Source organism: Dryobates pubescens, chromosome 15, assembly GCF_014839835.1.
Source record: "Dryobates pubescens isolate bDryPub1 chromosome 15, bDryPub1.pri, whole genome shotgun sequence".
Taxonomy (NCBI): domain Eukaryota; kingdom Metazoa; phylum Chordata; class Aves; order Piciformes; family Picidae; genus Dryobates; species Dryobates pubescens.
This window is the reverse complement of record NC_071626.1, coordinates 16,799,431-17,075,556: the sequence shown is the minus strand read 5'-3', so window position 1 is coordinate 17,075,556 and position 276,126 is coordinate 16,799,431. Positions and strand designations below refer to the sequence as shown.

At 41.0% G+C, this 276,126-nt stretch overlaps 4 protein-coding genes across 10 annotated transcripts; 3 read left to right on the top strand and 1 right to left on the bottom strand.

Annotated features, from left to right (window-relative positions):
- Window positions 1-6,899: 6,899 nt before the first annotated feature.
- On the top strand, window positions 6,900-13,375 carry ETFBKMT (electron transfer flavoprotein subunit beta lysine methyltransferase). Of its 2 annotated transcripts, XM_054168081.1 has the most exons (4): window positions 6,900-6,916; window positions 8,676-9,103; window positions 11,517-11,647; window positions 12,351-13,375. In XM_054168081.1, the coding sequence occupies exons 2-4, from the start codon at window positions 8,784-8,786 to the stop codon at window positions 12,713-12,715; spliced, it is 816 nt and encodes a 271-aa protein (XP_054024056.1). In that variant the 5' UTR covers window positions 6,900-6,916; window positions 8,676-8,783; the 3' UTR covers window positions 12,716-13,375. The 2 variants fall into 2 exon arrangements, with proteins under 2 accessions (XP_054024056.1, XP_009897941.1); XM_009899639.2 differs by lacking the exon at window positions 6,900-6,916 and having other exon boundaries at window positions 8,366-9,103.
- Window positions 13,376-16,560: 3,185 nt separating this feature from the next.
- AMN1 (antagonist of mitotic exit network 1 homolog) lies at window positions 16,561-30,003 on the bottom strand. The gene is made up of 7 exons (XM_009899640.2): window positions 29,885-30,003; window positions 23,994-24,126; window positions 22,906-23,050; window positions 21,598-21,815; window positions 19,915-19,971; window positions 17,599-17,710; window positions 16,561-16,996 (listed from the first exon to the last, which is right to left on the bottom strand). Exons 1-7 carry the CDS (start codon window positions 29,956-29,958, stop codon window positions 16,923-16,925), a joined length of 813 nt encoding a protein of 270 aa, XP_009897942.2. The 5' UTR covers window positions 29,959-30,003; the 3' UTR covers window positions 16,561-16,922.
- Window positions 30,004-53,989: 23,986 nt separating this feature from the next.
- RESF1 (retroelement silencing factor 1) lies at window positions 53,990-84,271 on the top strand. 2 transcript variants are annotated; one of them, XM_054168098.1, is made up of 5 exons: window positions 53,990-54,113; window positions 74,264-74,348; window positions 76,513-81,752; window positions 82,533-82,607; window positions 83,849-84,271. In XM_054168098.1, the coding sequence occupies exons 3-5, from the start codon at window positions 76,544-76,546 to the stop codon at window positions 83,989-83,991; spliced, it is 5,427 nt and encodes a 1,808-aa protein (XP_054024073.1). In that variant the 5' UTR covers window positions 53,990-54,113; window positions 74,264-74,348; window positions 76,513-76,543; the 3' UTR covers window positions 83,992-84,271. The 2 variants fall into 2 exon arrangements, with proteins under 2 accessions (XP_054024073.1, XP_054024074.1); XM_054168099.1 differs by lacking the exon at window positions 83,849-84,271 and adding an exon at window positions 83,184-83,543.
- A 29,990-nt stretch (window positions 84,272-114,261) lies between these two features.
- Window positions 114,262-261,969, top strand: BICD1 (BICD cargo adaptor 1). Of its 5 annotated transcripts, XM_009899641.2 has the most exons (10): window positions 114,262-114,560; window positions 187,904-188,116; window positions 221,599-221,751; window positions 223,652-224,089; window positions 230,373-231,467; window positions 236,509-236,660; window positions 243,669-243,986; window positions 244,930-245,120; window positions 254,808-254,883; window positions 261,398-261,969. In XM_009899641.2, exons 1-10 carry the CDS (start codon window positions 114,348-114,350, stop codon window positions 261,483-261,485), a joined length of 2,937 nt encoding a protein of 978 aa, XP_009897943.2. In that variant the 5' UTR covers window positions 114,262-114,347; the 3' UTR covers window positions 261,486-261,969. The 5 variants fall into 5 exon arrangements, with proteins under 5 accessions (XP_009897943.2, XP_054024076.1, XP_054024077.1 ...); XM_054168101.1 differs by lacking the exon at window positions 244,930-245,120 and having other exon boundaries at window positions 243,669-243,876; window positions 254,798-254,883; XM_054168102.1 differs by lacking the exon at window positions 244,930-245,120 and having other exon boundaries at window positions 243,669-243,876; window positions 261,398-261,499.
- Window positions 261,970-276,126: the final 14,157 nt, after the last annotated feature.

Sequence of the window (276,126 nt, the reverse complement as noted above, 5' to 3'; positions counted from 1 at the left end):
TGTCTGCCTCCTTGATGAGTGCATCCAGTTAATCATCAGAAAAGAGCTCTAAAACATGGACAAGAACTGGAGCTCTGTTGTCTGTCTTCATTCTCATGGGCATCATGCTGCAAGCCAAGCTTTACAGCACAGAGCTCAGCCCTCTGCTGAGGGGGTAATTCCTCTTCATGGCTGGCCTCATCTGCTTGTTTCAGACCTCACCCCAGCCTGAATCAGGGTTCAGATCTTGGGGGTAAGTGGCAGTGACACCCCAGGCAGATATGGCCCATGAACTTTGAACATTACCTCAGAAACAACACCCATGCAAGGTTTCTGGAGGTTTGTGTCCTTTGTCACCCTGCCATTTCCTCTCCACGTGTTCAGTGGCACAGAATGGCAAAAATCCGTGGTGACTCCTGGCATTTCACACCACTTCTGCCTGTGATTTCATACTGAGCTTGAGAGATGTGTATCCTTCTGCCAAGGAACTGATTAAGTGGCTTTTCCTTCCTTTCCCTTCCTCCGTCCTGAAGTCAGAAGGATCATATTCAGCCATTACATCTTGTATGATTTAGTGCCAAGATCCTGAGGTCAAAGACCATATTTTGCTCAGCGTGAGGTACGCCTTCTGCTCTTTGGATGTAGGAGACACACAGACTGTTCCAGTTGCTACTGAGATAAAACCTAATCAGCAAAGCATGCTGCTTCGATAAATCATTAGCATGTCACACATTAATGGAGGTGGTGTGCTGGGACCACCAAGCTAAAGTACCTACACAGAGATTTCCATCCATCTCTGACAGCATCACTCATTTGCTGCATGGCCTTGGCCAAATTGCTCACAGCTTGGCTTGCAGAAGCACCAACATCCTGGAAATCAGGTCAGTGCACTCCCTGGGCCTCAACTGCCCTCTGGAAAAGAAAGCAAATATTGCTTCTCCGCTGCCCAAACATCTGCCAGGCACAAAGCTCTATTGTTCCCGAAGCCGTTCTCAACGGCGTTAACACCGAGAGGCAGATGTACCTCTGTGTGGGCAGCAGCCCTGATGCCGAGTGCTTCCAGCCCGTGAGTCCCGACGCCATCCTCTGGTGACAGATGTCTTTTTTGCATCACACCTGATATGAGGTGGGTATTCAGTGTGGAGAGAAACCCCCTATTTTTAATTTTGAAATAATTTTTGCTTTCTGTTGAGAGCTTTTGTTTCCCTGCCTCTAAACTCAAAATCCTTTCTTTTTTTTTTTTCCCCCAGTGCTCCAGGACCACAATACCTTAACAGCCTGTCTGTTTGGGCAAGATCTGAGGAAATAAGAGTCTTGCAACATAATAAGCCTGCCCACGTAAAGCATGAGAAAAGGGTTGTGCCTTTAACAAAAACAAACAAACAAACCAACCAACCAAACAATACACACACAAAAACACCAACAAAAAAAAACACAACCCAAAAAAACCAAAACAACCCCAAAAATCCCCAAACAACCCATAGAGCTTCACTGGTACCCATTGTGGCAAGGAGAAAGGCAGGAGGAGATCCTGGCAAGCTATTTGGACCACTCACCCACAGCAATGTTGTTTGTAGCAGTGGGGTTTTGGATACAGCTGTGCTCCCAGTTAACTGATCTCTGGTGAATGGAAAGCTTCCAGAGCAGATGTATTCAAGCTACCACATCTGTCAGAGTAACAGCAATGTGTTCAAAGCCTAGTCACAAATACTGCTTTTCTTGTTCTCAGTTTCCAAAAGTCAGGCTGTCCTGTGTCTGCCAGGATCAGTGGAGCAATGAACCAACCCTACATTTTCATGGACTCTGGACAAAATACATCCACGAACAGCAGGTAGGCTCTTTGTCAAAATGCCTGTGGCCGCTGTACAAATGTAATTGAAGTCTAATTTCAACCTCGCTGATTTCAGTTGCTCAACTTCCCTTTGAAACCTTTTTGAGTAAGAAGTGCCAGACACCCTGTGTCTACATTACAATGCATCCTAGCACACTTGAAAGCTCAGGGGCACACTAAAGAAATCCAAATCCACCCAATCCAATATACAACATAAGATCAAGGACAGATGAGGAGTATTTCCTGCAATGAATATGCAGTGTGAAATGTTTTGTTATTTAGCAAGGTCATCTGCTTTGCTCTGTGCTCTATGTGCTCACATTGTTACAGCAATGTTATGCTATGAATCTAAAAGCAGTTCTTGCTAATCAAGGCACTGTTGAAACAAGTGCCTGTTTCAGTTTCCCTAATAGTGTTTTTAGCAGGAGCTTAAACATTATATCCATAAACTCAGCCATATTTCTTTGTCACTTACTCATCATGCCTGATGCTAGCATGTTGTACTGAAGTACTTTCTACTGACAATAACTAGATTGTAGCTTTTCTGTGTCAGCTTACTGCACTCATGCTGTACTTCAAATCAGCTCTGAGCTTACTTTGAACAGAGGGGCAGAGATCAAAGCAGTTTCCTTCTCCTTGAAGATCACATTTCCTAGTGACTTCCTTGCAAACCAATTGCCACAACGTATTTAAGCCAGGATCCATGCTGAGCAATTCCAGCCCTTCCCATCAAGCACATCCTTTGAGGGTGGGAGCATTTGACACTGTCTGATGTAGCAACAGGCTAGCCCAGCACCTTCCTACAGGCTGAAATGCAGTCGTTACCAGGAAATCTTGATTAAAAGATAAACCAGAGCCACCGACTTCCTGGTGCTCAGCACCACCAGAGATTAAAGCAGCAGTCTTTAGTGCTAGCCACAGTCAGTGTGTCCAGCTGCTCTGACTCTCACATCATCCCACAGGTGGGGGACAGGATCATGCTCAGTTAGGGGAACCAGGCTGGGGACGCAGCCCCAGGATGGCCATAGAAAGGAAGATGACTTGGTGAGTCCCGTGGACAGGCAGAGCAGGATTGTTGAGAACTAGACATCAGCCCTGATGAGACATCACTGGGGCAAGGACTGACAGCCCCAGGGGTGCCAAAATAGGGTCCATGTGCTGAAAGTGTAAGTGGTGCCCCTAGACTTTCACAAGAAGGATGGCAGCTATCATTGATATCAGAGCTTTCTTATGTTATGCTAGGAGTCTATAAAGTCTATACAAAGTGGATTTCTGATTTTAACGTATCAACCAATATTGCTGGAAAGCAAGAAATTCAACTCTCCTTTTTCACCAGGGAACATTTTTTAAACTACCTCAGCACGATATTCATCTGTATTAGACATAGATATCAAGCAATGTCACATATCAGGAGTTCAAAAAATTTAGACCTGAGAAGTTACTTGTTAAAATGCCCAGTCAAAGGCACTGAAGGTCCAAGGCTTTCTTGTCAGATTTCTCTGAGAACCTTCTCAGGAATAAAATAACACGTGCAAGGTAGAAATGTATTACCACCTGTCAGTTTGCTTAAACCTGTTACCACATCTTACATGGCATCTCAAGCCAACAAGATCACAGAATCACAGAATGGTAGGTGTTGGAAGGGACCTCTGGAGATCACCCAGTCCAAACTTCCTGCTAATACAGGTACACCTAAATCAGACAGCACAGGAATGTGTCCAGGGTTTTGGAAATCTCCAGAGAACATGACTCCACAGTCTCTCTGGGCAGCCCATTGCAGTGTTCTGTCACCTTCTAAGTAATGAAGCTATTTGTCATTAGATCAACCCTTAACCTGTACTGTTGTATGGGGTTAGCACCAGAACAAGAGGACACAGTCTCAAGCTGCACCAGGGGAGGTTTAGCCTGGATGTTAGGAAGAAGTTCTTCACAGAAAGAGTGATTGGACATTGGAATGGGCTGCCTGGAGAGGTGGTGGAGTCACCATCACTGGAGGTGTTTAAGAAGAGACTGGATGGGGCACTTGGTGCCATGGTTTGTTGATTAGATAGTATTGGGTGATAGGTTGGACTCAATGATCTCAAAGGTCTTTTCCAACCTGCTCTTTCTATTCTATTCTATTCTATTCTATTCTATTCTATTCTATTCTATTCTATTCTATTCTATTCTATTCTATTCTATTCTATCCTATCCTATCCTATCCTATCCTATCCTATCCTATCCTATCCTATCCTATCCCATCCCTTTCCAGGTGCAGGACTCTAAACTTGTCCTTGTTGAACGTCATGAGGTTCACCTCTGCCCAACCCTCCAGCCTGTCCAGGCCTCACTGAATTGCAGCACAGCCTTCTGGTGTGTCAGCCACTCTTCCCAGTTTTGTACCATCAGCAAACTTTCTGAGAGTACACTCTGTTCCTTCATCCAGGTTTTTGATGAGTATGTTGAAATAGACTGGACACAGTATTGACCCCTGGGGAGCACCACAAGCCACAGGCCTCCAGCTAGACCCTGCACCGTTGATCCTATCCCTTGATAAAGATTTTTCTGTTCTTTATTCCTAGCACAATGGTGACAATCTAGAGATCACAAAGGCCTGTGTCATGAATTGTACATTTTATGCACAATGTTGGGTATTATAAGTGTTTTCAATGTCTCCTTCCTTGGAGAGGACTAGCAAGAGCTGCTGAATAACTCAATAAAAAAATACTTTGGAAAATTACTGGTTCATCAAGGGCTTCAAGAAACTATGTCCTTGAGCCTAAACCACAAAGGTCCAAAGCTTTATATAAACTTGGAAGATCATTTCCAAAAAGACTGAGTGTGAGTCTTGCTTTACAAGAGCAAAATGCATGCAAGTAAAATAGAATAGAATGGAATTAACCAGGTTGGAAAAGACCTTTGAGATCATCATGTCCAACCTATCATCCAACACTATCTAATCAGCTAAACCATGGCACCAAGCATCCCATCCAGTCTCTTCCTAAACACCTCCAGTGATGGTGACTCTACCACCTCCCTGGGCAGCCCATTCCAATGGCAAATAACTCTTTCTATGAAGAACTTCTTCCTAACATCCAGCCTAAACCACCATTGGCACAGCTTGAGACTGTGTCCTCTTGTTCTGGTGCTGGTTGCCTGGGAGAAGAGACCAACCCCCACCTGGCTACAACCTCCCTTCAGGTATTTGTAGAGAGCAAGAAGGACTCCCCCGAGCCTCCTCTTCTCCAGGCTAAGCAACCCCAGCTCCCTCAGCCTCTCTTCATAAGGCTTGTGCTCCAAACCCCTCCCCAGCTTTGTTGCCCCTCTCTGGACACCTTCCAGCAACTCAACATCTATCCTAAACTGAGGGGCCCAGACCTGGACACAATACTCAAGGTGTGGCCTAACCAGTGCTGAGTACAGTGGCAGGATGACCTCCCTGCTATAATTACAGCTTAACATGCCTATGGACTTCAGGCTCCTTTATATGGTAGGTGGACAACAGTTTTTGCTCAGGTCCTAGCCTTCCCGCACTGCATCACCTCCATCCTGGCCTCTCTGTAGCCCATTATGGAGGGGCTACCTTCTCTTGAGACACTGGGCATCGCCCACATTTAGGGAAAATGTCCAGCTTTACAGGCAGCTTTCACACTCTGGAGAGAGACATTATTTGTACTAAGCCAGCATAAACCACTAGATGGCCTCATAACCTCAGAGATTTGGGCATATTCAGACAGGCTGAGGAAATCCCAGCTCTGTTTTGAAAAACCTGGCACCCTAAATGTTGCAGAACGATCACCTCAGGCAATATACAAGAGCCTTTTCAAAAGGCACTGTGTTATACTGGGGACACTTTGTCCCATAGGGAAGACAGACAAAATCCTATTTATTATTCTGCTGTCAGAAGCTGGTTGTATTCCCTAAATCCTGGCAGATGCACACGGAGATGGGGCAGAGGCCTGGTGGGAGCTGTTGGAGAGCTGTAGATGTCTCTCCAGCCTCCCTTGGCTAGGGGCAGCTAAACTGTGTAGCAAAACCAGCTCCTGCGGGAAGGATGACCCACCTGGAAGGAACGTGAGCTCCTGTCTGATGGAATCACCCTGTGTAAGCCATCAGCCAGGGAAGGGTGCAAGTGCAGGAGTTTGGCTCCTTGCTCAGCCACTGGCAAGTCAGTTTCTGCCTGGTGAATATGCACTTTATGACCTCGGAAGAAACACCACTGTTGGCAGGTTGTTAGGTGCTTATCTGCAGAGCTGGTCCCTCCTGAGGAACAACAAAATAGTACTTCAATGGAAGACATCCTCCTCAGGTCCACACTGGGGGAAGAAAGAAGTTAAACAGACCTTTACAGCAGCAAAAATATTAATGGCACAGATGGAGCCAAGACGATGAGAAACATGAGAGAGTAAAACAGAGGTTTAGCTTGCCTGAAGAACAGACCCAGCCCTGGAACACTGGCTAGCTAGCCTTTCAGTGGCCAGTACCTTCAATAACTGTTGTGTTTTTTAAGAGATTGGGAAACTTTGGCTAGGCCATACCAGATTGGGCAGTGACCTTGATCTGATGCGCAAAGGAATTAAAAACAAACAACCCCCACCCCCATCAAACACATCTTCACTGCTGTCAAATTATTACTCCTTTTTCCATTGTTTTTTCCCTTTTAAAATTAACATTTTAAAATACAGAGCTAGCTGACATAGACCGAAGTCTTTTAAGTGAAGCAGGAACATTGCACTCTGACCACTTGGCACTGGCCAGAGGTCCAGGGTTAGAGAGGGGCAGCCCCAGGACGCTGCCCCGAAGCTCTACGGTACGGGGCAAACCAAACAAACAATCAAAACACCCCAAAACAAACAAACAAAACCCCCACAAACAAAACCAAAACCAACAACCAAACAAAACCACAAATAAACCCCAGACCAAACCAAACAACCGAACAAAACCCCCCACAAAACCTCCAAACCCAAACACCAGCAAAAACCTCGGGTGCGAAACGCGCCCGGCGCGGACACTCGAAACGCGAGCCGGGCAGCGGCTCTCCTCGGCCCGGCCCAGCCCCCGCGCAGCGCAGCGCGGCGGGGCGGGGCGAAGCACAGAGGCAGTGGCGGCTGCGGCGGCCGGCAGCAGGTAAGTGTGCGCTGGGAGCTCTCCATCCCCGGTCCCGCCCTGGCGGGGGGCGGTGCAGCGGGGCGGGGGTGGGCCGGGACCGATGGGACCCGGCGCGGCGGAGTGGCTGCCGCAGCGGCTCGGCTCGAGTCGGCTTGGCGCGGCCGGGCCTACGCGGGACGGGACGGCCCAGGCGATGGCAGTGGCTCTGGTGCATGTCTTCCCCGTGTCGGCGCGCCGCCGGGGCTGTCTGTGCCCCTCGGGGGCTAACGGCCGTTTTTCAGAGGGACGCCCAGCCTGGGGTGACAACCTGGCTCGCCCGAGGTGCAGGCGAGTAACTCGTGGCCTCCCGGCTGGGTAACAGCGACATGACTTGCTTTCCGGGCAGCTTTTGGCCTTGGTTAGGTCTGGCTCCTTGCGATGGGAAGCGTGGGGATTCTTTGAAAGGCACCTGCTGCTTTCAAATATACAAACAAACGAAAAGCTTACATTGCACAGGAATTGCTGCTGATTGGGTTGGGGTTTTTTTTGGTTGGTTTTATTTGGTTTTGCCCCCTTTTCCAAGTCCCACTCACCCACTGATAAGATGGGAGGGCAAGGAGTGTCAGCTGCAAGGATATCATTCCTGATGCCTTCCTCTCAGCTTGGCATTTCGAGCAGAGAGCTCTTGGCAGCCATTTCTTTACTGACAATTAATTTAAAAAGTAACCATCATGACAGGCAGTGCAAAATAACTTGCTACTGCATCTCAGCCCTGCTAATTTGCAGCAATTCGTGGGGAAAAACCAGCATACAGAATTAGCTGACAAGATTTATGTTTGACTGGATTCAGTTAACTTCATGTTTCCCTTAGGCAGATGAGGACTGTATAGCTCTGCCTTCAAGAAGGAAGGTGTTCATTAATTAGTTGGATACTGATGAATGGTATTCTTGAATGTGGAAAAATGCCAAATGCTCAGTCACATGTATTTATTTATAATAAAAATATAAAGCCCTTAGCCAGTTACCTAAAAACCTAACTGGACTATCAGCTTAAACAGTCAAGTGTTATAGGAGGGGAGTTCACAGCTTAACATTTAATAAGTCTCCTGGTACCTAAAGCAGAGGCCCACACAACAAAAATGCCACTAAACACGTAGGAACCTTTAGTCAAGATACAGACAAATATCACAATTTGAGGCTAGGCCAGCCACTAAACAAATGACAGTTACTCTCTATTAACATCTCTTCCCAGGAAGAAAGGAAAGGGAGTAAGGGAGAGAGACTGATGGGCTGGGAAAAAACCCAATCAAAATAGCTTTAATGAAACAGTGTACTTGTGTCAGTAAATGAGTTTGTATGGATTATGCTTCCATTCCCATACTCTCATATGGATCCAATCCTTAGTAGTAACTATAAACACAAAATGTTATCACCTCTAGAGGCAGGCACTGTTTGGAGAACTGTGCAGTTACTTAGAAAAGGCTTAGCTGAAAAGTAAAATCACTAAACAGAGAGTTCATACTCTTTTAGCTCAAATCAGGACAACAAAGAAAAATGGAAGTAGTGAAATACACAGTGTTTAAACTTGGTTCACAGCAGTCTCCTGAGTGGGTATCATACTAGCTTCTTCCTTAAATATCACTTCTTTCATACTTCAAATGGTTTTTTTGGGCAGGGACAAGGCATGCATTCATGGTCAAATGACAGCACATTGACATTATCTTCCTAAAGCCCTGGTGGTGCATAGCCTTTAAGTTGCTGAAGAAACACTACTTACATGGCATTGTTCTCCATTCAGGAACTGTCATCCATCACTATGAAAAACAACATCCTGTGAGTTTGTTTCAAGCTTTCTGCCTCATCACCTGCTTTAGATACACTGTACTCTGAGCATTCTCAGGGAGACATGGCCTTCCGCAGCTGGAAGTGGCTCCTTCTCTTGGGCAGACAGAACACCTTTGCCAAGGCTTGGAGGAGCAGGAGGGGAGGCCCTTCTCTGCGCTGGAAGCGCTGCTGCCATTGGGGCATTGGCAAGTCTCTGGACCCTGAGGTGAGAGCATTTTTGGAGGAGAACACAGAGGTCACCAGCAGTGGGCACCTCACGCCAGAGATACGACTGCGCCTCCTCACTCCTCGCTGCAGGTTCTGGAGGGAAAAACCTGATCTGTGGCCTTATGGGGATCCATTCTGGGCAATTTACTGGCCAGGAGGCCAAGCCCTCTCCAGGTACACAGCATGTAACTGAAAGCAACCAAAGTTGATAAGTTCTGTTTGCTGCAGTCCAGAATGTCAGACCTGGTTCTGTTTGCAGTCATTCCTAGCAATGTGCATTTACCTTGTATGAGAGCACATTATCCATACTCCTGCTTACACAGGAGAACCAGTGTCTGCTGGTTGGCAGTGAAGTTCCAGCACCTGCTGTATATAGAATAACTTACGGCTCTTAAGCTGAAATGTGTTGTCTTCAGTGGTTATGTGTGTGTTGACAATGGGGCTGAATCTGGATCTGTGTAAGGGTGTGCACTACCATCAAAAGCGAGGTGTTTAGTTCTACCACCCATTGTCACTTTAAACAGGAGGATTGCTATTTTGTTTTAACACATTGAGGGGTTTGTAGGAGACAGGAGTGTGGATCTGTCTGGTCTGCTAAGAGAAGTAGGTTAATGCTTTGAGTGTTGGTTAGCCTGAATCACTCTCCTCATGTAGGATTTCAGCAGCTTTATTGTCAAGTGTTATTGTGGCAGTCTTTTAATCACATCAGAGGCCATTTTGGCCACTTACTGTCAAGATGTCTTTAAGGTTCCTGATACTCAGGAACTAGTCTGTAAAATTAAATCTCTCACAGCAGATAAAGTTCTTAGTTTTACAGCAAAGAAGAAGCTGTCAGACATTCCTCATGTAGATGAAAGGGAAGGATCTGAACTGGGGCTTTGCTGGTTTTCTGCAAGAAAGCATAAATAGGAAAGTATTTTTGACCAGGAAAAAGGTGAGTCTTACAGTTACATCGCGAGTTAATTAGCCTGCCATGTAGACAAACTAGAAGGCTCCTAAACATTGCATAATTAAATTAGGTAAAACTATATCTACTTTTTTAAAAAATTAATTTTTTTTTTAATTGTATGACTCATATTTGGGTAGCATTAATATTTATGTGGCATTTCACCATTTTATTGACTTACTATTTATGAACTTGTTTAAGTCTTTTGAGAATGTCAGAAATTAGCTGCATCATCTGAAAAAGTAAAATGAAAAAGGGAGCAGGGAAACATGCCACTTCCCATAACTGTGCTAGTTTCACAGTTGGCATTTCCACATCAGAAATTGCCTATTTCAAGCTATTCCTCTTGGTGTAACCTAAGATAGCTTGGTAACCCAGCATGGCAGATGGCAGCCTCCATCAACAGAGTGATGCCCTGTGTCCATGCCAAGGGTTACAGTGGGCTCCAGTTGTCCTAAGTCACCACAATGGTTAGTGGTAACTTGAGAACCATTCAGCTGGAAACAAGGCACTTGCAGCATTAAGCCAGGCTGTGGTCTACACAAGCTCCTGCTGGAAAGCACTTCCAAATCCAACCATAGCCTCTAGAAAGGAGAAACTTTGTAGAAAGAGCACTTACTGTAAAGATCCCACCCCTGTCCTCTGCCCTCTGTTAAACTGGGGGCTCTCAGGGGAGTAATGGCTTTAGAGTTATTGCCAAACATGTGAGATGCCAACCATCTGCACAGATGTCCTGCCTAGGTGCCCTCAGAAAGCATCCGTAGAGCTTCAGAGCAGCAAATTTTCACTAAAACTGAGCTGGTTTCACTCACTGGATTCATAACCACATACTCAGAAGCACCAAGCTGTGCATGTCCAAGCTGTCTACTAGGATTACTTGTGATCACCTGTATATAGGACAAGATGCATGGCATGTCAGGTCCTCCTCATGTTTCCTGGGTTTCTGATCTGGTATTTTGTGTCTTCAGTCCTGGTCTCAACCTTCTCAATCCTCACTTAATGGCTTGAACTGTTTAGCTTGAAGGTAGGATGTCTTTTATTCTCTCTGCCTTGGCTCCTGGGAATCTGTATACAGATGTGCTGAGATCTAGGTGCCATCAATACTGGACACACTTACTAGGCCACCTCCTGCCATTCCTGCTGGGGCTTCTAGGTCCAAACATTCCCATCTATCTGTTTGCCTTTTGTACCAACCTTAACATTTCTCATTTCCATCACAGTTCTGTGTGGGAACCCCCCTGAAAAAGCTGTGCTTACCAGTGGTCCTGTGTCCAGTCAGCCATCACTTTCCTTTCAGAATTTTTTCCTGTTTCCAGTTTAAAAGAAGTTATTGAAATTGGTGGTAAATTTATGGCACTTTGCAGTAATTTTTGTCACCTAGAGCCTCCACCCTTGCAGAAGATTCAGTTTCAAGGCAACTGTTGAAGCTCTGAACCCTCAGTAATGTCTGTGTGATTCCCAGTGTTCAACAGCAACCGCTGCTTGCTTTCTGTCAGTTTTCTTCTGTTTCCAGCCTAGAGGGTTTTGCTTGATTCCTCATGGCGAGTGTTAGCAATTAAATGAAGAAGCTGTTTCTCCTCCCTGCTGCTCTGTTTTCATTTTCTTGTTGCTACTCTTGGCTTTAACAGTTTTTCTTTTCAGGTATATTTTAGATAATCCATGTGTTGTTAAAGGACGATCGGTTCTGGATCTTGGAAGTGGATGTGGAGCAACAGCAATAGCTGCTGTGATGAGTGGGGCATCACAAGTCCTTGCTAATGACATTGACCCCAGTAAGGCCTTTTCTAGTCTCTCTGTAAAGATACTTATTTTTTTAAAGCACATTAAACACCAACTTTGCTCCATTTGAGAGCAGCTCAGGTTCCAAAGAGTATTAAGAATGCTTAAAAGGTGAATGGATTTTGGCAGGATGAGAGGCTGGATTGTACCAGCCTCCCCTGCATTGAGTCTATCTCCTTAGAATGAGAGACAGCATGAAGTTTGTATCAAATGTTGCCAACACACTGTCACTGCTGCTTTGGAAGAGAACTCCAAGTGCAGATGGCAATTTGGCTTCTCTTCAGAACTATAGCATTTTCCTGCACTTGGGTCCTAGATTTTGCCTGTTCCACCCAGACTTTCTTTTCCCGTAACTGACTTATGAATTCAGGTTATTAATAATTTAGTAAGTCACTGGTTGGGGAGGAAGTATATCCATAGATTAAGGCTGTTGGATATTCTGGTTTGACTCTGTGATTGGTTTCCATTGGTATCCATTCTAGGAATAGTTCTTTCCAGAGTCATGGTGCAGTAAGGATAAAATTCCATCACTTCATGACAGATTTTTGACCCATAATGAAAACCATGGAAATCCCTACACAGGATAAACAAAATGTTTAAGAGATTAAATGGGAAGAGGTGTCAAGGAAATTTGTCAGGAGGCTGAACAGCAGAATCCTAAACCATGACTTTCATCTGACTTAGAGTTTTCTTCAGTTGCAGGAATGGCAATGATCTTGAACTGTGAACTGAACCACCTGACTCCCTTCCCCATCACCATTAAGAACATCATTAATTCAGAAGCTGGCAACTGGGACCTCATTGTTCTAGGAGACATGTTTTATGATGAACAGCTTGCTGATGGTCTGCATCACTGGCTGAGGAAATGCATCAGGATACAGCAAACTGAAGTGCTGATTGGTGACCCTGGCAGGCATCAGTTTTTAAGCCACAGCATTCGCAGCCAATTGCACAAAGTTATAGAATATTCCCTTCCTGAGTACACTAGACAAGAAAACAATGGATTAACATCAAGTGTTGTCTGGAGTTACCAGCCCTCAAATAGCTCAGAAAGCTGTTGAAGCTGACTTTCTAATGAACTTTGCTCACTTTGCTGTCTTTCTTTTCTAAGTGTGTAAAATGAAAATGAGAATTAAACATGGAGCTTACCTGTTGGTGTAAAGTAATTACTGTACCTTCATTGTACTAATTTCAGTCATTTGAGGTAAAAGCCGCATCTAAATCGTATTCAAAGCAGCCTGCACTGAACTGCAAATCTAAAGACAAGTTACATGTCAGAGTTTGCATGCTTGGTGTTTTTCATGTATATTCATGTCTTGCTCCCTGACACTATTGTGAAATGCTTTGGATGTCCAGCACACTGCTCTGGGGACAAGGTGGTGGCTGAAAGATTACTGTACAGCTTTCACAGTCTGTTGCAGCTTATTTATGGAGAAAATTACTGTTGTCCTTCATGAAGCTCTTAGCTGGGTTATTAGCTCATAGTTCAACTTCAAGTGCCTTGCTCTTTTTCTGGATCTCTCTTCTGAATGTCAAAGTAACTAATTTGACTCTCCCCCTTTCCCTCTATAATAAAACTTTACCCTTCCTTGAAGCTACCAGAGTGATTACTTAAGAGTTGCACACAAATCTAAAATATGTTTCTTGAATTCTAGCCAAAGTGAAAATTTTTAGTAAGTGGAAAGTGATTAAGTATTAAGAGCTATAGGATAACTTTATAACCTAGAGAGTAGGGTCAAATGATCTACACTCCCTAACTTTTCAGGGGTAAAAAACCATCAATCTATCACCATGGGAAACTGGTGAGGAATGAAGAAATCTTTCCTTCTGTGGTGTGTCTGAACAGAAGTTAGCTACATAAAAATGAGGAAAGAAAGTCAGGTATAATTATTTTTCTCTTGAGAAGATGCAGGAAAAACTCCAGAATCATTCTCAAATACACATGTCGAGGAAGACCCCTCTACAGGGTAAAAAGTGTGTGTGTGGAAATAATAATTTGATCCAAGAAGCTGTAGTAGCACCCCTTTGAAGATGAAACCAATGTTTTCAGAGCCATTTTCAGGAACTACCTTATCTATTGAAGAAATAGTGATGGGGAGATAATAACTGCAGAATTGAACACAAAGCACCTACAACTACTGAAATGCCAGGAGCAGCTGTGACGGAAGCTTTTGTCACACCCCTCTCAACCAGAGAGGGAGGAGGGAAAAGGGAGTGACTCTGGTTTGATGATTTTCCTGGATCAAATTAAGAGATTTGTTACCTGTCTGGCTAAAGTTATATGTGTGTGTATATATATATAAAATGTTTCTGAGAGAGAGAATGGGTAAAGATCCAGATCAACACCCAGAGTTCCAGTGATATCTTTAGGTTTAGGAGCACATTCAGATGTTAACTTATGACCATGTACAAATGGAAGTGAAGACTTACCAACAGTCTTCAGTATGTGAATATTCTGCAGTGCTCACACAACAATTTATAGCAATAACAATATCCAAACAATTCAGACCATGAAGTGATCAGTGTATACGTGATGTTCTTCTTCAGTTTCAAGCAGTTCTTGTAAACATTTGTTGACAATAATTATGATTTACCCTACATCACAGTAGAGTTCTGCCAGTAATAAACATTTAAGAGAGTAGACTCAGGCTCTCACAGTGAAGGATTTAATGTGACTTACAGTCAACTTTCAGCCTACAAAATACAGTGTTAAATCACTGCAGGCCTGTACAGATTTTTAAGCATATACCACCAAGTTACACAAGGCTACAGGAGAAGGTGGTAAATTATGTACATGTACACAATGTATGCTGAATTTACCTTCAACGTGACAAGTCCAAGGTTATATCAAGAAGGGGGGAAAGGACAACTTTGTTGGTGAGGCTAGCAGTAGCACAAACATTCTTTTTAAGTGTCCTTTGCTGTTACAGATTTTGGCTGTCTTCCACCGTAAGCTGCTTTACATTATCTTAATTTACAATTTTCTTTCTGGATTGAAAGAAAAGTGGCACCTGACACAAGTCTGGTTCCCATCACTGCACTATGTTACAGTTAACGTGTCTGACTAAGCTGTTCTGAGCTGGCCCTACTTTGGGCAGGAAGTTAGGCTATAAACCTCCTGAGGCTCCTTCCAATTTGAGTTAGCTTACAATTCTACATACTCTTTCTTGTCACCCTTCCTGAAACTAGGGCTGTCAGCCTGGTCCTTATGCTTTATTTACTTGACCCAATTGCAGAGTGTCATTGCTGCTGCCTACTCAGCTGGATAGATCAATATGAAAAACAGTGCAAAACAAATGTATTGCTACCTCACATCCACGAGTTCAAAGGAATGATGTGCCCTGACTAGTATCAGGGATTCCACAGGGTAAAGCACAGTTGATTAGGTTCTTAGGCTTCTATCTGGTCCACGGATTTGCTACAGTTACAGCCTTCAGATGCTAATTGCTAATGTAACAAAGCCAACTTCTGCTTGCAGGAATGGTTTGTACTGGTGCAGCTATACCTATGGGTATCATAGGAACACATTCATCACTGGGCTGAGTAATAGCACTGCATACAACAAGAGCTGGGGATTTAGGCACTGGAGTTGGAAAACTATGCTTTCAGGTACACTTAATCAAGTTTTTTAAATGGATTTCCACTTCAATAAACCATATAATGAAGAAAAGAACAGAGATTATTGTCAGACATCGTAATATCCTTTAATGTTACTGGATGCAATCTATATTATATTATATTATTATCTTCCATGCAATTTGACCTGAACTTTAAACAGATTAGTAGAAGACCAGTTTATTTCTGCAACACTTAAAATGAGTGTGGTTAGAAGTGCTAAATTATAAAGTAAACATATTCCTTATAGTTGCCTAAAATCATGGGTTTCTAAGTGTCATCAGATCCATGTAAGACCACCCTAGCTAAACCCTGCTTCTTCCAGATGCAGATTATCAACACAGTGTGCTACCTGCCTTGTATAATGCTAAAATGGGTAGCATTTTAAAAGTTGAATGTAGAAATCATGAAAGTCTCTTTAGAGGTTATGCTGTTTCAAGAAAGCAAATGAACACAACTTGTAGTTGTAATGAGACCACTGCTTCATCACTAACAAACTCATTCTACAGTTTCAAGCTTTTTTTTTTTCTTTCATGTGACTACAGTTGAACAATATATCAACAGCTGGTATTTTCAGCTTCTGGAGGCCACTGGTGATACAATAAACTGCATACAACAAAACACATACTCTGCTGAATTCTACCATCATGAGATTCATGTACTGAGACACTAAGTTTGGTACTACTTCACTCACAGCTATGCTCACAAGGACCAGCGTTTTGTTCCCAAAGAAGACTTTCATGCAGGAACATTGTCGAAGGCCAGTGTTTGCCCATATATGAGATTCTTCTATTGATCAAAGCTACTGCCCTGAAATTTGTTAAGTCACCACAACAATTTAAAAGCAAGTTTGTATTTACATGTTTACAGACTCTGCTTTTGGATGTGTAAAAATCCAGCAAATATTTGATGGTAAAAGCCCCAGAATTCTGCAGCATCGGTAATGCCAAAAGAAAGGTTTTCTTACAGGTCTAGCAAAAGTATATGGTGAAAGGAGGTTGGTTGTTACTACTTCAGATACATTTTCATTGCTGTAAATGTCACCTCCATTCACCAGGTCTGTCTGTTGACTTTTGTCACATTAAAGTTCCAATTTTACAGATACTTCTGCATGCAACTACATACTCAGACTACATACTCAAAACACAGACTTACTTAAACTGGGTTTGTATATGTAGCTAAGATGCTAAAAGATGCTAAGTAGCAGCCAAATCTGATAGTTCAGGGCTGATGAGCAATGAGACCTTAGTATAATGGGTTGTCCAGGGAGGTGGTTGAGGCCCTGTCCCTGGAAGTGTTTAAGACAAGGCAGGATGAGGCTCTGACCAGCCTGATCTAGTGTGGGGTATCCCTGCCCATGGCAGGGGGGGTTGGAACTAGATGATCATTGTGGTCCCCTCCAACCCTGACTGATACTATGACAGTTTAACTTTCCTCTTAATGAAGTGTGGTCAACAATGCAAAGCCAGGCATGGCCATAAGTAGAGACAATGGGGAAGCTCAAACTCACAGGCAAAGACTGGAATGGTCACAGAGACCTCTGGTGGGAACACAGAGCGAAGCAAAGTCACCAACTCTTTTCTCCACGATGCTTGCCTTCTGAAAGAGCTCTCTCATCTGTAAACTTTACACTCATATGTACATGGCAAATAGTCAGTAAACAGTCCATGTTACTTGCTTGATTTTGTTCGATATGACTAGCTGCTCTAAAACATCTCGGGAACGATCTGCAAAAACACCAAGGAATTTCTTGTTATTCATTCAGAAGTGCTTAAACAGCAAAATAATCCAACTGCATATCTGAACTTCTTATCTTGCTATTACAATATCACACTTTAGACAGAACTGAGTAGATCTGAATTATTACAAGTGTTTCTCCAACCACTTAACTGTAAAGGATCACTAACCAAATTAACTCAAAAACCCCAAGATACAACACCTCTCTTCAGTTGTTGTTTTCTGTCTGAACAGTTCCATTCTTTCTTGAGTAGATTATGTTCCATACATTTGGAACAGAGTAGGAATTTAAGATCCTAAAGTCTTATCATCAAATTTGGGTCTTCCTCAGCACATTGGGGAGGGAGGATGAAGGAAATAAAATAAAATAAAAATTAAAAATCCAAATTCCAAAACAACAACAAAAAATCCCTCTCTGAAGGCTGCCATGTTTCAGAGCAAACTCTCACCTTGTTTTGAAAATCTCAGTGTATAATTATGTTATCTATCAAGTTATTACTTAAGATCATTGACGTGTTATGCTTTTCCAGCAAGCAAGAAGATGCTGTTTAGAAGTAACTACCCTTCATACTCCTTGCATGATTTGACCTACCTGTCATCAATGGGCATCCATGGAACAGAAAAATGTGTATCTTTGGACAAGAAGTAAGGACTGCTTCCACGGCAACATCAGTCAGATTCACACAGCGTACCATATGGATCTCCTGTTATGAAAATAATAGTAACAAGAGCCTGTCATGGTTTTGGAGGCAGAGCTTACCTTTGCCCAATCCTTTTCAGAGGCAAAGGCCCACCATTCCATTCTTCCACCTGTCAGCTGCAATTCTGCTGACCAGGAGAGTCACACCAAAACCAGTATCTTGTGCAACTGATAAAGGAACAACTGGTTGACCACCAGGAACAATGGCTTGACCACAGTCCCACCCACACACTCTGTACAGTAGTAGATAATGAGGTATAAGTATTGCCCTGATTTTGTATCTCAGTTGGAGGGGATTTAGAGTTCGATGCTAAAGGGCCAGGACAGATTGGTGATTCTGTCCCCTTCACCCCATTACTACCCATAAAGGACACCTTTTTGGGATGATTTGTAACCTTGGCCAAGAGCTTCCGCAGGAGACTGAGTTTGTGACTGCAGTTGCATTTCCAAGCTATAGAGCAAGTCTGCAGCTCAGTGCATGGCAATCACAAAAAATCTGCACATGTTGCATATGAATCAGTGGTGCTGTTCATGCACCTGACTGCTGCTTCTGAATGCAGCCAGACCTACTGCAGACAGGCTACTTCTGCATCTGGTGTTGGGCCTACAGTCATGGCAGTAACTGGCCTACCTATTAAGAGAGACATCCAGCCACCCCTAGCCTGTCTACCCTCTGGGGACTAGCTAAAATGCAAGAGGATTCATCTCTTACCAAATTTATCCTTCTCTAAATGTTAAATCTAATGAATATAGGATTTGGGAAAATAGACTTTGAGGATCTTGGGGTAAAAATAAGGAAAAGCCAAGACTGTTTTATTGTAAAAGTCTCTTCCCAAATAATAAACTCCAAAGATCTTCAAAGAACACAGAAATGAAAGAGATCTTTTGTTATAAGTAGAGCTTTGTACAGAATGGTGACACATAAAGCAAGAACTATATTCACAGAAACAAGATATACAAAAGCTGATACATGCATAGTTTTTAGATCCTTTTAGTAAGTGGAATGTGCAATCTGTGAATGCCCCTGAATTAAGTCAAAAGATCTATAATCTACCTGGTAATTACAGTCAGAGAATTTTAAGACCCCAGTGTTTTCACCATGTACCTGACATTAGCTCACTGGCTATAAATTTGCACTTTGATGACACAAAACAGAGGTATGAGGGCTGTAACACAGACAAGTGCCCTATTACTGCACAGACTGCCCTCTCAAAAAAAAAAAAGCCCCCCAAAATAAATGCAAAAGCACTTAAATACTTAGCTTTTAGGAAAGTAGAAACAAATATTGAGGACAGGAAAATGAACAAGCAAAACCTGTATTGCTGTTAAGGTATTTTCAAGTTGCTTCTAGTCTCTCTCTCTCTGTATATATATATGAAACCTTCATTGTTATGGTCTGAAAAACACTCACTTCATCTTGTACCAGAAGACTTAGAAACACTAAAAAAACTGTTGAAAGTAGACAAAGTCTAACTGTTCACCTTTCAAATAAAACAGTAAGCATTCTGTTTGTTTCCAGGATATTCATACTGTCAGTTGACTCAAATTTGGTATTTTGTTTAGAGTAAACTCTTTAATCAAACACTACAAGCTAGCAAAAATACTATTCTTTTTCCCATCTGATGGATTGATAACTTGGAATCAGAACCAGTCTCTATGAAAGTAAAACTACACATGCAAATAAAAAATGTAGATCATTTATTGGCAGAGGAATGAGATGCCTCTTCTCCATCACTGACTCAGTGCCCATCGTATATAAAGATAACTTCATTTTCACAGTTGTCTTTGTAAGTTAAGACATTTACCTACAGACAGGTGCTTCTTAAGGTAATTTCTTAAACCCATGAAATTATCCAGACTACAAATTCTGCTGCAGTATTGTAACTCCAAAGAAATCTAGATAAAAAGTTAAGCATTCATTTGCATGTATTATATACAGCTTTCTAAAACATCATGACTGAAAACAAGCATACAACATTCAACAGAACTAAACTCATTTTGAAAAGGCTGACATTCTTAAAAAGCTGATCTGGGGCATTGCTAGAGAGAAACAGAAAATGTTCAATTCACAAGCAAAATCAGGGTATGTGTGTACACAGGTAAGAGTTTAATAAAACCCAACCCTCAGAAGTAATACTGATGATACTAATTTAACAACGCAGGTATTGACTTTTGTTCATTTCTTTGTTATTAGCTTAAATAAGTTACCTTTAAATTCTTTGAACATGTTCCACTCACTAATGCTACAACGCCATCATCTGTTACCTAGAGGAAAAAACACATTGTTACTTACACAATGGTTTAAAGCCCTTTTATTTATATTTTTTTAAACACAGCTACTTGGGGGAAAAGAAAATAATACTAATTTATCCACTCCCTGCAGTCACTGAATACAGTTTACATTAAAATATTTTCTACCCAACTAAGCTTGTAGATAAAATTATCCAAGTACAATTATTTTTTTTCAGTCTATTAAACACTCTTGCTGTTTGCTCCCATGTGAGCCTGTCTGGATTTCTGTCAGGATGTTAACTGTGTAACTGCTATTTCTGCAGTTTCCTTGTCTTATTTAGCAGAGTCTATTATGGTCAGAGTGTGGCACTTTTATTTTATAAGGTTTAAAGTGCTTCTGCTCTACCTCGAACAGTTCTCCTGTTTTCAGGATTGCTTCAGATGTTCCAGAAAGAAGTTTCTCAGGTTGAAAAAAAACCCAAACCACACCAACAGTAATCATTGCAGTCTTTTATCTGCTGTCTTACTTTTACTTACCTTGAAGTAAACCAGTTATATAAGAAAAAAATCTCTCAAACAAGCAGTCTTACAGCAGTCATCTGTGGCAGATGTACCTGCCCCGACAAAGGCCAGGGCTTTATAGCCATTTAAACCAGATAATTTTGTTTCAGGCCCTCACCTTGCCTTTGTGGCGTGCTTGCTCCCAGCTACTTAGAATGACCACAGGTCAGACTCAGCTAAGATATAAATGGAGCCCTGCTGGAGAGCCAATGCTTAATTGGTCGACCTCAGAGCAGCATTTGGGGACTCTCCCCTTAGATCAAAACAATACCCAAGGAAACTTCCCAGGACTGAGTGAGTCCTCACTCCCTCCTTTTGGTGAGACAGTAGTTCTGCATATATAATTCTGAGAGCCCTCATCCTCTTTTGAGTAACTGATCCCCTTTCTGGATACCCTTTTGTAAGTGAGTGCGTGTAACTGAACGCTGGAGAGACCATCCAAGTGCTACTGCTTTGATACCAGGGAATATAAGGTTATGGTAGCACTGAGAGCACAAAAAACAGTTTTGCATTAAAACAAAGTCCCCTTGCTTCCCTGTGCGAGTTCACAGTAACTACTGCTGTATTATTTCTACAGTGTTGCAGTACTGTTTCCTACTTTATTGAATGTCTATGTCCATCATCAGCATATATCTGACCATTCTCATCATGCCAAATCTGCCCAACTTCATCAAGGGATACACTCTTATATTAGGGACAAACTAACTGTAATTAGTATGAAGCCATAAATCATGAGCCTCTTGGTACAGAGCAGTAATCATCAAACTCTGTATGCATCTCTAGCAAAGGCTTACATAGCCCACTACCAGCAGTTGAGTACATTAGCAGTCTAGTGCGGTTCTACATGAGAAGTGTCTGAACAGATGAAATGGCTAGCCCACAACACTCCTACTTCTGCCAGAGAACTCATCTGTCGCACATCCTACATAGCAAACTGCTGCAGTCTGCGTAGTCCCTTCAGGTGACATTCTTCCCCCAGTTCTTTGCCATACAGCAAGGAAATGCACATTAAAGAGGAAATGTACGGTTTCAATTTTATCACCACAGCCTTAAAAATAAACAGACAAAAGTCCTCTGGCCAGTTACCACCATAGTTACCTGAGTAGATGAAAAGTCCACACTGTGAAGAAATTTGCAGTTCTCTCCTAGTGCCTGCAGGGATGCATCCATGATGCCTGAACAGCCACCCAAGCTCACTATTTCCAGGAACTGGCAGTTGAGTGCCAGAGCAAGAACTCCACTGTCAGTTATATCGCAGCACCTTTTAAAAGAGGCTTCACGCAAGTAAGGGCAGGATAAGGCCAGCGCTATGACACCTGCCAAAGAAACAAAGCCATTTAAACAATTATTCCCTTTTTAACATAACCACAATGCTGAATCCAATATGCTGTCCCTTGGTCACTGATTGTTTAACTTTCAGCTCATGCCCCAACAACAAGACTCTGTATAACACAAATAATTTTGTGCTGTTCCTTTTAATTCAAGGATGAGAAAAAGAAAATTACAATGAGCAATGCTGGAGTTGATTAAGATTTCTAAATGCTTGATTCCCTTCCATACTGCAGAAGGATGTTACCTACATGAGATATTGCCTGAGTGAGTGCATGAAAAAACTGCCAACGCCTTAAGTAAGTAGGTAAGTGTATCACTATGCACTGGAAAGAAAGTATAAACCAAGACTGATGTAATGTATGGTATACATTAGCTGAGGCAGGGGCATTGGACTCAAGGATCTTCAGAGGTCCCTTCCACCCCCTACCATTCCATGATTGTATGACTCATTTGGCCTCTATTTTCAATAAGGAAGTAGTAATAATGGAGCAAAGGAATAAGTGTAATCAAAAGACAAATCAAAACCTGTGGGAAATAAAACTCAGCAAGTTGAATTCTTTTAACCTAATAGCTCCTTGATATAACTTGAAACTGGAGGTTAAAAGTAATTCCCGAAACTGTGAAGCAATTCAAGTCTTTAAAGCAAGTCAAGCCTTTAAAGTCAAAGAAGATGCTATTAAGCTTATTTAATATCAAACACATTTAATTAGAAGAAGGTAAAAAAGTAATTAAGGAAATCACAAGCCTGAAACTTCAACCCCAGTGGTACTGGTGAGGCTCTGGAACAAGTTTTGAAGAAGGAATAATGAAGATAAAGAAAAAAATATGATCAAATGTAGCACAGTTTTACCAGAAACATAGCATGACAGTAACTTGATAGCCCTCTCTCATAAAACAATCAATGCTCTTGGCCTATAATTTATACCATTGAAGTGACTTTTAATTAGTATTGGTATGGCACTGGGGATTTATTTTAAGCAATATTCACCCTAGCTACTTTTGCAAGTTTTTGCAATCTAACAAGATAAATAGAACAGAAATAAGATCTCAGTTATCTATACACAGGTAACATACCTTCTGAAGTGATTCCAAATCTGTTTTCTTTGCAAGAATTTAAGTTGATCTTTTTCAGTTGTTTGCAGTTATAAAGCTGCAGTAGTGCATTATCTGAAATGTCACAGTCTCGGAGGTCTAGAGCCTCTACAGCTGGGTGCAACACCTGCAACAAAAACCTACCACTTGAGTCAAACTTTGTTATGTCACAGAACATACATACTTTTATCTAAAACACTTGCAATGTCAGACATCACATAGAACTTAATAAAAATATTAATTAGAGGATGGAGCTGCCAGTCCTAGGCACTATAAACTCTGAAGAAAATATGGTATATTTGCCACAACAGTTCAGCTCCTACAGCAAGAGCACTCAGTTTCTGTGACCACATCTAGAGAAGGAAGAGACTAAAATTACTATTTTGAGGGTACCCTTGCTAATACCAGTGCTTCTGCCAGCACAGATATAGTAGAATGATAATACCAAGGATAATAACCTCAAATGTACTTAACACAACTTTGATGGCAGAAATCTGAAGTGTGAAAAAAATACTGACAGTGATCAAAACTTAAATCTCCTCAACAGGTAAGGGTAATATTTTGCCCCCGAGTATTTTTTCTCACCTAACACACACTCTTGGTCTTATAAACAAGGAATTTCATTACCATACTATGAGGACGTACCAAATCCTCATTAAATAGGCTCTTTCACTCCCACAAGGCCAGAAGTTAAGAGTTTTTTGTGAAATATTCCCAGAGAGGACTTACAAATGTAGAGCTAAGGCAAAGGAAGGCCTCAGATTTTAGCAGTCTAGTGTATATGAGTCTAGTTTCCTGTACTGAAAAGGGTTGATATATGTCAGGTGATTACACAAGTCAATTATCACTGAAAGGAAAACATTTTTAATTTACTTGACACTAGAAACAAAACCTTATTACTATGAACATAGGACTATTAACATTACAAAGTTTAAAAAACCCAACACCACCTGTAAAAACAGAGACATAGTAAGCATGCCTGAGTTTGTTGTTTTGTGCAAACAGTTTTAGTTTAGTTCATCTCTGCATTTTAACTATTACAAGCAGAATAGTTTTGAGTGGATTCTTACCTCACTGATATTTGAATCAGTTATTTGTCCTTGACTACTCATTAATTTTATCAGTTTGTCCTTTATGTTGGGTGGCAATGACTTAATATCTGCAGCGTATCTGGAAAGGTTCTCCGTCAAACATCGAAGGCATCTGAAACAAAGGAAAGTTACAGCACAGTCAAAAAAAAGCATTACATATTAGAACTACAACAATCAAGCCTTAAAATGTCACCTTCTGTATCCAGCTGACCTGCAGAAAAGAGCCCCACAACTCGCAAAGAGTTATGAAGAGGTATGCTTCTGCAAGGGGGATCACTCCACCTAACTCACATAACATTCACTGGCACAAGCCGTTATTCACGTTACAAAAGCAAACATATTCATTAGGTTTCTCAGGATAGGACTAGCTAACTACTTCCAGGAACTCATTCACACAGGTGTTCTCCCATTCTCTGAGTGTAATCAAACCTGGCCAGGAACTCATTAAGTTGATACAAAGCGGTACCCCACCTTCAAGGACACAATTATCTCCCCTCCCTCTTTATCAGTGGTTCTGCCTGCCTAACTTTTACAGCTGGTCTTATCAGTGGTTCTGCCTGCCTAACTTTTACAGCTGGGCTTGTGAGGCCCCTGGAGGGTAGTGAGGATTTAACACCTAAAGACAGGATTCTTATGTGTTTAAACTTAAAAGCATCCAATACTTTTCCCCTCATCACAGCTGTGCTGCATTGAAACCTTACTAGTTCCAGATGTTCCATGGTGGTACCAACTCAGTTGTTCCTCTTTGGGGTCAATTTACGGATCCTGGTGTGCAAGTGTTACCCAACTTCAATCAGTTGTAGACAAGAATTGTAGCCTCATTCACTGTGATGACTGACCCAGCTCACAAAATGTGTTTGTTGCTGGTATATTCATGAGCTCTAAGAAAAGCCTTTTCACTGGCTAAGCGTCCGATTGGTAGGCAGTAAAATCTTCAGTAGGGATAAATAGTTCCAAAGAAGAGATGCTACTAGCTGCTGGAGTTCCCCTTTGTGGGCAAAGCTGGCACATTGCCAAAGTCTGTCTTTATAGTTTAAGTTACCATTTGCCATTTCTAGTGTTTGCTAAGATTGTTATATGTTCCTGCTTGTGAGATACCTTTCCACAATCATATATTTTGAATCAGTAAATAGCTTTTAATAATATTTACTATAGCATTTTTGGTTAATAAAGGTGTTAATATTATTATTAATCATTCTGCCAATTATTGAATATTAATAACCATAACATACTGAAACAGCAGAGGCAGCTCTGGGAAGAGTTTATGAATAGCTTCTATGCATTCCGATTGCTCTGACCTTCAGAGCAATCATCATTCATTAACATGCTAAAACACAACTGCTGGTCCTTAAGGAAGGAATTGCAGACATGTGGAAGGAAATTTTATTATCAACAAACAAAGTTGCTGACTACATGAGGAATATAAACTGTAGTGAACATCATCCAGAGGTACCTGAAAAGGTAACATGTTGTTGGCCAGGAAATGCCAAGGCTTTAAAGAAGCATTACACTACAGCAAAACTAAAAGGGAGGGAGCTGAAATGGGGGAGAACAACTCTCCACTGTCCTCTCTTGCTTAAAAACCTAACATAAGTTAATTCCTATAAGTGAAGAAGTGCTTTGAATTGGAAAGTCCATTATCTATTGACCAAAGCTACCTGAAATAGATTCCTTAGGTCAACTTTTCTTTTAAAATCCTATCCAAAATATTGAAAGAAAACATACTGTCCTTATTTTGCTTTTGTAGAATAAACATTTTTCCATTAATTTGGCCCAACTAGTAAACACACAGCAGTTACTGCAACAGCACAGCAACCTGTTCCACTGCAGAGAAAGCTACATACTGTTATATACTGATACTGTGCAGTAGAAGTGACTTGTTGGTTAGTCTTTGTGTCTTTGAGACAACACAGAACACAGCTGGAGACAGACAATATTTGTAGGCCTCAACAAGGAGATGATAAATCATGGAAGGAAAAGTAATAAATTGTGTATGAAGCAGTTTTCTTCAAGATAAGAAAGAACAGAGCCGTCTAAACAGTTAAGACTCTCACTAATGAGTCCATACCTCTCTGAGCATGTGTGAACCTTGGGGTCAACTAGCAAACAGAGTGAAGAACATGGAAGCATCAGAGAAGAAGAAGTCAGGGGAATCCTTTTTGAAGATCCTTTCCCAAAATTCACCAGAGGATGGGAATGTGCATGTGGAAGAGATATTTGCATATATTAGCACAAGCCCTGAAAGGTTGATAAGTATGTTAATTAATTCCCAGAATATGCATAGAATGCTGACACATATACACTGTTAAGGTGCTCATGTGGGCAGAGTGATCCCCTGTGTGCCTGACCATAACTAAAAGGAATGTCTACTCCTCAAAATTGAAATCGGTATTGGGAAGTTAACTTGCTGTGTTCAGTAACAACACTAGACACTCTACACTTGTATCTGATCTGGATACAAACAGCACAAACTAAGACTGGCAAGTAAAAAGCGCAATGCATTCACCTGGCAGATAGACTTTGTCCAAGTCTAGCTTAGTGAAAGAAACCACAAATCCTGCTTTTCATGGACAGGAAGAACTGAGGAGTGCCTTACTCCTGTAATGACCTAATGAAAGATCATTTCCCTTTCAAAACACCCCAACTGCTTTCTCCCTGCTCCACATTACCACACTTGTTACACCATCTGTTTATAGTTCAGAGCTGTCTACAAAGCACTAAATAGTTCTAAATATGTCAAGAGGTATAGAATAGGTCTGTGATCTTTAACTTTTGAGTTTTTAATGTCAAGTTTAAGGCCATATGACTGGACAAATGTGTATATCTAATAATTATTCTAATAGCTAATAATTATTCTATATCTACCAATTATTGTACAAATAGTCTAACTTACATCAAAATGCTACTAAGTTATGTCACATGAAATAGAATAGCAGAACAGATGTTAGAAAAGGGACACATAACTGAATCAGAATTGACACTAAAATAGGTTTAATGGCAAACAATTTAACAGACGCATCTTCCTGCATTCTTCAGAGTTGGGTAATTTATATTCACAGTAAGACCATAAAAGGAAGCTCTCTGCAATATGCTGGCACCCTATTAATGATATGATACACAGCAACACATGTAACAATCAGACCTAAGGAGTATCTCAATACATACTCTTGTGATGACTTGCACGTGCAGACTTCATCATGTAGTGACAATCTCATGTTTTATTTGTGTTGCCCTAAAAGTCTTCGTTTTTGATGGCAGAAACTCCCTTAAACCACTTGCTTGGGCTTCTGAGAGATTTCTAACAGCAGCCCCCTCCATGTATGACAGCTAAAGTTATAATCTGCACCAGCTGCCTTCTCCACCTATCCAGTAAATGTTGTTGCTGCCAAGCATCCATTCACTGTTTGCCAAGCCTTGCAACCCTTGAAAACTAAGTTTTCAACCAAGCGCAATTACAAATTTGGTGTATGCTGACCTTAAAACTGCATCAGCTAGGAGTGCACGTGTGAGTTGGGTCATTTCTCATTTGGGGAATAACAACTTCAGGAAACAGACTCTAATATAAGGTATAAATTGAGAAGAAAAAGAAAAAAGAACATTTCTGGGTATTTCAAATACAATGATCTTCTGATATGGTGGTCTTTGGAGAGCTAATTTCTCTCTTAGGGCGGGAGGCAGAAGCCAACAAGCAGCAGTCAAGCAGCACATACCATCGCACAGCAGAAACTCCTTAATAAAAGCACTTTCTGTTTAGGTTTGGAGATCATAAAAATAATTACCTTATTAAAAGGACTATTCAAGTAGTCCTCACTACAACCTACACTGATAGATTTGTTTCAGTTTTCATTTCTGCTGTTAAGTTCTGCTAGTTAAACAATCAGCCTAAGGGTTAGCAGAAGTAAGAAGCTGTCATAAATAGATTAGACATGACTGCACCCATTGAGCAATTTTTTTAGTTTCAGGTATTAGTTATACTGGTATTGTAATTATATTGATATATTAATATAGAAAATAGCTGCAGCAGTTCTAACAAATTGGTGCAAAAAGGACTAATTACCAACATTAGATTTTTTTTTATGTTATCAAGTGCTCCAGTACACCTGAAAAGAAATTCTTATGTGTAAGATCTAAGGTTAATCATGAGAACATAAGCATTTTAAGTAACACATACCTTAAATATAATTTCAACAGATTAATCATGCACACACAAAAAAGTAAATACAGGCACTGTTTTAGCTTTTCAAAAAGAGAAAAGTTATTAGCCAGACAAAACCCTTGTAATTAATTACTATTAATCTACATGTCATTGCACACCACTCTAACCAAACCTAAAGTCCAAACAGAGGTTGAAAAGGCTGTTTTCCATGGCCCACTTATCTCCTCAACCACTTTTCACTGTGCCTTCCTCATGATGGTTATGAAATTCACACAGCTGCTTGGTATCTGAAGGAAAATTCCCTTGACTAAAAATTTGAAGCAAGAGAAATAATACTGCCAGAAGTGGCAGGGGGCAGCAGCAGCGTGAAGTTAAGCCAAACTAAATTTACCATAGTCACAACTCTGCAGTCCCTATAGACAGCCTTTTTTTGCAACACAAACTTGTCAGGGATCAGCATGCCATGAAATCACAGCAATTTAAACTCATACCAACTGAAAACTCTACAGGGGACAAAATACTAAGGCTAATACTAATCTGTTAAGCAAAGAAAGATGATTTCCCATGTAGAATCACATTAAAAACCCCTTGAGAGTTAGCAGTGTAATAAAGACACTTGTAGCAGGTCACTGCAGGACACTGCAATGAGGAGACAGCAATTTAAAGCCGAATGTGGGCAGTTTAAACCACAGGCCTTAGCAGCAGCGTGAGTGACCACTAGATAACCAGACCACACACCATGACAACTTTTAACTCATTCCTCTGGAGGTGTGTAACAATGCATTGCCTTCACTGTACCTCAGTGACTGCTGACATTAATAAAGAAGCCTGTGCATAGCTCCAGCTATTTACAAGTAGATTACATCATCCACAGTCTTGTCTTGGGATTAAGCAGCATATATACAGGTAACATTCCTTTATTTGACTGCAGAAATGAGGAATACTTGTTTACATCAAAAAAAAAAAAGAAAGAAAAAAAATCCCTTCAAAGCTCTAAAGACCACACTGTGCGTGAACCTGACCACAGACAGAATCTGTGCAGTAATGTGAAGGGGCTTGTCTCATGCTGCGATAGCTGGGGTCCTCAGCCTCAGAAGGGACACAAGATTGTTACTGCATTTTCTACTCCTACTATTCTTTGTGCAATAAACAAGGAGCCCACACCTTTCCTACTAAGATCCCAAATGAACCAACACCTTCTCAGTGCAAAACAGCACCCTACCTTTAGCTAAGACAAATCAAATAGACTTTCCGAGCCTTTTGTGAGGCTGTGTTCACCTACTACATGACTGTTTCCTCTTCTATGATGAATGCCTGTTGAGTCATGTGAACGGGCATGCAGCTGTCATACACAGCCATACACATTGGCACCATGCGGAACATTGATTTATCGTATGTCACTTCTGCCACACGCTGTCACCTCTCCCGTAGCTCCTGCTTAACTCTGTCATACTCTGTCACCTACCCTGCCATCATTACTAAACGCTGTCACTCACTCGTACCACTCCCACTAAAGGCCTGATAAACTATCCTCAGCCTTGTCACTCCAGCCAAACCCTTCGGCCGGGCTCCCCTGTAGGAGGGTTGCGCAAACTGCCTTGGCTGAGGTGCCTTAACTAGAGGCCGTTTTTCCGCTGTGAGACAAGGGTCTGACCCGCCCTGAACCCGCCGGGAAAAGGGATCGCCGGGCACAGGGTGTCGGGGCAGCACTCACAGGTCCAGGAGGAGCTCTAAAGGAGCGAAGATATCCTTATCGGCGCCGTCCCAACGGCCGCTGAGGCGGCTCATGGAGGCGATGGGGACCGGGGAACGCGGCGCCACCCCAACTCCACGGCTGCGGGGACCGGGGCCAAGATGGCGACGGCTCTCTTCCCTTAGTGGGCATGATGGGAGATGTAGTCCCGCTCCCAATCTGTCCAGAGATCGCCTGGGGTTTAGTGGAATACGGCCGGAGAGTCTCATGAAACGGCCTCAACTGTTGTGAAAACCTTCAAATCTCGCACAAAGGGCCTGTCTCTCAGCAGTTAGTATTTAGTATAGAGTATCTCCCCTGGAAGATACTGGGGAGAAAACACTGGAAGCCTGGACAAGGGGCACAGATGTTTTAACGGCTGTCCTGCTTATAGCTGCCTTCAGTAGTCCTACCACAGCACCGGTTTTCCTGGTCTTCATCAGTACATAGAGACGAGAGCCTGCAATTCATTTTTCTCTCTCTCCTTCCCTCCATCTCTCCCTCTCTTCCCCCCTCCCCAGCTTTTTACAATTCTGCCTGTGATATAAATTGAGACTACACAGTCCTCAGGTGCTAACAACATTATTAGCATGTAACTGCAGCATCGTTATCTTCAGACTCAAGACCCATAAGCTACCCTTACTAAAAAGAGCAAAGGATCAACTAAGATAAGGAAACCTCTGTTCTTGCAAAATTAATTGAAGGAGCCATATCTGACATAAACATGGTGTGGAATAATTGCTGGAGTTGACTTGGAAATTAAACATGTAAGGTACAGCATTGTTCACACATTAAGGAGAGGTATAATATTGAAGAAGCTTCCAGGTCAGAGTTCAACTGGCATGCAAGAAATCCATTCCATGGGGATTCCCTGAGCCACATAGCCTGCAACCTTAGAAACAGCACTGAGGGTGGAGCACAGTGAAGATGCACCATGGCCAGGATTTGTGATATCACTGCTGGGATGAGAACTGGACGGTACCATGGAACTGTTAAGATTGTGCAAGTATATTTTAACATGTCTGTTTTGATTTCCCTGTGTTAGCAAAACACTTGTGTGCTTGCATGAGGCCTACGATGGTGGCCATTTGGGGAGACATCCCCTTCCCCACATTATCCTTTTATGGTATTGAGTCATGCCATGACTTAAATGTTTATCCAATTCATCCAGCTTCCTAGACAAAGACTGTCATTGTTGCTCAAACAATCATAAGTTTTTTCATATCTGATATTGGCTTATACATTTGATGCACACAGGCGGTTTTTGAGTGGATTAGTTACTTGGCTTGTCTTTCCTCATCCTGACATTTCAGGACTAAAAGCTTTCTAACTAACTCCCTAGATAAATGTTAAAACATTCTCAAGGCCTTATGCAATGAACAAAGAAACTACATAGTTATACATTGATTCAGTCAAAAACACCAAGGCCTTGAACTTTGGAATGCAGCCTCAAAGTAACACATGGCGCCTGAGCAGCAGGGAGGCTACAGGAGCAGGTTAGCCTCAGCCATGGGTTCATGAAGGGCAGGTCCTACTTAATAACCCTGATCTCCTTCTACAACAAGGTGATCCACCCAGTGGATGAAGGAAAGGCTATGGATGATGTTTATCTGGACTTCAGTAATGCCTTTGACATAATTTTCCACAGCATCCTGGAGATGCACATGGCTTGGATGGGTGGTACATAGAGTTATTCCACTCCAGGTGGAAGTGCAAGACAGCACTTCCATTTGCTGAGCTTCACAAGCTCCCTTTCAGCCCATTTCTCCAACTTGTCAGTTGTCTCTGTTCAAGAGAGACATCATCTGGTACATCAACTACTGTTTTCAGTTTTGGATCACTGGCAAAACTGCAAGAATGCACTTTGGCCTATTGTCAAGGTCATTAATGAAGATGTTAAGTGATATGACCCTAGTACTGACCACAAGGGACTGACCTTCAGCTTGTCTTTGTGCTGCCGATCACAAACTCTTTGCACCTGGAAGCTGGCAGGCTGTTTTCAATTGACCCGGCTATCCAATTATCCATACTGGGCTGGATAGCAAACTGATCTAGTGGAAGATGTTCCTGCTCATTATAGGGCATTTGTACTAAATAACCTTTAGAGATTCTTTCCAATCCAAACTATAATTCTATTAGGCAATGAAGGCATTGAGGACCTCAGCCTTTTCTATGCCTCCTTTGCATTGTGAGGTTCTGATTCTGTTGGATCTCAACAAAAAGGCAGAAGATAGTTAAGAGAAAAAGATGGGTTTAAATGTTACAGTGAGAAGTCTTACATCCTGGGTGCAGCTGTGCACTAAGCTCCAGCATGCATTACAACACTCTTGAAATGGAACTCCTGGTTGTAGCATCATGGAGTAATGGACTTTATAAAATGCAAATACAATTGAGCCAGTGGTAATTACTACTCAAGCAAAGTGGTTCCATGGGCTGTGAGGTACTATAGAGCAGTTGTTAACAGTATTGCTGTGGCAGATGCAGCTGCCCTGACATAAAACTCACAAAAACCTCACAAAAGTGTCACAGACAACTGACAAAAGTAGAGAGAGAGGCCAGAGACCTGATAAAGATCAGCTTGGCACCTCAAGGCCATTAAACGGCACCTCACAGTCTAGGCTCTTAGCCTGCCCTTGTTGTATGCTTGCCGCCAGCTAAAGTATGGTCTGGACAGTTATGGAATCACAGAATCACAGAATGTTAGGGGCTGGAAGGGACCTCGAGAGATCATCTAATCCAACCCTCTCTGCCAGAGCAGGATCACCTATACCAGATCATGCAGGAATTCATTCAGGCAGATCTTGAATATCTCCAGAGAGGGAGACTCCACAACCCCACTGGGCAGCCTGTTCCAGTGTTCTGTCACCCTCACAGTGAAATAATTCTTCCTCCTGTTTTCATGGAACTTTCTATGCCTTGGCTTCCACCCATTGCCCCTTGTCCTGTCATTGGGCATCACCCATCAGAGCCAGGCTCCATCCTCTTGGCACTCACCCTTTATGTATTTATAAACATGAATGAAGTCATCCCTTACTCTCCTCTTCTCCAAGCTAAAGACCCCCAGCTCCCTCAGTCTCTCCTCATAAGGAAGATGTTCCACTCCCTCAGTAATTTTGTGGCTCCTTGCTGGACTCATTCAAGTAGTTCCCTATCCTTTTTGAACTGAGTGGCCCAGAACTGGACACAATATTCCAGATGTGGCCTCACCAGGGCAAAGTAGAGAAGGAGGAGAACCTCCCTCGACCTGCTGACCACACCCTTCTAATATAACCCAGGATACCATTGGACTTCCTGGCCACAAGGGTGCGTTGCTGGCTCATGGTCAACCTTCCATCCACTAGGACCCTCTTGGTTGCAGTTCTTGTAATTGTCAAGAAAGGTCACATGATATGAAGAGCAAAAGAAGGTGATGTAAAAATGTTAAGTTCTTTCCAAAAGTACCTGCTGTTTTGTTGTTGCAGTATACAGTGATACAGACATAGCATCACTCTGATAGAATAATTTTCCACTGAGACAATGACACTTCCTAGGGATTTTGGAAAAAACTCTATTTTACATATATTTAGAGAAGCCAAACATGTATATATGCATATGGCTTTGACTTCTTAACACAGTGATTTGTAGTAAAAATATGAAGATTATTGTGAGTGGGTTATGAATGGAAAAATTTGCATGTGAAAGCAGGAGTAAACATATTAGAGGAAGTGTTAAAAGAATGCCTTGTATCAGTCCCTAACTAGGGAGATGACTAACAGCAATAAAACTGGTAAGTACTGAGGAGTATCCTGTTTGTATCACACCCAAGGACCTCCACTCCACATGACACATGACTTTTCAGCAGACCACCTCCAGTATCAGAGTCCGAAAGCCATTAATAAGCTTTAAAAGACCTGAACAACCTCACCTGAGACCTCTTCCCCACAGCATGGGCTTGGAAGCCTCAACAAGGTGAGACCTGGACCTTTACTTTTTGCCTGAGCTGTGCTGGAGGAGTGCTAATCTTCAGCTGCCTTTGAGCCTTTGTGTCTAGCTATGGACGTCTAGTTATCCAGCCTTCAGCTCCTGGACTGGCTTAACCCTGAACTTATGTCATTGCCATGAGGACTCATAATCTGGCCTCTTAGCTGGATTTGGTTACCATCTCTAGCTTTGACCTGCTTCCCTTGATCAGGTACCCTGGACCTGGCCACTGGCTGGTGAAGGCTATGAACTGCTATCTGTAGGATCCATCATGGCTCCTGGATGCCTGTCTTCTACAGAGCAACCTTGCTGTTGCTGCTGCCTGGTATACAGTCTGGCATCAGGAAGACAGCAGCAACTTTACAGTGTGCTGCATTGTACTCTTTCTCTTCCAACATGAAGACAAGCTACAACCCTTATGATATTCCTATTTTTGTCAAGATAGGACTGACAGAAAAACAAAGGTAATAATCAGCAGCATTACTGAAGGCCTAGGGATGCTAAAGGGAGCAACGTTCAAAGGCAATTAATTGCTCTTGCTAGAATTACTGCTGACTCCTACAGGGTATGTCCAAAAAAGTTAACTAGAATTCCTGTTTTAGTGAATCAAGAGGAGTCTAGACATGCAGAGAAGACTCAATAGCTGTTTTGTGTCCCCTAGGTGACATGCAGGGCATTCTGCTGTGAGATAACTGGCCAGCTTGCCATGTGACAGGAATGAAGGCTAATTTAGTGCACTCAGAAGAAAGGTTGAGATTCTTACGACCAAGAAATGGAGATGTGCACAGCTGGCCTGCCAGATGGTTGAAGGAGGGAATCTTGTAAAGATAAGACTGTCCTGTTTCAACTAAAACTAAGGAGGCAAGGCTGAAACAACAAAACCAAGCAACTTCAAAACATATTTTGAAAGCTATAGTTACTTAGTGAAGACTTTTGCCTAATAAACTGCAAAACGAAATGAAAGTTTACACTCCTAAGTATAGTACTCAGACAAATTAAGTACGTTCTGAACATATATGACTATATTACTCACCTAGAAATCAGAGACAGCTGAGGTTAGAATATAAAAAATCCATAAGAGAAATACCTCTTTAGGTGGGGGAAAGACTGAAGATTTAGAGAGGTAGGGATGTGCTCATTTTCTGTGTGAACTAAGAATTCGCAGATAGTAAGAAGGTCACACTGACCTTCAGATTGTGTGGGGAACTGCAGTAAAAGCAGAACACCTGTCACGAGAGTGTGTGAAAAGCAAGCTGGAAAGCCCTCTGCAAGAGTGAGAGGCATCAGTGGGATTAATAAGCAAGCAAATATGAAGGTCAGAAGGCTGTGGGAATGGAAGTAAAGTATGTAAACATCGGCAGCTTGCATATGGAGCGATTGTCAGCAAGCGGTCACCTCTCCAAGAACTTGTGTGAGTTTGTATTTTCAGCCTTGGGACTTGGCTGGTCTGAGAATGAGATATCAGCAAGCGATGGTTCACCACAAGTGGTGGGTGCCCCATGCACTTTTCCTCCATCCAAAACAGGGCTGCCTTTGTAATAAGAATTGCACCAGCTTAACTTTTGCTAGCGTCACTTTTAGTGCTATTGCAAAGATTTGCATCTCTGAGTTTGTTGGATGTTACCAGGAATTACTAACTTGAGACAGATCACTTGCAGTTAGTGTATTTATTACCAGCAATTCTGAATCTGTTATATCTGTCACTTCAATAAATTAGACTGATCTATATTTTAACTTTTCAAAACTATATCAGTGGAAGTCCTTATTGAGGACTCTGAAAAAGGCAAAATCAATTTTGCCAGGCAGTGTCACTAATAGTCCCAGGGCTCTGAGACAGGCAGACTTCAGGATCTTAACAACAACACGACACCTGGAGAGTCTGTTTTGATACATACATCTTTGGTGCTTTAAGTATCAGAGAATGAGCAGGAATGACACAACTTTTAAAGTAGAAGTGCCTTCCCCTTCCATATGTCCCACTGTGAGTTTAGTTGTATTTATTTCCTGTGTTAATAGGTAACAACAGTTAGATAATACCACAGAATTGTCAGCGTTGGAAGGGACCCTGAGGATCAGCTAGCTCCAACTGCCCTGACACACCCAGGGACACCCTCCACTAAATCAGATTGCCCAGAGTCACATCCAGCCTGACCTTAAAAACATCCATATATATTTGTTAAATCATCTCAGTTCCTGGATACTTTCATAAGTTAAGGCACCAATGTGTTCCACAATTAATCAAGCAATTAATTAATGAACGTCTGCTGTTGCATCAGCTCTGTTAGACTGCCTTGCACTGACTCCCAATTATTGTTAAAGGGTATGACATGTGTCTTATCTCTGATGCCAGAAGGTTTGCACAAGAATTACTAACTGTTCCTGCATTATAGTTTGTTAGCCTGTATGAATTATAAGATCCCCTTTCCATGATAGCAAATGTATTTCTCTTAGGACAAAATCATCTCATGGTATTAGCATGGTTTATGTCTGGTCAATGGATTCCCTCAAAATTGGACTTGATGGATATCAGTAAGAAAGCAGACTTTGTGCCCTGCTTTTGTCCCTTCAAATGATGACTGTCAGGTGCTGTTGTGGAGGCACCCACAAACAGCCAGCAACAGCCACCTGAAAACTGTGGATTTATTGCAATTAATCTGCTTTCCTTCCAACTCAATGCAATTACAGGTTTGGATGTCAGCTGGGAATACACTGCTTCACAAGCAGATGAGTTATCTGGAGAGACATGAACTAAGATGTGCACTCACTCACTTAGAAAGGGAAAATCTCCCCACAGGTACACAAAATGTATGCATATACACTCACCAAAGCTGTGAATAGGGGTAAGAGATGGGATGAAGGCTTCTTAAATGAGGTCCCAGTCTAAGGGGAGAGGATTTAATTGCTTGCTTGCTTGCCTGCCTGCCTGCCTCCTTCCTTCCTTCCTTCCTTCCTTCCTTCCTTCCTTCCTTCCTTCCTTCCTTCCTTCCTTCCTTCCTTCCTGCCTGCCTGCCTGCCTGCCTGCCTGCCTGCCTGCCTGCCTGCCTGCTTTGAGGAGAATCCCCTCTCTCCATAGCAGGACTCCATTTTATATCTTGTCAAGTGTGCTGCTGTGATCAATTTCTTAATTAGTCAGAAGGCCAAGTCCTCCAAGCAATGAAGGAACTTCTGGGCCCAGAGGCACCCAGTCTGGGGGGCTTTGACCTTTATCATCTTCTGCCAATCCTCAGCCCTTTGTGTTTGCAAGGGTGGTTGTACCTGCCACAAGTATTAATACACTAATCTCCTGATCTGAGTGATGGTGGGCCCAGGTCACAGATAATGGGCAGGTAAAGAGAAGATAGTTTGTACAGCTCTCTGAGAGCTAGAGCTAAGGTGGTATTTGTGTGGGAGACCACAAGAAATCCTGAGGTACAGTGAAGCAAAAGGTGGAGATATAGCTGGGCAAATGTGATGCCCCTTGTTGCCCAAAAGGAGAGATAAGAAATGCTGCTCTGCCACATCTGTTGTGGGAAGGATATCAGCAGTTGTTCCTTCCAGTGGTAAAAGGACAACACTCATATGTATAGCAATACTGATCAGAATCCTGCATTCTGCACACCCAGGTCTGAAGACAGGAATCTTGGTGATGTTTCTTGCAATCTCATACACCATGTAGATGCATTTCCATCTCGACTATGAGAGTGATTGATGGGCTTTTCACAGGGACATGTTTTCTTTAACTTGGTATCCTGTTTATCTGTAGATTGTCCATCAAGATAGCTAGAAGTCTTCACCCATGCTTACTAAACAAGATAAGTTTGTGTACTTGAAATGCAAAGAGTTTTTGTTGCATGGTGTCATGATTTTCTTAGTGTCTTCCTTGTTAAGTTCTTTGTCTTGCATACATTAGCAGTTTAGACCCTCAGGGATCTGTACCTCAACCCGTGCTGTTCAGTATTTTCGTCAATGATATAGACAGTGTGATTGAGTACACACTCAGCAAATTCGATGATGATACCAAGCTAAGCAGTGTGGTTGATAAGACTGAAGGATGAGATGCCATCCAGAGGGGCCTGGACAGGCTGGAAAGGTGGGCAGAGATGAATCTCATGAGGGTCAATAAGGTAAAGTGCAAGGTTCTGCACCCAGGTTGGGGCAACCCTTGATATCAATACAGGCCAGGGGATGATAAAACTGAGAGCAGTCCTGCAGAAAAGGACTTGGGAGTACTGGTGGATGAGATGCTAGACATGAGCCAGCAATGCACACTTGCAGCCCAGATGGCCAATGGAATCCTTGGCTGCACCAAAAGTAGTGTGGCCAGCAGATCTAGAGAGGTGGGCTGCAAAAGCAAGAGCATGACACCAAAGAAAAGAGCTAAAGACTACGAAGCTGTGACAATGTTAATGACCTTCTCAGTGAGACTTCTTCCATATGAAATGGAAATTTTTGGCTGTGCATATACATATCATTGTAACTTGGTGTACACCAATAATAACCTTTCGTTGTACTTTGATTAGATTAAGGATTAATTATACTAAGAATAAATTCTTGACTTTGTATTTAAGATCCATTTTTTTTCTTCTGCCCATTCTAGCTTAACTGATCTACAACAGATCTTTTCAGAAGAACTGACCATCTGATTGGGGTAAAATGAGAGGAATATGGAGATTTTGACGTTGCTAAGACTGTTATAGGCACCTGGGAAATTTCTGAATAATGGTAAATTCTCTAATAATGGTTCACTTTGAACTGCAATTTGTCATTTAAGCAAAAAAGTCCCGGGGTTGATTGCTCTCAATTTGACCCATTTTGTGAGGGAATTTCTATTCTTTCGGGAGTGCTTCTTGTCAACATCTTTACATAACAAAGTTAGCAAAGACTATGCAGTTATTTTTCTCAGTAGCCACATTATTCATGTTATTCAGCATGCTAACACAGAGATAGTGAATATTTGTGTTCAAAAGTGTTTATTACTCTAGTCCTTTTTGCTAAGCCTTGCATTTGAGAATAACCTAGTCATTTTACAATCACTTTGTAAATCAGAACAGTAAAGGAATTATGACCTTTCAACCTGAACAGCAAATTCAGATTTTAGTATATGTACCAAGCATTCTGGAATTTGGCTAACAGGGTGCAAAAGACTTGAATGGATGGATGGATGGATGGGTGGATGGATGGATGGATGGATGGGTGGATGGATGGATACACAGTTTAGCATGGAATAATGGGCTAGTCAGTCTATGTTTAAATTGTTGGGCTGCTTCTCCTTTACACATAATCTGACCAAATTCTCTTTGCATGACAAAATGATACTGACACGTACTATTTTCAGGGCAGTGCCTCCCTAATTATCTTCACTGATAAAATATATCCAGGAAAACACAGACTGTGTTTGTTCCCGTGAGATACAAGTAAAACATTGCTTCCTATCTGACCTTGCCTCCTCACTTTGTTTTTCTTTTATCAAGTAAGGATGGCTTATACTGTGCTTTGAGATACTAATTTAAGGATGAATTCTGCTAGTTGGCTGTTAGTGAGCTGTTCATATTCTAGTGGCTAAAGAATGAAGTCTCTGTGTGTTAGGAAGAATGAAAGTGAACTGAGAGTGTGCCAGTTTCAGTTTCTCATGTGAGTAAAGTGAGAATTTATACCTCTAGTTAGAGGTGAGCCAAGTCAAGGTACTTGGTGTGAGATATTAATACATCTGCTCTGCTTCCAGCCTTCTTTTCTTCTACTTCTCTCCATCTCTCCATCTGTGGCTCTTTGCTTTTGTGGAGATGCCATATTTATGTGAGAAACTTACACTAGTTCTTATGAAGCCTTTTCAAGTTTACATGCATTAACAGAAAAGGAGTCGTGAAAGCAGTCTTGGGGGCAGCACCAGCAGAGAATCAGGGCTGCTGTGAGACCTGGGCTGAGTTGGGGACTGGTGGATGGCTGCTTCTCCTAGGAACAGAGAGGAGACACCAGAGAGCTTTTACCTTGGAAAGACCTCTCAGGGCAGGGGCAACAGCAGTTAACAGCTCTTTAAGCAGCTAACAGATATTCCTAGCTCTCTCCAGGCAATTTTTCTCTGAAGGAGACTGTGGTACCATGCCTAGAAGGGGAACGGGACCATACACAGTCCATGCCCATCACAGTAGCACTTGAGCCTAACTGCCCGTCCACCCCATTTACTTTTCTGTATTCCTAAAGATTCCTGCCCACTCACCCTCAAGCACTTCTGGGCAGCCCTTTCCATTTAATGCCTGCTGCTTTGTATAGAACTTAATGGCTGTGAGTCAGTGTATTGCTTTGGAGCAAGCTGGAGCTCTTCATTACACATCAATTGCATTCACGCAGGAATTTTGCAGGAGTGTTCATTTCCCCTCCAGTATGGTGTCTCTTCAGAATAAGAATCACAGAATCAGTCAGGGTTGGAAGGGACCACAAGGATCATCTAGTTCCAACCCCCCTGCCATGGGCAGGGACAGCTCACACTAGATCAGGCTGGCCAGAACCTCATCCAGCCTGGTCCTCCAGGGATGGGGCCTCAACCACCTCCCTGGACAACCCATTCCAGGGTTTCACCACTCTCATGGTGAAGAACTTCCTCCTCACATGGAGTCTGAATCTCCCCAACTCCAGCTTCATTCCATTCCCCCTAGTCCTATCACTACCTGATATCCTGAGAAGTCCCTCCCCAGCCTTCCTGTGAGCCCCCTTAAGATACTGGAAGGCCACAATAAGGTCACCTAGGAGCCTTCTTTTCTCCAGACTGAACAGCCCCAACTCTTTCAGTCTGTCCTGATAGGAGAGGTGCTCCAGCCCTCTGATCAGCCTCGTGGCCCTAGGAGTATTTTTCACAATCTCTCAGATATATTTTTTAAAATTGATAAACATTTATTGTCTGATCTGTTTAGCCCAAGTATTAACCTGGTGTATTTAGATTCACTTGTTTTTTATTCTGCATTACCTGGTTTGGCCCTAGTGAGATGCCTGTACTACTGTGAAGGGGCAGAGACATGCACAGCCAGAAAGATCTACAGAGATATATACTTAAGAAAAGTATTCTCACAGTTTTTCACTCATGTAACTAATAAGCAGAACTGCTGTCCATTGTGAAGTCACACATGTAGACCCTGAAAGTGCTTAAGACCTGGCTGGGTGAGGCTTTGAGCAACTGGTTTAGTGGGAGGTGTCCCTGCCAGTGGCAGGGGGGTTGGAACCAGATGATCTTTAAGGTCCCTTCCAATTGAAGCCATTCCATGATTATATGTAAATGATACAATTTTAGCAAAGCTTACTTATCTCTTAGTTATCCTTAGTTAACTCTTCCTTTCCCAAAACTGTTCCTTCTTTTAATGTCTCATTATTCGCCTTTAAGGCTTATCTTGCAAAGCATCTCTTTGCCCATTAGTGCCAACTTCAGCCTTGCATTGTTGCTTCTAGTTTCAGTGGCAGCTGATGAAAATAGCTAGCTAACTTTGTTTGGCGTGTTATTTTTATTGGTGTTGATTTAGAGAAGGACAAGAAACCCCTGGACACAGGGGGGTCTCTCCCAAAGGTGTGTGTACCAACAGAGGTTTCAATCCATGCTAATATATGAAAAGTTATCTATCTAAAATGACTGAGGTATGTTGCTATTTCACAGAAAGTCCTAGCTATACAAAGGTTCTTCCCATCTATACAAAGGTTATCTATCCAAGAATGGCAGGGGTATGGCAATATTTTATAGAAAGTCCCAGTTCCTGTTTGTTCTTCCTTTCTTCTTTTTCTTAAAATATTGCCTGTTCTTTTTCAAACAAGGTCTGCCTGCCCCTTCCTGCATTCCAGCCAATTAGAAGAAGGGGAGTTCTTAATCAATTTTGTCATTTCATTAAATTTGGTATCTCCCTTATCAACTCTGTTGCATGGTTAAACTTGGTCATTCTTTTTAAAGAATTTTCCACTTATCAACTCCAAGGATTTTCTACTTATCAGTGTAAATACTCCCCTCTGTAAGAAACCCGATTTCCTGCAATGGATATTAAAGTGGAAACCACAATGTGCATGATGTCACTCGATATACAGGGCTCCCGATAGTATGGAGCTGAGACACAGCTGAAATCCACATCAAAGATTTCAGGAAGGACTACCTGTAAAAATGTGCCCCACAAGAACAGCATTTTCCTATAGTGTCTAGAAAATTAGAGTACTGATGATGTTCAAAGGAGATTGAGCTCAAAATTTATGCTGCTGCTTAGAAATTAATAGATTTGTCAGAATGAGGGTACTTTCCTAGGAAAAAATATTGTGGAAGTGAGACTGGCTTTGGTTTTGTTTCAACATGAGTTGAGGTTTAGATTCAACTGGGCTGCTGAGCCAGCAGGTCTGCAGAAAGTTGTTTCCAGCTGTTGACCAAGAGTTGTGAAAGAAAGCTTTTTAGTCTGGACATCCAGGGTCCATCATGCTTTAGATGTGGACTGCATCTATTAGGTTTGTACTCATGAGGCTGTATTTCAGTGGGCCACAGATGGTTAACACCTACTGCTTCAGCTATGGCCAGGAAGAAGGTTACATGCAACAGCCAATCTATACTGGCAATTTTACAGTAAACCTATTCTAGCTATAGAGATATTTACTGAATGAGTAACCAATGATAAAGGAATGTGTGAATTGTAAGTTTTATGTCGATATTATATATGAGTGTTTATGGTGACTGAACAGCCATTAATTTAGCATGAAAGTCCTGCATTACTTAGTACCAGGGCAAGAGTTCTGTAACTTTATCCAACTTCATGTTTGGAGGGGAAAGGAGTCACTATGGATTCCAGGAGGCTCCTTTCAGACTGTGATTCATATACGTTCTTGTGGCTTCAGAGCAAGGCATCTCTCATGAAAACTTCTTGCAAGACAAGAGACACAAAACACCCTGACATACCTCCCCTTGCTTTTCTGTTCAGAACTTTCTGCCTAAATAATTTCTAAATGTTGTAATTGGTTTCAGTTTTGTGGTTAAAGTAGGTGCTTTGTGGTTAATTTTGCCTGTGACAAACACTGTCAAGATTAGTCAAATGATGTAAAAGAACTCATCATAAATGGGCTATACGACATAATGCATGTGCACATAAGAGATCATTTTCAAACCCAACAGATATGCAGGAAATTTGCAGCAGCAACAGTACCTCCTATACACGAGTAGGAAGATAGTTGCACTGGCCACAAAACGTTCTGTATTGCAGGCAGGCTTTAATCCAATAATCCTGTACTTGTCTTTGTTCATATCATTAACCAACCTGATTGAAAGTCTCTTCTAGAAAAGGGTAGCATAGAGGTTTATGGCCTTCTGTAGCTGACAGAATATTTCATTTATGGAGGAAATGTTTTCAGTGTCATAAGACTCAATCATACTCCACAGAATAATTAGTTCACCTGATTTCTGAGTAACAGGTTGTAACACACATTTCTATGGTAGCAAAAACCTGAAGGAAAATGGCAACTGCAATATTTGAATTACTACAGATCCCAAAGGCTGAGCCTCTACAAATAGCTCAACCAAACTTAGCTTATTTGAAACAATGAATAAGTGCCAAAGGTCCTCTTGAGGGCTGGGGCACTCCAGACAGCCTCAGACTCTTTGAGAGAGACAAACCTTAGGCTGTAAGATGCTCCATGTAAGACAGTATGCTGTTTAGCATTTAGGTAATAATATAGTATGTTGAAGTGGGTTTGTACACAGCAAAGTTATGACTGAACCTATCCCTGCACAGGCAAGGCATTACCAGCGTGACTTTGGGATGAAATCTTTCCATTAGATTATATTTTGATTTGGACTCTTCCACATGAGAGTTGTGGAAAACAAACAGAGGACCTGAACAAACAGAGACTGGTGCTGTTACAGTAGCCACTGGGGCTGCTGTCACTGGCTTGGTTTTGTTCTTGCTTTATTACAAAACATTCTGTAAGTTTCTAAGTCCTCTGCAATGTTGTGCATGACACGTCTTCTTCAGATGGGTAAGCCAAGATAACTGTATGCCTACTTTTAGGGCTTTGATTAAGCTTCAACTCTTACGACGTTCATGATCCTAATCTGATAGATCCACAAATACAGAATGTTCTTTATGACAGTATGTAATGGAAACATTCTTTCTAAAAAGATAATGAAGAACTGGAAAGCAAAACACAGAAAACACATCAGCAGCAAAGAAATACCCTATGATGAGTCTTGCTAGAACTTGTCTAACAACAGAACAGACAAACAAAACTAACAATTTAACTTATATATTTTATGTCAGTGATTGATAGCATAAAAAAAGACAGCAGCTTGAAACCCTAATCTGCAAATGAACTCCTAATTTGTAGTTGGAATTTATGCACACATTTGTATCTTAAATGCTCAGGTTGTTTTGAATGGAGAGGGAGTAGAAATGTACTTGGGCAAGTGGAAACATGAGAAGAAATAGTAGAACAAGGAGTAAAATAATGTCATATATTGTTACCTAAGGTCAGCAGTTCACCTGGATCATAGTGCAGCCAAGCATGGTTTCATTCAATAACCAGACAGCAAGAAAATAAAATCATAAGGTAAGATGACAGGAAGATAAAGGAACTGGCCTGAAGACAGGAGATAACTAGACAGGGAAAACAAAAGCAGAGCATTGACTCACTGTGTTGCCTAAGACTCACATGGAATGAAACTACATATTGAGGCAAAAGCTCACAACTGCTGATTCTAGCTATAAAAGGCCTATCTAAAAGCCATTTGTTCTCAGCAGTGGAGATTTTAGGACACATAGACAGGATGCAGGACTGGCATGTCTTATCCTACATGTCATATGCAATGTATCCTGGGTAGATTACTTAGACACACATGCACTGATACTTCTGTTGGTGCACACATGAAAAGAAAAGCAGAAACACACTCAAGAAAAACAGAAAAGAAAAGCAGAATCTCAAGAAAAACACTTATTAAATTAAAGTTCCAGAAAAGGTGATGAAAAGTTATAAAATCCTAAATCCCTTCTGCTTCTGGGAACCCTGAGATCAGGTGGACATCTGGTGATGGCGTAGTACGCTGTGCAAACTTCATCCACAGTGAGCTCACCTGCACTCATAGAGATTTGCTCACGATACGGATTAAGCAGCCCTGATAGCAATCAGGTTTGGGATGTGGACTGAGCTCTGAAAAGTCTGAGGTGTGGGTTTTGTCTTATAATGAGGTCAGTTCAACTTCAGGGCACCAGTCCGGGGAGCTCTGATGACTCTGAGAAACAATGCTAATCCTCACTGATGCAGGCCTGCTGTTTTGGGAGACTCTGACCTTTCATCCTTCATTAAGGTTTCCCTGGGGCCAGTTATCTCAGTACAATTTTATCTTCAGGTAAGTGATATCAGCCTAACTTTAAACAGTCATCAATTCTGGTGACAATGCTAGCAGCATTAATAGTCCATTTCATGTATTTATTGCAGAAAAAGCCACGTTAAGTGGCAATTAAAGCAATTGTACAGAAACTTCCTAGTACCTACGCCTGTTAGACTGGTGTTAGACTTACCCTTTCACTGCCCCTCTAGCCCTAAAGTTTAATAGTGATGACTCTTATTTGAGGAGTTATGATGATTCACTGGTGTCCCTTGCTCTTTACTTGGGGGGGTGGAAATGATAGTGGTACAAGATCCTGCTCTCTGCGCTCCCTGTGAGAGGCTGAGGGAGCTGGGATTGTTTAGCCTAGAGAAGAGGAGGCTCAGGGGAGACCTTCTTGCTCTCTACAGCTACCTGAAGGGAGGTTGTAGCCAGGTGGGGGTTGGTCTCTTCTCCCAGGCAACCAGCACCAGAACAAGAGGACACAATCTCAAGCTGCACCAGGGGAAGTTTAGGCTGGAGGTGAGGAGAAAGTCATTAGCCATTGGAATGTGCTGCCCAGGGAGGAGGTGTTCAAGAGGGGATTGGACATGGCACTTGGTGCCATGGTTTAGTCATGAGGTCTGTGGTGTCAGGTTGGATTTGATGATCTTTGAGGTCTCTTCCAACCTTGGTGATTCTGTGATTCTGGAATCTGATGGTGATGGTGGGGACCTCTTCCTCACTCTAGGGTCTGTGCTTGGCTTTGTCACGTATCTTGTATTGTAAGTAGATGGATCACGTCAAATGCACAGGATAATGCAAAGGTGCTTTATTCTGGTGCCAGGGAACAGGGGACTAGTGTCCAAAGCACTTTTCCACTGAACCACCAATTTTAAGCAGCATTTTCCACAGTTTTGGATACAACTCATTATCATAAAAATTCTCATTCTCAGCAGTAACCTTCAAGATAATTGGACAGGTGTCTTCAAAACACATTCCATGGGATTACATGAAATTCCTCAGATTCTCATTTCTAAGCACAGTTCCTTATCTGGCATTAGAATTTGCCATATCTTAGAATATTGCTCCATAGAGGTTACAGTATGTACCAAGTACTTCCAAGCTAAATGTGGATAGTTATAAAACAATCATAAATAACTAAGTGTTCTGGTTTAAAAGTCTTGGTTGAGTCTTTAGCTTACAAAACATTTCTAATGTTAACATTTCTCAACAGTATCATGCACCACATCTTTGCCTTTATTTATTATTTCACAATTCTTTATTAAAAAAAAATTTACCATGTGTGGTTGAGTTTAAATTATGTTGGATACTTGCTCTCTGCTCTCTTTGTTATCCTTAAAACTGGTTTTATCCAGTTCCCAAGGCTTCATTCCTTTAGTTAGCAGTAATTGACCACTACTGATTTATTTACAACCCTGAGGTCTCTGGTATCATCTGGTGCCTGTACTTTCAAGCCCTTTGCTATCACTCTGCACTTCTACTCCTCTGTACTTCTAGGTCACTGACAGTTCCCACTACACTGAATAACGACCTGTTTTCACTAACTATAGTTACAGAAATACACTGAAACTAATATAAGAGTACAGCACAAAATTGCACAAATCTAAGTTAAAACAAGTTAGGTAATATTGTAGGTAATTTGTTAGGAAACAGTTACAGCTAAACAAACTAAGGCAAAGCCCTAAGCAGGCCAAGACAAGCCCAGACAAAGCAACTGTTGATAGCCTTGAAGAAGTGCAAAACTAAATCACAGCCTCTAGCCTCTCTACCAGCAATGGCACCACTTTACCTGGGCTATAAGGCTACACCCTAAAGATATATTTCTCTGACAGCATTTCCATTTGTGATTCCATGAGTTTTACATCTATGAAGATACAATTCCTTGGCTCATGTTTCCTCTGATGTAGCTTAATATATTATCTTGGTAGTGTTATCTGGGTGTGTCATCCTAGCAGTCTTAGCACATTCCAATGCTGTCCTCTTCTAGGGTTGATAACTAGATACTTCCCTGTTCCAGCAACTTTCAAAATTAACTTTATACATTAATGGTAAAATAATACATGCATACAACACTTTTTCCAACTCTTTGTCCTTGGTGTCTATATAATTATGGCATACTACCTGCATGAGTTTAAATCAGATTCTTTTCAGGTTATGATACCATGCCCTTAGCAAAGAAGAGCCAAAATATAAATGCTCAACCACTGTAAAAGAATATGTGTAGAAGGCTTTGAAGCATGAATGCACAAGCAAAATTTTCTTCACTGTTGGAAGTACTATATTATGTGGAAGATGGTACATTGAATTTGCAGCCCTGACCATCCATAGGGACAAACTTCTGATCAGGTAATCCCAGCATGCAGACCTGCAAGTGATTTTAGAGACCAGGAGGTGATAAAAGGATGAATGCTTTGAGAGTCAGATTACTGTGTGAAGGGAATATGACAATGGATATTTATGTGAGCCAAAAGGTGGTGGAAGTCAGGATATGGGAAGATTATTTCAAATAAGGAGCCATGTAAAGAATCTGATAAATGGATAAGTCAGTCTGGGAACCATTTGTGGATAAGACATGTGAAAATTCATCAAAGGAACAGGATTAAGAAACCAAATGAAAGAACAGTGGATATCCCTGTTAGAGAAATTGCCAGCCAGAGGCATGTGATAAAATCAGTGATAGCAAATATCAGTGCCCAGCAGAAACACAAAGATCAGGAAAACATGAAATGGAATAGAAGATGGAGGAATAAATGAACATGCAGCATATTACACAATAACTTGAAACATACCCTACATGTGTGACTCCACAAGTCACTGACTCAGATGGAGGCCTTTGCTTCAAGGGTTTAGTGAGGATGAAACAAAGGTTGCAAATGCTGTGACCTTCAGCCATCCTGACTGCACAAGTGATGCATAAAAATCACAGGCATTAGGGAAGACAGTAAGCATGGGAAGGACTGAAATTACCATTTTTCCTTTAAGAAGCTTCAGCTGACTGACATCTGGGATCTTCCAAGTCCCTTTTTGGAGTGAAGATGTTGTTCATTATGCCTGTAACTTCATTAGAAACTCTATCAGAGAGAAGTATTTTAACCTGGAAAGCTGATGTCACAGAATCAGCGTGGTAGGGGTTGGAAGGAAGCTCTGGAGATCATCTAGTCCAACCTCCCTGCTAACCTAGGTTCATCTAGATCAGCTTGTGCTAATCTAGAGGTCCAGGTGGGTTTTGAATTTCTCCAGAGAAGGAAACTCCACAATCTCTCCGGGCAGCATGTTCCACTGTTCCACCCTCAAGGAAGTTTTTCCTCAAGCTCAAGTTAAATTTCCCATGTTCTGCTTTGTACCTAGTGCCCCAGTTTTGTATCTGACGTTGACTGAACACAATCTGCAATACAAAGGTGAAGGCCTATCTGTGACTATAAATAGGATGAGTCCTCTGTCATATCAAATGAATGAAATACCATAATGAAAAATGAGTACATAGATCACAGTTCAAACTTATGGGCTACCAAGAATATTCTGCTCATTTATATCCCTTAGATAGCAGTGTTATTCATTGCAAGGTGAAGATTTGGAAGACTGGTAAAGAGTCAAGGATGTGGCTTGGTGTGCATGACCCAACTTCAGTTCACCAAGGGAGCATCCTGCCCCTGCTGACAATCATCAGTTCACAATGACCCCAAGTTCTATTTACTGCAGCACTGAATTGTTTGGTGTGCAACCATGTGAGGGTGGTAATACAGTCTGCTGTCAGAAAAAAAGAGCACATAAGCAGAGGCAGGGCCATCCCTGAGGCAAGCCTCAGCTGGATACCTGCCCCCAGCTGTCTGCTTTCCCCAAGGGCAGGGCTGAGGACATCCTATCACCCCAGCTGGGCCCAGCTGAGCCCCTGGCACCACATACTGCTGGAACATCAGCCCATAGGTCAGGCCAAGTGAGCGCAAACAGGGTCAGACGTAGCCTCAAGCTGGCTAAGCAAGGTCCTGGGGATGGTCCAAGGCTGGGCCAGAGCATTGACCTGTGTCTTGGCATAGCGCAGTGGAGCCACAGCCAGGCAGGGCAGGGCTGTGGGGAGCTGGAGGCTGGCACTGCCATGGTGTCTCTGCGGCATTGACTGTGACAGCTCTGGAGAGGCTCTGAATGGGGTCCTGAGCCATGGGCAGGGTGGGGTCAGGCCCATGGCAGCTGAGCAGGGACACTCAGGGCTGCTGGTGCCTTCAGGTCCATGACACACACCCAGGTAATATGAAAAAAACAGATCCAGTTTGACGACATCTCCACCACAAGCAAAACCCTTTCCTTCAGTGAAAACGGATTTTCCCGCCTACTATTGGTGATGATCACAGAAATAACAAGTGTGTCTCCCTTTGCTATTCTGAGAACTATGGAAAGTCAGTGCAGTGGGATAGTAACATTGTGTTTCAAGATGCTGGGAACAGCACACTTACTGATGGAGGTTTTTGATTGGAAGAAAATTAACTGGAAATGATAGTAACCTGATCTGGCAAGTTTATTTAGACTCAGCCTTACTATAAGTCCATGTAATATAGAGAAATTATAATGGAAACTATACATAGCATCAAAGAATGCATTGGGTTGGAAGGAACTCTCAGAGGTCATCTTGTCCAATCCCCCTGAAGCGAGCAGGGATATCTTTGACTAGATCAGGCTCCTCAGGGCCCCATGAAGTTTGACCTTGAATGTTTCTAGGGATGCAGCCTCCACCATATCTCTGGTTACTTCCTCCTAATGTCTAACCTAAATCTACTTGGCTCTAGTTTAAAGCTGTTGCCCCTTGTCCTATCACTACAAGACCGTCTAAACAGTCCCTCCCCAGCCTTCCTGTAGATCCCCTGCAGATGCTGAAATGCCAGTATAAGGTCTCTTTGGAGCCTTCTCTTCTCCAGGCTGAATGACCTCAACTCTCCCAGCCTATCTTTGTGGGAAAGGTGCTCCAGCCCTCTGATCATTTTTGTGGCCTTCCTCTGGATTCACTCTAGCAGGTCCATGTCCTTTCTGTGTGGAGGATTCCAAAGCTGGACATAGTAATTCAGGTAAGGTCTCACTGGAGTAGGCTGGCAGAACCACCTCTCTTGATCTGCTGGCCACACTTCCAGGACACGTTTGCCTTCTGGGCTGCAAGTACACATTGCTGTCTCATGTCCAGCTTCTTATCCACCAGTACCCCCAAGTCCTTTTCTGCAGGGCTGCTCTCAATCTCATCGTCCCCCAACCTGTATGACAACAAGGATTGCCCTGACAATAAGGACTGCCCTGACCCAGGTACAGGACATTGCACTTCACCTTATGAATCTCCTGAGGTTCACCAGAGCCAAAATCTAGATGAACTGAAACATATGAAAAAAACATGATATGGACTGAGATTAAATGAGTGTGAGATCCCAGGACAGAGTGGAAGTTGAAACCAGGTTGTGTTTGTCTCTGCCTAGGTTCCTCTCAAAACAGACAACACTCCCTATATTACTTCCTCCTCATTGGCCATAATTCTGCTACTCCTGTTTCTCAACCTGGTGTTTCCAACACATTTTGGCCCAATGTGGCGTAACTAATCTAATCAATGGATTGTAACAGACTTCAAGGCAAGCAGGCTTGCATCTTGAGAGTACCTTCTGACACTTAATTCATGGTAGTTACACTGCATTTATGTTATATGCTTTCTAAAGAGAGTGATTTATCCTTGACTCACGTGCTTTTTCAGAGTGCTCTCCTGTCCATAGTTCAGCCATGGCACACAGTAAGGCTCATTCCACTCAGTTTCTGTTTACAGCACCCTGCTGGTCACACTTTATTATAGGCCGCTCCTTTTTGCATAATAGATTCAGTTCTTGACCAAGGAGAGGCCATACCTGACAGTGTAGGAAGGAGGCAGGGATGCCACACAAACAGCACCAGGTTGGGAGGCATGCTCTGGTAGCTTGGAATCAGGAGAAGGCAAATATTGTGGATGCCCAAAAAATGAAGCACTGAGTGGCAAAGAAGCCACACAGCCTTGGACAATGAGAAAAGCAATACACAATAAGCCCCCTCTGCAGCAAAAGCCTCCTGATCTCACTGCTGTAATGGGAAATTGTGAAGTGCACGTAAGCATGTGTGTGTGTGTGTGCAGGGGTAATCAAAACATAGCACAGAATCATAAAATTGGTTTTGCTGGAAAATACCTGTAAGATCATTGGCTTCAGCTGTTGACCTAACACTGTCATGGCCCTTAAACCATGTCCTGAAGTGCCATGATTACATGTTTTTTTAACATCTTAAGGGATGGTGACTCCACCACCTTCCTGGGAAATCTGTTCCAATGCCTGACCAACCTTTCCATAAAGAAATTTTTCCTAATGTCCGCTAAACCTCCCCTGACACAACTTAAGGCCATTTCCTCTCATTATATAACTTGATACTAGAGAGAAGAGACCAACACCCACCTCACTCTGACCTCCTTTCAGGTAGTTGTAGAGAGCAATGAGGTCTCCCCTCAGCTTCCTCTTCTCCAGACTAAACAACCCCAGTTCCCTCAGCTGCTCCTTGTGAGACTTGTTCTCCAGGCCCTTCACTAGCTTCCTTGTCCTTCTCTGGGTATGTTCTAGCAACTCAGTGTCTTTCTCATAGTGAGTGGCCTAGAATTGAACACAGTATTCGAGCTGTGGCCTCATCAGTACCAAGTATAGGGGCATGATCACTCCCCTACTTGTTTTGGCCACACTACTCTTGATATAGGCCAAGATGCTGTTGGCTTTCTTGACCACCTGAACACATTGCTGGCTCACAGCTGTGAAGGAAAGTTTGTACAACCTTATAAAGTAATGTAGCTTTGTGAAGAAATCAGCTTTGCATATAGCCTTGTGAAAAACAGTCTTTTACAAGTAAGAGGTCATAGGTCTTAGAACAGATGAAGAATATATACAAATAAGGAAGTCTTATAGATAAGATGATCTGGAATGCAGGATGGAAGTGGCACAGTAAAAATGGACAATTTGACTCAAATTAATTAAAGGACAGAGTGATGAAAACAAAGATGATGAAGTAACCACCACCAGAGACCCCTGAAGACCACCAAAGGACTGTAATGAGCATGTGGTAGTGGGCATGAACCAATGTAAATGAGTTCTTGGATATCAATTGCATACATAATCCTTTTCTTGGGAATCTAATGAATATGTGTACAATGTACCAATATAACCAGGGCTTGTGATATGCTCAGGGATACATGTTAGGAGGAGATCTCCCCCGTGCCACCTTGTGCTGTAATAAAGAATACCTGCTTAACAGTAAATATTTTGCTGTTGAATCTAACTCCATCCTCTCAGCTGTCAAACAGCACCCTCACATTCTTTTCAGCCAGGCATCTTTCCATCCGCTCTGCCCAAAGCCTGCAGCCTTGCATGGGGTTACTGTGACCCAAGCGCAGGTCCTGCCAATTGGTCTTGTTAAACCTCACGTAACTGACCTTGCCCCTTTGATCCAACCTGTCCAGATTCCTCTGCAGGGCCTTCCTGCCTTCAAGCAGATCAACACTCTCACCCAGTTTGGTGTCATTTGCAGACGGTGCGCTTTTAAGAGTCAGAGTCTAGGTTATGGTTATTGTATTGTACACTGATTATTAAGAATTTGACTTAATCTGCAGAGGAGGTACATGTGATATGTTAAGTAACATTGTTTATTAGGAAGATATTATAGAAACTGCATTTAGGCTTATACAAGGCTAGCATGTCAAGCAGGATGTAACTAAAACTGTAAGAACACAACAGTCCTGGGAAACTGTAAGAACACAACAATTCTGGGAAACTGTAAACAATTCTGAGAAACTGTAAGGGCACTGGAGGAAGACTTCTTACTTCAGCCTCAACGACCACCAGATGTAATATGCAAGGCGGAACTACAGAGTATAAAAGAAGACGGCTTGTATAGTTCTGGTTCGACAGTTGGTGGAGTGGTGACTCCCCTGTCGTCCAGCGCTGCATTTTGCTTATATTCTGCTTGCTTTTATCATTCAATAAATTCGGAGTGGATTTTTATCACTTGTGTGGTCTAAATTTATAACAGTACAGGTGACTAAAACATCTAGTTGTTTTAGATGATAGGAAAGCTGTGCTAATTGCTAGGAATTGTGTGTAACAATAAACTGCATGGATTGCTAAAATCTTTAGATAATACTAAAGCTGTAACTACACAATTATGGTCAGTTCTCATTCTACTAAGGATTGTGATGTGCAATTTAAGTACTGTACTTTTTACATATATTTTCTTCACACATTAAATATCTAACACCCCCCCCCCCCCCCCATCTACCTGGTTTTCACTACAGAGCCCCAGGGTTCCTCCAATTACAGGCTGCTCTTGAAGACCCAGATCGTCCTCAGCTCATGGTGGGAAAGAACTACAGTATTCTTCTTATAAATGGTGATGTTCCTGAAGCAGGGAGCTGCCAGAGTTCACCGGGTACTCGAGAAGGCAGGGAGATCAGGTAGGAGGGGCTCAGCCTGGAGAAACTGGAGAAATCGGAAGCCAAATCTGACCGCGGTGCACAGCTCCCTGTCAGTGGCCTGGTGAAACCAGGGGCAGACTTATGCTTCCGCGGGCCGTACTCGACCTCTCAGGGGACACAAGCCGGCCGCAGTCTGAACCACGGCATTCATACTGCTTCCTTTCTGGGCTGGTGTGGCCCGCCCAGCTCAGGCCTCCGGCCCCTGATCCTCATACGGCCTGGCAGTCTGCACACGCCAGCGGGACCTGACAGCAGGGACCCCGCTTCCCCGCCCCGCAGAGGATCCCGCCCCGGGGCGGTCCTTGGCGCTAGCCCAGAGGCCCCTGCCCGACGGCGGTAACGGCACAGCGGATGGTCGTGGTCTTTTCCGCTTTTCGCCAGAGCCATCGGCTGCTGGCTCCGCCTCTGCGCGCAGAACGACTCGCCGGCTAGTCGCGCCAGGCTAGGTGAGGACGGGCAGTGGCGGAGAGGGAAAGGGATGGGAGCGGAGCAGGGCGGGGCGGACCGGGCCACACCACTCCGCAGTGGTGGCTGTGCGGCACGATCTATGTCTTCCTCCGCCTGTGGGGCCGTGGACCTGAGGGCTGCAGGAAGCCGCTGCCTTGGACCCCTAGGCGAGGAGGAGAGAGCTGGTGAGGGCCGCGCGGCCCCTCCAGTGGGGCTGGAGGCGCGTAGCTGAGCCGTTTTGCTCGGGTCGGGTCGGTGAGATCCGCCTCTCCCTTGGGGTAGCGGAGGAGGCCGCGAGCGGAGCCGTGAGGAGCAGCGGCAGCTGAGGGCCCTGCAAAACTGTGGTGGTCGGTCCGGGCGGCTGCCGGTCTCTTAAGGCGGCCGGCGGTCCCGTTCTGACGCTTAGGGGTGGGGGATACTTGATGTAGAGCCGGTCAAGCACCGAGACGCGCAGTAGCAGGCGGGTAGTTTGCGGCTCGTCTCGCAGGCACAGTTAATATCAATCAAGCGCCCTGTAAGTGGCTGAGCAAACGCGGTGGTACCTGCAGGCGCGCTTTTCGGTCGAGCTGTCTCCAGAAACATCCTCCTCTGCAGAAGTTTATTTACTGTCTTTCTCCATAAAATATGGTAGTCTAGGGAGACAGGGCTGAAAAAATAGGGAAAAAAAAAAAGGAAAATAAAGTAGGAATAGCTTTTAGGGTCGTGAGCTTGTATTGTGAGGAATGCCAGGTATTTTAGGTGCCCTGCATTCAAGCTTTGTGAGGGAAGGCCAATGTTGACCTGTCGTTTTGCTTCAGCCTTTCAGGTATGTATCGCAAGGTATGGGGTAGGAAGGCAGCATTTGGCCTTGTGTAAGAGGGACATCTGCAGTCAAGTGTTGTGGTTGAACTAACAAACCTGTTTATATAACAATAGATAGAAAGGTTTTAAAGACATGTAGGTTGTTATTTCTGCTTTTGTGATTGAAAGAATTACATAACTTACTTATGTGTGAAAAAAAAGGCAAGTGCCCTTGGTATGGGGAAAACTTTTGTATAAAATAAGAATTAATATGGGAAAAGATTAACCTTTTGTATAACATAAGAATTTTAAACTGTCAAAAGGACCAAAATAATCACAAGGGATTGCTAAGTGGATGATAATAAAGAGAGGAGAAACATCTGCAGGATTGAAGGACTGAAATAGTCACAATGGGTAGCTATAAGAAAAAGAGGAAAAACATCCACAGAAACTCACAGAAAACAGGAAAACCTGCAACAGATTTCTGGGACTAAAACACTCCCACTTCCTCTTTTATGAAAATAAATTGAGTTTGTGAAATTCTGCTTGGCACACAGGGTCTTAATAGAGACCCTACCTGCATTGGCACACAGGGTCTTAATAGAGACCCTACCTGCATCTTAGTGCTGTAATAAAGTATGTAAAACTCCATAATTTATTTGAGTCATGGAGTTTCTCTTTTTCACAGATCACCCTATCAAACACTTGTTTCTCAGCTTGCTTCATATGCTTTTGGTATTGGTGAAAACAAGAGGCCTCAGGATGTGAGTATGTTTTCCCCTGGAGCACTATATATGCTTCAGAAGCCCATAGGAATGCTGGAGATTGTTTTCTTAGAAATTATTGAAAGATTGACAACTCTTTCTAGGAGCTCTGTGGTAATGTCAGGCCTTTCCCCACTCTTAACTAGCCTCCTGGGATGGCTTAGAACAAAACAAACCCAGCTCACTGTGATTCCTGGTAAATATTTTCTAGCTCTTGCTTCTGAGAATGTTGGGAGTAAAACTTGTCACTAACATCAAAAGATCCCAGCTGAATTCTTATCACCTGATTTCCTTGACTTAACCAGCCAGTGTCTTAAAACATTTAGGTAAACATTTCTGGCAGAGAAAGCAGGCTTGCGTTAACAATAACAGCAGGATCTGACAGCAGTGTGGCGCTTGATAGCCACTGTAAACGTTCCTCTTGAGTCTCAAAGCAAAGTTCTAACCAGTGTGTAACCAACAAGTGATAGACTTCCATGTTTTCTGCAGGCAAGCATACTTCAATATCTCTTTCTAGAAAGTACAGAAAATAGTACTTCCTGTTCCTGGCTCTCTTGTTTGTGGGGGTTTGTGTGTGGTGACATTGATTTTTATTTTTTTTTTAAATTTTATTCAAAAAAATAATTATTTATTTTTTTAAGAAAAATGATCAAAATGGGCCTGTGTGTTTGCCTCATTACCTGTGATGGAGTAGAGGTGTGATGGCACACCTGGCCAAGTGAGGGTGTTTATTTCTGGGGCAGTCCTCATTGCCAGGCCTTTTGCCCATAATGGACCAGTTGACCTGCTTGCTATGATCTTCTGAGTGTATTGACTTTTGGCTGTGGGATGCAAAGGAAGGAAGTGTTTTGTGTTAAATCCTGTATGTGCTGAGCTTGCTCAGTTTCATTTGTGGCAACCAGGAGCAACATATCAATGTGTTGGAGATGCATGACTTCGTCGTGTTTGTGGCCTCTCCTGGTCCTGATCAGTGCACTAATGAATCTGTTCCTTTATTGTTGGGCCTTTCTTCACTTTGCTGATGGCTAATAATCAACAAATGGGCACAGGAGGGAGAGCACTACTCCCCACTCTCTAATTTAAAAAGGGTGAGAGGGAAGGCTGGAGACAGCAGAAGTGTAAGGGGAATAGAAGGCCAAGAAGGTGCTTTAATTCCTAGAGCAGCTCATGCTTTGCTGAGCCTGACTATGAAGGCATGTGGGAAACTGTAGAGCATGCTGGTGACTTTTAAGAAGAGGGGGGAAAATAAAAGGTAAGGAAAAATGGTGAGGAAAATATGCAATGGTTGTTAATGTTTAGAGGACTACTTCATGAACTGATGAAAGCACTAATAAAAGGAAGCTGTTGTTTCACAGTAGATTGGACCTGCCAGGAGATTTTCCAATGTATTATTAGTAATTTGGGACATTGGAAACTGTTCAGTGATACTGGTACAGACCATTGCTACTTTGGTAAAAGTAGCAGTTGCAGCTTAATAATTGTTGTCCCTTCTTGGAACAGACCAGTGAGGAGGTCCTGCTTGTCCAGTGGGTGCTACACATCTGCCTGAAGGGACACACAAAAAAGATTGCTGAAGTATTTTATTATCTATAGTCTGGTTCATCATGAAACACTTCAAGTAGCAACATCAGTGCAACTGAAAATGTAGAAATAGGGGAAGAAATGGAATTGGGGAAACTTTAAACTTCTCAGCCTTTCTTTGCCACTCAAAGTATTTCTAAGCTCTACCTAGTATTGTCACAGCCACAGTCTTTTCAAAGGAATTGAGTACTTTCTCATTGCTGACAGAGAATGGATTTTTGCTTCTTCACGCATTTGCTGACTTCATAGTAGTAGAATCTTCCTGATTTTTTACGTTTCTGATAAACATTGCAGTTGTAACTTCTCAACAGTTTTGAAATTGCAAAGGGCAGTGAAAATCTAAGCCAAAAGCTGTAGGCATTTACAGTTGGAGGAATTGCAAGCAAGATTGTTTAATGAGTGAAGTGTTGGTTATATATGCAGGAAACTTGACAGCTATGCTGTATTTTAAAAAACACTCTTGTGACCTTGAAGCTAATAATATGCCTTACTCTTGATGGAAATGGTCTCCACAAAATGTGAAAATGGCAAGCTCTTTGAGTGAGAAATTACTATTGTTCTCCTTGTCTGAAATTCAGTGAACTGCTTGTTGGCACTTCACCTGCTATCCTATATATGGCATCCTGGCCTGCATCAGGAACAGTATGGCCAGCAGGAACAGGGAGGTGATTCTGTCCCTGTACACTGCACTGGTTAGGCCACACCTCCACTACTGTGTCCAGTTCTGGGCCCCTCAGTTTAGGAAGGATGTTGACTTGCTGGAGCGTGTCCAGAGAAGGGCAACAAAGTTGGTGAGGGGCTTGGAACACAAGCCCTATGAGGAGAGGCTGAGGGAGCTGGGGTTGCTTAGCCTGGAGAAGAGGAGACTCAGGGGTGACCTTCTTGCTCTCTACAACTACCTGAAGGGAGGTTGTAGCCAGGTGGAGGTTGGTCTCTTCTCCCAGGCAACCAGCACCAGAACATGAGGACACAGTCTCAGGCTGCACCAGGGGAGGTTTAGGAGGTTTAGGGAGGTTTGTCCATTGGAATGGGCTGCCCAGGGAGGTGGTGGAGTCACCATCACTGGAGGTGTTCAGAAGGAGACTTGCTAGGGTGCTTGGTTGCATGGTTTAGTTGATTAGGTGGTGTTGGATGATAGGTTGGACGTGATGATCTTGAAGGTCTCTTCCAACCTGGATTCTATTCTATTCTGATTGCAAGCTTTTCTCGAATTAGTAATTGGGTGTCAAAGACTAGAGAGCAGTACGTCTAAAAGGAGATAACTACCATGATCTGGAAGAGGGGATTGAGTGCACCCTGAGTAAGTTTTCGGATGGCACCAGGTTGGGTGGGAATCTTGATCTGCTTGAGAATAAGAGGGCTCAGCAGGGATCCTGGGCAAGGTAGAACCCTGCTTTGGTGGTGTAGGCTGCATAAAAGGAGCCTCAGGGGAGACTTTATCACTCTCTGCAACTATCTGAAAAGAGGTTGTCCGGAGGTGGGTGTTGGAACAAACTGCCCAGGGTAGTGATTGAATCATCATCCCCTGAGATATTTAGAAAAAGTGTGTAGTTGTGGTGCTTAGGGATATAGTTAAGCAGTGGTTGGATTTTCCAGGTCTTTTCCAGCCTAAACAATTCTATGATTCTACAACTACTGGATATGTAAGACAGTTCTTTGAATGTGCCTTAAAACTGGGAGGGAAGTTGGAAATTCTTCAGACATCAAAGTGCATTTGGGGATTTCTCTGCATTTCACTTTTGTTTCCATGAAGTGTGAGAAGTAGAAATCTGCAACTGCTGCACTGTCTAAAATACACCTATTGAAATTATTTGCTCCATTAATATGTCAATCATGGCAATTTTTTTATTTATGTAAATGTGTGGGAAAGCAGCAGAAGAAATAACTGACCAAGTGTTAAGAGGATAACCTATGCTGGCATTGAAGGAGCACCATTTATTTCCAGGACACTTTCTAGCAATAAAATAGAAGAATTTGAGTCTAAGGGCATGTGGAGATAAGAGCATTTGCTTCATTGAGGTTAACTGCTCAAGGACCTCTTCACTGCGAAGGAGACAGTAAGGGAGGAAAAATAAAACTGTTCAGAGATAGAAACCTGAAGGACAAACAGTACTGGGGATAACAGGGAACAAACTTCCTCAGCTGTGTTGGTTGTTAAGTGTGTGGATTATGAGTGTTTGTTTTAGCAAGGTCTTCTGACTTTGTCAAATGACATTACAGTGAGAAGGTATAAGAAGTCAAGCAGCGGAGGGAAAGAGAACATCGTGGCTTAGTCAAGACCTGCTGGACAAACTAAAAGGCAAGAAGGAACTGCGTGGGAAGTTCAAGCTATGTTTCTTGGGCAGAGTGTAGGAATACTGCTTGGTTGTGCAGGGAGGAGGTCAGGATGGCTGGGGCAGCACCGGAGCTCATTTTGCGAAGGGATGTGAACAATAACAAAAGGCTTCTACAGATATGTCAATCAGAAAAGAAAAGTTAAAGGAAACGTACACTCTACAATGAGCAAGCAAGAATGGCAGGCTAGTCACAGCAGACAAGGAGAAGGCTGAGGTTCTCAACTTTTTTTTTGCCTTGGACTTTATTTGTGACCTCTTCCCTCACACCTCCTGAGTTGGGCTACAGGATGGGGTCCAGGGGGTCAAAGTCCCTTCTACTGTAAGTGAAGAGGGCATGTGACCACCTGAGGAACTTGAACATGCACAAGTCTATGGGACCTGGTGAGATCCATTCTCATAGTCCTGAGGAAACTGGCTGATTACCATGCCATTCCATGCCATTTGAAAAGTCCTGGCAGTCAGTTGAAGTCCCTGGAAGAACAGAACCTATGCACCCATTTTTAAAAAGGGGGACCCTGGGAACTACCAACCTGCCAGCCTCACCTCTGTGCATGAGAGAATCATGGAACAGGTCGTCCTAGGAGCTCTGATAAGGTATATGGAGGACAGGGAGGTGATTTGAGACAGTTATCATGGCTTCACTGAAGGCAAGTCCTGCCTGACTAGTCTAGTGGCTTTCTACATTGGAGTGACTACATCAGTGGACAAGGGAAGGACATTGGATGTCATCTATCCAGCCTTAATGCAAGGCCTTTGACATGGTTCCACACAACTTTTCTAAGTTGGAGAGATATGGATTTAATGGGTACACTGTTCAGCGGATAAGGAGCTGCCTGGATGCTCACATCTAGAGGGTAGTGGTCAATAGCTCATTGTGTAAATGGAGACGTGTTGTCAAGTGTTCCTTGGAGGTCTGTTGGTACCAGTGATGTTCAATATCTTCATCAATGCTATAGACAATGAGTTTGAATCACACAATATATCTGGTTGGAAGAGACTTCGAAGATCATCCTCAGCAAATTTGTAGATGACACTAAGCTGAGTGGTGAGGCTGATATGCCAGATGGATGGGATGTCACCCAGAAGGACTTGGACAAACTTGAGAAATAGGCCCAGGTGGAACTCGTGAGGTTCAACAAGGTCAAGTGTGAGGTCCTGCACCTGGTTTGGGGTAGTCCTTGTTATCAGTATAGGCTGGGGGATGATGATGATATGGGATGATAGGGAGCAGCCCTGCAGAAAAAGCCTTGGGGGTACTAGTGGGCGAAAAGCTGGACATAAGCTGGCTATGTGCATTTGTAGCTCAGGAGACCAGTTGCATCCTGGACCACATCAAAAAAAGTGTGGCTAGCAGGTTGAGAGAGGTGGTTTTGTCACTCTGTTTTGGTGAGATCTCAGCTGGACTACTGTATCCAGCTCTGGGGCCCTCAAGAAGTACATGGACCTGATGAAGAGGGTCCAGAGGAGGGCCAGAGAAGAGAGAGGGAAAGAGGCTGATAGGGACATCTTGGACACTTGGTAGTAGCTATGATTCCCAGCATAGGCAGCATCCTGCTGGTGGTCTTCTGATTCATGTGGTCCTTGGTGGGGAAAGCTTCTGAAGGTTGGTTGCCAAGAAGCTCTCTTTTTACACTCCGTAACATACCCTGCCTGTGGATCTCTGCCAGTCTCCACATTTCTGAGGCGTGTCTGAGGTGTGGTCTGCCTTGGAGTCGGGTAGCTTTTGACCAGGAGGAGTGTGTTCATGTTATAGTGACATTATAATGAGCAAAGTTTATCTAAAGCCTGTGGTGTGGCTCAGTTGGTAGCACATAAGACCCTTAATGGGAAGCTTGTGAGTTCAAGCCTGCAGTGGGCACTATTGTCCTCCCTACTCTAGTCATGAGGTCTGTGGTGACAGGTTGGACTCGATGATCTTTGAGGTCTCTTCCAACCTTAGTGATACTGAATACTGAGATTATTTCCTCATTGATGCTGAGGTAGCTGCTGTCCAGGAAGACTGATCACAACTGCTGAATAGTTGACTGGTAATGGGGAATGGCAGGGTACTCTCCATACTATGCAGTTCTCATTCCTGGAGCGTTTGCACCTTTGTATCCATACAGAGTGCATTCCATTCTTGGGCTCAATAACTGGCTCTCAGGCAGGCTGCTGCAGGCTCATGTTAAAATGCTAGCCTGTTTTGGGGTACAAGTTTCTGATGACAAGGTTAAGGCAATGGTGTCCTTCCAGCTGACTCTTACAATGTGGCAATGGATCACCTGAAACTTACAGCAGGGTTCCATACAAAGAAGGTTAAATAAAATTGGAGGCACAGGCAGGCTGACAAACAATTGTGAAAGAAATGGTGCACACGCAGAGGCAGATCTGAACCAAACTGCACACATATGGAGGTTGACCTGTGATTAAAAATTCACTTTTTGTGTTTCAAGAAAAGGGATGTGTGCTGACATTATCAATGGATGGTCAATGAACCTTGCAACATCAGGCCATTAGAGTCCTCATGAAGTCATTGATTATCTTCAAATCCTCACAAAATCTTCTGTGAGAAGTGTTCCAGATCAGGGGGAGCACTGGTTAGGCCACACCTTGAGTATTGTGTCCAGTTCTGGGCTCCTTAATTTAAGGAGAACATGGAGATACTTGAATGTGTCCAGAGAAGGGCAATGAGGCTGGTGAGATATCTTGAGCCCAAGCCCTATGGGGAGAGGCTGAGGGAGCTTGGATTGTTTAGCCTGGAGAAGAGGAGGCTCAGGAGACCTTATTGCTCTTTACAATTACCTGAAGAGAGGTTGTAGACAGGTGGGGGTTGGTCTCTTCTCCCAGGCAACCAGTGTCAGAACAAGAGGACACAGTCTCAAGCTGTGCCAGGGGAAGTTTAGGCTGGAGGTGAGGAGAAAGTTCTTCACAGAGTAATTGGCCATTGGAATGTGCTGCCCAGGGAGGTGATGGAGTCACTGGAGGTGTTCAAAAGAAGATGGGATGTGGCACTTGGTGCCATGGTTTAGTTGTCACGTGGTGCTAGATATTAGGTAATAGATTGGACTTGATGATCTCTCAGGTCTTTTCCAGCCTGGTTAATTCTGCAATTCTGCAATTTTAAGTTCTCTGAGGATTCTGACAGTAAGCAGGAAGTGCTCTGCTGTCCTCTTTACTGATTCAGTCTACTACTGCCTGCTCTGAAGCTGGCTGTCTTCCATGGTTCACTTGAGCTGTTCTAAATATACGCTGCACTCAGTCCTACAGCCCAAGCTGCATACTCAGCGTATTTCCAGTGCAGACAAAAGCACCTACAAGTCAACCAGGTCAGAGGAACCTGGCTGACTATCTGTGTGGCCTCTGCAGTACTAGTGCTGGCACGTGGGAAGGTGCACAAACATGTTGCCAAAGATGCTGGATTATGCATCCTGCTGTGGTCCTGGAGGACTCAAAAGGCATTGCTTCTGAATTGCTGTTTATAGGATATTTATAGGAGTATAGATTATTTGTTTTGGTTGGTATTCTGCATTCTGGCCACAACTGGTGCTGAGTCATTCTTAAGTATAATTCAGGCAGCAGGTGGCCCAGGTATGGCCAGGGGATTCCTGACCACCCTAGCTCCAGGCTGTTGCACTTGTGACGGAGATAACGGCACAATGGGAGTATTTTCCAAAGCATGGCTTATCCTGATGTACCATTCAAGCAGCAGATAGCCCAGATGTGGTGATTGTTGCTGCAATTGTATCCAAGATAACAGTACAATGGAGCACATCCTGAGATCTCAGAGGGGCAGGGCAGCTATTCCAGCACAATGGAGCATATCTTCCCCAAATGGGGCACATGGGGCTTGCCTGTATAATTGATAACACACCTAAAGTTGGACTAGCTGGTGGGTAGAGGCTGTGAGTCCATGCAGGGTTATCAGAAGACCTATGAAACAAGTGTGTGAGTGCTGTTGAAGGCAGCACCTCTGTGGCTGTCTGGAACAGTGTCCTCCATGTGTATCTGGGGTGCATGTTCAGCCTTGCTACTGGTTGAGCCTGCAAATAGGAACACAGTAACAGCACTTGTGTTCACAGAATTGGAACAGTGGCACTTGGGTGTCCAGGCTGGGCTTCAGCATCAGAGCAGGAGCAACTGCCAAGCCATAGAGCTGCTTGAAGGTGGTCACTTGTGATATCCCTTAACAAGTACTGGGGATTTGCTAATGAAACTATTTGAAGAGCATAATTTTGATGAGTTTTGAATTAATGGCTGTTGCTTGAACTGAAAAGTCTATTACCTGTTTTGAAAAAGTCCTGTTGGAGAGCTCTTCCTGCTGTGCTAGATTTGGGCCACGAGGACTTTGAGAATTAAGAGCATTCACTTAGAATAATCCTTAAACTAACAAACCTGCTAACAAGCTGACTCAGAAATACTGCTGGATAAGACTGAATAAAGTCACAGGAAAAGTCATAGAATCAGTAAGGTTGGAAAAGACCTCAGAGATCAAGTCCAACCTGTCACCCAACACCTCATGGCTACAAAACCATGGCTTCAAGTGTCACATCCAGTCCCCTCTTGAACATCTCCAGGGACGGTGACTCCAGCACCTCCCCGGGCAGCCCATTCCAATGGCCAATAACTCTTTCTGTGAAGAACTTTCTCCTCACTCAAGCCTAAATGTCCCGTGGCGCAGCTTGAGACTGCTCCCTGACTGCATCTATCAGTTCAGGAGGCCAGTTATCCTGAAGTCCTCCTGCCTTACTGTTGAAAATGGAGGCAAAGAAGCTATTTAGTACCTCAGCCTTTTCCTTGTCTTTACAGTATCACAGTATCACCAAGGTTGGAAGAGACCCCAAGGATCATCAAGTCCAACCTGTCCCAACAGACCTCACAACTAGACCATGACACCAAGTGCCACGTCCAATCTCCCCTTGAACACCCCCAGGGACGGCAACTCCACCACCTCCCTGGGCAGCCCATTCCAATGACGAATGACTCGCTCAGTGAAGAACTTTTTCCTCACCTCGAGTCTAAACCTCCCCTGGCACAACTTGAGACTGTGTCCCCTTGTTCTGGTGCTGGTTGCCTGGGAGAAGAGACCAACCCCTTCCTGTCTACAACCACCTTTCAGGTAGTTGTAGAGGGCAATGAGGTCACCCCTGATCCTTCTCTCCTCCAGGCTAAACAATCCCAGCTCCCTCAGCCTCTCCTCATAGGGCTTGTGCTCAAGGCCTCTCACCAGCCTTGTTGCCCTTCTCTGGACACGTTCAAGTGTCTCGAGGGGCCCAGAACTGGACACAGGACTCAAGGTGTGGTCTAACCAATGCAGAGTACAGGGGCACAATGACCTCCCTGCTCCTGCTGGCCACACTATTCCTAATACAGGCCAGGATGCCATTGGCCCTCTTGGCCACCTGGGCACACTGCTGGCTCATGTTTAGGCAGGTGTCAATCAGCACCCCCAGGTTCCTCTCTGTTTGGCAGCTCTCCAGCCACTCTGACCCCAGCCTGTAGCTCTACATGGGGTTGCCGTGGCCACAGTGCAGCACCCGGCACTTGGACTTGTTAAATGCCATGCCATTAGACTCTGCCCATCTGTCCAGTCGGTCAAGGTCCCTCTGCAGAGCCTTTCTACCCTCTGACTAACATCCGTTCCCAACTTGGTGTCATCTGCAAACTTGCTGATGACTGACTCAACCCCCTCATCCAGATCATCAATGAAGATGTTAAAGAGGATGGGGCCCAGCACTGATCCCTGGGGGACGCCACTGGTGACTGGCCGCCAGCCGGATGTGGCACCATTCACCACCACTCTCTGGGCTCGGCCCTCCAGCCAGTTCCTAACCCAGCACAGAGTGTTGCGGTCCAAACCACGAGCTGACAGCTTAGCCAGCAGTTTACTGTGGGGGACGGTGTCAAAGGCCTTGCTGAAGTCCAGGTAGACTACACCCACAGGCCTCCCCATGTCCACCAGATGGGTCACCTGATCATAGGAAGGAGATCAGGTTGGAGAGGCAGGACCTGCCCTTCCTAAATCCATGTTGGCTGGACCCGAGCCCTTGACCATCCTTCAGGTGCGCAGTTATTGCCTCCAGGATAATCTGTTCCATCACTTTCCCTGGCACTGAGGTCAGGCTGACTGGCCTGTAGTTTCCGGGTTCCTCCATCCGTCCCTTCTTGTGGATGGGCACCACATTGGCCAGTTTCCTGTCATCTGGGACCTTTCCAGTGAACCAGGACTGGAGGAAAATGATGGAGAGTGGCTTGGCCAGCTCATCTGCCAGCTCTCCCAGCACCCTAGGATGGATCCCATCCGGTCCCATGGACTTCTGGGTGTCCAGGTGGCTCAGCAGGTTACAGTTACAGTGTTCCCCTCCAGGTCCAATGAAGAGTGGAGGTTCTTCTTGCCCTCTTTTTAGCATTACTATACTTACAAAAATGCTTTTTATTGTCTTTCACGGAAGTGGGCAGCTTAAGTTCTAACTGGGCTTCTGCCTCTCTCATTTTTCTCCACATGATCTAACATCCTTAAATGTATCTTGAGTTGCCTCTCCCCCTGTCCAAAGGCGATACAGCCTCTTTTTTCCCCTTAATTCCTTCAAGAGCTGCTTGCCCATCCAGGCTGGTCGCCTTCCCCAGCGGCTCATCTTTCAGCACATGAGCACAGCCTGTTCCTGTACCTTCGGGAGCTCCTGTTTGAAGTAGGTCCAACCATCCTGGACCCCTTTGTTCTGAAGGGCTGCTGTCCAGGGTACTCTCCAAATTAGTTGCTTAAATAAGCTGACGTCTGCCCTCTGGAAGTCCAAAGTAAGGGTTCTGCTATTGCTCCTCCTTATTTCCCTGCATATTGAAAACTCCACTAGCTCATGGCTGCTGCACCCTGGACAGCCTCCCACCATCATGTCTCCCACCAGCCCTTCTCTACTTGAGAACAGCAGGTCAAGCGGGGCTTGACTCCTGGTAGGCTCACTTAAGAGCTGCATCAAGAAGCTGTTCTCCATACACTCTAAGAACCTTCTGGAGTGCCTGCTCTCTCCTAAGTTCCCAGCAGATGTCAGGCAGGTTGAAGTTGCCCACAAGGTCTGATGATCTTGAGATGGCCTCCAGTTGCTTATAGAATATTTCATCTGCCTCTTCATCCTGGTTGGGTGGTCTATAACAGACTCCAACCAGTCATGGTGACTGGAGGAGACAATGCTAAGACTGCAAAGGAGGGTTGAGAGGAAGGGCCTGATTCAATATGAAATTCATGGGTGTAAAACTAAAACGGGCCAAGGCAATAACCATTTTTGTAATGCTCCTCTGTAGCAGCAAATACCTTAGGGGACAACAAAGCCAATAGGTTAATGTAGGAAATACGCTGTTGGAGGTGATGGAATGGGAATCTGCAGAAAGAAGTGGCCAGTTTTCATATGCTTAAAGTTACTGTAACTGCCCTGTGATTGACTGCCAGTCTGAGATAATCGGTGATTTCTGACAAATTATCTGCTGTGTAACTGCTGATACTCCTGTAGCAGGAAAACCCCTCTGTCTTGGTGTTGCTGTGACATGTGAAACACAGTTACACACCAAGAATCCAAATTTTCCTCAGTTTGTATGTACTCTTGGGAATGTTTGGTTGATTCAGACCACCTTGTACCCCAGGGGCAGGTCTGCCAAGCTGCCCTAATTTTGCAAATTAATTTTAAATGACTTTGGTTAACTGGGACTAGCTGCTGGAAGTCCAGAAGCAGGAACTGGAGCATATTTGTGTTGTCATGCAGCTGAACTTCTGTCTTTTCAGTTCTTGGAATCTTGTGTTTGCTGAACTATGTGTCCTGGAGAGGTGGGAAACCACAATTGTAGTTCAGTGTGGCTAGTGTTGAAATACCTGTTTGGTGTTTAGCATTTCAGTCCAATTAAAGGGAGCTCTACAGAGCATGTAATAATAATTGAAAAATACCAGCACAGGATCTTAATGCCCCATGGTACAAAGTTATGCATAATATCAGTCACTTGCCAAAGATCTGCAGTTGGTAAGGAGTGCCTTAACCTTGAGAGGGGTCCCAGTTCAAGGAGAGATAACCACCATGTATCCAGCTGCTTAGCAGGGAGAGCAAAAAAAGAAAAGGCTCACTCAGGCTGTCATATTTTTGGAATAAAGTGGTTGGTTCCTAGTCAATTTCTGTGCAATGGAAAAGGTGAGCATGAGACTCCTTGTATCCACAACTTCATTTGTTCCTCGACAAATTAGTCTTGGAAGAACTGCCTATTATTCATGTGTTAATCACATGACCAGTGTTTTATGTCCTTCAAAGCTCACCATGTCACCCTGTTCCTGTGTAGCTTTTTCAAAGAACAGTTTGGAACCAGAGAAGGCCTTGACCGGATCACAGCCTGGGGCTCTACTTCCTTCAGAGCCTGAACCAATCACTAGTTTTGGTGAAGGAGTTGAGTGCATCTGTCACACTCCTTGCTTTATGTAATAAACATAGTGTATTGAAGATCAGTACTAAAGATACAGTTATTTGAGTTTCTTAGCTTAAGGCCTACAGTTAATGGTAATTAATACCATTGCACATACCGAATCATTTGGCTGTATGTGTGTTACATGTTGGATTAACATAATTTCTTTTGGGTTATGTCCAAGTTTGATATACAGAATGACTATAAGCAATAATCTCAATAGAATCAAAATTAACAAAACTGAAAATTCAGAGCTACAGTTGCTCTGGATGACCATACAAGCTCATAAACATACACAGCCATTGCTGATGTAGAGGAGACCTGTCTCAGCCTGTTCACAGAATGTACTGAGGAACATCAGTCTCCTCCAGGGGGAGTTCCATTCACATATGCACCCCTTCCCAGATTAGGGATGCAGGATCCAGTGTTCACCTATTGTCCTTTATTTCTCTGCCAAGCCTCTTGTGGATCACAGACTTGTCTTGGTGTAAACTCAGAGATAGGATAGGGTAAATTCATTCAGTACTTTACTCTCCTGTAGCCAGTATGTAGGCAGAAGCTGAGTTTGTGTTTGTATTATATATAAAGCTTACTGAGAGCTGCTAGGCTTGCAGCTGTCATTTGGTGTCAGCAACATTATTCTGTACAACTTTTATGGGTTTCAGCAGGTAGGATTCTGCTGTCAGTTTCTCTTAAGATTCCAGCTACTGTACCTTGCACCCCTGTTTGGGCTTCAAGGCATCTTAGAGATGATGAAACAGTCACTTGGGTTACTCCAGAAGATTCAGCAATAACTTGAAATCATTGTTTTGGATGTTCCTATAAAAGTGAAGTGTTTGTAGTCAACCACTGTCCTAGTCTTAACTTAGGTAATGGTAACTACAAAGGAGAGTGAAGATTTTGCAGAGATATGCTCACTGTGTCTACCTTATTGCCTGGGGTTTCTACATTCCATACTGTTTAGCATTCCAAATAATCTGTCAGATTTCCATATGTGGAAGTGTGGTCATCATGTCCTGGCTGTGCAATACTGTAGGTAAGTGTCTGAGCATAAGTGAGCAGGAGTCTTTGGCAATAAAGAAAAGTAAACAGGGTAGATGGGCAGTGAAGTTCAAGTACTTCTGAATCAATTGGGCCCACAACCTGGGCTGCTCAGGGATCCCAGCACCTGTGATAGGCATGGGCTGCAGATGCATCATGGTGCAGTTTCCCTTCCAGGCATGGTACCAGTCTCCTTTGGAGAAGTGGTGCCTGGAAATTGCTAGGAAGAGCTGTTAGCTGCTGTTGCCCCTGTCCTGGGTGACAAAAGGGTCTCTCTTTTGTTCCCAACTGAGCCCATGACTCACAGCAACCCCAATTCCCTGCTTATGCTGCCCCCAAGACTGTTTTCAAGTGAAGAGTCCCTTTCAGTTAATGCATATAGACTTGAAAAGACTTCATAAGAATCAACATAAATAGTAGAAGGGTGGAAGCAGAGTTTATGTGCCCAAATCTCTCACCAAATACCTTGGCTCTGCTCGCCACAAACTTAAGGACAGGTATAAGTTCTCCTCACTTTACTCATGAGTGAGTGAAATGGGCTTGTTCTTTCTCATGCTTTCTTTCCCTATACCAAATACTTAAGAGACTTCAGTAGTTAGAAACTTACAAGAAAGGACAAGTGACTTTCTTCTAAGTTTCTTTAGACTGGAATTAAATAACCTTGATTTTTGCAGACCTCTTTATCAGTGGGAATACCTGGGAATATAGCCTTTATTTGATGTCACGTTAGTGACTCTAAAATTAAAGAACTGACTAAAGTTTTATTGTTTTGTTTGGAGTAGTACTCCTGTTTTACCAGCAGTGATTTTTAAGGGGCATTGTAGCAAAGTCTGTAGGTGTGTACCCTCATGTTCCTGTATTTTCTGTCAAATAAGATTCTGAATTTGGTTATAGTCTGTGTGTCTCACTGGGAATTTGGACCTTAAGCTTGTGCTACTTCGGACCTTGGAGATCCCAAATGTGTAGGTACCTGTAAAGAGATGATGCAGACCAAATAGGGCCCTAGGCTTGCCCAGCAGCAAAATGGTACAGTTATGTGGTAATCCAGAAAGCACTGAGTGATGTGTAAACTGCTTCCTGGGAGCCCCAATGGGAGCACTTGCCTGGTAGTCTCCCCTTAATTGGGATGCTGGGTGAGGATACTTTCCTGGGAATTGAGTGATGCCTGTTAGGTATATTCTAAGGAATTTGCATTAGAGTTTGTAATTGTTACCAACTTAGAGTGCCTACCCCAAGTAAACTTCACTTTGCCTTGAAACCTTACTGCTTCAAAGAGTAGACAGTGGCAGAGAGTCTGATTGCAACAGCAGCATTTGAACTAATTTTCCCACATCAGTTTCATTTTTGCACTTGGTGTACATCAGCTTTCAGTCACAAACACAAGACCTACATGTGGCAGGGCTTAGAGACTGCTTTTTAATGCTGCTGTACTGGGTGTTCAGGTTAACACTTAACATGAATGAACTCTGTTGAAGATGCTTTTTGTTAGTTTATATTCTTAGTTTTTTATATGTATGTGCAAACAATTTGTATATGCAATTTGATTTAAGGAAAAAAAAAAACCACAAACCTAGAAACTTAAAACATAGTTTGAACTTCAATTTCCACATCTAAGTGAATGCAATTACCAGTAAAGCATATTGGCTTTAGAGGGATGCCATGTGCAGTTAGCCTTCAGGCTCAAACTAGCCAGCTGAAAACAGAGCAAGATTAGGTCAGTATGTATGTAGCCAAACAGAAAAAGCTCAATACCTAAATGGAAATAAGTAAAATATGTTTATTAGTTGAAGTTTATATTTAAATTGTCATCTTGCAAACTTCAGGCAGATAAGCTACTTTTGTTCATACTGCTTACTTCCCGATTATTTATGTTCCTAATTAATATACTATACATGTGGGGGATGGGGAGGTGGTTGTAGGACACCTTCAGTACTGTCTGCATTCTCCATCACCTTGTCCCTGGGCAGCCATGATGCTAGAGCACAAGGATCAATCTGTAATGGTCAGTTCCTCTAATGCCTTCAGCATGCTGAATTTCATCGTGGTGTGCTGTGATGGTTGATAATTAGCATGGAAGTGGACATGCCAGGGAGAAAGATGAATCCTTAATTCAAATATCTGTTATCTAAAACTAATAAAACAGGCATTCTAAATAAAGCCTATTGGTCACGAGCTGATCAGTTCAATACTGTTTGCAGTCATGTACTGCATATGGATGGAATGGAGATAATTTTCTTCACAACAGTTGTATGGTGCTATGTTTTGGGTCTTTGGCTAGAACAGTGTTAGCAGCTTATAAGTGTTTTGGTGATTGCTGAGCAAATACTTGCACAGTATCAGGGCCTGCTGTTTTCCACTCCACCTCCACAGTGAGTGGTGTGAGAGTAGGCAAGAGACTGGGAGTGGGTGTAGCCAGGACAGGCGACCCAGGTTGGCAAAAGAGGATATTCTGTACAGCATAGCCTTGTTCTCAGCAGTTAAAACAGGTGGAGAAAGAAGGCAGGGGTTGGCTTCCAGTCTGGCTGTTGCTTGGGAGCTAGGCAGGCATTGGTCTGCTTGTAGGAAGTGGTTTCTATTGTGTTGATTGTTTCTGCCTTCTGTGTTCCCTTTCCTCTACCTGTTAAACTCTCTATCCTGACTATTGGGTTTTCTCACTTGTTCTAATTTCCTCTCCTGTCCTTGGAGGATGAGCAAGCGGCTGCATGGGACCTTGGCTACTGGCTGAGGTCAACCTATGCTGCTACCAGAGGATCTACGCTCCCATGGACCTATCCTGCTAGGTAACTGAGGGGAGGCCATCCATGTGTTAGTTGTCACATTGACTGGTAAATAATAGGACTCTGCTGACCACAGTTCAAATCACAAGATGATGTGAGCTTCCTCCTTATCAGTGGACCTGGATAGAGTAAACTTCAATGCTTTTGAAAAGCAATGAGTCCTACATGTGGCTGTTTCTCCAGAGTGATCAAAGGGTCTTCCATTGAGTTGGCTTTGATGTGCTAAATTGATATTACTAGTCTCCTGGTCCCAGTGTATATGGGCCAACTGATCAAATAGTCCTTATTTGTCACTGTTCCTTTCATCTCCTGTTGCTGGTTGCTTCCTTGTGGTGCTTTTGGGTTACTGATGTCACTAAGCTCATGTGAATATTGTTTACTTCCTTCCACTAATCATGCTTAAGGTCAGTGTGTTACTAGGAGCAAATGTCACTTAGCAGAGGATAAAGCCCATGACTATGCAAACAGTACAGTGGGGTTTTTTATTGTTGGTTTTGTTGTTGTTGTTTTTAATAGCCCAAGCACTACAGCATGCAACTGAAATAAAAACAGTTACACAAATACTGTAACATAGAGTTAAAATAAACTGTAGTAGAGAACTATACTGATCATGTAGTTTCTTAAACTCCTTCAATCTTGTATAATGTGAATTAACTGGCAATCACTCAACCATATCTTCAGAAGGAAAATTGGTCCTATAACAAATAAACAACAAAGTGCTAAGCATCTGCAGTTTCTGGAAGCCATGCTGTTTCTAAACACCCTTCTTTTATCTCAAAATGACATGCATCCCTTCCTCTCCATCTTGTAACCCTGATGTATGGGTTGTTAAACCATGTCTCAAAAGTGCAATGTCCACATATTTCTTGACCACCTTCAGGGACAGTGACATCACCACCACCCTGGTCAGCCTGTTCCAATGCCTGAGCATATTAGCATATTTCCTAATATCAATCTAAACCTCCCCTGGTGCAATCTGAAGCCATTTCCTCTCATTCTATCACATGAGACTAGAGAGGAGAGACCAACACCCACCTCACTCCAACCTCCTTTCAGGTTGTTGTAGACAGCAATGAGATCTTCCTTCAGCCTCCTGTTCTCCAGACTAAATCCCAGTTCCCTCAGCTGTTCCTTGTAAGACTTGTTTTCTAGACCCTTCACCAGCTTTGTTGGTCTTCTCTGGATCCACTCCAGCACCTCAATGTCCTCCTTGCAGAGAAGTGCCCCAAGCTGAACCCAGTATTCAGGGTGCGGCCACACCAGGGCCAAGTACAGGGACAAGATCACTTTCCTACTCCAGCTAGCCACACTATTCCTGATACAGCCCAGGATACTGCTGGCCGCCTTGGCCACCTGAGCAAACTGCTGGCTCATGCTTAGATGGTTATCACAACACCCTCAGGTCTTTTTCAGCCAGGCAACTTTTCCAGCCACTCTCCCCCAAGCCTGTAGCATTGCATGGGGTTGGTGTGACCGAAGTGACACTTGGCTTTGTTAAACCTCAGACAACTGACCTCAGCTCATTGATCCAGCCTGTCTGGATCTCTACAGAGCCCTTCTACCCTTGAGTAGATGAACACTCCTACCCAATCTGGTGTTGTCTGTAAACTTACTGAAGGTGCACTCAATTCTCATCCAGATCACTGAAAAAGAATTAAAGAAAGCTGTCCCCAGTACTGAGTGTTGGGGAACACCACTTGTGACTGGCTGCCAACTGTATTTAACTCCATTCACCACCACTCTTTGAGATGACCAGCCAGTTTGTAACCCTGGAGTAATTCAGAGACATTACATGAGAGAGGCCAGAGACCTGCCTAAAAGTGTCTAGCGTGTTAGCATTTTTAGTTGCACTGTTGATTTGTTTAAGAGCTGTGCTGTTACTCTGTGTTCGATGAGGTTGTCTCTGCATCCCCTTTTTATATGTACTGCCAATGAAAATTTGGCAGCTGCCTCTGTAATAGTTGCTGATTATTTTTGAGGCTTGTGATCAGGTTGAGAAAGCAGCAGGTGAAGGAATGAAGTAGGCATTTACAAGCAAGTCTCCCTTTTGTCTTTCAGAGTCTTGTATTCGTACTAAGTTTCTCGAAAGTTCTTCCCAAGATAAGCACTCTCTACCAAATACCACTTTTTAAATTAGAATGTTTTGTTGTATTTAAGGTTGTGATCACAGTTGCAGACTTACTTTTCTTAACCCAGGTAATAATGATGATGACTACAGCTGTACTCCTCATTTTTGTGGTTGTGACAGAGACAAGAGTTGGGTTTCACTCTTGGCTAAGTTGTGTTGCATACAGTCAAAATTTCTCTTTGGTTTATCAAGGATTTTGCAATAACTACTAGTTGGTATCCTGGCTTATTTACATGTGTCAGTCTTGTGTCTGAAATGTATAAATATGTTAAAATTCTCCAGCAGTTATCTAATTCAAAGATGTGATTGTTTTATTCCCTGATTATTTTTCAGAAAATACCCAGTGTAACATTGGTGATCTGAAATCCTTAGCTTGGATATGAAAACCTGTTTTCTCATCTGAGATTCCTGCATCATTGTGAGTATTGCCTTAGTGCTGGTGTTGATGGTTTTTACAAATTTCATACGTGACTCTGTTTTCTTTTGTTAATGGTGTCTTTTGAAATCAGAGAAAGTAAAGGAGAGGAAGATAGAGATATTTTTGCATCTGGATAAAAGCACCTGGAGAACTACAACTTTGTGGCTTTTATAGAATAGAATAGAATTAACCAGGTTGGAAAAGACCTTTGAGATTGAGTCCAACCTATCATCCAACACTATCTAATCGACTAAGCCATGGCACCAAGTGCCCCATCCAGCCTCTTCTTAAACACCTCCAGTGATGGTGACTCCACCACCTCCCTGGGCAGCTCATTCCCATGGCCAATCACTCTTTCTGTGAAGAACTATAGACCAGATTGGAGTGATGTTCATGATTTCTAAGTTTGACATCAAATGTCTTAAAATCTAGAAAAGCCTATAAAAATAAGTAATAAGCTTGGAGTGATCTAGGAGAAGCAGCATTTTGTTGTGAAATTGTCTAATACTTTGTACAAAGCAAGGTGTTTGTTCTGATCTAGGTGAGTTTGACCATACTAAGAGGAACTTACTGAGATACAATGTTCATACTTGTAGATTGTCCTGATTTTGTGGTGTGGGTTTTTTTGTGGTGTGTTTATTTTGTTGTTGTTGTTTTGGTTTTCTTTTTTTGAAACCTGAAACATTGTTTGGCTTTGAAGATGTTGTCTCTAACAGTTTTGCAGAGGTCGTTCAGATGTAACCTGCTCACCCAGTTGGGCTTCTTGGTCATGAGAGTAAATTCAGGAATGTAACACATGAAGTGTTAGAGATTTGTGACTTTGTCACTTCCTGGAGGACTAAATGCAGTAGCAGAGGTGATGATGTCATCTCCATGCTTCATGTTTTCTGCCTGATGTTAACACCTATCAAAAAGAGTTAGGAGTGGCTTGGTGGTAGCTATGTGTGCCATTAACTAGAGTCAGACTGGTGTTTCTCAGAACTCAGTAACTACCCACAATGTCAGGGAAGATTAAATGACATGCAAAATAAAAACAAGTGTCCACAGTATTACAGGTGTTCTTTACTGAACCCAAATTAATTTTCTCCTTTCTTTTGTTGTATTTGAAGGTATAAATGAATTAGTCTTGTCTGAAGACTGATCTCTATTATATTCTCTGGGTACTTCTCATGCTCTGCTTTTAACCATTACTTATTGTATCATGTTATAGAAATACATTAGGGTTTTTTGTTGGTTTTGGATGAGAAGGGGAATACATCAATCTTAAATTTAAAAATGGAATGATAATAGAATTAGCAGAATAACATGAGGACTTCGTTCATTAGATAGTCAACAGAATTTTTAGTTGCTTGAAGGATTCAATTTAGGGAGCAGAACTAAAAGCACCGCTCAGCTGATAGAAGGAAATGTTTTAGCCCTCATGGGTCATAAACCCTGGGAACAGCTGTGTAGAGGGGAAAAAAGCAGATCTCTGACTACCAACAATCACTGTGACTCAGGGAAGTTACACAAGGACCTGAAAACAGGAGCTTGGTAAACATTGCAACAGTCTCTTTTGTCTTCTGTCTGACCCTTGATAAGAGATGTGTGTTCGTTTGTCTTTTGTCTAACACCTGTCTGAGCCTTGATAAGAGATGTGTGTTCTGTGATATTTTCTTGGCAGCCAATCATGAGTAACTGTCACATGGACATATCTAATAACCAATCACAAGCTGCTTTTGATTATGTTAGCCTATATAAAGAAAAGACTTTGTACAATAAAGTGACACTTCGCTTGCATCAAGCTGCGTCCCATCTCTCAGTCACAGTAGGTTTTTCTTTTGGTTTTGGATGAGATGGTAAATACAGCAATCTTTAATTTAAAAATTGAATGATAATAGAATTAGCAGAATAACATGAGGACTTTGTTGTTCATAAGACAGGCAACAGAATTGCTAGTTGCTGATCTGTTCTTTTATACCTAAAATGTGTTCTGTGAAATAATTAATGCAGCTTAACATTGACAGCATTGCTGTCCACGAGATGTGTCAATGAAGTGCTCTTCCACCTAGCAATTTAAGTGCAATGGTCCTGTTCATAATACATTCTGAATCACTTACTGGAAAGGGAAATAAGTTTTAATTGACAGATGATTAAGATTTGATTATTTTAACTTTTCTTTTAGGATTTTGGGATTTGGCTGAAAAGTGGAAAAGATGGACTGGAACGCAAGACCGCTCCAGAATACTGTTGCGAAGAACCCACAAAGTCAAGATGGGTGTTATACTCAGTTGCTTTCTAATGCTCATACTTTTCCTCAGACAAATGCCTATTCCTCTCCAAACGCATGCACTTATGCTGGAAATAACCAAATGATGTATCCGCCAACTGGCAATGCTGCCATTCAGCTTGTAAATGCTGAAGGATTCAAAACTTCAGATCAGGCCTTACCAGGAGCGTCTGTGTCTGGTAATGATTATAGGTTTTTTATCTCCAAGTACCCAGCTGATCGACATCTTAAGCCCATAGCTCCAAAACCTCCCAAACAGACATCACATTTGCAAGCAGAGATAACTCAAACTTCTTGGCCAGTCTCTAATGTCTACATTAATTCCCCTAGAAATCTACCTCTGCTGTCTTCTCAAAGCAGCATTGGAAGTAACATGAGGAGTGTACATCACGATCCTCAGTATGCCACCACAAACGGTTACACTGGGTGGCCACAAATACCACAGCCAAATTCTATGAGAACTACAATGTTATATCGAAGTACTGTTCATTCCCAGGGTAGTTCTGCATCTCTTGGTACATCTGGGCAACCTGTCCAAAACCAAGTATATCATCCCAGCACGCAGTTTCAAGTTTTACAGTCCCTGAATCAAAATACAGAAGCAAATGTACAGCGGCCACAATATCAGCCAAGCCAGATGGGGTCAGAAGCTCCTAGTGGTGGTTCTGCACCATCTTTGTTGCCTGCTAACTATGATTCAAGAGCTGCAGCACAATCTTCAATAGAGGTACCACAGGCAGTTCAAAATATACGTAATAGATATTCTTTGAGCCAACAGAGGTACCCATCGGACCCAAAAAATGTTTCTGGTTTTAATAGTGTTCAGCAACAATGTCAGAAGCAGCTCTCTGGAGGAGTCAATCAATCAGTTGGGAATGTCTGTAAATCAAGTGGAAATGTGACTGCAAATCAGCCTCTTAGTGAAATGTCTGTGCCATCTCCTGATATTTACAAAGAACTGTATAGTATTCTCAACAGAATGGAAACTCTTTCTTCGATGGCTGCCTCAAAGCAACTGAGTGATCCTGCTTCAGTTCAAGAAAGTCAGACTAGTAGTTTAAAGAATGGGTCTGTTAATTCTCAAATTTCTGCAGCAGAAGGAAGAACAAATGCAGAAGACAGACGAGCTTGGGAAGCTCAAAGGCTGCTTGCTATGAAAAAAAGAGGCATCCAGCTCGAAAAGATGGATAATTTTAGAAGAAAACTCTTAGCAGCTGCACAAAATAATGAAAGTACTCTCCCACCTCCAGGTTACCAAGATACTCTCACTAATCGTCTTCCATGTGTGCCCGACCAAAATGTACCAGTTTCGTTTGAAACAGCGTGGACAGATGGTCCAAAAAGTAACTCTTTATCTGAAGAAAGGATGGACAAAACTGTAATTAATGGTGATAATAGAGGCTTAGAGGTGACTCAAAGTAACCTTTGGGTGGAGCAGGGAAGCTCTCCATCCAGATCTGCTCTTGTTTCCTCTCACAGCAAATGCCCTGCTCAGGTAAATAATCCTGAGAGCATTCTTGTCTCAGAGCAAAGGGGTACAGATGTCCTGGCCTCTTCTCAATCTGTGACATCCTTGAACAATGCTTCATCTTTTAGTCAAGCAAATAGCTCTATTAAAATTGCATCAAAGGATGTGCCATCATACCCTGAGAACTCATCGTTTCTTCAGTTTGTATTGAGCAGCACAAACATATTGAAGGAGAAGACAGCTGGTGCTACTGCTGATAAAATACTGACTAATCTCTTGTGTAGCGAAAAAACACTTGTAGATACATCTGTTTCAGTTGGAAACTTACTACAAGACACTAATAAGAAGAACACAGGAAGTTTGAATGGTGAGCAGGCATTTATGGTTCACACAAACTTTCCTGTATCAGAAACAACCAGTTCTGGTGAAGCTGAATTTCAGGGTAATGTAGCTCAGAAAAAAAAGCCGCTTACTGAAAATACATCTTTTAAACAGAGCAGTCATAGTGTGGAAGAGGTAACTCTATGTCTTGGCTTGTGGAGAAAGGATCCTTCAGAAGCTGTAAAGGTGCAAAGCCACCAGTCAAACAAAAGCCCCACAGCAAATAGGATTTCACTTTATAACCAAAACACAAAAAACAGAGAACAAAATACTGGTCTGGTTAATACGGATGAAACAGTTTTGCCTATAACAGCTGCTTCTGCAGGACAAAAACCTGATGCATTGAGTTGCAATTTGATAAAAAGTATTGAACTTCAGGTTGCAGTTGTCTCTCCTTTAGTACTTGCTAAAAAGAGAATACATAGTGAGCAGGCAGACAAATGCCCAACATCTGCAGCTAAAACCTATCCAGTGATTGACTTGGAGAGCCCATGTAGCTTGCAAGAAGAGAGGAAAAATTATTTAAGTGTGGTAAATACCGATAAAGAAATAGTGGAAACTGTTCAGTTATCACCTAGTGATTGTATTCTAGTAGAGGAAGTTGACTCGCCTCTGCAGCAGACCAAATTATCTGATGGAAATAGAATGGTAAAAACCAATGTGAGTGCAAATGATTCATATGATGAAAACCAAATGAAACTTAGCCAACCTGCACAAGATACCAGAGAAAATCTGCAGCTTGGATTACAAAACAAGCCACCTCTTCCTGAATTTGGCATAAATTTTTCTAGTCAAATCTTTCAAGAAGGTGTAAGAGACCATAAAGACAAACAACCTTTGTTAGAGACAGCAGATAGATCCACAGCTGTGTTGGAAGAACAGATGCTATGTATTTCTAGTGTATGTTCTCTCGTTGAAGGTGATAGGTATTATAATCCACAAATAGCAAGTATCTTCAAGCCAGTTTCTGAGACACATGCATTAAGTGGTACCTCATCAGAAGGAAATGCATCTGAACCAAGGCAAAAGAAACAACGTCTGGACTTGTGTAAGGATAAGCTGAGTAGTAACACTCCCCAAAGAGAGACCTTGCTGCAAAATATGCTGGGAGAATCATCGAGCTGCATGAGTAAATCATGCGAGATGTGGAATTGTACCACAAGCAGTCACTTGGAGAAAGAAGGCAGTGGTGATCCTCTTGAAACAACTTCTTCCTCAGAACAGAAAACACCATTCAATTTATCTTTCAAGCATCCTGAAAATGACCCGGAAATTCCTGCTAGTATAAACCAGCAGTTGGCTCAAAATTCACTAGATTCATCGATCAGCATAACTGCTGAAACAAATTCCTCAGCTGTTTCAAGTGACAACAGTAAACAAAATGACATGTCCAGTAAAAATAGTACAGAAAAAGAGGTGATCCTCTCTGAGGCAGAACCTATTAAATGTCTAGACGATCAGTTGTCTGAACTGATGCATTGGTTTCCATACGGCATTGAAAGTACTAATTTGCGAACCAAAGAACCAGTACGAAATGATTCTGTGACTGATTGGAAAGCGAATCAACCTCAAAAAGAGACTCAAACTTGTGGCAAAAATTTTCATCTGAAGGATCCAATAGATGAGATAAAAATCAAAGTGTTAAGCTCTGATCAGATACAAGAACTGTTTCCTGAGCACAACCAGTGTTCCTCTGGTGACAGCAGGGGAATAGCGAGCCCACAGTCAGAAAAGATGTCAGCTGGGGAGGAGAATGTTGAATGCAGTGTTCAGTCTAGTCAGAGTCCTTGTGAACAGGAAAAAACCCAACAAATAACTACCAACCCTAAAAAAGAGAAAAAGGATTTTTCTTCAATGACTTTGCTATCTGTAGCATGTAAAATACCACAGTGCTCCAGTGAAGGTGGAATATCTGGTTCAGAAAAAAATAATGACCAGTTTTCAAAAGCTGAATATACTAGCTCTACAGAGAGCCTGTTAAACGACAGTAAATCTAATGCTGTAATTAGGAACCAATGTGCAGTTAGAAACCCTGAAGTTTCTGAAAAAATTCCAAACAGCATTAGCAAAAATAAAGAAGGTATTTCTAAATGCACCTCTGTAATGTGTAAAAATGCTGAGCTAAAGGTGAATAATGAACACAAACTGCTTATAACACAGCAGGAAGAGCCACAGATCAACAGAAGGACCCCATTGTTAGACAAAGAACTTAATTCTGTCAAAAAGAAAGAGGAAGTTTCCAAAACAGCGTTATTTTCTGAAGATAGCACCAAACCAGATCTGGCCATGAAATCCAAACCAGACATTCACGAATGTATTGTTGAAATTAAGTGTGATGAAGTCACTCAAGGACAGAAAAATAACACTTGTGAAAAGTACTCAGGTGAAGGACAGAACTGTAGGAAGCAAAAGGAGGTACTTGGTCAAGATGTAGGAAATAACATGGAAAATAATGCCAAATTGTCAGCACAAATGAAGGATAAAACCCTGAATAGTTATTGTACTGATGATGTAAAGTTTCCAAATTGTGGCTCTGTAGACTTAAAGTCACGGAACCCCAAATATTTGCAGCATAAGTCTGTGAAAGTTCATCCTTCACAAGAGCAGTCGTACAAATGGAAGAGGAAGAGAAATATGGTTGGGAAGAGAGACTCTAAGAAAACAAAGGTGGAAGAGGAGAGACTGAAACAGCCAGAAGCAAAAAATTCCAAGCATTTTTCACATCCTTGCATGATAAATACTGACAAAGCTAAAAAAAAGAACAGAGAAAATGGCTGGAAACGGAAGAGTTCATTAGCAGATCGCTCTGTGCTTAAACGACGCAAAAGAGGGGCTCAATCTTCTACCATCTCTAAAAGCTGCTGTGCTAGCAAAGAGAGATGTCTTGATGTACAAAACAAAGACATGTGCTCTGAGAAAACGTTTCCTGATAAAAACCTGCTATACTTAAATAGATGGAATAACAGGTTGAAGTTGCATCTTCAGAAGGAACCAAAAATACAGTACCTGAACAGAGTTGCATTTAAACGTACGTCACAAGAGCGCATCTATCTGACAAAACTAGAGACATCACCTGTCCGACATGCCCGGCGTGCAAAGTCCAAAGCATCACAAAACAATCCGGATGCAAAAAGAGATGCTTCTGTCTCGGAAGTTAAGAAATCATGCAAACTGGAATTACTCGAGTTTAAGCTGTGTCCAGAGATACTCTTCAGAAATCCAACCACTGATGAAGAAATCTCCGCTGCAGAGAATTCCCCGGAAAGAGAGAAAAGTATGGTGGCAGGTACAGTACTGTTTTGATTATTAAATTATAAGTACATTAATTTACAAACGTACTCCTTTGAAAAATCATGTTGCACAAAAATGCAGACAGTGAAAATGTGGGACTCTAGAAGCTGAAGTTTGAAATAGCTTGGCTAACCTTCTGACAAGACTGTAGCTGTGTGTCAAGCTGAGAAAGAGCATGGGACTTTTCCTTCAGTTCAGTGTTTTGTTCTTCTTTTCCTTTAAGCTTTACATAATAAGGTTAGAGTCACTTAGAGCTTGGCAGTTCCAAGTAACTTCACAAGAAGACTTTCTAACTTACTTGTAGAAGATAGCTTGGCTTGTTTGTAGAAAGCAGATTCCTGTGTCACAGTTGGCCAGGGTAATCTGATTTCTATTCGGTGTTCACCTGGTTGTGTATAAATCTGGTTGGTTAAACAGTGGAGGGAGAGATCTTTTGTGGCATTGAGGGCTTGGGCTGGACATCCTGCTCACAGTCTCTGTAATGTTTGCCATCTTTAATTTAAGCTACCTTTTTTTTTTTTTTCTCCTTCTCACCTGTCCTCAATCTTTCAACATTTTACATGGTGCTTGGTGAAGCATATTTGTGTCAAAGCTGTATCTGATTGTAAATAAAACCAAATCTTAAGCTGTACCTACCAGCCCTTGCAGTCATTTCCACACCTGAAAGAAATTTTGTTTTACACGTGTGTGTTTATATATTAAAACTTAATGCTGAAGAGACCAAAACTTGTGATACAGGAACCTCAAAAACATTAAAAAAAAAATTTCTCTTTAGGTGTCAAGAGTAAAAAAGAAGATTGGTTGAAATGTGATGCAGTGAAGCAAAAAAAGCTGGAAGAGATCTCTACAGGTGAAATGACTTCTGTTGAAATATAAATGAAATACTCTTTACTTGGTTTTAAGTGTCCCTTTACAGTAGCAAATCCTAATAAAATATTGAAACTTATTCTTTACTAGCTTTGCTGCTAAAATGTATAAGGTGGAGCAGACATAGAAGTTTCAAAGGTTTGTGGAGATCTTTATTGCCACAAGAACATGTTGTTGGAGATGACTGGAATTTTCTACATGTGTGTGCCATTGAATTAGATGTTGCACTGGTGGTTCAAGTACCGTTTTAAACTGTAGGTGAAGGCTAAGCTATCTTTTTCCTACCTTAAAATGTAGGAAGTTGCAGAAGAAAAGGTAGTGTGAGACTACACAAACAGAAAGTGATTTAATTTTTTTTTCAAGTTGTCTTTGGCTTTCATAGTAAGTTGGCACTGTCTGCACATACAGCCACGCTCACACGTCCCGAGGCTGGCGTATGCCAGTCATCTGGACAGGATTGCATGTGGGACACGCAGAGGAAAATTGGTGCCACTAGTACATCTACCTCGTTTCTCTTGATTGGCAAATTACTTGTTGGGTGGTCTTTTGTACCCTTTAGGAATCAACAGTTATGACAGTGGCATCTTTCATCTCAGGATCTTGGTTGTTCCATCCTTTGGGTGAGATTGCTTCCTGCTGTCTTTCTTTGCTTTAGGTTTCTTTCTAGTTATAGCCTTGTTTCCCTTTCGTCTAGCAGAATGCAAAATGGTGCATTCAGTGTGCTGTAACCTTGTTGCCATCCTTTTCGGAGTGCAAATCCTCTGCTGACAAACTCTGTGTTGTAGTCTTCATGCAAGCAATACCTTTTGCAGTATTTACATCTTTTATTGTTGTTGAATGTGTCCTTAGCATTGGTATCTGCCATTCTTTCATCCCTTCCTCTTGTTTTTTCTCTTACTTTCCCATATGCACATTTTCATTCACATCCTTCTTAATATTCTTTAAAAAACTTTCATTTGAAGACACCCAATAACCATTTAGTGCTTCAAGATACAGTGAAGATTAGATCTGAAGTGGAAAAGAAGTTAGGAAAGAAGTTTGTGGCATCCTTTTTGGCAGTGGCTGGCCTTAAGTACCACATACAAACACATAAGGAGCAGTGTGTGGTGGGTTGAAACCCACTAACAACCTGTAACAAAATTTTAAAGGCATAGCCTAAAACTACCACACAGAGTTATTTGAGACTCTTGAGCTTTTGCTTTAACCTGCTTCTCTGTCTTTCAGATGAGGACTGTATTCCACTTGATACAGCTATAAAGATCCTGGATGGAGATGGTGAGGCTCTTCACAGTCCAGTCAAAGACTCAAAAGAGGTCTTTCAGACCTACCGGAAAATGTATCTGGAAAAAAAGATGCAAAATCCTTGATAGCACTCCTGTGTCATACTTCTTATGCAGTATCCCTATGGAAAAAATGTCAACACTAAAATGCTTTTCCTCTTTCCTCATACTTCTGAATAATTGCAAAAATGTATGTATATAATTTTTGTTTGGGTGTTGGCATTTTTTTTCCCCTCATAACTGTGAATGATCGAGATCTTATTCTGTATTTTTGCACAAACAGCGTTGGTGCTGAAAATGCCATTGTCAAGTTACTGTTTCTTTTTGGTATATTTGACTTTTTTGTTACTAGTGGGGTTTTTTTGGTGTGGGGTTGTTGTTTTGGTTTTTTTTTTGTCCTTTCATATTTTTTCTTTTTAAAGATACAGGAGTTAGTTGAATCTTGACCAAAAAAAACCTCAAACCTGTTTAAACTGTCAGAGTCATGTTTTCTTTTCTGATGATGAAAAACTTCTATTTGTGATACTTTCCATTGCTGGCAGTGGAAAAATATTCCTACTGGGAAGGGATTGCAGTAACATTCCCAAGCATTACACCTTTACACTAATCTGCATGTTGTGTTTCTAAAAAGGCTATCTATTTTTGTAGAAACTTTTTTTTTTTTTTTGTAAAAAAAGGTAGTAAAAATACAAAAACTTTGGATTAGACATACAGATCAGGGGGTACCATGAAGTATTTATGCTGCTACCCAGTTTTCTTACTTTTTTGGTGGGACTCGTGAGTTTTTCATCTGAACGCAATGCTGTAAACCGATAGCTGACTCAACAGTTCTTTGGTTTTTCTCTCTCTGCTTTTTTTTACACTTGAAAGGTGTGATTGTGGAAGTGCAGGGAGTTTGGATTCGCTCTTGTCCACATTGTTTCTTGCTTTAACTAGGCTGTAATTGATTTCTTTGTTTATAAAGTGTTAGATAGTATTTGCCTATGTGTTCACTGTGACATAAGAGTTTTATTTGTTGCTGAATATCTTTCATTCAAGTGCCTTTTCATTATTCAGAATTTTGAATTTGAATAGGTTGGGTTCCCCCCCCCCCCCCAAAGTTCATACTTGATTATCCCTGTTTAAACCTTTATCCTGAGAGTAAAAACTGTAGATATTTCATTAAATGTTTTTTATACTAGAAATAAACATCTGAAGGCTATGCCTTGTCCCTTTATAGCTTAAAAGTATAAAGTTGTATTTATCACAGTTAGTTAAATAGGCCTTGAAAATCTTCCTGTAGATGAAAAACAGCATTATAAGGTTCCAGATCTTCTTTTTTAAAAGGTTTCATAGTTGCAAGTGAGAATTGGAATTCAGTCCAAGGTTTTCTAAAGAACTCCAAACAGCATGTACTTAGATTTCAGAGACCGTATCAGGAATGTTTTGCTCTTTGGCATCTTTTTCTTCCTTTCTTTATTTCTTACCCCTCATTTATCTGACTTGGAGTTGGGAATTGGTTGTTGTGCGTACTTAAAAAGCCTTCAGTACTACTCCATTCCTGAAAATGTATCATTGTAGGATATAATTACTCAGTGGAGCATAACTATAATTTCCTAGCTCTGTCTGTATGCTGAATTAAAAATTGGCTTTTTGGGGAGAACAAAGTCCTCCCCATCTGTTACATGTACATTTCTGCTCTCAAACTAGGGAATTACTTGGGAGGTTTTTCACTCACTTTCTGATATCACTGTCCTAATAACTTAGGGGGTTTTTTGTGGTTTTTTTTTAATGACTGGATGGTCAAATTTTAGTCTGAGGGGAATGTTGTCACTTGAGAATTTTGTAATAAAGCTGGTAACCCTAAGAAGGTTGTATCTTCATTTCATTGGGAGTTTAGCACCTGTATTATACTGTCAGTTAAGGAAGATTTATTGTAGCCTTAAGTGTACCCAGTACAAACAACACACAGTTCCTGACAAGAATTTAATTTGGATTGTGTCCTGCATAATGATAGATGAAGCTGACTTAAATGCTTGAATGAATTCTTCACAATTGCAAATTATTCAATGATTGACCCCTGATGATTATATTCTAAATATTTGGAGTAATTTGCTTACCAACCCTGTGTGCCCAGTAAGTGAAAATGCCAGGTTTGAGTCAAAATGGATACAGCTACATCTTCCTCTCTTACACCAAGGAGTGAATCTTCTCTCTGTGACCATGTTTACATGGTGATTTATCTGTACTGCTTTGGTATGGCTAGGATCATGGGGAAAGACTGGCCACATCCTGTCTGCTGTGTTCACATGTTGGCGTAGTAGTTTTCCTGTGAGTGCATTCAAAGTACTCTGCATTCAGAGCTGGCTTCTAGCCTGTGCTGTGCTTCCTGAAAATTGCTGCATGCACCTGCATTGTAAGAGTGCTGTCCCAGGTGCTTTTACTCGGTTGCCGTTTTCTCCTGCTTCTTAGGGTACTGACTGAAGCCATGATACTGCAGCAAGCTCTTGGCCTTGGACAGGCAAAATGCTGGCATCCACCTAAAGGTGGCTGCTATGAAAAATAGTGCATGTTGCTTGAGGCAAGCTAATAAATGTGAGCATGAAGAGCGCTCACCAGCGCTGAAGGCACCCATCATAGATGAGATTTGTGCATGTAGCCCATACCTGAAAGGTCTTTTGATGTGAATGTTACCAGTAGAGTTCCTATGTACAAACTATGGATCCTGTGTGGCTTTGAGAGCGCTAATAGGTCTTAATGATCCTGATCATCCATGTGGGGAACTTCCACTCATATTGCCAGCTCATGGGCCAAGGAACTCCATTTAAGATCAAGCCAGGGCTTCAGTCTCTGCCTGAGCAATGTTCAAGGTCTGCCTGTTTCTAGCTCTGAGTGTGGGCATGAAAATTGCCTGTTGATCCATGGATGGTGTCCCTGCCTGGACTCAGAGTTATGTTACTCCTATGGAACTGCCTGTCAGTCTTCTCTGGATCTGATCCTGGTCTGCAGATTGACTTTCTTGTTTTACATTGGCCCTGCTTCATCTCTACATGCTTGTTTGGGCTCTGGCTTGTCTCTGACTACTATCTCTGTCCAGCTTGCCTTGCTTGAGTGTTTCAGGGATGGGGCCTTGGCTAATGAGGCCTCTGTCTTGCCAGTCATGGTATCTCCCCCAGCTTCTTGCTTTTGGCCCTTAGGGACCTTCTGGTCCTTGCTGAGGCCAAACAGATACAGAACTGGAGGATGTGGGTGTACAACATCCTATGCTACTGGCGTGTCCTCTCTTCTTCCCATTACCTTTCAGGAAACTTTCTATGTCAGTATGAAGAGCAATGACTTCTGTCATTCTTGCCTTTGTACCCCAAGAGAGTCATGGATGAGGTTCCTGGTAAGTATAAAAAGGTAAATGTCATTTGCCACTCCTTTTTGAAGACAAGATTACCAACAGAAATACCGGAGACTAGTCAGACAACCTGACCCCTTTCTTTGGGAAGTTCATAGAACAATCCTCCTTGAAGCCATGACTACCCAGGTACAGCAAGGATGAGATGATTTGGAACAGTCAGCATGAATTTACAAAGGGTAAATCACGCCTGATGGATTTGATTGATGGTGAAATGACAGCTTCTGTGGACAAAGATGCTGCGGAAAATGTTGTTTGACAAGGCTTTTGGTGTGGTTTCTCAATATTCTTGTAAGCAAATTGGAAGGAGGTAATTTGGTAGGTAAGTGACCTTGTGGGAATTGTATGTGAAGAATTAAGATGCTTGTGACCATGAGATTCTTATACTGGGTGGAGGGCTGCTGGTCTGGCATGTGGAATGGCTGAAGGAGGAAGCCTTTTAAGATAAGATGATCCTGTTTCAGCTGGAAACATTGAAGCAAGCAGTTTTGACACATTTTAGAGGTCATAGTGCCCTTTGCCTCATCTGCAGAAGTTTAAATGTATGTCTATGTCATATGATAATGAGCTTAATGAAGAGCATGCTAAACACACATGACTCTGTTACTTGATTCTCCACCTAAATCATGTGAAGACATCACTCAGGGTGGGGGTGGGAACTGAGATATGAAATCCAAAGACGAGTGCTTTTTTGGGAGGAAAAGACTGAACAGGAGAAGTCAGCAGGCTGTACTCCTCTTCCTCCACTCCAGACAGGAAGGCCTTTTTGGTAAGAGTTGTGTCCTCAACATGTAGTGAAGAAGAGCTGGGGTAGCTTTTGCTACTATTGCTATTACATATTAGTGCTGTGTCAGTGAGTGCATTTATGAACGTCCATTCTGAACTTGTTACCTCTGTCACCTTAATAAATTGCCTATCTCTTCAGCTTTGCAAAAGTGAAGATCTTTAGCAGAGCTCTGAAAAAGACAAAAGCTGACCTACTTTTTGAATGTGCAAAACTTTCACTCAAAGTCCTTGTGGCTCTGAAACAGGCAAACATAGAATCCTGCTGCATAATGCAACAAACTTACACAGTTGGTGGAAATTAGCAGACTGCCTGGGCTTCGTGGGATACTGTCAGTATCAGTGATACAAAGTCCAGCTGGCATCTGATTAATTGTGCATTCTTCAGCAATTGATACTGGGCCTGCCATTGATCACTGTCTTCATTGCTGAGGTTCAGAGCTAAATACTGCAAAACAATGGTGTCTGTTAAAGTTCAAGTGAATATGGGCCTTGCAGTCTTCAATGTTAAAGGTAAAACTCACCTCAGTGTTTTCATTTAATGAACCCTAGGAAGAGAAAGATTTCTATCTTTGTGGTTATATCATAGCATTAATTGAGAGGCATTGATAGAGTGTAATGTCACATTTGCCAAGGTATCTGTGTTCTGTGGAGAGGTATACGTGTTCTGTGGGTACATGCATCTGTATATTTCAGTACTGATTAGTTCGTATCACTCCTCGTGTTTCTTCATGCAGTGTTAACTGATGAAACTTGCTCGTTTGATCTTATAAAGATGGCTTAGATTATTCATACAGTTATTTCAACCATAAACCATAAAACCATAAACCATTTTACAGCTCAGTGTAAAATGACAGAGTTTTCTGTCATTAGTGTTATGGCACTAATAATTCAAGTGCATGGGAAGCAAACCTGTTTCTGAAAGGGTGTTAGAATTGTAAAAGGGAATCTGCATCATCCTGCACCTCAGGCCCTCCAATGGTTCCCCTGTGTGCAATTGTATTTCCTCTAATCATCAGTGCTATTAAAAAGCCATAAATAGCATTCTCCTTAAAATTAAAAAACCTAAGTCCCTCTGCTGTAGCATCACTTGTTCAATATAAAACAAGATCAAAGCCAGGAATTACAGTCTTTGCAACAAAACAATCCTACAGCAAATCACCACAGAAGATGGTCTTCAGACTGAAATGTGGAGGAATAGCTAATAAGGAATAAAAAGCACTCTGTATGTTAATTGGTTCATAGTGCCTTTCCATTACATCCTATTAGATATTTTTCAGAAAGAAATTAGCCTTCCACTAAGAGGTGAGTCCAGCTGCTGCTGGCCACTCTGATCTCTGAGGACTGGTGAGAACACAAGGGGAACCATCTCTTACCAGATTTACTCATGTTTTACTAAATTTATTCATCACTAACAGTACCGTGGAAAGGCTGCTGATGGCAACAGCAGGGGCACGGCTCTTTGAGGATGTTGAATGCACTTTGTTAATCTCAGTGCCTATGTACTTCTCTGTTTGTCTGATTCTTTAATGATTTAACTACACTGATTCAGAAGTACAGAGACTGTCCTGAATCTCTGGCACTGTAGAAACAGGATGCAGTGTTTCCAGATACAGTAGAAGCAGCCTACACAAGGAGAATTTATTGCAGTATTTAAACTGAATCATAATTAAGATGGGCCAGGAGAGGTGCTTGTTCACGCTGGAGGACACAAGGGACTGAAAGTAACTGTACCAACATAAACTCAAAAGATATTGTTTAGTCTATAGTGTTCTCTCAGGAGGACAAAACAATGCAGATGAGAAATAACAGGCTATAAATGCAGTGAATACGAATGAAGACTAAGAGAAATAGTTTACCTCTGCTTGCAATCATTCTGCAGATAAGAACAAAAATAAACGCTCTTCTTAGACTCCAGCGGGAGATAAGATGGATTTGCATAGTGGGCCACAATCTAGGACGTTGGATTAAAACAACAACATCAAAAAGGTCAAAAATACTTTGCTTCCAACTGAGCTGCTCTGTCAAATTTAATGTTGGGGGGGGGGGGGGGGGAATTTTCAACCCACCACCTAGATACAGCAGACATACTCTGTAGGGGGATCACAACAGCTGTCAGCTGGCAGAACAGGCATTTTCCTTTAAAGAGTTGTCTGTGGAATCCTAACTGAACCTGGCAGTGTGCTTGACAGGAAACTTCTGCAAAACTGTCTGTAAATATAAAGTATTGATGTTCCTTGCTGTAAACAGTTCTTAGTGTAGGAGGAAAAGACAAATGGAGGGCTACAAAGTTGATTAGGAGACCACAGCATCTCTCTTACAAGGACAGGCTGAGAGAGCTGCAGCTGTTTAACCTAGAGAAGACTGAGAGGGGATCTTCTCAGTGCTTATAAATAACTAAATGGCAGAGGTCAAGAGGATGGTGATCTGTGGAAAAAGACAAACAACACGACTTAAATAAGTTGTGAAGTTCAGATGCTTTTATTGTGGTGCCGGGTGCAGGTAGGATCCTTCCTAAAGATCCTGCACGCCAAGCAGAGTTTTACAGGATCATTTTATTTTCATCGAAGAGGAACTGGGAGTGTTTAGTAAAATGAGTCCTTAGAAATTTGTTGCATATTCTGTGAGTTATCCAAAGTAATTTTAATGCCACAAAGTGGCTTAGTGAGCCTGCACAAGCCCTCTGGGGGTCGTACTCACTGGTTCTTGGGAAGCAGGCTCTGAGTCTTCCTCATTTTTGTCCTTTTGACCTGCTGGGCTGGCGCATGCTCTTTTCTCATATTCTGCTGTTTCTTGCTGATACAGACACAAGTTCCTTCAATGCAGACACAGGTTTCCTCCTGATATCTCCCCCTTTTCCTCAACAGCCTATCAACTATCTATTGTGGTAATTGTGGTATGCTAGCTAAGCTCAGTTTGCAAAATAAGCAACTTTACAGATGGTTTAATTTTCTTACTTTATACAAAAAGATTACTCTTTCCCCATGTCAATTTGACCAGATTCTTTTCACTGACGCACAGTGATAGAACAAAAGAAAAGCTTCTTTACTCTGAGGATGACAGAGCACTGGAACATGCTGCCCAGCAAGGTTATGGAGTCTCTTTCTCCAGAGACTTTTAAAACCTACCTGGATATGTTCCTGTGCAATCTCCTCTAGGCGTACCTGTGTTAGCAGGATGGTTGCTTTGGGTGATATCCAGGGGGGTCCCTTCCAAACCCCACTGTTCTGTGATTCTCAGAATCTGTGATCATCAAGCCAATATTATAAATCCTTGTGTGGGTAAAACAGCAAAGCTCATCTGTTTCCAGATATGACCAAATATCAACACAGTGAGGTAATAGCCAGCCAGCACAAATAATATGGGGGTGGGGGGAAGCAAACCAACCAACCAAACCCGGAGCAATATTTGGGTTTTGTTGTGCTGTTTGGTGTTGGGGTTTGGTTTTTTTTCTGTTCATTATCACAACTTGCTTGCTGAGGCATATTGGCAAAAGGAAAATTGTCTGATCTTATCAACACAGAAGAATTAGTTCAGTGGCAGTTATTCTTGACACAAGTCAGGAGCTGGTTTACGTTTGTAATTTGTCAAGCTCCATAAACAAATGTCCCTTAATGTTCAATTATGCCATATTCAGCAGACTGCTGTTATTTTAAACTGCTGAAGGCAGTTCCTGTCTCCAGTGTATTAACTTCATAGCGATTTTGCCAATATTGGAATGTCTTTGATAAATTGCTGCAACTGATAATTTGGCCACTGTCCATTGTGACAGCTGCTCAGAGGGAAATACCTGCAAGGAGCAGCATTACGGCTACAAGGAGTGCCTACAGGGAGCAGCACAAAAAGTCTGAAGACCATCTGCTCCATAGAAGCAGCACTCTGGATACATTTATAAATGTCACATGTTAACATCGAACCTCTTAGTGTGGTCATGCTGGCTTGCCACACGCCTGCATAGCAAAGAACCAAACATGTAGCTGGGTGGGGGTTGGTCTCTTCTCCCAGGAACCAGCACCAGAACAAGAGGATGCAGTCTCAAGCTATGCCAGGGGAAGTTTAGGCTTGAGGTGAGGAGAAAGTTCTTCACAGAGTAATTGGCCATTGGAATGGACTGCCCAGGGAGGTGGTAAAGTCACCATCCCTGGAGGTGTTCAAAAAGGGATTGGATGTGGCACTTGGAGCCATGGTTTAGTAGTCATGAGGTGTTGGGTGATAGGTTGGACTTGGTGATCTCTGAGGTCTTTTCCAACCTGGTTGATTCTATGATTGTCTCTCCTACTGTCACCTGTGGGCATCTCCTGCAACTACAACACAAATGGGCAGCTTGGCAGAAGAGCCAAGAAAAGCTTTCTGTACAGAAAGCTGACATTGCTCCTTGGCATTTCTACTCTGCATCTCAAGCAGCCACTGTTGAAGCTATTCTGACGTACAAGTACATCCAAAGCAAATTTGTTCTCTGCTGAGACTTTAAACAGTTACACACAAGACTTAAACATCCAAGAGTCCCTACATTTTAAATGCTGCTACAACAAAGAAGATAGTCTTCATAGAAAGGGTATAAGAAAGAGAGCTCAAATAAAGCACAAAATTCTGAACATGCTTTAATATTTAGAGGTGACTATATATATGATTAGTTCTAAGGGGTTAATGTCTGTGTAAACTTTGATTTTGTGGTATCAGTGTTGACAGACATCTTTACTGTGCTGTAACTATGCATCCTATCTTAAGTCACTGCTGTCCTTCACATAGACATATTTTGAAAAAGCTTCACTCTGATGTAATGAGCAAGATGAAAGATGTTTAGAAATGGCTGTATCCTGAGGATACTTGTAGCAGATTTATTTGTGAACACTAATCCCAGAATGCTTTTGACTTGTAGTAATTTGGCACTGAGATGATACTCAGTGTAAAGAGAGGCTCTCAGGTTAAAAAAAAACAAACAACAGAGTAAGGTGAGAAATCCCACTGCTGTCTGGTGGGGGTGCACTCTGTGCTGGGCTGATGCAACTAGCTCTCAGCTTTTCTATGCTCCCAAGAGGTTTTGTTGCAAAATCCACTCCTTTCCCATGGCCATTACATAACCATGCAGTCCATGTTCTCCAATACTAGGCATGCTTTAGCTCCCAGGATGCCCAGAAGCTGTGAAGCCAGTGTTCAGTACATAATGTTGTCTATAACCACAGCAAAAGGACTGCTTATTCCTCAAATGGGAAATGATAGCAGAAGCATGGACACAGAAAAATCATAATGTGTTCAAGAGTTGTTGACCTCATTTCACAAGCAAAACTCAGAAAAAAAACACCTGGTAATGCCTGCTATAGCTTCCACACTCTGAACTCTTGAGGGTTTTTTCTTTTTTGGTCATGTAGCCATAGGCTACTAGGGAGGGGATGGCAGCTTCTGTTCCTGCAGCTGACTGTCCATTTTTTGAAGAAGAAGGAGCCCAGAAGAAATAACAGGTTCAGTTGGAAGTGACTTTAAAAAGTCATTTTGTCTAACCTTCCTGCAGTGAGCAGGGACTGAACCAGGTCGCTCAGAACCCCACTCAACCTGACTTTGAATGTTTCCAGGGCATCTGCTACATCTCTGGGCAAAATGTTCCAGTGTTCCCTGCTTTCACTCTATAACATTTCTCCCTTGTATCTAGTCTAAATCTATGCTCCTTTACCCTTTGTCCTGCAGTAACAGGTCCTGCTAAAAAAGACTATCCCTGTCCTTTCAAGTAATGCAAGGGTGCAGTAAGTTCTGTCTGGAGCCTTCTCTTCTCAAGGCTGGATAATACCAACTCTTTCAATCTTTCCTCGCAGTAGAGGTGTTCCAGTCCTCTGATAGTTTTGGTGGGCCTTCTCTGGAGCTCTGGAACTCCAATGGGTTCTTGGTTTCCTTCAAAAAGTGGCAAACACAATTTTGATCTTTCTTAGTGATTCCATTCTCCTATCTGTGTGTGACAAGCGTTTCAGTTTCTTTTATTACATGCCTAAAAGAAAGATTTCTTTCATGTTTGGTTTTTATGCTATAAACAACACCTTGTGAAATGTTAATGCTTTTTGGTGGAGTTAAGTGGTCATTTGGAACTCTTACAAAATTAGACCATATCATACCACTTGGAAATAGCACAGTGGGACAGAGCCCAGAAATGAGACACATCAGAATTAAGAAATGGGTCTAAGACTCTCCCCGCAAAGAAACCCACAACAAGCTTAACCAGAAGTAGCAAAGTAATTATATCCCCTTGCCTTACTTGGGACACTTGGTCTTTGTAATCATGATAAGATTATAGAAAGAAAATTCTACTCTGAAATACTTTTTCTCCTGTCCTGAATTCCATTACTGAAATGGTCCTTTCAACAGGGGCCGGTTTCTGTTAGGAGCTTGTTGACAAGTAGATTAGCTGTCATCTCTGTGAGGGTGGCCGCTTGCTAGCAAGGTCTAACACAAACTTAATTTGCAACTGTTGTTTTTATCTCCTGAGTTGTATCTAGTATGTGCACCAATTTCTGAATTCACTTTGTCCTTCGTGCTTCACCTGTTTCTTCATTTGCTTATGATCCTTGAGGTCTCTTCCAACCTTCTTGACTCTAAGATTCTATGAAGAAATTAATTTGAACGTTAACTGCTGAAGAAGCCAGGGTGCTCTAGAAGGTGCTGCTTAAATCCTGTGCTCCCAGCTTTTGTCTAGGAGTCAGCCACAAATGTGGTAATGGGTGTTTTTCCCCACTAGATCAATACCGTAGCTTGTGGAACAGACTTTTTATTTTTGGCAGACAGTCAATAAAATAGTTACTAACCTGAAGACTGTTATCAAAAATAACCTTGGAATATATTCATGCAAGAGGCTTTTTATAAAGCCTCAGGTGTGAATGCAGAAGCACAGCTACAGAGAAGAAAAGCTGGTCCAGACTATTAGCTTGTGGTTTGTAAACTGTTAGACTGGACCATGTTTAAAATACTATTTCCCCTTTCAGTCCTTTACAGCATCATTTTCACTTCTCTCTTTTATAAGTGAAAAGCTGGAGGCAGTGTGTGTTTGTGAGGAGTGGGGAGGGTAACAGACTTGCTACAGGAAAGGAACTGTTGAGCTGAGATGGGCCAGTGAGAAAATTGCCAAACCAGCACAAACCTATTTAGCATTTCTTCTGATGGGACAGAGACTGGCTGAATCACTGACTGAGTGCAACTGTAAAGCAACAATAGAATTGCTGACCTGGCATTAATATATTTATCTAATTGCTGCTTTAACATCTGATAGGCCACAGAGGGGGATGTTGTGAAATCACTGTGGTTAAACCAGCTACAGAGCAAGGGTGAAGTGATAGTTACCTCCGGAAGGTGGCTGTGGAATGCAGATGGAGTGATTTGGAGCCGAGTCCCTGTAAGAATCGGTCTGAAGAACATCTGTCTTAACACCATCATCAGGAACTGAGACCCCCAAAACTTGTCCTAATATGTTAATATGAGTTTCCAGTGGCCTGTTCCAGTAATAAGTTGCTGATTAAGTTACTGAGCCTGTACAATGGAATGTGTTTTCCATGGCTATGCAGGTGCAAGCTCTATTGGAAGGGGACAACATGATAGGATGAGTTTCTGCAATTTTGATCACACCAAACGAACTGTCATGAGTACACTGAGTGGGCTGTGACACTCCCTGGGCCTGATGAGCAATCTGGCTGCATAAAAAAGGAAGAAGAGAAGGCCAGGGCTTGCTGAAACTGAGGAGATAAATGGGAAAATCACAGTATCACCAAGGTTGGAAGAGACCTCAAAGATCATCGAGTCCAACCTGTCACATCAAAGAACAAAAGGTAGGCTTAGCAGAATAGGATTGGCATTGGAGATCCTCCTGTTTGGGAATCCACAGCTACTAAGGAAAACATCTTCAGGCCACCTCAATGCATGAGCTGGGACATCTCTCTTGAGTGTGGAACCTAAGGACCATCAGCTGGATCTTGCATACCTTATTGAACAGGGAGAACCTGGGATTTTGGGAGTGCTTGTCCTGCCTGTAACCCTGTTTTGCTAATATTTATCATACCTGCATACTGCTAAGTTTATTGTAGCTACATAATTGTAAGGTTTAGGCAAACATAATTGGCATAACTGTATGTCAGAATTTTCTTACCCTTGCAGTACTGTAAACAGTGTGGGGCTAAAGCCTGTAGAGGCACAGGAACCATGTAAAGAGACAGTCGCTGTGTTTATCTTTGTAGAGCTGTCTTTGAAGACTGGAGGGGTTTCAAAGGGCACCTACACCACTTGGAGTAAACTGATAGGGGCTTTACTCTGTCTTTCACAGACAAGAAACTTAATTCTACCTTACTGTAAGGAAAAGAGCTACTTGCCTAAAAGAAAAGACAAGAGACACTGCAGCCACTGCCTGGCAGTGGGCAACTAATCTGCCTGGGAATTGCAGTAACCAGATTAAAAAAGAATTATTGTGGAATAGAATTAAAACTAGGACAATAAAATTATTGTAAAAGTGGGATTCAGAAAGAATGGGAATAAAAAAAGGTGTATATAGTATGTCCAGCAAAATCACAGTGTAGTACTAATCTGAGCTCTGGATATGACTACTGAATCCACTAGATGACAGTGTGGCAACTACATTCAACTCAGCAGCAACATACCTCTGTTCTTTAGAGGCCTGTTGGCACCATCTCACTGCTCTCTGCTACAAAATTAGTTTGCAGTGGACCTCTGCTCTGACCCAGGGGCTTCACATGTCTCCATGGAGAGTAGGTGGTCTCTGTTAGTACTAACAGTACAGACAACACTGTTGTAATATAGCCTTCCAAAGCTATCTGAAAACAACCTTTCTCCTACATTACACTGGCATGAAAGACCTAACTGTCACCTCTCCAGCACTGGCTTTTTTTTGTTTCCTAAGATGTGGGGGCTTGGATTAAAGTGAGCTAAAGCATGAAGGGGCAGCCACCAATCTGTGCTGCGCCATGCAACCAAATCTTGTGCAGGAGGACAGACCTTTTAGTAGGCCTGTTGTGATGGGAAAAGGGGTAAAGCTTTGAAACCAGGGTAGGTTTTTGTACAAGGAAGAACACGGTGTTGGAAGCAGACGGCACAAACCATTGAAAATAGCAAAGCTCATCACTGCTGATAAGCACCTTAGAGCAGACACTGAGCCTGGATGAAGATCCAGTGGTCTATGTTGTGATGACATCAAGGAGAAAATGTGGATTGGAGCTAGGTGAGGTCCTGGCCTCCCCTTTCTCCTACTTACTGCAGCAGTTAACTTTTCGTGGCAGAAGCTGACTTTTCCCAGCAGAAGACATCAAGGCAGAAAGGCTCACCAAGCTGTGTTTGTGCAATTGTAAAGCCCACTTAGTGATTTGGCTGCACTCCCTCCCCACACTTTGCACAATAATAGAGAAGCGAAGTATAAATGTTAGCCCTTTTGGACTCAATTTATGGACCAGAATTTGCCACCAAAAGCCATAGGGACAGAGTGAGGAATATTTTGTTCTCCTTACCCATCCCAGAAGGGACACCTTTTGGTAAGATTTGTGGCCTTGGCTATACAGTGTGTATTTTACTCCAGGTATTTACACTTGTAATTGCAATTGTGTTTTTGTACAGCTGTACAGCAATTTCTGCAGCTGGGTACTTATCACTGGCAACATTAAAGAATTCTGTATGTGTTGTGAGTGTAAATAATCCATGTCACTCATGTCTAACTGCTTAAGTGCAACCAGCCCTCCAGCAAAACTGGGCTGTTTGTATACTGCTCTGGGACTTATAGTCATGGGAAAACTGTGCTCTTTGTCCATCTGACTGCCCCCCTTGAAGGGAACTGAACCTATTGATTTAGGGAAGGACAAGAGACTCAGTAAGTTTCTTGTATTATGCTTCTACTTTCAGCACCGGCCACAAGTTGGATACCTCCGGAAGACTTGTGTACCTTCAGAGAGTTTTGTGCAGGCTTTTATACAAAAAGTTACCCATCCAAAATGACAGTGGCATGTTAATATTTCACAGAAAAGCCCAGATGTTTTCTATCTATACAAAGGTTATCTATCTAAAAACAACAGAAGTATACAAAATGTCCAAAATATACAAAAGATTATCTAAGACTAACAGAAGTAAATTACAGAAAAATCCTGTTATTTCTTATCCAGGCAAGTGCTATCTGTCTAATCCTCTCCCCCTCCCTGCATTCCAGCTAACAATGGGGAGATCTTTATCAGCTCTGTTACTCTGTTAAACTCAATAAGAAATTTAAAAGACTTTTCTGCTCATCACTACAGCACACAGGCTGTTCATCAATCTGGTGTCAGAGCTGTGGTCACATTTAAATGGTGCTATTTGTACATCCAGCTACTCCCTTTCGAGGCAAGTGGACCTACAGTAAAACTATGCAGGTGCCTGGTGTCAGACCCAAAGCACAATATCTTAATTGGCATACCTGTTAAGTTCAGCTGCTTCTAGCCCCTCTAGTCTCTGAGGACTGGCTAGAACACAAAGGAATTAATATCTTACTACATTTCCTCTTCACTTCATGAAATGTGTTAAGGCACTCACAGTTGCCCAGAGAGACTGTGGATGCCCCATCCCTGGAAATATTCAAGGAAAGACTTGTATGGGGCTCTGAGCAACCTGATCTAGTTAAAGATGTAGCTGTTCATTGCAGGGAGGGTTGGACTAGGTATCTTTTAAAGGTCTCTTTCAATGCATACTGTTCTGATTCTGTTTGCACACCATGAGCTCCCCCCATCGCTGCCTCAGTGCATTCACACAGCATGTTATGCTGGGCTTAAACATCCCCCGGGACTGCTGACAGATAGAGCAAGGAAAACACTAGAAAGAAAAGGCTAGAAGACAAGTTGACAAGGATTAGATGCATGGTACAATTTTGGCTTCTGTGTTTTTTCCAGTTTTGTATGAGGTATTGAGTAAATCCAGATAAGAACACATGGAGAACACGGAGAGTTTCCTTGCATAGCTTTGGTTTCTCCATGCAGCCTCCTTCCACTTAGGACATGGAGTGACCCACTGTACATGTGTCATCACTGTAGCTGTAGTGTGAAAGATGACTGGAAGTTATGACTGCATATTTAATGCCCAGCTAGGAATTGCACTAAAAGAAGAAGAAAATTGAAGCAAAGATTGCATGTTAATAGAAATTAGTACAGAAAGGTACTATACATGTTTGTTTGGAAAATGTGTTGTGCCTGTATACTAATAAAAATCAGTGTGCAGTAGGTTAATGTAAATAAAGTGCTATACATATGTAGTGTAAGTTTTATGACAACGTTGTTTGTTCTGAAAAAGGGCTGTCATTATAGAGGCATGATATAAGTTAATGAGCATGTAAATCATGGTTGCTGTGATTAGCCTTTCTTTGAGGTGATAAATGTGATCTTAGTCCTGCTTAGTCCTGTCAAATATCCTTCATTTAGCCACATATTCTCACCCCAATATTGTCCTCATTTCAAACCAGTTCTGTGGGTTGCTTACTTTTCCTTTCTTGTAACATGAATGGTTTTTAGTCATGCTCCTGCAGTCCAAGCCAGACAGGTTACAGGGATCTCTTCTTGTGGTGGCTTCCCAGGGGCAGCAGCACAGCAGGGGTTACAACCTCCCCATCCAAGGGCACACACCATCTAATTTCTGGATGTGGGGCTAAGGTAATCTCCCCTTCCCTTCTGCTCTGTCTCTCCCCTGCTAAAAAATGCTTTAAATAGAAGGATGTCAAATATTAATCTGTTGTGCCTTTTATGTAGTGCAGCTTGCCATGCACTGGAATATCAAAGCACCCTGATTTTTGTCTTAGCCTGACACAGATGCCTTGAAACTGGCACATGGAAGTTGTCCTGGTGATTTTATAAGACCCAGAATGTTAGGATTTTTCGATTTATGTGCTTCAGGAGCTTTTCCCTGTACGGCACAACATGAAATTCCATGAGTGAGAACAGACAGATTTTCTTTGGCTCTGCTTTTTCTTTCCATGTAAGGAATGATTTGTCAGTCTAATTATTTTTCTGCTGCTCTTTCTGTAACTGGAAAGAGGAAAAGAAATACCATGAGTGATCTCACTTAATAACCATCAATCTATGAATCTTTCATGCCCTTTGTACTAGGTAGTTGCGCACAGAAGGATTTAAAATCAAAATGACTGGGAATCTTCCTTTTCGTCTAAATTAACTGTATATTGTAATTTTATAAACAATTATTTCAGTCTCTTTACTTCTCAAACACAGCATTATTTATTATTAAAGGCCTCTTTGAACATAAAACTATTTGAATGGCTTACTGCAGCTCTCTTTCTAATGAATTTTTTGCTTTATGACTTGCTGGCTGAGTTTGGGCTCTTACTTTAAATCACACAATTGATTCAGTGTTCAAAGTCAGTTTATCAGACCGTATCTTCATGAAATTGCCTGCCAGCAGAACAGCCTAGGCAATGAAAAATTAGATGGAAAACAAAGCAACCTTGTTATTTTTTTTAAATTGCCAAGCATTTGAGGTCTGCTTCTCCAACCCTTAGACTGTGGAAGGGAGGGGAACTTCTGATGCCAGCCCAACAAAGCCAAAAGCAAGCAATCGTCTGAAGTGACACTGCTTCCCTCTCAAAGGACAATGGACAGCCCAGGACTGCAGCAGCTCTGCTGATGAGCTCATCACATCAGCCTCCCTCTTTCTGTTTTTCTGATGAGATATCTGCAAATGCCTACACTGTAAATCCATTTTGACAGTGAAGTGTACAGGGAATGTAGTAGCCCTCAGGAAAGTCATCTTTTGTGCTATGAATGAGGTGTGGTGAATTACCATGGCTGCCTTATTAAACTATGCAGCAGTAAAACACATTTTGCAAGATAGAATAGCTGAAATTATAATGAGCAGCATCATCTGAGAGGATGAGGTTGTCTTAGACACTTGAGGAAAAAAACTATCTGGTGCCGTTGGTGGTGAGGCAGATAGCAAGGGGCACTTGGAGGAGGATGTTTAAAACTGTGCTGGACACAGAGCTGGAGGTGGTGTGCAGTCCTGTAGTCAAGGCTAAAAGTTCACCTGCCTCTGGATTAGGCAATGTAGGGTCTCATCACCTGGATAATCAAGTTTATCTGCCTTTCCCCCACCCTGCATCAGTGACAGCAGCTTGGCTGGACCAAGGCCTGGTTTCATGCACACCTCAGTGGTTTCTAGGCAGGAACTGAATTTGACCTTTTAACAAAAGAAAATGCCACATTGTAAACCTCTTGGTACCTCTGGATTAAGAGTTATGATGGTAAATATATCCTGAAAGTGCACATACTTAGTTTTTGGTACTTGGAGATTGCAAGGGAAGACTTGTTGTGCTGTGGTGTGGTACAAACTTACAAATACTCGACCACAACATGCTGCCAAAAGAATTTTTAATTTGCTAACAGAACAAAGAGTTAAATAAGTATCCAGAATGTTCTGGGGTTTTGATGAAAAAAATCTCATTTTACATTGTCTTCTCAGTGAAAAATTGTTCATGTTAAATATGCATCAGATCTTTATACAATTTTTAGTCACTTTTTATTGATTTTATTTTTGCCCTTTCAGAAATATATTGAGGTTTGTTTAATAAAACTGTGTGTACTTCAGTCTGAACTAAAAAAAACACCCACTGGATAGATCCTTATGAAAATATCTTCATTTGTAAGCCACAGTAGAAAGAACATTGAACTGTGGTAAGAAAAGCAGTGCTATAACACACAGGAGGAGTTCCACAAAACCAAGTTGCTCTAGTGAAGAGACTACCAGCTACCTAGGGTCTTAGAATTCTAAGTGTTTTACTCATCTGTCAAGGCTTCAGGGCAAATGTGCAGGCAGAAATGTTGGCAGTTCCCTAGTTCAACTCACATGGCAGGCTTTGAGATTGTAAGAGGTAATTTCTAGAGCTGGGTGAAAAGGAGCTCAAGAAAATCTGATAATACAGCGTTAGTTTTGACCTAAATTGGAATGCAAATATGAGGCCTTTTCCTCTCCAGATTTTGTTGTGTAAATGCTAAAGCATTGCATCAAAACAAAGCAGCCTGACATTCCTGAAAAGGAAACATATTTTACTGCAACTTCTTAGGAAACTACAGTAACCTAGACCAAATTCTAGGTTTAGAAAGCTAGTGCGATCCCTACTTAAAGTCCATTTATTGTGACTTATAGCAGAACCTGGCTCTACAACAAATGAACATTGCTGCTCTGTATAATAACCACACAAATACCTTCAAACCCAAGTCCTATTATCTGAAAAATAGTTATTGATTTTAAATATGCTTTGCTTAATTTGTCACATATAGCTTTTCCAATATTGTAGATTGCATCTTGAATGTTGCTTTTGAGCATCCCAGTGCTCACCATAATACAGATTTTCCTGGTGAGGCACATTTTCCATAGCTTATGCAGATGAAGCTTATCCAGGGCTTTACCAGTTGGGTTAAGGTTTACTCATTCTGGTAAGAAACTATGGGAGTAGGTGATAAACAGAAGAGGAGACAGGAGATGGCAAAGAACTGCTAAAATCTGCAAATCATTATATATGTGCCTCTTCAGTATTTAAATGTGTTAATATAAATTAATTATGAACTTGCAATGAAAGTGAAAAGGTGGAGTATTTATGGAAGGGGTACAATGTGCTATAATCTAAAAATAAATTAGTTTGGGCTGAATAAGAAGAAAAATGGGGCCAAAACCTTCCAGTGATCTACCTCCAGCTTCCATGTTTGGTGATCAGTTGACTGAATTTGTTCTCCAGTGCTGCAGAATATTGTGAGATCAAAAGGGCTGACCCATATGGAAATTTCAGTTGACAAATAAAATCTGATCCTGCTGCTTTTCTGACACCACTGATAACGATGCAAATCACAGAAGCATATAAAAATGCAGCAGAAGAAAACTGTTTCATGAGAACTTCTTCCTTCCTCTTGCAACTTCCTCTTGCAACATATCTTTGAAATAAATGTACACCTCTTCTGTCTGGGCACTGACACCAGAGATACAGCTCTATGGGGGAAGGAAAATCCTATGGAAAGAGGCAAATGGGATCTATTATGATTCTCTCAAAAAATGCATTATTATGTCAAGCACAGCTCATTATGCTCAGTAACTCAACCCTTGATCAAGGCAAAGACACCATGCTCCTGTAATATTATTTATGAACAACTGTATAAATAAATGTGTGCCTGTGGATGTTTCCCTCTTGTTTTGTATTTACTTATCATCAAATCTTATCTGCTTGTTGTAAAACAACCCACATTCTGCTTGCCCTTTTCTTTGGATAACCTTGAAGTGTATGTGTGAGTGTGTGTCTGTTCCAGCTTTCCATGGATTGGATTCAAAGGACTGTAGCTAATGGCCATAGAGGCTGGCCAAGACATGTCTTCCCTGACCATTCCTATGAGGAATTCCTTCTTCAAAACAAGTCCTTCATCCTGCTAATTCATTTTCAAAACATGTTTCTACTCTGACAGATCTCTGCAGAGAAAATCTGTGACAAGTTTGCAAATTAAGCTTCCCTTCTGCACCTAACATCAGTAAATTGCCAAATCCCTTAAAACATAGCAGCTGCCATTTTCTTGCAATATAAGGGGAAGAAATGCTCTTAAAGAAAAGTAGGGAGGAGAGAAGGGTTAGTATTTGGTTTTCTCTTTTTATCTGGGCACTTTTATTGTCTTCTTCATGGTCATGAATTTTCTTCTTGAAGGGTGTTTCCTATTTATTAGTTGCCTGTCAACAACCGTGCTGTTGATGTTTTGAGTGATCAGCAGCAGATATCAGAGTAGCTGGAATCCAGGCAGGAGCTGGAGGATGATCAAGTTCCCACATTTATTTCCCCATGCTCTTACTGAAGGCTCCCAAGTACCATCTTTCTTTCAGACTTTCAGAAAAGTCTATTTCTTTGTCTGCATTTGCAGAGATTGTTCCATTCATATTGCACAGATAAATGTGGCAATAATATCTGCCTGAATTTTCAGGCAGCCTGAAAATCAGAACTATTCATGAACTTACTCATTTTAAAAGGAATATGGAGATCATCAGGCATCAATATTAAATAAAATCGTGCTATACTACCACTTTGCTCATAAAAGCAGGCAAGAGTGAGAGGTATGATTACAGACATGTCCAAAGCAGAACTGAGATGTTCCGCAGGACTGTATCACAGCTGCAGCATGATTTTTGCATGTACTTTGTTTGTAACTAGGTTTTCCTAAGGTGCCATCACACACATGTATTCAGTGTGGGACATCATGGAGGAGTTACTTTGCATGTTGGCCAAAAAATGCTGAGTTGTTTTAGCTTTTCACAAGCCTGTTTTGGGACTTACCAGGAGCTGAGCAGAAGTACAGCTCCCCGTCTTGTCGTGTCTCCTTCCATGAGCAAAATTACTCTCTCTTCTATCTTCTCCTGTACAACACGCATTCCCATTTGCAATTGACAAGCTGTCTCTGAAGCTTTTCCACATTGTATCTCCAAGAGGTCATGGGGGAAGCAGTAGCAGATGGGTTCCTCGCACCAAAGGAAATCGCCATCTGTTATTTCTCTTCACAGTTTTGTGCAATGCTGGCAAGAATTTGATTGTTTCTCCCATTTTAACTTGATCCTTTGCTGCCCAGCTGGGGAGACAAAGGTAGGCACCCCTCATGCCTTTTACTTGGGCTACACAAGGAACAGTAAGCAACAGTAACATTCAGCATCTAAAGGTGGTTGTACTTCCACTCTACAGATTCCTTACGCCAAGCTCCATCTGCTGCACTTTCAGAACCTCCTAATTATCCAAAAAAGGAATGAAAAAAGCCTCAGGAAACATCATCACAGAAACTCCCAATTAACCCTATCCCCTTCCCAAATGGCAACACGTATCAGGAAAGGCTCTAGCACTGTGGGATTAGTTTACTCTACTCTTACACCATATTATTTTTTCCCAGCTAAATATATTTGGATAGCTATTGTTAAAATACAACGTGATACCTTGCTGCATATCCTCATTGACAAGACTTACTTTTGATAGAAAAACACTTCACTCAAAAACCTTGCTGTGTTTCCCACCAGGACAGCTCTAGGAATTTAGTAATGTTTTCTAGTCTGTAAGGTCACAGTTGGCAACTGCTGCATTCTCATTATGTCTTGATAATTGGTGGGTTTAGTTACAGTCCACCTCTCCTAGGCCTCTACAGTTAATTCATTAATTGACTGCTCCAGGGGAGGTTCAGACTGGATGTTAGGAAGAAATTCTTCACAGAGAGAGTGATTACCCTTTGGAATGGGCTGCTCTGGGAGGTGGTGGAGTCACCATCATTGGAGATGTTTAGGAGGAGACTTGATAGGGTGCTTGGTTGCATGGTTTAGTTGATTAGGTGGTGTTGGATGATGGGTTGGATGCGATGATCTTGAAGGTCTCTTCCAACCTGGTTTATTCTGTTCTGTTCTATCCTATCCTACCCTATCCTATCCTATCCTATCCTATCCTATCCTATCCTATCCTATCCTATCCTATTCTATTCCAATCTGTTGGGGGGCTTAGTTTTTTTAGTCAGTTTGTTTGCTTTGTAGTTGTTGTTGGGGTTGTTTGATTTCATTTTGGTTTTTAATAAAGTTCTTGGTTGTAAGGAAAAGCTGGAACCATATACCAGCCATTTTTGACTTGGTTCAGAAAGCAAAAAGCAAATTGAAATAACCCCAAATATTGTGGCAAAACAAATCACAAAGAAAATACTTTTATGACCCCCCCCCACCATTCATTTATTTTTTTCTTTTAAATTATCCCCCCCAATTTATTTATTTATTTATTTAAAATTTAACATACAGAACTCATAAGACATAATTCTATGCAGCACTTACTTCAGGTATTCCAGTCCTTTTCTGTGTGTGGAATAATGTGATTATTATAAGAAGTAACATTTATGGTGTAATTCTCACTACTGAAAAAAGTTCTGCAGAGATTTTAAAGTAGTTAAGGTCATGATACCTTGCTTTATGAGATAACTTACAGGTAATAAAATATAGATAATAAAATCTATTCTATAAAAATAAACCCCCATAATATAATAATTTATATACCTCATATAATAATTGTATCCAAGACATGCAAAGTGTGAGTGGGAAAATTCACACTGAAGTCAATGTCCAGTTCAAGTTCTTAATCTCCTAATTGTTCTTTGTCCTGAGGAAAATAATTTTATCTTTGATCCAGATGCCTTCTTTGACAGCCTTTTGTCCTGGGTTTAACTAGGACAGGGTTAAGGTTTTGTTAGGCTATTTTACCCCTTCATAGGCAGCTGGGAGGAGCCACAGCCAAGACAGGCAGCTGAACCAGCCAATGAAGCCACTGGGGCTTCGTGCCTGCTATATAAGGGAAGGGCTGGCTAGTCATTGTGAAGTAGCACAGGTGGGGCAGGATCAAGTGGCTGTATGTACTCTTTTATTAGTGTTATTGTTCACCCTGGTTGTTGGTCTTTGTGATGTTCTGTTAAACTCTTCCTATCTCAGCCCATGGGACTGTGCCATTTTCTCCAAATTCTCCTTCCCATCCCACTATGGGGCGGTCCTGGGGAAGTTGTGTGAGGGGCTGTGTGGGGATCAGCTGCTGACTGTGCCTGAATCATGATATCTTTATTTTAGCATTTTGAATACATAACACCAGATCTGTGTTAGTTATTTTGACTAAAATCTAACAAATCTCAGGTTTACAGGATGGTGTCAGAAATCTGGCACCTTTCCTAATGGTCACACTCACTTCATAGAAAAGTAATACAACTAACTAAAAGGTGAGTGCCAAGAGGATGGAGCCAGGCTCTTCTCAGTGATGCCCAATGCCAGGAGAAGGGACAATGGGTGGAAGTTGAGGCCTAGAAAGTTCCATGGAAACATGAGGAAAACTTTTTTTCACTGTGAACACTGGAACAGGCTGCCCAGCAGGCTTGTGGAGTCTCCCTCTCTGGAGATGAATATTCAAGACCTGCTTGGATGTGTTCCTGTGTGATCTGCTCTGGGTGATTCTGCTCTGACAGGAGTGTTTGACTAGATGGTCTTTTGAGGTCCTTTTCAACCCTTAAAATTCTGTGATCCCATGATTCTGTAACTTTGTGTTGTGTGTTCTGTGTTCTTTGTTATATAGCTTCAGCAGCCGCATTTAAGAGAAGGTCGCAACCAGCCTATTCCTGAGTGCTGGAACACTAGCTTATAGCTCTTAAAAAAATATATTAAAAGCAGCTAAATCATATACCTTTTTTAATTTCTGAACCAAATTTTCCTAATACTATCAACACAGCATAAAAATCTTATTCTACATAAAAGTTTCACTTTCTCTGTCAGCCATTATTGTCTGTAGATGTTTTCAGTCACTGATGCATGAGAAGGAATGGCAAATGCTAACTTTAGCATAAATGAGTGCTCTTGGAAGCTATGCTTAATAGGTGCATTGCAGATCCTAGGCTTTCAGTTTCAAGACAAGCCACGCTATTAAACATAAGCTCTTCCACACTAATCACTTCTGAGAAGAAAAATCCATTAAAATAGGACCACGAACTGCAGTTTGGTTCTTATTCCATGCTCAGCTCCCATTTCAAACAAGGGATATACCTATTAATCTGATTTTGGCAGCTTCTTTTGCCAGTGCTGTGGTAGCAGGAGGAAGCCTGGGAACTGGGCAGCTCTGCCTATCCACTTGCTTCAAAGATGCTGGCAGGGACATGATGTAATAAAGGGAAGGAGGGGACTGGAGAGATAACACATAACTGTGTTTTACTTCCCAGAAAGACACTAAAGATGATTGAGCAATTGATTTGTGAGAGTCTGGAAAATACAAATGAAATTTTAAAAGTGCCAAGGTAAAAGTGCCAAGAAAAGAGGGCATCAGACTTGTCCCTTTCTGCTATACAAATAGCAGCTGGCTGGGTGAGTAAGTGGCAGTGGGAGCCTTGAGTCACCACTGCTGGAACAAGCCACTGTTGTGTTCACTGGGTGCTCTGGATAGCAAAGTTAACCTCCACAGGTACTTGTCTGTACCCGGGGGGTCATTACCAATGGCTTGATGGCAGTGTGACAGATTTACCTGCAGTTGATGGGGAGCAGTGAGTTGGCTGTCTGGCAGCCACGGGGATATTCCCCTTGCACCATGGGCACTGGCAAGGCAGGTGCCGGGGGGCAGAGTCCACAGCCTGGTGCTGGGCAGAAGAGGCATGAGGGAGGTGACCATTACCAAACAGGGAGAACTAGTGCTGTGGCCAGTGGGCAGACCCCAAGGAGCTTGAATTACACTTAGGTTTTGGAGTATTTCTGCTTAAAACACCCGCAGCCATCTTGATGGTAAAAAAAAGGTGATCATGCTGGATTTAAGCCAAATGTGTCAAACTCGACTCTGTGTAGAGAATAAAAAACCTGATCCTGCTCTCTGGGAATTACAAATCTTTAGAGAAAGAGCAGGTGATCTCACATTTGTATGAATCTATCAATGTCTCTGTACAATAAATAATTGCAGACCTTTTGGAGAAGGATATTCAAGATTATTTTGACACAATAAGTGATCTAAAATCAACAAAATGAACCTCAGCAGAGATAAATGCAAAGACATAAGTGGCTGTAAAAGCAGCAGGGCAAAAAGAGATTCTGAAGCTATGGTAGACCACAAAGTACATACTCATTAAAAATGTGTTGTAGCTTCTTAAAACACAGGATGAAGTACCAGGAGTGGTACACTGGCAATGTGCAAGGTATTACCTTCAGCTGGAGGGACTATGGCCAGCCTAGAAAAGCAATTAATAAAGCATTTCAGAAGAGGCCATCCAGAACTCCGGATGGGATTAGAAGGGATGATTTACAAGGACAGACTGGGGGGTCTGAGGAAAAACCAGGTGTTTCAAGGTATAGTTATTTTGTCCTCACCTCTCACAATTATCTGCTGTCTCAGGTGGCTGGCTACTTTGCAGTTTGCCTGAGCCCTGACTGTTGTGGTTCTCTGGGCAATGGATGCTTCTGCAGCTCATCTAAGATAAACCATGTTCTCTCTTCTCATTTTAAATGTCTAGTATGGAACAATTTGCACTATGACACTGATTTATCTAGGCTAAATTGCTGAGAAGCTCTTTGAGTAAAGTATTCTAAGCAGACAGGTCTTCCTTGTGTCCCAGGAAAGTGCTTAGTAATTTAAATAGGCATAATAATGCTTTTTGTGCTTCTTTCAACCTTTTTTTTCCTCTTTTTTTCTCCCCAGACTGTGAGTTTCTGTATAGAGGAGGATCTGTCTCTTGCATCTTTAGCCTGGGCACAATGCTGTCAATTAAAAAACTCAGCTGATATCTGTGGAGCTCCCTCAAGACCTGTGTGCAATATTTGCTGAACACCACACCCTTTCAGGCTGAGATGGTATTATTCAGTTTAACAGAATAATAATTCACATTCTTTTCTACAGTCTGTAGTTTTTCTATACTGCAGGTATTGGGTTGCCACTTAGTTCTTGCTGACTGTGTTTTCCAAATGTCCTTACGCTTTATTTTTGGTAGTTTTCTTGGAAAATTAATTTTGGTTCTCTAACCCCTGCTCACTACATGCAAAACATTCTGCCAGCCTTTCCAGTAAAGTGTTTTTTGTGATTTCTTTGCTGAAGTGTTCTACTTTATCTTGCTCTTCCATTTGGATTCTGTATGCTCTACATTAGAGGTTTTCAATCTTTTCTGGTTTGGGGGGGGGGCAGGGCTAAAAATGTTCTGGTGGTGATACAGGATCCTGTACATCAAATTTAAATCCACCTGAGAACAGGCTTAAAAAAAGTATTTATTTACCTTTGCAGACCCTTTAAAACATCACAGAGGACTCACAGAAGGACACTACTGTTTGAAAGCCTTTTTTTTCTGAATACTGACACTCATGTTAATCAGCATAATTTCTTTTCATTATATGCACTATTGTTTATTAGTTCCTGTGTTTCATTTCTCATAACCTTCTCTATAAACTAATTTTCTTAAAGTCTATTACCTTTTCTATTTCACCAAGATCTTGATATATCTTTCTAAATTTCATTTTCTCCTCAGTGCCTCCCTTTTATCTCTAGGCTGGTCATTCATTACAAATGTGGTGCTTATATTAAGCACTTAAAAAACAATGAAGACTTGGCAGTATAACAGCCACTTGTTTATTTCCTAACCAGACCCAGCACAGCTACTGTACTGTCTTCCCTCAGTGTTTTTCCCCTCTTTTCACTTTCAGGAAATCTATCCCATTCTTACTAACAATGATGATCCTTTTGCTTTGGTCACTCTTATGAGCCTGCCAAACACTGCTAATTAGCAGATGTTAGGTTTGGGCTTCAGTCTTCTGAGATTCTCCACACTAAAGGAATCAAAGTGATTTTTGTATATGCGGTAGGTGCAGGGATTCATCCATCTGCAATGCATAGACCAGAGCGGCTTTTATAGCTGCATTTCCACTAAGATGTAGAACTGGCAGCTCATTTCACATAGGTCATTAAATGTTTCTTAAAATATCTAAAATTTGAATAATATTCTCTGGAGCAAGATTTGAACTATAGTTTTTTGCATGTGTGTGAAAATCCTATTGCCTCAAAAAAATGTGAAGTCAAAACAGTGTGTTTTGGTGCTAGCCACTAGTATCACATGCCACGCGTTCAAAGGGCAATTTCTGTCCATGAAATAGATGCAGTAAGGAGGAGATTCCTTTTGTGATTATAGATTGGTTTGAAATATTCTTGTGAAAGGGGTGCAGCAGGGCAAAGTTAGGGAGAATTAACAATATGGAGTAGTATGCCAATCTTTAATAAGTTCAGGGCATGCTTTTTTGAGTTGGGGAGTTAGAAAAATTAAGAGCATTGTAGCAGGACTTAAACCAATGTGAAGATGTGTGGGCAGTAATATTATTTAAAATGCTAACATGATTGTTCACACCTATCTGCATTGATAAGTAGGCTCCTAAAGGTACCAGATCTGTGACCAAGACCAACACTTTGCTGGCATCACTGTACAGTCACTTGCATGTATACACTATTGTAGGCACTCCAGAAACCTGTCGCTCCAGTTGTAAGATTGTCACTGGGAAATGACCACCTTTGGGTCATACTGCAGCACTTCCTTCTTTAACGATGTCTTTCCCTATAACTGCAATGCTATTTATAAGACTGTCCATCTTCTCTCATCTCCACAGAGTCAGGAATAAGGTGAAGCACAGCTTCTTATATTGAATATTTTTCAGCTCCATAAGCAACTGCAGTAGTCCAACAGAAATATAGATGGAGGAGTCCTGACAGTAGAATGTGGGTGCTAGTTTTAAGCTCTAAGAAAACAAACAGATATGGAAGGCAGGATTCATTTAATTAAATGTATGTATCTGTGCAGATATATCTGTGTTATGTTCTCTGTAGTCTAAGGAGAGAATCTGACAACTCTGGGGTATGACTCGTTTCATCCTAAAGACTTCTAAAGCAGCAGAGTTCTAAAACAAATACAAACACCACCAAAGGAGCCAGATTTATTTTGCATGTGTTTAGGAGACAAGACATGGAATAAATGAGCACTAATGATAGGAAACTATGGGCATGCTGAGTGTTTTCAATTTGGACTAGCTACAGGAAACTCTCTCACATAGCCACTTCAGCACAGTGCACAATAGCTAGCTTTCACTTGTCCTTCCTATCTTAAAAGGAAAGATTCCCTTGTGAGATAGTTCAGAAAAATTATACATTTTAACAAGCCAGTTTTCCCCTCTGGGATACAATTGTTCACACGTTGGGTGAGGCTGCCCTTGGGTTGTGTGAGAGATTGTCGGCTAAATGATGTTAAAGGGGAGTTATACCAAGGCTGCCTGAGCTGTAGGCATCTGGCTGCTTCAGCCATTTTTCACGAGATCCTTCACCCAACCACTCATTTCAGCACTTAAGCTGCTTTTTTCTGATCCATTCCTGGGCTAATGTTCACAAAAGGCTTGCTTGGACAGTGGCCTAGATTGAAAGCCAAAGAAGACAGGTAGACTAGAACTTGTAAAGGATCTTGAGACAACATTTTGCTCCTGCTTCATGTATAGATTTGTTTTTTTTCCTTCTGAATTGTGAAGCACTTCATCCCCTTTTAAGAAAAGGATGCTGCAGTTAGTTACGTGTACAGTTGAAATTGCACTGCTGTTTTTCTTCTTGTTTTGACATTGTGAGACACTCATTCTCCTTACCTATTAATATTCACACTTGTTTCTTATTAACACTCACTTCCTTCTGCAGTAGAATTTATTGAAAATGTGCGTTAAAATGGAGCTGCTTTCAAGGTACAAAACTGTCAGAACGTTTCCTTGATTCTTTCCTTTATGTTCTCTAGGCAATTAGAAGTAGTATTTCAGGCTACTGTGCACTGTATTAGTTAAGAATGCATGCACAGTTGTTTATAAAATAGGTATGTTATACAGTGTATGCATATATTGTATAACTAGGGTTAGTGTTTCCATTGGAAGATCTCAAAGAATTTTATTGAGGAGTCAAAACATTTTAACCTCTTTCATAGACAGGGAAAGCTAAAGCAGAGAGGGGATGTGACTTGTTTAAAGCTGCATTATTAGCTCAGTAAGAAAGGGAATCTATGTCTTTGATTTCCAATACAGTGCACAATTGGTGGGCAGCAATATCCATCTCCCTCATGTAACTTTTCTTTTATTATTTTAAAAACAAAAACAAAACCCAAACAACAACAAAAACCACCCAAAACCCCAAACAAAACCAACCCAAACCCCAAAACAAGAATACAAGAATAAAAACCAAAAAACCCCAAACAAACTACAAACAAACCCAAACCAAAAAACCCAACACCTTCATTTTCCTGGAAACTCTAACTCAATTGTTAAACTTTAAATACCTAATTTTGTTAGCATTTTAAAAAGAAACAAAAATTATAGTAGAGTATGAAAACCCAGTCTGGCTAGTGCTTAGAGCAAAACTTGGTCAATAACAATAGGATCAGGTCTCTGCAGGCCATAGTCTGAAGAAACAGTAAACTTGGCTTTAGGACTGCTAGCACCAAACAAAAAAAGGCTGTGACATGGGACATTATGACATTGATCCAGAATGAACTCACTCTTCCAGTTCAAATATGTAAAATGCCCCTAAGCCTGTGTGTTAACTTTTTTACTGGTAGGCTTTGTATGGGATCAGTTGCTGTCTGTACCACTCTAATTTTACGCTGGACAAGTAGCATCTGCCTCTTGGCAGAGAGCATAAAGCCAGCAGAAAACGGACATATTCTATACATTAGGTCCTCCGGTTAATTTGACAGAAAAACAATGGTGTGACAGCTTCTAAGTGGAATCGGGTTCGTCTTGCTGTCTCATCAGTAGCGCAGAGATCTTGCACTGACCGTCATGGAAGTGTGGCCTTCGCTCAATCTCCAGATCCCGCTGCTGTCCAGGTTTCCTTGCCCATTCCCATGCCATGTACGTTCACTGGGGACAGGGAAGGGAGCGGGAAAACTCTCCCTTCCAGTTTCCAGAAATGGCAAAGGAGTCCGTGAGGCTGCCCCCCTGCCTCCGCACTTCACCGCGCTTCACCCCCTTTCTACTTTTACTAGCACTGCCGCTAATGTGGCCATCGCTGCAACATGCTGAGAAAAAACAAGAGGCACTAGAATTGCAGCACGGTTGGCCAGCCCCGCTCGGCTGCATGGGGGGGCACAGGGGAGGGTGACGGGGCGGGTTTGGGAAGCAGTTCCGCGGTAGCCAACACAAATGACATCCCGGCGAGAGGCGCGCCGGGCTCCGGCTGCACCCGCCGCTCCGGGTGCCTCTGCCCGTGCCCCGGCGCTTTGACGTTGTTTCCCCTCTTCCCCGGCGAGAAATGCCAAACCTGAGGACGCTGTCATCTTAAAGAGCGCAGGGGAGGGACTGTGTGGAAGGGAGGCGGAGGTGCCGGCTCCCTGGGAAGAGGCGGGTACCAGACGCAGCATCTCCCCGGGAGCCGCCGCACCAAGGCGGGCTCCCGGCCGCCCCACTCGCCGCCCCGGCCTCCAGCGCGCCGCCGCCTCCCAGAGCAGCGGGGGCTCGCCGGCTCGGGCGCCCCGCCGCCGGCAGCCGGGGCTGGCGGAGGCGAGAGCGGCCTCGCCGCGTGCCGGGCGGCTTGGGGAGGCGGGGCGGGCTGCAGCTGCGGCGGGGCGGCCCGCCTCCGCGGTCGGCGACGGCTGCCGCAGGCGGCACCGGCCCCCATCCTCATCCTCATCCTCGTCCCTAGTCCGGCGGCGGTGCCGGTGCCGCCCCCCGGCCGCGCCCGCCCCCTGGCTGCCTCGGCGCGGCGGCGGCGCGGCGGCGCGGCAGTGCCGGCAGGGCTATGGCTGCGGAGGAGGTGCTGCAGGGTGCGGACCATTACAAGAGCGAGATTGAGCGGCTGACCCGGGAGCTCTCCGAGACGACTCACGAGAAGATTCAGGCGGCCGAGTATGGGCTGGTGGTGCTGGAGGAGAAGCTCACCCTCAAGCAGCAGTACGACGAGCTGGAGGCGGAGTATGACGGCCTCAAGCAGGAGCTGGAACAGCTGAAGGAGGTGAGCGAGCCCAGGCTTTTGTCTCTCCCTGCCACCCCGTGCCTCTCAGGGTCACGCAGGTCCACCGGGTGCGGGGAGATGCGAGGAGGGTCCACGCATTTCCATCTCCGGAGCCCCGGGCCAGCCCCCTGCAGGTGGGGAAGCAAAGATGCTCGGGCCCTGGAGAGGTTGCGGGGATTCGCACCGTGGGGAGGAGGGGTTTCCTGGGGCCGGAGGATCAACCGGGACCATAGAGCTTAAGGACGGATTACACAAGATTGCAACCCCCCTGCCCTGGGAAATTTCCCTGGAGCCGGTGCCGTGCTTCAGCTCCTGCCGCCGGGAGCTACAACTTCTGGTAACAGGCATCTGCAGCAGTGGAAGATGCCTGTGGTCATACCTGCATCGTTCAAGGCTTTTTTAGGAAGAGGATATTAAGCAGCCCATAGCACGAGTACTGAGCAAACCTTGTCTATAAGGATTCGAGGTCTATGTAAACAGTAGTCTGCAATGCGTGAGGAGGGAGACAATTCCTTTCGAAGTTATTTATAGACCTGCCTTATTCTGCCAATGACGGGAATTGCTGCCATTAAAGGGGGAGGGGGGCTTGAAGTAGCCATACCATAGTCTCGAGGTCATCCTCCCACCGGTGGAAATTAAACATCTGCATCATGCTCTGAGGATAAAGTATTTGATTGGAGAGGTGCTTTTGGTTTCCGTGTGTTTTTGTAACACCCGAAGTATTAAGTAGATGAGTGCTACCTCTTACCTTTCAGCTGAAAATTCATCACTCTTCCTCTGTTTATCATTAAGGGCAGTAACTTAAGGTTGATACAGTGCACATACAGGGGAGCTACAGAAGGGGTGTGTGTGCACACATGCAGCACTTTTATCTCTACATATTCTGGTATTTTTATGCTTAGAACATAAGTAATTGCATATGTTGTAAAGGGAAGAGAGAGTATCAATCAGGTATCTTCCCAAATTTAAAAGGTATCTTTCTGCTTCACAAAAAATATATATTGCTGTATGCAATGGGCAGAAATTATGTTCAGTTAGAAATCATGAAAATATCCCATATTGAGGGAAGCCACTTAATAACCTTAGATTATATATGAATATATTCTTTAGAATGCTAAGTGATGCAATTTTAGAAGTAGTTGTAATAAAATAAAGGTTTCATTTTACTTGCAGGTAAATGAGTTATGCTGCAGACTTGATTCAGTGTCTAGAGGAGTTGGGGAAAAAAAAAGAAAAAAGTCTTTTCAGTTAGAAGAATAAAGCTGTATTTCAGACAAAAGGAAAAAAGATCTTAACCTTAAACTTGATCTCTGCCTCCCCCCCTCGCCCCCCTAAGCTTATGCAGTAGACTCAGGACTTCAAAACCAGTGATCACAGGTTGAGAGATAGAGATACCTAACTTGTGCTGGCATGAAGTCAGTGATTTTTGAAATGACCTGGCAGTAACTGTGGAACAAATTAAGGTGGGAAAGTGCAATGCAATTTGGGGGTGGGTGGGTGGGCACATGAGGGGCTAAGGGTGTTGGGGAGAAAGAAAAATGAAGATAATGCAGTTAGCTGTTAGCCCATCATAATACTGGAAAAAAAAGAAGTCTGATCAGAAACCAGGATGACACATGGCTACAGACTGACGGGATAGTGCAAGGAATTGAGTTGAAATGATTAAACTGGAGGGGCTGGTCAGCATGAGTAACTGAAATCAACGAAGGGCACAAATTCTCTTCCTGTTTAACTACCCTTGAAGTCAAAGGGATTGCATGCTCTGCAGCCCAGAATATCTCCTGAGGGCCTGTGCCTTCATGCTGTGCCAACCACAGCATGGACACTGAGGATATCCACAGAGAGAGGAAGAGGAGAAATCTTGTGGTTTGCCTGATGCCAAGCAAGAGTAGAGCCTCTCCAGTTTCCAGTTCAGCCCTGGGGCTCTGAATGCCAGAGCTCTCCTTTGCTATTGGTAGGGTATTTCCATCTCTCATCTCTGCTGCCAGAGATTTTTTTTTTTCTTGCAGCTAACCTTTACAGGAAAAAGAACCCTGATTCTTACTGCACATGCAGCCCTGTGAAGGAATTTGCTCATATCCCTTCTTTCTGTTGCTGTAATCTCTTTTCCAACTTCTCTGCTACTACCTCCATTATGACTGTTCCATGAGTGCAGATCAGACTTGTAGCTGTGAGATGTAGGCAAATGCCATCTCTGGTGACACTAGCAAGGCAGAATTCAGGTGGTTTGGGCAAAGTGTCTTATGGAGATTTAGGGATGTAGATTTTGGAGCTGTAGGGTTCTGTCTGAAAGCTCTGTGTCAGAAGTAAGAAGACAGCTTGTTTATTAAGGCTCTGTCCAAAATATGCGTAGGGTTTTTGTGTACCTTCTTCAGCAGGCCCTGCAGAGGATGTGCTGGACAATGTGTGGTCTCCATGGTGGGACATAAAAGCACCATGACTTAACAGGAGCTAGGAAGACTCTTAGCATGTCAGCAGGGATCTGTGCTTCTGCTCTTACCTCATGGCATCTACAGCCTCTCTGAAGTTGTATTGGAGTATGGAAATGAGACCTTAGGTTTGCTCTGAAAGGAAGTTTATCCCTTCATAAGGATCAGTAGATGCAAGAGTGTGGGTCAGTTTATGATTAAGCTTACCTTCCCTTCTGTGGACTTTTTCTGAACAGATTCAGTTACTGGGCTTGAATTTTATTGAAGTAAGTCTTAATTTTTTAATGATTTCATTATTAAATGATTGTGTTCTGCTGTTAGGAGCTCATTGCATTTATTGCTTAGCAAACAGAGCTGTCCATCTTTACTCAGTCATGTTTTAGCAGTCTAAGATCTGAAGTCTTGTCCCATCTTACTTGGCAATTCAAAACTCCAGTGAACTTTAGTGGGGCCCTTTCCATATAGATCACAATAGTGAGCTTCAACTGTATAACTTCCATTGTTTGGGAGTGAGATAGGAAAGTAATACCATTATAGGATGTTGAAGTAAAAGCAAATTGCAATACATTACATTAAATATTAATACTTGTATACAGGATATACGCTGCCCACCACGCAATCTGATCGTTTTGGTAACCTCTGATGTTTCTTATGTTGTACTCGGAGTTCTCTGTTTTAGCCTAAGACTTTGAGGTCTGGGCCATGTGACATTATAAAAACTTTGAAGTTTTAATTGGAGAACTTATAAGGACATTTTCCAAATTAGAGCAGTTATTACACATGTAAGTTGTCCAAGCAGGACCTGGGACATCTACCAGCTATGAGCTTTGTGTTTTCAAAAATGAAATGAATGGCAGGAATGTGAAAAGGTACACTCTCTTTTGTTGACTTTACCAGCATTCAGTGTTATGAGATGGAGTACTTGTGGTCCTGGTGATAAGCAAGATTGTAGCATTAAACAAAATATTATTATTCTTAAAGCTTTATTAAATTTAATAGTGTATTTTTCCAGTCTGTAAATGTTTCTGTGTCTTAAGTGATTACAGCTCAGACTAGTGGTATTTTGGGCCACAATAGTTTCAGGGCCCCTGTTCAAAAAGTTTCTTTAACAGATGTGCCTTTCAACCTGCAATCCATAAGAATGCAGAGAATAAACCTCATTGCTTTTAGTCATGGGAGTGAAGGTAGCCTGTTTTTACTGTCTTGCTGAGTTGGGAGTTTAATTACCAGCATATTTTGTGGAAAATATTTTCTAGTGATTTTGGTAGCTGTGGTCTTACATGTTCACATTGCATTTGCTGTAATGATATTGTTTGTCATTAGTTTTCATTCTTTTAATGAAGTGTAAAATGGCTTCATATTGATCTTCTTGCCTGGGCTGTCTGCTCTCTCTGCTTGAGCAGGGAGATACGATGAGTTGATCTCAGAAAGTCCCTTCCAGCCTTAACCATTCTGTCACTTTATGATTAGCTACTGTGCACTTACAGCCTGTATGTCATTTAAGGCTGAGAAATATTAGTCACATTGTCATGACCAAATGGCGTGGAAGGCAGCTTTGGTGTCCCAACTTGGAAGATATGTAGACTTAGAGAATTTCCAATTCTCAGAGAATCAAATCATGAACATAGCAGCTGGATAGATCCTTGGGTCCCTCTCCTCGACTCCCTTTCTGAGTGGTTTAGACAGCATCTCACTTGGCTTCTTAGCTTTTATTTCATTCTGTGGAAGTAAATTCTTCCACTGGATTACACACAGCATTGGATGCCCAACTTCCAGGCTGAAGATGCACTTCAGTGTTTGCTCTACCTTAAGTCAAATTATCCTTGGTAAATTATTGGAAACCAGGCTGCTGGTGAGGAGTCCTATCCTTGGCAGGACAAAAATTGTTTTCTTTATGTCACAGAGATGTTACATCAATGATTATGAGGTGCTTAGTCAGCTTCCTAATGGGGCTTTCAAACAATTCTTGGTCTGCAGCTGAGAAGGGGTTTTGAGAAACAGAGCTGAAGGTCTATCTGGCAGCTTCTTTACTGTTTGGCTCTTCCCTGCACTACTTTACCATGAGTGACTCAAGCTCCAGCTCATTTCTCTTCTGACATGGTGCTGCCCATCCAGCTCCCACACTGTTCCCTGAAGGGGGCATACACCCCCAACTCTGCCTTTTCCATCTTTGAAGTGTACAGCTGGTGGGACTTCTCTGGATTCAAAAAAGGCAGAAGATTGGGAGACTTGCTATGCCAAATACAGCTCTGTCTGCATCACAGGATGCTTAGGAAATGGTGAAGCAGCTCATAAATTCCCAATGAGATGTTCTGAATTTTCCACAAAGAGGTGTTTGTCCCAAATATATAACTTAGGAGGTGTGAACTGATGGCATCTCAGTGTATCTTTTCACCATCTTCCAGTAACAGTGTCTGTGGGCTTGTGCTGGATGAGGCTTAATGTTTTCAGCATCTCATTCTGATCTCAACACTTTGTCCTTAGTGTCTGTTCACATTATGTCACTCAGAAAGGTCCTGTTGTCTAGACCCAGCTCAGATATGAGGATAGGGCAAGGGTGAGTGAACTGCAGATCTGCAGGTACAGTACTTGGATGCTCTCAGCACTACTGTCTCCTCCAGATCTCAGCCAACATGATCCCTGACTCAAAGGTGTATCTTGCTAATGTAAGAACAGTTGAGGTCTGCTTATATGGAATGCCTTAGCAGACTCAAGCAGCACCTTCCAGAGCTCTCATTTGGTTATTACAGGCTTGGTGTTGACTATCTGGGGTCAGGTCTGTGGCAAAGGATTTGGGGGACAGCAAGCTGAACATGGGCTGGCAGTGTGTCCTGACATAGAAAAGGCTAACACTGTCCTACGCTGTTAGCAGAAGCATAGCCAGTAGTTTGGGAGCAGTATTACTGCTTTCAAATTGACACTTGCTAGACCCCATCTAGAAAACAGCATCCAGTTTTGGGCTCCCCTAATTCAAGAAAGACCAGCTTCAGCAGAGAAGACTCCTGAAGCTGAACCACTTGCTCTGTGAGGAGAGGCTGAGGAGGCTGAGCTCATTCAGCCTGGAAAAGAGAAGGCCATAGGGCACCCAGAAGCAGCCTGCTTATACCTACAAAGAGGTTATTAAGGAGACAGAGGTATGTTCTTTACAGCAGTGGATTGTGGGAAGATGAGAGATGACTGACATAAATTGAAACTAGAGAGGTTTAGATGGGATTTAAGGTAGAACTCTTTCTCCATGAGGACAGGCAGTGCCACAGGTTGCCCAGAAGAGGTTGTGCAGTCTCTTTCTATGGGAGTTTTCAAGCCCTGACTGTATACAGCCCCAGGGAACCCAGTGTGAGCTCAGAGTTGACTATGCAGTGAGCAGAGGGTTGGACTAGAGATGCAAGAAGGTAGATGGGAAAGGACCTTGAACAATACCAGGTCTCTGAGGAGAGCCACTTTGTTCAGTTAGATTCCAGTAGCAGCTTGCTCTGAATTACTCATACATAACGGCATAGCTGCCTGTAACTAGAGACCAGTAGCAGAGCCATAGCCCCAGTTCATGATTGAATTTCATTTTCTCTTGCTTGTCATTAAGACTGTGTTGAAGTGCAGTTTGATGTGCTGGTCTCTCAGCAAGACAACTCTGTCTCCCTTTGTCATTCCTGCCCCTGTTCTGGCTCTCAGTTGTGCAACTGTTTATACTGTCGCGCCAGGGTAGGAAACTGACCTCAGTTAAAAATAACCAAGGAGGGGTTATCAGTAACCCAGATTGGTACATGATCTGGTTCATGATAAACTGGCATGAGGATAGGAATGAATGTGGAGGAAAGAGGGGGACAGGATGAACTGGTTGAACAGGTACTGATGTTAAAAGAGATGCTCATCAAATTATGGCCAGATTGCTTCCCCTAAGAGGAAATGAATCCTGTACATTAGCCTACAGAAAACATAAACAGCTGAAATCATCTTAGGAGAAATGAAGGCTATTGTTATAGCTTTGGCAGCATGCAAAGAAAGATGTAGATGAACCTTTCTTTCCACCCCCCCACTCCCCCAACACCCGGGACCTGCATTGCCAGTTGCTCTCAGTGATTTTGCCCTTATGAGCTGGTACAGACAAATATGTGATTTTAGTACTACTGCAACACCCAATCCTTAAACAATGATAGTCAAATTTGAACACTGGGGGCTCACATGCTCCTAAAATAATGATCAATTTGTTTTCTCCCAGTAGTTAAATTATTTTCTTACTTTCACTCTTTCATCTCTAGTTGCTCTCTACAACTACCTGAAAGGAGGTTGTAGACAGGAGGGGGTTGGTCTCCTCTGCCAGGCAACCAGCACCAGAACAAGAGGACACAATCTCAAGCTGTGCTAGGGAAAATTTAGCCTCGAAGTGAGGAGAAAGTTCTTCACAGAAAGAGTAATTGGCCATTGGAATGGGCTGCCCAGGGAGGTGGTGGAGTCACCGTCCCTGGAGGTGTTCAAGAAAGGATTGGATATGGGAGCCATGGTTTAGTTGTCATGAGGTGCTAGATATCAGGTAATAGGTTGGACTTGATGATCTCTGAGGTCTTTTCCAACCTGGTTGATTCTATGATCTAAGGAATCTAAGAAATTCCTCCCTAATCTGAGGGATTCTGATTCAATCAGAGGTTGAACTCAGCGACAATTAGAAGTTGCAACTGGATTTTATATCATGGAAAAGTTAATTTTCTGGAGATTTTCTGGAAAACATTGGATTAGTGTGAAATCTACAACGATCTATTGACGTATTAATGGGTGAGCCAGGCATTATTGTTGTGAAGTACTTCCTCTCTAAAGCTCAAGAATGTAAAATCAGGGTTCACTGAGCAGGTTTTAATCTAAGGGCTCACGTCTGTTTGGAACTGTGTCTTTTGTAATGGATTATAAATGCCATATTTTCACCTTCTTTTAGGTGAAGTATTTTCCCTTCCCTTCTGTATGGCATTGTGGATTTTCTTTTGAAGGGGTTATTTGTGCAGTCTGCATGCACAACAGCAGTCAGATCAAAACACCTGGCTTTACTGAAAGTGCAACTAGGGGCAAAACAGTGGTGGAGAAAATAAGATTTGGCTTAAACCAGTAATTTGTGAACATTCATCATGGTAAAACAAGGAGCATTCTCAAAGTCAGAGTAAATTTGCACCTGGGCTGCTTTAATATACCTTATGCAATTGGCAGTTGGAGGAAAATATGTGCAAGATCATATATTTTGCTGGCTGTACTGAGGGCTTCTGGAAAAAAAGAACTTTCTTCTTGAACAACCTCTCAGTTTTTCAAATGAGCTCAAATAAGTTAATTCTTCAGCACTTTGCTTAGCAGCACACCAATGCAAAACCACAAGAAAAAACAATGAGGCTAAAATCTGATTCACTGCTTGTGCATGCATCCCTCACATCTCTGCTTCCTTTGTAGGGCTTTGCTGCACAGCTGCCTTTGCTATGGATTTCCTTTGCTTATTTGTCTGTTACCTGGGGGGTGGTGGTGTGTATGTAATGATTAATTCAGTATGGTTCTGTACTGTGCATTTTTTCTTGGGATGATTTCAATGTACAATAGCAGAGACTGAAAAGCATGCATTCATTTCTGCTGAACTGTCTTACATTTGTGACCTGACTTGCATAGCCCTTTTCTTTCCTCAGTTCCTTGTGAACTCAACAACACTCTATTTTAGGGGGGAGGAGAGAAGATATTTTCCTAATTTAGAGAAATTGATGTGGCACATAGAGACATGAATGTACCCTTTGTCCCTTTATCCACTTGCATCACTAGCAGCAGATGATTATGAAGAGAAACCAGCAATTTTTTCATACTGCACTGTGAAAGCAGTCTGTGAGTACAGACCAGCCACAGATGGAAGTAGTTAGGACTAGGCAGAAGATGAAAAATGCATCACAGCAAGGGCAGGTGCCTAAAGCTGAAGTATGCAGGAAGAAATTAAGATAGGTTGCAGATTAGTGTTTTAATGGGAACCCTACTTGCCCCTGGTGGGTAGTATTAACAAAAATGTCAAGATTATAGTAATTGTATTTCTGAATTTCTTTCACTGTCAAAGTTTAATTGACTTAATTGTTAAAGGAAAAAGCAGGCCACTGTCCTAAATCTATGGTCTTGGGACAGATCTGTGAAAACAGTGAAAGACTTTTAGCATTAATAAAGACTGAAATTGGTCCACTCCTCTTGTCTGCATCTGTCTTGTGGTTCCTCTTTCTGTCTGCCGCCCATCATTTTCTGCCTTTCATTCTTGTACAACATTCATCTCCTGTCCATGGTGGTTTATTTGCTTTATAATATTTTTGTTGTTGTTGTTTTAGTCTTTGCCTTGCATCTTTGTGTTAATTTGCTGCTCTGTAAGACATGGAGCTGCTTTTAGTCATTGTGTAACTGTAAGAAATCTGGCCAGCTGTGTCAGACTAGACCTTCCATACATGCTGAGGTATTGCAATGACATGAGTGAAACCTAGAAATACTTAGAAATGTTGCTTTAATGCAGGTTGGAAATGAAACAGCAGTTGATTTGACAGCTTTGCTTTGTAGCAGCCTCATGATTAAAATCATCCTTGGAAAGATCACTTTTAAGGCAGCTTTACAATTGGATAGGCTGCATGTGTGCACATGAAGAAGATACTTTTTTCATGAGGTTTTGCAAAAATCAGCCCTTTAAAAAAATATTTTATGGTTTCTGGAGTTTATTTATTAAACTCCAGACAGGAAAACTGATGGCCAGTGAGTTTAGGTAACACACACAGTCCTTGTGATCAGTGCTGGGAGTGGACCCTGTTACCCACATAGATGTGCTATACCCTCTCTATTACTCTCACTCACCTGAATCACACCTAATTGGCCTCTGTGCTGTGCAGCTGTTAGACCCATCTACACAGCAAGGAGTTTTCCAGTGCTAGCTGTAATATATACAATGCTGTGCTTAACGAGGAAGGATAAAAGATATCCTCAGTTGCCACTTAGTCATCTTTTACTTCAGCCAATCATTTCTGGAACATTTCAATTGGATTATGTAAACTTAATCTTTCCTTGCTGTTCTTTTCTTGTCTGTGTGTGTTCATTTTTAATTTTGTGATCACTCAGAGGTCACACACACAGTTGTGAAGTGAAATGCCATGCATTCAGCATGCACACTGGGAAGTTCATCCACACCAAACAGTTTTTCCTTGGTTCCCCTAAGTCACTCTGGATCGATTTAAATGTTGTTGTACTGAGACTGAACTGTGAAGTCATCACTGACTAATGGCCTCATCCATGGAGGGAAGCTGAAAGTTGTTAACAGCTATGGTTTTCACCTCTGTTTTGGATGCTTAGAGGAAGAAAACCATCTCTTAGGAGTTCTAAAGCTGAGATGGGAAGATGGAAAAGGATCAGCAATCCTCGAAGTATAAAGATAAGAATTTAGGTCAGGTAAAGGAAACAGGTGGCTCAGTGAAATAACTCATTTATAAAAGCTTGGCTGTTGACCAAACATGAACACAGCATGATTTGAATTTAGTCTTGTTCAAGACTGGACTCTTGTCTACTCACATCCACAAGGCAAGACGCAGGATTTCAAACTGTGCTAAATCTTGGCCTCATATGTTCAACAAGATAGATCTCTCAACCTTTTGACATTCTAGTTTTAGAAGAGCTAGAGCACTTGGTATGATGGTACACAGGAAGTTCACAGCTGCATTAAACTGTGTAACCGTAGCCTCTGCATCTCAATTTGATGGCTAATCCATCATAATCCATACCTAACAACTATTGTTCAATGTGAAAAATTATGAGCATGTAGATCACAAACAGGCTCAAGGGCATATCTATATCAGAAAAGTAAAATGTTGCAGGACACAACCCTGCACAATAGAACAGGATGGTTTGTATTGCTGAATTTTTTAAATGGGATTCATGGGTGCTGGTTAATGAGAAGCTCAACATGAGCCAGCAATGTGTGCTTGCAGTCCAGAAAGCCAGCTGAATCCTGGCTTGTATCAAAAGCAGCATGGCCAGCAGGTCGAGGTGGGTGATTCTCCCTCTCTATTCCTCTCTCATGTGTGCCCAGCTCTGAAGCCCCCAACACAAGTGGGACATGGAACTGCTAGAATGGGTTAAGAGAAGAATGCTGAGGAATCTCTGTGCTTTGTTGGATGCAGTGGGGAGTGTAGTGGTCAAGAGTGAAGAAAAGGCTTGAGGTACTCAGTAGCTTCTTTGCCTCAGCCTTTAGTAGCAAGAGCATTTATCTGCTGGATACCCAGCCCCCTGAACTGGAAGATAGGGATAGGAAGCATAATGAAGCCCCCATAATCCAAGATAGTTAGTGACTGACTGCATCATTTAGACTTACACAAGTCTATGGGGCCAGTTGCCATCCACCCAAGAGTCCTGAGGGAACTGTTGGAAGTGCTCACCAAGCCACTTTCCATCATTTACCACTGGTCCTGGCTAACAAGCGAGGTCCCAGCTGACTGTAGCCTGGCAAATGTGCCACCCGTTTACAAGCAGGGCTGGAAGAAGGACCTGGAGAGCTACAGGGCTGTTGGTCTGACCTCTATGCCAGGGAAAGCCATCTTGAGTGCCATTATGCAACATGTGCAGGGTTATCAAGCCCACTCAACATGGGTTTATGAAGGGCAGGTTCTGCTTCACAAACCTGATCTCTTTCTATGACAAGTGGATGAGGGAAAGACTGGATGTTGTTTATCTGGGCTTCAATAATGGATTTGATGCTTATTAAAAATGTACTCTCAATAGCTTGTAGTTTGTATAATTAATGGTAGTATTAAAGACAAGTTGTTTGTTTGTTTGTTTTTTAGGTGGATGGGAAGTGTTTTTATCATACCTTGAATTGTTCACAAAGCATTAAAAGGTTGAACTGTTCTGGATAATTCCGGGTGTTTGCACAGCAATTGCAAAGATGCAGTGTTTAGTGTTTAGATGAGAACATTTACGTTTGGTCCTTTCTTTGATAACTGCCTGTGATTCTCTCCTACAAACAGGTAGGAAAAGTTTAGATGCTTAAGCATCTTATGTGCAGAATGGGTTCTCTAACAATACACTCTGTATTCAGGATTGCATCTCAGTGTCATTTAGAGCAGGTATGACTTGAAGACCAACCTTGAAGTTCTGGCTACATGGGTAAGTCAAAGATAAAACCAGGTAATGATTTGATTGTTGAGTCTGCACCCACCACAGGCTGGCAAACAGCACTGTCATCAAGATCTATGCGACAAAATGTGTTATAAACAAAGAATTTAGATTTCTTCCTACCAAAGGAGAGAGAATTGGCATAATTACTGTGTCTCAAACTTGTGGTCTTATTCTTGCAGCTTAATGAATTGTCATCATTCTGCTGAGCTTCAGTAATTGAACATGTGTGTGCATTTGGCTATATCCAGATGTGTAAGGGTAAGGTAAAAAGCAATCAACCAGCTACCTAAACAAACCCTAGTAGAAACCTGAAGAGTTTTCAGCTGATGTGTATTTTCCATCTGCAGTAAGCTGGGAAAGTGCACTAGATCAATTACTAACCCATACAAATTCAGTCATAAATCTTCATCCTTGTGGACAAATTTTTAAGTAGAATGTAAGGATATGGCAACAAAGACTCCCCTGTGAAATAAAGTGCATGATATGTAACTGTCAAGTAGTTAGATGGAATATACTTGTCTGTATATAGCAATATGGGAGATGGAGGCCTGTGGCCTCTTCTAGGTGTTTGGGCATTAGGTAATTCCAATTTTGGGTACCTCTGTGACCTCTTTTTGCCCACATAATTTGTAATTACAGATCACACTTTTCTGGGTGACTACATGTAGATTTCAGGATATATATTTGGGCTCCTGGCTTTAAATATTTTTGCTGTAATTTATATAACACTACTTCATGACTTGTGATTTCAGGTCTTTCCTGACTTCTTGTGGAGAGAGGTTTATTTAAGAACAGAAAATGCAGTGATGCCTTGAGTATAGCCTTAGCACTTAGTGTTTTAAAAGTACTTACTGTTCTTTGGGCTGAGGCTAGAGACATTCAGAGTTATGCCTACACTTTATGGCTGATGCATTTGCTTTTGTAGCAGATTAGAATGATGAGAAGACACTTAAGTCTAAAATGAGCATATAATTCTTGTTTGAGTATAAATAACCCTTTCCTTGAGTATAAGAGGAAGAAATGCAGGTACAGACCAGACTTTTTATTCTGTGAAGATCTCTTATTTGCAAGATTCTTCTTGAAGTGTTTCCCCTTGTTTCTTTGCTGGTGAGAACTTGAGTTGGGCACCCATAAGTGAAGTTGGGCAGCGTACCGCAGTTGCTGCTTTCTTGCTGTTACCCAGGGATCCACTTGCTAATGATTCTGCTCTGAAGAAGTGGTTTTGGAAAAGGGGATCCTGAATTTTCCCCCAAAACCTTGTGGCAGAGACTCTTCTCCTGACAGGTTCCTCATCTCAGCTGAGGCCTCTATTTCAAGTCTTTTTGCAGTTGTTTTTTTTTAGAAGAAAGTAATCCACTACTTGAATCCAAAAATCTGCTAAACAACATTTTTAGGAACTTGCAGTCCAGTGTTTTGTGCTATCTGTGGAGAAAGGAATTGCAGCTTTGTAAGTGACAATGTTAGGAATAGTCAAGCACTTCCCAGAGCACTGACATAGATGGATGCAGGGGAAAAGCCAGAGGGAGTGAGTCAGCATGACCTTGGCTGCTGGCAGAGGGTTGAGTACTGTGTCCAGCTGTAACAGCCACTAACACTGGCCCCAGAGTGTACTGAGAGGAGTTTTCAGTGAATGGCATGTGTTTGACAGGTGTCACATGTATATAGTAGCAATAAAAGCATCAGCATAAACCAGTTTGTAGTTATTAATAAGTAATTTTCTTAGCAAACAGGTCTAGTTCTTTGTTACCCCTGTGTAAGAACAGGCTGTGCTCTGTTAAAGCAGAAATGTTCTGAAAAATCAAAATGCTGCTTGTTTCATGAGCTGCTCTTCTACCCACTAAGTCTCAGCAGTGTGGGATAGATTATTATTTATTGCTTGACAGTAGTACTTGGGGATTCTGCAATGCCTGGCACAAGGAGTTTCTGACATATAAATAATAGGTTAGAGGGTTTACAGTGGGAATAGGCAACCTTGTCAGGGATTTGTCATTAAGGAATAGTAAGGGAAATTGACAGATGAGTAATTGAGGCCCAGAAACTGGGGGAGAGGGGGGAAGGGAATGATAGGCTGTTCAGCCATAATTTTATATGCAATCTGTGGCTGAATCACAAAGAAAACACAGATTTTTCTCAGATCTAATCCAATCATTTATCTCCAAAGATTCATCCATTTAAAGAAGCCAGTCAGCCAGAAAGCAAAAAGAAATCTGCCCTGTACTCACTGAACAGTCTGTGCACAGGCAGTACCTCCCACTGGTGCCAATGTGATCAGTATGGCCATTTAGGGATAGTGTTGCTGGTAGTTTTGCTACTGTAACAAAACCAAAACTTAAGGAAAACTGAGGATCAAAAACATATGGAAATGTGTGGTTTTTTAACTCATTATTTGTTAGCATTCAGTGGGGAAGCCCATGTTATTAGAGACCATCCGTAGCTCTTCACCTGCATCCTGCTCCCTGTGGATCTCTCCCCCTTCTTCTTACTGTTCTCTTGTGGTTTCTCTCCCACATACTCTGGTGATCCCAGATCACATGGAAATTACCAGGGATCTTAAAGTACATCATCATCTCTCACCCTCGGCTGCCCTCTCCCCCTCTGGAAAGTGACCACTCCTGGCTACTACCCCAGTATTTTTAGCAGTCTTCCTACTCCTTGCCACTTATCCCTTTCTGAATCAGGACTCTTTGTTGTGACTCAGATTTTCACATCAGCATTTACCAATTCCTACATCTGGTTAAAAGGCTTAATTTCAGTTTGCTCTATCCCACATCTAGTTGCTCATTGCAGGGGGCAGAAATACCAGCCATCGCTCCCTCCAAAGAATGCATCTTATCTCTCCTCACCCACCATCTCTTGAGTAGCCTCACCCCACAAAGTACCTCTTGTTCCTACTGCTGCATGGGGAAAAACTAAATGACACAGTTTACAGTATTGAGCTCCAGCATGTGGGATGCCCTTTGTAATATGTGAGAAGATTTCTTTCAGTCTATGAGGCGTGACTTTTGCCATTCTTTGGGAGCTTGGGGCAGCTGAAATCTCACAGGGTATGTTGAGCACTAAATCGGGCTTCTTGCAGAGCTGGCAATGGTTAATGTCAGGCTTGGACTGAGATATTGTAGAGAGTGAGCTCCGTGGGGCAAGGCCTGCCCTTGCCTGCCTGTTTGTATTGAATGTAACACAGTGAGCCTCTATTCTTCGTTGGGACAATTAGGTTCTATGGCAATATGAGTAATTAATAATAATAATGGGGCCTCTTCTATGGATGGGCTGTTAGAAATAATTTCCTTCTGCCAGTTGCTTCTCTAGAATGTGGTTTTGAACTTTGAGATCCTGAAAGAGATAATCAAAACACAAGCAGCTGTCACAAACCTTTAGCTTTGTTTGTGTAAGCAGTGGTGGAAATTCCCAAAACAAAATCATCAAATGGCTCAGTGGTTTGTGCATCTTTTGTTGCAGTATTGAGCTCTTATGCAATGGACCCTTGTTTGGTTAAAGACTCTTCTCACTAAGAGTGCGTTTCAACTGTCACTATTTTTAATGAGGGGAAAAGAAGTGAAATCATGCAAAGGAAAGCACTGATCCCCTGTTGCTCTGCACCTGATTCACTTACGGAATTCACACAGAATTAGCTGTGCTCTGCGCTGCCATGAGGGTGATCCAGTGGCTGCAGCTGCAAGGGATAAGCTCTTGTTTACAGATGTGGTTTGTAAGACAGTGGCGACTGAATCCTGTCTTCACCCATGCAGTAGCTTGGGCCTTAAAGGCAGGGTAATTAATTTGGTTGCTTTGGCACATCACAATCCTTCAACAGCCCTTCTTCATCCCCTTTGCAGGAAGGACCGCATCTGAGCTACAAGTTGCCATTTAGATGAACCTAGTGAGCTTAAGGTAGTACAGTGCAAGCAACAATGTAACACGAGGCCTTCTGTCCACATGGTTCAGTTCCTTCTGTCCATCTTCCTAAGATGTGCAGATAATCATTCTCTGTAATGTTTGTAACATGGGATGAGAAAGTACCAGAAAAATAGTTGCAATTTACAGCTGCTAAATCGGACTGCCTCTGTCCCCATTAAAAAAAGCCATATTGTTTAATTTCTGCTAAAGTTCTGGTGCAAAATAATCTAGTCAGTTATCATAGGCTTTCTAATATTGACTTTTTAGTAAGGCATTTCTGTGTAAATATTAGATTTCCACATAGTGCTATATACCTGTGGTAATTATCCTCACTTAAAGAAGTCTTACTCATAATTTATGAATGGCCCAGACATTCCCACAAATTCTGAATGTTCAAGTCTTTTATTGTAGGTATATACAGACAGTCATGAAGAAACTAATTTAAAATTCATATGGATTCAATGCTGCATAAAGTGACAGTTTTTAGTGCCAAACAGGCAGTGAGATGATCAGGGGATTATGCCCTCATGTGTAAGTGAAGTCTGGTAGTGGCTACTGCTGCTGAATGCCTTTGGGAAATAAAAGTAATTTGTGTGCTGTTAGGATCAGGACTCTCATCTTCTGGATGAAGCAGTATCTAAAAAGAGGTTGAATTTTGATGACATTTTTTTTCTAGAGAGAGCACCTCAGGATAAGAGGTAGGTTTGATGCACTTGAAGAAAACCAGGCTGACCCAGTTCTTCTGCACGGTTGGGGTTTACAGGAATAAATTTACAGCAGTCCAAAGAGACCAAGTATTCTCGCTCTTCCTGAAATCCCACCACAGGGATAATTAAGCCTTCAGTCATACAGATTATTACTGCTGTTGTTTTAACAGAATAAGGGATTACTTGCCTTTGCCTATTATCTTCCCTTCACGTGCTTCCTCACTGCCTTCTACTTGTTGCCTGATCCCTCCTTAATGGAGTTCTGGAGAAAGTATGTGAAAAGGAAAGTCTACAGTCCTTAGTCACAGTTTTAGTGATATTGTGTGGAAAAGAGAAATGTAGGGCATTACATGCACAGCAACAGGATCAGATGAGAAATAAAATAGGTAATGGGTTAAGCTGTCTGCTTCCTCCAACACAGGAATTGGGGGGAGGGAACCCAAACCAATACACAAAGAAACCGCACAGCTGAGACAAAGAACTGACATAAGAGGTTTTGCTGGGTAAATGAGAATAGCTTAGCACAATTAACTTATTTGCAGAAAAAGAAGAAAGCAGCATCAAACAGAAGCCAGCAAGCCAAAAGCCTAGGCCAGGGACCTACCCCTCCACCCCTCCTTGTCCTAGGGCCATGTCAGTGGAAGAAAGCCAGCACCCAGAAAAGCCTGGAACCCAAGCAGCAACTGGAACAGGAAGCCTCCTACTTAACTTCAAGTGCCATAATACTTTGCTCCAGCCAGCACTTTCCTTTTTGAACTGGCATAAGGTTCATGATGGTGTGAATAGCAGCAGACTAAAACTCAGCCTATGACAGCCGTGAAGGAGCAGGGAAAGACAGTATGTCTCGGGGGGTAGGGATTTTCTGTGGTTTCAGCAGAGAAGCCTTGTGGATCCTGATTAAAAAGCTATAAATTGATCTTAAGCAATATTCAAGGAGCTACTGCTCCTGCCTCAGTTTTCATGCCAGAGCTGGTAATTACAGCTTCGATCTGTGTGTTTCCAGTGCTACACAAAGTAAAGAGCAGCTGGCTTTAAAATCTTTAGGTGTGCCCTTGAAGGCTAGGCCAGCTCAGTACAGATTAGATGCCAGCACAGGAGCTGTGATTAAGGGTATGCTTTGGCTCAGGGTCTGTTACATTTATTCTGGAGGTATTTGATGCATCAGGGAGGTTAAAATAATAATAAGAAAATAAATCAATCCTGCCATGTTAGCAGCGAAGAAATGAGACAGATTAACTCATAGCTGCTTGCTCTACAGTTCTGCTGGATTTTAAACTCCTCATGCTGAAGTGATGCTCCAATGGGAGGGAGTTGCACTCTGGAACATTGGCTTCTGTTGCTGGTGAAAATGGGTTTACACAAATATGGTGGGTTGTAAATTTTGCTGTCTCTTGTAGGTAAGGTGGTTTGGACTGCCTGGGGCTTTTTCAGAGGGTTGTTCTGCTTTGTTAGTGCTGGAACTCTAAAGACACCTTTCCCTATAAGGGAAAAAGTAAGGGTACCCAAGGAGAGTGGTGGACCTGGATTTTGCTTGCCACTGGCTGTGTGCCATAGCAGTAGGGGTTAGCTGGGTGGGATGCCTGTGGAGCAGCCTAGGGAGTCTTTTCAGGGCTGTGTCTCCTGTTTCCTGTGGGACAAAATTTTGCATTTTTATGAGTATGTATTTATATGGCTTTGTATCACTTCCCATATGGTCAGAAATGCTCCATGTGCAGGCTGCATGCCTGTGAGAAAAGTCTAGTTGCGAATAGCAGTTCAGCAGTTTGCTGTATGTCTTTGTCTTGGCTGTATACAACGTACTGCCTATAGAATGTTTTGAGTTGGAAGGGACTTTTAAAGGTCATCTAGTCCAACCCTTCTGCATTGAACAAGGATACCTATAACTAGATCAGGTTGCTCGGAGTGCCATCCAACCTGACCTTGAACGTTTCCAGTATGGGGCACTGACCACCGACCTGCGCAACCCCTGCCAGTGTTTCACCACCCTCAATGTGAAATATTTGTTTCTTTTATTAGTTTAAATCTGGTATGAAATCATTTCCCTTTGTCTCATCACACCACACCCTGCTAAAAGGATTGTCATTGTCTTTCTTATAGGCCACCATTAAGTACTGAAAGGCTGCAATAAGGTTTCCACCTTCTCTACTCCATGCTGAGCTACCCCAGGCCTGTCAGCCCTTATTTAGAGGAGTTCCAGCCCTCTGACCATTTTTATGGCCCTCCTTTCGATCTGCTTCAGCTTCTGCTGATACATTCTGAAAGATGCCACAATCTTCTGAGACATGCTTGAGTAAATAAAGCCTTAAATAATGCCTTTTCTTCAATTCTACAATTTTAGTAGCTTAGCTGTGAAAATATAACAGCAGTGGTAACTGAGCTTCTGGAATCTTTGTGTTTTTTTTTTCCTGAGTATGTGTGGGAAGTGGTGAACTCAGTGTGACTTTCACATCTTTATTGGCAAAAAAATGAGTGACATTTAGGAAAGTCTTATTTTTAATGTTAAACTAGTAGCTCTACCATGAAATTGAAAGCACAGAATCCTGAAATGTCACTTTTTCTACCTTGTTTTGAGAGGTGGCAACAAAAAAGAAAAGCTGGTAATTCAGTGCAAAACTGCATTTTTATTTTGTCTGCAGTCTTGGTAGATCCCATGAGCTAACCAGGGTTTACACATATGGTAGAGCTGACACAGACTGATTTTCCTGTTTCTTAGCTGATGTTTCTGTGCCAGTACATTAATGTGAACTTCCATAATCCATTCCATAAGAGTGAATGTATTATACTAAATATAGTCCTGGAGGTGTTCAAGAAGGGGTTGGACATGGCACTTGGTGCCATGTTTTAGTCATGAGGTCTTAATGATTTTTGAGGTCTCTTCCAACCTTGGTGATTCTGTGATCACTGCTTTGTTTTCATGTTCCCATCTGTATATTCCAGCCTTCATCTGACAGTTGAGGCTTCTGTATTCTGGCAGGTGCTGGCTAAGATGATCAAAAGAATTAGAGTTAAATGTTTGGTGTGTGTTTAGAGTTATGCACTTCTCAGCTTAGCAAGGATCTGGATGTAGTTTTCAGCTCATCATGGATGGTCTTCAGAGAGACTTCAGCTGACAGTTGTGGAGAAAGTCTGTTACAGCCACAAAGTAGGTCCTGTTTCTAGGCTTCAATTTTTTGTGTTATCTGTAGCAGAATTACATTTATTTCTGCCTGCCTGTGTATATTATATATGTAAGGCTTGCCTCAAGGGCAGCATAAGCTGTTAAATTCATGATAGTCTCTATGAAAGAAAACAGGTGTGAATAAACAGATACTTAAAGTTACTGCCCAGCTGCAAATGTCTGTACTAGTGGTTCTGGTTAAGGGGAAAATATTCTGGGAAAATATTTGTTTTCTGTAGTTATGTCAACACCTATTTTTATTACAAAACTAGTTATGGATAAAACAGGGTCTTCTTCATAGAAATGATACTAGCAAGTTATAGGTGTGTCTTATTTTTCACTAATGGAACCTGATGTTTTAGATTAGTCTAGAGTGAACCTCAAAATTTGAGTCCTATCCTTCCTACTTGCCTGCACACATGAAACAGCTAATAGAAACTTAAAATGTAATTGTCCTTCCATATTATTGTTTAGATTAAAATGCCAGTAGGCACTGTGAAGCCTGGAGGCATGAATTAAATATAAGCTCATGCTGTTTCTGTTATCACTCATTTTGTGAAACATCAGAAGGTAATTTTTTTTAATCTCAGACTTTTTAGTGTTTCAGCATTTTTCACTGTATTATCTGATACATTTCTTTTTTTCCTGCCTCTCAAAACATGAGAGATCTTTAAACATGCTTCTTATTTAGTTTTAAATTGCAGGTGATTCCTGATGCATGTGTTATATGTCCTTTTTGCTTCTGTATTACTTAAGTCTATTAATTTCTTGCTCTTCAGTAGCCCTGTTACAGAATCAACAAGGTTGGAAGAGACCTGTCCTCTTTTCCCAATTAATAGGCTTTTCTCTCTCCAAGTGTTTGGAGTTAACTTCTGGAAAACTGCATCATGCACAATTGTGTAGACTTTCCACAACACTTATTTTTTGGTTTGTATTCAGAGACTGCTTTAGTGGCAAATAAACTTGCAGGATTATTTCAGGAAAGAAAACATTTACCCTCTAACTACTTTCACATATGTAAAGGCTTCTGTAAAATCTTGCATTTAGCTTCACAAATTCTTGAAGGCAAGAAACTGCAAGGAGGGGAAAATACAATCCTATTGGACTTTTTGTGTATGTGTTTGGTGGGTTTTTGTTGTTGTTGTTGTTTTGGTTTGGTTTTTTTTTTTTGGAAGGAGGTAGGTTTTAAAAAAGCCCCAGCCTATCAGGCTGGAAATTTGGGCTCTGGTGATAGCCCATCAGAAAAATGAGCTATCACCTTTCAACATTACAATAGGTTTCTACTGTGAACTTTCTTTGAAAGGAAGCACTCCAGTTCAAATTTGCTCTGCTACATGTGTTAAATATTTAAATCTGTCATTGTAAAAGAAATTGGAGTTACATGATGGTGAAGTATCACTTTTACTTTAATGGGTAATGCCTTGTAAGATGAATTTACCACTCGCGTTAGGGAGAGATGGTCTGTACATCTCAGTGAGGAATCTCCATCTTCAGTTCTTTTCACAGAGCATTTCTTTAGAGTAAAGCTGGTGTTTGATGATTATTGTGTCTAACACATCAGCAATCAGTTCTCTGACAGCTATTATCTGTTTCTCTTTGCTCTCCAATGCTTCTTGCTTTGGAATCCAAAGCCCCTGGATTGAAGGTCTGCCTTTTCACAATGGGGACTACCCAGGCACTAACTAAAAGGCTAGTAGAGGTGACTGTCATACAAGTAACTCATAGTAGGGACAAAAATCCTCAGAGTCCCTGAAGTTAAAGGTAAAACCTTCCCTTGACTTAAGCCAGGCTGAGACTGGGCACTGTAAAAAGTGCTTATAATTTGTCTAGTCTGACCTCAGAAGTAACAGCTGGAATATAACTCTGCATTGAACCCCATGGTTTGTGTTTGTCTTGTAGGCATCTCCTGAAAAGACCTCCAGTCCGAATATGAACACATTAAAAGGCAGACACCACCATTTTCTTGGCAATTAATTTTAATAGCTATCTTCCTCTATGATTAAAAAATATGCACTTAGTCTCAGCTTTCAGTGTGTTTGGTTTCAAATTCCACCTGGAAATTCTTGTTAGACATTTCTCTTCTTGAAGAAAAAAAACCAACCCTGCAAACACAGGCATTTCTGCTTGAAATATTGGGTGTGTTGTTTTTTTTGCCTTGGTTGGTTGGGTTTTCTCTCTCTCTCTCTTTCTTTTCTTTTTTTTTTCCTTTAAAGAATCATAAAATGGGATGGGTTGGAAGTTGGAAGGGACTTAAAAGATCATCTAGTTGCAGCCTGCCTGCCAGCCATGGGCAGGGACACCTCCTACTAGACTAGGCTGCTCAAAGCCACATCCATCCCAATCTTAAATCTTTCTAGGGATGTTAGACACAGTATTCATCAACTTCTTTAGGCAATTTGTTCCATTATCTCATCACCCTTATAGTAAAGAACTTCTTCCTAATGTCCAGTCTAAAACCATTGCTCCCATCATGACATGCCTTTATAGAAAGTACCTCTCCAGTTTTCCTGTAGGTCCACTTCAGGTACTGGAAAGCTGCTGCAAGGTCTCCCCAGAGCCTTCTTCGGGCTGCATGGACCCAGCTCCCTCAGCATGTCATAGTTAAATGTGATAGTTAAGTCACCTGGCCATCTTCTTTATCTGCTAAATGGAGTGAGCTCCTTGTCCTCACTGCTGAGTTTTTGTATAACCTTGAAACAGTATTGTAATTCTTGGCATCATCTCTAAGTTTTGCTTGTCCTTTAAAAGAAACAGGTTATTTTAACTCTCAGTTAATCCCTCATCCATGCAGCTAGTGCCTTATGTAGGGAGAAAATTAGTATTCTTGCTTCCTCATTCCTTTCCATACATCTGAGAATTGCATTTGCACTTTTCTGACATGGAATCATATTGAGATACATGCTGAATTGCTCATCCTCTGCCATGTCTCATTTCTCTTCAGAGCTTCTGTTGCTGCCAACATTATCCATAAAAATATAAAATAGTGCCAGAGCTGGACTTTGTTAATTAGAAACAGCGCCTGCAGTCTCTACCCTTCTGTAGAAAATGGTGGCAGAATTTTAATGAAAAGGCATATCTGAGCCTGTGTTTTATCTCTTGTATGTCATATCTGTCTGCAGTTATGCAATTTTATCTGGATAATACTGTAAATTTAAGGCAATACAAAGATCAGTGGCTGACTTCTAGAACTTCTAAACTGCTCTTCAAAAAGATGACAAAAATTAACTGCTTCATATCTTTGAGATACAATGGGATGAGCCTTACAGTACAACCTTCCAAACAGCAGCCTGAAAAATACTGATTCATATCTCCATTCTTCCTTATTGCATGGCTGCAGATAATGATTTATAAGTTTCCCCCCCCCCAGTTTTGCACAAAAGCTGCATGTTGTGGAATTTCTTTTAAAGGTGCACAAAGAATGAAAACAACCCTAAAGCCCCCCAAACAGTAGCATATTTATCTTCACAATCATATCACTGAAAGTACAGAGCTCTAAGTTGCGTAACTAAGCTAAATGGAAAACAGCTTTTTGGATACTAATGTACTTAACCAAATCTGCTTTAGGATGGGAATGGTGGTGTGTGTCTGCATGTGTAAGCCTTTGTGTTTGTGTAGTGCATTTGGGTGTCAATCCAAAACACTGAGCAGGAGTTAACTAGGGCTGTTTGGAAAGAAGAATTCACAGTATCACCAAGGTTGGAAGAGACCTCAAAGATCATCGAGTCCAACCTGTCACCACAGACCTCATGACTAGATCATTTTGTGAATGCTGTATCATAAATCAGAACATCAACATAAATAATACTAGGAACAAATCTGAGTATTTTGAGCAGTTAAGTTTATTTGGGAGGGAGAGGGGAAGAGAGAGAAGTTTCAAATGAGCCAATATTATAATAGTTGCATCACTCCCAGGCGATCTGAAAGGTCTGGCGTCAAGTACTTCAAAATTAAGCAAAGTGCTGCCCTGGACAAATGCCTCCACATGATATGTGATTGGTTTGACTGGATAAATACTCCAGGGTGGGCCCTCTGCTATCCCCTTTTTTGCATTGGAATAATTGATTTCTAAGGAAAGGAGATGAGGTGAAGGCTGAAAATGGTTCTGAAGGCTCTTTAATGAGCAAGTTCACAACAGAATTCCATCAATGCTCGTAAGATGAAAAACGTTTTTTTGTTGAAACTATATCTGTTTCAGATTGAGCCTGCTGAAGCTGAAAATTATGGTAATTGAATGTGAAATTTCTTAGGCAGCCATTTTCTGTTGTTCTGAAAAGAAATGAATGGGAGCAAGATTTGCACTGTATTTACATCAAACTTCTTTAGCGTGAAGCCACAGCATTTGGCTGTGCAGTCATCAATTCTTTGCATTTACTGTCCCATCAATTTAAAGATTGAAGTCAGGCACAGGCAGCTGACAATGAGAAAATATGTTATCACTACTTTATAAAGCAAGTCTAATTATTTTTTACTTGTATGGAAGTATATTTTGCTTGTTAAATGGTCCAATATGCTCTTAAGTACAGAACTTAATTATTTGCCAGTTTTCATCATCATGACTGCTGTTGCTAATAGTTGTTAGCAAAACTGCTGTGGGCTTATTCTTGCTACCCTGCTGTGACAAAATGTATTCAGTAGCATTGCCAAAATGTCCACATAAAACTGCAAGTTGTTGTGGTAAGTTCTGTTTGGACTACTTCCATGCATAAAGGTAGGCTTTTATTTAAACCAGTGATAAATATATTTGAGGCAGAATATAAACAGCTATGGAAATAAAGTATTAGAGCAACTGCATGCAAAAGTGTATCCAGTAAATTATTAAAAAGAGGCTGCAGGGCAAATGGAAGCTTGCCTGCTGTGGAATGATGAATTGCAAAAGGGATCATATAAAGGTGTGATGCTGGTGACAGGTTTGGGTATTAGAAAGTTTGTGTATTAGCAGGCTTGTATGCAGCTCCAGCACTTCCTTCTTCATGCTTCAATCAAAACCTTCCTCTTTAGCATGTGTGTGCTGTGGTCATCATCACTTAGTTGGAGCCTTTGTCAGTATTAGAAGGACTCTGCTCCATGAGTCCAGGCAGTGACTTTGTTTTGAATGGTGGTATGAATCAAATCACATGGAAGACAACAGTACTGGATGATGAACTTTAATTAGTTTATATTTTTTCCCCCTTAATCATCACAAAGATCTTAGTTATCTTTTTTTTTTTTTTTGTTGGTACTGTATCCTTCCCATGCTGAAAGTTGTTGTGCATCTGTGCAGAGGAGGTGGCTTATAACGTGTACCTCTCCTGTCAAACACTGTCCTAATGGGACGTAACAGGAGTCTGCACGCTTTAGATTTGCTGTGGAAAGGGCAGAATCTGTAACAGCTGTTCTTTGATATGTATCTTCTCCTTCCACCAAGATAGGAGAGAGATAAGGAAAACAGTATGTGGAACTATAAACCCTGCCAGTTAAATCCCATCTGTCATTGTAGTTTATTTTAGACCAACCACCTTTGAATTCTCCAGCGAAGGCGAACAGGACAATGTCTTTTTGATCAGACCATGCAGTTTTAGCTAACTGATGAGGTGATAATTGTACTGCCTGCAGAAATCCCTCTCCTGAGAGGAGGAACTTGACACCCTCAGCAGTCCTGGTTCTGGCTGGGGGTAGCGGGATTTGATCTCCCTTCCAGATGAATGGTTTGCAGTGCAGGATCTGGGTAAGCTCTCTGGTTCTGCCCAATAACTCTGTTGGTTATGGCTGTGCGTTGGGGAGAAGGTGTTTCCTCTCCCTGGAAGCGCTAGTGCACACCTCACAGTTCATACTCCAAATCCACACGTGGGTATAGTGTCATTTTTGCCAGACTACATAAGGATTTGCATTGCTCTTCCACTGGTGACACCTGTCAGTTCAGAGTTCCAGCTTCCCTCAGGCTTGTATAGAAGGCTACTGCTTCCACCAGCAGATCAGTGCAACTGTTAAAATGGCTGTGCTTTCAGGAAGGCTCTGCACAGAGGTCTGTTTTCACAGATGCTTCTTGGAAAGGCATCTTCTCTGATCTGGTTTAAGACGTATCTCTCTGAACAACCAAAGCAATGCTCACAGTGGTAAAGAGTAGGGCTGGAAGGGCACAACTGAAGGCTTCTCTCTGCTGTTTTTGCTCCATAAGAGTGTTTCTCACTCAATCAGCAGGGGCAACCCAACCTGCCTGGGTGAACTCCATGCTTGCTCCATCTCCTCTGTGGTGTTTCTATCTGTGTAGGTGTTTCTATCTGTGCCTGTGCAAATGATACTGGAGGGATAAACTGGAAGGAAAGCCTGAATTAACAAGAAGTATGAAGAAACCAGCTTGCAGTCGTCTTAATGAAGCTGCAGACAGTTGGGCTGATGCCTCAGCTAGTCATTTTCTATATATGTGTGGGACTATAGGAATGGAGGAAGGAGAAGCAATCATGGCAGCCTACCCTGTCTGAAGTTTTCTATTTCTGTATTTCCTGGATCATTACCTAGCCCTGCCTGGATCTCTTTGCTCATCATCCAAACAGCTGATTTCCTGAAAACAGCTCCCATTTGATTTCGGCTACCTCCATCTCTCATGCTCGGACGTGTCTGGAGAGAAGCCCTACCCTCAGCATGCACTTAAGGATTAACCAAAGTGGTTGTGACTTCCTGCTGGTGCTGGAGCTCCATAACAGTGACTTCTCTTTTCCCACACCATCAACAAGGTTTTGCTTATTTCTGCCAGACAAAGGTCTGATTCCATAATGATGTAAACCAGATTTGAGTCTTCACTCTGGAACAGTACATTTCTCTTGCCCTGTTATGCCAGCTGAGAGTGGTCACAGGTTTACATGCAGAAATAAGGCAGTTTGTGTTTCATAGCAACAGCTTGTTCCAGGCTGATTTTATGGAAAGCAGAATTCAGTGACAACCTCCTTCTTTCTTGTGTTAACAAAAAGTATTCACATATCCAGTTATTTAAGCTATTTAGGAAAAAATCTGGTGAGAGGGAAGGTGATTAATGCATGATAACCACATTGTTCAACTGAAATCTGTTTACCACACTGAAATGTCAATATTATTATCTGCTATTATCTTGAAGTAGTAATATTTCCATCTTCAGACAATGCAAACGTTGCTAGAATACCAATGAGGCAGATGCAGCGAGGAGGCAGGGGACTTCTGGAGCTTGTAACAACTCCCATAAAACCTTGTGTGAGATTCTCTTCATACTTATTATTTTGGGAAACTGCAAATGAGATTTTGGCGGATGTTTCTCAAAATACATGATTTTTCTCTTCACTATTTCTTATGTCTTTATCCACATAAGCAAGAACAAAGAACCCTGTGGAATTTGAGAGTAGTTCTTATACAGTAGGGTGTGAGGATGTGATTGGTGATCCCTAAGTGGGAAACCAATCTGTTTAAAATGATATCTAGTATTTTAAGTCTAATTTAAAGTGGTGTGTGTCTTGTTCTTTCTTTCCTTTCTTGTTATTTATTTTTTAAATTCAGTCTTTACCCTGGTTCATGTGACAAAATGCTGCTCTGCTGCTTAATCTTAAACTATGAATTGGTAGCTCTGGTACAAAAAGCCTTTAAGTGGTTGATCCTCTGCCTCCAAGCACTGTACTAGGGTGGTGACTGTGAACTCTTGGTCAGCTGGTATTAGCAAACACCTGCAAATGAAGAGAACATTAGAGAAAGCCCTCAAAACCCTGCAGACAGTGTGGCTCCTGAATTGTATGGCAACTTACAAATACTTCTATTGCATGATATCATCCTTATCTTGGGGTGAGGGGGTGTGGGTATTTATTTTTGTGGTGCATGAGATAAGGCTGGTGCTGGGGAGGAGATTCTGGAGTGCTGTCTGAGATGCTGGAGTATGGTTTGAATTGCACAGCCATTCCTGCAGCCCTCTTCAGTTCAGACTGCTCCTTAGCAACTACTCTGAGGTGCAGAAGCAGATTCTGCTGAACCACCTCCAGCCAAACTCAGAGGTTTTAAAGGTTCCCTTGTAATGCTTGCTTGCTGTAGGGGGAAGTTGATTGCTTACTGCTTTAGTGTCTTTGTGATGTTATCCCCCAAACCTAGGTGGAAGGTCAGAGAAGGGACAACATAACTCAGTGATGTAATTTTAGAAAATACATCTTTCAGAACAGCAGCTGTCAGTGAAAACTTTGGCTTTGGGAGACATTTCTTAGCTATCTCCCTGAAATGCACTTTAAAGTATTTCCAAGCTTTTGACTCATAGTTTTATTCTACTCATACTTACATCAGCTCCTGCAAGATGGCAATTAGCTTTCATGGTTTGCTTTAGACAAGAATCAGTGACTGTCCTCATAGCAGAGGACGCTTCCCTGTCCTCCATGTGCCTTATCAGACCTTCTAGGAGAATCTGCTCCATGATCTTCCCAGGCAGAGAGATGAGGCTGACAGGTTGGTAGTTCTCAGGATTCTCCTTTCTGCCCTTTTAAAAAATAGGTATAATGTGTGCCTCTTCCAGTCACCAGGACTTAACTGACTGCCAGGACTTGTCAAGTATGATGGATAGTGGCTTGGCAACTACATCAGCCAATTCTCTCAGGGTTCTGGGATGCATCTTATCAGGTCCCATAGACTTATGTATGTCCAGGTTACCCAGAAGGTCACAAATGTGATTTTTGATAGAGTGGGAGAGACTTCACCACCCTGGTCCTCACCTTGTGTTTTTTTTAACTTGGGAGGTGTTGGGAGAGAGATTGGCAGTGAAGATTGAGGTAAAAAAAGTTGTTAAGGACCTCAACTTTCTCCTTATCTGTTGTTGCTAACTCACCATTCTCGCTCTTCAGGATGTGTGTTTTGTTTTATCTTCCTTTTTTCATTGATACATCTGCAGAAGGCCGCCTTGTTCTTTGCATCGCCTGCCAGCTTCAGCTGCAACTGTGCTGTGGCCTTCCTGACCTCACCCTTACACAATCAGGCAACATCCCTATACTCTTCCCAGGATACCTGTCCCTGCTTCCACTGTCTGTACAGCTCTTTTTTGTCTTTCAGTTTGATCACAGGTTCAGCCATTAGAGTCTCTTCCCTTCCTTGCTAGATTTCCTACACCTGGAGACTGAGATGTCTTGTGACCTATGGAAAGCATCCTTAAAGATCTGCCAGCTCTGTTCCGTTCTCTTCTCTCTGAGGGCTGTTTCCCATGGGGTCCTATTTACTAACTCCTTGAGGAGCCGTATGCTAACCACAGCAGTATTACTGGATTTGGAAGTTGCAGAAAAGAGCATATAACATTTCAAAGAAGGCCATCACAGTAACAGTAACATGAGTAAGGCTATAATGAGTGAGGTTAGGAAGGAAATGTGATAGTTGTAATTACAGCAAATGAAAAAGTGGTGAAAAGCAGACAATCTTGTCAAGACACGAGCCTTTACTCAAGTCTGAAACCAAAGCATTAACTTCAAGCAAGCTACTGACTGTCAACAGTTGTTGTATGTTTAACTATAATATCTTAGCATCCAGTAATGCTCCAGTAGGAGTACTGGGGGATATGATACCTGCAAACAAGAAAGATATTTATAGCATCTGGCAGTATTTCTTACTTATCTGACAGAACAAAAAAAGCTGTACTGTATTGCAGAGTGCCTTCAAGTAGCACTGAATTTGTTGACAACATTGTCTGAACACCCACCTAATTTTTTTTTTTTTTTTGTAAGGAATATGTCACTTTAATAAAGTGCATTCATTTCACAAGGAAATTTTTGTTATACCTGAAAAGTTTTCAGTAGAGTTTGTTTTAACCTCTGTTATACTTTTATGATGCCTGTCAATGAAGCAGATAATCTTCATTCTTCTCAGATATGTGGCTACGTGGGAAACCCCAGAACTGGTCCAGAGAGAGAGACTTTATAAAAGGAAATTTTAGGATCTTGCTTACAAGTGTGTGATGACAAGAAGGGAGATGAATTTAAATTCCACTATTGCTCCAACAAATAAATATAATTTATGTAACTTATGACATTGAAAACTTGTTGCCAAGGCAGTTCCTCGATTGTCTAAGCTGTATCACAGCAATCTGCAACAAGAAAGAAAAGAAAAATCAGGAAATTCAAAGCTCATTACCAAGACTCTTTGATCCATTTGATTAAAAGCAAAACAAAGCAAAAGAATTCTAGTACTGTGCCTGCAGCTTCTTCACATGTGGAAAAATGTAGGTGCAACTCCATTGTGGCTGTTTGACAGGTGCAGGTTGTGATCTCCCATTTTAGTAGGTTGAGCAGAAACCTCTTGGAAAATGTATTTCAATCCTTCTAAAGCCTTTTTGCTTAACAGATCACGTCAAATTCGTTTGTGACCATCTGTATAGCAGTGATAAATGGCTTATTGGATCAATCAGTAGTGAAACTTCTCCTTCAGTATGTATGCACCCGCTGACATCTGGAGGGACATTACTGAATATCAGAGGTGAAGGAAAGAACTCTTTAACAACTGGCAAGCTATTGGTTTTATCAGATAGGCAGACAAGAGTCTTGGAGGAATTTGGAAATTTTTTTATTTAAATCTAAGCAATTTAGATGTAAAGTAGATCAGTAATTACTTCATGTAACACCTGTCAAAGAGTAAGACCTCCTGTATATTTCCAAGAGCAGAGGTTTTGTGTAGCTAGTGGAGACTGGAAGGCTTCTCATCCAAGCAAACACTTGTGTCAGCACCCTTTTTTTTTTTGGCACTCAGTAAGATGAATAATTTTGTTCTGTGGTAAGAACTGTTTTCAAACCTTCCTTTATGGTAAAAATTCCTAGGTTTTGTATGTGGGCTTCCCCCTTGCACCCCAACATTATGTATATAAAGACAGCACCATTGCAGTGCAGGAGTTGTGGAAAAAGAAGCTCAGTGGTGGTAAAATGAAGTCCAACTTCCATACCTATTCTGTGAAGTGCTAATGCTGGCAGAGGGGCTGTGGCTTCTTCATGTGACAGCAGCTCAGTGTATTCTGTACGTTGCTATTCTGAATTGCTTACGGAAGATACGTTGCTGTGTATTTTTAAGGTGGTTTTATGTTGTTCACAGTGATGGAATGCCATAATAATTTTTGCGAAAGATTCAGCATAGGGTCCTTGAGGATTTAGGAGTATCAGCTGCTAGGCAAAGGCAGGGATATTTAATATCTTCTCATGTTTGTGCTTTCCATTTAACTGAAACAGTGAGAAATCTTCCCTGACTACACTCATGTGGGTAAAACACTGTTGCTGAAGTTGCATTTTTTTTTTGCACAGGAAAGGGAGCAGTGGAAGAGAGGGAAAAAAGGAGCTTTGTATTAAGGAATGAGAATCTTGTTCACCCTTGAGTTAGGAGAGGCAAACATGGTGTAACTGTTTTTTTCTTCATGGTCTCAAGCCACAGGAACTACGTATCTACATTGTAGTCTTCCAGCAGCAGGTAGTGTGATGCTTGCCTTTCACAACTTGTTAATAAGCAAACCTAGGTAACCAACAGAGATGATGCCAGCTCAGCAGTTTTCACTATTCTCCTTTTCCCACATACAAGGTTCAGGTAATAATGCATCTAGGAGACATAACCCAACTAGAAAGCCAGCTGAATCCAAATATATTTCATGGTCAGAGGTCAGCAAGTTCTGACTCTCCAGCATTGTCAGTGAAACATGAAAAATGTAGTTAAAATGATTGTGTAGATGCAGAAAAAACTACCAATTGTCCCTTCTAAATAAAATGGAGGCAGAAGGCCTTCAGGGCAGAAATAGATTCGTACTTTCCTGCACTGAGTTTTCAAAACATGGTTGGCTTTGAGAATGGCTCAGGGCTCTTGGGGCCACAGTTCTTCTGAGCTGAGAGTGGCTGAACTAAATAAAGGAGGGAGGGAGTTGGGGTATGAAGAGGCTCACTTGACACTGCTGTTACAAGGGAGATTCAGTTTTAGCTTAGCAGTGCAGATGTTGCTGAGGAAAAGGGAAATAAGGCTGAGGAGCATGTTGGAGATGAAGGATGGCTCTCCCATTTCTAAGGAAATAGTCCCAGTCAAATAGCAGAAGAGTAATGACATGATGGTGAGGAAATTGATGTAATAATCAATTCTTCTTGTAACATGTCCCATGGCAGTGAAAATATCTTCACAGGCCTTTTGAAATAGGAAGAAATCCTCAATTTTGAAGAATAGAATTAGAATTAGAAGAATTAGAAGCAGGTTCTGTTATTCAAGGAAGAACCCTGTGACTTGGGTGTTGTGGTGATGGTAGGCATCACAAGTTGTTTGGGCAAGTTCCTAGGAAGAGAAGGAGAGGACCCAGTGTCAGTGTCTCTTGCCTGTATCCTTGGCATAGTGAATTCAGAGGTTCTGGAAACAGAATTTAGGCAGTAACTCCTCTGTCATGCTCTATGTCCTCTGTTGTCCCTTAGCGCTAATTAGGTAAGAAATAGGAGGGGAGAGTAGAACCACATGGAATGCTATTGAACTCTGTCCAGTTCTGGGCCCCTCAGTTTAAGAAGGACATCGAGACACTTGAACGTGTCCAGAGAAGGGCAACAAGGCTGGGGAGAGGCCTTGAGCACAAGCCCTATGAGGAGAGGCTGAGGGAGCTGGGATTGCTTAGCCTGGAGAAGAGGAGGCTCAGGGGTGACCTCATTGCCCTCTACAACTACCTGAAGGGTGGTTGCAGCCAGGAGAGAGTTGGTCTCTTCTCCCAGACAACCAGCACCAGAACAAGAGGACACAGTCTCAAGCTGCACCAGGGAAAGTTTAGGCTCGAGGTGAGGAGAAAGTTCTTCACCGAGCGAGTCGTTCATCATTGGAATGTGCTGCCCGGGAGGTGGTGGAGTCACCATCACTGGAGGTGTTCAAGGGGAGATTGGACATGGCAGTTGGTGCCATGGTCTAGTCATGAGGTCTGTAGTGACAGGTTGGACTTGATGATCCTCGAGGTCTCTTCCAACCTTAGTGATACTGTGAAAATAAACCCAAACCAGTGTGTGTATTTCTGCACTAGCACCAGAAAGAAAAGTAGTAAAATGCAGAAATAAATGCTTGCCTTTAACAGAGGATAGGGACACAATGTACATTTTAAATGTGCTACAAGGATGACAAATACTGGGATAATGCAGTATCAAAGTACAGAGGATGACAGAGTAGACTGAGCTGACAGAGAAACTGTGCTGTATGCTAAAGCTTAAAGTTAAATCCAATCAGCAGTTTTCCATAAGTAGCATAAAATGCCAGTGAGTTCAAGTATAGAAATGAAAAATAAGGCAGTAGGGACTGCATTCTTGCCATCAGCATGGTTGCACCAACAGTTCAAGGGAGAAAAATGGGAGAGACCACAGAAGTACGTGTCTGTTTTATCTCGTTCCATGTACCTCTTAATGTCTGGATTAGGTATCTGTCCTGTTGGGATAGGATACAGAAAGTGAGCTTCAGATATTGTCAATGGCAGCTTCGTGGGCAAACCAGTAGGATATTCATGAAGGGATAAGGAACATCTGGTTTCTCAGCATGCAGAGCAATTTCAAAACATCACGGGAGAAAAGCTTCCTTCTGGTAGTGATGATAAACTATAGTACATAAACTTGGCATCTCTGCATGGGCAAGAAATGCCAGAAGACTCCCTCCCAGAAGCTAAGGACAACACTGCTGAGAGAGCAGAAAAGGAGGGCAGTTGTATGTTTGCTGCATGGGTTTGTTTGGGTTTGTGTTGTGTGTATGTGTGGGGAGGGTTGAGGGCTTTGTTGCCTTTTTTTTCTTTTTAAACACTGAAAGGTATAGTTAAGGGTCAAACCTGCATAACAGTTTAAAGACATTGTACTGGAGATTGCAAGGAAAATAGTATGTGTCAATAAGAAAGAAGGGAAAACAGTGTGTTTACTTGTGCCTTCTCAATGGAGAATGTTGGAGATCTTCATGCCAAAGTTCCCCTCTGTAAGGGAAGGGAGTACCAAAGGATTTGTCTTGGTGTTTGTAGAAGTGACTGAAGGAACAAATAACTAAAATAGATACGAAGTCATTGCTGTGATATGGTTCTGCACCAGAAGACTGAAAGGATGGTAAAGGGCAGATAGGGGGCAGAGTTTTGAGGGAAGACCAAAAAGCTTATTGTCTGTATAAGGGAGATTAATTGAGGTTACTTTCAAGAATTGAATTAACCTTCAGATAAACAGGATGCATAGCGGAATAGAATAGAATTAACTGGGTTGGAAAAGACCTTCGAGATCATCAAGTCCAACCTATCACCCAACACCATCTAATCAACTAAACCATGGCACCAAGCACCCCATCCAGTCTCTTCCTAAACACCTCCAGTGACGGTGAATCCACCACCTCCCTGGGCAGCCCATTCCAATGGCCAATCACTCTTTCTGTGAAGAACTTCTTCCTAACATCCAGCCTAAACCTCCCCTGGTGCAGCTTGAGACTGTGTCCTCTTGTTCTGGTGCTGGTTGTCTGGCAGAAGAGACCAACCCCCACCTATCTACAACCTCCCTTCAGGTAGTTGTAGACAGCAATAAGGTCTCCCCTGAGCCTCCTCTTCTCCAGGCTGAGCAGCCCCAGCTCCCTCAGCTTCTCTTCATAGGGCTTGTGCTCCAAACCCGTCACCAACTTTGTTGCCCTTCTCTGGACATGTTCCAGCAACTCAACATCTTTCCTAAACTAAGGGGCCCCGAACTGGACAGAGTACTCAAGATATGGCCTAACCAGTGCTGAGTACAATGACCTCCCTGCTCCTGCTGGCCACACTATTTCTGATGCAGGCCAGGATGCCATTGGCCTTCTTGGCCCCCTGGGCACACTGCTGGCTCAACAGAGTCACTATGGCTTTTGCAACAGCAGGTTTTGCTTTATTTATTTGGGTTCTTTGAATCACATGATGAACATGTAATCAAAAATGTCTCCTGAGTGATGATATATTTGCATTTTCCATAGATATTGGACAAATTGCCCACCACTCTTCATTTAAAAGTAAAATAAATAATTCTCAACAGTCTGGTGGATCAGAAAGGTGAATTTTCATGTGAAATAATAATGGATGAAAACTTACAAAGTGCAGTTATCAGTCTAATAGGCAAATATTACAGTGAAGCTAAAGTACCAGTTAACCATGGCAAAAGTTTCTGCTGGAGCCTGGGCTGCTCAATATATTGATGAATAACTTGGAAAAGACTGCTAACAGCGATGTGATCAAGTTGCTGATGATATTTAGATACTCAGGGTAGTCAAATGGAGACCAAACTGAAAACTGCAGACAGGCTTTATGAATTTGAACAACTGGGTGATAGAAGGGCAAATGAAAATCAATGCATTGATTTGAACTGCTGGTTTGCCTTCAGAAGCGATTTCTTAAGGTTATAAAAGATGTTCTTACAAAAATGGCCTCTCAGTAGTGGTTAAAAAACCCCCCACCCTTAACCCAAACCCCAAATCAAATGGTAAGAGTTATCAGGGGAGGAATGGAGGACCAGGAGAAAAACTTAATGAAGGTTCTATGTAGGGCAGTGGTGCACCTATGCCTTGAATACCACGTGAATTTCTGTTTCCCTTTCCTATGGCCTGTCACTTCTGAAATGATAGCCTAACTGAGCAGATATGGGCAAAAGTGACAGTGGTGATTAAAGACATAGAATGGTTTCTGAAAGTGGAATGGCAAACTACTATTTGATTCTTCAGGATGGAAGAGAGCTACAGTGGCAGAGGAATGATTAGAGGTGTATGTGTTTGTGACTGTTGGGGGAGGTACCTGGGGAATGACCGCTCACTGTGTTCTGCTGCAGAAGAGCTGGCAGCATCAAGTGTAACTGGTAGGCTGCAGGTTCAAAGCATGTGAAAGGAAACCTTTTCTGCACAGTGTAGCTGGGCTGTGGAGCTTGTCGTGTGGCACTTTGGTTCACAAAGTGACAGAACAGGTTTCAGGACTATCTGTTGATGGCTATTAAATGAGAAGGGCTTTTGCCTGGCTTGTATAGCCTTTCATGCATCACTGAAAATACAAATAGCTGGATAAATTCCTGTAAATTACACTAATGTTATATAGCCTTTGTTGTGGTGGTTTTGGTTGGTTGGTTTGTTTGGGTTTTTTAATAGTATTTACAAATAAATCGTCTCCTCATCCATTTTATTTCTAGGGCTGCTTTTGAAGCTGTTGCCTTAAAAGAATCAGGTGAGAACTCTGTTTTGCTGCAGATAAGGCAGATAGGACTCTAGATCATGCCTGTTGACCTAGAGCAAGCTCACCAAAGAGTAGACTTGATCAGTGGTGGGTGAGAAGTTAATTAAATGCTGTTTTGCTTGGAGTTTGTTTGGAGTTGGATAAAAGATTGGTTTTTTTAGATCTCTGATCTGACAGCATGGTTGTGTGAATCCTACTTCTGGTGGGAGTGGGAAAGTGGGAGTGGGTGGTCAGAAAGAGAGTGGTAGAAGGCTGTTCATGGAAGCAGACTATTGCTTAAACTGTCAAGCTGTGCATCTTGCCCTGCTGATGGAAGGCATGTGCAGCTAAACTTTGCAGGAAAGTTGCATTGATTCAAGCAAAATTTCCTTGCTTTTCAGAAACTCACAGGTAGAGTTTTGTAAACCTCTGTAACCCTGTTGACTAATAGATTGGCTTGCATTAGCAAATGATATCTTTAAGTTAAAATGTTGCTAACTGTAACCAAAGCTTGATTAACGACAAGAGGTTTTGCAGCGGTTTTAAAACCCCCCTGCTGTAAAAAGTAATTTGTAGGTTAGGTTGCAGATACTTCGTTGTGTCTGTATTTCCTTAGAAAGGCCTTTTTAGAAATCTTTCATGTTCTTTCACGGAGGATGTGACCCAGCAACTGTTTAAAGAGCTGGATTCTTTAAACGATTTCTATTCTGGGTGTTTTCAGGGCAGAAGAGAAGAATAGGGCTAGTACCAGGAAATATAGGAAGAGACAGCTCATTCACTTTCTACAAAATAGGTCAACATTCTCCATTGCCCCAGGGTAAACTCTGAGCTGCCCAGTGTTCATCTCATCTGCAGATTGGATGAGGAGTGTGAACTCTACTTTGCCTTCTTGGCTGAAGGAGTAAAGGGAATGAGGAGCAGAGAGGCTCATTTGAGGATGAGTAGCAGATGATGGAATTTCACTGTTTAGCTTAAAGAAAAGTTGCACAATTCACTGAACCTTATAGTGGTTAAAGAAGGTCAGTACTGAGTTAACATACACATAGCACTGTGAGAAGCAGCTTTAAATAATGCAAGGCTTGTCAACACCTGATTTGGAATGGTGATCTTTCTTTTTGATACCAAAATATTTTCCATTGCAGCCTTGAAAAGCATACTGATTTTCCTCAAATGTGATAATAATCTGTTCCTGTTGGTGGATCTCCCTTTTCTATTCCAACCTGTATCAGCGCCTTGGACCACTCCTGTGGTCCTAATACAGCACTTGGGAGCTGATGTGTGTGACCCCAAATGATTTAGGGTGCTGGAAACTGGCCTATATGGTCTAGGTATGCTCAAAATGGATAGCTTAAAATCCTCTTTTTGAGCGTACCCAATCACCATAATATCTTTATACAAAGGAAAACAAATCAAAATAGTTTATATTGCTTCAAAAGGCAAATTTTTTTTTAGTTTGAATTATGGTTAAAAATGTTGACAATTTTAACTTAAAAGTAATATCTAATAGTGAAGACCTACAGAATAAAACATTAATTGTTTAGGTTTGCATTAGTCATTGTAGTAATTCATAACATAGTCTTAAGCATTAGCTACAAAAGATAAGATTCAGCTTTGCAGCAGTTTTTAACACTCCTTGTCTAATTATGCATCTAGTTAATTGTGCTAGCATGGCTAACTCAATTTCTTTTATCAGTTCTACCCACAGTGAAGGTCAGTGAAGCTATTTACATTTTGAGTTTCAATGTGAGGGAGATCCTGCCCTCTCCATAAACCATTTGGTTCCTTTAGTGCTGCAAGGTGCCCTGAAACCCATTACTTGTGCCACAGAGTACATCTTGATTGAATTACACTGCTTTCTGCCTATGCAAGCTCTTGTGATCCTTTTCAGCTGTTCTACAAAACTACTAGAAATGCTTTCAGCTTTCGCTTTTTGTTTCCTTTTCAATATGTGATTTGGTTTGTTTTTTGTTTTTTTTTTTGGTTTTTTTTTGTGTGATAACTTTAAAAAAAAAGTTTAAAATTAAAAAAAAGAAATAATTTTTGAAATCCTGTGGTTATCTGTAAAAGAGATAGGGGAGAGAGTAATCTATAGACTGTGTGGCTCTAAGGAGCTACCCCATTCCTGCTAAGCTCCTTCACATGCTGGATAGAAATCTCCACCAGTATTGTGCATGACTGCAGCTTGGTGAAGCTTATAGTTTAAACTGTTAGCATGATGCAATAATTGGAGCAGATCCTGCAGTCAGGAGCAGGACCCTGTGTGCCTGTTGGGAGCTGGAGCAGCTGGAGAAACCATCCATGTGTTAGTGCTGAAATCCTTGCCCCCAGGACTGTATTCTTTAGGCTGCAGTGAATAAGTGTCCTGCCTGCTTGCTTAGCTTCTAAAGTATCATTGCTGTTCATGGGGAGGATGGAAGAGACTTCTTTATTTTTCTTGTGTGCGATGTAAGCTTGAAAGGTGTCAGGTAGGTTGGAAATGATGAAGACTCTGAGGAATTAATGAGTGTAGACTGATACTGGACTAGATGGACTTTGGGTTTTATTGTTTGGTTGGTTTGTTTTTTCAAATAACACTTCAGCTTCCTTTAGTGTAGAAACACTGCCTCAGCTTTGTAAATCGTGAAGGATAGAAACTGTTAAGAAAATATTCTTTAATAAAAATTCTTATTTTTTTAATGAGGGAATTAATTTCTCTGTAGCTCTTCTGGCTCTGTGATGACCCAGACAAACTTTTGTCCAAAATACTTCACTTATTCTTCTTGCCTGTGCTCACATCAGTGAAAAAAAGGAACAGACTCCTGGAAATATTTGAGTTGCAGTGCAGGACAGGAACAGCTCTGACTGACCTAACTCAAATGAAGAGGTAGAGTGCATTTGAGGATTCTCTACATGAGCATGAAAAAAATACATTTACCCAAACCAAAGCACTAAAGAATTTTGACATCACCTCATCTTTTAAGTACATGGAAGCAGAGATGATACTTTGCAAATTTTAGTCTGTGTTTTAAGGTTGGGTTTTTTTTTTTCCCCTGAGAAAAATAATTACACGTCAAGGAAGAAAATGATTCAATAAAATAAAGTGTATAGGTATTTTCTAAATGTTACAAAAAAGCTGTTTCTGTTTTTGTTTCTTTGCTGTATATTTCTGTAAATATTGTAAATTCCGTATATTTGTGTACATAAATTCCCTGCTGAGCATTGCTTTGTAAATACAGCGTCCCCTTCACTTTTACCGGCTGGGCTATTTGTGGTATTTTCCCTTTACTTCTTCTTAGTGGGGGAGGGAGAGCTGGGCCTTTCCTTTCAACCCACCACATTGTCATACATAGGATCGCAGCTCTTGTTTGGTTCAACAACTCCTTTCTATATGAATCTTCCCTATAGCTTCTTCAGGTCAGTGACAATCTAGCTATTTGGCTAGCATTTAGACAGCAAAGTGGATTAAAAAACCCACAACTGTTTCTTAATGTGGAGAGTATCAATACTGTTTTACAGCAGAAGTTCTTAGCGTCACTGAAGATCTGATGCCCACAATGCTTTCTTTGCCTGAGGGAAATTGCCATCTTTATAAAAACAACCAACCAACCCCTCCCCCAAAAATTTCCCTGTGAAATCACAAAATCCATGGTCTGTATGTGAATGCATTAAAGCTTGATTGCACATGGCTAGTAGTCTTAACAATGATTTTTCTACATGAGTCTTTCTGAAGAAAATAGGACTGTTTATGAATGCCATAGTTTATGTGCGCATAATTTCTGGAGGGACTACCTTTGCACAATTAGCTTCCCTCAGATGTGAAATTTATTTAACCCACTCCATCCTTCACTTTGGCCATCTGACAAAAGTCACTTTGCTGAGAAATATTATTTCCATTTTTTGGCCCCCCCCAGACTTTTACCTGTTTGCAGCTGGATATGGCACAAACAAAACAAAGCAACCCTTATTTGTAGTGAGAGGAAAAAATAAAGAAAACAAAAAGCCAAAGAGAGCATTCTGAGCCAGGGAATAGGACAGGTTACTGTTTTAGAAGAGATGCAGATTTGTAAGGAGGGTTCTGTCTGAAGGAGAGTTGTATGATTTCTATATAAAGTTCCTGGATTTGATAATCTGACATATGGGGTGTCATTTATCAGTATTATGACTCATGTATATTCTAGCTACAGTTATAACATTTTGGAGAGGCATTTCATAATTTATTCGCTGACAGGAGTTTTTGCGGCTGTCTGCAGGATGAAGATTTTTCTCAGCACTGTAGAAGTGGGGCAACTATTTTTTTAACTAGGATCCTGCATGAGGGACAGCTCTGGATTTGGAGAAAAGGGGTGGATGGACCAAAGTTGCATTGTCACAGCTTTTCCTATTGTGTTAGCTTTCCAAACTGGCTGAGGTCCCTGCTGTTTGCAGAGGAAGTCAATAAGATGTGGAGATGTATATGAGATTATTTACCATATTTTCTGCTTAATGAGCCCATCTGCCTGCAGTTACAGTATAAAAGAGAGAGATGATGACTAGCCATGAATGTTGGAATTTTCAAAATGTGAACAAAAGACAGTTCTTTAGATACCTGGTAGGGCTGTATTTGGGGGGGAAAAATGCTTGTTACTTTTCTTGTCCTTATTGGAAACATGAGTCTGTTAGTTGTGGTGATACAAGAAGTGAGATAGCAGATGAGAGCTGGCTGTGATTTGATGGAGGGAAGGAACAGGACTGGTGTTTGTCCTTGTCCTGCAGGGGATGAGGGAGAAGAAAAGCAAAGTTTTGAGGCTTAGTAAAAGAGTCTTTTAGCAAAATATGTAGCTACCAAAATTTCTCTAATCACCCCAGTCAAGGGTTTCCTGTGTCTGTGGCTTGGTAACAGAAATAACCCAACAGTGAGTGCTGGTGAATGTTCAACATGTAACTTAAAAGTGAGCAATCTTGACACTTAACTACAGTGGGCCTACTGTTAGCCATTTGGGGGAATGAAAAATAGATTATTTGACTTGCATAGTGAGAAGAGATGGAAAGAAGAATAAAACCTCTGACTACAGGAGCCTTTGAAATGTTGATGCTGTAACTTCTTGTCCTGTTACTCCTGCAGCTCTGCTAGCGTTGCCTGCTTGCTTAGGACATACCTGCTACATTGGGGTGTCTTCTCTGTAGTAGATGTAATGCACAGTGACTGGAATGAGGCATGATCTGTTTTTGTTTTAATGCTGATAATGTTAGTGGCTGCCTTTGAATGCAGAATTTTAAAGACCTCTTCTTGTTTGAGGAAAAAATACCAAAACAAGACCAAGAAACCAACCAAACAGAACCCCCTTCATAACCATGTTGGCAATTGTACTGTATGACCCTGAGAGTGTAGTTTGCTGTGTAACAAAGAGGTATTTTGCTTCCAGATGACAGCATGGAGGAACATTAGTGGAATCAATATCACATTAAAGATTCAGGCTCCATTAGGTTGATGTGACAGATTATTTTCTCTGAGTGCTGACATCATGCTTCGTTATGCCCATTCCTGGATCTTCACAAGGCAGCAATAGAGCTGACTCAGTCCCACTGAGAACTTCAGTCTCTCAGGAGATCATCCCTTGTGCCTCCTTCCACAATGCAGTCCCTGCTGGGGTGGTTGCACAGTTATCTTCATGCAGCCAGTGCTGCAGCCATCTGGATGTCCTAGCAGTGCAGTCTGTCCTGGGCTTGGTACTAAGGCAATCCTTGCAGGCCTCGCCAGGTGGCACAGTTATCCAAAAGGGGAAGGTAGGTTAGAAGTGGTCTGTAGAAGGCCACCAAAGGAAGGGTGATCTTGGGGATGTCAATAGGAGTGTGGATTTCTTTATTGTTGTTTCTGTAATGATTTGCATGATGTCTGGTGCAATAGCAAAGTATTACAGCTGGTCTAAAGAACCTCAGCTTTGCTCCTTAGGTGTCTCTGACTCACCCTGAGGTCTTGAGTGATTTGCACTCAACTTTCCCTGCAGGTAGATCAAGAAAGAATGATTATGTTTTTGTAGTAAGTTGGTGAGTATTATTATCAATAGACTTGCTTTTCTTACATCTCTTTTGGTACATTAAAATGAAATATTTACATCTCTTCCTCTAGGAATATTGTTTTTACACTTAAAGGTGATGTTTCATGCTTGCCAAATGATTGCTTTAATGACAGTTGTGCTGGAGCAAAGGAAAATGACAAAATGATGTGAATTTCAAAGGCACAGTGTTTACTGCATATGGGCTGGTGTGAAGGGACTTCCCTGACTGAGCTTTCAACTGTGCTCCTAGGAATCTGTTGGACCTTCTTAACACAGGTCCTTCAGAGGCCAGGAATAAAAATTTGCAGTGTTGTTTAGGAAATTAAAGGATTTTCATAATGATCTTAGCAGGTCTTGTAATGCTTTATCAAGAAGGGGAGATAAGGCAAGAGTTTGTAAAAGCAGCTGCATAACTTGTTCACCTATGGATCAAAGTCTGTGATTTAAATTTCCAAGTATAGATTTAGGTTGTTTAATTCTGTGCTCTTGGTATTTAATTTTGGGTATGTCATCAGAAGACTTCACTTTAAAATGTGATTTTAAAATGTCTGATCAGCTATTCCTTCTTCAATTCAATTCTCCATCAATGCAGAATTACATCTTCCCCTTGGTAATGAAGTAAATAAATCGATACAAATGACTTGTAGTCATAAAGTCTACTGAATTATAAGCTTATGCAATGCCATGAAGTCCACAAATGCATCATTTTAGTGCCTCAGCTCTAGTTTATGAAGCAGTAAGTAGATAGGGGAGCTATTAGAACTGCAGGAATGTTCCCAAGGCAAGATTCCCCTTCTGGAAGGGTCCATTTTGGACTTTCTTCTGCTGTTAAGTTTGGAACTTGCTCTATGGACTTCCCAGTTGCTCCTGTGCTTCCCTGTCAGGGCTCGTGTGCGCTGAGGCTCCCAGATCTGGTGGTGACATCCATGTGGATTTCCCCGCACTCTTTGCTTCAGGCCTCTGCTCCTGCTTCCTGTGTTCTAAGACACTGGTGGCGCTGGAAAGTGGAATCAGTGGTGCTGTTCCTCTCCTCTTCTTTTGGACTTTCCCTCACTTTCTACTTCTGGTAACCTGAGTATGATTTCCTGTTGAGAAAGCATCTCTTCTTTACAGAGACATGGATCTAACAGTCGGGAAAAAGCAGGTGACTGTTCACCATTATATACTATAAAAGATATATGAAGTGTATGTGTATGTGTAAATGTTGTGTTATAATACACATTATCTATAAAATTATAGATTAGAGATGTGTAAAACATAACTATGGGATGTGCATATATACATGTATGTGTATATATACATATGTGTGTGCATACACCTATACACATGCACAACATATATATACATGTTTTTAAATGTTTAAATCCTGTACAGAAGAGGTTTTTAAACTGCTCAGATGAAGATACATTTTGGATCTGATATAACTTGTCATTTTAGTATTACTGCTGGGTTTATTTTTACTTTGGAGCTTAGGGGCTCTGTGCAAGATTATGGCACTGTATAAAATACACAGTAATCTCTTCAAGAAAGGAGCTGAATAAATGAGGTGAACTGAAGGGAGAGGACAAGCCTAGAGACCTGGAGTCTGTTGGCCTTTGCTTTTATCTACACATTAGTGTAAGTAAAAGCTATAGATTCTCAAAAATCAGGATATAATGTAATAATATGCTCTTATGAGATAACAGGTGATGATAGGTGGTCTTTACTTGATTGATAGTGTTCCCCCTCATCCCCCTTGGGTTTTTTGGTTCTTGTTGGTTGCTTTTTAAGTTTACTTAAAATCTTTACTAAAATCTTTCTGTTGCAGTGAAAACTTCCATTTTTTAATTTTATTTTTAATTTTTTTTTAATTAAAATTACTTCTCAGTAAAGGAAAAACTGGTGTGGGTTTGGGAGAGCAGTATATTACTTTATTGATACTTTGTGGCTTCAAATATTGGATCAGTGGAAATTATACACTGCTCTGGGGAACTTAAGAACTACTTCAAAACTCCCCAGGCAGTTGCACACCTGTGTAAGGAGGTGGTGCAGTGCTGGAGGTGGAGCCCAGCAGTGTGGCTGTGGTAGTGCACACTTGTTCTGCTCATTGGTTACAGTCTGATGGGTTTCAGCATCCATCGAGATTTGATCAGTGGCATAGCTGTGAAGGAAACTGAATTTTCAGTCTCATTTGCTTAGGAAGCTTCAATTTGATGAATACTAGAAGTAGTTGGGAGCTCAGTCTCTAGCTGTTGTGAATCGAAAAATTATTTGATAGACTGGTCTGAAGGTGATTTCTCATTGCATTTAGTATGATGTATGCCCAGCAGAGCTTGTACTGTGACTACTGAACTGCAGCAGCCCTACTCAGACTGTCTGCCGATGAGCTGTTGCCTCCTCAAATTTAAATTACAGATTTTGTTTCCTAAAATGGATGTTCCCTGAATTCCTAGGGCATGACATTATTTTTGAAGGAGTTGGTAAATGTCACTTCTTTTTGACTCCTCTTTGATTTTTCTTCTACAGTGCAACCCGGTTCACAATATAGACAGTCATTTGCGTGGCCTTTTGTACCCTGCCACAAAACCCAAATCAGATAGAAAAGCCAATTTACTGAAGTCCCTTCAGGATGGGGAAAACAAAACAAGCAATTGTAATTAAGGCAATCACCACCCACCAGCAGCTTGGCAACCACCTCCCACCAGCAGATTGATGTGGAGCAATGGATACCTTGGCCAGACTGTTCCCCAGTTTTGCCACAGAGCTTGACATTATAATGGGTCTGGGGTATCCCACTGGCCAGCTGATGTCAGCTATCTCCACTTCATCCCTTCCCAGCGTCTTGCCCACCCCACCTGCTGTGGAGGGGCAGAGTGGGAAACAGAGGAGGCTTTGGCACTGTGCAAGCTCTGTTCAGCCATTGGTAAGCCACAAGTGGGTTGTCAACGCCGACTGAGCCATGCATCCAAATCCCAGCATATTATAGGCTGCACCATTAAGATACAAATTGCATCAGCATTTGTAAGCTAATACTTAACTGAAGGTAATTCTTAACACTATTGAACTTTCATTTAAGTTATTGTAACTGTGGGTAGTAGATAGAAAATAAATACTAAGTTTCTTTTCTTACTCTCTGAAAAATTGAGGCAGATGAAATGTAAGGAAAAGAGCGAGCAAATGCTGCATTTCAGTAAAGGCAAACTCTATAGTTTCATTTTGCCAAGCACACAACTTGAATAGCTGGAATATTTTTCCACTTGTGCTGTCTTTAGGTACAGACAAACTGTTCATTTGCACCACCAGAACGCTCACATAAAGCATTCCAAGGGACAAATTTGATTCAGATGGCTTTGTACATGGTGAAAGAGCCCTATAACACCTCTTCTTAACACCAAGTTAATTCACCAGGACCTGAGGTTGCCACATGTACATATAAAATGAAACTCTTTTTCTTGAGGTATACTGCAATGATGATAACACCTAATGTATTGTGTTTCAGTGACAGCTTCAGTAGAACTCTGTTTCTACTGTTCAGTTCCCTGATAACTGTGGGTATTACATCTCTCTGCACCCTTTAACCAAGCTGTGATCTTGATCTGCTTCATTGGTTGGACCCTGGATAAGGATTGGATTAGTGTTCATTGTAGCAGAAGCTATAGTGCTGTGTTCAGCAGCTGAATAAAAATTTATTTGAGGAACTGAACATAATATTTTCTGGAATATGCCATTATCTTTTTCTTCCTGTTGTCCTTGCTTCTCTTGCAATAGAAATGGGAATTTCAATATAAGGTTTGAAAAAAAACAAAAACAACCCCACAAACAAACCAAAAAGAAGAATATGGTTCAGAATAGGTACAATTAGAGCAGGGTGTACAGTTACTGGCTTTTGCAGAGTTAACCTTGCTTTCAATCTATCCTTCTACAGATGGTCTTAAATGCTGCAAGTGTCACGTCCAAGGAGACATACCACATTATAGAATTATCTCCTCCTTCTGTTACTTATTCACTCTTTTGTTTCTCTTTAGCCACATCTTTTTAAAGCTGCAGTAAACTGAAAGGATATTTTGAGTGGAAGAATACAAGAAGTTTGTATTTTGTTTAAAGACTTCAAAAGAAGGCCCTTGCCTGGGGTAGCAAGAGTAGCTAGTTTAGAGGGAGGAGGAATATTTAACACAGTGCCTTCCTGCCAGGAATTCACAGCCTTGTCTTATTCAGGGGTGCAGAGCTGACTGATGCTCTGGTGGACACAAGAACTTGTTCTTCACACCTACTCCTGCCTCATCCTTCCTTGTTATCCCCATTTCATGGATTCTGATACAGGCAGTGGGGAGTGCTTCACAGGACTCCATTTCTTCATGGAGAATATAATGACTGTAATGGAATCCTTAAGAACAGTTCTTTAGGGAAGGTTTCTTAGATACAAATTCAGGGAAATTGTGCCTTAGTGGCTGGTCCTACAGGATTCTGTGACTGAAGCAGAGAATCTAACTTGAGTAGTCTACCATTTTGCCAACTTTTTTGCCTTGAGTTTGAATATTACAAAATAGAAATTATGTAGGAAATATTATGCTGATCTAATACTTTCCATCAACAAAAGTAATAACATGATTCAAGATGAAGAGAAACACATGCAGGGATGCTGGAGATCTGGGCATACCATCCTAATATGTCTTGAGAACTTGCAGTATGAATGCTTCCATTCTTTTAGATGATATTGCAAACCACTTGGCTCTCTTTACTACTGTATCTGATTCAATATAATAATGCAAGGTTGGTCCTTCATCTACTAAAGTAAATGGAGAATGAACCTCATAAGCAAAATATTCCCTTATTTGCACCTTGATATATTGATAATGCCTTGACTTCTTTCATATCCTTGTCAAAATCAATTAATTTCATCATGACTTCCATGTTGTCAGAAACTCATTCTGATACATTCAGGTTTCTTAAATGAGCATTTTAGTCCTGTAGAAAGATGGGAAAGTATATTCATACAAAATGAGAAAGTTAGCCTATTTAAGTATCTCTGGTGAGATGCAACCTCTTGGTTTTCTACCATTGATGTTATAACTACTGCAGTTTACCATGTGGTTGGAGGAGGCTTGTGGTTATTTCAATTTCATCAAGATGGTCTATTGCTACTTTAGATCTGTCATCCTCAGTTAAACACAAGGAGCTGTTCTTGCAATTACAAGCTTTTGAAATGTTTATCTTTGTTTTCCTCTTCTTTCCTATGTGGTCAAGTCCATTGCTGTAATTCTCAACAATTAACTGTTCCATTAGCAAGCTCAACACATGCCCTTAATTCCCTCTAAGCAGAAACAGTCCTTCATTTAAAGTTGTAATAGCAAATAATAAATGGGGAGGAATTCCTTCTAAATAAAGATGTATGGTAGACTTTCTTGGATTTATATCAAGTGTAGAATGATTTATCTTTTGGAATAGCCAATGACAATGCTATCCTGTGACTTCAAATAATTTTGAGATGGTCAAGTAAGGAAACAAATAAAATTGCTGTCAGCCTTCCTCTCTCTCCTTGAAATCTATGGAAATACTAGGCTGGACCTGAGTAATCCACCACCTTTCCAGTCCCTCACTGACTGTACCTCTGAGGACAACTTTAGATGACGTGACTGAGGTAAAGCCTGCCTTTCTGTCTTCAGTGGTTTGGCAGTTATTTTAGTCTTAGTATGACACTTGTTTTTTGCTTCTTTTTTTTATTTTCTTATTTGTATGACAACATTCTCATGCTGAAAAGACATAATCAAGCCAGTCTTTGATCTCAGACTGTTAAAAGAGATGGAAATGATTCCTTCAGGGGAAGCAGAAATTATATGAGACACTAACTGTGGGAGAATATATATATATATTTTTTTTCAGGCAGCATCAATTCCAGTAGAGAGAGAAATTTTCAGTGTATTCTGAACAAACCAATTTTTCTTTTAAAACTTTTTTATTAAATCTGTCATGTGATATCCAGAATTCTCCATTTCATGTTCACCTTCTGGCTGGGGCCAGCAAGCAGGAATGTTTGCAAGTAAGGACACCACTGAAACTTGAGTCAAGATCCTCTGAAGTCAAGCAAGGGGCTTTTGCTAGCATCTGCAATCACTTGATTGCAGTGTTAGCAAGTGGTGGTGATGTATAATGTGCTCCAGGTTTAGGTGAAATCAGTGTTTTAAGTGACTTCAGTGACATTTTGGACTATCCTTAATTGTGTATGGCTGAAGTGTGGTTTTGGGGGCTGTGTATGTACATGCACATGTTGTTGCATATCTCAATAGCATCTAAACTGAACGTTCTGTTACTGGTTAAAAATGCTTTTGAGTTGAACAGGCAGGTTCCATAGCTCATCCTCTATTTGAAATTTTAGCAGTGTTTCCCAAATGGTTAGAAAAAAAAGAGGAAAATTTTTAGTTCACTTTTTCCCCTCAAGACCATGGTAATCTCTTAATCTAAAAAGAAGCAAACAGATTATCATCCAAGTCCCAGTACTGGACTGAAGTAGAACTGTTTGAACACAAAGAACAGATTTTTCTCTCTCCTGTCTTTTTGTAATAAAAATTATTTTTTGCTTGAGTTCTGTCACAGATACATCTACAAAGGGGCCAAGTGTCACAACTGGGACTATTGTGGGGAGCAATAGCTGAAACAGCAGAACCTCTCGAGGTGTCCTTGTGACAAGACAAATGTCCTGAGGTTGGTAAGCTTGCAGGGCAAGGTTCAAATCCAGGCTTGAATTAAATGCAGATTTTCAAACAAAAAATATTGCAGCTCTGAGAATGGCAAAGTCCAGGAAAGTCCTGAGTAGTGTATAAGGACAGAAGGACCAAAAGGAAGCTTGTGTCCTATCCATGAATGCTTGGAGAGCACAGCTACTATCCAGGGCTACCAGCTCAGATTGTAACTCTTGAAGACATACTATGCCTGGATTACCTTGCCAGAAGCCATCACTGTAGTTCCTCAGGAGCTCAAATTGGATTGGCATTTTGCCTTTAGTGATATTCCAGGTTTGCAGGGTTGCATTTGTTATGAATGTGAAGGTGTTTTGTGTTTCAGTGGTCCAGATGAGTGTTATTTAAAACAAACAAAAAACCCCAACCCTAAAACAACTCCCTTGAAATGAAATCACTGAATTTTAGGCACAGATTTAAGATGGTTTTCCATGATAGTATTAGTAGGTAATATACTTTGCTAGCTGAGGAACCAGTGCAGGAACCAGGTGGAAGCCTGCCTATGTTACTGAACAGTCTGTTCCAAGGCATTTTGACTTTCCTTAGTCTGATTTTCCTTAGTCTGTTGAGGGAAGGATTGCAACTACAGTAAGAATTTAGGAGAAGGAAGAAGTGTGTGGGGGTGAAAAAGTAATATCTCTTCATGTGCCAAGTCTATCATCTTCTTTATTAGGATGTCATTTGCTGTGTTAACTGAAAACTGCAGTCATGCTGGGAGTTCCCCATTGGTATCATGCATGTGCCGGGACTGTCCTAAAAATCTGTTTTTTATCAGCTCTGTTTACAATACAAAAATTGTGCAACTTATACTAAAGCCTTCACTTTGAAAGAATGTTAAAGTTAACATATACACTGGAAATAACAGTTCCAAGAAGACCTTAAGGATGAGAAGGAAATAGAAATGTCATCCTCTGAATGAGAGGAATCTCAAATCATGGAACTGCATCTAATATAATTTCATGCAGTCTGTCAGATAAATTAGCTGAGAGAAAGAAAACGTGAGATGACAACAGTAAGAGAAAGGGCTTAGTCTTCAACATATAAACTGGAAACACATTAATACTGCAGTCAAGAGAATCAATTTAAGAAGGCAACAGTCTAGGAGTGACTTCAGGTATACTCTATTGCCATGAGCCCCTGAAGCGTGTAGTAGCAGAGAGGAGAATGAAATACCAAAGTTCTCATGTGTAAAGTAACTGAAACAGAAGAGCAGCTCAGGAAGGATTTTTGTACAAGGAGGTTCTAGCATTATGTTTCCTTTTTTTTTTCTTGGTCTCTGTTACTTAAGTATGCAAGTACAGTCTTTCAACTTCAAGACAGATTGGGCTGCAACCTACTTAAGGCAGAAATTTATTCAAGATGGTATGTGTGAGGTTAGCCTGTCAGTGCTATAATTACAGGATTGAATCCTCTATTGATTAGCTTTCCCACATGCCACTGCACTTCTGTCCGTGGGATAAGAGACTGCAGGGCTTCTTCCTTGGGTGCTCAGGTTTGTGCTAGTTCAGGCTAACCCAAGGATCTTCGTGTGTGCTATATAACTCTTACTGCACTGCTTCCCTCTTTTGTTAGATCTGTGGGTTTGCTGACATTTTCACATTTGTTAAATAGGAGATTTATGTTTGCTAAATATGAGACTGGGCAATAAATGTTGTAATCTAACCATTAAATTCTAGGTAACAGAAAAGTTCATTATACAGTGTCTTATCTCTTCTTCTTCCAGACAGAAAAATGGTCTGTATGAGGTGCTCATTACACATCTGTGTGCTTTTCTTCATAGCTCTTTAAATCCTCTGCTGACATCAACTAAATCAAGGTTTATACCTATATATGGTGGGAGAGCTGGGGTTGCTTAGCCTGGAAAAAAGGAGGCTCAGGGGAGACCTTATTGCTCTCTACAACTACCTGAAGGGAGGTTGTAGCCAGGTTGGTCTCTTCTCCCAGGGAACCAGCACCAGAACAAGAGGACACAGCCTCAAGCTGCACCAGGGGAGGTTTGGACTTGAAGTGAGGAGAAAGTTCTTCACTGAGAGAGTCATTCACCATTGGAATGTGCTGCCCATTAGGGAAAGCACAGTGGAATAAATTGGAAAAAAGCTCTCATCACAGGTAGGTGTCAGATAACTGAGAGTTGCAGTAGAAAGGATCCTTGGACCTTGATCTCCTGGCAGTGGCTGTCCTTGATCCTCTTCTCTGCACTTTCAATACCCTTATTGAGTCACAGAGCATTTTCCCCTTTGAATCTGCTGTAGTTTGGTTTATATGAAAGATAAATGGATGATCCTACCAAAATGAGGAGCTTGATACTATTCTGTACCTTATTACAGGAGAAGTGAAATTGGCATTTCAGGATATATATACAGAAACCAGGAAGTTTTGCTGAGATAAACAAGCTTGCATTACATTAGAAACATAAAATATTCATCAGTCATAGTGATGTGGCTTTTATTCTAGGGATCTATCCTAGATCTGCTTATTAAAACCACAATGCACATATTAAGTGCTTTTCTTTTTTTAAACATAATATGTTTGAAATTGTTTCTGTCAAACATGGTGCTTAAAAATAATTTATTTTGGGGGGGTTGGGGGGGGGGTGTATTATTAATCTACCTTACAAAAAGATGGTTGGTTGGTTGGTTGGCTGTTACCACTGAAGAAAGCCAAAGAAGAGCTCTTAAGCTTGTTCTCTCAACTGCTGAGACCAAAGTATAGAGGTTAAAGCTTTTGTGGATTTGAAGAGGCAAGCCATTCTAGAGTCTGGTTAAAAACTGTCTCTCTTCTGGGGCTGGGGGAAAGGTGCCCTTTGAGTTTATTTTCCTGGACCAACAGTTAAAGGTAGAAAGATGATGACAGCCTGGAATCATCTATTGCAGACCCAAGTGATGTAGAGTTATGAGTTACACTGTGGAGACAGGCATTAGGACCTGCCATAGTCTGCCAGCTCTAGTTCCTGGTGCAGGGTGCTTTTGCTCACAGGACTGTAATCAGCCTGCCCTAACGTGTCCAAATGCGACACGTTGAGTAAGAAGGATGCTCTGCTGTGGATGTCGGGCTGTTTCACTTTTATCTCCGTTTTGCTTATCTGCTCTTAGCTAGTTTGTGGAAGAGGACTGCATAAGGACAGCTGTTTGGGACTACTCAGAAGACTGGGGATCTTGAAATAGTACTTGGCTTTGGCTGTGATGGTGCAGTAGGACAGACTGAGTAGAAACTTGAGTGCATGTTTTGCTCAGGATTATGTTTCCTAAATTGGTTGCTGTTACTGAATCAAAACAAGTTGTAGTTTGAATTTTTATGTGTAGTTTGAATTTTTATGTGACCTTAACTTTTTCTTTCATTTGAACTTTTCCTTTCACTTATGCTTTTAATGCTATTGCAGATGGCAAATAAACTCAATTAGCCAAAAAAGGTTCTGTAATCTTATGAGATAATCTAGTATTTCAGTGATGCTATTAAGCTTGGTCCTAAGGAGCACTGCAGTAGCAGAGCCATCAAAATCAGCTGAGGTTATCTGACAAGTGTATGCTTCTGAATATGTTGCTGTGTGGTGACAATGATTCTGTGATTATTATTGATAGGAAAGTATGGAAAAAACTCAGCCTTGGCAATGGATACATGGCTGGATGGGGTAGATTCCAGTGTTTGTTAGAAATGAATCTGTGGAGCAGGGATAGAATTGTCCTTCAGATTCCCATCTCAATGAGCAAGGTTGTCCAGTTGGAAGGTCAACCCACCACTGAATGATATTTATTTTCCTACTTCATTGGTAGCATGGACTTTTGTTAAAAAGCAGGTGCACCTTAATCTTTCTGTGTCAAACTGAACACTAAGCCTCACTGGGGGAAACTGACCAAGAACCCATTTCTTTGGTGAGGTATTCATTGAGGTGCATTACTGTCCCAAATAGATAGTTGGAAGACTGATTGTTTTGAAAGCAGTTAAATAATCTAATCCTTCCAAAATACTACTGAGGGAAGGCTAAATATAATACCCAGAATTGTGTTGCATTTTTGTTTAGTGACCTTAAAAAGGGTCCTTTATACATGATACTGTATTACATATATTGCATATTTAGAGTTTATGAAGGTTTCCCTGAAAATTTGATAGCAAATTTTCAAGTTCAGGATTGTGAAATGCACTCAGGGTAATATACTGGTAGGTAGATCTAACTGGTCATTTTGTTTCAGGTAATAGTGAATCTGTCTGGAAATATCCTACACCTTATTCAGCCTGAAATGATTACTTGGGTAGCTGCAAGAAAGAAAATAAGGATTTCTCGCCTCATCCAATGAAACAGCTTCTTTGTTATTAGTGCCATGGAAACCTGGAGCCCTGTTTATGTGCCAAGGGTATCATGTGCTTAAGTGCTTTCCTGGATTGAGACCTCTCTTGCATCTTTACTGAAAATCCACTTTAAAAACCAACCAGACCTATCTAGCTGTTTTGACCCTTGAAAATCAGAGTTTGCAGTGCTGTTGTTTTTCCTCTGCTAATGCTGAGTCTCCTTTGCACTGGTTTTTTTCTATATGACTTGAAATGAGCATGCTTCCTATTCTTTACCTCTTTTAGGGTGAAATACCTCCCTTACATTTAAAGGATGATGATATTAATGAAAGTGTCAGTACAGAGAGCTTGATAACTGGTTTTTTTTTTTTGGTGTTTATATTCATCTTGCATTCTGAATAAAGAGAAAAATCACACCAATTCATATGGCCACCAAGTCTGTGTATTTTATAAATTAGGAGAGCACATTTGCATCTTAAAACATCTGCTGAGCTGTTTCAGGCTTCCATTTGAGCTCATTAGAACTGAAACGTCTAAAACCCAGTTTAGTCCTGAGAACGAAATGCTTCAGTGTAGCTGATGTTCATCCAGATTAAGATAAAAATCACATTTGACAGAAATACTGCCTATATTTTGAGGAAAAAAAAAAGAAAAAAAAGAAAAGATGAAAAAGGAAGAATGCTCAAGTTAAAAAAAAAAAAGATGAAGAAGAAAAAGAAAGAAAAAAGAAACAAACCCCAAACCCCACAGACAACCTGTGTCCTGAAGAAGCAACGTGAATGGGTATATACTTATTCTTACATCTTTAGCTTGTAGGGGCTTGATCAGCTGTTTCACTGTGGAAATTCAAAGTATGCATAGTTCCTAGTCAAGATTTCTGGAAGTGTGTATGACCTTGTCTGTGACTAATGCTAGGCCTACTGAAATGTATTTGCATTAGAGGACACAGTCTCAAGCTGCACCAGGGGAAGTTTAGGCTCGAGGTGAGGAGAAAGTTTTTCATTGAGAGAGTCGTTTGCCATTGGAATGTGCTGCCCAGGGAGGTGGTGGAGTCACCATCCCTGGAGGTGTTCAAGAGGGGATTGGACGTGGCACTTGGTGCCATGGTCTAGTAGTCATGAGGTCTGTGGTAACAGGTTGGACATGATGATCTTTGAGGTCTCTTCCAACCTTGGTGATACTGTAATACTGCCTAAGCCACTGGGGTGAGTCTGGCTCTTCCTGAAGGCTGGGATCAATGTGTTTAGGTAAGGGAGTATAGTAGCTGCCACATCTAGCTTTCTTTTGAAATGAGGTCTCTGTATCCATGAAAAAAATTATCTGCATGGAATGTTTGTTCAGTGTAGGGGAGTGGCTGTTTCTATAGTAGAAAAAGAACATCTTTAGTGGGAAGTGATCTCCTGGGAGGGTATTTTCTTTATTTGTTGTCAGACTATTTTAGGGTGATGTTCCTCCCACTGGTAGTTCGTACTACTGGAAAGAATTAATCACAACTTAAATGGTATCACCTGATTTTAGCAATTATTCATAGAAAAAGTAGAAAAACCTTCCAAAACAACAACAAATTGCTTAATAATGTTTTGTGTAGTCCAGCTGTCTAAATGAGGGTGAGTGATTTTCACATTGTATGATCTAGTGATGCTTAGCAGCTCTGGAGTGATTTCTCTTAAGGTGTGAATGAGTAACTAACCTAGATGTAGACTTGATCTTGGTATACTTAAATTTACTTTATGGCTAAGTTCTTACAGGGATCTGGAAGAAGATAAAGGCAGGAAATTACTTACATAGACTGATTCTCTGAAATGTCCAAACTCTGTGGGTTAAATCTCCTATTCCAAGGAAATAATAAAAATAGTTTTGAGTAAGCAATGGAGATATTTAAAACATGAGCAGATGCTGTATTTTCTTGTCTTATATGAAGTTTATATGACTGTGAAATTAATTCTTTTGGGTATGAATACATATATTCATATGAATATATATTGGTATGAATATATGAATATATATTAATACCTATATATATTCATATGTATATAATATATATAATATATATATTCATATATATATTCATACCAATATATATATTCATATGAATATATGTATTCATACCAAATAGACTAGACCATATACTAGATACTACATACCATATACTAGAAATAGTATAGGAACAGCAAATGCTTGGCTTAATTGACACCTTTTTGTGGGTAACACTTCATGCACATTCTTGGAATCAGAAGAGTGCTTTTGGTGGCTGTAGCTTTATCTCAATGACATGGGTTAATAATTTCCTTGGACCACAGGTCTCCTATAACCAGCTGAGGAGGTATATTACTAAGCTGATTTTGATTCAGAGACTTGTTCTTCCTATAAACATTTATTTTCTTGCTTCAGACCTGAACAGCTGGGCTCCTTAGTTCATCCACAGTCATGGCACCAGCTGGGAAGCTGAGGGCTGGCAGATAGCACAGGCTGGCTTTCCTCCCCCAGCAGAATTATGTCTGTGTCCTGCCTTCCTACAGCAGGCCTAACCACACAAAGGCATATAACAAGTTATTTATGGCCTGTTTGATTCAGGACAATTGGTTTGATTTCTTAAGCTGTGCAGAGCTCCTTTTTATTGAACTACCTCGTTCACTGAGGTATCAGGTTGTCTTTGCCATCTTCTTTCTATAGCATTTATCAATAGATAAAATAATTTTCTTTCTGTCTCATTTTCTTTCCTGCCATTTATCAGGAAGGGCACTCAGTCAGATTTCACATATTTTTTTTTCTTTCTTTTTTTCTCTTGTACCCCTGGAGCTGGTCTGTGGTACTGAACAGAAGGCTGGTAATTCCCTGCTGAATTTCCAGGACTGCTGAATGAATAAATTGCGTAGGGGAGTGAGTGGGAGGGAAAACAATTTGCTGAGGTGGATTTTTTTTTTTCTTTATTGAAAAAATGTATTCTCTAAAATAGTGAAGCAAATCAAATAGAAAAGTAAGCACCACCAGCTATAAAATTAGCCTGAAATGTGCAGGGTGTAACTTCTGAAATGTGGTTGTTCTATAGATAAGCTGTATGATATTTTTTTTTTCCCCCCAAAGGAGGTTAAAAGCAATCCATCCTTAAAATATGCATGGAAAATAATCTTTAGTATTTCATTAGGCTACTTTGTATCACAACCTGTCAACTTGGACAAAATCCAAGCAGGGAGGAGAGTTCTAAGCAGTCTTCCATGCCCATCTTCCTCCCCCAGCTCAATAGAGTGCAAGAACTAACTACTTAAATGTGTTTGCAACCTCTCTTCGCAGTAAATATTCCTGTTCTTTATACTTTCTGCATATGCATACATATACACACACACACACACACCAGTATTTAGAGGTATTGACAAGTATTCCTTGCCATTGTCATAAACCAACTATTAGGCAGCTACAACCTGGTTTTCCTAGGATGATGCTGATGTATACATGGTGGAAAAAAATAATCCCTAAACTCCGCAGGACTTGATGCTGTCAGTTTGATGCTATGAAAATACAGACTGTGCAGGCATGAAATCACCATGGAATAACAGGACAGACAGCTGGGAAGGAATTTGGGCCAGTTTTATTGATCCTTGGCTATAAAGAGATGGAAACCAACAGTCAATATTTATCTGCTTAGATGAGTAGCCTGTTTTTAAAGGAAATAATTTTTCTATAATCCTAGTGAAGAAAATGAGGGAAGTCTATAGCTGGCATGCCTGGAACTCTGTTTTTTTTAAAGGGTTCAGACTTTTGGCATATATGTTGTACTAGAAATACCTAGTTTGAAAAATAGTGAGTTGCTTTAGCCTCTAGTTTTTTAACTACTGAAAATATGGGAGAAGGCATGTGATATAATATTCAAGTATAAAATATATTTTGGGCTTGTGGTGGGGTTTTTGTTCTTGTTGTTTGGTTTGTTGGGCTTTTTTCATGTTCTGCTTTCATCATGGCTGCTACTTGTCTCTTTCTGAGTTGAATTACTTGAAAATAAAGCAAGCTAATCCTCGAGAACCTAGGTGGGAAACCAGTCTGCATGTTATTGTACAGAAAAATGCCCAAAGGCCAGTGATAGAGGCTCCACTAACTGAAAATGTGTGTGTGTATATATATATACATGCACATTAAAATATCAATAGCAGAAAATCTTGCATGGAGCTCTTAAGCTTGTACATGTGTTAAACTGTATTTCAGTGAAACTGAGTGGATCTTCCATATATGCTTTCTGCATTAAAGACCTACCTGTGAATTATAGTTGTGTAAAAGCAGGTGGGACCACAGACAGAAATAGCATCAGGATTTTTCTGTCCTGTTCCAACTCACATTTGGTTTTGATTTTTGGTTTTGCACCACTTACTGGTTGTGTTTGAACATATTTTTATACAAGTTGTGTGAGAGTTTTTGGGAGGCCCTGTAATTTCAACACAGTCCTTCACAACAAACGACGGCTTGAATGTCGCCAGTGCTGGCTTTTAGTGCACCCTCATCTGCTGATCTTTCAGGGCCACTGTGAAGTACATTCACATTGCACTAATGCATGCTCCTTATTACAGGTAGTGTCTTATCTTAAAATGCCTCTAGTAGTGTACTGTTATTAACATAAGGGTTTCTTTCTGGTTCAGCTGAAATAATAGGGCAAGCAGCCAGACCATCACTCACAGTCAGGGTTTTAACAGCTCAAAATCTAATTAGTTTATCTCAAAACTGCTCTCTCTAATAGGGATTTGCCAGTATAAGTTTTGTGTACAGAAATGTACTAGCTTTTATGGTTTGAATAATAATCACAGTTGACATCTAGAATCATAGAATGGTTTGGTTTGGAAGTGAAGTTCATCTAGTCCAACCCTCTCCGCAGTAAGCAGCAGCATCCTCAGATAGATCAGGTTGCCCAGAGTCCTGTCAAGCCTCATCTTGAATATCTCCAGGGATGGAGCCTCAGCTACCTCTCTGGGCAACCTGTTCCAGTGTCCCACCACCCTCATGGTAAAGAACTTTTTCCTAACATCCAGTGTGAATTTCCTCCTCTCTACTTTTAAAACCACTGCTCCCCATCCTATCACTACAGGCCTTTGTAAACAGTCTCTCTCCATCCTTCTTGTAGCTGCCTTCAGGTACTGGAGGTTGCTATCAGGTCTCCCCAGAACCTTCTGTTCTCCAGGCTGAACAACCCCAGCTCCCTCAGCCTGTCTTAGTAGCAGAAGTGTTCCAACCCCCTAATCATTTTTGTGGCCCTCCTCTGGACCTGCTCCATCAGGTCTGTGTTCTTCCTGTATTGAGAGCTCCAGAGCTGGATGCAGTGCTCCAGGTGAGGTCTCACCAGAGCAGAGTAAAGTGGCAGAATAACTTCTCTCGATCTTCTGGCTATGTTTTTTTTTTGATGCAGCCCAAGATGTGATTGACCTTCTGGGCTGTAAGCACACACTATCTGCTCACATCCAGCTTCTTGCCCATAAGAACCCCCAAGTCCTTTTCTGCAGGGCTGCTTTTTATCACCTCCTCCCCCAGCCTGTGCTGATAATGAGAATTGTTCTGACCCAGGTTCAGGATATTGCAATTACTCTTGCTGAACCTCATGAGGTTCACCTGGGCCCACCTCTCCAGCTTGTCCAGGTCCCTTTGGATGATAGCCCATCCTTCGGCATATCTGCAGTACATTGGATGAAAAATGTGGATAGTTACAAACCAAGAGGCAATTTCATCAGCATCATCTGCTGTGTAATTTTACTTCTATGATTTGGCCTACTTGGACCACAATTGTTTCAACAGAGTATTGTGGTAGCATTTCTGTCCTTTCTGTTATATAATTTCAAATATTTATGTGGATTTTCTGAAGCATTCTGACAAATCTGGAGAGGAAGAGTTAATATTTAAGTTTCTGGCTTGTGGTTTTTGTCATCTCATGCTAAAGAGCATGTAACTGTTCTTATGAAGCATAAATATTTGTAGTTTCTTTCCACTGCCATTAGAAATGCTTATAGCATTCTATTTAAAAACACAATAAAAACTTTTGGTTTGGAGCTGTCCTTAACAAAAGCTCCATAGAAAACTAAAGTAACTGGGTTGAAGGTGGTTGCACTGTCAAATCCAATTTGGTAACTTAAGCAACAAAATCAAAATATGATCAATAGTATTCCCCATTTTGAGAAACAAGAAAATGCCTACACAGCCCTGGATTGTCAAAGACAAGTGTAGGGAAGGGATCTGGATTCCTTCCCTTTATCAAACTGAAATGCCTATAGCATTTTAAAATATGAAATGTCCTAAATTTAGAGAAGGCTTTATGTCCCCCTTTTGAGGGGAAATACAAACTAGAATTAATCTTTCCAGGAAGCTTCCAAAATAACAACAGTAATAAATTACTTATGAGTGCCTCATTTCAAACTAGGTTACAAGGGGGACTTGCTATTGAGAAAACACTGACTCCCCTGCCTTTTAAGATTCAAAGGCCTTTGAGGTGCATAAATATAGATACTTGATAGTCTTTGAAAATGCTGGCTACTGTCTTCCCTTCAGTATTGAAAAATACTATCAAAATAATGTGATGATGATTTTTGAAGTCTTGATTGCTGTGGTATCTATGCTACTTAGTGTATAAAATGAATATTGATCTATTTCCACCATCCTCCTGATTACCATTTTCTTGTCAGTATGCTATTATTTATTCATATTGAAGTGGTATCTATAAGTTCCAGCTATCTAAGAGGAAAAATAGATTTCATTAGTTAATGAATAATTAACTTAGTCAAGGAGTGTGGAGGTGGACTGATGCACACACAAAGGTGATGTGAAATGAGTGTGGTTACGCAGGAAGTTTTCCTGAGTTTACAATTTAGTTTCCTGGTTTCTTTTTTTTTGCTGAACTTGTTAACTCTTTTCTATGAAACCTGTTGATGATACCTTATTTATCCAGTAAAGACTCATCTCATTATCTCAACCCCAAGTTTTTGTGTGTTACTTCTCCCTCACTTCTGTGCTGGGGAAACAGGCAGGTTAACCTGATGGTTTTGCTTTAAACCATTACAAGCCGGTATTTGCTTATTACCCAGTATGTGCTCAGCAGCCTCCATCTAATTCTTCTTTACCTCCAGCATAACATAAATGGCAGCCTGTCCTCCATTTTTTTTTCTTTGTCTTTTTCTATTTCATTCTCGTGTCCTCTCTTTAAAAAAAGGTGGCTACCCATTTTTCTGCTGGGTCTCCATCTTTTCTGTAGACACCCTTTAAATATTGGAATATGGTGATAAGGTCTTCCCTGAGCCTTCTTTTCTCAAGGCTGAACAAGCCCAGTTTGTATACTTCTGTGTATAATAGATACAAACCATGAACAATTCTGTGGACCCAGTTCTGAAGGAAGAGCTATGAAGTAGTGTTTCTTGCAGTCTAAATGTGCCACCAGACTGGTTGATTAGTCTGGTTGGTATGTTTGGTTTTTCCCTTCTTAGAGGTGCCTATTTTCATCAGTTTGTCTACCGAGGTGAGGAGAAAGCTCTTCACAGACAGAGTTATTAGCCATTGGAACGGGATGCCCAGGGAGGTGGTGGAGTCATCATCCCTGGAGGTGTTCAAGAGGGGACTGGACGTGGCACTTGGTGCCATGATTTAGTAGTTATGAAGTCTGTGGTGACAGGTTGGACTTGATGATCTTTGAGGTCTCTTCCAAACTTATTGATTCTATGATTCTATAGACCATTCATCAATCCGTCAGAGTGAAGGTTAGTGTAGACAACCTCAATGAGAGATGTCACTGGAAGGGGAAGATGGGATTTATTTCACAAAATTTACCTAATTGGTGAAATAAATAACTTAATTGCACTTGTAACAAGTGAATAATGTGTTTCCAGGTACATACTGTTTTTCACAGCAAGAGGTCAGTGTTTCTAAAATCAGGATGTTGGTCACAGGTGGTCCCTCTACAAGGAAACTAATAAATGACATTGTAATGAAAAAAAGGTCATTAGAGATGCCCTTATCTGTGCCACCATTTAAATTCTTTTATCTAGGAAATGTTACCAGCAGCACAAGCTACACGGAAGTATCATCTAAGTTTTAATAATTGTTGCAAAAATTTAGTCTAATCTGTATTGTTCAGGACATAATAAAATCTTGCTCTGTGTTGAGCACATAGTATCAGTCTGAAAAGTAGCAAATTTCATTATGGTATCACAGGTATCACAAGATGAAATCTGTCTACTTTTACTTTGTTTGTTCTCATCACTTTTATTTTTGTAATATATTTTTTCCCCCCACTGAAAAGCATGGCCCAGCAGGGCTTTCAACAAATGGCATTGTTCTTTGTCTACAGAAAATACACTGTCTTCTTACTCTGACCTCACCAAAATGCCAGGTCTTCCTCTGTGAAGTAAAAAGCTAAAGTTGCTGTTTTTTTTTCCCTGAATGTACCTGTTCTTTTTCACCAAGGGTTGCTGTGTTCTGTCATTCTAATATCATTGGTATTCTGTGCTGTATTAACAGGGTCAGCAATGAGACATGATTATCTTGGGATCTAATGAAATAGTTTCCTGCCTCCTGTAATTCTTGCAGTGGCTCAGACATTCAACCTTTTGACCCACTGGGACTAGCCTTCTAATAAATAAACTGCTATGACAGCAGAGCTCAGTTGTTTACTGTATTTCCAAGAAGGCAAATATTTTAAACATTTGAATATTGCAGGTCTTTTCCAACCTGGTCTTATTCTATTCTATTCTATTCTATTCTATTCTATTCTATTCTATTCTATTCTATTCTATGCAGGCTTAAAAACAATCCACCTGAAACCAAATAGCAAAACTGAAAAAAACCCAAAACCAAACTTCAAAGTGGTAGTTGTAGAGAGCTATCCCCTTCTGATGTTAAAATAGTTCTATTAAGTGCATTGTCTTACCAACATAGGTTTGTCAGATGCTCTCCAAAGGATCTTCGTTAATCAAATAATGGGAAATGAGCATCATTATAGGTAGCTTCATCTCCATCAGATGTCATGTTGTGATAGTATATTTTTCATCAAATATAAATCATCAAATATGCCCAGAGTGCACCTACATATGTGAGAAAGAAGCAAGGGTCACTGGCTCCTTGTACCACAGCCTTGCAGCACGAAGGATGAATAGAAACCTATGAATTGTGGTATACACCTTTAGGCAAAACACCAGCTGTGTCAGACTCATTTTCCCAGTGAAGCCTATGTAGTTCAGGTAGCATGAAGAGGTCTTGTAATGATTCTTTAATGTTGAAGAGGTAGATACTTTAATGCTTTTTTTTAAAAGGCATCTCCAAAGTGAGGCAAACTGTTAGTCCTTCTGGAGACCTTATTGGAGGAGTAGGTGACAGTCATCTTAGAGGATCTTGAAGATGTTCGACTTCTACATACCCACGCTCGTTCTCTTATAACTTCATTTACTCACATTCTCATACACACATACTTTCATGAACCAAGACATGTATGTGTGCACAGGTAGTCATGTTGGGATCATCTGAGTGACAGGGGGCATCAGGTACTCATCATGTGTCTTGAATTCTTATTGGCTGGTGAAGACAAACTGTCTTTTGACTGTATGTGTTAAGAGTGGATGGTGGGCTTGATTTTGTGCTTCGTGGTTCTTTTAATCCTTCTGGAAGAATCCTGAGTTTCAAAGTTCTCACTTTCTTCACCTGGATATTTTATGGCTGTAGTCTTGCTCTTCATTATCTTGACACCCTATCTGCAGGTCAGATCTGTTCGTCCTTTTCTTTTTATGTGGAATCACTCTGTAGGAAGTAACTTCTAACTTTCCTTTTAGCCTCTGTTGTGCTGTTTCTTATGGTGTGCATGTGAGCATGTCTCTATTTTCCTGTGTACTTCATTCATACTAATCTTACTACTTCTGTTTAAAATCTCTTTAGAAGAGCAGGAAACCCTTTATTGAAGGCTTTGATATTTGCATTGTGATGTTGCAACTGTGCAAGTGGCTACCTGACTCATATTGCAACACATTCCTTCACAATTTGCTAAGTATTGGGTTCAGAGATGTGTGAAAGCTTCCTTTCTGGAAAAGGGAAAACTCCAGCATCTGGTGCTAGGGTAGATTTAGCTTACCAGCTAAGCACTCCCTTGCTGGCTGCTGACAGTGGTGTTCTGTCTGTGTTGCTGATCCTCTGCTCTGCAGGAGCATGGGCCTTGCTCCCTCAGATGGGTGTCAAGGGAGGAAAGAAGACTTTCCATTCCTCAAAAACTGCTGTTGTGAGAAGGAAGACTCCAAAAGGTAAAATCTGATGATGCTGGCAAAGTAGCTTGAAAGCCTGTTTGAAAAGAAGAGTCCCTCTGAAAGAGCTGAGATTGACAGGTTTTGCTGATTTTCAAAAGTGAGTTGTTAAAACTGTTTGCAGTTTGCTTGCAATTTCCACTTGAGCAAATTATACTGAATCAGGAATCAGAATACAGTATATTTCCTAGAAATAAATGCCCTGGGGTAAAATCTGGGCTCTTCTGTGAGTCAGGCCAGTGAAAGCTCTGGTTACTTTCTCAGTAGAATCAGGTAAGTCACGGCTGCTTGATTTGCATATGCTTCACTAATTATTTTACAGTCTGGAAGACAGGTCACCCTGAGACAGAGCTGCTGACAAAGAAAAAGCATGTTATCCTCTTAAACTTGTTATCCTTTGGAGATTGCTTGCTGGGAGACAACTTATTTCACAAATGGGAGTCGTCATCATCAGGCGGCATAGTAACACTATGTGAGAGTACAAGACAGAGAACTACTTAAGGTTTTGGCTGAGGCAAGATAAGCCCATCCTATAAACACAGCTTGCAACTGTGGATATTGCCTGCTGATTCCTGGTCTTGCTGGTTTGCATGGAACTTTCAAATCCCACTCTTACTGCAGCCACCTTCCTCTGTGTTCGTGCAGTGAAAGGAAAGTAGTGCTAGGGACAGCGGAGTCCTGAGGCAAAAGCACTGGGAGATATATGCCTGGACAAATAGCTTAGATTGCAGGTTTCCCACTTGCAAAGCTAAACCTTGGTTGGACTGTTTGCCTTTTGCCTGTGTTGGTGTGACACATGGGAGCTTGATCAGTCTGGAGACCTGCTGCACTAAGATTAAGTAGGTATAGAAATGCATAGCACAGGGACTAGTCTGCCTTGTTTGATTCATTGTCAGGTTGGCTTTGGACAGACACATTTGGTGTGAATGCAGTAGTACTTGGAGAAGTGCCAGGCCACCTACCTGCTCACACAGCCTCATGTCAGACAACTCCCTGTCCTCATTTGGTTTGTTTGCTTTTGGGTTGGGTTGGGTTGTTTCGTTTTTTCCTCTTACCCTGTACAAAAGGAATTAAAGCTCCCTGAGATTACAGTGGGGACAATTTTTGTCAGTTCCATTCTTTTAGTCTTATTTTGGTGTTTTCTCTCTCTCTCTCTCTTTTTTTTTTTTTTTTTGTGGTATTAAGTAGCCAAGCTGTTGTTGCTGTAACATGATTATCACTACCACCATATGCCATAAAATCTCACTCGATCTAGAGGCATGAGATTATCCAGCACTTGCAGTAAGGAACAGCTGCAAGAGCATTGTGTGAAACAGGTGTGTGCGCTGCCCTAATCAGTGCTAATGGAGGAATAAAGTTCCCCATGGTAAATGCATGACTAGTAGTACTCTCATTAAACCTTCCTTTGAAAATCAATGAGAGGTCTGTCATTTTGCCCTCTTGTTCTGAAGGGTACACTCTTATTCAGAGATTTTTCCAACCTTAGCTTCATTTTTAGGAGGCTTTATAAATGCCTGAAGTAGCAGGAATCTCTGAATTGTTTTCTCCTTTTAAACCTTTGCTTCAGTAGCTATTTTTCTAAAGGCTAATGTGTGTTCTGACTCCAAGAGTTAAATACTCTAGCAGTGGGAACTAGAACATGTAGCTATTTTCTTGCTCTTCATTATCCAAGCTACTTGTGCTAAGCCTGACTCTGGTTGCCATATGCTGACATAAAGTATGTCACGTGTGGTCACAAGAAGAGAGTCTGCTCTTATTAATCACCTATGGAGTAGTCAGAATTGCTCTGCTGACTATTTGCAGAAGGAAATACAGAGAATAGGAATATAAATTAAATACAGTTAAAACCACAATGGTTTTGCTTTTGGTTGTCTTCATGTTCAGACTGGTTTTGAAGATACTGTCCAGCCTACTCACACAAACTGCTCTCCCCCCACGTTGTTAGGAAGGAAAGTAACCCAAAAAAAGCCTGCAAGTAGAGATAGAGTTTTACTGGATGTGAGACAATGTACAATTACCTTAGCCTATTTGCAGCAAAATGCAGCAAAATGCAGAAGCAGCAGCAGAAGCCAGCAACAAAATGGTCCCCCTGACCCAAGCACACAGCAGCCAGCCCAGTGGAAAAGACCAACATCCTAAACTCGGAAGCCAGAAGTAGCAACTTGAACAGGACATCTTGTGTTGCAATTTGAACTTCAAGCCCCATGATACTTTGCTCTAGCCAGCACTTGCATTTTGAAGCTGGCATGATGGAAGTGTGGTATTGAATATCAGCAGCAGATTTACTTCAGCCCATGACATCCTACTCCTTATTTCCCCTTCTAGAAGACACATTCAGGGCATGCAGCCTTGACTTCCTTATATGCCACTCTTAGTGCTCATTTGTGGAGTCCTTCCTTCCTCCCCTTTATTGTGCCTTTGAAGCTGAAATAATCTTTCCCCATTCAACAGTACCACCGAAACTTCTCTCCAACAGAAAACTATAGCAAAAGTAATACCAGCAACATAGACTGGTGTTGATAGACTTCATAGGTTGTTTTTGTTGTTCAATAACATGACTTTGCTGAGACCACTCCTAAAATTTGCTGTGAGTGTGGTCTCACTATGGAATGTGAGTTTACATACAGAGAGCTAATGTGAAATAACTAGAATGTCCCAGCAGGCTTACAGCTCTTAAAGGATTGGATTTTGACAAACATCCTTTGCAGCTTTATTCAAGCAAGTACAGGAGAAGGAATTGCATTTATCTCAGCCATTTCACAGTTAGTAAAACAGGGGGGAAGTCAAGTTTCAGTTAAAGATGGGGTTTTACTATTTACTGCAAAGGTAATAGAGACTCACGGAAGTGATGCTCCATCTCAGACTTCAGCCACATTTGATTGTCAACAATATTCAGGGTTTTTTTTAATCTCCCATGTTTTTTCTGATAATGCTTTTACTTGGAATTTTGTAATAGCTGGAGATTGGCCTGCTAATAATGTGAACTCATATAAGCACCAATATAGACATCAGTGAAAATTTTTAAGCCATCTCGTGTTTCGTTAATTGTGTGAATTATTTTGTTTATAGAAATAATTTAATTATTTGCCATATTAATTTTGAACAGAGGAAGCTAATTAGTTGTGTTGTAGCTAAGTGGTGCTCTTTGTTACAAGCTTTCCCTTTCTTCTGTGTTGTGTGCCTGGAGGGGATGCTCAGGACAGGGAATTAAAAAAACCTCATCTAGACTGCTGTTAAAGGCAATTAAATGGAAATTCTTCTTCACTCCCCCTTTTACTGGATTGCTGATGAACAATGAAGATGAGAATGAAATGGTCATTTTCATAGTAGTGCTTTCTTCTCCTTGCCCATAAATATTTCCTGACTGTCACAATTAGCAATATTTCAATTCCTTATTTATAAGAAAGTGGCATGGTTGCCTAAGGCCTTGCACCATGGCATATTGATTGAAATCAGCACAATGTGTACTGGCACTGCAGAAGCAGGGCCCTGTCTGTAGCTGAGTGGAATATAAATGCTCATTTCCCTCTGTACTTTCTGAAAGCTTGTTGATTAGCATCTGATATATGAATTTCAACAAGCCTGTAGACACTGTAGGGATCTACTGAAAACAAATAGAAGACGTCCACGTTGTGCACACTTCTATTCAAATCTTCCTTGGGGAAAAGGCTATGAATTGTTGACATTTGTCCTACTGCTCTGCATCTATAAACAGTTTCACTGTTGCTTATGTTTTCTATTTCTGATCTCAGTATTTCTGGCATAGATAAAACCTCCAGCATATTGGTTTGCAATTCTTTTCTTTTGCATGTTAAATCTCTCATGCAGATATCAATTTGCCTGACTTTACTGTTGCACCAGCATTTGCATTATTATTGAATTGTGTTGACTAAGTAAGATGGTATTTGGAAATAAAGCTAAATGCTTTTTGCCTTCAGGAGGTAATAAAATAGCTTCTTCAGTTAACATTTATGGATTTATCATAGTTACCTCTACTGTGCTCATAACTGCAGTATATGCTATCTCAGATCATGAGTAGCTGTATCCAAACAGTCCTTTTCAGACCAATCATATGAGAACAATCAAGGAAACCATGGCTTGTCAGCTTGATTGAAACACAGTATAAAACATTGTGTTTGGGTTTTTTTTCAATTTCCTCCAAGACAGGCATGTGAAGAGGCATGGTGTTGCGTTAAAAAAAGTGCAAGCACACAAAAGTCTTGTTCATGTTGTGGGGCACAGAGCATAAAACTGATCATCTTGAGTCTGGAAACTATGTAATGACCACTGCTTAGGCACAGCTGAATTTTGGTTGGTAATCTCATATTCCTTTTGATGGGGGCACTAGTAAGTCTAGGAAACCTGATTGCTGTTCTCTGCTAAAAGGCAAATTAGTAACGGGATCGAGCGTATATATGTCTTCTCCTTCTCTGCAGGAGAGTTCAAAATCCTGTTTTCTTGAACTCAGGATGAATCAGACAAATGGAAAGCTTCTGTAGCTGTAAAAGAACAAGATGTTTTCAGGTAGCCTCTCAACCCAAATGTTCATGGTCAAGTTTTCCTGCCTGTGGGCCCATGCTGATTCAGGCTGTGTTCTCAATCTGGTTTTGAATTTTCAATCTGCTTCTCTGCATGGGCTGTCCATCTCACATGCACTATCCACAAAATACCTATTAATTTTTTCCTTCTGTCATCACTAAGCATGCATCTGTCTGTGTTTTGATTGCAATATGCTTATTGACGACTTCAGTCACTTCAGGGTTGAATTGCAATATGGCTATGGAAGACTTCAATCACTTGAATTCCAAAAGGAAACCTATTGACCTCTCTCAGCTGTCTTGAAAGGACATCAGGAGGTTATGTCAATTGCATGAAGGTTTAGTCTAAATAGTGTTTAAATTTTAGAGGCACAAAGCTTTCCCACTTTTTAAGAAAACAGATACAGTACAAATGGAGTTCATCAGTCATTTCTGTGAAGGTAGTGTTTGCTGCTGTGCTGCAACACTGCCAAGAAACACAGCTCAGGTTTTGACTAAACAGCTCAGGTTTTGCTGCCTCCTGTGCTTTTTTTTCACAAATGAAACATGGTCTTTGCCCAAGGCTCTGGACAATCTATGTGTGAGGGAGAGGGAACGACAAACAGCTAAGTGATCAAAATTGAGCACTGAACATATGCCTGTAGGAAAGCTCACGGAAAGAGACTCTGAGTAAGCATGAAAGGGACTTGAATTTACTAGCAAAGAAACTGCTACATGCAGGTTGATTTCAGGAGTGTTCACATGAGCAGAGTGTAAAATACTGGAGGTAAGTTAAGGAAAGAATGTGTCTAAATAGAGTCACCTCACATCTAACAAGAAGGAGACAGTTTGTCAACAGCTGGTTTTGAAGGAAGGGCTAGAGCCTGCTCAGCCACCCAATCTGCTACTCAGCCTTGCCTAGAGAAGGTTTCCTCCTAGACCCATGTCTGCCACTGTCTGTTCCTTAGCAGAAAAATGTCAGAGAACCCTGAACTTTGGTTAATACATTGTGAAGAATAGAGGGGAGGAAAACAAAGAAATCTAGTAAGCTTAAAAGAAAAAAATATTTTACCAGGAAAAGGGACTCAGAATTGCAAGTGACCAAGGGAATATTCAATTGTGCAATAAAATAGGGCCTGTTGCTGAGACTAACCCCAGCTAGGCATCTCTAGCAAAGATATCCATCCATGGTTCTGTACTGACATGTGCTTTGGAAATGTGCTATCTTCTTAGACAATACCAAACTGTTTTTCCCCCTTCTTTTGTGTTAGGAAAGTGGAGGTAGCTAATACATAATACATTCTGCTTTGCATCAAGTTAGCAGCTGAAATAGGTAATCATTTGAACAAGTTCAATGCTGTTACATTATGCATCAGAAAAACTGCATTAAGTGTCAAAGCCATAAAAGTAGGCTGCTTGCTTATCCTGATGGCAGTCAGGTCATGTTTTGTTGCTTATTAATCTAGAAGGGTGAGATTCTATGCAAGCACTTTGGAATTCCTGCCCCAGGAGGTGGGTAATAAAAATAAAATTGAAACTCAGATATAGCATCCTTCATTACTGACTTATGTTATAAGCTGGTCTTTTGCATATGTGTTGCTTTCTGCACTGAAGTTAGACATCTAGCTTTATTTTTCCTTTATTTTTTTTTCCTAGTGTTAAATACAATTTTTGTTTGACAGACATTGTTTCATGCTACTCACTTCCATTAGCCTTCCCTGGCTTAGGTATGTTGTTTGGAACAGTTATTTTTCTATTGCTCTTTCACAGATCTCTGCCTCTTTTAGTCATTGTGTTACTTCTTTCACGCTAGTTTGCTTCTGACACTGGAATTTCCATCTGGGGTTATTTAGAGTTCAATGGGAAATGGCCGTGTCTTCAAAATTGATGCCTCTCTCCATGATCAGACTGTCCTCTTCCTGGATGTGCCCACTGTTGCCATCCTTTATTGTGCACTCAAACAAATGTTGACCATTATTTTAACACTGTCAAAATTCAAATGCTAATAAACCCCTAAGAATACATGATGCTTTTACAGAATTCTCAGGTCTCAGAATATATATACAACATTTAATGGCATCTGGTACTTGGCTCTCATGATGTATCAAGATGTATCTCCTAACTTAGTCTAGGGCATCCTTTCAAGCAAAGTCTTGAGAGAGGTGAGCTTCATCTGCAGCTTCTTCCTTCCATACCTGATACCAGCTCCAGTTTCATCCAGTTCTCACATATAAATGCCTCTGTGCCAAATGATCCAGTACATACCTCTGCCAGTGCTGTCTTTCATTAGTATAAATTTCCATCTTGTTGGGACCTTTTAACTCTTAACTGTGTGATGTAAATAGACTAGGCTTCGAGGTTCAAGCAAATGCTTTATTTGAACTTTACTCATGGATATAATATGCCACTATGGGAGGTTTTCACAGATACAATGGAGGAAAGCACTATTTCAACTTGAAAGAAAGAGTACACTGTAACAACCTAAAAAGTGCTCTCAGTATCATAGGTGTGCTAGTTGATCACTACAGTTACAAATTTAAGGCATGCTAAATATTCACTTATCCCTCCAGCTAATGGCTCTCAAACCCAGAAATGTAACCTTGGTTGGTATCCTGACCAAGAAGGAATGATCTCCATACAGGCAGAATAGAATAGAATACAGAATAAACCAGGTTGGAAAAGACCTTTGAGATAATTGAGTCCAACCTATCACCCAACACCATCTAATCAACTAAACCATGGCACTAAGCGCCTCATCCATTCTCTTCCTAAACACTTCCAGTGATGGTGACTTGAATGTGGCACTGGAGAGGCAACTCCCAATTCCCAATCAATGTTTTTATCCCTTGATGTGACTGTGGGCAAGACTCTGAGTGGATTATACTGTCTGGCTCCACAAGGTTGTTGGCTGAAGCTGACACTAAAGTCTTGCAAATTCTCTTAATCTCACTTTCTCAGGCAAATGAATAATGATTTGGATTGAGACTCGGAGCATATAATTTGTTAAGGAGTTTCAAGGCACAGCTCGGGTTGTGAATCTTTGAATGATGCACCGCAGCCCTGTTTAGTCTGTGTTGGGGACAATTCAGTGCTGAGCTAGTTCCACAACTTACCATAGGTTGTTTCTGCATAGATATGGCCTCACTGCAATCCAAGGCTGGGTTGCTTTTACAAACACCCCCCCCACCCAGTGCCTGTATGCATTAGACATTACCAAAAACTGTTCAGAGAATTATTTTGGTTGAGATCACGGAGTCCAACAATTGTCTAACTCTTACAGAGTCTGATGCTAAACCATGCTAAACCATATCCTTCAGCACCACAACTCTACATCTTTTTATGAACTATGGACCAGACCATCCATCCATTGTCCAATATATTCAGGAGGTAATTGTGAAGACTGAAAGGGCCTGTTTGTATGAAGCAGTGGTGTGACGCATATCATCACGCCCAGGCCTGGAAGCCAGTCCCTGTTGGAACACAACTATTGTGCCTGCTGTAAAGTTAGTCGATCTGAAAAGTTTGTCAGGTAACTAACCTCTCCTGCTGTTGGGATGGCTTCAGCATGCCACTGAGCACAGTTATTTAAAATATATCATTTCAAGGTTGTATGTTTATCTAAATAAGTAAACATATAAAATCAAAATGGATCAAATCTGTCTGGGTACCAGCTAAAAAATATTGACATATGACTTATTTGAAAGGGATCTTATGGAAGGCCTGAAGTGGGTATGTCTGGAAAATTTAAACACAGAAGCAGGACTCTCTGCTTGCTTTTTGACCAAAAGACACCTCATATTCCTCTTCTGCATAGAGCTGCATAGTTTTCTTTGCTGTGGAAAAGAGGGCAATGCTTCCTTTCTTTCCTTCCCCTGACTTGTCACCTATTGATAGCAGTTAAAGAAAAAAATTGAACAGCATAGCATACAGTAATGTTCAAATTTGGTTGCATAGGAAAAAAATATTATTTTCTCTGGAGTTTTCTGTGGGCAAAGCTGTGAGGGAATGTTAAGTACCCAGCAATTTTCTGTTATGTTATGCATTCTCCCCAAAATCTATACTCTTGGCCATGCTAAAAACGTGCTTCCAAAGTGCATGTGAGGAAAACACAGTATGCCCCTAGAAGGCAATCATCATTGTCTACTGATATTTACCCACAGTGCTTTAAGTATAATTCCTTGGTAGAAAGGGCTCCAGCTCCCATTGCTTCATGAGCCTCTGCAGCCCTGTGCTACCTGCTGTTCCACTATGTTTTGATTTTTCCCCTGGATAGGTGGCATTTACATTTGTCTTGTAGGGTCTTTGTTAGATTGGTCAGTCTAAATTAAGAACAGTGAGCCATTGAATAGAAGAGTGTAGAGTAAGATATAATTTATTAGTAGTGTTCCTGTGACAGTCTTCTTGGTTTCACAGATAGAGTGACTGAATCAGTGCTTAACAGTTTCATGAAACTGAATTTCTTGCTATTTGGAAAATCCTGCTCGGCAAGTTGCTGATGCTTGCTATTTCTGTATCTTGGAGTCTTCTGAGAAGACAGCTAGGTTAATACATTATTGAATATTTTTAGAATCTTTTAATGCTGAGTTCACAGGTTTCTCTAAGTGGAGTAGACTTAAAAGCTAAAAAGTTTTTGAACAGGGTTTTCCTTTGAAGTTTCTAAGGGGCTTCTTCAGTTCTAGTGCCAGCGAAGCTTAGAACGGTTTCTGGAAGGCTATAAATAGGAGCAGTAAAACAATGGATTTCGTTTGGCAAGTAGTTCTTTTTGATGGGAAGGCAAAGGAGGTCACTGCTTGCAGTGGGTACAAATGTATACTCTGCTTTGTGGTTTCATAGAACTGGGTAGAAATTAGGCTTTTGGGGAGAATTTCCCACTGAAAGAACATACATTGGTTTATATCTTTCTCTTCTCTATTGGGAAGAAAAACTCTATGGTCTTTCAAACACAATCTCTTCAGAGTAAGATGTATGAGAGCTGTTGCCTAGGTTAGGCTAAATATTCTTAATGTTAGAGACCTTCTTTAGGATTTTTTTCCTAGAATTAGGCCATGTTATTTTCAACCAAATGTCTGTTTTTAAAGGTAATGCAATCAAAAAAGAGTTTGTGCTTATTTTACTCTGTATATTATGTTGTTACTAATTTAAAGTTAATTTCTATATTATTTATTGTCACTACGTTATTTTCTAGGTAATTATATTATTGCAATTTTTTCCCCTCTGTCTTTCATAGCTAAATGACATCTCCATCACATCTATTATTGTGCCTTGTACTTTCCTGTCTTCCAGGTTGCTTCAGAGCTGACCAAAATAAGATCAGAAATTGTCACTGAGAAATACTGCCTTATGCCATGGTTTAGTAGTCATGAGGTCTGGGGTGACAGGTTGGACTTGATGATCTTTGAGGTCTCTTCCAACCTTATTGATTCTATGATTCAACTGCTCACTCTAAGCCAGTAATAAGAAGAGAATTACTGAAAATGACCTATATATTTAGAAACTTCTTGGATATTAAAATTGTGGTTTTTTTCAGCAGAAACAGAAAACACTGAGCACAAATGAAATGAAGAGGTTGTCAAACTGTTTAGCTTACCAGTGGTATAGATGGCTACTGCTTGATACTCTGCTCTTTTACCTTTATTTCAAGTTGTAGGAAGCTCTTTTTCTATACTGTGAAGTCAGCTCCTATTATAAAACAATGCTGAAAATAGAAAGCAATTTAGAAAGATTTGACAGCTATTTATGCTCTTTAGAACAAAACAAATCACACATTTGTTTTGCAGAGCTAGAGAAGAAAGGAATTGACAATTATCAGCTGGCCTCATGCAGGAGTGTTAAACACTGGCACTAATTAATGACCAGTTAGCAGAGCACCATCTTGATCTCAGTGGAGGTTGCCTGGACAGGGGCCATAAATCCATACGGCAAATGAGAACAGCTTCAAGATGCTTCAATTCAGCTAAATGAGATGGTGGCCCTCAGCTGCGCTGAAGTCACTAAAGCAGTATTTATTAGGTCAGAGTTTGGGACTCACAGATCTGTTTCATCCCTGCTGGCTCTACAGCTGCTTGTTATGCTTGGTAAGTTTCCTAGGGCTTCAGTAGTTTTATACCGTGTTCTGTTTTCCTCTTGCAGGCATTTGGACAGTCCTTCTCGATTCACCGCAAAGTGGCTGAAGATGGTGAAACTCGTGAAGAAACTCTCCTCCAGGAGTCTGCATCAAAAGAAGCTTATTACCTGGGGAAGATTTTGGAGATGCAGAATGAGCTGAAGCAGAGCAGGGCAGTTGTCACCAATGTTCAGGCAGAGAATGAGAGACTCACTGCAATTGTCCAAGACTTGAAAGAGGTAACTCGGGGTGTGCAGGCAGCAAGGGGCTGAATTTTCTTGGAGTATGATGGGTGGCACGGCTCTAAGTAATGAAAATGATTCCAGAAAGTGATTCTTTCATGTGAATTAAAAACTAACAAAGATCATTGTATTTTCTATAGCTGAGTGGAATGGCATCCTTTTCATCTGCAGAAACCCCTGGGACAAGGTTTCCCTGGGACCAAGTCCTTTACTCCCACTGAACATTTGCATGTAGTGGTTGCATTGGCCTTGTGCATACTAATGAGGTTTCAGTAAGAAGTAAAAATAAGTTCCAAATACTCATCCTAAAATCACATCATAAATCTTCTTAGTAGCAGGCAACCAGCTTCTGACACTCTGGTCTAACCATCTGGTTGAAGGTTGCAGGTCCTGGTGACTTGGGATTCAGTTACAAATGAGCAATGAAGTTAGAAAAAATACACATTTGTTGTCGTACTCAATTCCTTTCTCTAGGGTCCCCTTGGGATTCCTTTAAATGCAAATCTTCCTTCCATTTTCTGTGATGATTATTGATCTGTAGGTTATTCAGAAAGTAGTTTCAGTACCTGTCCTCCACAGAATATTGGTTGTCTTAATTTCTTTGGAGATTATAGTAACCCCTAGTATGATACCAGCGGCAATTATTTCCTGTTCTAATGCTAGATGGAAACAAGCCCTAGTAATTAATCGAAGTGCAAGCACATAATTTACTTGAATCAAAATAAGTCCAATAAACTTATGCTGATCATTAAAATTATATTGGACCCTGAGTATAAAGTCCTTGACTTATGTTGAACTCTTTCTCTTTGAGGCACTGCAGTCAATGTATTTAAACATAAGTGAGGTTAGTTCAGTCAGTTTACTAACAGGCTCACACCACACACTATTATGATTAATTACTTGAATATAAGAAAACATAGAGGATGATTGATGCCTACCTCTGGCTCTTAGGGATCTTGTCACACTGAATTACACTGATATTTGCCCTTGTGCTCAAAGAAGCACATCTCAGTATACCTTGGTCAAAACACATAAATTCTAAGGCTACGATGTCCAAATGCTTTCAGAAATAAGATGCCCTTCTGCTGTGTTTATGAACTTTGTCTGCTTGGTTCTGAGAATTCTGGGGACTTACTCCAGATCTTGACAACCACTGAAGCAGAAAAATATAAAATAAAAATGTCTAGTACATTTTGGAGGGAAAAAAACCAGTCATTAGAATCTGCCACAGGTAGATTGCGACAGCGAGAAAGTGATTTGACCCTTCAAGCAGTATATTTGAAACTCTAGATAGAAAAATGGAAGGAAAAAGTCTTTATGTGAGCAACTGTAGTAAGTGATGTAAAGTCAGACTCTGGATCTAAGCTACCTGGCTGTATCCTGTCTCTTCCCCTCCCTGCCCGCTCTTCCCCTCTCCTCAACTCCTCTCCAAGAGAATTCACATCCTTTCACATTCAGACTTAATATAGAAGATTAGAAAAACTGCTCTGCGGTTCCAGAAATAGCATTGATTATACTGAAGACTGACAGCTAGGTTTCCAAAAAGTGACTCCCTATCATGGGTACAACATCCTTAAATAACACAGTGGGTGCTTCTCTATTCTCTAGTCTGCTGTGGGAGCTCTCTTTCTGAATTTGCACAGAAATTCATAGTGATGTGAATGTGTATGAGCGTTTTGTGAGCCATCAAAATGCACTCGCATGAATGCTGCTGGCTTTTAGGAATCTTGGGAATTCCATAGCCTCAGAGCTTAATAATTCATGCATTTTTTGCAAGTATCTGCCATATAGTCACAGCTGATGCCTGCAGGGCAGCTTGACCTGGACCACCCTTGTTATAAATGGGATACATCAGGCTCAGGTCTCTGAAAATTAGGTGTCTCGGTGTGGTAAAGCAAATAAACTGATTCCAAGGCTCAGCACTAGAAAGAGGTGTGTTTTTGAAGAATGTGAGCATTTACTTAACCCTGATGGTGGAGGATGAACCAGGAATCTCTGTACACAAACATCTTTCTAGATTCATGTTAAAATGATCCAACGAGTAAAACACCATCAGCATTATTATTGATGTAATAAAAATCCCTAATGTTTTTGATAGGAACGTTAGTAACTATCACCTAACTAAAATGAAATATACACTTTGGAAAGTAGGTAGCCCTTTTCATTCCAGTCCCTTACCAAGAATTTAGGGGATATGGAAGTTTATTTGGAGATACTTCAGACTGATGAAATCTAAATCAAAAAAATACACAGATTCTGAAATGGAGGCCAGAAGGAAATATTTTTAGTGGTCACAGACTAAATTTACAAAGTCTCTATGTTGTATGCCACACAGTTTATGCTAGATGACCTCTCTATGTGAAGAAGCCAGAATAGTTGCTAGCTCATAACTTACCTGCCTTTATTATTAATGTTAAATAAATACTCTTTAAAAATATATTTGAAAAATACAATCTTATTTTAATTTTCTGATCCTCTGGTGCTTGCTTTTCCCTGTTTGAAAACACAGTGTTCACTTAGAGTGGGGAGATGAGGGACTCGTTCTTCCATTTATGCTGCTAAAAATCCTTCCCTGATGGTAACCATAAGAACATTGCAGGTGGATTAAGAAGATGAAATCATTGCCTTGAGAAGCTGGTAACAGAGAGGTGGTTATACAAGCACAAACAACCTAGCTTAGAAGCTGGAGCGAAAAGTTCTTGTGATGAGATCATACCCTTCCTTCGTGAGGAGGCTGAATGCTTTGGAGCTGGGCATTTGACTCATCTGGAGGGGAAAGCATGAAGGGGGGAAGCAGGTTGAAACTGTAGAAAATTGAAATGAATGATGTGGAAATGGAGATGATGGGAGAGGTTTCGTTTTGTGAGACAGGGATTTGGAGTTGTGTGAGGTGGGTAGATGAACACAATTGCATATGAAGGGGCTGGTTGGTATGGATCGGCTCTTTCTTACCAAGGCTAGTTAAAATCAGGAGGAATCATAAAAGAAATTCAAGAAACAAAGGGTTAAAACTCATAGCCTATGCTACTAAATGTCATTGCAGCAGCTGCTGGGATTGCAGAAAGAAATCAACACCTGGGTACCTGCAGGAGATAACAGATGAACAGGGAGTTTTATATGATAGCAGTGTTAATAGGACATGGCAACGGCACACACCTGGGTTTCTGGAGGGCAAAAGCAGGAACGAGGGCAATGGGAAGGTGGGTGGGAAGAAAAATACAAACTGGCGAAGCATTATGTATTGAAACCAGATGAAAAGACATCTAGAATGAAGTTGTGCAGCCCTGCTGCCCTTGAAATCAATAGCTAAGTGGCTACATCTGCATTCTGAAAATACATGAGAAAGGAAAAAAAATTACAGGCATTGTGTTCAAGCTGACTTTTATCTAAAATATATAGTAGCTAAAGCTAATATTTCTATACTGTATGTCCTGATTGGCTAGTTCTTATTTAGAAATTATTATTTCTCAGTCTGAAGAGTCAGATTTTTTTCTCACTTTTGGCAATTCAGAGTAAAGCCTAGAAACTGTAAATGTGAACACATATCTAGTTACTAATACCTACAATGGCTTCAGATTCTTGTTTTGTTGCTCTAGGATTAGACTGTAATAGGATCAGGGTACATAGCAATTCCTATTTAATGTAGGATATAATTAGGTCCAAAGCTGACATCCTGCTACCTTTGGAGGTACTCCTGGAAGCTCCTACATTAATTAGGTACCTGAGTTTTGACCTGTAAAATTTTCTGCCCATGTAAAGTTCTGTTTCCAAAGGCATTCAGGAATACCTCTGGCTTGAAGTATGCTGCTGCAGAGTTGCTGGATTTTGAGCAGTGCTGCAGGTGCTGCTGAGATCCTTCAAGCATATGTTTCCCTAGCAGACTTCATCATCCTGTAATATCCTCCTTCTCTGGTTCTGTGATTGTGGCAAAATTAGAGGTTCTGTTTTCTTTTCTTCCTGAGGGATTATGAATCCAATTTACCCTATGAAGAAAGTAGCCTAGCAGTCAGTTGGCAGGCTCTTCATTCCTTCAGATAAAGCTGTTCCACTTTGTTGGGGGGTAGTGAATGTTTTGTGGGTCAGGGAAAGCCAGAATGAGCAAGCTCCTAAGAATGACTATAGCCTAAAGGCTAGCCCGTTCAGATGGGAATAGGGAACTAGTTCTAGTCCCTATTTTAATTAATGCTTAATAAGAAACACTTAAATATTAATTGGGGCAGAGCCCAGAACCCCAATCTCTCTTCCGAGGTGAGAGCCCTCAGGAAAGGTTGTCTCCATCCCTCAGAGAGGACATGATCTTCAGCCTGGGTCTCCTCCCATGGCTAGTGGTTTGACTACTAACCTCTTGGAGGGAGGTAGCTCCAGGTTATAAAGTGAGGTAACTTTCTCCACCTCTCTTGGAGATAAGTTTGGGAGAAGAATCACTGCTATAAATGCTGCACTGCAGAAAGTGCCTTTTAGCTGCCTCGCCATACTGACAAAGCTCCTAGAATGTTATCTCTTCAATGTTATCAGCCTGCTTTCCCTCATAGTAGTGCAATTTTCTTCATGCATTGTATAGGGAACATGTTACTGTGCAAGATAATGAAGTGATTAAAGTGGCTGCACTGTTGACTGTGACAATGCATGCAGCATCCCTCTGTGATCTCACCTGCTCCCTCATGGTGTCCTGTGCTCCCAGTGGATGCACCAACAGACTTACCCACTCCACCTACTGAGGATGGAAGATTTTTTTTGGCATTTACTGATTAAAAAAAACCCCTGCATTATAAAGATATTTATCTTTTTACTACTATTATACTGGTACTTGCAGCAACAGTTTCATTTCTGCAGGGACAATGTGTAAGCAAATAGACTGAAGTATTCAAGTGTGGTCATTGGTAATGGTGTCAAGCAGCTGTATAAATGTGATGTCAGAGCAGTTTATGATGAAAGAAGTACAGCCAAGGTATAGAGATAGCAGAACTGTTCCTTCTGTCTGGAGAGCTCTCTCACCCCTGTTTAAGAGTCAATGTCAGTGCCAGTGCCATTGACTGTACTTACATTACTTTGTTTTGGAAGTTTCCTTCAAATGGCTAAAATTAGGGTTAGAATTTAAATTTGTTACTTGGCAATCCTGGGGGGGGGGTTTCTTTTCTCTCTCATGTTTTTAGAAACTCCTGCTGAAGGGAGATTTTCCAGCTTGCTTGTGCCTAGCCACTCCCAGAAATTGTTCTTTTCTTTGTGTGGTGTGGGGTTTTGTTTTGCTTTGTTTTTGTTGTTGGTGGTGGTGGGTGGTTGGGTGGGGTTTTTTCATCTTGACAGGCTGAAAAGTTCGCTACAAAGGTATTGTTTCTTTGTGCTGTCAAAGTTTTCACATTGGCCTTCATCCTAATAGTCCTGCAATAGCATAATGTTTTGTAACGTGGGAAATTTTATTAGATGTTGCTGACCTGCTTCAGATCAAACTCCAATATGCACTTGTGGCTTACATGGACCTCTTTAAAAACATAATAACAGTTTCTGTAAGCAGTCAAGTGTTCATGCTTGTCCTTTGAAGGCATTTACTTGTCTGTGTCCTATCTAAACTGCAATGAACTGCAGGACCTCCAGGGGCTTTAGGCTAAACAGATTGAGAGTGGCCCTGTCCTTGCTCTGGATTTCTATTCTCTTCACACAGTGTCTGGAAAGTCAGCAGTGTGTATTTGTAAGTGAGGGCCAGTGGTGAGCCATCATTGGATTGATTTCAAGTGGTACCTTTCACTATCACTGTGGGCCATTCCTTTAATGCTTCTGGGTTTCTTTTCAGGTTTGTTTCTGACACTTGCAGACATATTTCTATTCATGCTGCAGCCATATTCCTTATACAAGTGCCTACATCTGCTCACTTTGAACTGATGTGGACCAAAATACAATCCCTGTAGCAGAGACCCACTGCAGAGTTTCTCCTAATAGGCAGTAAAGGTAGTGTGCAGGTGGGTTTGGTAACTGTTGCCACTGATGGTGACAGCAGATAGAGAGAAACGATCTCATCTAATCACACTGAACCGTAAAACCTAGTTTCACATCATGAGGCAGTCTGGAAGGTAAAAACTGTGGATGTCATCAATGTTTGCTGACAAAGATTTTTTTAACCAATTTTCACATAGTTTGTACTGCAGTTCTGTGACAGTGTTATTTTGTAGAGTTAGATATTGATGCATGTTAAATGGTTGTCTCTACCCCATGCATTTACTTTTCTTCTTCACAGAGCTGGAAGAAACAAAATGTCTTTCTTTGTGCCTTGGAGACAGAAAAATAGAACAAGCTGTGTAATCATACCAAATCTCTCCTCATACAGTGAAAGGGATAAATATACTAGTAGCTGGTACTGTCTATCTGTCAGAAAAAGAGCTTTGAGTATAGGCAGCAAACCTGTCCAGCATAAACTGCTTCTGAGTGCCTTTATTAACAGAAAGATTTAATTACAAATCTGCCATTCAGCTTTATTTGCTTCATGGTTACCACCAAACATTTTCATGTGGTTCTTTTTTGCCCACATTGACCAACAAGCTACTTGCTTCTGCAGGTTAAACCAAAGAGGATTTCCTTACATGATTCACCCTTGTATTTTTTAAAAAATATGCTTTATAATCCTAATTTGCTGTGATCATAATTGCTCATAAAATGATTGTTTTGAAGCACCCCCTCCTCATAAGCACCAGTTGCAATACAATAGGGAGGTCAGTAGTGCAGGATAAAGACATTTTGTTGTGGCACTGTTTTCTCAGGGTAATCTTCATCTGTTTGTTCTGCTTTTTACTCTTAAAATATACCAGCAAGCTATCAAAAGCAGCCTTGGTTGGTTGTGTTTCTTGTTAATGAACTTGGAACAATGACTTAGGACGCAAACTTGTGATCTGACACATGCGTGACACTCTTTTCTTTGGCAAGGTTTGGGCATTTAGCTCTGCTGTGAATAACAGAGTCAAACAATGGACAGTAGAGAGGTCAAAAAAAGGCCAGGCAGGGTAATGGAACATAAGCAGGGCACAGTTGCATAAATGCATGTGGAGATTTAAACCCAGCCAGCAATTGAGCGCCACACAGCCACTTGCTCGCTTCCCCTCCCAGTGGGATGCAGGTGGGAACTGTAAGAATGAAACTTGGGAAAACTTGTGAGTTAAGAGGGAGATAGTGTAATAGGTAAAGTAAATGCAAAGGAAGCCAAGGGATTAATTCACCACCCCCTCACTGGCAGGCAGGTGTTCAGCCATCCCCAGGAAAGCAGGGTTCCATCATGCATAATGGTTGCTTGGGAAGAAAAACATCGTATCTCTGAATGTCCTGCTTCTTCCCCCAGTTTTATATGCTGAGCATGACATTAAGGTCCATTAAGGTCAGCTGTCCCATCTGTGTCCCCTCCCATCTTCTTGTGCACCCTTGGATGGGTGGTGTCAGAAGCTAGAAAGACGTTGACTATGTAAGAATTGCTCAGCAGTAACGAAAACAACCCTGTGCTGTTGACACTGTTTTCAGCACAAATCCAAAACATGGTACCACACTATGAAGAAAATTAACTCTATCCCAGGCAAAGCCAGCACAATAACAGTGCTTTATTATAAACACTCAAGTTCCCAGCTGCTTCTTTCAGAAAGTGTGCTTTGCAGGGTCTCAAAAATTAAAGAGTGTACTTCCAGCTGTGTTCCGTAATCTCTAGGCAGCAATTAATCATTCTGGTATCTGACAGTGCTTGCATAAGATCTGTGACCCCTTATTTGTGCAGAGGTAGTGTTTCAAAGCCTTTAATGTACACCCCTGTACAAGGTGTTGTGCAAGAATGTGCTGAGAGGACATTTGTGGAGACTAGAGGGATACCTAGAATAGAATAGAATAAACCAGGTTGGAAGAGACCTTCAAGATCATCGTGTCCAACCTATCATCCAACACCATCTAATCAACTAAACCATGGCACCAAGCACCCTATCAAGTCTCCTTCTAAACACCTCCAGTGATGGCAACTCCACCACTTCCCTGGGCAGCACATTCCAATGGGCAATCACTCCCTCTATGAAGAATTTCTTCCTAACATCCAGTCTAAACCTCCCCTGGTGCAGCTTGAGACTGTGTCCTCTTGTTCTGGTGCTGGTTGCTAGGTTTAAAGAAGAGTGAGACAAATTTAATGGAGAGTGAGGCTGTCAGTAATGCATATACCTGAAGATCCAGAACCAGCACAGCATTTAGAAAATTCCTCAACAACCTGATACAAGGGCCTGGAAGGGGACACTGGGGAAAGCATTGTCATATGGCTTCCCCTTTTCTTGGGTGTTGCCCACCTGTGAGTGGGTGCTGTGGAAGGCAGGGTCTTGAATTAGCAGCTCTGTGAAGTGAGAAAATGTTAGTTTTGTGCAGCCTCTACATTTTAAATGTTTTGTAAATTTGCTGACTTGTTTTTGTTTCTAGATGAGGAAGCCCTCATAAGAACTGCTTGTGCTGACTTAATCTTTTCAGTATTAATTTGCTGGTCAAGAATAACTTGAGCTTTTGTCTATTCAAGTGGTGTGTTGTAAGATGGGTTTTGGCAGTGCTGGGATTAGCTGCGTTGCCAGTTTTTAAAGAATCCTTGCAACGTGATCGGGAGTCTCAGGAGCAGGAGCCCAGAAACAGTGTTGGCTTGTACCTTGTGACTTCATTCATTTGCCTGGGATTAGGCAGGAAGGGAAGAACACCCTGTGTGCCAGACTTTCTGAAGCTCAAGCCCAGAAGCTTAAGCACTCTTCCAGATTAAAAAAAAAAAAAAAAAAAAAAAAGAAAAAAAGAAGTAACAAGGAGAAAGAAATTTTGGCTGAAAGTCCTCACTGCCTGAGTGCATAAGCAAATAGAGCCTAAGTTTTGGTGACTTATGCTACTGATAAGGAATAGTACACAAAGAATGAAAGTATGTTTGCTGTCCCTGTTCCAATTAATTCCTTTTGCTTTTTCAAGATATCCTGAGCTGGTTTTAATTAAAAACAAAAAGAAAGAAAAGACAAAAAAAAAATATAAATAAAGCTTCTCTGAGAGACAGACGCTGTTCTTCCCAGTCATTCAGTGTTAGAATGTACCTGGCAATTGTGGAATGCTTTATGCCTTCAGGACTCCTTGAAGTTACAGAGCAATGATCTTGGTGTATTCCCAGTCCTCCGTACACAAGTAGTGCAATACTATTTCTCTTCTCTTGGGAGTCCTTCATGTGCATTGTAGCTCTGCTGTTGGATTTCTCTTGTTGTCTGCAAATGGCTGCATTACTGTGTGTTTTCTTAAACTGCTTCCTCCTGAACTTTTGACATTGCTCATGATTAATCAGTGCAGAACTGGTGGCACCGAAGAGTTATTTGTTTGGAGATGAGATGCCCCAAACAAGATAGAAAAGCAGAACAATCTCTTCTGGTACAATGATTAGGATTTGGACCTTGAGAAAAACTCATAAATGTTGATCATGCATGGACAGTAATTACCAGCCAACATACCTGAGCTTCCACATCTGCTCTTATTTGTTCAAAACCCACTTTTATTTTCCTTGTATTTTCTCTTGTTCTTTGATCAGTTCTGATATGTTTGTAAGGGTTTCTCCTGGGATTTACTAGATAATTTTGAGAAATAAGATTTATCTTATTCCAGGGATATGTCTTAGATACCAGGGCAGAGCATTGCTGGTGATCAAACCCTAGAAGAGGATGATTCATGAGGTGCAACCAGAGTGACACTGAGTGTGACACATACCTTTGAATAGTAAAGAACTAGTAAAAACGTCCTTAACAAACAAACAAACAAAAAAACCACAAACAAAACCAGAAACAAACCTACCAAACAAATAAAAAGAAACCACATACAAACAAAACCTATGAAACCCTGAAAAATGTGAGCAAATCAAACACCTTTGGGGTTTATGTTATCGTGATCCATGTACTGACATCTTCTCATTTGGATTCATTCAGCCAACATCATACAAAATGGCTCTAAGGATGACACCACATTGCCACATAAGGATGGTCATCTGTGGAGTAGGTTCTTCTTCTTCTGCCTCAAAACCTCAAACTCATTACCAGTTTGGCAGTGGTATGAAATCATTAATAAGTTCTTGGCTCCCATCATCTGTGCTAATTGTGCTTTCTGCACCAAAATCTGTTCTCAAGGGGAAAAATGTAAGAAGAAGATGACAGCAGGGTGAAAAGCAAGAAACTCAAATATGCCACCTCTTTTTCTCCCCTTGCCCTTATTACAATGTATGAGACAAGCTGGTTATTTTTAGTTATTCTCAATGGTCAGTGCCAGTCAGCATTCAGGAGGAGGACAGCAAGTCAGGCAGAGGTCAGACAGTGTTATCACCCTTTCATTGTGATGGTCAAATCCACTTTTAAGCTTCAGGATTGAGAGAAATGCACTTTTGCTGGCAAATGTTTTAGATGTGTACGTGCAGATGCTCATACATAATCACAGCTTGTCTGCTTCTGTGATGTTATTGTTCCCCAAATCCCATCAAATAGGTAGGACTAGATATGAATGCAATTTTTGTCTTCAATGCTCATTCATTCTGCCTGTGTAGCCTTTCCTCTCCTGAAGCACAGTACATTGGCTCTTTCAGTTAATTGTGTGTGGTTGGTTTTAGTCTATGCCTTTAAAATTTAGTTACAGATTTCAAGCAGAAAAGTAGAAAAATATAAATAAATCCCTACTGGGTGTAAAAAGGAAAATGAAAGATTATTCTAAACAAATTCATTGGGCAAATATGTGGACTAAGAGGAGCTGTCCCTCCTCTTCTCTCTTTTCTCTCTTCTCTCTTCTCTCTTCTCTCTTCTCTCTTCTCTCTTCTCTCTTCTCTCTTCTCTCTTCTCTCTTCTCTCTTCTCTCTTCTCTCTTCTCTCTTCTCTCTTCTCTCTTCTCTCTTCTCTCTTCTCTCTTCTCTCTTCTCTCTTCTCTCTTCTCTCTTCTCTCTTCTCTCTTCTCTCCTCTCTTGGCTGCTTTGCTTTGCTTGGGAGAGATAACCTGCCTATCAGCTGACCCTGGCAAAGTCTAACCCGCTGCTTCTCTCTCCCCTCCTTTCTCTCTTGGGACAGGGGGTGGGGGGCAGTGGAACAACTTTCCTGGTCTCTTGATCAGTTTTCATGTTGTTTGCTAACTGTAAATATCTGTATAATATTGTAAATACTATGTATTTCTTACATATTTATTGCATTCCATCGTAGAGTGTAGATTTTGCTTGTAAATCAGCTTCATTTACTTCTAACTGAGTTGGTCTGGCAAAGTTAATGTTGGGGGGGAAACTTCAACCCACCACAATGTGCCTTGAAGGCATCATCATGGCTATGTGATTTTTCATTTCGGTGAAATGGTCAGGATGTCTGTTTTGATACTGGCTATGAACTATGCATGAAGAATGGCTGTGACATTAGAGTCAGCTTCAGAGTGAGGTGGGTTAAAAGTGGGTCATTTCCCATCAGTCCTGCACACCTAGTCATGAAAATGGGCTGCAGAGGCAATCCTGTGAGTTTTGTCTAATGATACAAGGTAGTTTGCTTTTTTTTTTACTTATATTTTCTCCTCTGTCTCATTTTCCCCAAGAGAAGTGGCCACACAGCAGCAGTAAGAAGATACCAGATTCTGTACTTAGTAGCTGAAATAGCAAGAGAAAATTCTGGTCAGTATGGAGAAAGGCAATGTATTCTTTCCAAGTTTCTCTCAAGTAGTATTTCATGGGCAGTGACTATCTACCCCTCTCAAATGAGGCATGTAGAGAGCTGAAAACAGATCAGAAAATCAGGGACCAAAAAAACCCAAAGCAAAATCTAAAGGATAGATGTAGACAGGGATTGGTTGTCAAATAATTATGAATATTTTAAAGAGAGAAATTCAGTATTTTGACCTGTATCAAGTCAGCAACAAGGTTTCATAAACATACTCTGCCTTGGCTTGCTGCAAAAATATGAGAGGAAAAGAAGGATGGCCTTGGTTGGTTGTTCAAAACTTCGAATGAAATGATGAAGAAGGACTGAATCTGCAGACCCTTTGCAAGGTGTTAGGAAGAAGTTCTAATTCACACATAGACACCTAAGCATGTTATAAAGCAGAAGCACAAATGGTATCCAAGAAAGTCTATGGATATGCTTATGGAAGCAAACATGGAGAGTTAGGGGGGGAAATGAGAGGTTTTGGCAACTGCAAGAAGGGGCAGGCCACTCAGAACAAGTACAAAGATGTCGTGAGGCTATGTAGGGAGAAAATTAGAAGGGTCAAACCCCAATCTGGCTTCTGCTGCTAAAGACAATAGGAAACATTCCTACAAATATATAAGCAACAAGGAATTCTGGATAGAAGGGGAAACATCGTGACCAAGGATGAAAAAAAGGCTGAGGTACTTAATGCTTTCTTTGTCTCAGTTTTTAGTAGTAGAATTCAGTAGGCAGCAATTCTTGTAAGTATTTTAGTGCAGAGTAAGTTGTTAAGCAGGTAATAGCTATAGATGTAGATTTATGTGATTAATGTGTTTTTGACAACAGTTTTATTGCAGATCCTTGAATTATCATCAGGGTATTTTTGTTTTGGAGGATAGGAGGTGCAGCTGGGTTTTTTTTGCCTGTGTTCTATAAATGTTAGTGGTAATTCAAAATCAGTCCCTTGAGAGCTTTCATGCATTAGATTTTTGCACTGTTTTGGTTTTATCCATGGTAAATGCTTTTAAAAAGCCAGATATGAGTTTTCCATCACCACTTATCTTGTCCTCTGAACGTTACGAATGGCTCTTCCTCCTAACCTAACTATGCAATTTCTTCTCACCACATTTGTTATGAGATGCATTTATACACCAGAGCCATGACTCTGTTTTGCAATAAATCACTTTATAGGCTATAGGTGCAATTGAATCTTAAATTGCTAGGAGTTTTAAAATAGAATACATAGAATAAACCAGGTTGGAAGAGACCTTCAAGATCATCGTGTCCAACCCATCAACCAATCCAACACCACCCAAACAACTAAATTGTCTTAAATGTCATCAATGGGAAGAAATAATGACAGTGCATGTTCTGAAGCTTAAAAAATGAAGGAAAGGGAAAAAAAAGTAAGAGATTAACAACCTTATTGGTGTTTCTGTTTTAAGAAATCCTCTTCTGTTTAGTTTGTTATCTGTAATAACAAACTCTTCCTCCATGGTCAACCCTAACAGAGGGCAGCTGCAACACCTACCTCCTGCTGAATTCAGGCTGTGAATTATCTTGGTGAGCCAAACACCAGTTTGCAGATATTCAGTGAATACTACTACTGAGCCTCTCACTGCAGCAATCAGAAAGGCAAGGTGAGCCAAGTACCAGCTAAGCTTTGAGAAGATTTATGTAGATTAATCACTTTTATAACCATTTAGTTTAGGAAGCCATATTTCCTTTTCAGACCAAATAAACTGAAACTCTATGTTCCCCTAACACAGTCTGCATTTCTGTTCTTAGCTGAGTTCAGGAATATCAGACATATTGATTCTTTATGTAGCCAGAATAACCAGTGCTACAGCCTCTGTAACTTTTTGCCTTGAGGCAGAAAGAGCTGTAATCATCTATTTAAAGGCAAGATAGTTTACAAGTATGTTGTTCTTTGACTGAAACTGGAAAGCTCCTTGCTTCCAAAAGGCAGCAAATTTGTTGGAGATTGTTTTCAGCTCCATTGTAATTTCATTAAAAATCATGGCAATGACTTAGGGTGAATCATAATCTTTCTTTCCATAAAGAACCAAATGCAAAGGCTGCATTATCATTGTGTTTTTCATATCGTATTGCACTGACCTTCTCTCCAGGGGCTGTAAGCAAGCCCAGGGCATTAAAAACAAAATAGGCCTGTTTCTTCTTTATTGCATGCCACTACTTAAGGAGATACAGCCATGACTATTTCTTTCCTGTCTACCACTGCAGCAAAATTCTGGTATGAGTTACACCATTTTGCAATGTTTGAAATATCAAAGCTTATCTTATTACTGAAGCCTAAAGCCACAGCCTTTTTTGTTACAAGTATTTAAGCATTTTCACTCAACAGGTTTTTTTTTTCATGTTGCACTTCATAAGGAAGCTCCTTCCCTTTGCTGTGCCTTGAAGTAGTAGAAGCAGCTCTAAGCATTATTCCCATCTGAGGCCTGGAAGGTCAAGTTATTTTCAAAGCTAGTGTTTCAGCTGAAAAACAGTTCAGGCCCTATAATGTGTGGTAAAATGGGTTGTGAAACCAACAGTAAAGTAAATACGTCACTTTCTCCACTGAAGCACATAACTCAGGGGCGGTTGGGGTGCAGAGCCATGTGCCTTCTCCTCTCGCTTTCTGCTTTCCAGCTCCTGTCTCTAATCCGTTAGAAACTTTCATTATTTCAGTATGATTAACTTCTAAACATGATTTATTGCTGCCTCCTTTTGTGAATACATAGGTAGAACCTGGGTTTTCAGCTATGCTGTGCTCCAGTTAGATTCAGATTATTTTTCATAGTATAATTTTTGCTCTATAGTGTGGGGGTTTAATGGATAGGCTTGCTAGCCCTATCTATTTTTCAACAAAGGAGAAATAATTTGGTTTCAGAGAGATTGTATATGAAGTAGACATTTTGCTTTCAGTTGTTCTAGGAATAGATTTTTAAATTTAGTTAGTATTTTCCTAGAGTTTTCAGTTCTCTTTTATAATACAACCACAAGCAGCAAAGCACTAATTTGGTCCTTTAGCATTGTGCAGCTTTAATATTGTTGCATTTAGTGATGAACAAATTTTATAAGATAAATTGGGTAAGAGATGAGTCTGCTTGTATTCTAGCCAGCCCTCAGAGATGAGAGGGGCTAGAAGCAGCTGGGCTTAAAAGGTAGACCACTTACTGCTGTGACTATAGGCCCAACACCATATGTAGGAACAGCCTGCCTGCCCTAGGTTTGGCCGTATTCAAAAGAAGCGATTTGGTGCATTTATTCTGATGCAACATTAAGAGATTTCTTAAGACTGCTGGTAATAAAAGCACTAAAGTGCAGACTAGCTCTGTAGCTCTAAAATATGACTGCAGTCACAAACTCGATCTCCTGCGGAAGCACTCAATGTGGCCAAGGTTGCAAATCTTACCAATAGGTATCCGTTGTGAGGAGGGTGAGAAGGACAAAGCCAGCAATTTGTCCCTGCTGTTTGTTGTTGAATTCTCATTCCCCTCCCAATGAGATGAAATTGGGATAATATTAATACCTTGTTATTTGTCTATTATGGTGCAGGTGATAAATGGAAGAATGGAACGGTGGGCATCTGCCTTGCTCCTCCATTCTCTCCAGTGCCATGGCAACACAGACCTTCAAATCTCCACCCAGGCTCTGTGTTTACTCTGGTTACCATGTGTTTATCAACAATATTGAGCTCTGTAATTTTCCACTGTATGTGCTTCCACCTTCCTCCCACGATGCAGCTTCTGCTGGTGCGTGTGGTGGTACCCTGTCCTTACAGCTGGCCAGCTGAACAGCAAGTCTATGCAGTACTGGTATCTTGAATTTTCACATACCCCAGAATCAAAAAACTTCACTGAAAAATAAAAATGTAATTTACTTAAAGAACTTCTTTTATGTCATGCAGAATAGGTAAAGAATAGAGAAATGTATTAAAGGCAGAGGTAGCTAACCCAAGGTGAATAGTTTTCTTTATATTTATGTTCTTAATTTTTTGTTTTCAAAAGAGACCACAGACTTTCTCTAAAACAAATTATTTGTCCTGTGTTATTGCCACGCAGTCCAAGGCTCACACTACCCCTTCTCTAATTGAGCATCTTCCTTGAGTAAGATAATGAACATGCTTGTCTCTGGATTGATGGGTTGTTAGGTTTTAATTTGTTTGTCAAGATCACTGCTGTATAAGGTAAGCAGGATTGGTATTTGTATTTTAAGAAGAGCTAATAAGGAAAAAAGCATAATCAGAAATCATGCCACCAGGTGGGTTCTTTCAGTCAGGAAATAGCCCATGCAGATGTCACTTGCTGTTTCTGAATAAGAAGGAAACTGCAGATGTGTCTTCTCCATACATCACCTCCCAAGAGGACAGTATTCATTTCTTCCCTGTGTATTGTTCAGTATTCAGTATATTTAGTAGTCTTGATAATTTTGTGCCTTACTCTGGCCAGACACATGCATTTTGATTACCTTCAGTGTAAAAATAACCTGAACACAAACACAGACGTGTGTTGCATCTTCAACTAAGTTAAGGAATTCCTTATAAGATTCAGGGAATGCAGTGCCTATACCCTCTGGAATTATGCTCTCATAAAAGAAGTCACCATCACTCAGCTTTGTGCATTCGCCCTCATTCGAGGACAGTAAATCTCATAATCACTGTGAAAAAATGAATGCAAGATTTGCATTGGAACTGAGTTCTGCAACATACAGAACATTTCCAACCTTCTTACAAGAGTTACCCTGGGAATATTTTTGTCTGTGAGGTACAGACAGCTTGCTATAAGAAGCATCTTACTTGGTTCCAGATCAGATTTTAGAAGCTCTATTTCCGTCTGTGGCCTAATTTGACTTCCTCTTTTCAAATGCTTGTGTGGGGAACAAATTTCTGAGACCTGAAGTGATGTGGGTTTTGTTTGTTTTCTTGTGCTGCTTTCATCTAGATATCAAGAGACATCAGAGTTCTGTTTGTTCACATAGTACATTTATAGATCTTGGCCAACATTAATTCCTAATGTCACCCTTAGCTGAACTATATCTAGTTTATATGTTATGATTCTATAATTGCCTAGTTGTTGACAAATTGGTACTAAAATTTTATGAATGTGACTTTAACCATTTGCATACTGGCATGCTAGTTCAGAAAAAAGCCCAACAGACAAACTTTAAACACAGACTTCACACTGCTGTCTTCCATTCATTAAAATAGAGCTAATTTTCTTGGTCTCAGTGTGCTTTGCTGCACTTAATTCTTGTGCAAGCTCTAGCTGATAAATGAAATGGTGTTAAACCCAATTCTTTTCCTGAATATACTCTGCTTGTAGGCAAGGAAGTACTCCAGTAATTCCTGTAATTAGGACTCTTCTCCTTTCTTCTGAAACATATGGCATAATGGGGTAAAAAAGTAGGAAGAAGGAAGCTTTGTTTCTCACTATGACAAAGATACTTTCCCCCTGCAATGTATCAGCGTGAAAGTGCCCAGAACCAGCCATGGGCAGGCAAAGGACTGACTGTCTATAAATGCTGTCATGCATGTTTTGGCTGAGCACACAAATTGTGTTCTGAGCCAGCCTTCTTATGGACAAGGAAAAGATGTATGTGCAGTTCAGGATAATAAAAAAACCCCTGCCTGCAAAGAAACGAAATAACCCGAGGCAGCTACCACCAGACTGCACATAGTTCATGCACATTCTGAATAAACATGCTCTGTCAAATACATTATCTTTAAAAAAAGAAAGCCTATAAATTAGCAGAAATGGACCATGTGCCTTCCTTGTAGAAGTACTAACAGTATTATATTGATGCCCATAATTTTCCATTCCAGGGGAAAAAAAAAAGTGGAAAGTTTCTGCCTCATCCTCAGAACATTGTATTTCATAGGTGAAACATTTCCTAATGTTATGGAAATGCTAAAGATCATCTGGATAAGGGAAGACCCAGCGATTCCTGTTGGTATCTCAGTGGTGCTGCCATCTGTTCAGCTCCCTGTGTACTCAAGATAATTTAAACACTCTGTTATTACAGTGCACAGAAATCTTATTCATATAAAATACTATGGACATAAATTCTGTTTGCAATGAGACTTTATTTTTTTCTTTTCTTTTTTTTAAAACTAAGATATATTTTACATGTATCCTTACTTTTTCTATGAAGGCATTTGTTGTTTTACCTGTGCTATAAATCCTTAATGTGTGCAATTTGTACACATTTTCCATAATCAGCTGACTTTTTCCCCCTGATGGGGGAGTTGATGCACAGAGTCTGAGATCTCAGTTTTTAATAACTGGTTGTAATACTTTTTCCAGGTCTTTTGATATTCAAGAGCTTTTAACAGTGCTACTATGACTGTATTAGATTCTTTACATCCTGAAAAAGAACCAAAAAAGCACCCTTTTTTGTTTGCCATTAACTTATAAGATATAATAGCCGTCTTTCTTTTTAAAAGAAAGGCATTTTCAATTTAAGAAATTCCTTTTTTCTGCATCCATTTTTTTCTCCCATTTCCCAGTACTTCTGATGTTGTGTACTAGTGCTAAACCCAAGTTTCTAATTGAGGTACTAAGTAGGAAAAATTGCATCATTGGCTTTTGTTCTCCTGTGAAAGCTCATATTAATGGAGCCCATATTAATGCCTTATATAAAGCATTCCCCTTTCACCTTTGAAAACAAAGAAGAGTTCCTGTCAACCAAGTGATGGAGCATTTCAGCTCTCTTCAAAGAGCTATACTGAGCCAGGAGATACTTTATCCAGAGCCTTGTCTGTCCTTATTAGTGCAATGTACAATTAACACCAGTAAGTGTGATGAAATACGTGGCACAGTTAGAAGGAGCTCCACCTCCAAGCCATTTCCCAGGGCTGGGAGACTGGGATCCTTTGGTCTTTGCTCAGAGCCTGGCTGAGATACGGTGCTTACTCCTTCCAATTCCACACTTGCCAGAAACATGGCATCAGCTCACCAAACTGACAAAGTATTAAAGTTTCCTATTCAGATTGTTCCCCTGACAACCTGGATTTGCATCAAAGGATTCCTGTAGAAAAGACAGGGGCAGAGGCTTATGTTTGTGGCACGGGGCATCTCTTACTGCAGTTTGTTTGGTTTTTTTTCGCCTCCAGGTATTAACTGCTAAGCATTAAAATCTTTCTGCTAGCAGGTTAAATTCATAACACCTGATGAGGCTGAACTCTGCCAAGTAACTTGCAAGGATATTATGATGAACTTTCTCCTTTGTATGCCTCTTGATACAGGCTAATTAACACACACTAGCCTATGTATGTTAAAGTATTAATTTTCACCTAGAGGGGAGTCTACATTGTGGACACAAACATTTGTGTCTACAGTGGCTCTGCATCCTCACCTTCTGCCAAGCTGAAAGCCAAGAATATTCCAAGTATTTTACTGACAGTTGTTTGTGGGGGGGGTTTGTTTTGTTTTTAAATTATGGTTTGCTTTGGTGTTGGCACACATAGAATGATAGAATCATGATCAGGAAGATGCAAAATCAATGCTCTGGTTCATACACTCAAGTTCAGTGTAATTATTAAGGTGCCTAAGGAATTGTTAGCAGCTTGGGGCTTCTTCTCTATAGACACTGGTAGCAATATTTCAGTGATGAACCTGAGAACATTCCACAACTGTGTAGGTATGACAAGGAACATTGATAAATTAGCAAAGGAGAGTTCATAAATCTCATCTCATTCTTGTTGCTTCTTTGAATTCTGACCTAGTTCAACTATGATGTTGTTTTCCCTCCCTATGGATGGCTGTTCTTTTACTAGACTGATTATTCTGCTGCACTACTTTTGTAGAGTATAACTGAATTTAGTTGTGCTGTATCCAGCCATTGGGCATACAACAGAATAAGATCCAAAAATACACATTTAGAATCATAGAATCAATAAGGTTGGAAAAGACCTCGAATATCATCAAGTCCAACCTGTCACCCAACACTAATGACTACTAAACCATGGCACCAAGTGCCACGTCCAATCCTTTCTTGAATACCTCCATGGATGGTAAGTCAACCCTCTCTCTGAGCAGCACATTCCAATGGCTAGCAACTCTGTGAAGAACTTTCTCCTCACCTTGAGCCTAAACTTCCTCTGGCACATCTTGAGACTCTGTCCTCTTGTTCTGGTGCTGATTGCCTGGGAAAAGAGACCAACCCCCTCCTGGCTACAACCTCCCTTCAGGTAGTTGTAGACAGCAATAAGGTTTCCCCTGAGCCTCCTCTTCTCCAGGCTAAACAATCCCAGCTCCCTCAGCCTCTCCTCACAGAGCTTGTGCTCGAGGCCCCTCACCAGTCTCGTTGCCCTTCTCTGGACACATTCAAGAGTCTCAATGTCCTTCTTAAACTGAAGGGCCCAGAACTGGACACAGGACTCAAGGTATGGCCTAACTAGTGCTGAGTACAGGGGCACAATGAGCTCCCTGCTCCTGCTGGCCACACTATTCCTCATACAGGCCAGGATGCCGTTGGCCTTCTTGGCCACCTGGGCACACTGCTGGCTCATGTTCAGCCAGTTGTCAATCAGTAGCCCCAGGTCCCTTTCTGCCTGGCTGCTCTCCAGCCACTCCAACCCCAGCCTGTAGTGCTGCATGGGGTTGTTGTGGCCAAAGTGCAGCATCTGGCACTTGGACTTGTTATTTAAATAGTTTTATGTTGAAACTGATTTAATTAGTAGTGATGTTACTTCAAGGTCTTGGTTGAGTACTTTAAAAACTCAGAGGAAATTTAAGAACACCGTAATGAGCTTGGTCCCATCCTTTTGTTTTGTTATATTTTGTATTAAAAATCAGTCAGAAAAAAGCAATGGGAGCATAAGCTATCAATCAGCAGTGGCCCGCTGTGATGTAAGAAAGCAGAGGAAGCAATTAATACTTTTGGACTGTAGTCCTTCACTGCCACAGAAGTTTCTTATCAGTAACTGGAGATATACAGTCCAGAACCTCAACATTATACATGGGTGCCCTTGCACCTGGAGGGGATCGTTGCCAAGGGCTAGATGGGGAAGCTGTAATGCTGCCCACGTCTCCCTCATGTGGCTGAGCCTGCCAGGGCCAGGTGGGATGGCCAGTCTGGCACTCTTGTTTCACTCAGCTGTCACTGGCAGACTGAAAGTCTTGAGCAGAGGCTCAGTTCAGAATTTAGAAACACTGATACTGAGATAGATCAGGCTTTGGTAAACATGTCTTTGAAATCAATTGTTTTCCCCTCTACTTGTCACAAATGATAATTTTCCCTGAATCTGTAAAAAGGCTAGCTGTTCATTTAGCAAGGTCTTGGAGCATAACTTCAGGAAACTGCTTCCATGTCATGCTGAGCAGCCTAGCTCCAATAACTGCCAAGTCCATTTGCTCATGTGTGCATCACAGAGATCACTCAGTATTTGTCGCAAGAAGGGGTCGCCAACGGTCAATATGATCCACGAAATCCAACTTTATTGAGCATCAGACACTTCTTGTATACAGTAGTCTAGCTGCCGACCCCACCCTCTGCAGTTAAACATCCTGCTTTCCCATCCTGATGAGATAATCACAAGAATTCTGTTTTACATTCTTCTTTACTTGTTATCGCCTGTAAGGGCATAGTGACCTTGCTTTGGTATCCTGTTATCCTTTGCAGGCAGCTGCAAGCACAGCTACAAGGCCATGGTGGCCTGGCTGCATCAACACACTAGCTTACTGTGAGCAGTAAATAACAAGATGGAGTCCGGCCTACATACTCTGTTCAAACCATTGTTCCATAGAACCATGTCTTTGCAAGCCATTCCGCAACAAGTATTTGCCATGAGATACTGTCCTCCCCATGCCACAAGGTGTTTATAGAAAAAGTTGAGCAACCCTAGAACTTGACTAATATTTTGCTGCCAGAGTATATATGGCATTTAATGTCTTCTTTTTTTCTGTTTTGATCCATTGCACCAGTGAATAATATTTGGTGTTTATTCAATTTCCAAAAGAAACATGTAATTCTAAGGTTGTGCTGCCATGAGCAACATGCTTGAGTAACTCTCACAGAGATTATGGCATTAGTAGTCAGCCCTTGCACTGTGTTCTAATGGCATATATTGCATTTGTATTTCTGTCCTGAATGCTGAGCAATGGGAATCTTGTTTCCTCAGCTTTTTAAGAACAAGACAAAAAAACATCAGTATAAAAATTACTACTGTTGATTTTCTCATATATGTATGGATATATACACACACACACACATATATATATGAAATCTGTGAAATATGCAATGTGTATTAAAGATAAAAACAAAGATCAGGTTTCATACCAATTTATATTGATTGTGATGGTTTAACCCACGCACATCAACAAAAGCTCAGCTGAACTCAGTCAGGGAAACTATCACATGAATAGCCAAGAGTACTACAATGTTAGAGACATTTTCTGAGTACAGGTGTTTTCACTGTCCATATCAATAAATTCAAATGACTCTTAGTGCAGTTTAGTTTATGTAGGCATTTGTATTCAGGAACCACCATGTGTGCTGTAATGAATTAAAATTATGTGCAAAATTCTGTCCTAAAGGATGTAGTTTACAGACAGATGAAGTACTTATCTTCAGCTGTATTTGCCACCTAAGTCAATCAAATATATTACCTAAAATATAATTGCTAAGCCTTTGAGAAAAAAGGGCATTATTCATTAAGCCACTTTTATCTTTTTCATATGAATCAACTTCTTTTCATCATTTGATGCTTCTGCTCATGCCACAGAAGAATTAAGTGGAGGTGGGTGGGTGTTCTACATGCAAGGTCAAAGAAGCTGCAGAATGCTGTGCTGCTTTTTGCAGCAGATGGGTAATGTTACATGGGTTTTAATTATTGAAATGACTCCTGACTTGAGGAAATAGTCTCTTATTAATGGCAGAATTTGTCACATTCAGTTTTGTGGGACAGATGTGTTTATTTGCAGATGCCATGTCTTTGTTCTTATGGAGAAGAAGAAGAATTACTGAAGTTTGACTTTCTTGCTAATTCTTTTGTAGCAGCCTTTTATACTGTATTGATATTTTTCAAGGGCAACTTGAAATAGTCTGTTGTCATTGTGAGGGTGGTGGGTGCAGATTCATGAGCAGCTTTTAAAACACCTCTGCAGCTGACAATCTGCAAGAATAATTTTGATGAGGGAAGCTCTGCTATGAGCGTGGGTTTACAGAGCTGCTTTGATGCTGAGATCTCACAGCTCCTCTGCAGCACAATAGAGCGTGTCCCAGCAGATGACTGCTTGAAATAGATTTGTACCTCTGAATAGTTTCTTTGTATCCTTTAGCTATTTGTTCACCCTGCTTTCTAAAATTATTAATGGCTTCTTCTTTGTTTCCTTCAGCATATTAGTCCTCTCCCAATCCACTGTGTGGGGCCAGGTACTAGAGGGAATATGAAGTGTTAATTGGGGTCTCCTTTTTCTCTCCACATCTGGTTATTATTGTCATCATCAGCCAGCTCCCTACATTTCTGCTGTATGTCAGTGCAAGGACATCTAATAAGTTTTCTCAGTGGTAGGAGATATTAGGGATCCTCAAAGGAAAGAGAGGTGGGTAAATGCAATATTCCAGCATCCAGGAACAGATGCATTTGTCTTCCTGCCTTTTGTGGATGGGAGAAGAAATACTGTTTTCTGCTTGCAGTATGAAACGCAAGTTCGGATTAGACATTCAAAAGAGACTGCTGACAAAGGCAGAAGTGAAAAGAGGAGACAAGTTTCTGGTAAAGGTGATGGGATCTGTCACTGGGAGTATTTAAGAAAAGATTAGACAGATAGCAGGAATGACATAGATGTAGTTACTCCTATCCCTGGAAAGACAAATGAACTAGATGCTGCCATAGAGCCCCTTTGAGGTCCATTTTTCTATTATTTTTATGATCTTTTGTGAGCTGAGCATGGGGATTAATTGCATGTCTGATTAATTTGAACTCAGTCCCCTACTAATTTAACTGCACTGTTCTGAGGAACAGATTTACTAGTAGTGATGCTCAGCCCTGATTCTGTGTGTCACGACATGCTCTCAGCTTCCCCAGCCCTAGCACTGCACTGCAGCACAGTCCTCCCACAGCAGGAGAATGGAGAGGCACTTGTTCACAGGCATCAGTATTCCAATTTCTAGCCAGTATTTACAAGACCAAAAACTGTATCAGCATGCAAATTGGAAAACCAGAACTTGGGTAGTATTGTAATGCAGTGCAGGATGGTGAAGCTGAGCTGAGAGCATGTGCATCCCTCGACAGCGTGGTTTGATTACTGTATAAGGAGTATAAGGAATGTGGGATTGAGTGAGTAGTCAGCTGTAATTAAAATTGCTCCGAGTCCTAAGGAGAGAGGAGGCAGTTGCCATGGGGAATAGAAAGCTTACAAAGAGCGTAGCTCTGTGCCTTGAACATGGGAGAACGGAGTTGCTGCCAAGCACACTCAGAGGCAAGTTACTACAAGGATCTCTGAAACCATACTGACATTAAAAGTTAGGGCAAGCAATGCAAAAGCAAGTAGTCAATACACAGGGACATATTTTTCCACACCAACAAATCACTCCTAAACTAGTCAAGGTCTTGAAACAAAGAAATTACACTGGCTAGCTGGTGTGGTTTGGTCAAGTTGGTATTCCTTTATTGCAGTGCTGTAATACACCAGGATCACTCCTAAAGATGTGTACCGCCAAATCCATGGACCCGTGAGTTTTTATAGCATATAAACATACATATTCACCAGTTTTCCCAGAAATCATTGTTCTATCCCCTCTTATACCAGGTGCTCCTACATTATTCATCTCTATTGTAAATTCATAGTCACTTGACATTATCTGCTGTTGACAGTCCTTTAACACCTCCAAATGGCTGGTGATCATATCTTCCTATCCCCTACCTCCTGTTGGCACCAGAGTCTGTGGGTCCACCCTTTCAGCGGTGTCAGGGAGTATAAACACCACTAAAATTAACTTACTTCTTTTTGTTTGTTTGTTTGTTTGTTTGTTCTGGAGTGACTTGCTGCCCCTTATCTGGCCGATGATGTGAAAGCTAGCACTGGACCAAGCAAAGGTCAGGACCTGGGAGCAGCAGCTGTGGCACTGCCGAGTTTAAACTGATCACAGCTCCACACCCTGTGTGCCCCTTTGGGTCTAGAAGGAAATTTGGCACTTTGTACCTAACAGATGGCCTTTCAAAGAGATGTGTATAACTGGCAGATGCCTCTCCCAAGTGACCAGTTAGGCTTTAATACCAGCCCTTGGTTTCTTAATGAACTTGGAAAGGCCTGTGTGGATCCTCCATCAAAAAGCCTGCCTTGAGGCATTGTCATGTAGAATCGCTGCTGTTGGCTTCTTAAATTTTAGATAGAAAACAATAACCTTCATAAAAAAGGTTGAAAATTGACATTCTGCCCAATGCCACATCCTGCTTCACCCCCTCCCCTCTGTCTGCACACCCACATCCCCCTCTTTTTCTTTTTTCTTGTCCTGAGCTATTCTGGCAATAGCAAGTTGTGTTTGGTTATCATTATAATACTAGCCAGGCAGCCAAGATGGTAAGAGGTAGTGCCCTGTCCACCTGTGGGCGCATACCGTGACCCCATGCACTTTATCCTGACCAGAGTTTGGATTGCAGCAATGAGGTTGCAGATGGCAGCAAGAATATACTAGCATGGAGGAAGCTGGTGAAGAGTCTAAAGAACAGGTGTTAGGAGGAGCAGTGGAGATAACTGGAATTACATATTTAGTCTGGCAAAAAGGAGGCTGAGGGGAAACTTTATAACTCTCTACAACTACCTGAAAGGAGATTGTAGTGATGTAGATGTTGGTTTTCTCTCCCAAGTAATATGAGATAGTACAAAAGGAAATGGCCTCAAGTTGCACCTGAAAGGGTTGTCAAGCATTGGAACTACCCAGGGAAGTGCTGGAGTCACCATTTCTGGAGGTTTTTAAAAGATGGGCAGATGTGGTGCTTAGGGACATGGTTTAGTGGTGGACTTGGCTGTCAAAATGATTCTATGAGCAGGAGTGGGACTTGCCTTTGGGCTGTGACTAGCTCCTGAGTGAACATGGGTTTTGTGCATTGGTGCCTGAGGAAATTTGAAGGATTTGAAGCCATCACAGGCTTGAATGGACTGTGGGAAGAATCTTCATAGAGAGTGCTACCTTTGAAAGATGTTATTAGCCTGCCCCAAAGCACAATGTGTCATCATCTTTCTTTTTCCCAGTATGGTATTCAGAAGTAAATTCTCACACAAAATATTTAATGCCAGTGGAGCTGTAGGAGACAGATGAGTAGCAGAGTTGTAAGTTTAAACAAAATGACCTCCACAATGTTCTGACAGCAAAACTTTTTCCAGCCATTGATATTTTGCTATTGGAAATGATCATATGCTAGGGTAACTGATCTGTGCTGCAACCTTGGGAGTCTGAATTCCCTCTCACACTGTTTAATTTGGTGAAGTTGTTGTTCCTTTGAAGGAATGTTAGGAATATTACTGCACTGTTTGTTACAGGGCGTAATACTAATTATAATTAAGTATCATTAAGATATAATTGATATACAATTTATACACTAATGCTAATGCATTAATTGCTAGACATGCAGTCAAATCAAACCATTATTTTTCAGGTAAGTATGTAGGATTAGAGGTTTGTAGTTTATATCTGTTTATAAAGCAATTATTGTAATGTTATGTGACCATAATGCTCAGCAGGAACGCTGAATACTCCCAGAACATTCTCAGTTTTCATCTTTTAATTTTCACTCATTCAAAAAGTCAATAAAATAGCTATTTTATAGGGATTTATATGTAGCAGTATTTAAAATGTTAAGTACTCTAGGTTTCAAACCTTGTATGTAGTCATAACTACATAACTGGGCCTTTTAATTGCCTTTAGTAGAAATTCACTTTACTACTTCAGATTTAGCAATTCCAATTACGTGGGTTGAGCGTTTGAGATGAATAAGTTATTGGAGATATTATAAATGCTTTATTTAAGAGCTATTGCTGGTGGTAGAACTTGAAGTAAATTATCTTGACCAGTATGCCAGAGCTAACAAATATATGGCTTTTCATTTTTATCCTTGCCTTCGATAGTGCTGTCATTCTGTAAGTAAATCCATGGAAGAGAAAGATTATAGGTACTTATGTTATTCTACAGATGTATTTGCAAAAATATCTTGTACACAATAGCATGTCTGGTTTTTTTCCTGGTTTTGAGACAATGAATGAAAAAGCTAAGAAATGTCAGTAAATTGCATAATTTCAAGACTTAATGTTTCTGCTTGTGGACAACAGGAGCTACATTTTGTGCTCTTAAAGTGGTATGCCCGATCAGATACAGTATGAACTCTAATAATGCCACCTGAATGAAACTCTTTGAAGGATGAGATCAGGTAAATTCAGATAAAAAGGGCAATGCAGACTTTTAACAAAGAGGAACAAGAATTTTTGAAATAATGTATTTTTGGGATACAGAGATATCTGTGTCTTGAAAGGGAACCGAAAATGGTTCTGCAGTTGATGAATCATGAGGATTGGGCAGAGCAGGTGACATAACGTCATCCACACAATCCCATTATGGTTTTGCATATGCATGTAAATATGGAAAATATCTTTGTTTCTGTTCAAGGTGAGTATTCCCCCTATATGTGAGAGAGAAACTTTAAGGCTAGTCTAGAGGACCTTATCTGGGGACTTAAAACACTTGATGGCAAATAAAAGGAAATGGTCATCACAGTATCATAGAATGGCTTGTGCTGGAAGGCACCTTAAAGATCACCTAGTTCAAACCCCTCACCATGGCTAGTGATGCCTTCCACTAGATGAAGTTGCTCAAAGCGCTGTGCAACATGACCTTGAACACTCAAGGAGGGGTCATCCACAACTTTTCTGGGCAACCTGTTCCAGTGTTTCACCACCCTCACAGTATAGAAGTTCTTCCTAATATCTAATCTAAACCTACCCTCCTTCAGTTTGAAAATGTTACCCCTGGTTTTATCACTACACTCCCTGATAGAAGACTCCTTCCTCACCTGTCCTGTAGGGCCTTTTTGAGTACTGAAAGGCTGTAATAAGGTCTCCCTGGAGCCTTCTCTTCTCCAGGCTGAACAACCCCAACTCTCTCAGTGTGACTTCATAGGTGCTCCAGCCCCTGATTACCTTTCTAGCCCTCCTCTGGACCCACTTGAGGAAGTTCATGTCTTTCTTGCACTAAGGATTCCAGGGCTGGAGACAGTACTCCATGTGGAGTCTCATGAAAGCGTAGTAGAGGGGTAGAATCACTTTCCTTGAGTTGTAGCCACACTTCTTTTGGGGCAGCCCAGGATGTGATTGAGTTTCTGGGCTGCCAGTGCACATTGCTGGCTCATACTAATTTTTTCATCCACAAACACACCGGAGTCCTCCTTGGCAGGGCTACTCACTATCCATTCATCATCTAGCCTGTATTTGAGCTTGGGATTGCCTCGACACAGGTTCCCACTCTTCTATTTCCCCTTTCATCCTCTGTTTTTTTCATCTTCCCTTATCCCTTCAGTGAGAAAAATCAGGACCTGCCAGGGCAGGCTGGGTATCTCTGCAGACCAGCTGGTGCTTCCTGGCTGTCTCCTCCCTAGTGTAATAAGTCTCTTTCTGGGTCTTTTCCTTGTGCTATTTTCCTCTCTGGAATCTTCCATCAGTAGAAAAAAAAAAAGGGATGTATAGCTTTCTAGATGTGCCCTACTACATTGTGCTGGTGAGAAGAGTTTTCTGAGTGATTTTTCTTTGCTTACAGACAATAAAAAAGGTACTCATAATTCATGTTAGAAGCTACTTAAGAGGATCTACAATTGGACTTAAAAGTTTCTAAGGGTATACCTGTGTATTTTAAAAGTAATTAATCAAAGGTACTTTAGGGTTTGGCTACTTTTATGATGTATACTTGCATGTTTCCAGGTAGATTCAAGCAATAAGTCTTTTCCAAGCTTATTGATTCTATGGTGCTATGATTCTGTGAATATATTTAAAGAGAAACAAAAATAATTTATGATTGGGGTTAATTTTGTGACTGAATCATCCTGAAAAAAATCATCCCAAACCTGATTTTGGCCAAGGCTGTGCTGGCAGTGCTTCCCCATGTGGAGTTAGCATGTTTGTAATCAAATTTGAACCCCAGCTAAATGTTGTTTTCCATGATATGCTTGTTACTGTTCTTCATAAAAAATACATCTTTTATTTTCCTCTGCAGAGCAAAGTAAACACAGCATGCAAATTTACAGTGAGACTTGTCAGCAAACACATGAGATCATGTCTGAGCATAAACTTTCTATTACATTCAATTTACTGCTAGTGCAATAAAAATGTTGTCAGATCAACTGGGGTTTTATTCTGCATCAGCTATAATATAATGCTATTAAATTGGAAGCATATACATTTTCCACTGTTCTTTATTCATGAGTTATGAAAATTAGAAAGTTATGCATGGCTTCATGTTTTGGCTTTCATATTCCAACAGTTAAGCAACAATTTAGTCAGGATAGTTTTTGGTATATTATTAATTTAGCTGAGGAGGCTGGGGTTGCTTAGCCTAGAGAAGAGGAGGCTCAGGGCAGACCTTATTGCTCTCTACAACTACCTGAAAGGAGGTTGTAGCCAGATGGGGGTTGGTCTCTTCTCCCAGGCAATCAGCAGCAGAACAAGAGGACACAGTCTCAAGCTGTGCCAGGGGAAGTTTAGGTTGGATGTTAGGAAGAAATTCTTCATAGAAAGGGTGATTGGCCATTGGAATGTGCTGCCCAGGGAGGTGGTGGAGTCACCATCACTGGAGGTGTTTAGGAAGAGACTGGATGAGGCACTTGGTACCATGGTTTAGTTGATTAGATTGTGTTGGATGATGGGTTGGACTTGATGATCTTTGAGGTCTTTTCCAACCTGGTCTATTCTATTCTATTCTATTCTATTCTATTCTATTCTATTCTATTCTATTCTATTCTATTCTATTCTATTCTATTCTATTCTAATTTCTGATTATAAGGCTGGTTTGCAGTGTCAAAAATAGTATGTTTAATTGCAGTAAGGATATCTTAATTAAAATATGGGGGGGGGAAGAATGTAGGGAAAAAGCCCTAACACTAATTCCTCAATTTTGTTTGGGACTTAACCCAGTAGACAAAAACAGAAATGAAAAAATCCTTTATATATCCCCAAGATAAGGAAGAACCAAATTAGATAATGAAACTGCATTCATTTGAAAATGAAAATTTCAAAACACCACCATTTTCCAGGGAGTTCAGTATGTGGGTCCACAGTTTAGGAAATCAAGAGTCACCAAAGCTCAACTTTCACCCTGAAAATGAGCCACTGTCCCTTGCCCAGTTTGCTTTTCTTAAGTACACAGATAGGATACAAGAGTGTAAAAAGTGGCTTCCTTGGGCGAAAAAGTGTGTGTTCAGCCATAAAGATGACCTGGGGAGGGATCAATTTTTTTTTTCATAGTTCTTTCTTCTAATTTTCAACATGAGAGTTTTCAATTCTTTAATTTTTAAGTACTTTCTCAACTGGAATGATTTGAATTTGCACAATGCATTACACTGTATCTACATACACAATACCATGTGCTCTGTACGTAGCATATGGAATGCTCCACTTTAAAAGTCCTCACTGAATCGAAAAATGAATAGGATATTCATATATAGTGCATTTCATTTTGGTAATAAGTACAAAAGTTTATTATTTAGAATTTGTATTCCACTGATATTCAGAGACCTGCCAGGATTGAAGTGATGGCTGCATTATACAGACATGATCCTTGCCCCTCTAATACCTAAAAATGCTTTTCGATTTTCATATATGCAGGTCTGAAAACCCAGAGATGTCTTGTACTTTTCATATATGCCAAGCCTGAAAATACATCTACTATTGGATAGGTGACCTGAACAGACTTTATCATATCTGAGCCTTCTGTTTTTAATTTCTCATGGTCTGTTCTGTTATATGTAGGTTCATTAGACATGCTATGTGACTGACATCTTCCACAATTAGTGTTCATGTATAATTAGATGCAATGCTGACAAAGACTCTGTTGTTTTCTATAGTTTCAGAGAAAGGCCTTTTCCTTCTTTGTCACCAATCTGTTAAAACCATTGCATCATGGTCAGCTGGTGACTGGGACTGAAAATCATGTACAGCTATTAAACTGTTGCTCGCATATCATTAGCTCCACCGTTTGGACTAATTTGGGGTTAACAGATCCAGTGGGTAGTTTGTAGGGCAATCCTCACCAGAAATGTAAAAAATTCTGAGGCAGTGCTCTAGTAAGAGCATCTGGCTCAATTGCTTTCCCCCGCAAGTGTAATGTTTAGTGCTTGATTACCAGTAAAGTTTAATTACAAATTATATTGCTAATAGTTTGGGTTACATTGTCCTCTAGTGGCTCATATGGATAACTGCCCTGCTGCCAGACTCCTCCTGCCATGTGTTTTAAATCCTGTCATACTGTTTTCATACAAGTCTGATTCACCACCGATTCAGCAGCCAAATAGAATCATAGAATCACAGAGGTTTTTTGGTTGGAAAAGGCCTTTAAGATCATTGAGTCCAACCATTACCTGCCTTTACCATGCTGCCAAACCATACTTGCATCTTACTGCCACACCATACTTGCATCTTACTGCCACCGTATCAATAGAGCAAGATGTGTCCTCCCATAACTGCATAATGTCTGCTTAAGGAATACATATTTTAAATATGTTCAAAATAATAATAGAGAGTTGTGAGAAATTACTGTGTTTAATCAACAAATACGTCCTGCTTACTGACAGTAATAAAGAGTAAACTCAGCATATGCTTTTTAAAATTAGGTTGAAGGCTAGTCTCCTTCTGTAAAGTGCACAGAGATCTCCTACAAAGGAAAAGAGAGCAGAGCATGACCTATGGCTATTCACACATAAACATCGATAAGGCCAGGCTTTTGCCCTGTACACTCCAGCAAGATGATACCTCATGCTTGCTTCTGCTGTTTTCAGCAAAAGGAAAGGCATGCTCTGACTGTTCGGAATTAATAAGAGAGGATTTTCAAAGTAGCATGCCTTGTACTCTTTCAGGGAAATAATATGTCAGGATTCAGTAAAAATTCTTTGCTCAGGCCCTCTATTTCTGGCCACCTTTTTTCTTCCTCCCTTTTCAGAGACTCCTTCCTTTCAACCAGCAGTGTGACTGTGTGCATTGGGTGGATGTCAGCTGATTACTATCCATTCCCTGGGCTGATCATCCTCCAAACACCAAGAGAGTTGCAGAGTAGGGTAATTATACTTGACACAGTGGATTTGTGCCTTTGGTGCTGTCCACGTACTGTCTCAGAATTGCACATATGCCCACACCTATGAAGTGCTAATAATTGCCACAGCTGAGAATGTGCTGACAGAAACAAAATGTATACAGGCAGCTCTGAGGTATAAAATGCCTTGATCTCATGAAACTGTCTGCAGTGCCATTCTTACAGTTCACTCAGAGATTTATTAGGCAGTGATGGATGCAGGAATAGTTGCAGAGTTACTTTTATCTAGAGTTCTGTGACTCTTCTGCCACCGGGGATATTTTAAAGCAAAGGTGTGCCTTTGGTTAAGAATTCATGTAGGGTCTTTTTTTTCTTCTTAATTCACTGCCAGGAGAAGGAGTTCTAAACAAAAAGGCTTCATTTTTAAAAGTGCTTTTGTAACTCTTGCATCAAGGTTGTATTTTTCCCCCATGCTCTGCAATGCTATTTTCCAGGGGTTTCCAATTGTTTATTTAACTTAAGTGCTAAGCAAAATTCTGTTTATTCTCAATTCAGAATGTGTGGTTTTATACTGTTTAGAGCCCTCTAGCTATGATTTCTCCTGTAATGTTTTTTTAAACATTTAACTTCACCAGGTAGCTATCAGGCCAGTAATTGTCCTCTCTCCACACTGAAATCTTTTACAGAAATCCATTAGTGCTTCCCAGGTGTGCTCTTTCTGACAGCCAGCAGTGAGGTGGCATCATTAAGGTCACAGTAGTGCTTCCCTCCACTAGCTGCTGTGGCAATGTTCAGGTTCTTCCTGCAGGCAAGGAGATGTGACTGATTAGCTTGTTCATATTTATCAGGAAAATGCAAGCTTCTTTTCAAAATTGAGGGGGAGCTTGCTCCTGTTGACCATGTTGATTGCCATTCTCTTCCAGCTGTATGTTAACTCCATCTTCCCATGCAGTGTTTTATATCTGAGTCAAACTCAAGTCAGAGGTGGAATCCAATGGTAAAACTGATGCCTTGTGACCTGTCTCCTAAGGCTGCCTGGGAACTTTATATTCCGATGGGAAAATAAAAGTGTTGACCTTGTGTGTTCTCAGACTGCTGGGTGCATCCTGCTCAGCACAGCAATGCATTTGTCAGGTTTTTCATGAGCCTGGCAGGTCCCCCCACCTATCTGTGTGCCTCTAAATGTGTGCAGATATACACGTGATGAGTGCACCTTGCTCAGTAACAGATCTTCACAGAACAGATGCCATTGCTCGTTGCTTTTCGTTATGGATGTAGAAAGCATCCTTCCGTGGAATATGGGTGGTAATGTTATTTAAATCCAATTGTATCACAGGGCAATATAACTAAGGAGATGGCAAAGCCTTGCTAGGTTTTCCATTTCAATAAGCATCTGTTTTAACCAAACTTCCTTATCAGATGTTCTAATTACTGCCTTGCCAGCACACACCTGAAATTACTGCATGGCCTCAGATTAAAAGGTGATTGTCTTTTGATTTGAACTGCTAAATCTTTTCTATTTGAGGAATAATTCTTTGTTTGGCCTTTTCTAAAGTATCTGTGCATGAACAGTAATGTACTTGAATTTTCTCTCATCAGAATAACGAAATGGTGGAACTACAAAGGATACGAATGAAAGATGAAATTCGAGAGTACAAGTTCCGAGAGGCGAGACTCCTGCAGGACTACACTGAGCTTGAAGAAGAAAATATCACTTTACAGAAACTGGTGTCCACACTGAAACAGAATCAAGTAAGCATCAAAAGATTCCAGGCACTGTGCTGAAAAATGAACGCCTTTTTCACAAAGTTCCATAATATGATTCTGCAGAGCACTTTGATAGAAGTTTCTTAGTATGGGTGGTTTTTGGTTGAGTTCTTGCTAAATGCTTACTCTAGAACAGTGTTATTGCCCACTTCTGACATATGAGGAGGCCCTTACCTCAGTTTTAGGAAAATCTTGTGGAATATTTCTTTGTAGAACTTGGTAATAGCAGAGTAATTATTAAAATAGATGAAATTGCATCTTTTTGCTTCCTGCCTTTTATCTCCTCCCTCCCTGCATGCTGAACTCAATGCCCAGTGCCAAAGTTCAGCTTTCACTTCCTCTCAGTCTGTTTCTTGCATTTCCTTTCCTTTTCTGAAATGGAGAAAAGAGGAAATAATCTGTTTCCCACTCTCTTTTTTATCTACTTCTTATGTTTTCCTGTACCAATGTTGCTGTCCTCTCAGCCATGCTAACCTGCAAGTTTGTCAAGTTTCAGAAGTAGGTGAAGAGATGTCAGATGGTCCTAGTTTTGTTTTGTTTTGTTTTCCTCATTACAGCAATTTGTAGCTGTAGTACTGAATACACCCCCAAGGAATCACCCCATTGCATCCAGAGAGAAGTAGTCATTGGGTCTGTTCTCTCCCACTTAGAAAAAGCACAGCTTCCTTTGCTGCTGGATCTATCTATCTATCTATCTATCTATCTATCTATCTATCTATCTACTGCTGCTGAAGCAATCAAGAGCACAATAGTACTTTAAATTGAACAAATGAGAGTTGTTATAATTTCAGAAGAGTTAACTTGCAGTGGTCAATATTTAAGTATCCAGGCTGGATATTCTGCCTTTTACACACTGTCCAGGCTAGCTAACACTATATGGCCTCTATAACTCCATTTCTGTAACTGCTAGCAGATGGACCTGACCCTCCAGTCAGAAGAGATAATCAAGTTCCTCAATGTAGATTTGAAAATATAATGTATTTTCCTTTTCTGTTTAAGAATTACCAGTATGAATACCTTAACAAAATCCTGCACCTCAGGGTGGGGTGGGAAGCTTGTCCTCTGAAGGAGGAGACAGACCGATGAGTCCCTCCAAGCCTGGCAAGGCTGTACAAGGTCACTGAAGGACATGCTTCAGGCAGAACAACAGGTTGCCAAGTGCTACATCTCCAACACACTCTTCAAGGCCTGTGTAGCTGGATAAGCTGTTAACTACATTTATCTGGAAATTTAAAAATCTGTAACAATTTTGGGCATCTTAGAGTTTAAAATGATTGTATGAATGGTTTGCTGTTTAAAGTTTTAACTTAAATGCTTCTTGAATGATAAAGTGTCTTGCATGACACAGAGAAGAGAGTTGAGGCTCTTCAAACATTTTTGTACCTCCCATCCACGCTATTGAAAATGACTAAGACACAAAGATACTTGAGAGTATCTGTGCCTCAGTGACTTTACATCTGGTAAGAATTTAGATATGAAGTCATCTTCAGAATACATGCAATTAATAGATCAGACTATATTAACCTGAGATCTATACATAACATGATATACCAGCATTGCTTATGGCAATTCATAATAAATCTACAATTAGCCAGACTCTATGCAGCCTTCATCCCATGAAATACTGTGTTTATCCTCATAAATTACTCAGAAAAGGGTGTTGTATTTTTTTATTCTCACAGGCTGAAAAAGTGAGCAGTGCAATATTTAACTGTGGAAGCTCCACTTGCATTTTCTGTGCAGCCAGTTGTTTGCATCTACAGGCAACGCCTGCTATTTTGAACGGTAGTTTCTGTAACACCTACTTCAATGAGGCTGATAAATGGCAGGTTTTTCATGACTTAAGTTTTAGTATTATGAATCTTCTCTGTCTTGTCTAATTCAGGTTGAATATGAAGGCTTAAAGCATGAGATTAAACGATTTGAGGAGGAGACAGTGTTGCTTAATAGTCAGCTAGAAGATGCCATTCGACTGAAGGAGATTGCTGAGCATCAGCTGGAGGAAGCTCTGGAAACACTAAAAAATGAAAGGGAGCAAAAGAACAATCTGAGAAAGGAACTCTCCCAGTATATCAACCTCAGTGATAGTATGTATAATAACCATATTAATATATCAGTAGATGGATTGAAGTTTGCAGAGGATGGGGGTGAGCCCAACAATGATGATAAAATGAATGGACATATCCATGGGCCTCTTGTGAAACTCAATGGTGACTACCGAACTCCGACGGGTAGGAAAGGAGAATCTCTGCATCCTGTCTCTGACCTCTTCAGTGAGCTCAACATATCAGAAATACAGAAACTGAAGCAGCAACTCATGCAGGTAAGAGCTGAATTTAATCTCCTGTAGTGTTTAGACACACATCCTACAGACCCTAGTGCCGACTTTTGTAACGATGTGCTTGACCATGTGTGTCCTGCTCTCAGACTTCTTTCTTCATATCTAGATTTTGCTAGAAGTACCCCTAGAAAATAGAAAATCTGTCTGTGAAAAGTCAGTGAGCAGATGTTTATCAGGAAGAGGAGGAAGGGACCTTGTTGCTGTGGTTGCAGATGGCTAGATTGCTTCTTCCTAGTTTAATGATGGGAAATGTCCCTCAGCTTGCAAGTGGAATAAATTACTTTTCAGTATGACCAAAGCTATCTGTATTTTAGTGAGGTTTTTTCCAGACAGGCTTGATTGTGCTCCCTTGCAAGTCAGAGGGAGTTTGCCATTAAATTCAGTTTGAACAAGGTTTGGCATGCTGTCAAAAGAGAACAAAAGGAGAGGAGCGCTCCTCTTAATAACTGTGCACTCGGAGAGCATGTGGCATATGAGATGTCACAGAGTGCCCTTGTCCATGTTGGCAGTCCTGGCGGATGTGCAGGCTGCAGGGGGTGCCTTGGGGACCATACAGCGAATGTTTGTTCTCTATTCATCTGAGATCAGCCCAGGCAGAACCAGAATAGGAACCTGGGATGCAAGCCAGATCAAAACTTGAGCTGCCAGCCCCAAAGCTGACGTCATCTTAGAAGGGGTACAATGCCACACAGAGCAAGAGTCCCACTGCCCAAGTTGCTGAACATCTTCCCTACCACAAAAGCTTGAAAAGTTTTGGCAACACGAAGGAAACATCCAGCATTTTCTAGCTACAGGCTTCCAAAAAAGTGCCATCTACAGGGAGTAAATGTCACTCTTTTACTGCTTAAAATGTAAAAGACAATTTGGAAGTAGAGCAAACCCAATTTTCAGGGCTTGCTAGAGAACAATAAATCCCTGCGTGGTCTGTCCTATATTTGCTGAAAAGTTAATAGTTTTATTTACTTCATTGCCAAACTCACTGTGGGAAGTTTTGATCTGAGCTGTGACATGGCAAACACTGATGACACCTAGGGCTTTGCATAAATAACTTGGATGCAAGGCATACGTAATTTCAGGAGAAAAACTTGAAATATAGAATTTTCCTTATGTGAAAAATCCTGTCAAACTTTGCCAATAATTAAAAGGTAAACAGTGCATATATGTTGTGTAGATATGCATATGTATGTATACGTTTATGTACAGAATATATGCACATATGTATTATATGCAGCTTTTAATTTAGTTCAGAAATACAATGTCAAAAATTAAAAGGCATAGATTTAGAAGAAATGCTATAGAATAGAATAGAATAGAATAGAATAGAATAGAATAGAATAGAATAGAATAGAATAGAATAGAATAGAATAGAATAGAATTAACCAGGTTGGAAAAGACTTTTGAGATTATTGAGTCCAACCTATCACCCAACACCATCTAATCAACTAAACCATGGCACCAAGCACCCCATCCAGTCTCTTCCTGAACACCTCCAGTGATGGGGACTCTACCACCTCCCTGGGCAGCCCATTCCAATGGCAAATAATTTTTTCTATGAAGAACTTCTTTCCTACATCCAGCCTAAACCTCCCCTGGCACAGCTTGAGACTGTGTCCTCTTGTTCTGGTGCTGGCTGCCTGGGAGAAGAGACCAACCTCCACCTGGCTACAACCTCCCTATAGGTAGTTGTAGACATCAATAAGGTCTCCTCTGAGTCTACTCTAGGGTAAGCAACCTCAGCTCCCTCAGCCTCTCCTCACAGGGTTTTTGCTCCAAACCCCTCCCCAGCTTTGTTGCCCTTCTCTGGACACATTCTAGCAAAACAACATCCTTCCTAAACTGAGGGGCCCCGAACTGGACACAGTACTCAAGGTATGGCCTTACCAGTGCTGAGTACAGGGGCAGAATGACCTCCCTGCTCCAAGATGCTTTGGCATGTTAAGATTTTAAAATAGAGTGCAATGATGTCAACCATAATTTAGAATGAAATTTATGCAATGTAGATTTGCAGTAAAAACTCCTTGGAAATTAGAAAAAAAATATAATTGTTTGGGGTATGATTTGTCTTGATTTAATTAAATATTGAGCTTGATGAATCAGCAAACTTCTACTTGAAAGATACTGCAACTGTATTTATAAGCTCTAATTTAAAAACTTATTGGTTTTGCACATCTTAAACAAAGAGGCAGCCTGCTGACAGTCACTAGTGAGGACCTTAGAACACTGGAAATATAAATAGTCACAATGTTTTTCAGTGCTGGGCCTCAGCACCCTCATGCCCATAGTCTCCACTACTGCTTGGCATTCTGATACTGTTAAAAGCTTTTAGGTTTACAAAGAAAGACTACACCTAGCTGGAAACCTGATTTGTTTAGATACTCAAGAGGCTTGCTGCAAAACGCCAATGTGAGCATTTTCTAAAGTGATCATCTTCCCTGTGGAGTTGTATCAGCTCACCTTGGGTCATGCAAAATAAATGTGAAAAATTCCTCCAAAAATTTTCCTCATAGTAGTTGGGATATTTAATGACAAAAGGTCTTCAGCAAAATAGGATTTCTTTTTTGTTTTTCCTTTCCCCCCTTCTTTTCCATGTGGTATTCATTCAACTGTATCTCAGTATTTGGTATGTGTTCCTCTTGTTTTCCCTGAAGAGGCTGTACTATGACAGTTGCTGAAGAAACTGATCCTCTCTTGGGAACTATTTTTATGTCTGTATGAAGGAAGGCTCCTTTCTTGAGTGAAGCAAGCTTCAGATTTGCCATTTTGCACGTGTGACAAATTTTTCACTCCTCGGTCTCAAAATGAAGCCCCCTCTAAAACAGTCAGTAGGACAGATATAATTTCCTCTGCACCTTTAAGATGATGCTGCTCCACAATCTGTGCTGGTACCCAGGAGACACTTAATTGTAACTGTTCCCTTTCCATCTTTTAAATCCACTTGGTAACAAATGCCTTGCTGAAAATTCTGGTAACCTGAGGTTTTCTCAGAAAAGCTCAAAGCTTTCTGCTTTTCCTTCATGTTTGTTGTCCAGAGGGAAGAATTATCTATCTTCTCTTTAAAGCCTAGGACTCCTTTTTTCCTTTCATGGTGATGCTTTCCCTGTTCCTGAGGCCAGCACTGTATTTGGAAAACTTAGTTTCAGTTCTCATTAAAAAAAAAAGAAAATAAATAAGTGCAGCTCACTTTCTGATAGTCTTCTCCAGCTGCCTGGTACTCTCTGACAAATATGACAGAGCTGAGATTCAAGGTTCTTGAGCTGAATTTCCCTCTTATTTTTTTTCTAGTCCCCACTAGGAATTGTTCACTGATGTTCTAGCATCATAAGAAAAAGGAAAGAAGGGATAAATAGCAATGGTAAAATTGGTTTTTCTAATTGAAAACTGTAGAGCAAATTGGGAAGGAACTCTCCTCTAACTGAAATCTTTGAAGGGAAGGATGCATCCCAAAATAGGCACATCTAGTTTTGAATTGCTTTTATTTTCATTTCAAGATGATAATGATCCTTAGTGCAGCTACTAATTTCAGTGTAAAAAAAAAAGCAAGCTCCACCAACTGGACTGAAAAATAACTACAATCCCCAAAAGTTTGCTGTAGGTGGAAATAAGAGTATACTATCGTCTAGTATACTATTGTCTACTATTCCCTTACTTGGAAACAGCAGAGTCATTAATATGTAGAAAGTATGCTTAGGGCTGAATTGGATCTTTGGGCTTTTTTCCTTAAAAGTAGGTGCATGTGTTAATAAGTTTAAACTGAAGTAGATAGGTTAATGCACAATTACTGGATCAGAATGTGTAAAATGTAGTAAATCTGTGTATTTGATTTTATCTGCTCTCCACAATGGCATATGGCTTTTAGAAGTGTGTTTTGTGGGTTTTTTTCCCTTTTTCTGGAAAGAATCCTATTTGAAAGAAGTTTCCAGGACACACTTATGTTCAGAAGAGAAATTATCATAATGATCCCAATTAGCTCTGTTATAGCTTTCCTTCTGGCACGATCGATGATGTCTAATTTAAGCAGACACTCGAACACTGTGTTGCTTTAACATCAGGTTGTTTTCTTGAAGGAAAGGCCTTCTGGCTGTAAGCTCTATTTTTGTTTTGACATGAGTGCAATCTACAGTTAAATACCTATTTTGGTGTGAACATGCCCACAGTGATCCATACAGCTTAAAAAGCCAACTGCCTTTGGTGCGTAATGGATGCATCTTTACTACCTATATGATTTTTTTTAGTTCATCTTATCAGCTAGAAGGAAGAAATACTTTCATATATGATGAGAGTAACACAAGTAACACCTGAGCTTGTTATACCAGGTGGTAACAACCAGGGTTATGTTGAAAATTTTTGGGGTAGCAGACCTGAGGCAAACTGCTTGATGGAAAGAAAAAAGCCCAGGAAAGCTAGTGAAGAGGCTGGTGGGTCAATCTCTGAGGCTGCTCAAGTCAGGTCTGACTGAGAAATCTGTGGGTAGTTGTTACATGTTAAGAAATGGCACTTGACAAAGGGGGACATTTCCCTGTTTTGGATTTTCTCAATAACCATGGGTTGGCATAGAGGATGAGCAGTAAGGGGAGTGGCTGACAGTATGAAGCAGCAGCAGGAGAACACCATCAAATGGAGAAAAGTACCAATATACTTATAGTACTCAGCTGTCCTCTTCTGCACAGACTAAGAAGTGCCTGAAATGGAGCACCCCATATATGTATAAAGACAGAATTTTCCTGGATCACAAAATACAGATTAAATTTGGCCCAGAGTTTTCAGTTTGGCCCTGGGTTGTGTGGTTTTGCTGTTGTTGTTGGTTTTAGTTGGTTGGTTTGGGGGTTTTTGTTTGCTTATTTGAATAAGTCACCTGTATGCAAGAAAACTAGGCTGATTTTTTTTTAAGGTGTCTTTAACATGACTTCTATTTTTGTTCTTGCAGTTTTTGCCTGCAGTTGATTGCAGGTTTTAATGTTTTTAAAGCCTGTCTGTAAAACCAGAGTACCATCATATGCTTTAGTGGCTTAATATTTCTGAGCAGCAGCCACTAACCAAACACCCTGTTATGATATGAGTCTGAAGCACTGCTTGTAACTTTTTGTGAGATGGAATTAATGCCTTCTTGGTCTCTAAAAGGCTTTTCTTTTCCTTCAGTAAGATCTGTGGTGGCCAATTTGACTATCTTCAAATAGTACATGGGGGGATACTGATAGAGAATGAAAGTTAATTTTAAAAGGGTTTTTCAGAACTGACAGCTTTAAATTCTCTGAAGTAGTAATTCAGGCACTCATAAAGGGAATGCAGAGTGTGCCTTTTGCACTGCCTGTGTAAACACAAGGCTGAAAGACTGCAATCATGGGAAAGTGCGTGCAGTAGACCGGGTAGGCTCAGGATCCCACTACAAAAGCCAGAAAGCAAGAAGGATCCCATCTCCTTGTGCCTTCCCCTACTTCCCAATTCACGACTCAGAACAGGACAAAGGCATAAAACAAGTTGGAGTACTACATTTGTAACTTGAAATTGGGAATGTTTCAGGGTTGTTAGCATGAGAAGCAAATGTCAGCAGATCAAGCTTTATGTTTTTCTTGCTCACTTGATTTAAGATGCTGAGCAGTAAATCATCTAGAGTCTTCCTCCACAAGATCTTCTGCTGTGCACCATACATGTTTCTCTGTGTGTGTTCAGAAAGGAACTTAAGAGGTCAGAACCATGTATGCCACAAATCCTGCTTTTTCTGCCTTAACCTTAAAAGGACTTACAGTCCACAAGGGAGATGGGGAGTCGTGGGAGGTAATCCCACACAGCAGGTTATTTAATCTAATCCATGGAAAAGTACACAGCCATTTGTTTACTGTATTTGAATTCAGTAATCAAGCCTGCAGGAAAGTTTGCAACAGTCAAAAGATGTAAATAAATATTGTGAAGGGTTGGTAGAGATACTCATGGGAGATGTAAATTGAAACTCCATTGAGAAATGTGTATGTACCAGTGGCATGGCTCATAGCTGACAGTGATGCAGTTCATATGCTTATGGAACATATGTTGTAATAAATTGTGTATCATTACTCTAACCAGCTAGGCACTTAGTGTTTGGGCTATGTGACACTGCAAATTGTAACAGGCTGACTTCATAACCCTCTGAGAGTTACATGCATCTCTTTGACTATTTTATGGTTTAGGTGTTGCAGAGTGGGGGAGTGGAATTGATGAATTTGTTTGCAGAGCTTGGTGGTCAGCCAAGGTAGAATGAGATCCTGGGTCACTTACTTTGACTCTGTTGCAGGTGGAAAGAGAGAAAGCCATTCTCCTGGCCAACTTGCAGGAGTCTCAGACGCAGCTGGAGCACACCAAGGGAGCCCTGACTGAGCAACATGAGCGAGTCCACAGGCTCACCGAGCATGTCAATGCTATGAGGGGGTTGCAGAGCAACAAGGAACTGAAAGCTGAGCTTGATGGTGAGAAGGGCCGAGACCCCAGTGAGGAAGCACATGACTATGAAGTAGACATCAACGGCTTGGAGATCCTAGAATGTAAATACAAAGTAGCTGTTACTGAGGTTATAGACCTTAAAGCAGAAATCAAAGCCTTAAAGGAGAAATATAATAAATATGTTGAAAACTACACTGAAGAGAAGGCCAAGTATGAGAGCAGAATCCAGACGTATGATGAGCAGGTGACAAGCCTGGAGAAATCAACCAAGGAGAGCCAGGAAAAGATGGTCCACATGGAAAAAGAACTGCAAAGGATGACAAGCATAGCAAATGAAAACCATAATACTCTCAACACCGCCCAAGATGAGCTGGTGACGTTTAGTGAGGAGCTGGCTCAGCTCTACCATCATGTCTGCCTGTGCAACAATGAAACACCAAACAGGGTCATGTTGGACTATTACAGGCAAAGCAGAGTCACCCGCAGTGGGAGCCTGAAAGGACCAGATGACCCTCGTGGTCTCCTTTCCCCACGGCTCGTGAGAAGGGGGGTGGCATCACCTGTAGAAGCCAGGACCCCAACCGAGCAGGTGACAAAAGAGGCCACAGAGCCTGGCAAGGAACAGAGCCCAACAAAAACACCTACCATTTCTCCTGTCATCACAGCCCCTCCTTCTTCCCCTGTCTCTGACACCAGTGACATCCGCAAAGAGCCGATGAACATCTACAACCTCAATGCCATCATAAGGGACCAAATCAAGCACTTGCAGAAGGCTGTCGATCGGTCGCTGCAGCTGTCACGCCAGCGTGCTGCAGCTCGGGAGCTGGCTCCCATGATCGATAAAGACAAGGAGGCCTTAATGGAAGAGATACTGAAACTGAAATCACTCCTGAGTACGAAGCGGGAACAGATTGCAACCCTGAGAGCAGTGCTGAAAGCCAACAAGCAGGTAAGTTGCTACTAAAGCAGTCAGCTGGGAATGTCTCTTATTTATACAGGTCACTTGCAAGCTTTCCCAGGAGTACTTCAGAGAAGAGAGTTTACTCACAGGTTATTTAACCTTTCACTCAATCATGGTGAGGGGCAGACCTTTCTTCCCTTCCTCTGCTTCTTTTTAAGCCCTTTAGCTCTGCTTTTCTCAGCACCCACCATTCATCAAGGGTAAATACAGAAAAGCCTTTCCTCTGGAGCAAAGCAAAAGCAGAGGGGCAGGGAGGGATCAGCTGCCACCCAGTCTGATGCACAATGATAGTGTTATTGCAAAACTACAAAATGCCAATCCTGGAAAACAAAATAGAATGTGCATGGAGAGGCTCTCAGGGCTATGCTCACCCCTTGCCAGGGCAGGTACTGCTGGAGTGGAGGGGAGGACAAGCGTGGGGGAGACCACCCAGCCCAGCACTTTAGCAGCTGCAGGTGGCCCTGCTGATGGAATGTATGGAGCAGATGCTGCAAACAACCCATTGCATTCTTCTGGGCTGCTGGTGCACTGCACAGGCTGCAAAGTTCAATTACCCCCAGAAAATGTAAGGGAATTAAAAATAAATGTTATAAAAGATTAAACAGTCCTCAGGAAGAGAATGGCAGGTGTAAGAGTGGGACTGGTGGCTTTGGACTGTACAGAAATTGGGTATTTGTTTGCTAAGATAGCAGGTCTTGAGATACTTTTAAAATGTTTTATCTTTCTAGTCAGAAATAATTTATCTTGCCATTGTCATGTTTTTAATGCTTTGAGAAATAAAATCAGGGTTTCCTCAAAAAAAACCCACCACCACCACAAAAAGGACAAGACCAGTACATGATAATGCTGACTCAAACAGCAATTGAAATGTTTATTTTGAGACAGTGTTTGTTATAAAGCTATACTTGACACATTAAAAAAATCCTGAATTATTACTTAAAAAAAAAATAAAAAATCCCACAGCTCAATGAAATTAGTATCAAACCATTTTAATTTTGATTTTTCAGCAGTGCAAACAAGCTGGGAATTACTGCATTTTATATCATATGCCCAAAGAGGCCCGTATCATAGCATGCTGCCCAAGACCAGTCACATTTTCTTGCATAGTGTATCCTCCTGAGCCCTTTGTATCCGTTTGACTACAGGTCTGTGAACACTTAGTGCTAAATGTAAGCATGCAAATAGTTTCATTTACTTTGGTGCATCAGCTTATGCCCAGAAATAAATCTGAATGCAGGTGGCTGCAGCAGCAGCAGAATTGTCATTCCAGATTGCCTGGGACTTTCCTCATCTAAAAGCAGCAGCACAGTGATCACCAGAGAGGGGCACGAGCCCTGGTTAGCAGCTTGGGATACTATTAGCTCATGACAGGATGAGATTTCAGTGTTAAAATTCCCAATAGTCAAGTAATCTGAAATTACAGTTTCAAGTTTAATTGATTGTTGGTTCTGCAGCTGCATTTCTGGAGTAATGAGGATTTTTAAACTGCAGCAATATTTTGATGTATGTTGTGTCTTTTATAGCATTTCACCCCTTCCAATACAATGCATTAAATATTAATTCAAGTAATTAAATACCACCTCTATCCCAGCAATAATAGCACTGAGCAATTTCAACTGGATTTTCCATGTAATTAAGATGTAATTGAGGTGCATGGATTTACATCCAGAATTAAATATTTTTTCTATTAGCATAGAGCTGTCATTTGTTTTCTTATACTGCCAGAGAATCTAGCTCAAGCTTGCTCTTTCATTACTGTCAGAAATAAAGCGTGAGCCTAAAGCGTGCTCACTGAAGTGGGAAAGATGGATTTGCTGAGTAAGAAGGTGTTAGTAATTAAACATTGGATAACAGCATAGACATTTTTAATTGTACAGCTGAGTACAGAATCTTGCAGTACTGTTCATGCAAACCAAATACCGACACCCTCAAACTTGCAGCTTAAAAGCCTTAGTAATATAAAAGGGAATGGGAAATTTCAACTTACAGGGGCATGTGGAGGACATAACAAGCTTTATTAATGTGGCACTACTACCAGCCTCAACTGATGGGTGTATCTCAGCACCTAAGAGCACATAATGAGTCAAGATTCATCTCCTTGAGCTCTTCACCTTCAAAACAGTAAGTTTTTAAGCAGCAATTGGCTGGGGATATTTTTGAAACTCTTATGGGTTTCATTTCAGATGTGCTTACAGAGGACATCTGGTTCAATTATTCACATGTTCCAGAATCACAAGAGACAGAATCCTGATTTATTACAAACCTTTCTCAAGCCCTGGCAAAGCTGTTATTAATATGAAACGATGTGTTTTCATCATTACATAGCATGGAAAGACATTGTTGGTACCCGAGGTACCAGGGGAGAGCTGCAGCAGGCCCCTGCGAGAGGAAAGCCTGAAGCTAGTGGGTGCTGGACACCCTGACCCCTCCTCAGCACCTGCAGGGTCCATGTGGTATCTCGTGCATTGCAGCAAGGCTGATACAATTTGTTAACACTCCAGAGGCACTGCAGATGAAGCTTTTCTACTTGGAGTAACATGGGAAAGCAAAATGAGCGCGACCAAGTGCGCTGTAAAAATAGTAGGACCTGCTCTTCCTAGAGCGTGCTGCCATTCAGATCCAGGAGGAAACACCAGGCAGAACCAGGGTCCTGAATCTCCGATTCTGGGCTGTGTTTCACTGGTGAAGTCCCACCCTTTTCCAGGGAAGCACGGGTGCTATCTAGCGGCCATCAGGAGTATTGCAACACTGATTAAACCAGACTTGTAACATTTTCCTGCCAGAGCTCTTTGCCACAGCGCTTCATTTTCTCTATGTTGTTTTATGGAAAACTCTAATAGGAATTTAAAAAAATAAGTTTGAAGATCCTCTGTTTCCTTTATTCACTAAATAAATTATATGTCTAAGTTATTTTTTCATTTTGAAGTGTTACCTGTTCACTGATATCCAGACTAAACTATATGCAATATGTAATCCCACTGCTGGAAAAATTTAACAATATATTTTTTTTTAAGTCTAGCATTAGGTGCCACATATATTTAACTCAGTTTTGTTCCTAAACAAAGGAAACTCTTTACATTAATTCTGTACACAGAGGTGAGCTATGATAGCTTAAAGGGCTGTAACATATGAATTCCTGCCTCAGGAGCAAAACAGAACTCAGTTTGAGCTGTAGAGTTTCCATGTGCTCTCATAAATTGCTTCTGCATCATTAATGACCTGAAAATTCTTAAACAAATCTGATTTAGTCATAGCTGTTAAATAGGAATTTGTTCTCTGATGCAGTATTTCCCAAGTTTCCCTTCACAAAATTAGTTTTATTAAACATAGTTAATCCATCTTCTCCATGTTAATTTATGAATCTACGTTTTTTTTTCTCATGGCTGAAAACAGCTAGAAAGCTGATGGCTTCTGCTTTATCCTGTCAAAGTGTAGGATACCCAGGGAGGTGTTTGAGTCCTCAACCCTGGATGTGTTTAAAAGTGGTTTGGATGTGGTGTTTGGGGATATGGTTTAGGGGTGAACCTTGTAGAGTAGGGTTCTGAGTTGGAATTGGTGATCCAACCTGAATGTTTCTGTGATTGTGTGATTATAACCAAAGCACATGTCAACAAGGTTGAGAAAAGCTGCATTTATTTGAATATATCTCTAAGTGCTTGATTTCCCCTCCCCCCCCCCCCCCCCCCAATGTGTATTGCTGATGATTTTGGATTTGGCATGGAAAACCCAACTATTTTAAATGTCAGATAGTTACTAGAGGTTAAAAAAAAATCTGTCAATACAAACTCCACTGTGAAAGTGGAGAAGGCATTCTTGGTGAGTGTACAATTAGGAAAAAAACATTAATGCTACCATTTCTAACTGCTTTTTCCACATGCACAAATGAACAGGGTTGTCTTGTAGTAGGAGATGCTGATAGGTCTTTTTATTATGAGACATTGTTAGTGGGAAAAGTGTTGAGCTTCAGAAATCGAGTTTAAAACAGTTTTCCAGATGTTGGGCCATTCCCATCTTTTGTCATGTCCCCTTGCTGGTGATGGCTCAAGAACCCACAAGCTCAACAGGACAAACTGATTGCATGTATGAAATGCTGCAAATTCATGCATTACACGAAGAAAAAAAACCCCAACCAACCAACCTTAAGCCCCTCTGAGCAAATGTAAATGGAAACTTTTTTCCCCCTTTATCTCACTCAAAAGCAATACTTTTAAATGTCTTATAGCAGCAGTAGGTATAAAGCCTTTATAAAACTATGGACTTCAAATAAATTGACACCAAACTTCATAGACAAAGTAGAAGGTTCAACTCTCATGAAAATAAGACAAATGTAACTGTTGAAAGCCACAGAGCAGGAAATTAATAAAATTTAATGGATGAAATTGGAAAAAGAAAAGGAATGAGCAGAAAAAAAAGAGCCTTAGTTCCTGGTTATGTGAAAATTGTAATTTACACCTTTTTTTTAGTCTTCTTTGGCTTTTTTGGTAGTGGTTAAAACTGACAAAATAACCACCAAAATAATGGTGGTTTGCACAACAGTAGGCATTGCCAGTGCTTAGATATAAAAGCCAGCCATCAGTTCCTGGCAGTCTTCTCACACAAGGAAAGCCTCAACTAACAGGAAGCATGTTAGTTTCCACTTTGGCTACAGAGGTTGAGTCTCACGTACCATGTGTCCTGTTTGCCAAGTGCTCATGGGACACATCTGATTCTTTGTTGTAGCTCAGATGATTGTAGCAGCTCCTTAAGTTGTACTAACATACAGCTGCACAGTTTTGCAGAGACATTTAAGGTGTCAGGTTATTGCTAGTGCATTGAAATGGGCTTTGTCCTTCTAACTGCTTTCTCCTTTTCCTGGTTTCATGGAGTACAACTTTAAAAGAAACATGAAACAGTGCAGTGCAGTGGGGCTCAGGTCTAACTTCTTTCACTGTGTGAATGAAGAAAGAAATCAAAAGTAAAATCAAACATAGCACCTTAGCTACTACCAGATATCTGTCTTGTAAGCATATGTCCTTGTTTGTGTTTTCAGACAGCTGAAGTGGCATTAGCCAATTTGAAGAATAAATATGAAAATGAGAAAGCAATGGTGACTGAAACCATGACCAAACTACGGAATGAATTAAAGGCTTTGAAGGAAGATGCAGCAACCTTCTCATCCTTGAGAGCAATGTTTGCAACCAGGTAAGGGAAATGGTTTCACTGTTTGGCTCAGCAGAGTAATATGTGTCTGCTAAGTGAGAACAGACTTAGCTGTGTGTGTTGGGTTCTTAAGAGGAGAGGCAGAAAATGTTTTCTGCAAGGTCAGAGGTTTGCTGGATGAAGGTAAATGAGTCTTAGAGTGCACTCTGTACAAAACCTGCAAGCTGTCAAGTGCTACTGAGATGTGTGTCTTGGAATATGAAGCTGGAGAACAACAATGTCAATACAACCTTGAGTAAAGTGTTATAAATGCCAATATATGCCTCCAGTATATTTGCATTTATAGGGCTTTTTAAAGTAGAAATCCAATAGCAGATTTACTTGGCTGATTTTCCCATGCAGAAGTACGCAGCAATTCTGTCATGTAAAGCTGCTGTATGGTTAATGATGATCTTCAGAATCCCATATTTTCATTACTGTAAGATATATTACTTACCACTAGTAAAATCTATTTAATCAGCCAGCCTATACTGTAATCCACCACTAATAATTCCGAGGCCACTGCAGTTTCCCACTCCAGCATGAATGCTTATTTTCTCTTGCTGTGATATTCAATTTATTATCTTCTCCTTCACAAGATAAAAGTTTCACTTATCTTCTGTAACACAGTTCCTTTTCGCAGGATGGTAATTAATCAGCTCTCATGTTTCTTCCTCCCACACCTTCTTCAGAAGAGCTTTTGGTTTTAGCTTTTTAAAAGGTTACCTAATTTTTTTATTTATTTTTTTTTAGGAACCAACATTTTCATCAATAAAGTCTCAATTCTCAAATTAAGGAAGGAAATGAGCATCTATAGGAAATTATTCTGTTACATCGAGGCTTTCCCCCCCCACCCCATGGTCAAACCCAATGAAAATTTTTTGCTTGTGCTTTAGTCCGTAAGTGGTAAGAGGTCTTCCTGCCTCATGCCAACATCTCTCCCTGTGGTATAAATACAGGTGCCATCTCACCTGTTCCAGGCTGCTAAGGACCTTTGTTGCTTAGTGAGAGTGGCAGCAGAAGCCAGGAGAGGTGGGACCAGAGGAAAGGGGACATTTACATGCCATGACATTGGTGCTGTGTACAAATTCATCATAGGTTTGTCGTCAGAAGAGTTCCATAATGGAAATGAAGAATCAGCTCAGCAGATGGTGTGAACCAAGGTAGCTCCATTGATTTCCTTAGCATCTAGAGACTTTTGTCAGGAAAGGAAAGTTGCATTTGTGTATCAGAAGTGCATGTGTCCATCTTTATTTGCAAACTCATTACTCTAGGAGACACATGAATGTACTAACTCTGAAAGACCACCTCAGAGGCTATTAACTCAGAGGAGAGGAGTGGCATCATGAACATAAAGCAAGCAATGGTCTTGCAAGGAGCATAAATCTTCACCCTATGGGGTAAAAAAAGTTTGCAAATGATTAGATGTTGTTACTAAAGGGAATGTTAGGTTGTTGGTGTACTGAATTCTGTTTACCCTATTTGGGCATCCTCAGTGAACATCTCTGTTAGGTTTCAGGTTGGTGGGAGAAAGCAGCGTCTTTTCTGTGAGAATTAAATGATGCCATTCATTTAGATGCCTTTCCTAGGTGTCTTGTATGTAGGATACAATGAAGCTTCTGCTTCACTTCTAGGAACTGTAAGGACAATCTGAGTGACTTGCTGGGTTACAGATTTCTGCTTTGTAAATGTCTTATTTGGAGTAGAGATAAAGCACACCCAAAGTGTCTACTACTGTTGATTGACTCCATGCAGTAATGATTAAAGATGCAGTTCATGCCCTACAGAAAATGTCCCTGCCCTGAGGTTTTCAGTTTTGCTCAGTATTTTCTGACCACAGTCATAAAAAGTCATTCACTGCAGGGTCTTGCACATTAGTGTGATCCTATAGATTTTTCTGTTGTAAAATATTCCTTTTCCTTCCTTACCCAGGAATATAATGACCTTTATAATTAAATCAATCTTCCTAAATGGTCAAATCACTGACTCACTCTGAATAGTCAATTTGGAATAGAATTTAAGTGAGAGAGGGCTGATGTCTATTGAAGACATCTGTTTGAAAATACAAGACTAAGATTCCCCATGCAGTAATATTAGAAGCAAAAGCACTCTTCAGCATAAAAAAGCAATTGTTTAGTCTCCTGTTGAAAAAAAACCCAGTGGTTTCCATGGTTATTCTGCATCATATGGTACTTATTCCTGAATTTGCATTGTAGGGAGAAGATCTCTCTGATAGCAGAGTTATAGTACAGATCTGAAAATTGGTTTATAATGCTGTTTGATAGGAATGATAAAAGGATATTTCTCTAAGTCATCCTTTTCTCTTCATTTGGCCTGCAAATGGATGTTCATTTTGGTGCTGAACTGTATGTTTTCCTCCTGAAATGCGCTGAAAAAGGTTATACCACCATATAAGGGGAGCACAGCACACTTGTTTCTGGTCTCAGCAGCAAAGTCAACACTTTACTCCAAAGCTCCCATATGCAGAAAGCAGGAACAATCCCGTTTCTGTGTGGTGTGGTATTTTTTTTCCCCCACTGGCCCTTGTGCTTCTTTGAATTCATGAAGGTCTTTCTTCATTTCTTCTCTTCCCACTCTCAAAAGTCTTTCTGTCCTGCTTGTATTTCTGCTTTTACTCTTTCCTTTTGGGACTTTTTTTTCCCCCCACCCAAAATCTCGGTGATTCTTATTTCTGCTAATTCCTCCTTCCCTCTTCATTAGCCTTGTGATCCCTTTCTGAATTTACTTCAGATCTGTCAAGAAAGTGTCCTCAATATAGGTCAAACTCCCTTTCCTCCAAACACCTCTCTTAAGAGAGAAATAGAAAACAACAGCATATAAACCATTCTTTTCTGGGGGCTGTATGGAGTTGACAGAGCAGAGCTAAAATTCTGCACCTCCTGCCTTTAGTTTGCTTATTTTGCCTCATCCTGCTTCTGGTTGTCCTGGACCAGAAAAAAAAGGTGAGGGCCTTTCCTGCCCCTTCTGTCATTTCCTCTCACGCCAGCCTCGAGTTGCTGACCCAGGGTGGGAGCTGTGAGGCAGCTGTGTGAAGCAGTGAGGCTGGTGCCAGAGGGCAAATGAGAAATAAGTTTTTTAAAACCTTTGCTTTCCAGCCTAGAGTAGGAGTTCCTCTGAGAGAGGAAAAGGAGAGAAATCTTGTAATGAAGAAGGAAGTAGTTCTAAAGCAGGATCCTAAAAGGACTGAGTCCCTACACATTTTTGCTTTCCCAGCCTAAATAAGAGATACTCAGAAGGAGAGAGCAGGAAATATTACTCGTGATGTTGCCACAGTCTTGACATTGCATGCACTGATTTTATTAACTCCATCCATCAAGGGTTTGGTTTTGGGTTTGTTTTTTTTGGTGGTTTGTTTGGTTTTTTTGGTGTCTTTATGATTAATATTTAAAGAAAAAAGTATGCTGATGAAATGGACTAGGAAGCTTGGACAGATCCTGGAGCTATCCTAAATGAGATAATATTTATGAGCAAAAGAGAATTATGCTTATATGCTCCTTATTAGAGCAGGGACCTGTCAGTGCCTCTGGGCTTTAGCTCAAGCTCTGCTGTGATTTATTTTGCCTAAATTACACATAAGCCCAACTCAGTATTTGGTTTGCATTCCTAGGCAAGAAAAATAGGTGGAACTAGAAATCCCTTAAACTCCTGTATAAGTTTCTTGGACCAATTTATACAGTATAAGTGTGTCTGCTTCCATTCAAAGACAAGAGAAATGAGAAATTGGTGAATCTTGACTTTTGCTCTGGCAGTAGGTAGACCAGCAGAGAGCAAGATAAGAGTGCAGTTTATTTAATCATTGCTTGCAGCTTACACCTGTCCTGGGGCAAGGGAGAAGTTGTTCTCTGACTCAGGACAATATAATCTAACTGTTGTTATTCACTACTATTTGAGATCTGTTCAGAGAGCTGGTGCTTCCCGGAGTCCTGCATGGTCTACGATGATCTGTGCTGTGCCACAAGTCATCTCCCTCAGGAGCTCTTAACCTTTTTCTTTCCTAAGCTGAGAGACATTATGAATGTTTATAAAATGTGTGGGCTAAAGGCAATATGGATGTGTGTAATGCTTTTTTCTTTTTTTTTAATTGGAAACATTTCTTTTCATCCCACACTCGTGTGTAGCAGGAGTATTGCAGTGAAGGGAAATGCCATGGCTGCAAACAGCAGTTACCTCCCACTGCATGAAATAACCTTCACTGCTGCAGACTTCAAGGAAATCTGAGGCTATTAACTCAGCAGTTTCTGAAGTTAATTATGGCCTTTGCTTGTCTGATTTAGGTTTAACCTTTCTGAACACTTTTTCTCAAAAAAATAAAAGAAGGGGGAAAAAAGCTTGAGCAACAGAACACAAAGACAATGGACGATGTGTTTGTGAAAAATAATGGGAAACTGTGAGTCGTGGTGCAGGTCAGATGACTGGCACCACTCAAACACTGTGGTGAACTGCCAAGAATGTGGGGTTGCTATTACAGGGTGACATCTAGGCAGGACATAGAATTAATCAGAACAGTTAGAAAATGTTGTATGAATGAAATTGGTTTTGTCTCAAGTATGAAGCCAAATAACAGTATCTAGTATATCCAGGTCTCCTAGGACCAGCTTGTTATAGTTTATAGCAGGTAATGAAAAGCAGATTTGTCTAAGTCTGTTTTAGTAATATCTACCTTCACAATATCTGCTTGTTGTTTTTTGTTTTCTGTTGTTGTGGTTGTTCTGTTTGTTGTGGTTGTTTTGAAGTGCTTAGTTTTGCTGTTTTACAAATCAGATACCCAATTACCAAGAACACATCCTAAGGCCTGAGGAAAACAAATAGAATTACCCAGGTTGGAAAAGACCTTCGAGATCATCAAGTCCAGCCTATCACCCAACACCATCTTATCAACTAAACCATGGCACCAAGTACTTCAGTACTCCTCTTAAACACCTCCAGTGATGGTGACTGCACCACCTCCCTGGGCAGCCCATTCCAATGGCAAATCACTCTTTCTGTGAAGAACTTCTTCCTAACATCCAGCCTAAACCTCCCCATGTGCAGCTTGAGACTGTCCTCTTGGTCTGTTGGTGTATTCTTCCAAAACCAAAATTGGCTTATTGGCATACTAAAGCATACTCTGGTGGCACTGTGCTACAGGTGTTGCAGATGTTACTTATTAAAGTTTTCCACAGAAAATACATTTGGAAAAGATGTGTCCTAAACAAAAAAGAAAACCGAACAAAATAAGAGAAATGGATAGAGGATCCATCTGGCTGCAAGAATGGGTCTTTACAACCCTGATAACACAGACATTACAGTAATTACTATTTTGAATGAATTTAACCTTCAGAATCCTGATTTCATTCTAATGTCTCTGTCAAAGAAACTGGCTCATGTTTCAACAGACAAATCTCATGACTTGGAGCAGAAATAGGTATGCAAGTTGGCTTTAAGCCAACCAAGGTTCCAGAAATATCCCTTTTCCTCGAGGCACAAAGAGCGACAGTCATGCTTATTAAGATCCTGTAGAAGAAAGATAATATTGAAACTGTAGCTAAAACTATGTTTGACTTAGCAATTTTGCTTCCAGTGCTTGAATTATTCACAAGGAGAGTGTAAGACATATATCTGAGTTTGTATGCATGACAAATAACTATGAATTCTTGAGTATACTTTATTTCCATTTCCCATGGAGAAGATTAACACTTCAGAGAAATTAGTTTGCAATGATTCAAAAGTTTATTGCATCATACCTTTTGAGAAGGAAAACTAAAACTGTTTACTATGATACTGATAAAGTTAAACCTTCATCCATTACATTATTGTAATTACACAGCAAAGCTGTTTGGATTTATACAGATCATGTGAGGAAGGGATTAGACAAAAGCTGCATCACTTAACATGAAAAATTCACTCTTGGTTGCTACTGATTAGATAGTCTATTGTTAACAAACAGTCTATTGTTAACAAACTGAAGATATTTCACTTCAAGAAGTGACTAAGACCAACCTGAAATGCCTTGTTCTTGCTCTTAACTTTAGGAATCACTGTTTAAGGCAAGGCAAAATTGAATTCAGTCTTAAATGTTAACAAAATAATTAAAAGGGTGTTTTTATTTCAAAATCTGTTTCAGCAAATGCAAAAGATACAGTTTTTTCATGCAGATTAAAAAAAAGGGGTGAGGGTTAAAAATACAGAATAGAATACAGAATTAATCAGGTTGGAAAAGACCTTTGAGATCACTGAGTCCAACCTATCATGTAACACCATCTAATCAACGAAACCATGGCACTAAGTGCCTCATCCAGTCTCTTTTTAAACACTTGCAGTGATGGTGACTCCACCACCTCCCTGGGCAGCCCATTCCAATGGCAAATCACTCTTTCTGTGAAGAAAGAGGAGTAGGTGTCCAAAGCAGTGGATATCTGAGCACACTTCCAATGGACTCAACAGTAAATGTGAAATAACTTCCATTTTTGGAGTTTCCTGAATAGTGCCTCTTTAGTCAGTTAACAATAGCTAACAGCCAAGGGCTTCTCATTTTATAAAATCTCATATGTCTGATATGTCCAAAGTAATTGAAGTCTTTTTGTCATCTTTCTTTTTGGTAATATTTTGCTGAGGTGGATAGTACTATCTATGGAAAGTACTATTATCTAGTTAGTAGACATTCTTACCTACGGTGAGCTACTATCAGAACCAGCACCCAGAATTTTTATTTGTGGTCTAACCTGGAGGTAAAACCAAACCTCCCCTCCACTTGCTAGTTGTCTGCATTAGAAGCCTGTGACATTGTCTGATATTCTAGGTTCTACTGCTGACTAGGAACTTTGTCATTCAGATCCAAGTCCAAATTTGCTCCAATTAGGAATGGAAGAATTCAGGTGGTCTGCTCCAGGTTAGCTTCAGCAAAACCTTGGATCTAAATGTCCCCCTGTAAAAGCAGCCCAGGAATGTGATCATCAGTAGTGTTGGTTCTTGGACTGGCTTCGCTGATTTCAGCCTTGTTTGTTTTCCCAGGTGTGATGAGTATGTCACACAGCTGGATGAGATGCAGAGGCAGCTAGCAGCTGCGGAGGATGAGAAGAAGACCCTAAACTCTCTGTTGCGCATGGCTATCCAGCAAAAACTTGCCCTTACCCAGCGACTGGAGGATTTAGAGTTTGACCATGAGCAGTCCCGACGCAGCAAAGGCAAGCTTGGAAAGAGCAAGATCGGCAGCCCTAAAGTAAGTGAGGAGGCATCAGCCACCGTGCCAAGCATAGACACTTTCCTCCTGCATAGTCAGGGCCCACAGCAACCAAACTTACTGGTCAGCAGTGGCACTCAGAGGAAAAGGTATGCATGCAGTGATCTGTACAGTACAGTGCAGTGGCCAGACTGTCATTAAAGTTGTTCACTGAATTGTATATATATATTTTTTTTTTCTTCCTATTTTATCTGGGGAGAAGGAGGTGGGGAGGATATGAACACGAAATTCAAAGCCTGGCAACATGTGGTTCTGATCCACCTACTCACTGTGTTATTTCCTCCTCCTTAATGTGTTTTGAACTATATTCTGTCTGTGTCTCAGTGCATTTTGTATGTCTCTAATATCAGTGTGAATGTATTTTCTTTAACAAGTTTTCCTTAAGGTTTTCCATAATGAGCATCTGAAATAAAAAATGATTGTGCCCTATTAGCATTTTAGAGCTTAACACAAAAGAAACCACATCTCTTTGTTAAGCTCTGGTGCTCTCTTGTTCTTCATCAGTGGAAAAAGAATATGGATGTGTCCACTCATCAATTTTTCTACATGAGAGCAAGCAACCTCTTGAAGGGGGATGGCTGCCATTTGTAACCTAATGCAAATACTTAGCTGCTCAAGCAGTGAGTTCTCATCTTGTCTTGTGACTGCCTTGCCAAAGCTCTGTGGTGTGGGGATCTCCATGGTTCTGAAGATGAAGAGGACTTTCTGTTAAAGAAATCCTAGACAATCATTCTCTTTATCTTGTATGCTCTAGTCACAATGCAAAACCAAGAGAACATTCAGGGAGCCTTGTACATGTCAGCTCTAGGATGCTGAGATGTAACTCCAACTCATCTCCACCTCTCCTGGTATGAACCAGCATTTCCAATGCAGGCGAGGTGCCATGCTGTGGAAATGGTGTGGGGTGGCAACACTAGCTGTTTTTGACCTGTTAAGCACATTAACATGATGTTGTCATTCATGAGGCTTTGAAAGGTAATTAAAGTAAAACTCTTTTGTTTCCATATGTATTTTTCTTGGATCTCCTGCAAGACTATTCTCACCTTCCCTTTGTGATCAGAGCCATCCCAGGACTTCAGGGACCTACCTCCAGAAATTATTAAGAGCCCCCCCTCATCCTGCCTCCACAGAATCATATCTTCTGAGGGGCCCCCCTTCCATGAGTGAATTCATCCATGGGCACCGTCTCAGCAAGGAAAAAAGGTTAACCGTGGCCATACCAGGTAAACATTTTTTCCTTGGGTGCATGTGGTGCTCAGTGGTTAGCAAAGTGGGAGACCTTCCCAGCACTGCAGATGCAATCTAATTTGGGCCTCTTCTTGAAACCTGAAACGCAAAATGTCTCCTCCTACGTCACCTGTGGCAGGAGATGACATTCTGCCAACAGTGTCCCAAACTAGTTCCAGATGCAATGGGGAAAGTCTGGCTGTGGTAGTAGCAGTCCTACTGACATCCACAGAGGCTGCACCCCTATGCCTGGGTGGTGCTTACTCTGGTAAGTGTAGGTGTTGGTAGTTCCCATGAAAAACACAAACCCAACAGGACAGAGGAGTCAGAAGTGTGAGGTCAAGTGATTGGTAGTGTGCAGGAGCCTACACAGCATTTGGCTTATGCTCCCCTGGAGCATTCTTTCAGGTGCTTCTAAAGAGTAAAGTTAAATTCGCAGAAGGTTTAGCTTACATAAATTGAGTCATGAAGTTTATCTTTGCAGGAAGCTTTTGCTCTTTATTTCCTGCTAAAATGTTGTGTCTGCTTCAGAGAAAGTGTAGAACTGAATTGCAAACTGGAATGCCATTTCAAAGGTTGTGACACCTCTCTTCTCCCGACAGACAAGCTAATAATTACTTTTCTTCTGCTCCTTAGCCTTTAAATCTGCCCACTCTTCTCTGGTAGTAAATCTTTTAATTCTTTGCTTTGAAATTTGTTATACACAAAAAGCAGAAGTAAAAAATATATAAGCTAAAACCCCATAAAGTGGTTCCTGCTCAAAGAAATGTTTGCTCTAGAAAGCTGAGCAATACCCTGTAGTATGTTGTATCTCTCACTCAGTGCCAGCGATATCAAAGCCACCCTTGAGTAGTGCCATGCAAGTAACACCCACTCAGAGGACAAGTGTAAAACTGCAGACTCTAAACAAGACATTTGCCTAAGAAGTGTTGCAGTAAACAAATCAAAGAGCTGGCTACTGGAAATTAAAAAGCAGGGAGTGAAAAAGAAGCAAAGACTTCAAAATGTGTAAAATAAATGACTTTGTTCTTTCAGCAATTTCCTTGTACTCTGTTGACCAAGGAAAGCCACATGCTTGTATTCTACCCCACTGAGAGGAATCTGTTTCCTAAACACTGGCAGTGTCTCTTGCATTCTCCTCTTTTCATTCTACGACAGACTAAGGATTACTTTCTTTGCAATGGACATTTATAGCTCATTAAAGAACTGGATTTTGCATTTTCTGTGTAGCCAAACTTTCCAGTTTGGAAATGTGAGAATCTAGGCCCCAAAATAGCAACCTTCTAACATACAATTTACAAGACACTTCCAATTGTAACTGTAGTTGTACTTCTCATGTACAATTTACAAGAGTGCTAGGCTAAGGAGAACCAGATTTCAAGCTGAGGACTGGATGACCTTTACATGAAGAATCCTGACTGTATATTACAAATGCAGTTTAGTGGTTGGAAGAGTAATGACTTAAAACCAAACTGTGTTCAACAGGTAGGTAAACACAATTTACTATATTGCAAAATTGTTAGTGAAATGCTAAACTAAGTGATCTTTGAATTAGGGACTCTGGATCCTGACTGCCTATTTCCCTGTTTTCATGGACCAGCATTCGATATCTCACAGGGTGTGACAGATGCATGGACCACAGACTCTAACTTTTTTCAGTAGCAGAGCCAAAGAGTGGTCCTTAGCATTACAGGGAATTAAGGGCTTGTGATAGGCCATGTTAGGTGATGAGGAACCTCTCCTGCCACAAGGGACAGGAAAAATGCTCTACTGCTACTGAAATTTTCTATTTCTGGATTTTGAGCTTTTTTGAAGTGTTTAGGAGAGGGTTTTCAGAAAGAATTTCTTCAAAGATTATTCCCTGTGTAATCAGAAGCTCACATTCCTTCTAACATATTTTTCTTAACATAACGTGAGGCAAGATTCTTTGCTTTGGCTCCTGCTTCTTGCTCCTTCCCATCATTTAGGCAGTATGAAGATACATTTCCAAAAGGAGTATTATGGGTAGAAGTCCTTAGTAGGAAATGAAGCTGTCTACCCTCCCCTTCTGGAGGAAGGGAGTGGGATGTAACAGAGAGGCTCAGGCTAAAACTTCTCTCCACAGCAGAGGCTCTCTGCAGAGATGAGCCTGCACGTCTTATAACATTGCAAAGGTAGGGGGAATAAATTTGTCATAGCAGGTTTCTCTCTTTCCTTGTGTGGTGAAAAAAGTTTAAATTCAAGGTTGTGCACATTTTTGGTTTCTTTAGGAGCATTTTGCCAAAAGTATTCCAGCTTTTCCTTTGATCTTAAACAGCAATGTCAGAAAGCTCCCCATGGATTTCTAAGCCTTGCTACTATACATATTACTTCAGTACCTTAACTTTGCCTTTTTAATGCACTGCTCAATTTTGAAACAGCAGTAGTGTTAGAAAGCTGTACATAGAGGAAAGCACAGCATCTTTTAACAATGATTGTGGAAAAAATTCTTTGAAGAACACAGTCAGCTCAGACTTGAATTTGGCTTGGAGAGTGCTTTGTTGATCTTTATTGTTTCTTAGGTCATCCAATGAGCAGTTTTAAAGATTCCTTGCTTCTTCTTTGTGAAGGAATCTTACAGATTAAAGCCAAGGAAAGTCAACATGACTAGGACCTAGATAGCTTTTCCTACTCTGATTTTGTGTTAAAGAATTCTCTTCCAAAGCTGTTTCATGAACAATATGTATTTATCTGTACTTTGAGTGGAATTTTTCTGGAAAAGGGCAGACAATTATCTGAGTCACCACTACTATGACACACAGCTATAGCATATTTAACTAGTCAAACTAGTCTGATGTGAATTGTTCAGTCATGTAAGTTTGATTTGCTTTATGTAAACAATGCAAAGCTGCTGGAGCATGGAAGTTGTTCAGAATCATCATTTTAAAAAACCAACAACCCACAACTTCATTCTGACAACTTAGATTTAGAGTCCGAGTGCCAACTGCCCTTTACCTCCTTAGAGACCTGTGGATGATTCTTCTGAGACCTCAGCTACAAATATATTGTGCTTTTATCTACCGAGAATCCACTTGTGTTGATGGTGATCTTATACCTGCAGGTTGTCTCTGAGCTTGTGTGATCTGGCTTATCACAAAACTTATGCAGTATTGGTCTAATAAGTCTATGCTCTCTTTGAGAAATAGATTTCATGTGGTTTAGCAGGGTTTTTAAAAACATGGTGCAGTTTAACCTGTATGTGATGCTCTACACCTGAAGGATAATTCAATTAGTATTAATTTATTATCTGTGTCCACCTTTTTGTTCTGCATTGTTCTAATTTCTGTGGGTTTTGTAAACATGCCATATTTGTGTATATATGTATTAATTGTTTAATGAGTAGTATTAGTGCATATATATACAGATATATGTATCTATCTTCCTGCTCTTGGGGCCATGTCCAGCATCTGATATGCTCATTTAACTAAGCTTAATGAGCATTGCATATTTATGCCATTTCAAGCATGGTACACTGTCCTTGTTGAGGCCATTTGAATTCCAAGAACAGTATCCTTGCCAAGGACATTAGTTGGCTGTAACTGATGAAGAACTCAGCTGGCTAAACGTACTTTTACCTCTTGGTGCCACTGTGAATAGGACTGTTTTGCTCTATGCTTTTCCTTCCTTGCAGCTTTCTAGTTATCACTTATGAGGCCAAAATCATACATTTCACGCTGATCAATATAATTTAGCTATTATGGCATGAATTCACTGCAGTTCTACAAGTTTAATTTAATTTCTATTCGTATCTTATTGCTGTATGAAGAAGTCGGAAGCAAACCCGGCATTTAATGGATGCCTCAGTCTGTCTGGGAAAACGCTAAAAAAATAAAGAAGAAAGAAAAAGGAAAAGAAAAAAGATTGCAGTGAAATCCATGTATGCCTTATTGTTGGATATTTTCGTTAAATGGTTATTGACATTTTTTACTTTGTGTCAAAGCTATGAAGTCATTGCTGGTTGGAATGGTTAATATTAGCCTCATTTGTTGAAGTTCTCCAGTAAAATCTTATTATAGTTCTGGTTGTTTCTAACTAAACAGGTATGCAGGTGACACCTCATATCTTTAAGGTGTGTTACCAGATATTTGTTGCTTTCTCTGAGAATTTTAGCCTTTGGAACCCAGTCCTATCAATGAACTAAAACAGCTACAGAAATATCTTAACAGTGTTGGTAACAAAAATCCATCCATCTTTATCTTCTTTAATGACAAGTTTTGATGTGGTTACATCACTTTTTGATTTTTACCATAAAACATACCAGATATTAAATTCTGTGCTTCTCATCTCATAAAATAGGCAAAGTTGAAGTAAGTCTCTGTTTAAATTAGACATGATGATACTTTAGCTCTCTAATACATTTCCTTGGGATGTTGTGATGTCTGGAGTAAGCTCACCAGCAATTCTTTAATCAAGATTAGTATGCCTGATTGTAAGTATCTCCCTGTCTGCATTTTTCAGGCCTATGAAACGTTACAATTGTATCTTATGGTTTTTCTTCCAAAGCCTACTAAAGTTATTGTTTGCACTGACTTCAACTTTTGGACCAGGTCCTTCTTCAACCCATAAAATAGTGCAAGTATTTTTGGTTTGGATATATTTGTGGCCATCTGAAATTTATCATAGACACTTCACATTTCCGTGAAACATGGATGGTCAACAAGACAGAAGTGTGATGATTTTAAAGACCTTTCTTTTCCTCTTTTGAAATGTTTACAATGTGTGTGTCCTTTAGTATTTCATGAATCATCAGACCTTTCTAAATGTGCTGTTTATGAACTGTGTATAAAAGAAAGGAACCAAATATATGTTCTCCGCTTCTGCCATTTCCATTTCTGCTACTTTACTAACCCATTAAATGGCTTCTCAGTAGATTTAATGAGGAATTATTTAAAGCATTCACAGAAACCGTTTGAGAAATAAACACAGCATGACACAGAAAAGTGTGAAAAAGGCTACAGAGCTGACAAGAAACTTCTTAATCTTCTTAGTCTGTAACTGGAGGAAATTGCATGTCACTCATTTTGTTAATGACTAGGTATTACTTTAAAAATAGCATTATTCTTAATATGAGCTACAGCAAATGCCAAGGCTGGGTTATAGCTTTAGCACTATACTTTGAGCTAGCTGTCACATTACCACTGAAGCACATGGACTGATGGGTGAACAGCACTCTAGTTTGGGAGTAATTCAATTCTAAAAAGAAAGTACAAGCCAAGTCATGCAGAATAAGGAAATGAGGGGAAAATTCAACCTATATAGTGTAGCTGTTGTATAGATGAAAGAACTTAGTAGAACACAGCCAAGAAACTTGACATGTTCTGGAAACCCACTGAATTAGTGACCTACTAAACCATCTGTCTGTGTCAGGTAGTTCATGAAGTTGTTAGTGATGCTCCATGAGCTGGTTTGTAGAAATTGCCAAGACAGATAGCATTTCATGAATGCTATAAGAAAATGGCAGTTAAATCCCCTACCTCTTCCAATAAGCTAACTCACCTGGTCTCACTCCTGAAAAGCATTTAATAGAAGGTTCCCTGTTATGTTTACTCTTCCTGTGCCTTGTCCAGGTAGAGAGCTGAGTTCAGCTGACATTGGGTAGCATGACACAATGTGAGATAGATCAAAAACTTTTAGCTAGGAAGGAAGGAAGGACTGACTTTCTCTTGGCCTGGAGTGCTCAATGGAATGTTAGGAGAGTTTGTTTTAAAACACTGTAAAAGTCTCAGTCTCACATTTTGTCATCAGCATTTCTTGACAGTTTTTTCAAGAACAGATTTTTCCCAATGTTCTTCATATCAGAAATACCAAATACATAACAATACCTGTAAGGAGTGTTTATTTTGTTGTTTGACTCTCAATTTTACTCTTCAGATAAAAGAGAATAAATCTCTCAGTTGATTAACCGAATTAGATGCAATTAAAAGTATGTTATATATCAGTTACTTTCAGTTACTTATTGACAGCATCCCCAATGCTTATCTTGGGATTCTTGTTAGTCTTGGTCTTTGACAGCACTGTGTTGAGGTTAGTAATTTACTGAGTGGCAAAATGTTCTGAAATGTCTTATTGCAGTATGCTGGGTCCCGAGGAGGTGGGACTGAAAACTATCACTGAGGACATTGCTGATGTCAACAGAAGGCATGCCCATCTCTCAGGCAGTAATAATCTAGTTAAGCAGGCCTGTGTTGATTAGAGTCACCCAGTTCACAGGCTGGAGGGCAGAGCACACCTTGTTGACATGAGAGAAATCCGTTGGTTTTGTGACTGAGCCAAAGGCAAGCACAGGAATAGTTTTTTTTTTTCTATTTTTTTCTTCTTTTTGCTGAGATTAGCTCTTGGCAGACAATTTATGGCAGCACATTCAGTCCTCATATCAGCAGATGCAGCTTCTGCAAGCTTGGTATTTTTAATGCTCTTACATCAGGAGCTGATTAGCCTGATTAGGACTAAGTATTAGATTCCAAAGGAAAATCAGCACTGGCTAATCTGTGAAAGAGGAAACCATTGAAACCCTTACACCAATGCTGCCGTTGCTTTAAAGTGTTGAAAACTGGAACAGGCCTGATATATAGCACAAGTCAAACCTCAAAACTCCAACACAGAGTGGTAAACATTGATACTGCCACAGGACTCTCTACAGAGTCAAGTTCTGCTGAATTCAGAGAAAACTGGTATATGATTATATATGTCATTCATATATATATATATATCTATATATGAAAACTGGTATATCCAATAGTTCCTCTTTGGCTTTTATGGTTGAAACAGTCACTGAGCTTAATTTCTTGCTTCTAGGTTCATAGAATCATAAAAAGACTCTAAAGAGATCAGTGAGCCCACCCCTTGCTGCCAGCAGTTTATTTCCTCACAGCAACTGGAGATGATGGAGAAATAAGCCAATCTGTACTTAATGACTGGATTAACCACTTTGTGGGTAGTGGTCTCAGAAGACAAGCTGAAAAGTGTAATCTGTGTCAGGTTCCCAAGTGTCATCTAAACAAATAACAAACTGTCCTTTCATTCTGGAGCTTGACTGATGCTCCCTGAGATTTGAGCAATAATGGGAACTGGCTTTATCCAGCATAATATTTCAGTTTATTTTTGAGTAGAAGAGAGCATGTCTGTCTTACCATGTCTTTATGGTATGGGACACTGACCACAGAATCTGTGAAGACATACTTGAAACTTTCGACATTCAGCAGAGTACTCCAGAAAGCAACAAATAATTACAGGCAGGAGTTCCTCAGTAGAATGACTGAATGCTGTCTGCTACTTTTTACCGCTAAACAGAATGTAACAAGAAATCATTTTATGATTCTCATGACATTAGAGAATATCACTATAAAGCCTCCAAAATACTTCTGAGTATTAAATATAGAAGGAATAAAGTTAGCTCTGCTACTTGGACGTAAGTAGATAAGAGCTCCTCTGAATTTCAAATGCTTATGTGTAAGCCATATGCATTATGCTTAGCTCTTTCCTAGCATAATCCTCAAAAACTTCACCTCTGGAGGATATAGGAGAACAATTCAGCTATTTTAGGTCATGTGGATCACCAGAGTTTGTACTGAGAGTGAGACAGACGGTGTGAGCATTGCTGATGCCAGGTAAAACCGTGATTTCATATGAAGCAGTGAGATTTTGCTCACATCAAATAGTTATTATCCAGCTTGCATAATGCTTGCAGAATCTGGCTCTGTGTTCATGCTTTCTGCCAAATCTAGCAGGTGAAGAGGCATCATAAAATACTTGGAGGATGTTTGAGATAGCAGAACAGGATCATAAATCAGGCATTTGCATTGTTCTGGAAAAGCCTGTCAGAACAATTTCTTCTGTATTTGTGTCACCTTTTCAACACAGAGGGTTCTCTTCCATATTCCTTTTCACACTGGTTACCTTACAAAAGCGGTCAGGCACGAATGTGCTTTGGACTTCTGCAAACTATTTTAATTATTTTCTTTTACAGTAATTTCTGGCCTCTGCAGTTAGCTTGCTCTTCCCAGGCACCTTTTCTTTTAGTTGAGCTTTGTGCTGAAATGGCAAATGATTTTATTCATGGCTCAACTACACTGCAAACTCTTGCACTCCTCTGCTGAAAGATGTACTGAAGACTATAGTGACCATCCTGCTAAATGAGGGAATGGCACAGTATCCTTTCTCATTCTGTTTCTGCTTCCTGACACAATAGTGCTAGCACTAACTGCCCATATAGTTTTCTGATACCTGTGCACTTGAAAATAGAGCCAAAATCTTCTCCTCATGGCTCAAGTAGGAAGAAACTAGTGATTTGGGTACTTGCTTCTACCCACTGGAGGTCAGCACAGATCTTCATAAGAAGGAGGGAGAAGTACTCTGGGCTCATATGAAAGAGATATTCTATAATAATGAATATGGTGCTCAGTGTTGCTCAGGTGTGTTGTACCTGATGTCATCATAAAACTCTTCACAGCAAATTATTTGCACATTCTTCCATTTGATTGAGACCAAGAATAGAAGTGGCCTTTGAAAAACATCTGCATTGCAAAAGGCAATTACTACTGATGTTGAGTTTTAAACACACAACCAGTTGAAAAGGGAAAAAAAAAATAGAAGCCCAAATAAAATTCTTTCCAAGTGCATGAAGTGTAGTTGTCTCATTTTTAAGGTCCAGGGGAAATTAACTCCTTTACACTGAAGAGTCAGAATGAGAATTGAATGGAGGCAGTCAGAGAGGATGATGGAGGAAAAAAAAAATCTCCAGTAGTTCTCCAGTTGGTCAGAATTTCACCTGTAGATTCTAATGTTCTAATGACTGTCAGACAGAGTCTGACAGTCTGAATCACAGCAGAATGAAAGGCCAGAGTGCTGCAGGGAAAAGGAGCAAATCTTGAGATGTATTAGTCTCGGTACAAACTAGTGAGCTAGAAAGCAGGGTTACATTGTTCAACTACTTTCACGAAGTCCTGCAGATGGTTACTGAGGTTAAAGCTATCTTCATATTTCAAATGTCACAGTAAAAATGCAGCAACAAAGGACTATTTGGCTTTACTGTTAATTAAAAAAATTAAGAACTGGAATACAGCTTTGCAAATGATTAACATGGAAAGTGCTTTTGAAAAGAATTAGTAAAATAATCTAGATGGAACAGTTAAAAGCTACTGTATCAACTTCTCCCTTTTTCCTACAAAAAAAAAATCTCACAGATACTATTTAGAAGTTGTGAGGACTTTCTTGTGAGCTTTTTCTTGAAGGCCATAATGAGATGTCATCTGTAGTTTTTGTTATATGAATGCAAGTTCTCTGGAGAAATTCTGAGCATCTTTATCGATGCTTTCTGCAATAAATGTAAGCAAAACAACTTAATTGCCAGCAAAATAATGAAAAGTACAAGGTTTAAACCGTGAATGCAGCCCATTATTGCTGTCTCTTTAAACAAAAATTTGCCAATATGAAGGGAAGACAGAGGAACAAAAAATGTCTCCACTGCTTCATCTGAAAAGGAAAAAAACCTGCAACAACTAATGTTATTATTATCAGAACAAAAAAGGTGTTTCTGTCAGATAAGGAACCAAGAACACATTCCTCACTAAATCTCTCCATCAGATGTGTAGCCTTTGTAGTGCTGTTACTAACCCCTTGCTCTGTAATCTCTCTGTATATATGTCTAATTTATCAGTTTCTTGTAGATTGTCAGCAGCCTGCTGCCTCCATACCGCCACACGGCTCACAACTAGCCAGGGGGCCAGATTGCCAGACTGTCAGGTAAACTTAACTAACTCTTCTCTTTGCACACAGCTGCATGCATATCTGTAACCCCCCTCCTCTCCTTGATACAAAAGCTCTTTGCTACACTTCTTCATTAACAATAAAATGTTAAATACTTGAGGAACAGTGATAATTTCTTCAGTGACAGTACAAACATGAATCACAGTATTCACAGCATTCACATAATTACAGCCATGTAAAAACATTGAAGAGAATGCAAAGTTGGATCTTGCATTCCTTATTTGGTCTTTTTATGCAGATAGTTTCTCAGCAATGTCAAAATAGTAATGATTGTGTTGCTAGATAAATTTACATACATGGAGGTTGTTTAATTTGAGGGGTATATGTAGGCAGCTCTTTTTTTTTTGTTGTGAGGTGGGATTTTAAAGACATTTGTGAGGTTTTAGTAGACATTTTTCAAAAAGCTCTCCCTGACCTGGAAACTTAGACCCAACACAGTCACTTCTTTATCTTGTTGATTAAAGTAAACTCTAATGTCCTTGCTCATAAGCGGTGCAAAAGCTAAACCACGCTTTTGAGACAATTGAGTTAATCAAGGCATTAAAAGGCATTAAAACAAACCAGAGCCAAGCAAAATTACAATAGTTTTCCTTAACTATTCACAGTATATTCCATGCATACATTTACTTATGCCTGTATTCCCATTTGAAATAGGTTACATTACTTTTTAGACCTTAGCCTAATTTCTAGTGGCTAAGTTGATCTACAGCCCTATATACAGTGAAGCTATTTCCCATGCAATACTGAACGTCGTGCTCTATTACCCTCCCTCTCTAAATGCTAACAAGCCATTGTTTGTGCAATTTTAAACATTCTTCTCAGGATGGAACACCTTCCTGATCTCCTCCTGCTATACACTTCTCTGCAAGCATTACCTTATTCTGCAAACTAACACACAGAGAAGGGATAAGGTACAAAGGAAAATCTTGAGGGGTTCTGGTTTGTCCCTGAGTTCTTCCACATTTAGGAAGACCTCATTAGATACAACCAGAACTGGAAGTGTTGCTCAAGAGGCTTTTCTTGCCATGTTTCCAAATCAAAACCATGGTGTGTAGAAAACACTAATGATAATTAAAAATATGGTTAATATTTTGTTTTTTAAATCAAATCAGCTATCCCACAAGTAACACTCACCTCTATACTTAGCTGCACCACTGACTTCCAGATGACTATTGTTTTTGCCACTAGATTTATACTCTCCTGTTGAAGTGGAAAACCCCACACTATTTTGGATATTATTAACACTCTTGCCTTGCTTGTCTCAGCCACAGAGCTGCACAACCTTGTAAAGCAGTGAAGTATAATAAGTGATTTAATGCAAGTCAGCATGGTATCATAAGTTGCTGAGCACTTTAAATAAAGTAATTGAAATCTGGAGTAAAGTTTGAAAGCATTTAAAGGACCAGTTAAACTTACTGAGGTTCAGGTTTTTTAAATTCAGCAGAGGAGGAGCACAGGAACTTGTACTGCCCTTCCTTGTCCTCCAACAGTCCCTTCTGTCATGGCACAAATGCTTTAAGTCACACCGTCATGCCAAATGAGGCAGATTAATGCTCTGCCCAGCCCTGAAGTCACCCATTTTAAGGGAGAGGCATGCTTGGTTTTTGAAGTCTCTGACACTACTCTTGCTGTAATGTGACCTTTCAGTGGCATTTCTCCCAGGATTAAACAATAGCTTGTTAAAGCTTGTAATTCACACAGATATTTCCTGTATACAGCAGCATGTCTAATCATGTCCAAACAAGTTAATATGCCTGACCATTACACAGAGAGAATATTACCATCAAATACAGAGAGTTTTCCTTTTTCCATTATCTATACTGAATTTGAAGTGAGACTTAGGTAAGCCTGGATTTTCTAGTAAATGTGATTCCAGTGCATATGCATTGCAAACCTCACTGGGTAAGCTACGAACAGATTCAAGCCAAATAAAACTCCTGGACTCATCTGATGAATGTATTTAGCTATACATCTGTCTGTCTGGAACCTGATATGGAGAATCTATGAGATCTTATCTAAGAAAACAGATGCAATAACGCCTGAAAGTCTTCCTCTGCCTTCCATTTATCACCTTAATTTCTAGGTCTGGGAGTATAGGGCAAGCAACCAAATCACAAAATTCACCCTTCCTGCTCTCTGCAGCTATTTGTCTGATGGACTGTATTGGACAAGACTAAAGTATTGCCATCATCCAATAGTAAAAAGAGTGTGTCTGCCCTTGAATCATATTCAAGTTTTCATTGAATATCGTGAAAACCCAATATTTATTATCAGATGCCAAACGTGCTTAAAACCAGATGATAATATTAACACAAAAATTGACACAGCTGCATTAGTAGATTCCCAAATATTACCCACTTTTAAAGAGAGGTTTACAAAAATGTCTATTAAAACCAAATGTTTGTAAAGCAAATATCCCATGAGGGGAATGTAGCAATGTTCTTACTTACTCTCATGTTCATAGTTAACAGCTTCAGATTCTTCTGTGTCTCTCTGTTGCTTTGTATTGTTAATCTCACCTGCCACCCTCTACTGCCCCAAACTGTCAATATGTTTGATAGCTCAGCTCCAGGGCCTGGCTGCTGTGATCACTTATACTGCTATAAAAAGCACACCGAATACTATGTGTCACTTGATCATTCTGATGTCTTTTATATATATATATATATATATATGTACACACACACAAACACACACACACACACACACATACACACATACACACACCAGTACTGTAATTTTTATTAATTAACTGGATGTATTGTATTTCTGAAGAGAGGATGGTGTAACAACAAGAGTATTAGGAAAAGACACAAACTGGCTGGTATTGCAAGCGATGGGTGTGTATTTGTTGCTACAAAGGTGCCTGATAGCCTTGAAAATATTTTTCCCTTTTTAATGCCCCTAATATTTATTATTGGTTGAAAGGGGAATCATGAGACTGTTTCATATTTCTTTGTGCATGGAAATGTGCTTGTATTTCAAAGTGGGAAGCATCGCAGAACTTCCATGAAGAGAAATCAAATCTAAGCACAGTGTTTCCCAGTCTAAGCATAGCCTGGGACAGTTTGCTCAGGCCATTGAGGTACATAACTAGTCTTACCTATGGTTGTTTCCTCACCAGTCCTCTCCCTCAGAGCATGAATGTCTTATGTTGCTTATTCTTAAAGCTGGGAAAGAGGCCCCCAAACCAAACAAATCTTTACTAGTGAGCAAGGAAAATGCCTGTCATTTTTCTGTTCCTTTCTGGCAATAACCGAAAAATGAAATGGGGCAGCAAGGGAGGAGAGCAAAGCAGTAGGGTAAAATGCCCATCTCCTTGTTTGTCTTTCCCACATGTGATGTTCTTTAGTTTCTCTGAAGGACTTGAGACTAGTGCTTCTCCTAAGCCTATCTTGAAAAAATAAGAGGTGCCAAAGTCAGGAACTGGCTTTGATGAGTGTATAAGTTTGAGAGTAAATTCAAAGCTTTAGGGTCCATTTGCAGCCACTCCTGACAGACTCATTTGAATGGAATAGGCAGATATTTCACTCATATTGCCCTTTAGATGGTGTTTCTGCATGTGGCAGAATATGGTGGAAGAAAAGGATAGTTACAGTCATGAAAGAATTACTTACAGAAGATGTCCTCTTGGAGTGTTTGATTAAACAAGTCCATTTACTAAACTGCAAGAAAATATCTTAGATTAAATATTTATGTCTTGGTACTTAGGATTAGATTAAATCTATGTGTAAACTGGGGAGTCATAGTCCATAGCACTAAACACTTTGGGGCTGACAGCTATTCAGACAGCTGAGTACAAAACAAAGGTTGTGAGGTCCTGAGCTTCTATAACCAACTCTCATCAGCCATTTTGTGATCAGAAAACCCATATTCAGGAGCATTAATGTGAAATAGAATCTAACTTAAGGCATACAAGTCTATGTTCTTCAGTTAAGCCCCAAAGAGCAAGAACTGTAGCTCTTGATGAATTGTAATACCTGTGAATTCAGTCTTCTAGGCTTCTCTGATTTGAAAATGTGGGCATTGCCATCTACTTACTTAATGGTGATGGTGTGCGCTTGTTTCTCCTTCCAAGCAAGCACAATGCCATTTCTTCGTTTCTCTAAGTAAATGCTATATGAGGAACTACAGACATTTTCAGTACCACTGCCATGTCCAATGGCAGATTTTCAAATATGCCTGGCATTTCAAATTGATTCATTTCCAGCAACAGACTAATTGCATTCCTTCAGCCAACACTCCAATAGCCTGCACTGCAAAGATAGTATGTGACAGCACAGTTTCTAAAGAAGGAAAATTGAAAAGGCAAATTTTCTTGAAGACAAGGACATACATGATTGTACTTCATCACATAGCACACTGCTGAGCTTCAGATAACCTCAAGGCTGTAGAATCTTTGAAACATTAGGGGGGAAAAGCCCTCTCTCCAGACACATTAAAGAACTTTTGTTCTTTAATGTTTTTTTCATGAAATGCATTTACTTGCATTCTGTCTTGGTATCTTATTTTGCCACATGCTTTTCTTGAAATTTTAATGGTTGTTACTTAGCTTCACATTGGCAAGATGAGCTGAAGTTCACCCTTTTAAAACAGGACAAGCCACAGCTCAGGAATCATACAGGACTCACTTAATCTGTGTCCATGCTGCCTACTGCAGTGTAGTGTAGACTGCTGAGCTGCCTTTAAATGAGCAAACCTGATTATCAGGCACTTTTCTAGCAGAAGTACCCTGGAAGTCTGCACCAAGAAGTGGGGTATGTTTGTGTTAGCTGCCCCCTATCTTTGTGCTGCTATTGCTAGGCTGCTACTTCAGCCCCACATGGTTTGCTGAAAGCTGATTCTCACCTCTGCACTATATGAGAGCAAGCACTACACATGCATATTTAGAGGCTTAAGGGTTGAATGCTGTTAGATAAATCATATATGAAAAAGTATCAAATGACAAAAGTTTATGAAAGAATCAAAGAATCACAGAATTAACCAGTTTGGAAAAGACCTTCAAGATCAAGTCCAGCCTATGACCCAACACTATCTGATCAACTAAACCATGACACTAAGTGCCTCATCCAGTCTCTTTTCAAACACTTGCAGTGATGGTGACTCCACCACCTCCCTGGGCAGCCCATTCCTATGGCCAATCACTCTTTCTGTGAGGAATTTCTTCCTAACATGCAGCCTAAACTGCAAAATTGTTTTAGAATCATAGAACTGTTGGGCTTGGAGAGGACCACAAGGATTTTCCAGTTCCAATCACCCTGCCATGGGCAGGAGCACCTCACACTAGATCAGGTTGCCCAGAGCCACATCCAGCCTGGCGTTAAAAACTCCCAGGGATGAGGCTTCTGCCACCTCCCTGGACAACCTGTTCCAGTGTCTCACCACCCTCATGGGGAAGAACTTCTTCCTAACATCCAATCTGAATCTGCCCATCTCTAGTGTCTTTTTTTTTTTTTTATTTTTCCATTCCCCCTAGTCCTATCATTACCTGACACCCTAAAAGTCCCTCACCTGCCCCATTTTCCTCCTTTTTCCCCTCAAATCCCAGGGTACCTGGGCCCTGATGGAGTCTCCTCCTACCCCAGGTGTGGCCACTTGGCCCTCCCCACCCACTCCCCTATTTAATCCTCCCCCCAGGAAAGGCAGAAGCCCAAGCTGAGCCCATCTGGGCTGGAGGATCCTCCTCTCATCTCTGGTGAGTGCCCATGGTGCACACTGGGTGGTGGTGGTGGTACAACAAAGGCCGGGGGGCCTCATGGCCCCCCGGTTAGGTAGGAAAAGGCTTGATGGCTCCTTCAGTATCATCCATGGGTGCTGGCTGGGCCTTCTTACTGGTGCTGAGCTCCTCTGTGTGGTATCTTGGCTGTCTTGCCCCTGGCTCTGGGATGATTCAAACAGTACAAACCCAAAAGAAAACAAAGCACAAAACACCCCAGCCCTTTGGAAGTGTTGATTACAAAAACATAACGTGCTTATGCTGCCTGATGTGGACGGTTACACTGTATTTGCACAAATGTACAGATAAATAGGTCACCCTGAGTAAGAGGTCATGTTTTTACAAAGTGGTGAAACCTGGTTCCCTGACTGGCACTGTGTTTCGTTTCAAACAATGAATCTGTGACATATAGGAGGTCTTTAATGCTCACATAAAAATGGTACCAGTATTTTGCTCTTCAAATTTGTGCCCCCCTTTCACACGCACATTCATTTTTCCACATGGCATTTTTCTGTCAGAGTATTGCAAATGGCAGTAGTGCACATGAACTGGCAGGCAGGGTATGAGTGCTCCTTCATGTATGCATCCAGGTGCCACTGAAAGTGGATGCACTCAGGATTTTCTTCATGTATACTGTGTATCTTAGGATACAGACTTAGAGATGAGGCTTCATCCCCTTTTAAAGTTAATTTCCAGCTGTGTACTATTTATGTGCGTGTAAAATATTTGCCATGCATTTTAAGCGCTCTTTCTCTTTTTCTTTTTAATTTTCAGTCCTAATGCTCTTCCAGAAGAGCAGCCACATTCCAGCTCTCAGTGTGCCCCTCTCAGCTGTCTCTCTAAGCCGCCTCCTTACCCCTAACCTTCATATGCAACGTAAGAAAAAAATGTACACAGAGTGGAATTCATGCAACAAAGGTTGGGGTTGTTCCCTGCAAGCGGGTAGACAATCCTGCCTTGTTGCTGCATTGACAAGTCTGGATTCATAACCCCTGCTCTGTCAACTGAGGGAAGGTTGAGAAGAAGAATGCAAAGCACAGAGCCCAACCTATCATGAAGACTTTTTATGGTTCCTCTGATTGTATTCAAACTTTGCTATCACAACTGAAGTGTAGTGAAATTTAACATCTGACAAAAATGTTCCTTCAAGTTGCTTGGCTTTACCTCTGAAATGATGAGAGACTTAAGCCAATGTTTTAAAGAGTATGTTACTAAAATCCTCCCCTCACATCCTCTAAGTTCAGCCATAGGAACCTGTTCAAATTTGGGTTTTGTCATTAACGGTATGATATTTATTTCTTACTTTATTTGCACCAGAATTTTGTGTTTCTAAAATCTAGTCTTCTTTTTTTTTTGGTGAATGTTGTATTTAATTGATTTTATTAAAAAAAAAAAAAAACAAACAAAACAACCAAACAAAGCAGAAGTAGATTAAGTGAAGAGCAACTGTGCTAATATTGAAAAGAGGTTTGTTGCATTGGCCAGCGTATGGCCAATTTTTATTGCACAAAACTATTGGAAATGGGTTGAATTGGAACGTTAACAATGACTGTATATTTTGCTGCTGCACTGATGTTGTTTATGCACTTGGGGTTTTGTGTTTGGGTTTTTTGTGTTGGTTTTGTTGTTGTTTTTTTCTTAATTCCTATTATACTAGCTTTTGGTTTTGTTGCAGTTCTTCACTGAAAGACAGTTATTAAGCCTAAGAAGGAGATACGGAAAGGATGATGTGCTGATTTGTTTTCAGTTGTTTGCTTGCATCGTAATGATATTTTTGCTTTCCAGACAAGCTGGATGAATTGGTGCTGTTTTTTGGGGTTATTTGTATTTAGTATCTGAGAAAGGTAATCTGAAACAAGTACAATGCTGTGTGCTAATTCAAAACATTCTTTCCTCCTGCTCCCATATTCAGGACACTAGCTCGAGGCCTTACTGTGAAAGGCTGGTATGAAGGGTGAATTCGTATGCGTTTCGTATGAAGCATTCTGTGATGAAAGAATTCATGCAGGCAGGGTTAATGGTGTGGATCAGTTAGCAAGACATTAGTGCATATTTTCCTTGCCAAAAATCAACAAACACAGAACCTTAGCTCATGTCAGTTTATGACAAATACTCAGGTGATCTACACTATACAGACTATTGCAACAGTGCACAGTGTTCCTAGTTAAAGATTCTTTCCTGTAAAAGCTGAGTAAGGTTTCTTTTCCCCCTTTTTTAAAATGTTCTTTTTTCTTTCTTTCTTTCTTTTCTTAAAAAGCAGTGAGTTTCAGAACAAAATCAAGGATAGAGGAATTTATTTTGCACAGTACCTGACAGCAAGGCAACTGGCTAAGTAGGTGGTCATGGTTCTATGGGCTTTCTCCCTGGTCATCTGCTAGAAAAACATCTGCAGTATTGCCTGCCTGCTGCCTTGTTGGTAACTAGCAGACTCCTTGCTTTGTCAGGTGGCCTTAATTTATTTAAAGAAAGGCTTAGCTATTTCCAAATCTTGATTCTTTCTGCAGCATACGTATGGCATGTATAAGCAGGAAACACAGTATAGATTAAGGTATAGAGCAGCTAGGGGGAAAAAAAAGCTGCAGATGTGGCTGGAGTAGTTCTTTTGTATTCTGCCTGCATCTAAGGAAATGAAGTCACTTTTCTGTTAGTGACAGTACTTACCAAATGTTATGATACACAACTCATCAGCAAAGGAAAGAATCGGTGACCACTCAGTGTGCCTAACAAATCATTATTACCGTAGTACCAGTAACAAAGGTGCTGTTAATAGAAATACTCTGTGTCATCCACAATGTATGTCGTGTAACCTTGGCAAAGCAACTAAGTTATTTTAACAAAACATTCAGAGGTAGAGAGAATAGGAACAAACTGATATCCAATTCTGATCAGATCAAAGAGAAAATACTCAGCATTATTTCAGCTTCAGTTTCCATGCGGTTTGCATGATTCTTCTTGTACGCATTTGCATCTCTATTCTGTGTCATACCTGACCTATGTGTTGTCGTGTCACGGGAAAGGCTAGTTCAGCTCTATCATCATGTGTGACACTGAGATTAGCTGCTATTTTGAATTTGTTTTTTTAAAAACCCAACATTTTGTCTGAGGCCAATGCTGCCTTCAGAAAGCATGTCAGAATTCCTGGCCTTGTCAAGACTAGTACATGAATAGTGTACAGTGGCCGTGTTTGTGTCCAACAATGACAGCTACTGTATAGTCTTAAAAAGAAAAATATTTTTTTGTTGGTTATTTTTGCACTTTGAACACAGTTACTTCAGGCTGCGCTCAGAATAGTTTTTCCTATTTTCATATCCAAATCCAATGCATTTTCCCTGAATTTAACTTAAACAGAAATCCAGTGAAATACATTTCCTTTCTATAGCTATGAATTTATTGAGGTAAAGATGTGTCAGAACAGTTGTTTAGAAACATATTTGTTTCCAGGTGTGATTTGCAGAGCAGTTCTTTGAAACTGAAGCTTGTCCCTGTGTGCCCATGTGGATTAAGAGTTACGGAACAGCATCCGATGGTATAGAAGTTGTGGCCCCATTTTATAGAAATAAATGGGTTTAGTAAAGTTTTTATTCTCTTAAGCTTTAAATTCTTCACTTCTAAATTTCCAATTTACCTTTTTTTTTTATATATGTAATAAAACCTAAGTGTGGGGAAATGTAAAAGAACCAGAAACAAACCACCTTAAATGTACAAATGGTTGCAGCTATTGCAATGTAAGTGATCAAATCATGTAGGTCCCTGGGACAACTTTTGTTAGTTAACTAGTACAAAATAAAATATCTATCTTGAACTTCAGATAACAAACTCTTCTTTATTATGTAGTGATTGATTACATACAACTTTGTGAGAGATTTTGTAGGAAATATTTACATGCAGACACAACCAGAAACAAAAGCCTACTGTGTTTGGTTTTTTTAAGGGTTGCAAAGTATTGTATTTTTCCCATTTAAAATTAATTTGTGGTCTGCGAATATATATTCTGATTTTTCAAGATTAAGAAAAAGGTGATACATTTCTTTTGTAACGGATAAGTATGCACAGGAAGGCTGAAATGTGTTCTGCACAGTAAAATCAATTCAAATCCCCACTCTGACTTCCGTATCTGAAATGCAGCTTTTGTCGTCGTCTTTGCCTGGAGATTGCTCTGATTTGGAATAGCCTGCTCGGTTCTGGGGCCACATTGGTTTGGAGATTATTTCTGGATGTAGTGAAAATGTAGGAAAAAACATTCCTTGCTCAGTGTCATGATCCACTTCTGAAAAATCCAGTTTACAGGAAATGTGTAGTAAAAAAGAAAAGGAAAAAACCAAACCAAAACACCCCCCCCCCCAAAAAAAAAACAGAAAAAATTAAGTATAAGGGGAAAAAAGATGGATAAATTGTAAAATGCAATTGTATGGAAAACATATTTGCTATCAGTCAGAAGATAAATGGAAGTTTTTCAGAAGGAGGAAACATTACCATTTTTCATGCCAATCGTATAGAAGTTTCTGCCTTCTGGAAGTAGGCAACAGTAATATTCTTTCCGATTGTTCGATTGACAGGCTGGCATCTCTGTGCTTTCTTCACCCACATTTTTCATAGGAAATTAATGTGATCATAGCTATACAGTAGGGTTCACGGAACAAAACTGTAACTGATGCTGCCAGTTTTAATGCCAAGATGACTCCCAGTTTATTCTTTACTTCAAAAAATTGTGAACTTCTTTAAGCCATTTGCCATATTGAAGTCTGAACAGAAAGATTATGTTATGTAATATAACCTCACTTACAAAGTATGACCTCAACTATGAAGGCTGCTCACAACAGTTAATGTTGGAAATAACTAAGCTGCTAGTAAAATATGACCCAGCCCTTTTCATACTGGGAATGACACCCCCAATTCTGGGCCCTTGTTTGGATTCAGCATGTAATGCCAAAGTCAGTAGTTGTGCTACCAAATCCACTGTAGCTGAACTGATCATCATCATAAGGTATAGATTACATCAGCCCTTCTGAGGTCTGTTCCTTTCTTTGTCAGAAGATGTTTATCCACTGAAATCACAGTTGGGTTTTTTCTTTTGGACTTAAGAAATTTTTGTTTGAGAGCGGCAGGCACTGATGTTTTACCTTTGCTACGGTTACCTCTTTAAAAATTCCAGTCCTCACTTTTCTTAATTTATTCTTTGCTGTGTGTGCAGTGAGTCTGAGAGAGATACACTTTTTTTAGCCATTAAGGGTTATTTTTAGTATAATTTAGCATCCCCTGGTAAAGAAACAAAAATACCAATTGCCTTTCACCTTCAGGAACAAATGCATCTAAATATGCAATATGAAATCCATGCATGAGATTCTTAACATTGTGCAGCTTTTCCATATCTGTAACTAAGCTAGAGAATTCTTATTTCATGTATGATCTGTACATTCCTCTTGCTAGAGGACTATCACAGAGAGTCTGTATCTTTTGTTCAAAGGTGCACGGCTTAAATCCTTAATGGTTTTTTAATCTGTTTCCTGTGGAGTTCTTGAAAATCCCCTTGGTGAAATCTAATGGCAACCAAGTGACAAACTGACAAAAGGTAAAGGAAAAATCCTGTATCCCATGGCTGGAGAGAATATGTGGGAGACTCTGGATGATATTGCCTTGTGTTTCAAAAACGTCTTTCCATGAAGCTGTGCGTTTGTTTTGATTATCATGGTTTGCTGTAAAAGAAAGTGTGGAGAAGGGTGTATAGTTTTTTTCCTCTTCATTAGTAAACTGGCTTTAAAAGGTTTTATTGACTATATGGTTACTGGATTTCAAGAATATTTTTGAAGTCTGTAAAGATAAGTGATTGATAAAAGTTTTAAGTAGACTAGCTTGCTAGCTCAGTTTTCATTTTAGCAGCCAGGAAGAAGAAATAAGAGTAATCTAGCTTTTTTATTTCCCCTTCTGTTCACAGATATGACTATGTGTGCTTTGCCAGTGGATAAATGAAGTCCATTTTATTATTTATTGTCCTACTGATTTTTTCAGCCCCGTGGTTTGACTGTTAAAGGGTTAATTAACTTGATCCTTTGTAAACTATTAAAAAGAGAGCGAGAAAACTGACGTTTTGTGACTTTTTGTAATCTACTGAATGTTTCCATTTGCATGATGTTCTGTATCTAAAAAAAACACAAAACCAAACCATACAAATTGCTGTGTTCCTTTCAAGAGAGTTTTAACATTGGTGGAGTTTGTGACAAACACAAAATTGTATAGTGTATGTTTACTGCTGTAATAACTCAGCTATTCCTATGTTGAATTGACATTATGTTGTCCTGCCTTCTTGGGGTTATATGATAGAGTGTTTCTAGATGGTGAAGAATATAAAATTATGTATGTTCATTTGCTGAAGACTGAATATTGGAAACTTCTTGTTGCTACTTTATGCTAAAAGAGAAAAAAAAAAAAAAAGAAAAAAAAATAAGTTCAATAATTCTTGTTTCCAGAAATGCATCTTTTGGTTTTTAAAATTCAAGTAATTCCCACATTTACTTGTCCTTGTAGACAATCCTAGATTAATGCCTTGTGAGGGATTCATAAAGTCTGTGCTTTTACATGTGTAATATGATCATGCAGTCAAATGGTTGGGAAAAACACCCTAGTGCTGAACAAAATAATTAAGAAAGAAGATTAATATAGTGATTCTTACATCTTTATGTTCCAATTAAAATTACAGTGTAATGCATAACCGTTCCAGTGAATAAACTGGCCTTTTTTGTTCATTTAATGCCATGCTGTCTAGTCTATTTCTATTTACATCAGTTTACAGTTTGTTGGCTTGGTTTCTACTCTAACATTTATTTAGTTCTTAAAGATCCATAATTGTAAATTTAAAAGCCATTGGACAGGAAAGTAAGATGGTAAATCAACATTAAAGGAAAGGGGAATCATAATTAAAGCAAAGATGCTTCCTCTGTTTTCTGAGATTGAGGAAGACACTAAAATACTGATTCCTCATTGCGTGTTTCCAACAGATTTAGTAATCTCTGAAACCACAGAATCACCAAGGTTGGAAGAGACTTCAAAGATCATCAAGTCCAACCTGTCACCACAGACCTCATGGCTAAACCATGGCACCAAGTGCCATGTCCAATCCCCTCTTGAACACCTCCAGGGATGGTGTCTCCACCACCTCCCTGGGCAGCCCATTCCAATAGCCAACGACTCTCTCAGTGAAGAACTTTCTCCTCACCTCGAGCCTAAACTTCCCCTGGTGCAGCTTGAGACTGTGTCCTCTTGTTCTGGTGCTGGCTGCCTGGCAACTCCCTCCTGGCTACAACCACTCTTCAGGTAGTTGTAGGCAGCAATAAGGCAGCAACATCTGCATAAAGGCTCAGTAAAAGCATCCCTCAGGGGATGTGGTAGCAAAGAGCTGAAGTCAACATAAAATTGCCTTTGGAATGCTGTGTAGAGTACAGCACACCATACCTGCCTTTGAAGGTAAGAAACACCTTTTAGCCCTTGTGAAAAAGCCTTTCTCTGACAGAAAGGGGGTCAAAATCCAGGACCTAGGGAACAAATCTTAGGAGGAGCAGCAAGGGGAACTAGGTTTGTTTAGCTTGGAGAAAAAGAGGCTGAGGGGGAGACATTATTGCTGTCAACAACTATCTGAAATGAGGCTGTAGCAAGGTGGATGTCATTCTCTTCTCCCAAGTAACAAACAATAGGACAAAAGGAAATGACCTCAGGTTGTACTGGGGGAGGTTTAGGTTGGATATTAGGGAAAATTTCTTCACTGAAAGTGCTCAAGCACTGGAATGGGCTGCCGAGGGAAGTGGTGGACTCACCATCCCAGAAGGAATTTAAGAGACATGTAGATGTGATCCTGAAGGACATGGTTTAGTGGTGGACTTGGCAGTGCTGGGCTAATGGTTGGCTGGCTAACCTTAAAGATCTTTTTCAGCCTAAATAATTCTATGAAAACCCTCCCCCAGCAGCCAGCTCCTCTGTGGTCCAGGATCTTGGACCTGGCAGGCAGGGGTCAGTGCAGCTCTTCAGGTGAACCTTGCTGCTAGCAGGGTCTCTGAGGAGTAGCAAATGTCCAGCTTTTAGAAATGGGCCAGGAAGAGCCTAGATGAAAGATTGCTCCTCTAAGCCTGCTGTACTGTTTGACTCAATGAGAACTACTGTGGGGCTGTTTGGTTTTGGCTGGATGGTGATGTGCTTTGGATAGTAACAATAAGGGTTTGTACATGGTGACAGAAATGCAGTTCAAGAGCTGTCACTTGAGTTCTTCCCACTTCTCTCTTTTCTTACTTTTTCTTATCTGATAAAGGGAACTCTCCCACCTTATCTGTGTTCCTTGCAGAAGTACCTTTGCCAACAGTGTTGCTTGCATGGTCATTTTAGCAAAAGTTTGACTGCTCAGGATAGAATTTTCCTACACTGGATGCTCCCTCTCTTCAATTTAAATGAAAAGAGTTTCTGAGAATTAAGGGGAAAAAAAAGAAAGAAAAAGGGAACTAGTGGAGAGCAGAGTTTTCTTCCTCAGGATATCTATTTTCATAGCAGTTTCACAGAGGGTTGCCCCTTTTGTGAATGTTCTCACGGCAAAGTTGATGTAAGAAACCTCTCACCCATATTACTCCTTCCCTTTCCTCTGTGTTCTCCTTTCAGCTGGTCCTGGTCAGCTTTCTGAGAGGCAATGGTATGAGTAAGGTCACTGAAAAAGTCTGGGTTAAAAAAACTCGTAACCTCCAAAGACCTTGTAGTTTGGGCTGGGTGCCCTATGCTACAGGGGTGTTTCCTGTGTCCAGAAGTCCATCCCAGTGGGTGGACTCAGGAAATTAGGTATTTCTACCATAATCCCTTGCACCACTATAAATTTTGCGGTGGGGTCTGGCACTTCCTCTTTCCTTCCCTCTCCGAGACTTGGTAACTGGGGGAGAGATCTCCCGGCCATGGGCCTGATTGGGCCCAAGGCCACAGGGGGATGGGCAGTCTCAGGCCTGGCCAGCTGAGACTAGCCCAGCAGAGGGAGGGGGAGGAAGGAGCCCTGGGGGTTTTGGATGCACCCTCGGGTGGGGTTTGGAGTCTTTCTGGGTTTACTTTGGTTCCTTTCTTGTCACCATGTTTCCTTTTGTGCACACTCACTGTTCTCTATTTAAACTCTCCACTACTTTTGCAATCAGTTCGTCTGAGTCGTTATTTCTGCCTGTGGTGGGGAGGGGATCTGCCCCAACCCATTACAATGTCATCTTTTGTTTTCAAAGAAAATGTGTAATATTTCCCCTTGAGAACCACCATTACCCCTTGTTCTGGAGCAGGAGGTAATTTCTGATCAATGAACTGTGGGGTTTCCTACAGAAATATGCCAGGTCATAATGGAAAATATCCTGAAGCTAAAGTTTACCGTGACTGCCATTGCAAGGTTTTGTTTCTGGATACCTCCCTTGATAAATCCTACAGTTACACTTGGAGGAATGCAGCAGCACTCTCAGTTATACCTAAAAGCACCAGGAGTTATAGTTTGACTCTTTTAGCACCAAGAAACACTGTCAGGTCACTGGCAATTCAGGTGGAGCACAAAAAATTGCTTCATGTTTTTTGACCAATGTTGAAAGCTGGATTTCATTAGAGGGCCTGACATCCACATCTTCTAGCATGTGCATGACAAACATGGAAGATTTTACAGAGTGAACAAAATACAGGGTGAAATAGAGCTAAACCCAATAGCAATAATAATGTACATCCTGGGAAAAAAACATTTGGAATAAAGCCAGCACCCATGTATTTATGTATGCTAAAGGCACTGGCACAACTGCATTCCTCTCAGTGGAAGATTTGAGTGATTGCCTGAATGAAAGGAGAAAGACCTAACTTTGCACAAAAATAAGGCTCAATACAATAGTTGATAACTTAGCAGAAGCTTAATAACCCAGTAAAAAAAAAGTCTGTTGCAAGAATGATTCAATCTTGACTTCAGCAGTATATTAGAAAACACTCACCTCACTCATTATTATTTATGAATTCTGCTATATCATATTGGAGGAATAATCTTCAGTGACTGGTTTCAAAGAAAAAAGATTGTTATACTAATACATGACTGAGAAAATGTTATTTTTGAGAAAACTCCATCTGAGAGGGCAAAAGAAACCCTTCCATTTCCCTTAACTGAGAAACATATAGTTAAACAGTTGTGTCCATTTAAATTAATCCCTAGGTTTCCCTACCTGTTGAGGGTAAGAATACCAAAGTGATTCTAGATGTGGTAGCCAGATGCTCATAGTAAGGTGGGTTGATAACCTCTTTCAATGAAATTGGGTTTTGCTATCCAATGCTATCATATTGATTAAGGTATTAAAACTGAGGCTATTAACTCAGTTTAGGAATATAACAGAAAGCTGCATGAGTACAGAACTCCCGTGAAGATAAAATTTTGAATGCAGAGGGTGTGGGGCAAATATTTTGTTCCTCCTCACAGAGCTGGGAAAAGCCTATGATTACAGGAGAAAAAGAGCAACTGTTTTTACATCACACAGTTCTGTTTGTACTCCCCTATGCAAGACAAAACAACTTTGCTATAGTGATAAGAAACCTCTGTTAGAGATAGACAGCCTCTGTAAACTCATATGGCTCAATTCTGATCCATTTAAGGCATCAATGTGGTGATACAGCTTCAGTGCTTCAAGATGAAACGGTGACTGACTTGTGCAGCTCTTTGTTGCTACCATCAGGAGCTAGACCAGGGAAATTACTTTAGAATCAGGTGGTGTTTGACCCATGTCATTCACACTTGGTTGGGAAACTTGTTTTGACATGAAGGAATGGACCTGCCATTCAGTTCCTTTGAATTTTGATTTAAATTGATCCCTGGGCCAGAGCAAGGTGCCACGGGCTTGTGGGCTCTACCTGCATGCTGGGCATTCCCCTATACAGAGCAGATGACAGAACTGTGGGCATAACATGGAACATCTCATGCATTTTGAAGATGTGACTGATGAGTGCTTTCATGACCAGCTTGTGTCTCAACTTCAGCCATGCAAAATGTAAAATTAGAATATATATAGATGCACTGCATATAAATAAGAGCAATCTCAAAGTCCTACATTACTTAAAAAGGAAATGTCTCTGTGAAGCCACCACGGCTTTCAAAGGTTTTTGCTATCTAAGCTAAATGCAAAGTAGTTCTTTTTATCTTCATAACACTCTGTGCATATTAATTAATTCTCAAAGCATCTTTGCAAAATGGGTACTGCTATCTCTCACGTACAGATAGACAAACTGAGACTAAGTGATGGGAAAACATCAGCACTCAAAAAAGTGAGCCAAGTTTCTTTAGCTGTAACCTTTCATGCCCCTATGTACACCCACCCTCCACACACTGGAATACCCAAATGGTTTTAGATGTGGTAGCCAGGTGCTCATAGCACAGTGGGTTATTTAGTCCATGTGGTACCTTTCCTCCTTCCAGAACCTGCACTGCTCAAACACTTCAGCTGGTTCAGAGCTCATTGCCTGTTTCTACAATGCTTGGTCTTAACAGATCCCCGCTATAAATAGATGAAGTTTACATCCACTTTCTGGTTTTAATTTCCTTAGACCTATGCCCTCCTTATGACTGTCTGCCAGGCTTGTAAACCAAAAAGGCAATTTGACTCACTAGGCCCAAGATTAAAGCATTGCCTAAACATGGGAAAACATTTCTTCAACCAACAATGTTAGCTCAGTATAGTACAGATGTTCTTTTTCTGTTACGAGAACTTGGATTTCCTTTTAAGTGGCTACATCCCTTTAAAGACTCTGCTCAAAATCATTAATATAAATCTGCAACTGAGCCTGTGCTGAGATTCTGGAGTTCCTGAAGTTTCAGATACCTGGTCTATGCAGTCATGCTTTGTGCTATTTATGCCTGAATATAAAAGCATGGCATATTTCAGTATGGTAAAGTTAAAGCCATTTCCAGCGCATAAAGCCTTGGATGAATACTATAAGGCTTGCTTGAAGTACTGAATTCCAAAATTAGACAATGATAGCTCTCTAGAGGTAGAAAGTAAGTTTTAAAATTTATAAATATGAATGGAATGCTATTTTTGAGAATCAGGATAACAAGAGTAAGTTTGAGTGGAACGGGAGCAGCATTTATGTCCTCTTCACAGCCTTTGCTCCAATTAAGCACATTTCAGCCCAGAATGATCCAAGGGAGTCTGTGGAATGTGGAACAGAATGAAGGAAAACAAGGGTGGATGAAGCTAACTTAGAAGAGTCTGCAAATGCTGCAAAAGCTTTGAAGTCTCTCTGTTTTAAAGTCACTATAAATTATTGAGAGGCATGCTGAAACTCCTGTGCACGTACCATATGCCTCATTAGAAGCAATCAAATAACTGACAGCTTGGGTTTTTTACAGTAAGGAAAAGTGTATATTGCAGTATTAAGACTGGTATATTCTCTTGCAGAGCTGGAAGTAGCAATGATACCTTTCTTTTCATGCTGTGTTTTATCAGCCAATTGCTCTCCAGGGTCTGATTTGTTAAGAAGAGAAGTACAACATTTTGCTTTACTGTTTAGGTAAGCATTCATAAAGGCAATTGTTACTATTTAATGTATGCAGCACCATAGCTGGAGAATAGCTCAGAGCAGCCACCAGCTCCTTCCACACAAGCTGTCATCTTTTCCACAGGAGTCACTACCAACTCTCCCATCACCTAACCAGAAAAGGGAGAAGCTGGAAGACCCAAAAGGGATGGTGGCTAGGATCTGGCTGCTGCCACCATTAGTGGATTAACACAGCCCACTGCCAACTCCCCAGCGGCCCCTAGGAAAAGCAATTCCAGGATCTCACTGGCACGTATTTTCCTGTCAGACCACAAGGAACTCGTGGACCATCTCAGGAGCAGATTTGCCTGATTTAAACAATTTTCAACAGTGAATTTAACTTGATCTGGCAAAATAGCTAGGAAGGCTATTGCTTCTGGATGTGAGGTACGCCTAAAAGAGTTGTCACTTCTGCCCTAGGGATCAGACCCTACAAAAATATCTCAAATGAGGAGCTAAGACCATGGTTTTAAAACTTTCTCATCATAGCTGTTGCCTTTCACTGAAGAAGGAAAGAAGAAACAGGAGAAGAGTAGAACATTTCCTCGAGTGTAGCTTACTTTGTCTCTTTGCTGACATGACCATATAGAAGTTAGTTTTCACCTGTAGTTAATCCAATTCAAAGCTAAAACACTGTTGCTAATGGTATCTGAATGTCTGACATTAATTGGATAGTGGGAAGCATTTAATTAACCTGTGGTGATGGTAATGAAGGACCTTCTGACTTCTAAAAGCAATTGGTCTTTGTTAAATAAATGCCATTTTGCAAGACTTACTTAACAAAACTGATTAGATAGCCATTACTCCCCCTAAGTGGCAGTCCTTCAGTAAAACTAGGGATATATGGCATAGATTTATCTCAACATGATTTCAATTAGTTCCAATAAATTGCTTGCATTGGATAAAATGCCTCTGTGCAGGAAAAAAAAAAAGAAAAATAACATTGAGGCAATATGTAGCAGGACAGTTTCTTCCTTTCATTATCACAGTGCTCTTCTTGCAGAGCTACATGTTAGCATTCATCTGGTAGATGTTCTGTAGACGTTCCCATTACTGTCTTCGATAAGGCACAAAAGAACAACAGGGGGAAACATAAAGCACAACAGATTGCCCCTTCTACAGTCAAGCACGACAGAACAGATCTGGGTGGAAAGAAGCTGCCATGAATTTTCTTTTGGGGGCTACATACTCACCAGGTTTTGTTCTAGCAGTTAATATCAAGGATTTGTCTAACCTCCCTTATAGTGCTTGTCATGGGTTACTATTGAGGTTAGACTCGTAATTCATGCTGTTGACACTGCAGCTCTTTCTCGTGGAGAAGTAAAGCTGTTCCTAAGATATGGTGGGTTCTAGACTGTTTGATGGGAAGTAAGTAATGGAAGAGCTGGGTGCATTTTTTTGTGAAAGCCAGCATAATGTTGTATGTTCAGTGTCCCCACCCTTTTCAGACACACACACTGGTGCTGCATAGAGAACAAGCATCAGGCTTCAGTCACTTTCATCTTTGTAAGCCACTCCCTGGGCTGAGAAGCCAGAGTCTTCAGCCTCAGGCTGAAAGTTGCATTATGTGTTTGAATGCTGCATTCTGTGTTTGCTTGCTGTTTTAACTGAGGTTAAGTATCTGCTTCACATTTGCTGGCTTGCTCTATCTCTGTGGCACACGCTGCAGCTGCATTGTGCATTGTAACTGCTATCGGAAAAGACTTTTCATCTGGAATGTACATGTGGGTCTGAGATTCTTCTCTAATTGGTATCCTACTCTATCTTTTGCTGTATTCATTCTTGTTCTTCATTATACTTCCCTGCTTGCAGAACGGGTTTGTGGGTTATACCATATGCAGTTCACAGAAGATTCAAAATGTATAACAAGCTATACCCTAACTTAGGTAGGACTTGGTTTAGTTAGCTGTGTATTTACATGTGGGTGGGTTTTCCAGATTTTAAGATGCATTTTAGTTTTAGGTTTTATTTGAATTTTCATACATACCAGGGAAAGGCATTTTTTCTGTCAGACCTCAGAGAAGGTACTGTCCAAGTCAGCTCTAAATAAGCTCTCTAAACACTCTAATGTTTGTAATGTTTAGAAATGTTATACAGGTATTTTTGTTAGGTGCTGAGTTCATGCATCTTCTTTCTCAGGGTCCTGTAGGTTAATGCTCTAAAAATTTACTCTAAAGATTTGCTGTGGGATATAGCTCAAGGTAGTACTCAGAGAAATTGAAGCTAGAGGCTCATAAACTGAACCCAGAAAAAGATTTATTGTGTAACTGAGAAGAAAATGAAGTTGAACTTGGGCAGCAACAAAGAAAATTGACCAGAGGCAACAACACAGATGGTCTCACTCAAAGAGTTAATCAAAATCAAGTCTTCTTAAGGCTATTCCCATTAGGAGAAGAAAAAGTTGATACAGAGGTTTACTGGAGGAGCAATGGTTTACATACAAAGCAAAGCATTTGTTTTCTTACAGACTAAACAAAGATTGCCTATAAAGTCCTGCTTCCCTGAATGCTTTGGGGCTCCAGCAGCAAGTCTTTCACATGCCAGAAGTGCTTTCTTGAGGCTAAACCTTGTCAGCTGTCCTTGACTTCCTTCTACACACAGAACCTCTGTGTGGTTCTGTGGGGCTCCTGTTATTCCACAATCAAATAAGTATAATTTAATCAGCTCTCCACCACTGCCTTTCTCACCACCCCCCACAGAAAGCTTTGAAGCCAGATGGCCCAGCAGCTGTCCACACTTGAACAGGTTAGCTGTGACTTACTGGTTACCTCAGTTACCATACAACAGAAGGCATGTAACTCATCCTGCACTTCACCTAAGATGGGAGGTACACTGCAAGGCTTTTATTCAAGTAGTGTCATTTTCCGACCTTCACGTATTTAAGCAGCATTAGCAGCACTATTCTATGTTTAAGCTTATTTTTATGTTCTCAGGTCCCTTCTCCAAGTTGA

Excerpts from the sequence above, each read along its gene's own strand:
- ETFBKMT (XM_054168081.1), top strand. The coding sequence starts at position 8,784 with ATGGCCTTCCGCAGCTGGAAGTGGCTCCTTCTCTTGGGCAGACAGAAC. Across the intron at positions 9,104-11,516 it reads GGAGGCCAAGCCCTCTCCAG|GTATATTTTAGATAATCCAT; the intron begins GTACACAGCATG and ends TTTTCTTTTCAG. Across the intron at positions 11,648-12,350 it reads TGCTAATGACATTGACCCCA|TTGCAGGAATGGCAATGATC; the intron begins GTAAGGCCTTTT and ends AGTTTTCTTCAG.
- AMN1 (XM_009899640.2), bottom strand. The coding sequence starts at position 29,958 with ATGAGCCGCCTCAGCGGCCGTTGGGACGGCGCCGATAAGGATATCTTC. Across the intron at positions 23,051-23,993 it reads CTGATTCAAATATCAGTGAG|GTGTTGCACCCAGCTGTAGA; the intron begins GTAAGAATCCAC and ends TTTTTGTTGCAG. Across the intron at positions 17,711-19,914 it reads CATGTTCAAAGAATTTAAAG|GAGATCCATATGGTACGCTG; the intron begins GTAACTTATTTA and ends TTTTCATAACAG.
- BICD1 (XM_009899641.2), top strand. The coding sequence starts at position 114,348 with ATGGCTGCGGAGGAGGTGCTGCAGGGTGCGGACCATTACAAGAGCGAG. Across the intron at positions 221,752-223,651 it reads CCACACTGAAACAGAATCAA|GTTGAATATGAAGGCTTAAA; the intron begins GTAAGCATCAAA and ends TGTCTAATTCAG. Across the intron at positions 231,468-236,508 it reads TGCTGAAAGCCAACAAGCAG|ACAGCTGAAGTGGCATTAGC; the intron begins GTAAGTTGCTAC and ends TTGTGTTTTCAG.
- RESF1 (XM_054168098.1), top strand. The coding sequence starts at position 76,544 with ATGGACTGGAACGCAAGACCGCTCCAGAATACTGTTGCGAAGAACCCA. Across the intron at positions 81,753-82,532 it reads AGAGAAAAGTATGGTGGCAG|GTGTCAAGAGTAAAAAAGAA; the intron begins GTACAGTACTGT and ends ATTTCTCTTTAG. Across the intron at positions 82,608-83,848 it reads GCTGGAAGAGATCTCTACAG|ATGAGGACTGTATTCCACTT; the intron begins GTGAAATGACTT and ends TCTGTCTTTCAG.